This window comes from Acartia tonsa, chromosome 10 (assembly GCF_053477335.1).
Source record: "Acartia tonsa isolate MP-2025a chromosome 10, ASM5347733v1, whole genome shotgun sequence".
NCBI lineage: Eukaryota > Metazoa > Arthropoda > Copepoda > Calanoida > Acartiidae > Acartia > Acartia tonsa.
This window is the reverse complement of record NC_137269.1, coordinates 17,531,661-17,820,018: the sequence shown is the minus strand read 5'-3', so window position 1 is coordinate 17,820,018 and position 288,358 is coordinate 17,531,661. Positions and strand designations below refer to the sequence as shown.

General features: G+C 32.0%; 9 protein-coding genes and 2 long non-coding RNA genes across 13 annotated transcripts; 7 read left to right on the top strand and 4 right to left on the bottom strand.

Moving 5' to 3' along the window:
• The first annotated feature begins 9,289 nt into the window (after positions 1 to 9,289).
• Positions 9,290 to 53,680, top strand: LOC145330460 (allatostatin-A receptor-like). Its single transcript, XM_080175093.1, has 11 exons — positions 9,290 to 9,440; positions 10,010 to 10,071; positions 12,002 to 12,059; positions 20,346 to 20,425; positions 24,335 to 24,401; positions 37,991 to 38,090; positions 40,099 to 40,140; positions 40,789 to 40,888; positions 43,810 to 43,908; positions 51,364 to 51,450; positions 53,570 to 53,680. Exons 1-11 carry the CDS (start codon positions 9,296 to 9,298, stop codon positions 53,678 to 53,680), a joined length of 951 nt encoding a protein of 316 aa, XP_080031219.1. The 5' UTR covers positions 9,290 to 9,295.
• Positions 53,681 to 56,451: 2,771 nt separating this feature from the next.
• Positions 56,452 to 68,072, top strand: LOC145330459 (uncharacterized). Its single transcript, XM_080175092.1, has 6 exons — positions 56,452 to 56,532; positions 56,797 to 56,859; positions 63,294 to 63,370; positions 63,843 to 63,916; positions 65,598 to 65,657; positions 65,867 to 68,072. The coding sequence occupies exons 1-6, from the start codon at positions 56,452 to 56,454 to the stop codon at positions 66,556 to 66,558; spliced, it is 1,047 nt and encodes a 348-aa protein (XP_080031218.1). The 3' UTR covers positions 66,559 to 68,072.
• Positions 68,073 to 108,948: 40,876 nt separating this feature from the next.
• Positions 108,949 to 117,661, bottom strand: LOC145329575 (uncharacterized). Of its 2 annotated transcripts, XR_013882966.1 has the most exons (9): positions 117,437 to 117,661; positions 116,795 to 116,890; positions 115,822 to 115,913; positions 114,965 to 115,036; positions 114,184 to 114,243; positions 113,337 to 113,423; positions 111,528 to 111,584; positions 110,789 to 110,854; positions 108,949 to 109,883 (listed from the first exon to the last, which is right to left on the bottom strand). It is a non-coding gene; the product is annotated as an uncharacterized LOC145329575 (long non-coding RNA). The 2 variants fall into 2 exon arrangements; XR_013882965.1 differs by lacking the exon at positions 108,949 to 109,883 and having other exon boundaries at positions 110,395 to 110,854.
• A 10,419-nt stretch (positions 117,662 to 128,080) lies between these two features.
• Hacl (2-hydroxyacyl-CoA lyase) lies at positions 128,081 to 255,694 on the bottom strand. Of its 2 annotated transcripts, none has more exons than XM_080173850.1 (22): positions 255,660 to 255,694; positions 164,979 to 165,093; positions 162,220 to 162,316; positions 161,823 to 161,895; positions 159,988 to 160,086; positions 159,472 to 159,590; positions 155,616 to 155,686; positions 153,873 to 153,948; positions 153,139 to 153,288; positions 152,645 to 152,742; positions 148,443 to 148,511; positions 147,266 to 147,296; positions 146,786 to 146,834; positions 146,342 to 146,464; positions 141,564 to 141,626; positions 140,999 to 141,108; positions 140,500 to 140,548; positions 140,140 to 140,214; positions 138,046 to 138,120; positions 131,152 to 131,200; positions 130,889 to 130,919; positions 128,081 to 128,756 (listed from the first exon to the last, which is right to left on the bottom strand). In XM_080173850.1, exons 2-22 carry the CDS (start codon positions 165,081 to 165,083, stop codon positions 128,662 to 128,664), a joined length of 1,707 nt encoding a protein of 568 aa, XP_080029976.1. In that variant the 5' UTR covers positions 165,084 to 165,093; positions 255,660 to 255,694; the 3' UTR covers positions 128,081 to 128,661. The 2 variants fall into 2 exon arrangements, with proteins under 2 accessions (XP_080029976.1, XP_080029977.1); XM_080173851.1 differs by having other exon boundaries at positions 164,979 to 165,099; positions 255,660 to 255,683.
• On the top strand, positions 169,481 to 173,360 carry LOC145329573 (cytochrome c 2-like). The gene is made up of 5 exons (XM_080173849.1): positions 169,481 to 169,939; positions 170,564 to 170,636; positions 170,999 to 171,048; positions 171,880 to 171,970; positions 172,696 to 173,360. Exons 1-5 carry the CDS (start codon positions 169,904 to 169,906, stop codon positions 172,758 to 172,760), a joined length of 315 nt encoding a protein of 104 aa, XP_080029975.1. The 5' UTR covers positions 169,481 to 169,903; the 3' UTR covers positions 172,761 to 173,360.
• LOC145330458 (uncharacterized) lies at positions 173,743 to 193,971 on the bottom strand. The gene is made up of 17 exons (XM_080175091.1): positions 193,951 to 193,971; positions 193,410 to 193,474; positions 191,857 to 191,910; positions 191,396 to 191,449; positions 188,330 to 188,379; positions 183,969 to 184,044; positions 183,380 to 183,451; positions 183,087 to 183,200; positions 182,349 to 182,394; positions 181,351 to 181,465; positions 179,564 to 179,634; positions 178,916 to 178,942; positions 178,611 to 178,693; positions 178,365 to 178,413; positions 177,937 to 178,022; positions 174,944 to 175,022; positions 173,743 to 174,553 (listed from the first exon to the last, which is right to left on the bottom strand). The coding sequence occupies exons 1-17, from the start codon at positions 193,969 to 193,971 to the stop codon at positions 174,464 to 174,466; spliced, it is 1,152 nt and encodes a 383-aa protein (XP_080031217.1). The 3' UTR covers positions 173,743 to 174,463.
• Positions 199,115 to 203,713, bottom strand: LOC145329572 (uncharacterized). Its single transcript, XM_080173848.1, has 8 exons — positions 203,534 to 203,713; positions 202,421 to 202,512; positions 201,837 to 201,947; positions 201,420 to 201,527; positions 200,842 to 200,987; positions 200,302 to 200,393; positions 199,706 to 199,819; positions 199,115 to 199,299 (listed from the first exon to the last, which is right to left on the bottom strand). Exons 1-8 carry the CDS (start codon positions 203,551 to 203,553, stop codon positions 199,224 to 199,226), a joined length of 759 nt encoding a protein of 252 aa, XP_080029974.1. The 5' UTR covers positions 203,554 to 203,713; the 3' UTR covers positions 199,115 to 199,223.
• On the top strand, positions 206,541 to 211,380 carry LOC145330559 (uncharacterized). Its single transcript, XM_080175179.1, has 8 exons — positions 206,541 to 206,603; positions 207,339 to 207,391; positions 208,298 to 208,456; positions 208,665 to 208,698; positions 209,026 to 209,054; positions 209,358 to 209,430; positions 209,909 to 210,076; positions 211,313 to 211,380. Exons 1-8 carry the CDS (start codon positions 206,567 to 206,569, stop codon positions 211,360 to 211,362), a joined length of 603 nt encoding a protein of 200 aa, XP_080031305.1. The 5' UTR covers positions 206,541 to 206,566; the 3' UTR covers positions 211,363 to 211,380.
• On the top strand, positions 212,953 to 216,524 carry LOC145330457 (uncharacterized). The gene is made up of 3 exons (XR_013883400.1): positions 212,953 to 213,045; positions 215,043 to 215,123; positions 216,439 to 216,524. It is a non-coding gene; the product is annotated as an uncharacterized LOC145330457 (long non-coding RNA).
• LOC145330558 (uncharacterized) lies at positions 224,649 to 248,096 on the top strand. Its single transcript, XM_080175178.1, has 14 exons — positions 224,649 to 224,741; positions 228,921 to 228,973; positions 232,126 to 232,208; positions 232,369 to 232,428; positions 232,833 to 232,936; positions 233,283 to 233,404; positions 233,844 to 233,946; positions 237,603 to 237,686; positions 242,065 to 242,133; positions 242,674 to 242,800; positions 243,284 to 243,360; positions 246,810 to 246,895; positions 247,296 to 247,351; positions 247,946 to 248,096. The coding sequence occupies exons 1-14, from the start codon at positions 224,703 to 224,705 to the stop codon at positions 247,990 to 247,992; spliced, it is 1,110 nt and encodes a 369-aa protein (XP_080031304.1). The 5' UTR covers positions 224,649 to 224,702; the 3' UTR covers positions 247,993 to 248,096.
• Positions 255,695 to 278,211: 22,517 nt separating the features above from the next.
• Positions 278,212 to 279,272, top strand: LOC145329571 (uncharacterized). Its single transcript, XM_080173846.1, has 2 exons — positions 278,212 to 278,281; positions 278,475 to 279,272. The coding sequence occupies exons 1-2, from the start codon at positions 278,270 to 278,272 to the stop codon at positions 279,063 to 279,065; spliced, it is 603 nt and encodes a 200-aa protein (XP_080029972.1). The 5' UTR covers positions 278,212 to 278,269; the 3' UTR covers positions 279,066 to 279,272.
• The last annotated feature ends 9,086 nt before the right edge of the window (positions 279,273 to 288,358 follow it).

The window sequence follows — 288,358 nt, the reverse complement described above, 5'->3', positions numbered from 1 at the left end:
TACAATATTATGAGCGAAGCATCTCTATTGAAATGTCAGTATGTCCTTAAACAGAATTCTGCATTTTGTCAAACCTTATATTTTCATATTTTGTATATTCAGTTCTGACACTCAACAATAGTTAATGTTCGTCTGTCATATCGTTTCAGAGCTTCGCTTTTATGAATGTTGTCATCCTTGTTTTTTTTATAATGGATAGACAGACGTGCTAGTTGACTCTAGTTCTTAAGCAGCTGCATCTCGATTTTATTATGAGAAACAAATAATATTAATGTTTTTATTTGCGTATAATATTCTAAAATGTTGTCTCTGTGTTTGTATATGTTTATGTTTGTTAGTATTCTGTAAGGTCTCGCTAACCGCACGACCAATTTGGTTCATCTTTTCAATGAAGCTTTATATAAGTCACGGGAAAGTTTTAATCTAATTTGGTGGAGGGTGCCATCACCCTTTCAAGATCAATCTCCGAACGAAAAATTGTCTTCCCCTCCCCCATTTTTTCAACACTTTTTCTTTATAAAATTAAAATTTAAAGTGGTAGGTGTATTTACCTCACCAACTTTTCAAAGTGAATGTAGATTTATCTAGAGGCGTAGCCGCTATAATACTCTTCAAATATTAGTCATTATAAAAAACCTGGTAACATCGTTTCAGGACTAACCAAACTCATTAACCATATTCAATATTAATTACAGTAGAGCTTTGGCTTTATTATAGACTTGCAGCTAAACCCCTTGAGGCCTCTAGGATCCACTGTTGGGTGGCTGGTTGAGGAAGTCGATCCCCAAAATTTCAAGTTTAGTTTTAAAAGAAAAAGTAAAAAATATTTTGGATAGGGCATTTTTTCTAGAGGCGTTTTCTCTTGTTAGGGTGGTGATACCCTATCCCCAAAATAGGTTAAAACCTATTGCTAGATTGTGTAGGAGGAACTTAGCGGTTTAGCGGTTAGCAAGATCCTTCGGTGCAGACAGACACACAGACACATAGACACACTGTTACTTTAGTATATGGATATTATGTAAAACCCTTATTTTATCTTTTATTGCCATTTCCTTTAAATATCTTATTTGATTAATAATAGATAAGTAAGTGTCAAAGACAGACCTAAGGATTACATTTGTCTATGACATAAGAATATTATCGTTGTCTACCTTGGGTTAAGCATAACTTTTGCTTTTATTAATGCTAGCGGCTGCGCCTCCATTATCTAAAGGCTTTATAATTGTAGGTCAAAAACAATAAAAAAGTAACCCTAAAGACTTGAATCTGCAAAGGATGTCTAGCTATCATAGTAGTTATTGAAATCCTAAGCTACTTATATAATAGGACTGGTTTCTTCACCCCTAGCCTATAGGGCAGGATGGGTAAAGCCAGAAATATAACCTAAAACCATCCAAAAACACATCAAGCCTCCCTGAAATATACAGCCCAGTTGGACCAGCAATTTCATAGATCTTTAGCTTAAGACAATAAAAGTCGTATTTCTTTATATTATAAGATAATAATAAAATAACTTAAAACAAAAATTCAAAGTTTATTGTATTTGTCTAAATAAAGGAACAACACAGAAATAGTTTATGTACTTTTAACTTCCACTTTTTTGAGGTTTTATAAAGTAAACAGTGTGTAAACTTTTCCACCAACCAATTTGTAATAATATTTGTTATAATTGGAGGGTACATTAAGTAATATTTTATTGTTCTTTGTAAATTCATGTGTTTTGGACTTTAAAAAAGTGTTTGATTGTGTTCTAAATTCTAAAGTAACTTGGTTACGAGTGAATTTTTAGTCAGTTTGTTGTTATAAAGCTCTGGCAGATAATGTTTACCAAAATTACAGTTTTTTTTATTATTTCCACCTTTAACTTACTTGAATAATATCAAATGACACTTTACTTAATTTAACCAATCACAGAAGCATTGGAGTCAGTGTCAAAAACATCAGAAAACTGTATCTTTTAACCAAATTTATTAACATAAGGAAAGAATTAATGAGGACGTCATAGATATGACACAGGAGTCAATATCCTATTTGTGTGTTTTGTACCTAAACATAACCTTATTTTATTATCTTTACAAAAAATTTAGTTGTAGTCTGTTAATTGATTGACATAATTTCCCCATCGTCTTTACTGATGTAGAAGATTTATTTTTATAAAAGTAAATGGGGGGATTGTCCCCAATCTTGGAGCAAGGTTCAATGATATAAAAATGATATAAAATATTCATGTGTTTACTTATAAGGTTTACTCTTATCAACTCCAATAATATTTAGACAGAAGGACACTACACAATTTATAAAAAAAGTAGAAATCGAAGCTTGTAATTTTATTGCAAAGCTTTTGATAATTAGAATCAGTTCGTACGACCCCTCGTAAAACATAGCTCTTGTTGTTCGTTTTGGCATGTTAGAGTTTTCCTGTCGATTTAACCTTTGCAAGATGATTACTAAAACAATTAGGTACATTTTATAAAGCAAATCAAATCTACAATCGTTCCCAGATTGTCCGTAAGTCCATTTGATTTTTTTCTCTATGATATAAATTTATGTTCAATTTTGTTTAGACTTATAAATTAATATCCTGCTTATTAAGTTCTTGAACCCTACAAGTGTTGATGTCTTATCGTCTGATTTTAGAGCTGTGCTTTTTAAAAATTAAATGAATATCTATAAAAATCATGACTTATAGAATGTAATTTAAGGATTAGGAAAAAATATTTTAATCAATATTTATAAACAAATGAAAGTAAAGTGTTGCCCATTTATTTGTAATAATTGTATTATCAGCAAATAAAAAGCATAAACGCTAGACTATCCAAACAAGAAATATATATTTATCTCATCGTATTATAAACAGCTTTCCGCGGATATAAAAATGTACAATCATAGACGTCCAAGGGGGGGGGGTAAAGGGGTGATTACCCCCCCAAAAAAAAATGAATTTGGGGGTGCCGACGGCACCCCCAAAATTTTGGATTTTCAATTTTTACCACCCCCAAATAAAAAAAAATGCCTCTATGAAAAAAAGATTACACCCCCCAAAAAAATTTTTATTTTCAAAATTTTACCCCCCTTCCCAAATAAAAAAGCTTGGACGCCCCTGTGTACAATTAAAAGATTAAAACCAATTTTAATTGTATCTTTTTATATTCGTAGAAAATTGCATATAATACATGATTTTTCAGTTTGGCTGAGAACTGGATCTTATCCAACGAATATTAATTGGTTTTGAAACCATACTGGAAAATTATGTTTTTGAGTAGAAAATTTTAACATAATGCATAAATCAAAAATATTTTTTTTAAAATGAAAGGGTCCCGCAGGGTTGGACCACCCTGCAGGGGCTAGAAATATGTATTTCCACATAAAAAGACTAAAATCTAAAATACTGAAGACAATAACTCATATATTTATAATGCCATACAAAATTATTCATTATGTATGAATCAATAATAATACCTACAGCTAGAGAAAAAGGAATATAGGGAAAAAAAAATTAATAAAAAATCAGTTTCCATTTAAGATTTAATGTAAAGATTGCCAAGATAAATGAGGACTTGCCTATATAACAAATAACATTTCCATTCATATGGGCTGTGCTTAAGTTTGCCTTGGTAGGGGTGGAAATGTGATTTTCTCGGCTGCTTTTAGCGGAAATTGTATGTATATGTGTGTTTGTTAATTCCTCAAAATATCCAAAACATTTAAACCATTCCTCTATCCCTGGAATGATAGGGGTAAAGTGCTGTTCACTGCTTGTTATTATATTAATAGTTTTTTTCCCTAAGATAAAAGAATTGTGTTTTTACAAAGGGGACCAAATATTGAATTAAAGACTTATAGCAAAGTCCATAGATTAAAATAAGAGTTGTTTTTTTCTTAAAATAATTAGAATACCTGAACCTTTTATCAAATAATTATTTTTAAAAAAAATTACTTGTTTGTAATATTATTTGAATTGTACGAACTTTTACACATTTATGAAGTGAGCACATTTGAGCTTTACTAACATGGACAATTTAATACAGGGTTGTATCTAAGATTTCATTAAACTATTTTGTTGAAACCTAATAAAAAGTAGTTTAGATCTTAAATGTAAATTGTAAGAAAACAGATGCACAAACGGAGAAACAACAAGATAAATGAAAGGACAGACAGCCGGACAGATGAAATTAGGAATTATTGGGTAGCATTGGCAATAAATAGTTTTGGAAGGTTAGATTTTTAAATGGATATAGAAAACTTAGATATATTGATAAGGGGAAATTTGTCGTCAATTTAGGTGGCTAATATGGACCTCATTTATTGGTCAGTTCGTTTGTCCAGTATTTGGGGAAAGGATGGGGTAAAGGAGATGGATGAGGGTAATTGTTATTTTAGGAAGCTGTGAGTATCACTTTCTTAAAAAAAACGTAAAAATCCAATTGCAACATCCAAGTAATAATATATTGATTGATATTTATGAGGTTTGATTAAGAATATTAAAAGTTTTCCTGCATTTGATATGGTTACAAACAATGTCTGAATAACTCTTCACTGCACTGATAGATTTATTAATGAGCTGCAAAACTTTCTTTGATCTATCACCTTTCCTTATTCTCCATCAAATACATGAACAGTGGATGTATTAGCCTAATAAATCAAAAGATTATATTTGTGGAAAGCTCTAAAAAGTAAAGTCAAGTGAAAAAAAATCTATAAAATTCAATGTAAACTAATTATAATGAATCACTAGCCTTTAGCTATTTTTTTGATCAAACAAATAAAAAATAAATTTTAATGATATAATTTTTTTCATACTTTAAGAAAGAATATTTTTTTAAAAATAGTAAAAAAATATCATTTTTTACTGGTTTTTCTTTTCTTTATGTAAATATCATTATAAACTGAGTCAATATAATTAAGCTCTATTTTATTATAAAAATGTATGGTATTTAGTGGTTTATATACTTTTTAATAGCATAAAAAACACTTAATAGTACATTTGAATTGAATAATTATATCTCTGTAAACCCAATTTAAATTTGCAAGATATAATATGAAACTCTTTAAAAATTCATAACATATTTAAAATCCAAAATACTTTTGTTGCTAACTTACTGAACACACAAAACAATTAAAATATTTTAATATTCTTCTGATTATCATTAGAAAATAAAATGAGGGGTGTTTATCACAAATTTTGTGGTTATGATATCAAATTGATCAGAAAGGCTTTTAGGACCAAATTAATTGTTGATTAATCAACCTTTTTATTGTATGACCATTGTTTGAAAATCCTAACTTTGCATGACAATGATTTGTGCCTGTTTAAGGGATTCTACTACAAACTGAATTAAACTAAAGTTGATAATTAAAAAAAAATATATATTAAAATTTTAAAATAAACTGTTTTGTTTGGTCATATGATGGAATAAGATGAAATATAGATAATTCATTTACAAAATGTTCTTGAATAAGATTCCACACAAAATTTATTTACATTTTATTGTACCAAACTTAAGGTTTGTAAAAGTCCAGTAACAGACAGCCAAAAGCCTTTGCTTGCATGAATTTTTTCTGAAATCCAAAAAAGTGCTTTAGTTTGAAATAAAAACTTAATTACAGTAAATATTTCATGAAGAATATTAAAATTAAGCAATACCAAAATATTTATGCCATCTTATTTTGATTATTTGAATTATATTTTTCATTTTTTTTTAAGGACTATGAAAGTTATAAGTATTTCTTGCTCAGCCCAAACACATAACATAAAAAGACTATATAACTATATCAAGATAATTTCATTAATATAGAACATATTTTACCTATTATATATATTAAAATCTTCCTTTTTTATCTCATTGTTTCAAATATAAAATTCATTGTTTTATGAGACAGAAACATTGGTTTGTGTGATACTCTAATGTCAATATCAAGTTCCAAGATTATTAATAATAATTCATCTGAACTTGTGGTGCCATATGAATTTAATTCTTAAGTATAGTTATAGATGCATTGTTAACTAAAGGCAGGGAAAAGGGAATGTGATTTTGACGAACATTTCCAAAGGAAAATTTCCCCACAACACCTTTTCCCTTTTTCTCTTTTCTTACCACCCCTCTTCAGTTACATAACAAGTTATACAAGGTTTTTTTTCATGCTTGCAAATAATCATCAATACAGTTTTAATTTCACAAATACATATTCTCAATTTAAGAGCATGCATATATTGAATTTTTATCAAAGACTTCTCTAAATATTATAATATTGATATTATTTTGTCTAAGCCTAATGTTAAGTTTTTAAAACTAATATTAAAAGTCAATAAAAAAGATTTTGGTTTCCATAATTAATAAAAAAATAAACAAAATATAATTTTTTTTTATCTTATTTTGTACATTTCCAATGCATTAGCATTTTTGGTATACACAAGTTTGTAAAGCACTTATATATCCATATCTAATCTAAATCTAATGTTTCCCTTTCCAAGAAACTTCAAGTTCCAGAAATATCCATCAATATTATCTTTAATTTCAAGAGAAATACATTTTCAAAACTAATCTTAACATTTATTTTACAAAAGTCTATGAAAAATTAGTAAACTTTGTTCAATTATTAACTAAAATTGGTTCCATAGAATTTTTACACTATCAGTAACAAAAAAAATTATAAATGAAAGGTTTTGTTTGGTCGGTGCATTTAATCGTAAGATCATTAATACTTCTTTCCCAGGAACAGAATTGAATAAAAATTTATTCGATAGGCTTTTATTATTGCTTTTATTAATGCATTCTATCAGTATTATCTAGTGTAAGTTAACTAATTGATCCTAGATTTATTTATTAAGCAAAGAATTGAATAAGAAGTAGGTCATTCTACGAAAGGGCCAAATTTGTGTATAATTTTTGGGGTTGCATACATCAATTTACCACCAATTGTCTTATTCCTTTAAATCCTGCGGATATGCGCCGTTTACTAAAATGTATGTCAAGATTGTCATGAAAAATAATGGTTGTTATTGAGTGTTATTTTCATATTATTACGAACACAGATACAATAAGAAATATTTTGATATCAGGAACATTGGGATCATCTTTAAATTTAACATCTGTAATGATAAACAATTCTGATCAATCCACCAAAATGCCTGTCGAGCACTGGAAACCCCCTCCACCATATTTTTGAAATAATTTTTAAAAAAAGGAGTGTGGGGCTGTGGATTCTTATGCCTTACCTCGGCTGGGGGAGGGGGGGGGGGCTCTAAGTCTGTGGATTCAGTACCTAAGGTGTATTAACCCTGCAGGGCAACCTATTATCCAATATAACCTTACCTAACCTGACTTTATTTATTTTTTGGCTATGATAAATGAACAATGAACTTTTATTGAATTGTTGCTAATCTTTTAGTTTTTACTATTACCTTTTTTCCATCATGTTTTTTCATATTCCTTTGCTCAGCTACTAATCTTGAATAAGATGACAATGGGATTGGTAATTATAAAAGGTAAGTGCTATACCAAAGAAGTTAAAAATAATGTATTATATTATGCAACATTGACAAGTGAGGGTAGTGGGATTGCCTTGTTCCAATAAATGTCACAACTTTTAGGCCAACATTTGGATATTAAGAAAAATATCGTGCAATAAAAGTGTTTGTTATCTACATTAGCTATGAGATTAGGGATTAAGTCTAGACTCAAAATAAAAATTAAGTTACATTAATCATCCCTTATACCTGACTTCGTATTACACCTTGTTAAAATTATTTTTCTAACTTTTGTGGTAATCCCATATTATTAATAACATAAAATACACCATTAATCATCTCGGGGATTTAGATTAGATTTCTAAATATAAATTATATCAATGATAAGCAAGCATCTTATAAAAAGAAATTAACCACTTATGGCACTTGAAATGGAGGTGGGGGTTTGAATTCGACCACCCTATTTTTTTTGGTAAAAAGTTAAAAAAAACATTTGTTTTTTGTTTATAAAAAAAAAGAATTTCCAATTGTTTATTTGATTTACTGCAATCAAAACTTTATCATAAATTAAAAAAAAAAATAATAATTAAATTTGACCTATTACTTGACAATTTTGTTTATGTTTTATTTATTCAGTCATTATTCCTGTCTGATATCATTATAACTTATTTTTTGTAAGTTTTATTATTCGAATTTTCCATCTTTAAGAAATTGTGTAGGGTAACATATTTTTTTGTAATAATTCCCTGAACCAATTAGAATCCAGTTTTTAAAAATCTACTCGGTCCGTATGTCTGTCGGTCATGCTTAAAATTCAATTTCATATTTTAAATAACCAGGTTTCGTGATTTAAACTGATCATCTGCCCTTAACTGACTTTGTCTGTTTGACGAACCATTTTTTGTGCTTTCTACTTATGAATTTTGTCATCCTTGTTTTATTTTTTCTTATGTAAGAATAATATATTTTTTTATAGATTATTATCTTAGTTTTATATACTTCTACATCACAATCAACAATTATTTGTTTTATATAAAATTTTTTTCTTTTGCTTTCTATTCATTTGTTTTATTTTGTTTTTCTATTATCTAAAAACTGGGATCTTAGGAGATAAGACAGTGGACGATAATTATGAATCAATGATGTATTTACACCCCCAATTTTATAAACTATACTAAACTACTCCTTCAATAGATAAAAATTATTGGTGGAAAAGTTTAAACAGAGCTAGTTTATTCCAAACAAACAAGATTTAATAAAAGTAATAAAAGTCAACGAATGAGAGAACTTGCTTATAAAACTTTGGGTACCAGATAATTTACATACCCCCGTCCCCTCCCTCCCTACTTATTTTCTTTTTCTCTTTTCTTTCTTTAATCTCCTATCCCACCGATTAAGCTCACAGATTGGGGGAAACGTTTCATTTCTTCAATAAAAACTGTTTTAACAACGCATTATTTATTCATTTGACCTTAACCCTATTCTGGGGGAGGGGATGCTAGAAATAATTACTATAGGAGTGGGGGGGGGGGGGGGAAGGTGAAATGCATCCCATCTTAACCGAGAAACAATGAGATATATCAAGATAGATCCAAAAGCAAAGTTTTTCTTGATTTGATGCAGAAAGATTTAAAGTTATTTTAACACCATTTCATCCTTATGTACCGTTAAAAACGGCGCTAACGGTAGAATACCTGAAATTGCTTATTGAATTTTTTCTCAATTAACTAGCTTTATATTAGTTTTTTTTTATATTTTTAAGTTGTAAATTACAAACGATCCAGATAAAAATTTATTATATTATTTTGAAATTTCAGAACAATTAAAATGAGTTGGATAGATATGAATAGCACGCAGGCACTGCTAGAGGAGGTCACACAAACCCTCTCCCTGGCAGACGAGCACAGCGTGGTAGAGGTCATGGGGGGCGTGGCCGTCGGAGAGGGCGGAGAGATCAGGGATATGATTATAGGTACATAGTGTCCATATCAATTTTAAAATTGGAATATTAATTTGTAATAATATTTTTTAAATGATGACGCACATGAATATGGTTTTAATGGCTGACGGACATTATGTTTAAACTTGCACACCTACTGACTATAATAATGCTCATTGCCTCCTAGGGGAACCTTTCCTGAGGATTTAACTAATATCTGGAGCTATCTTAACAGTTATACCAAATATCCAAACGTTACCTTACTTCTCTCCAAAAAAAGCTTCCCATGGGTGCAATCCAAAGTGGGTGCAATTCTATGTTTACCTAGAATACCTATGGACTCATACTAAACATAGAGCAAGCGAAACTTCTAAAAGTCAAATAATAATTTTAAAAAGATTACCTACTCTTTAATTCTGGTAGGGGTATTCATATGAACCCAAAAACACATTTTGTCTATACTTTTATACATCAAATTTGAGAAAAAATATAAATAAACAGCTGTTAAGTTAGAGGTAAAATATTTTTATTCCAATCCTTCTCCAATTAAATGCTAATAAGATGATAATAATATGAAATTATGGATACATTGTTTATCACAGAGGAGGAATATTTAGAATGGAATTCTACAGAGGAGGCTGTGGATTTACAAATTTTAGCTAAGGTTAGATAAATAGATAATAGATGTATATATATATATATAGATTGATAGATTGATAGATAGATAGATAGATACACACAGAGATAGATGAATTGATAGACAGATCTATGAATAGATACATAGAACAGTGAGTAACATAGAATGTAACAAGGATGACAACTTCCTTAAGTAGCTAAGCAAATAGATATTCACGTACCTAAGTATGTATCTAAATGGAATTTTTGTTCAGCAGTCTATGAAATTTTGAATATTAAATGTGTTATCACTCTACATTTGTATGTCTGACCGGCAAATTTGCTGATTTTCGCTTTTATGGATGTTGTAATCCTTGTTTCTTTTGAATGTCTGGTCATAAGTCATAATATAATTAGGCCTATAATTAAGTTAATATATTATTTATGCTCGAGTAACATAAATGTTTTCCAAAAAAGAAGAAAAAAATATTTTTATTAGGATTTTTAAATTAATCTTCTAGATTTTTTATTTGGATTATTGCTATTACTTTTTAAAAATTCCTTATCAAAATACATGCTTGAAACGTTTGTTCAAAACTCGTTTCTAGCTCTTGTAGAACATTCTGCTTGGGGTGCTTTAATATACACTACCTATAAAGGTATTACATATTTTCAATTGAGATGCATTTTTTCTTATTCTTATTTTTTGTCTATATGAATAACATAACGAATATACATAAATCAATAGTCTTTTATGTATATTATGTATATATCATTAATAGAACTATTATATAATAAGATTCTGTCTTTATGGCAAAAAGTCCAAAAATTTTATTCTTATTTCATAGCTAATTATTGGCATAACTAAAAAGTTCTCATTTTAAATAAAATTAGTATTTTTTTATGTTATTGTCTGAACTGTTACTAACTTGTTATTGCTGTACATTTGTGAGCATAATTTTGTGCATTATCATTTGGGATGTAAAGCAATTTATAGGCCATTGCCTTATCCCTTTAGATCCCTGATTTTTTGTTGTTATTGTCTTAACTGTTACTAACTTGTTATTGCTGTACATTGTATGAACATAATCATTCTTGTTATATGAATATCTTTGTTCGACCGCCTGTCTGTCATTACGTTTACTTACTCAACCAAGAAACATTGACCAATGTTCTAAAAACAAAGACAATGTTGCCTGAAAGTATAATAGCAATGTTATGTTATCGGAGTGTATTCTTATGGTAAAGTAACAGGATAACTGTCTGTTTGTTTTTCTGTCTGTACTGAAATTTTTTTTCCCATAAACCTAATGATAAAGTAACTGGAACTCTGTCTGTTTGTTTTTTTGTCTGTCTGTTAGTACTAAATTTTTTTCATAAACTAAAATTAAAAATGGGAGGATGGTTGACCTCCCCCCCCATTTTTTTACTTTTTCTTTTAAAATCTAAAATAGAAAAATAGGTTATCGAATTCAACTCCCCCCCCTCCTCAAGTCCCCCTACAGACCTCGAGTAATTTATACAGTTAATTTAAATTTTAATCAAGTATCAAATGATTTGAATCTTGAAATATGTGTCTCTGTTTCTAATACTACCCACTTAAAAGTTGTGAAAGTGTTATAGGACACTTTATATCAAAATTATAACAACTATTACGTCTCAGAACATTATGTAATTTTACTCTACACAGGCAGAACAATATCCATAAAAGCATAATTCTGTGAGATTTTCTTTACAATTACTGAAAACAAATTAAAATTTTGGTGTTATATAAAGAAGCTGTTTAAAATAAGCTTAACATTAGATCATGTATTACAATAAAGAGAAAAATAATGGAAGGAAATTGAAACAAAATGAGAGAAAGAATTATGATGAATGTTTTTTCTTATAAAAAAGCTTGTTACTGTAGGTCTAGTTATATATGTTTTGACGTATTTTTTTTTGATAATCTATCCATATTAATTAAATCAATTTTTCAGATTGTTCCGGTTGTAGTTCCCATTCTCTTCACAATGGCCATTATTATTGGATTTATAGGTAATTTTTACTAGCAATAATACTCTACTAGTGTGTCTATAGGTTGTATATACCATTCTAATCATAATAGTCATTATTATTGGATTTATAGGTAATTTTTACTAGCAATGATACTCTACTAGTGTGTCTATAGGTTGTCAATGTATATACCATTCTAATCATAATAGTCATTATTATTGGATTTATAGGTAATTTTTACTAGCAATGATACTCTACTAGTGTGTCTATAGGTTGTCAATGTATATACCATTCTAATCATAATAGTCATTATTCTTAGATTTATAGGTAATTTTTACTAGCAATGATACTCTACTAGTGTGTCTATAGGTTGTCAATGTATATACCATTCTAATCATAATAGCTATTATTATTGGATTTATAGGTAATTTTTACTAGCAATGATACTCTACTAGTGTGTCTATAGGTTGTATATACCATTCTAATCATAATAGCCATTATTATTGGATTTATAGGTGATTTTTACTAGCAATGATACTCTACTAGTGTGTCTATAGGTTGTATATACCATTCTAATCATAATAGCCATTATTATTGAATTTATAGGTAATTTTTACTAGCAATGATACTCTACTAGTGTGTCTATAGGTTGTATATACCATTCTAATCATAATAGCCATTATTATTGGATTTATAGGTAATTTTTACTAGCAAAGATACTCTACTACTGTGTATATAGGTTGTATATACCATTCTAATCATAATAGTCATTATTATTGGATTTATAGGTAATTTTTACTAGCAATAATACTCTACTAGTGTGCCTATAGGTTGTATATACCATTCTAATCATAATAGTCATTATTATTGGATTTATAGGTAATTTTTACTAGCAATGATACTCTACTAGTGTGTCTATAGGTTGTATATACCATTTTAATCATAATAGCCATTATTATTGGATTTATAGGTAATTTTTACTAGCAATAATACTCTACTAGTGTGCCTATAGGTTGTATATACCATTCTAATCATAATAGTCATTATTATTGGATTTATAGGTAATTTTTACTAGCAATGATACTCTACTAGTGTGTCTATAGGTTGTATATACCATTTTAATCATAATAGCCATTATTATTGGATTTATAGGTAATTTTTACTAGCAATGATACTCTACTAGTGTGTCTATAGGTTGTATATACCATTTTAATCATAATAGCCATTATTATTGGATTTATAGGTAATTTTTACTAGCAATAATACTCTACTAGTGTGCCTATAGGTTGTATATACCATTCTAATCATAATAGCCATTATTATTGGATTTATAGGTAATTTTTACTAGCAATAATACTCTACTAGTGTGCCTATAGGTTGTATATACCATTCTAATCATAATAGCCATTATTATTGGATTTATAGGTAATTTTTACTAGCAAAGATACTCTACTACTGTGTATATAGGTTGTATATACCATTCTAATCATAATAGCCATTATTATTGGATTTATAGGTAATTTTAACTAGCAATAATACTCTACTAGTGTGTCTATAGGTTGTATATACCATTCTAATCATAATAGTCATTATTATTGGATTTATAGGTAATTTTTACTAGCAATGATACTCTACTAGTGTGTCTATAGGTTGTATATACCATTCTAATCATAATAGTCATTATTATTGGATTTATAGGTAGTTTTTACTAGCAATGATACTCTACTAGTGTGTCTATAATTTGTATATACCATTCTAATCATAATAGCCATTATTATTGGATTTATAGGTAATTTTTGCTAGCAATAATACTCTACTAGTGTGTCTATAGGTTGTATATACCATTCTAATCATAATAGCCATTATTATTGGATTTATAGGTAATTTTTACTAGCAATGATACTCTACTAGTGTGTCTATAGGTTGTATATACCATTTTAATCATAATAGCCATTATTATTGGATTTATAGGTAATTTTTACTAGCAATAATACTCTACTAGTGTGCCTATAGGTTGTATATACCATTCTAATCATAATAGCCATTATTATTGGATTTATAGGTAATTTTTACTAGCAATAATACTCTACTAGTGTGCCTATAGGTTGTATATACCATTCTAATCATAATAGCCATTATTATTGGATTTATAGGTAATTTTTACTAGCAAAGATACTCTACTACTGTGTATATAGGTTGTATATACCATTCTAATCATAATAGCCATTATTATTGGATTTATAGGTAATTTTAACTAGCAATAATACTCTACTAGTGTGTCTATAGGTTGTATATACCATTCTAATCATAATAGTCATTATTATTGGATTTATAGGTAATTTTTACTAGCAATGATACTCTACTAGTGTGTCTATAGGTTGTATATACCATTCTAATCATAATAGTCATTATTATTGGATTTATAGGTAGTTTTTACTAGCAATGATACTCTACTAGTGTGTCTATAATTTGTATATACCATTCTAATCATAATAGCCATTATTATTGGATTTATAGGTAATTTTTGCTAGCAATAATACTCTACTAGTGTGTCTATAGGTTGTATATACCATTCTAATCATAATAGCCATTATTATTGGATTTATAGGTAATTTTTACTAGCAATAATACTCTACTAGTGTGCCTATAGGTTGTATATACCATTCTAATCATAATAGCCATTATTATTGGATTTATAGGTAATTTTTACTAGCAATGATACTCTACTAGTGTGTCTATAGGTTGTATATACCATTCTAATCATAATAGCCATTATTATTGAATTTATAGGTAATTTTTACTAGCAATGATACTCTACTAGTGTGCCTATAGGTTGTATATACCATTCTAATCATAATAGCCATTATTATTGGATTTATAGGTAATTTTTACTAGCAATGATACTCTACTAGTGTGTCTATAGGTTGTCAATGTATATACCATTCTAATCATAATAGCCATTATTATTGGATTTATAGGTAATTTTAACTAGCAATAATACTCTACTAGTGTGTCTATAGGTTGTATATACCATTCTAATCATAATAGCCATTATTATTGGATTTATAGGTAATTTTTACTAGCAAAGATACTCTACAATACATTTTAAAGATGTCTGTCCGCTATTTGTTAACGCTTACGTGGCCTAAAAAATATTTTAGGGGGGAAAACACCCCTCCTAGTCCCCCCCTCCCCTTACACGTTCTTGTAGCTACTACCTTCTTGCTTTTTGATGTGTAAAACATTGTGATACTAGAGTTGGCTCGATATAATTATCTCCCTATTGGCTAGTTTTCTATATGCATATCTATTTCTCAATAAATCTATTTTCCTCACCCGGCATTACTATCTAAAAGAAAGTAAATATTTAATAATTTAAATGATTTTTAAAAGATTTTTTTAAATTATATTTTTTTCTTTTCATTACCATCACCAAAGGGTTAATGATGATGATTACAATTTTAGTTTAATATTTGAACACACAAAATGTCGCCACAATCGAATTCTTTTATAACATAGTTTTCTTAAATTTATCATATTATAAATTTAAATTTTCTTTTTTATGATTAGAAATTAAATACATCAATATAAGGTAAATAGCAACATGAAATGAAAAAAATGAATTTATTTTTAATAAAGTAAAATAATGGGTCTTATCGTTCTGGGCAATGAGAGTTTATTATGGATTATTGGAGCACTATGAGTTTTAATCATATATTCCTTGGAAAACTTGAGCTCGTTTATAGACATTTATTTCCTATATAGATCTGACATGGATCTTGAAGCAATTAAGCAGGCCGTTTTGTACATGTTAAAAATTGGAAGATTTCATTAAATAAAAGTAATCGCAAATATACTTAGTAAATAAACCTTACTTTCTGTTCTATGAATAATTAAAAAAGATTTGTTGCTATTGGGTGAAATTTTTCTTGATTTTGATTTATCTTTCATTTTATCATTACATCTGTTGATTTATTATCCATCAGGGCAAATTATTTTTTATTCGAAGATTGATATTTAATATTTTCTTGTACTAATAACTCTATTTTTTAGTCTATTAAATAATCTACACATTTATCCTTATTTATAAGTAGCTGGATGTTTGTCTAACTATCTATGTGTGATAAAGGATCTCTTTGACCGCAAAACCAATATGATGCATTTTACAGTGGAGCTTCTCATAGGTCCAGGGAAGGTCCAATAGGGTGGTGCGCACAGACAACCTCCCAACATAAATTGCAAATAGAAAAAATACCCCTAAAAAATCTTTTTAAAACTAAAATTGAAAGTAGAGTGTTGACTTCCCCTCAAAGCTTCCCTAAATTTTTATAATCAGAATTAATCTTTTTTTTTACATTTACTATTTTTCAAAATTACTTTATGATAAAAGGCTAATTTTCTTTATTTATCAGTATATTGTTACAGTGTTTTTCGCATTACTAAACTGTCTAAAGTGATAACCTTCAATACAAAATCAAATTTCTATTAAAAGCTTTGCTAATATCAAGGTGAATAAAAATGGCCTGTTTAGACTAATGTTCGCAGTAATTCTCGAAGCATTAATTTTTTTTACATAGGGTTGCTAAAGGAAAAATATCTATTGTATGTATATATTTAAAATATCTATCTATTGTATTATTCTATGTCCAATAATGCAGAGAAACACTTAAACAGATAGGAATAGAGTAATAGGTATATGATTTGGCAGATACCCCAAAAATTTATATTTTACGCTAATTTAAATACTTCTGATGTATATTTTACCCCGCCCTCCACCTAAAAAAAAAATAATTACCCCCTCCCCCCACTATTAGTATTTTATCCCCCCTCCCCCGACGCACAAAAATAATGTTTTTACGTCCTTTTTCCTCTCTAATAATACTTCAATTAGCATATCTCAATTTTATATATCCTTTAATCCCCATTAAACAGCAGGAGAAAAGATAAACTTGGTCCAAATCCATTTCTAGGACCCTTTAATGTTCAGCATTAACAATGTATTCTACTTTATTCCTATTATTGTTCAATTTAGAAACAGGACATTCTATTTATCAATCTATCTATCTATCTATTTATTTATCCATCTATCTATCTATTGATTAATTAGATTGGTCAGAGCTAAGAACATTTTCCAAAGTAATTCTTATCCCAGCCTATGCCAAAAAAAATCAGCCAAAGTCATTAATAAATCTTTGTGGCAATTTTAGAGATATTTTAGAGCATATGTTGATGAAATCTCTAAAACTGTAATAGGATATTAAAGTCTACATTTTTACTTTTGGTCAATATTGTAATACACTGCGAAGCTACTCTATAATTCACAAGGTCCGTCTGTCAGTCACGTGTGGGGGAAACGTGATTTTCTCGGTTCTTATTAAAGATAGACAGCTGGATTTTTAAGTGCAGATTACTATGATATATGCCCATCTAATCTATACATTGTTTTGTCCGCCTGTCTGTTATTTAGGGTGCTAGATCGAATCCTAGATTTTAATGTTTTCGCGATTTTCCCAATTCGTTTTCAAGATAAAAGGCTGAAATTTTCAGGGGTTTATTAATTTTACATTCTACATAATTCCACGAAGTTTTATTAATATTTGTCTATTTATTGGGGTGCTGGATCGATTTATATACTTTTAGGTTTTCGTGATTTTGTCTATTCCTATTCAGGATTGACGGCTGAAATTATCAGGGATTGAATATGTTCTACATGTTCTCCAAGTTTCAAGATTTGTCTAATAATTGCGGTGCTAGATCGATTCCTAGATTTTTAAGTTTTCGTGTTTTTAAAGATTGTGTGATTTTAAAGGTTTTGTGATTTACCTATTTTTTTTATTTATTGTATGACACTGCTCTAAAGTAAATTTTTTTCCGATTTACATTCTTAATTTTTTTGCTTCGCTACTTATGGATGTTGTTATCCTTGTTTTAATATTGCTTACCCCACTAAACTTATGTAAACCATAGCCTACCTAGCTTAATCTAAACTAAATAACAGTATTTTATATTTGCAATATCTTTATTATTGTCCTAACTTAACCATTCTAATGTATCTCCTATTTCTGTTGAAAGATTGTTCAATCAAAAAGATTAATATCGCAAAGACAAAAAATGTGATCTAGGCAATAACAACAAGAATGACAATAACCATTAAAATAATCTTACTTCTAATATCTTATGATTATGATGAACCATATTTTCATAAAGGTCTATTTTTTCATCAGGGTTAAACACCTTTGTAAGTTATTTAAATTAAATAAAGAAATCTTTTCCAGAAAGCTTTCTATTGGAATGTTAGTTAGTTAGGCTGTTTGATATACCTCCTTTCCTTACTCTCCCCTCCATCCACTCTTAAACTCTCAATAGTTAATAAAACCTTTCGTAAACGTTTAAAAAGATACCTTTGCATATAATGATTTAATTTAGTTAAAAGGAATTAATGGTTTACCTAATATATTTTAGAAATAATCTAAGTAAATTTTCTATGTTTACACAGTCCATATTATATTTATAATAGCAAAAATTGTTATTTTATAAATATTGCAGTAAAACGGGATCAAGGATTAGTGCTTCATTTATTGTCTTTTTTATGTATCTAGAGCAATTGAAATACCCCCTCCCTATCTACGATTTTATTTGAAGGAAAATGGTCGAGGGTCTCTGACAAATAGGGTTTAATAGTCCACTAATTATAGTCATTATTAAATCAAATTATCAAATAATTGGCTTTTTATTGTTGTTCTTATATGAAAATTTCCCGAACCATTTAAACTCTTTGAGAGTGCTTGCAACAAAATGCAATAATCCTAAAGCTTTGTTGCAAACAGTGTTTCTAGATTATTGCTACTTTTTTTCTGGACGAAATTTAAAAGTAGCTTCCCCGCAAAAAGTTTAACAAATATAATTTCTTTTTGGAGAGGATGATTACGTTAAACTTACCCTTTATCATCTCTGAACTAAAATAAGAAATGTTTTATGATCGAGATCCAGTCGCATTAGAGATCTTTTGTGACATTTTCAGACATACACACCACTTTTCTTGACAAAACATCCTTCCACATAAAATTGTTTCCAGTATCGCTTCGAAATCGAAATCGAAATATCCGGGGGGTTGAAACCGGTTCTCAGCCATACTGAAAAATGATGTATAGCATCATATCATATTCAGATTTCTACAAATCAAAAAATGTACAATCACAAGATTAAAACAAGTTTTTTAGCCAAAGCGTTCGTCATCTCGGGGCTAACATAACTGGTTTAATTTTATAATCTTGTACATTTTTATATCTGTGGAAAACTGTTTACAATACGATGCGATAAATAACTATTATTTGTTTATAAAAATTTACAGCTTTGTATAAACATAAAATTGTGACGAAGTACAATCACATAAATTAAATTGATTATACCAACTTTGCTAGCAAAATTGTGCTTTCCCATAAAGTGATTATTGAGCATTGAAACACCACCTCCCTTATTTATGAAATGAATTACATATAAGAGGGTTGGGGTAGCTTACTTCTTAATACCTGATGCGAGCCCTAAACATGTGGGGCCTTTAAGACCTGCGGGGCTTCCCAGTACCCAATGTAACTTACTTACTCTGACCTAAAGTAACTATCTCCCCCCTTACATATTTAAAATACAACTGGGGGGGGGGGGGGAGGAAGGTTATTGTGCTTAACAAGGCCCTTTGTGGGAAAACGCCAGAAAAATACATAGAATAGTCAAAAAAGCATCTACCCTTTAACTAGGGTCTGATTGTTCATTGGTATTACAGATTCATGTAATAAAAATGAGATGTGCAGCGTTTATAAAAGATAGAAGTCTGAAATTAGTGTGTATATTTACCAAACTGTTTTTAAGCTTTACAAAGAATAAGCATCTGCTTATTTGGCTTCATATACAATCCTGTTATATAAAGAAATTTTTTTGTTTGTTTGTCTGATGATATGAATATAAATAAGTATTGAAATGTTGGAGTTCCCCTATTTAGGAAAGCCTGATATTTGCCCATGGATTTAAGTTTTGGGAAGACTTTAGGCTTTTTTTTGACACCCTCTTCTTATTTCCTTTGAATTTAGATCCCCTAGATGCTAGAGTAGCAGCCGCTAGTGCCTCACGATATCAACTAAATTACTATTATTCATGATCTAACATTAAAATATAAATCTATTTTCAAATCCATCTGTCTATCTCTTTACCTATTTATCTATTAATCTTAGTATTTATGTATCTATTTATCTATTAATATATTTATCTATCTATTTATTTATCTATCTAATAATTTATTTATCTTTAAATCTATCAATCTATTAATCTGTTTAGGCAACCTGTTGGTGGTATTGGTAGTGCTAACAAACAAAACAATGAGAAACACAACAAATATTCTCATTCTAAATCTAGCGGTAAGATTTTATGGTAGCGATACTACTCTACACTTTTAATGTTCTGTTGGTGAGACAGCATTACTCAAACAAAGTCAGTAATCATATTCTTATAATATACTTTGCCTTTTTGTGTTTTCTTATTTGCCTTTAAAAACTCTTGGGGACTCCTCATAGCAATCATACCTTGAGCAGTATAATATCCACAAAAAGAAACAATTTAATATCTTCAATTGCTCTGAGTTATGCAACATGGTAGTAAAAATTATATTTTCCAGCATATTCTCCAAAGAAGGAACGGTTCGGATTTTGTTTTTTACATTTTGGTATGGCAATACTTATTAGAAAATCAAAAAAAACTCCAAAATCGGAAAAATAACTCTAAATTTTGAACCCCTTGTTTCACAAGAAAGTTATACAGTTCAAATGCAAGCAATTCAATTACATGCCCTATAATAGAAAAACTTAAATAGAAAAGAGGTGAATACAAAAAAATCTTTTACTGATTTATCTTTATTATAAACAGATCAAATCAAATAAAATGGTTAATTTATAGTGTGTGGGCTTATTTTTCTCTGTAAAAACTATTTAGAAAATGTTGATATAGTAAGTTGTACTTGATTCAGAGGAAATTTTTTTTATAATTTCTTAACCCTTAACGGTCGGGGGGGGGGGGGCGTTGAACGCCCCCCCATCCGGTTTTTTCTATCTCATTTTCTGTGTGTGAAAGATAAAGAGCCCAAACTGCGTGACTTAAGTATGGGTATGACACACAACTGAGAGTTGGAATTTTTTGAATATCTCCATCCTGGCGGGCACAGGATGCCAGCAAACCTGGCAGGGTCATACAGGTAAAGAGCAAAAATATTTTTTTGACTAAAACAAAGCATTTTCTCATACCAAATTACTAAAATATCCTCTAGTAGTACATCCTTATATGAAATACAGGTGTTCAAGTCAATTTCAGGTTCCAGGTATGATCCTGCAGGTCCTGATCCTCCAGGTCTCTAGAAATCTTTAAAAGGCTCCTGTGGCTGCAATTTTTGACTTGGAGACTTCAAATTTTAAACTTAAGCTTTTCTTACATGTCTACATAACGTATTAAAATTTTATGAAGATCCGCCGCCGTTTTCCCGCCGACCGCCGACTGCGGCGGCTGGCAGCTGCCAAGTACAGCTGCGGCCGCTGAAATTTATATTTTGATATTTCTAATGTAAAATTCACATAAAGATAAACATTTTCTGGGAAAATTTTTTTTTTCTAGCTTCAAAAATAAGAAAATTACAGCCGTTTGAAATTTTTAAGTAAAAAAAGACCTAAAGACAAAGGTTGTTAATTAAAAGGGTGAAGGAAGCGAAAATTGACTTAGACTTATAAAAGGTCGGAAATTCATTATCATACAGGGGACTTGCACAAAAAAATTTAGCCCTCTAGCTCTAATAGGAACTGAGAAAATAAGGGGGGGCGTTGAACCCCCCCCCCCCCCCCCCGACCGATTAAGGTGCGGCAAGGGGCCCGACTGTAAAGGGTTAATATAACTTGAAAATGAAAGGTAGAACGCACAAACAAGTAAAGTATATTTATAGTTTACCTACCAATATAAAGGAAAAGAACAGCTTATATGGGCAGATAGAATAGCATACACCATTGAATATACAATGAAGTTTCTTATTTCATTTTTTCCCTCAAAGTATTTTGATATAGTCACGAAACTAAGATTTAAAAAAAATTTAATTTTTAAAACCATATCAAATTAGCATAGATATGGAATATTATCTAAACTTTTTTTTACAAGGACAACAACTCTATACCCATCTGAAAATCATTTAAGCATGGCTATTTCAACGATTATTTTGTTAATGGAATAATTATATAGAGAATTTTGCACTGTATAGCTAGAACAAAAACTCATAATAAAAGTAATTTTAGGTGCCAACGCTTACATTGTAAAACACTAGAAAAATATAAACATGGAAAGAGATTGGTAAAAAAATTTAAATTTTACAATGAAAAATTTACAAGGTTTTAGAGAGTAACTTATATGGTTATTATTAACTGTGAAGCTTCCTATATGTCCAGGGAAGGTTTTTTGACAATTTTATGGACCCTTTCTACAGAAATCCCCATTAAAAAATTACTACTTCAAAAAATTGAAGTAAACATTGTCTACCACCTCCTTGCCTCAAGTTCCTCTAGAGGACTCTAGCTGACAAAACATGATCATAATAGATTAAATATCCAAAAGAAGCATTTTTGAAAATTATGCCATTAAGCTCTTTAACACTTTAAAAGGTTAATATGGACTTTTTTTTACGAAACTAATAAGCGGTTCCGCCTCCAGCATCTAATTTGAATGGGAAAGAAAAATATCCCAAAACAATAAAGATTTAAATATAAAAAAAATAAAATCGCTTTAAACCATCCCGAGGCCTATGTGTAGCTTCCTTAACATGGAGATCTCAATCAGTCCAGTATTTTAGAAATCAAAAGCTACTGACAAAAAAACGTACTACCTTATACTTGAGGATTGATAATACTGGTTTTTAGCTAGTTTTATCTATTTTATTCCACAAATAAAATCTGAATATTTTTCTCTCTTTTTAGGATTGTATGTATTTAGATACATAGGTAGTAAAATACTAGATAGAGTTGTAAAATGTAATTTTACTCGCACACAAAAACCAATATCATCAACCATATAATACAGACAGGGTGGCTAACAAATACAAGTTTTCTTTGACAAAAAAGGTTATAACTTATATTCTACAAGCGACTACGCCCCTAGGGGCTCTTAAGGAGAAGGGGGGGGGGGGGTTGATTCGATAACCCGATCTTTTTATTTTAGATTTTTTAGAAAAGTAAAAAAAATTGTGGGGTTGAGTTAAGGGGGAGGGGAGGATGGTCATTGGTCAACCCCCTCCGTTTTCAAATTTAGTTCTATAAAAGAAATTTTTTTTCTATGGGCTATTTTGGGAGGGTGTTATAAACCTTTTCAGGACCTATGAGATGCTACCATTTAGGTTCCAGACAAACATCCTGTATGCATATAAGGATAATTGGCTCCTAGCCTCTCAAGAGGGAATGAAAAGTATCCCTTAACAACCTGTTTAATAGCCTAAAACCTTCTCTAGACCAAAACTAGAATAAGAAATTTGTTAAACTATCGGTCTAGTCGTTCATGAGATCTTACTGGACTTACATACATAATAGATTGATATACAGACATCCTCTTACTATATGAATATAATTTTATCAATAGAAATTATTCTTTTTTGTTTTTCTTTTAAAGGAGTAAAGATGAAATTAAATATTTTTAAGGAAGTATTACTTATAACTTGAAAAGCTTTAGATCTTTTGTTAATGATAAAATATGAGTAAGCGAATAAACAAGTTTGTAAACACCCTGTATGTTTGTGGATATATCAATTGATCAAATTTATTTGGTGTGTAAATTGTTTGTCTTTTTTTCCCTCAACAAATTGATTATTTTGAGTATATAAAACAAAATTAATATAATTGGATTGATATTTATTGCGGATTTTTTTGCGGGCTAAATACTCATTTGATTTGATTTATGACTTTATAGCTAGCAAAGTGACCTAGGCTTATAAGTCAATTATTGATTACTATACATAAATTGTTTCATCTATCCATCTATCTATCTATCTATTTATCTATCTATCTATCTATCTATCTATCTATCTATCTATCTATCTATCTATCTATCTTTCTATCTATCTATCTATCTATCTATCTATCTATCTATCTATCTATCTATCTATCTATCTATCTATCTATCTATCTATCTATCTATCTATCTATCTATCTATCTATCTATCTATATATCTATCTATCTATCTATCTATCTATCCATTTATCTATCTATCTATCTATCTATCTATCTATCTATCTAACTATCTATTTATCTAGGTAAGTGACCTACTGTTTGTAGTTGCCTGTATGCCTTTCACTGCCATCGACTATGCTTTGACTTCAGGAAATTTTAAAACTCATCAACTTATAAAAAAGACATGATAACTTACTAACTTACCCCAAACTATAAGAAAGAGGTAAGTGATTTTAGTTTTTAATAAACAAAGTTGTTTTACTCTACATTTTTTATAATCAAGATATGTATTTTACAAATTTCTTAGCATGCCTGCGATAGGTGGATGTCAGTGCCCCTATGAAAATTTAAATTGGGAAGGTCTGACTTCCCCTTTTTACTTCCCTTTTGGTTTCACTCCCCACCCCTTGTGAATCGCTGTGCACGCCACTGTTCTAAATAATTAGGTAATTAGGTATTCTGCTAACTAATTATTTTTCTTTTGTTCAATTGCTTTGCTGCTATTGGACAAAATTAAAATTGGTCAAAAAAATACGAATATTATGTTGGTTCGAAGGATACAGTCAAACGCTGTACTTTGGTCAAAGGTACATAAAACTATTTAAATTTAATAAAAAGAAACACTCAAAAGCTTTTCTGAAAAGAATCATTCAATTATAACAAAATTTAATTTTGATAAAAGTTTATTTGAATTCTTAAAAGCAAGAACTATTGTGAAATTATATGTCTATTAGATTAAATTTGAAAATCAATTTTGATAATAGCTATTTGCGAATTATTTTCAAATAAAGAAAGGATATATATATGTATATGTAATTCAATCGATAAATGGATAATTATACTCAAATTAATTTAATCCTTTTAATGAATTTAAACATTGAGCATATGCATAATTCTTTACATATTACTTTGTATATTTTTTACTACTATTTACCTATCTTTTTATTTCTAAGTAAAATATGATTTAAATGTTAAAAAATGAGTTTATCAATAGTATATTTTCTGGGAGCATTGGGCTGTACTTAATTTTTCTTATATATTTGATGCTGTGTCTTTTTGTAATTCACTGTGTCCGTACCCCTTAACAAGAAAAAAATATGAAAAAATGCGCTAAGCTCATTAATTGAAGTAATATCGATTAGACAACCTTCTCTTTTATAACACACCTATTTTCTGGAAGTTCTATCTTTGATTATTAATTGGTTTTGCCTAGGTGTTTGACTTAGCAGAAGTAGATATTATTTTTAAAGTCTTCAGGATGAGATACCAAGACATAAAATGGTATTCGGAAATTTTAAGCATTAGTTCTCTTTATATATGTTTGTTGTACAATGAATATACTTGTTTAAATTTTAGCAACTAATATAAATCTTTATTTGACTCTTGTATGCTTATGCAAATAGATTTTATATTAGCAAAATTATTAGTTATTGATAAACAAATTCAAATAATATCTTTATCTATTGGGATATGAGAAAATAGCAATGCAAAGAGGGAATCTAACTTGGTATGACTACTACAAATTCTAGAGTAAACTTAAATCCTTGAGGTGGTGGGGGGGGGGGGGGGTTCGAAGCCCAAATCTTTAATTTCAGTTTTAAAAGAAAAATAAAAAAAAATATTTTAGGGGGGGGAATTGAAATAGGGGATGATTTCTCTAGGGATTTTGGTGGTACCCTTCCCCAAAATAGTTATAAACCTTACCAGAATCAATGAAAAGCTACATTGTAAAGGAAAACCATAACGGTTCAGAGGTTAGCTAGAACCATTGGTGGACTTGGAGACACACACACAGAGATCCTGTTACTTTATTATAAGGATAGATATATGGTAAGTTAGACAGATAGAAAGGTGGTCGTATGTATAAATAGTTGGATAGATATATGAAAATGGTACTACATCTCTGTATATGTAAAAAAGATAGATATTAATGTATGTATACATATATATTAAAACTGGTACTACATCTTTGTATATGTAGACTGTATGTAATGACACAAATACAGGGGTATAAGCTTGTGTTTCTGTCACTTGAAAATGTATTGATATTGTTTAGAGGTTCATATAAACCAAACAAGAATAATTTTGTTCCTAATAGCTCACTTATATTGTGCTATCAACTATTTAATAAGAAGAAAATTATTTGAAAGTATGACCTTTGTGATAGGAATTGAAACAAGAGGATCGAAGTAATTATACTACGTGGTTGTCATCTGGTTTGTCTGTACAAACATAAAGATACGGACAGCCATACATACATACAGACAGATAGATACACATTCATACAGACAACCATATACAGACAATTTTACTAACATATATATAGTCAGATACAGACAGTCATACATATATACAAACAGACAGTCAGATAGCCATACTTACAGACAGCCATACATACATACAGACATACATACTGACAACTAGACAGATAAAAGGAATTAGGCTTTATATAAACAGATTATTTAGTTAAAAACTAAACAAAAGCTGGTCTTCAAAAAAGTAAATGTAGATAAAACCTTGCATCTCTATTTAATATCTTTTCCCTCACCTTGGCTATAAGATAAATGAATTGATCAGAGTGATATTACACAGACATATTCTCATATATACGATTGGGATAGGAAATAGTATTCTCATAATAAAAGCCCTGAGGTGGATTCTTAAAAAAATAGGATCGCTAAATCAGCTATGGTCGCCAGATCACCAAAACCTTTTTTTTCTAAAATCATATAAAAAATCTACAAAAATAATATAAAATCTTATACTAAAAACCCTTTTATGATTTAAGAACACTTTCCTTTAACTTATGGATAAATTTGTACAAAATAATTTTTTTTATATGGCTACCATAACTGATTCAGCAATGCTTGATTTTTAAGAACCCACCTCTTTAGGGGCTCTTTAACTAGCTTGTCCATCCATATTTTAAGGGTGAGATTTTTTTAGAAGAAATGCGATGTTCTAGGCTGGTAAGAAAGTTAATACACATTTTTGTAAAATACTGTTTGTTTACATTGGCCATAGGTTTTTTCATCTTTCCTTATACATATAAAAAGTTTCCGTGCTTCGCTATATTTGTATGTTGTCATCCTTGTTATTATATGTAGATAAGAATGATGATATCCAGAAATAAAAACGGGTGCCCAAGATCAATAAAGCTTTATAATCACATTGATGTAACATTCTGGCGAGGGTAAAAATTAAATGGTAATGCTATGAAATAAATATAGGACTAGCTTTGTGTTAGGTAAGAAAATACACTGATTGAGAAATATCATGGTCTCCGAAAGGCTTTAATATTGCATTATACTAGGAGATGTATTTTTTATCCTTTAGGGACTTCTAGTTTGGGAGGTAGGTAAATGGCCATAAACCACCTATCATTATCTATAAAATGGCCTAAAAACATCCTTAGATAAAAGCATTATTTAATTTCTCTGGATTCAGACATAAATGAAAATCTTTTTCTTAGTTTGTCATTTCCCGATGGATTTTGCGTATTTTCGTTTTATAAAATGAAAATCAGAACACATGTTACATTTAGCGTCAATACAATATTAAAATGTTTTTCCTACAACAGTAAAGCTTTTCAAATTCTTCCTTTAGTGTCAGAGAGTCATGTATTCTTTACCGTTGTATTGGGTAATGGGGGACAAGGTACCTATCCACATATATTTCTTTTTAAAAGAAAAACTAGCTTTTAAGGTTTGGTTTCGGGAGGGTGTCGCATCCCCTTGCCAAAGCCGCGCGCGACTGCGTTGTCGAAAGTTGATCTGTTGGAATCTAGGTCCAACACTGAGTCATAACTAGAGACATTAAAATGATTCCTACTGTTGGAATGTCAGCAGTGTGACATAAATAGTTCATCCAATCAATGTGATGGTTATCCATCAGTGAAAGAAGGGGGTTTTATCAAAGGAAATGTAATTTATGAGGGGCATTTGACCATATAATCGTCCTCCAGGTGTTATTCGAGGCTACGAGATCTTTTGGAACACACACGAACAGACAACTTTTAGAGTAGGATTGAACATGGGTAATTTACTTTATGAAAAAAAAAATATTTTTTGTATGTTTGTATGCGCAGTCATGTCAAAGTTTTTGTGATATGTACAAGAAAATATTCACAAATTTTAGAGGTTATGCAATCATTTCCGCTCGTCGTCGGGGAAGTGATAGCTTCGATTCTCGGCTTAACACTGCGTCGTAACTAAAGACGGTAGAAAAAGGTTACTACTGTCAGGTTTGTGACATTAATAGTTATAGTAGGGGAATGTCTTGGCCCAAAACAGGCGCAACTCACTACTATGCACAGTTATAAATACCAGGAAATGGTCGTGCAATCAAAGAATTAGTTTTTGGTGGATGTTTCTTAACCCGGATGTTTGGGCAGAAAAAGAGAGATATTGCTCCCCTAGTCTGTCCAAATAGTTGTTTTAAAGAAAACATGTAATTTAGAACAGGCCCATTTTTCTAAGTATCCTGTACCAGAAGTTTTTTGGTTTTTGGCAGAAATGATAACACATAATTTTGTCATAGTCATATTCACATCATAAATAATCATTAAATTTGCTTGCTTTATAACATATTCATTACAACATTATAACCAGCTATAAAACATCTATGGCGGTCGGACTGTCTTTTAGCAGGTTTTTTTTACTATTTTCATATTTTCCCTTATCTTTGGTTTTTTTGGTCCAATTTTCAAACTCTTTGGATGGCAGTATCAAAATAATCTTTCCATTGTTCTAATCATACGGTATGTAATTTACTTTGACTGTCTATCTAATGGTCATCATACAAAACAAAATAGGGTTTTGTGCTTATTTTCTCAAATAAATCTAAAAAATCATCCTTAATTTGCTCTGGATGTTTTCACCTTGTTTAAAATATAAACTTTACCGCAAAGGGATCTATAGGGATAAGACAATTGATGTACATCCCCAATGATGATACACAAAATTAATCCTTATATAGATTAAAATTATTTCATGGAAAGTATGAAAACTCAACTTAATGGAAACTTAACCAACCAATCAAATTCATTTAAAGTCCCCAAAGTTGTTGAGCCAACAAATAAGAAAATGTTTTTATGAAACTTTGGGGACTAGTATAACAAGTAGTTCAAATTCCACTCCCTCTTTTCATATTTGAAAAAAATTTGTGCTTTGTGCGCTTTCAAATGATTTCTGCTTTTCTTCACATGATATATTTTGTTGTTATTTCTATAAAAAAAAAACATTTGTAAACATCAAATATTTTAACAAAAAGTTGCTTTATGTGAAAAAAAAGTTACAAGTACATTTCAAACTTCTTGGACATTTATCTAAGTCTTTTTATCAAAACTGTATGACTCTCTTTATAAGTATATCATATGATGTTCATGATAAGTTTATCATTTTTTGTGTATATTCCCTTAACTAAAAGACAAGTTTTTAAACTGGCAATTTTCATAAAAAACCCTAATTAAAGCACATAACACTATATTCCTGACATGATAAAATAACACCACTCTAGTTGGCTTTGATTGATTTTAGTTTAAAGGGGTGCAACATTTTTTAGGTGCACTTCGCGCACCGCGCTATCACATCCTTGCGAACACAACTTTTTAAAAAAGTGACAGATTTTTAAAGTGCCATTTAAAGAGGATGGGAGATTGTGATATAACGTTTTAGCAATAATTCATTATGTCTGTCAGTCTGTAATGTGGGAAATGTGATTTTATATATTTCTTTAAATAAAATTTTATAAATTATTTCCTAAATGAGAGTTTTTATCTCGCCCCCACTTATTTTTTTAAAGGTGGGTTAATTTTCATTTTGTATCATCCTCCTTCCCATAAAAAGGTTTTAATTCCATGTGAGGGGGAGGTCAATTTTTTTTTGCAAGATGCCTTTTAGCGCCTAGTCATTGCAGGGTTGGGAGAAGGGATGTGGATGAAGAGATGGGGGAGAAGAGATGGGTGAGAAGAGATGGGTGAGAAGAGATGAAGGAGAAGAGATGGGTTATATAAATGAGGATATGGATGCGAAAAGGGATGGGGGAAATGATAGGAAAGAATGGATAGGGATTAAAGGCCCATAATCAAGTAATCCCACCCCCTTAAAACGCCCTTATTTAAAATTGGTATGAATAATTAAAACGCCCGCCCCTAGAAAAAGTGCTTCGCACGCCACTGTCCTGGACAAATCCAAAAATCTCTGAAACTTGTCTGGTCTTATGTAGCACAAAATATAAAAAGAGTAATGTGCAATGGTGCATTTAATTTTAAAAATTACTATCAAAGTAATGTTTCATGATGTATAAAAAGGATTATTTCCTAGTCTTTGCTACCATTTGCCTAATGTATAATGTATATATTCATAAAAATGTTAAAAAAACATTTACTTGTTTTGTACTATTTGTTAAAATTCCAAATGTTCAATTTGTTTTTGTGCTTTTACATATAGGTTAGATTTCAATATTTTTAAGGCTTATATTCTAAAACTATACTTGTCTAGAAAAGATCTTAAAAACAGTTTTTCTAATCTTCTAAATTGCAGCGGTAAATTTTTTCTTTGTTATTTTTAAAGAAAAAAGAGAGAAAATTGTAGAAATCCCTAAAGTAAAAGTTGAAAATATTCATAAATCCAACAAAAAGGATAAGGACTCCATTCATTATTTTAAGCGCTGCTACTATATAATTCACTAATTATGTTTAACCATACAATTGCCCCTATCATAGGATTTATCAAATTCTTTATATTTATTTTTATTGCTTACTCAGGGAGGGATGGGACATTAGGCTCAAAGATTTGTATTATGTTGAATATTGATTTGGTTGTACAAGCTAACAGTGTCCAAAATCCTCCACCAATATTTTAAATCTACATAACTGTACTTTTTATTATCAATTAAAACTCTTAATAACATTAAAAGCCATTACATTTTTTTGTGGTTTAACCTTAATAATAATGTATATTATAAGATTTCTTCACTAGGTTGTTTTCCCCACCAATACCATTGTATTATCCTACAAATACTCCACTATCTAAGGACAAATTTCTTCTTGTTTTAATACTGGAATATTTCATCTTTTGATGTTATTAAAAATGTGCTCTTTTCAAAAGGGTATTATTCATTTTGGGAAAAAACAAGAGCAATTGTTTTCATGAAAAGCTCAGCTAAAAGAAAAAGGGACTGATAACTCTAAATAACTGTTTTCATTCAAACAGATTCATTAAACACCGAAATACCCCCACCCCCTATTATTTTGAATAAAAAAGATACTACTGGAGCCCATCCTGACAAAATACTATCCCAGTGGGCTTCTTTAAATCTTTACTTAATTACTACTACCTAAACAGATATAAGCAAAGCAGTACATTTTCTTAGACGTAAAGATGTATTAAGCTATGTATTAAGATAAATTACTACAAAAAATAAGAAATTTTTAAGAAATATTCTTGCACAAATGAAAGTCAATAAGTACTAATATGGCTTAAAAAAATTGTTTTTTTTTTTGTTAGGTTTTATGTATTGTTGTTGTTGATGTTTTTCTTATCCTTGTTATATTATAAAATCTATTAACTTGTGTTGCTGATCTCAAATAAGTTATGATAGGATAATATAATATTTATATACATGGCTCAACACTCATAAACTTTGTTTACAATATCTTAAAATTGTTTTTTTTTTCTCCTGCATTTTTAGGGATAATACAATTTTAAACAAAGAATTTAAAAAATCTGTTGTAAATCAAGATCAATTTATTAAAACTATTTTTGAAATAGACAAAAATAGAGTGAATAAAGACCAATTAAAAAAGAATAAATAGTCAGACAAAATAAAATAGATTTAAAAATAGTAATGCAAAAAATAGACTTACAAACATGCTAGCAAAAATTGAAGGACAGACAAATTGACAAACAACGATTCCTTCAACTAGACAAATAAAAGACAGACAGACAGACAAACAGACAGTAAAGCATTATGAAATATATGACGTGTATTTTAACCTTACCTACTTACTTCATGAATTTAAAAGTATTCTAAAATATTTTTTGCCACAAATTTTGGCCAAAACAAATCTTACATTTCAGCAAATATTTTTCTATCATAAAATTGTTTTAAGGAATTTTCTTTTTGGAAACAAAAAATTATAAATTTTTAGTTGTGTTTTGGGGGGAGGGAAACAGAGAGACATTCTGTTTACTTTTATTCTAAGGATAATTCTGTATACTTGTTGCATACTTATGGTCGTAGCATGCATTCTTATTTTATTCAAAAAAGCTATTATATGTTTCTTTCTGCTTGTATTGAATGAACACTTATTAAAAAAGCATGCTTGCAGGAAGTTTGGCTAAAATATTTCAAAACAATTTCTTTTCTGTAAACTTAAAGCTGATACCCTTGAAACATACAAACAAGATTAGAAAGAATTAGTTTTTAGATTAGATTAAATATAACTTATGTAAGTAAAAGATATTGTACAAAAAAATACAAATTTGATATGTATAACATAATTCAAGTATTTGAATGTCTATAATTGTGCATGTCATGTAAATATAATAAGGATGACAACATCCATAAAAGAGAAGCTATGAAATGGTAGGAAAAACGCATATTAACACTAGTAGAGTGTCACACTGAATGATTACAATTTTTGAGTAATTTTTTTTTGAAAAAAACTGCTTAATACAGGATAATGTTTAAGGACAAACTTACTTTTTTATGACTTTTTTATAGAGATGCTTCGCTAAAATTATTGTACTTTGTTGTCATAGGAAACAGTATTCTAGATCAATAATTATATAACATAAAAATTTGCTAATTTTGATGACTTTTTAACACATACGGGATTTGGTCCACAAATTTGATATTGTCTTTAAATTCTCAATTACTGGGAGAATAAGTTTAATGTTTCCTTGTGCAATGTAGAACATTATATACTTGTTTAACTTTGTAGATTTTTGTTTAATAATCACTTAAACTGTTTTTAACCTATTTTTGAATGGGGGGTCAAAAATATACTAGGACACCTATATAATCAGACTGCAGAGCCCAAATTTGAATTAAGTCCCCAACAAACTTTTTTTGGGGGATTTAAAAATTAATTTTTAGTGTTGCTGTAATCATTTTGACCGAAGCAAAAGCTCTTTTTTTACTTCGGGTAATATTGTGGCTTACAGAACATTTTTATATAATTCACTTTATATTGATACAATAAAAAAACATTACTCTGTTCATTGGAAATAATTTTTTTTCCAAAACAATTAATTTCATTGAAAAATCTAACATTTACAATAAAACAAATAATTCTGAAATCTAACCAATAAGAAGTCTTGTTTTATATAATTCTTTACAATTCAAAAAAGGAGTGTTTTCACAAAGTGACGTATTTCCAATGTAGTTAAATATTTTTTATTTAATTAAAATGAAAAGAATGAAAACCATACACATAAAAGATACATATTTTTTAAAATTATTTTAAAAGATAAGTTTGAATAATCTTATTTTATAACACATTTGTATATGTGACAAAAATAAATTTGTTGTATTGCATAAACATTTGTTGTCATTTAACCCTTTACAGCCATTTTTTATGTTTTTAAAATAAGAGAGAGAACACAAACATGTTAATGTTAATTCGTTGATATATTATAAAGAATTAACTTTTTAGTGAATTTTTATAGTAAAATCATAAGGCCTAATTTTACTCTATACCAGAATACAATATTTATGAAGCAAAACACTCTAAAAGCTACGAATTTTACCCAAATAAAAAAAAGACCTTTTGCTTCGGTCAAAATGATCACGGCAACAGTAAAAATTAATATTTAAATCCCCCCCAAAAAGTTTATTGGGGACTTAATTCAAATTTAGGCTCTGCAGTCTCATTCTACTGGTGTCATAGTATATTTTTTATATACGTTTTAAAAATAGGTTAAAAACAGTTTAACTATGATTCATTCGAATCCGGTGGATAGGAACCGGTTCTCATCCATACGAAAAAACTATGTCTAGCATCGTAGCATATCCAGCTTTCTACGAATATAAAAATGTACAATCATAAGATTAAAACCAGTTTTTTTTAGCCCGTGCCTTCGGCATCTCGGGGCTAAAAAACTGATTTTAATCTTATAATTGTACTTTTTATATCCGCGGAAAGCCGTTTATAATACGATGCGAAAAATAACTATTATCAACCATTGCCATTTACCCGTGTATCTTTTGTTTTCTTTTAGGAAAAGGTAAAAATCTTGAAAACACTTTTATTAAGTTTATACACTGATTTAATTACATGAGACTAAACTAAAATAAAAATTTGATTAGCGACATATATCGCCATGTGCGATAATAACCAAATTTAACATAGTGTAGGAGCGCTTCTAAAAATAATAATATTCTAATTTGTACATTTAACCTTTACCTTATAAAAAGGGTAAAGAGCAAATAGAACAAGATAGTTATTATAAAAAAGGAATTTTATTTCATTATGTTAAATATCTTTAATAGCCCAGCTTTTCTATAGTAAGAAAGGGATGTATAGCCTTTTTGTGGGTTTAATATAAAGAGAGATCTATTTAGGTGTTTTTGATATGGCAGGGCAAAATAGGCAAACAATTTTTAACCACTCTCCTAAAAAAATTTAACCCTGGATGCAATTTACACTCCTTTCAAATTAGATTATTAATGTTATTTTGAATTACTTATCTGTGTTGGTGAAAGATAAAGGTGATTCCATTATGATATAGTTTAGGCAAGGTTAGAGTTTGTTTGCCAACCTTTCTATTTAATCAGTTTATGCTTTATTCATGTACAATGATTTTTGTGTTAAGTACATCATACAATTTTGTGCTTTTTTTGTAATAAAGAATATTTTGAGTATAAAAGATACTCTAGTATTCACTGGTTTGTCCGTACGTACGTCAGTCAGGAGGAAATGTAATTTTCTCGGTTGCTTTTCAAGATAGAAGGCTGAATTTTTGAAAAGATTCTCTGTGCCAATGAACACAGTTGGTCATGCTACAAAATATAAATATTAAAAATTGTAAAACACATCACAATGTTTTTTTTGTGGTTCTGTGAATGATTTAATCTACAACATTATTTCTACCAGACCATTTATTATATTATCTAAAAAGATACATCAAAAAATTGAACTGTTTTAATATTATGAAAAATTCTTTTAAATAAATAAGTAAATGTATAAAAATACATACACTTAGAGCAATAATAAGATAAACATAAACATAGATATACATTACAAGAGTACATGAGGATGGTTTTAAAATTTTGTAAAGTCTTCAATAAATAAGGTTGAACAAATTTTCTTTTAAAAGTAACAATCCTATTATATAAAGTAGTAAGCGTTTTTTGTCTGTCCCGAAGGATCTCGCTAACCGCTAAACTGATATTGTTCCCCTTTACAGTGAAGCTTCTTATAGATCCTGGTAAGGTTTTAAACTATTTTTGGAGAGGGTGTCTTCACTTCCCTCCCCCCCCAAAAAAATATTTTTAAAATTCTTTTTAAACTCAAATTTAAAAAGTAATAAGGTCAACTTTTCCCCCTCCTACCAGTGCCCCTAGAGGCTTCTAGGGGCGTAGCCGCTAGTAACATAAAAAGTAAAAACGTTTTCAAATGTTTAAAAAAGGTGAAAAAAAGTTGATTAATTTTTTCTTAACAAAAGACATTTTGTAATTACACTTTCAGCTCACAAAATTGAACCAAATATACTAGTGGCTGCACTTCTAGCATCTAGGAGCTATGTATTAGAAGGAGTAAGTAAAGTAGAAAAAATAGTTAAAAAACAAACTTAGATATAAGATTAGCCTAAAAACATTTAGGGACATTCCATAAGGAACTTCCATAAAAGGGAAAACTCAATCGGTTCAGTAGTTATTAAAATCTTAAGCTACAGATAAAAAAAACCTTGCTACTTTATTTAATAGAATTGATTATATGAAAATATATCCACTATTTTAAAGAATATTTAATAAAATAACAAATAAAAGTTTGTTACATGACAAGGGCGTGTTACTGCTCAGGTTTTATCCAGAAAAAAAATAATGTAAACATTATAAACAATGACGTTTTCACTTTTTATCAAGAATCCATGAAAATTAAAAGAAAACCTCCTTCAATTTATTTGAAAATTATTATTAATTAACAATTATATAAAGGAGTAAGGTATGTTATGTCCGTCCGTTAAGATCTCGCTAACCATTGAACCGATTGAGATCGAATATTTTGGAGTGGCTTTACATATGTTCTGGGGTGGTTTTATATCGAAACTAAAAATTTTGGAGGATATTTTTTGCTGCTCGTGATTGAAATGAATAAAAACCCTAAATGCTTTTTGAATAACCGCTAGTATACAATACAGGAAGCAAAGGGGGATTTAATTTTTATGGTTAAAAAAAATTCATAGAGATATTTTAGTACTCCATTTACAATTGTGTATCAGTAATACATCAGAAATGATCTTAAAAGCTTCAGAATCTATTAATGAATTTTATCTTTTTGAATGCTTAACAAACAAAGACTATTGTATTTTTGTTTTACTTAAATATCTTCGAATTATATTTAAGGGAGGGCTGAAATTTGACGTGGACCAAATATGCTGGATTTCCCCATTTTTTGTTGTTAATCCCATAATTCCTTTATATACATAAACAAACTAATGTCTGACATTGAAAATATTTCCCCTAACTTATTGTTTACTATATGTATATTACTATAACAAGGAGGTTAATATCCATTTTTTTCCTAACAAGCATCATTGATACCAAACAATGTAGATTATTATCATATCTTTGATATCAAAGTTTTAATTTTATAGAGGATCTTAAAGAATAAGAAAATAGACGATTAACTACTTCATTTTTAAATCAAATTAATGGTTTAAAAGTCTGGACACTGGTACTTTAAACAACCAAACATGAGCAGAGCATGACTTTGTCTAACAGTTATTGAGATTTTAAGTAAAATTTGATTTAGTTGATCTTGGAAATAAGACTTTAAAATTACGCACATTTAAATCACCAGAAGAAAATATAACTAGTTAAATTTTAAAGTATTAAGGTGTTAATCATTCTATGTAACTCCATTTTGTTATATTATACTTCTTACGGAAAATGAAAATAAACAAAATTCTATTGATATGCAAAATAAAGTTCAAAAATGTGTTAAAAGTGACATTAGATTTTTTAAATTTGGAAGCTACAAGAGAAACAAATATACTTCGTTAGTATATATTTTCAAAAAATATATTGAAACTATTTACGGATGTACTGAAATTTAAATTCCGAAAGTGTACCTAGCTTCCGCGTCCTATCTAAATATTTGCTACTAGCTAAAAAAGCTTCAAACTTCCAAAAAAGAAAATAAAAATTTGAAAAATTAGAATTTTGAATGTATAATGTATAAATCGTTTATAAATTATATCGCTTTTCCCTTTGACCGGAGTAACTGAAAATAGCGTTTGCAATAATTGGGTTATCTGCTGTACAACTTTGGAAATTAGTAAAGAAATAGGCAATCCATTTTCAGCACATCTATTTACGCGATTGCTTCATAAAGAACAAGTTGCTTCTATTTTTTTTTTTTTGGGGGGGGGGGTTGTTTTTTTTAGCCATTTCAGACTCTGAGGAGAGGGGAACGCAATGACGGACCCCTCCGCCAAATAGCATCAAACCTGCTCTGGATTGATTATGCAAATTATGGAACAGAAAAATAAGTTTTAAAATGAATTCAGCATGGCCCTTTGGAAATGTATGGTGTAAACTGGACCAGTTTCTTATCTACCTAAACTTCTTTGTGTCTGTGTACACACTGGTCTGTATGGCTCTTGACAGGTAATACTTTGTGTCTGTGTACACACTGGTCTGTATGGCTCTTGACAGGTAATACTTTGTGTCTGTGTACACACTGGTCTGTATGGCTCTTGACAGGTAATACTTTGTGTCTGTGTACACACTGGTCTGTATGGCTCTTGACAGGTAATACTTTGTGTCTGTGTACACACTGGTCTGTATGGCTCTTGACAGGTAATACTTTGTGTCTGTGTACACTCTGGTCTGTATGGCTCTTGACAGGTAATACTTTGTGTCTGTGTACACACTGGTCTGTATGGCGCTTGACAGGTAATACTTTGTGTCTGTGTACACTCTGGTCTGTATGGCTCTTGACAGGTAATACTTTGTGTCTGTGTACACACTGGTCTGTATGGCTCTTGACAGGTAATACTTTGTGTCTGTGTACACACTGGTCTGTATGGCTCTTGACAGGTAATACTTTGTGTATGTGTACACACTGGTCTGTATGGCTCTTGACAGGTAATACTTTGTGTATGTGTACACACTGGTCTGTATGGCTCTTGACAGGTAATACTTTGTGTCTGTGTACACTCTGGTCTGTATGGCTCTTGACAGGTAATACTTTGTGTCTGTGTACACTCTGGTCTGTATGGCTCTTGACAGGTAATACTTTGTGTCTGTGTACTCACTGGTCTGTATGGCTCTTGACAGGTAATACTTTGTGTCTGTGTACACTCTGGTCTGTATGGCTCTTGACAGGTAATAATTTAAGACGTGATGCTACCCTGTATATATATTTGGTCTGTTGTTATGTCCTATATTGTACTCTTCTCAATTGTGTTTTATTAAAATCTCTCCCATTTCCCCTCACTCCTTTTGATTTTTGTCAAAATATCCCGCCTTTTACTTCCCCCATTATTGATAGTGTATTGTGTGAAATGACAGGGAGGGAGGGGACATTGGGCTGCTTATTACACTAGTACTCAAAGTTTTATATTAACGTTTTCTTATTCGTCGGCTCAATAACTGTGAACTTTTATTAAATTTTAATTAGTTGGTTCTTTAAGATGAGTGTCAAACCGTTTCAACCACTAATGGTGATCTGCAGAAGGAATAATTTATATTACATATTTTGTTCACGTAGCAAGTTTAAAATTCTAGTTTATTTACAACTGCATGTTTTACATCTTTTAAATTTTGCTGCATTCCTATGAAAGTACGTTGATCATTAATTTTGCTTAAACAAGGATGACAAAATCTTTACAAGCGACGCTTTATCAAATTATAGTATCTTAGAAAAGCACCTTTAGTATTAAAAATACTAAATATTTTTTCAAAGATATTCTAACCATCATGGTTTTTTTATTCAACGATTTCAAATATTGAACGTATTAACCTTTTTTTTTTCTCTCCCCTAAAATATATATCAACCTTCCTTTGACCTATGCGATGATACATTGTAAAGGAGAACCATATCGGTCCAGTGGTTAGTGAGATCCTTTAGTACAAACACAAGACATTCTGTTATTTTTATATTAAGGACTAACGGCTACGCCCCTAGAGGCCTCAAGGGGCACTTGAGGATGAGATTTTTTTTTTTTTTTTTGGGGGGGGGGGGGTAGGCCCTTCCTCATTTTAAATTTTGGTTTAAAAAAATTTTTTTAAAGAATTTTTTCGGGGGGGGGGGGATTTTTATTTTTTGGGGGGGTTTGGGGTGTCCCACCCCCCAAGAAAATAGTTATAAACCTTCCCGGGACCTATGAGAAGCTACCCTGTTAAGGAGAACCCGATCGGTTCAGCGGTTAGCGAGATCCTTCGGTACAAACACACATACACACACACATACATCCTGTTACTTTAGTATAAGGATTAAGGTAGAAAAATGTTCCAACAACTTACAATTGTAAAAATAATAAATTGCTACACCTAGTTTCATCTATTATATTCAAAACTGTTGTAAATTTTTATTTGTTTACCTTGCATTCTTATCATAAAAAACTGTATGTTTACGTTTATGGATAAGTAAATCAACTCAAATTTTATTTAGATTTCTGGCTGTTGTCTTCCCAGTTCAATCATTATCTCTAAGGTAATCTATTTTAAAAGTTAATTTATATACATTATTTATTATCTACCATTAAAAACATTAGCTTAAAATTTTTTTTTAAATTTTACAATTACATTGTACTTTTAAATTGAAATTTATAATGTTGACAATATGCTGCAAGAAAACAAACCCTTAGATGGTCCTAGGACAAACGCAGGTGTCGCAAACGTCGGAGTGGACAAACGTCGAAGTGAAAAATTAACCTAACGTAACCTATTTTAAACTATCCTATAGGTTTTAACCCCGTGGGGGGCTCATTTGTATGTTCATAATTTAACCTAACCTAACCTGTATAGAAATACTTAATTAAATTAATATTTTAACACTCTTGCGTTTATCCACTCCGACGTTTGGGACTCCTGCGTTTGTCCTGGAACCCTTTAGATTACAGGACCTTTGTCTAGAGGTTCTAACTAACCATTTAAATGTATATTCTTTAATCTTTCTATTGATTTAAGAATTTATCTTCATATCCAAATTACCTATCTATACTATATCTATTTAATGTATATATATGTATATATCTATTCTATATCTATATATCAAGAACTGAGGAGAAAGCTGTAAGGTTGATGATAATACTATGGCTTGTGTTCACTATTGGATGTATGTATATATCTATCTATCTAGAACTGAGGAGAAAGCTGTAAGGTTGATGATAATACTGTGGCTAGTGTTCACTATTGGATGTGCTCCTATCCTCTCTATACACGGGCTTAAACATTTTCCAGTAAGTTTCTTTATATGTTAATTACCTCGTTAGGGCGGGATTCTCCTTCGATTTTACCTTCGGGAACCGATACTCGATATTACAACTGGATACTATGTTGAATAACATCCACAATAACAACCAACTCTTTGATTTAACGACTTTCATCCTGCATGGTAATGAGTTGCATGTGTTTATGGGCTAAGGGATTCTTCCGACCATAACTACGTGGTATCTCTAGTATGACGCTTTGTGGTTCAGACTGGAGCACGCACCTCACGGACAGCAAGCAGGCATTCTATCAATTTTGCTAAGGCCGCAGGTTATATATATGTGCTTAGACACATTTCAACTTAAATACAAGCAGATTAACACTTTATATGTTTAATGTATAGCTGCTTTTCTCTAACTAAGGGTTGTACAGTAGCTTCTAAGATGCATTTTTAAAGATATCAGTTTTTATTAAAGATTCAAGATGTGTACAAGAAATTAGATTACATTTTATTTCATCAACAGAATTATATAAACTGTCAGAAAATGACGATAGTTTATTTGTTACAGTCAATTCTTTTTAAACTAAGATTGAAAATAGGGGGGGGGGGGGGCAAAGTACCAATTAAGGCCTATAGGGGCGTAGGCGCTAGTATTTGATTAGATGTTATTCTCATTATTAAAATTAGACTTTATTAGTATTTTTATACTATTCTTGTAAGATTTTAGGCTGTTTGAAGGGTTCTAGAGTACCTAACCGATTGAAGAATAGAACCCCAAATATTTGCTTTTTACTTATGGAGTTTCTACACAATTCTTTGCTGTTACTATTTTTTTTGCTAGTTTTTAAAGAGACTCTTGAAAAGGTGATATCATCAGAGATTTAAGTAATCAAATCTTTTTAGTGCATTTTTAGGTATAACCTCTCAAATCAATTTTTGGACCACAGCGAACTCCCCTCTCTCATGCAAACAACTCCCATCCCCTTTTTGTTCGCAAATATATTTCTAGCTCCCTGCAGTTACCTACAGATTTTTAAATTTGATACACCTTAATTTAAGTTTTACACTCCCCCCCCCCCCCAAAAAAAAAGGGAGAAAGTCAAAACCTGACAATCCTTCTGCAATTAAATCTTGTGACATTCCGAGTTACGGAACCTAAAGCATGCATTAAGGGGCTTAAAACCATCGCAAGACATAACTTTAAAACAAAATAGCCTAAAAAAAGCTTTCCTAAAATAGAGAGCTTAAGTAGATCTTAACAAAATAACAACTTTTTAAGATAAGATTATGTATATTGCCTGTATAACATCTACGCATCTAATATAAGGTTGCAAATGCTTTTATTTTCATTTGATAAATTACTTGTGAGTGAATGAAATAAATTTAGATTCCTTTTGCTACTTTTCTTTTAATAGATTCTGTCAAAAACAGTTAATGTCTGCGTTTTAGTATTGAGATAAATGCGTAACCTCTTTAAAAGTTTTCTCCTGGGAAATGTTTGTTTATCTAAGAACTTGTTTGTCCATGTGTCTATCTGTCTGTCCGAATGCAAATATCTCAGTAATTGCTTTTCCAAAGTGTTCTACTTTACATTTAAAATCTTTTGTTGGATTATTTAGCTTCTCCAGAAAAAGACCATAAAAATTATAAGACCCCTATAAAGATTATCAGAATAATAATATTATTTGCCTGGCAAACAGACGGTCAAAAATATTACAATCTTAGGATTATCCAATCTTTTTATGGATGCTTTATTTCTTGTTTTTAAATGAGTGGTAAAAAGATAAATTTTTTTTAAAAGGATAAAATAAAATATACTAGGTAATAAAAATGATTTAAAAAAACTAGCAATGTTGATGAGAATAACCAAGCTTACTTTTTTTTAATACCAAAGAATTCAAAAACAAGGATGACAACACCCATAAAAGCTTTTAAAAATTAATGGTGTCTTTGGAGTATTAATGGATAAATACTTTTTATATTAATGAAATGTTAAAGATTGTATTTAAGCACGACGTGAGTTACACACTTAAGCAACGTTAAAATCTAATAGTTGTGTAAATGTAGAAAACCTTCGTTTAAAAATAAGATTTCATATAAAAAGTTGTTTATATTGGCTTGTTAAGAGGTGAGAAACATAAATGTGAAAAAGATTTTGGATGATTAATGTATTTTCTCAGTGGTAAACAGAGAAAAGGGAGAGAAATAGTTTTCATGCATAGATAGATAGATAGAATTAAAAACAAAAACTGAATTGGAATTTTTGTTAAATAGGCTTATAAAATTGAGTAAAATAATTATAATAAAAGAAGACCCCCCATAAAAAAATGATGAAAATACTACAACATAGGTGTAAAATGATAAATATAAGATATTGGTGTAATAAAGTTTTTTTGAAGGCACGATTGGGAGAGTAACATTCCCTAAAATGGATAAAAATATTTCCTGTCGTGCTGTTTTCGAGTTTTTTTTCTATACAAAAACTCACATACAGATAAAAAAATAGAAATAATTGAGACAAATTCAAGCACAGTAGCGCCAAAATACGGAAAGTTGAAAGATTGGAGTTGAAACAAAACTATAGATGGGATTATACCTGAGATCTAATTATATTTCAAATTCTCCTCTATCCTTTGTGAAATAATAAAATTGAAATGAAAGTGGGTGTAAAAGGTTTAATACATTAATTTTTCATTCCAAGCTCAGACAAGAAAATTGTTTGACTTCATTTCTCCAAAATCAAATAAACATTAAAATATATGTACTTTACATCTAGTTATCTATCTATCTGTCTTTTGGTCAGTCTGTTTTTGTATTTGTCTTATTCAAAGTGAATCATCTGCTTTTGGTGTGTTTTTGTTGTCTGTAATCCAATCATCTATCTATCTATCTATCTATATCTATTTATCTATCTATCTATATCTATTTATCTATCTATCTATCTATCAGGATCCAGCTACTAACAGTTCAGTGGCCATGTGTGTATTCCTGGAGAACTCAACACTGCCAGGAATTGGTGACGTGGCCTGGAACCAACTAAACTTCCAGGTACTAACTGACATATTCAAATCCTATTTTAAATCATACATTTTAATTTTAATATCAGACCAGACAAGCAAAATTAAAGACAAAACAAACGTATAAAGTAAGCTTTTTGGTTTGGTAAGGGTATAAAATTTGGATGATAAATAATAATATGTATGTAATCTGTTGGAAGTTTTTAAGACGTTGCTGTTGAGATACCACGCTTTTAAAACCAATTGACAACAACCATTAAAATATTAATTCAGAATATTGGCTACAGAACAATTTAAAGACGTTATGAATTATTGGCAATGATATCTTTTCATTTTGTTTTCATGAATATTCTATACCTGCGTTAATAAGCGAACGAACAATTCTAGAATGCCAAAATTAAGATGACATGTATCCGATACGGACAGACTGACGGATATCAGCTAGCCATAGAATGTCCTTGCTCCTAGTATTGGCAGTTTCTCTGTTTTGTTAATTACTTGGATCAATATGAGGATGAGTAAAAAAGATAAAGAAAATACTTTATTACGTGTTTTTACATAGTAGCATAAAATTATTTACTTACTATAATACAAAGTGGAACGATGTCTGACGGTACAAACGTCAGTCTGTCCGATAGTAGCAAAGTCTATGTAAGTGAAAACCGATAATGTTTATATATATACAGGGCGTTTAAAAAAAAACTGCGTTTTCCGGTTTTGGGAAACAACCAGTAGGAGTATGAAAAAAATAATTATATATTCTTATTCTCTATAAAAAAATGGATTAATTTTATAAAAGGTGTTTATTGATTACTCTAAAAACAACGGCGCATTTTAGAGTTGATTAATTCTAAAAAGCATGAATGATAATTTTTTCGGTCAGTTTTTAAGGCTTTTTATATTGTTTTATAAAAAAAATACTATTCCTATCTGTCTAAAATGATAAACAAACTTATTTTATTTTCATTTCAATTTTTATTCAACTTATTTACAGGTTTACTGAAACATAAAACGCATTTTTTTATCATAGACAATTACGGTCAAACTTTAAAATCTCCGCCCACTTTTGGCATCTAATTGAACTGAAACTACTTAACGGACATTTATAATCCACCCCTCCCCCCTTCAAATACGGATCAAATGTTTTATATTTACGGTCAAACCATAAATCTCAAGTGCATACATCAACATTTAAGCTAGGTTGCACTTTTAAGTAAATAAAACAAACTGCTGTAACTTTTTTGTTTTTAAAGATAACTTCTTGGGATAAAAAGTATTTTAATTTTTATGTTATAATCTAAAATACAATAAAGAGTTAGTCACCTAAAGTTTGTTCAACCAAGAGAAACGAGAAATATTGCAATTTGTAAGGATTTTTCATACTCCTACTGGTTGTTTCCCAAAACCGGAAAACGCAGTTTTTTTTAAACGCCCTGTATATGTATATAGTTTTAGAAATTTGGCCTAATATGAATATGTTTAAAAAGCTCAATAACAAACGTAGTATCTTATTAATGATCGAATTTTTAGTTTTTGCCTTTATCTTTTTTTTACTGTTTTAGATAAACAATATAACATAAATATTTTTTTCCTATAAGAATAAAGTAAATTCCTCTTCAATTAGACTATAAATTCAACTAAATAGTATAGTCTCAATGTTATTTTGTCGACCAAAGAAAAAAAGATCAATCAACAATGAGATGCTTCAATTAATTACATTTTATGAAGATAAACCCTCAAAAAATTACTAATTAGGTCAATAAGAATTGAACGTAAAATATATTACTTTTTTTATAGAATATATTATCGTATATTTATTAGCTAAAGCATTTGAAACAAGTATTTTATCATACTTCTTTTAACAAATGCAGTTTCAGTTTGTTCCATCATACCCCATTAGAGCATTATAGATAGAGAGACAGACAGACATGTATACACACAATTATTGAGTGGCTATGCTATTGATAATTGAGTTTCTACATTACGAAAAATATATAGAAAAATGTGTTATTTTCATTGTTACTTTTTTCATGCTTTTATATATGCATTAAATGTAGGGGTAAAGGGAACACCAAAGAATAGTAAATTAATGTACTTTTAAATTAATATTTGAATTATTGATTTTTCATTTTTTAATGCTTTACAACTTTGTAAAGTTTAGTTTTGTTAGAACTGTTTAAGTATTCGCCTTTTCTTTTAAAAAATAACTAGATTTATAACATTTAAACTTACCCTTTTTTATAGATTTTATAATGCTCTAATTTAGGTTTAACTCTAAATATTAATCAAACGTAAAAATATAAAAGTCAATGTCATTAAAACGACATGATCCGTTATAATAATTTTGTCACAATTTAATAGTAAAATTGCATGATACATTTAGCAAAAAATCTACTGCTTTGCATTAACGTAGTTAGATAGAAAATATATGGGGTAAATTGTTTCCCATTTGTTAACAGACAAAACAAGTTATAAAAGGACGTTTAGATCAATGAGCTGCAATAACCCGCTATCTAAAAACTTTTTTGCCGGGGAGGGGGGGGGGAGGGGTTTATAGAATACTCTCAAATCCGCAAGCAGCCTGTTTTGAATAAATAAAAAAATTTTTTTTTTTAGGGGGGATAAGTAATATTTTGATTTTTGTGGCTTCAAAAACAACATATCCCAGATAAAAAAAGAATATTTTAGATTATAAATACATTAATTGTAAAGTTATATTACGAAATAATCCGTAACCAAAGCAGAGTTGGAAATTATTGGATGCCAATATAACAATTTTTTACATTTTTTCATATTTTCCTCTTTTTTTGTTTGAGTTAGCTATTAGCTTAAATATATTTAGAGTAGTTTGTATTCGGTAATGGATATAAAAAAAACGTGGATATATTGGCAGGGGAAAATGTGTCGTCTATTTAGGTTGCTAATATTACCTCATTTATTGGTCAGTTCGTTCATTTATTAGAGGGGGGTGAATGGGGTATAGCGGATATCGTTATTTAGCCAGCTGGAAGTATGTCTTTATTAAAGAACAAGGAACTAATTAAAAGTAGTTTGACTTTATAATAATGTTTGATAGTAAAATAATATGTAGATTTATTTGTTAATTGATACTGAGAGTAATACTAATGAAAGTCTGCGTTAAAATGCAAAATACAAGCAAAACAGCAAAACTCTTTTTAAAAAATATGAGGAAAATAATTAAACAAGGATGAAAACATTCATAAAAGCAAAGCTCTAAATTCAGACGGCAGGACAAACGAGAATTAACACTTGTAGAGTGTTAGAACTTTATAAGCAGAACATTAATTAAGACAAAACAACATAGTTAATAAATTAAGTAAATGCAGAACTCAATTATAATTATTTATAAAATACTTTGCTTAAAATATTTTACCTTATTGTCATAAGAATTAATGTTCCAAAAATCAGATGAATTGGTGATTAAATTATAATAAATTATTGTCAAAAATTTTCAGTATGTTTTAGATAGATGAACATATTTTCTATTTAGTAACGCTTAAAGAGTTACTACTAAGTTGTAACAGGAATCATCTTACAAAGTTTGAAACCAATTGGACAATTCTTACATGTCTAAATTAACTATAGGAGCCATCTGTACGTATAAACGTGAAGACGGAGGTACACACCCTACTAATAGAAAACCTTTGCTTTTCTTGTTTATCTAATTTGTTTTTCAAAAATAATTTGGTCCTCTTCTTTTTGAAAAAGGAAAGTAAAGTTTGAAAGGAAAAAAGTTTAGAATTTATTTGCATCAAAGGCTTAATCCGGTTTCTAAACCTTTCCATTAAATAATCTAGAAATAGACGGGAAAAAGTTATATAAGAGAAATGTCAATCAGTTCAATCTTAAGCTTCAGACAAAAAAACTAACTACTTTAAATGATAGGATTTTTTGTGCATTAAACGAAAAAAGTAATTGAAATAGGGTATAAGTTTGCACGAGTCGTACCTCTAAAACTTCAAAACTACACATTTAAATATCATCACCTAATTCTAGTATATCTTTTATTCTCTGTTTGATAAATGAATTTCTGCTAATCCCACAGAAAAGGAGAGAAATCAAAAAGAAAGGGAAACGTTAATTTTTTAAAAAAGAAATAAATCAATATGTTTGGGATTCGTAGTTAAGGAGATGCTATGCTTCTCAATCCTAGTTATTATAGGAATTATTATTTTGAAATAACTAAAATACAACTGTCCAAAATATGATTTATTATTTTAGGAATTTTCTTTCAAAGCATAAAGATGGATTGACGTATGGACAAATATTAAATGTATGCAGAATTAAGGTTTTAATCAGATTTTCAGATTTTGTTGCTTTTTAAAAGGGGAAACTCTATTTATTTTAAATTTGGAATACGTTAGATTCTTTGCACTTTTTTGTCCTCATCAAATTGGTAGGGTGTGTGCTTGTAAGTTGTCTGTCTATATGTATACTTTGTCATTTTAATTTTTGTTGGCTAAAAGCATTAGAAAATAATTTCTAATTATTCTATGCAGTTAATGGAAGTCTGCCTGTTAAAGTAGTTGGGTGTATCTCTTAATGGATTTTTTTGTATTAAGTTTCAGAAAATGATTTCTATACTATATACATTCCAATTAGCGTAGCAGATCTAAATTAACAGAATGTGTATGACAATATTAAGCATTATTAACTCACGCAATATTGTCATAGATTTACCTGACGAGTGCTAGGTCAGTTGTTTTTAACTATTAATTTCGAAGTTATTTTTTATCATTTATGTTTGTTTGTCCGTTTGTCTGATTTGATAAGCTTCTCTTTTTTTTTATAAATGTACAAACGTTCAAATATTTAAACTAAAGGTAGATTCAATATTGTCATAAACTAAATTTATCTCAGATTTAAACGAACACTAAAATACAAATAACACTTTATAATCCCCAATACTCGGTTTCTGTCATCTATACTTTTTGTTTCGGAAATATAATTGTTCTTTTTTTAGTCAATTCTAAAAAAAATATCATTCTTTAATTAATACAAAAAAGTACATTTTATTTTATACTGATTTTTGTGGTTAGTTTAGGAAAAGTTCAGCTAGAATGCTCTGCAGGGATTAGCCACATCTTTCTTGCCCTTTCACACAGCAAATAGCCTAAAACCTGAGAGTTTACTACAAATTCCTTCAACAAATGTTGTCTAAGTGAAACTAAAAAATTAACTTTAAAAAGTACACGTTTATACTGTCCAGTAATGGGCATGATACGAAAGTAACAAGTAAACGCTTGAGGCTTCAGTAAAATTATTTACTTTCTCAGGAAATACAAGATAAATAAATATGATAAAATTATATAAAACGTTTGTCTGCGTGTAACTTAAAATCTCTAAAATAGTTATTGTATAATTAATTGTTAGAATAGTTTTTTTAACGCTTCGTTAGCTTCTAGAGTATCAACAAAACTGGTATTAATATTTAATACTATGTTTTTTATTTTAATATTCGTAGATAATTGTCTGTAATACGATGTTATAAATGATTTTGGAGTATGGCTGAGAACCGGTTCTATACCTTCGGATATTAATCGATTTCGAAGCCATACTAGAAATTTTATTATCTAGTATTTTATATATTTCAAACCTCAAGGACGCCCAAGCTTTTATTTTTTAATGAGTAAAATATAATTTTTGGCTGAATTGCAAAAACACAATAAAGTTGAGTAGTTGATATGTAAACAAAGTTTAAAATTGATTTTGATTCACAATAATTTCTGATTTGCGTCAGTTTCAATATTCATATTACTCACTATGTACTATTTGTTACTCTTTTAACGTATTTCTTATTACCACTAGCGGCTGCATACCTTAGACGCTTCTAGTGGCACTTTAAGGAGAGGGATGACATTGAACCCACACTTCCAATTTAGAGACATTATAAGAAATAAAAAAAATGCTAGGAGAGCTAGGGGTGGGGGACTTTTTTTCTAATGATGATTTCATTAGGGCGCAGAAAAACCCTGTTGTCTTAACCTCTTTTCGAGGAAGCTTTGTGTTTATCAAGATCGAAATTAATTTCCTTATTCACAATTCCAATTCAGCGAAAATGTCGTCTTTGTTTGACTTTCCTTTCCTAAAGAGACGCGGCATGGAATGTTGTTTATGTTTTGGTGTCTCCACGTTCTTTACTTTTGAATGATATGTGAGTGGATGAAGATTTCGGAGAATAAAGTCGGGCCTATCATTGGTCTCATAGTGCGTGAACAACCCTAGTATACCAGGTGCTTTAACCATAAGAACTTCAGGTAGAATTTTCTTCATTTTATTTAAATTGAATGGCGTATAGGACGGATTTATTAAGTTTAAAGGCTTTAGCCAGCTACACATGAAACTTTATTATGATTCAATTATTATGTTTTAGTAAATTTTATGTGCCTTTATTTTTGCATTTAACAATGATCTATCAAACCAAATAATTTTCCTTTAAAGCCAAAGTACCCAAAGATTCTTAACCGTAGAAAAAAAGATTTTTAAAAAGCAAATAATATTACGTGGTTATAAAAACTGGAATTTTGTATTAATTGATTTTGTAATTTCAGGACTTTGAAATAGTTTGTATCAATAAATCTATACTCAAACCTGCTGTTGAAACTTGATGGTTCCTGGTGTTGGGGGATTTGTCCGTAAGACTAAGATCTCTAGAACTTCCTGCGAATTCGGAAGTCATACTTAACCAAAGTGTCATGGTTAAGACACCTGTCCTAGAGCCCATTACTATATAATTCACTAGCGGTTGCGCAACTAGCATCTAGGGGCTCTATATTCGAAGGAATATGGATTTGTAGAAAAATAGCCATACCTATACTTTTATATATATATAAAAAAAACAAATAGACTTAAACCATCCCGGAACCTATGAGCAGCTTCACTGTAAAGGAGGACCATAACGGCTCAACGGTTAGCGAGATCCTTTGCTACAGACAATTAAAAAGCCTACCACTTTATATAATAGGATAAAAGTGTGGTAGTTTTATACCAGAAATACACATTACACAATAACCATTTTCTTTATAATATTAGAGTAGCTTTACTATATGAACCTGTAAAATAAGAAATTTCTATATATGCATAACAATATAAATAATTCAATAGTAATGCTTTGCCAGGGAGAGAGGGGACATTGGACTGTAAACTATATTAGTCCTTAAAAAAAATTAAACTAAATTTGGTTGTATAAATCAGCAGTTTCCATAGTTTTTCTGAAATGATTTTATTTTATATAAAGAAGAGTAATGTGTATTATTAAAAAAGTATAGTAACTAAATGACCATTGTGTTATCCCTTCAGATCCTTGTGCCTTAATGTTCTTTTTGTTCTGACGTCGCATATTGTTGTGATATAGAGACACTGATTAAAGGAAAGCTACGCTGAACCACTCAAACTTATGAGAAGACAATCTACATATTTTAACTCTTTTACTTTCACATTTAAATAATTCTTTTGTATGTTTCAGATTGGATTCTTTGTATTTGGGTATCTTCTTCCCCTCATATTGATAACAATTCTGTATTCACTTATGCTCAATAGACTGTGGAAAAAGGTAATTATAAAATCAATTTTTAGTATCAAATATTTTTTTTTCTATATCAAAGTACTAGCGACTACACCCCTAGAGATCTCGACCCTCCCTTACTTTTAATTTTAGATTTAAAAAGAAAAAGTTAAAAAAAAAGTTTTTTGGGAGAGGCTATTTTTCTCTAAGGGTGATTTTTTTGGAGGTTGGTGGTACCCTCCCCAAAATAGTAATAAACCTTTCCAGAACCAGAGAATTTACATGGTAAACGATAACCATATCAGTTTAGCGGTTAGCGAAATCCTTCGGTACAGATAGACAGACTTCTAGAATAAATATGAGACGAAATAAAATATATTCTAAAGTATAACTACACTTTCAAGTACATTTATCGCAAGTTTTGTGCACACAGTTTTTCGGCCTGTTTATCTTTCTCTGTGTCTAAAGATGTCGCTGACCGCTGAAGTGATATTAAGCTTTTTATAAGTCCCGGGAAGGTCTTTTTAAAAATTTGGGGAATTGTACCTCAACCATCTCGAACCCTTATTTAAAAAAAATTAAGCAGATAGTTAATACATAACTCTATTTAAGTTCCCCTAGAAGCCTCTAGGGGCATGTACGCTATTTCTTTTCCACTGCTTGTTTTGTTTTATGAATGCTTGTCTTAAATGATGAATATAAGCAATAGTTTTATATAACATTTTATTCATAAGAGAATAAAATCCAATTTAGAAAATAATCCAGGCAATGCATTTCTTACACATGAATATTTTAACCTGTATGCAGATCTAAATTAAGAATAGTCATTTATCGCATCGTATTTTAAACAGATTTCCGCGGATATAAATTAATTTTTTAGTCCGTGCCTTCGGTACTGTTTTTAATTTTATAATTGTACATTATCATATTCGTTGAAAACTGGATATAATACGATGCTATACATAATGTTTCAGTATGACTGCTAACAGGTTCTAATCCACTGGATATTAATCGGTTTCGAAGCGATAATGGAAAGTAATTTTTAGCAGACGGGAATTTGTTTTTCTCGTATTCATTCGAACCCGGTGGATAGGAACCGGTTTTATCCATACAAAAAAACTATGTCTAGCATTGTATTATATCCAGCTTTCTACGAATTTAAAAATGTACAATCATAACATTAAAACCAGTTTTTTAGCCCGTGCCTTCGGCACCTTGGGTCTAAAAAAACTGGTTTTAATCTTATAATGGTACATTCTATATCCTCGGAAAGCCGTTTATAATACGATGAAAGAAATAACTATTATTGTATCTAGTCACATATCATTCATTCAATAATAAAAACAGTGAAATTTTTTCAACCCAAGAATTCAAATTAATTGCTGACATAATAGAATAAAAACTAAAGTACCCTTTCATTCTCATTCTAAACAATAATGGGTTCCTATTGTCCCAAATGAGGAAACGGGGATATAGACTTTTATATTTATAGGTAAAAAATAAGGGGGGGGGGGAAGTTTGTACAGTTATAGGAAATGAAAATTCAGTATCAAATTTTGGCCTGATTGTATCTACCTGTAAAACTTTGAAAATTGAATTTTGGGACTTTCCTTCTAGGGGCTAGTGGGGCAAAAGACCCCCCCAAACACTAAAATTTTAAGTTATGAGCTTATTTTTTAAAGATATCGAGCTGATTTTTTAAATGGAAGCTTTTATTGCATAAATGAGTTGATTAGCCATCTCATAATTCATTTTTGGACTTTACCTCTAGGGGCTTGTAAGCTCAAAACTTTTAAATTTTGTATTTGGGGGGGTTGTTTTACCCCAAAAGACCCTAGAAGTAAAGTGCAAAAATGAAATATGGGGTGGCTATTCAACTCATCTATGTAATAAAAGGTTCCATTTAAAAAATCAGCTCGATATCTTTAAAAATAAGCTCCTAAGTTAAAATTTTAGTGTTTGGGGGGTCTTTTGCCCCACTAGCCTCTAGAGGGAAAGTCCCAAAATTGATAAGGTTTAAATGATTAGATTATGACAATTGATATAAAAAAAGTTTTCTTCTAGTTATGAGTATATTTTGAAGTTACTATACTCTTTCTTATTAGTAACTGACTGTCTTAGTAGGTTTGGTAAAAATATTTTATAACATGTTTTTAATATTTTTTAGGCCCCAGGAGGAAGACAAAGTAATGAAGCACAAAGGAAACAATTTGAAAAATATTTCATGTTTACAACTTTATTATATGAAGTGTTTGTTTGTATCTTAAGATTTCAGTAAATACTTAACCGATTTAGTTCTCCAATTTATGAAAGATGATTTGGTCATTTAATTTTTTATTTAAGTCTTAAGATGGTTTCATGCTAATTTTCTGCCCATCCCTACCCCCATGAAAAGCTAAAGCAGCTGCTAGTTAAACTATAAAGTACACAGACATACAGTTGAACATTTTATTGACATTTTGGTTGGGGGGGGGGGGGATTTATTATTTAAGCGAATTTATATGCCTTTTTGATATTTTAGCAGAATCAAAGTAAAACAACAAACTATCTATGGATCTAATTGATTTGAAAAAGCTTTGTTCTATTTGCTGTATTAGTTTTTTAGACGACTACTTCTGTATTACAGTTTACTGTGCCAACAATATTGGTTGTAGTTATCATCTTTCAATTTTCAAAACATATTCGTTGCGATCAAAATATGAAGAAACATTTTTCATTCTTTTGTTCATTTGACATTTTCGTACAGAAAAAAGATTAAGTCTTTTTCTTCAGAGTTTGAAAAATTTAAATATGAATGGATAAAATATGTCATTAAATAAGGATTTTCACGTTATTACACAAAAAAATTAACATAATAATTTTTTGGATAAAATCATATTCTGTTTTTTCAAACATTTTTAAATTCTTTTCAACTGAATATTTTCTTCTTATTTTTTTTTATAATTTTAATAAATTATTCTATTAATACTTCGCTCTAAATGTGAGGTTGGAGGTTTTTCTCCCACAATAAATTTATCTTTTTAAAAATGGATTAATCGTAGTGTTTTCCCAAAAATAATGTTTTAAAAATGATATCAAAGTAATGTCAGCCATGGCCTCTTAGTTGACGTCATCTGAATGTCGACAAAATGCCGTCAATTTCAACAGGGGGATTATCTTGCTAAAAACTTAATTTATATACAGTCAAGCTATTGGAGGTAAAAAGTATAATCTAATATAAATTTACAAATACCAGAAGTACAGAAATACTCAAGTGAGAAAGATCCATTACAATAGTATTCAACCTTCTTCCTTATGACTCTAGTATTTATCAAGTTTTTATGATCCATCAAACTCCCACCCTCATGTTCTATCTAGTTATTTAAAAATAACAAAAGTTTTATTTTGATTGTTGGTTTTCACTGAAAATTAAGACTCGCATAACATTAGATATATTTAATACTTAAAGATAATTTAATTTGAACGGTAAATTAGATCTTAATGGACAAAAGGACAACGTCATACATTCTTCCAACGTCATTGGAATGGAGGGATTCTAAAAATGGTATAACTTGAATGGAAAGAAAAAGGATATTGCTAAATAAATTGTCAAGTGCTGATCGGTTTTCTTTCTTTATCTGAATACCTCTACCACTTCACTCACAATACTCTGATAACATTGGTGGTGTTACATTTCTCCTGCATTTTAGTTCATTCGCCAAGATATCAAAATATCAGAATATATCTAGTATTAGTTTTAAATTAGTAGCCTCAACAAGCTTCCTAAATAAAACTTGAACATTAATAATAACAAATTGTGCTAAAAAATAAAATTTACCTTGCCATGAACCATTTTTGTATTTTTTTATGCGTTTGCGAATCATGGCTATTTTCAGATAAGCAATAATTTCTAACATTGGAATATTGTAAATTTAAAAAAAGATTATAAACCAAAAGCAGTTGGTTTCAAACGAACATACATATAGATGAAATTCAAGTATTTTATGTTGTAGTTTTAATTTCTAATGTACAAATTTCGTAGGATATCTTATTTTTTTTACCAAAACGATTCAGCTACACTTTTCTTTCTTCTTTGACAAAAACGTAATTGTGTGGAACCAACTTCCCCTCTTGGAGGAAGAAACTAGTAATTCAAAAAGTACACATCGTTTACTCATAAAATAAATTTTACAGTCAATAAAGTTTATTTCAGAGAGGCCGCTTAGATTCATTTTTAATTATTATACAATCTGCACTATTAAATAAATTTTTCTATCTTAATTGTTATCTATTAATATATTAACACATTTCTTTTCTTATATCAATCTATCATCAATTTTTCAAAGTTGTGGATTGTTTGAAGAAGAGTACTATTCACAAAAAAGTGTGGAGTGTTTACTCCCCTCAGATTTTGAAATCCCACATTATACACCACTCAAAACCTTTAAAAATATATTAGATTACCCTCCTTAAACTTTTGAAACCCCTTATTTTACCCCTCTCAAAATGAAAAAAATGTATATTAGATCACCCTCCTCAAACCTTTAAAACCCCTCATTTTACCCCCTTCAAAATAAAAAAGCTTGGACGTCCGAGAATTGACTGCAGTGCTACTAAGAGTAGTTGCCTTGAGATATATAAATCTTGGTATTTACATAGATTACAGTGCTTGCATTTTTAATGTTCAGTTGTCATTAATTGAGCTTTAGCAACAGTATCTATACAGACCTGTACAAATATGGGAAAAAATCCATCCAATTTAATAGTATTTATAAGTAGCAAATTATCCTTTTTATCTAAAATTTATTGCGTTGTAAACGTGAAGTGTTATATTCTTAAATTTCAAAGCTGATGCATTACTTTTTTTTAATTTTCTTTTTTTTAACATCAGGTAGATTAAGATCCCTAGAAGCACAAAAAAGTCTTGAAATAAACATACGGACAAAGTAAGTTATAGAACAGGTTTATATATTTTTAAGTATGACCGCAAAGAGACGGATATTACAATTTTACTATCCGCGGAATTTTACCATGTGAATTAAGCTTTAAATTTATTTAAAAATTGTTTTAATGAACAGAAGTAAAAAAAGAGTTGTGAAGCTGATCATAATTGTCATTGCTATCTTTGCAATTTGCTGGCTTCCTTTGCAGGTAATCTTTCTTGTTTTTTTTCATATCTAAACACCACGGAAGGTCAGGGAATTGTACTCGTACCCAAAGATTTAGAAAAAATTTGCTTATTGGTTCGCTCAAAACTTTAGATACTTTTATCGAATTTTTATTGGTTGATTCTAGACTAGTAGTGTCCAAACTTTTCAACTATAAATAATTTTAGTACATCGTACTACTTTGTAATATAGACGAAAGAAAATTATCTTCTAGATAACACTTCATACATAATTTATAATTTCTAAGGTTATCCTTCTGTTGAAACCGCTGAAACTATTCCAAGTTAATATTCCCAGCATTTCTATACAGGTAAATTCTTATTATCTGGTATCCCCATAAATAGTAGGTAACCTTATTATATAGGCTAACCTATGTTGTATTAAGGTGTATACATGTACATTTTTGTTCTTTTGTTTAAAGGGTATTTATCGCACCAAACAATTAAAAAAAACACTGAAAATGTTTTAAATCCCTTAGTTTTTACAAATTGGACAAATTTTTGACATATCAAACAAAAATTTTGACAAAATGATGGATTCCTCCCCCACCCTCCTCCCCCAGTGCAAACAAGGTTAAGAAGGTTTTATTACCCCTCCGGGCATAGACGTCCAAGGGGGGGGGGGGCAATGGGGCGATTACCCCCCCCCCCAAACGATTTTTTTCATTTTACCCCCCCCCCCCCCCCATTTAAAGTTTACCCCTACCCTGGTGGTGCCGTAGGCACCCCCAACTATTTTACCCCGGGGGTAAATTTGGTGGGGGGTTAAAATAAATTTACATCTGCCAACAGATTTCAGGGGGGGTAATTACCCCCCCAAGCAAATTTTACCCCCGGGGTAAAAATTTTACCCCCCCAAAAACGAATTACCCCCCCCTTAACAATTTTTTACCCCCCCCAAAAAACAAAGCTTGGACGCCCCTGCCTCCGGGCCTCCCCCATCAAATTTTACCCTCGGTGCAAACATTGAACATCTTAAATGAAAATGATAAAATAATAATATCAAGATAATGTTGAATAGAAATATTTTGACATTTAATTGTTTTACAACAAAACTTTTTCTAACAAAAACTTTAAGTTTGTATTATTTGTTTACATATAAATTAAATGTAATATGTATCACTAGCGCCTGCTCCCCTAGCATCTATAGGCTCTGTATTCGAAAGGGTAGAAAAAGGCAAAAATATAGCATGAAACCTTCCTAGGACCTATGCGAAGCTTCCCTAAAAATTAGAACACAATCAAATTAGTAGTTATTGCAATCTTGAGCAACAGACAAAAAAATCTGTCTACCTTATATAATAGGATATAAATTAGATATATAACTAGCGGCTGCTATATGTAGAGGATAAATGGCAAAAACTAGCATTAAACCATCTAAGCTACAGACACTAAGAAAACCTTACTATTAAAATAGTTTTTCCCCTGAAATAAAATGTTTGTATTACGAGTGAGGCTGTTTTTCAAGACACCTAACGTCAGACCCAACAACCAAGGATAACTAAGGGGATTCAAATCCCTTCTTCTCTGTCCAAACATCCGGGGTATTAGGTTAAGTAACACCCAACAGACATTCCAATGGCACGCACATGGCATAGCAGCAGTGTACTAACATTACCCTTGTGTAACTGATAGTTTCTGAGGATATATCAATTTGATTTGCATCAAATCAGTATAACAAAATGGAATAAAAATAATAATTTCGAAAAATCAAATTTAAAGATATTTTCAAAAGTAAAAATGTAGCCAGAACTTTTGTCAAAAAATTTGATTATGAAAAAATTGGATAACAAATGTAAAATTATTTAAAGTTGATTAGTGATTACATATTGTTGAAAAGTTTTACTCATGGGAAACACTTTGAATTTAAACATTTCCCTTACAATTTTAGGTTCACATTTGTATAATCTTATAATTGGACATTTTTTTTGTATAATGGCTATTATATACCTACATCAACATTTTTGGGAGGATTAAAAACAAAATTATTATATACGAAATGTAAATTATCCTGATTTATAAAAAAAACTATGTTGTTTAAATATACTTTCCTAATTCTCATTGGATGATCATTATAAAAGAGCCGCGAATTAGCAAATATTTTAAAAACCCTGTCATATGCAAATAACTTTGCAATTAGTTCTACATAATTACTCAGCAATTCTTAAATGTCATGATCTTTATTCGTATATCTTATTTTGATTTTGTCTTGTTATCCTTGTCCACCCTATTTATATTTATTTTTGATACGTATTTCTATCTTTACATTTTTTAAATAAAAATATTCGCCACCATTTGTCGTTAATATCGAAAATGTCTTCATTTTTTATATCGAATGATTAACGTTTTAAAAAAAAAATAATTATCATTCTCTTCTGTTTTAATTTCCTATATTTTGGTATTTTTTAACCCTATTTTTTTCTCTTAGTTATTTATGTTATTTTCAATCAATACGTTTTTAAAGGTTGAAATAAGTAATTTTAATGTGCGCAGCATAACAAGAGTGACAATATCCATAAAACACATGAAATATATAAGACAGTTGGACGATTACACAATGTCTGAATTGACAATCAGAGCTGTCAGTTACTGACAGAAGAAAAACTGAAAATTCAAAAGCTTCTCATTTAAAATTGTGAATATTTATCTATTTCAAAATGAGGTAACCTTATCTAAACATGATTTATTAATACCAAGTACCTTTATATTTTTACTACATATTACAGTACGTATATTGAATAATTTTAAAGATGGGCTATCCTTCCTTTAAAATAACCTCACCTCGAAGCATATTTTCTATTCGGCGGGGAGCTGATAAGTTCGAATCTCGGCAAATATGCACGTTAATTAAAGGCCTTCTGTGTTATATACATGATATTATTCGCAAGAGGGGAAATTCCTTGGCTAAAAACAGGGACAACACATTAACATACACATTTAGAAATTTCAAACAAAGGCCTTGCAATCAAATATTGATTGCCTACTTTAATAGTTTAGGTTTAAACGTGTTATCCCCAAAGGAAGGTAGGTATAAGGTAGGTTAGATTCTAACGAAAATTGAGTACCTTGTAAATATAATCCATAATTTTATATAAACACCTGTACTGTTGAAAGGCACATTTTCCATAGGATGATCAATAGTAGGCTCTAGATAAATGTTTTTTTTTATGGAAAGAATAATTGTTTGTCTGGGTCCCGAACACACTTAAGTTTAAATTTTATCTTAATTGATGTTTTCTTATTATTACTCTTTCCCTTTCCTTTTCTGTTTTTTTTTTATTTTCAAATTATCTATTTTTACATAAAATAGACTAAGACCTGTATAAATGTAGATATTACAGATATTTATACTTAGTGCGCGTTACAAGTCATTTTTGATCTGCGGCCGTAAATCTTATTTTCTCTCACTATACTTGTGCTTTTAACCTATCAACACTTTAGAGTAAAAATCTTATAAATATACATAAAATATACACAAAAATTAGATAAACCAAACAGTGTACTTACAAGAACAAAAAACAACAATGCTTTAAAAAAGTATTTTTGAAAGTGATTTCGTTTTTTGAAGACAAAAATAACTCCCAAAGCTTTAGACTAATCTCAATTAAATAAAACTATTTAGATTTGCCATATGAGGGCTAACAAAACAGGAATTAAACCTGTAATTTAACATTAATCAGTAGAGAGATTAATTCTATTCATTAATCCTATCAAAACATAAACAGCCGCAAAGAATAAAACAATGCCAACTATTGTACTTAGCTAAAAACAGTAATAAATAGTTCTATCTGGTATAAAAACTTCTAACAAAATTATTGAAATTGAAAATTGACCCTAAAAAGGCTTCGTATTTTTTTTCAATTAACTTTTTTTCATAAAATTTTTGTTGATAGAAATTGCCAAAAAAGGCAAAAATAAATTGAAAGATCATGCAAGCATAAACTATTTTACGAATAAATAAAAAAATGACATAGATTCTTAGCTTTTTTCAGAAATGGATAAATTTTCATAAATTCACTACAAAATAAAAAAAATGTGTTTGTGATAAATAGGTTTAATAAATCAAATAAATATTAATGATTAAATTGTAGAAAATTAATATTTTCTGTTTCTCCATTATTTACTTTAATTATATTCTTGTATTGTTTCAATTATTATTTAATTAGAAACTCAAATCATTTACATTACAATTTTGTATTATTCTCTATGAGGGTAGGTACATGAAGCGTATTCATTTTTTTGTAACAGATGATAAAAACGTTACGAATTTTATTTTTTCAAAAAAAAAATGAATTTATGGGCAATCTATCTTATAGTCGTATTTTGATTCCTAGTAGGTTTTTGTCAGCATATTCTTGAATATCCATTTTTTGTTTTATAATAGTAAAAGCAGATCAATAAGCAAGGAATATGGATAAATTTAGATTATTCAATTATTGTGGTTAAACGTGGCACGAATGGAATGACAGAATACTTAGTTAATCCTATCCTATTACACAAAGTAAGGTTTTATTTGCCTTAAGCTAAAGATCTTGAAAAATTATGGTCCAAATTTCCTGTTCGTTTAGGGAAGCTTTATAAATATAACAATTGGGATGGTTTTAGGCTCTTTTCCTGACCCTTCGGTCCTCCACCAGTGGCTAGGGGCGAAGCAACTTGATGGAGAAGCTACGCTAGTAATACTGAAAATGGCATGCAATGGTCGTGTTGAGCAGAATTTATTTCTGACATTTTGTCACATACTATCTACTGGGATAAGATCGGTTATATGGCGAAACAATTTACAAATCTAAAAAGTAAATTTGTTAACTGACATATGTTTTAAAAGTAGAGTGAATGTGTGTATATTAAGATCCCAGAAACAACTACAGCAGTTCACCATTTTTAAGGGGCTTGTCAGTAACCTAAGCAGGTTTTAGTCTTCAAAACGGGTTTGTTAGCCAACTTTTATGCCACACTTCTATGATTTCCCGGAAATAGAAAAGCGATTACATATTTTGTTGTCTTTTTTTTGGGTCTAATAAACCAATTAAGCATCCATTCGTTGGCGGAATCAAAACAATTTATGATTCAAGTTTCTTTTTGTAGAGTAAAGGTTCTCTTTCTTCTATATGCATGAAATGCTATATGTAAACTTGGCTGTCGAAACTTAACTTCCAAGGTTTATACAATTTATTTCTGCAAACTGCAATGTAAATAAGACACAAAGAAGTATTTTATATAGAAGTGAAAACATTTTAACGAACATGTATGGAGCTAAAAATACCACATTTCCTATATCTATTTTTTCATGAAAAGTAGCCAATTTTATAGTGTACAAATGTTGTAAATGATTTCTTAACATTAACAAAAATAATGGCTTTAAATTTCAGTTAGAATTTTTGTGGATCATTTTGCATTGTCAATAGAATATCAACACATTATTTTTCAAATTTATTACAATGCATTCTGCATTTTAAATATAAATTATCTATTTTTAGATTAAAATCAAAGTTGTACTTTTATCAATATATATTTTTATTATAATATTCCAATCCAAGAAACAAACAAAGACATTATTTTTATCCATGGGTAGGATTGAAATACAGCAATTAGAAATTGAATAAGTTCAGTTGTTTAACACTGAACAATTGCTCTACAATTTAGTTTGTTAGTTTGTCAATCCATTATTACGCTACTTTTGGATGTCTTTTTTCCTTTTTTTCGTTTGAAATGAACTGTTTGTACATAATATTGAATAAACTATTCCATTATTTATAATTTGCAACTAAACTAAACTACTGAACAGTGCAGAAATAACAATTGCAAATAATTTGCATCATTATCACGGCCAAGTCAAGGATATAGTATCAGATTAAACAATTTTTTCCTCCAATAAAAAGGTTGGAGTCAAACAGAATGTATATAAATTAAATGCTATTAATAAAAAGTAAATAAAATGAAATATTAATTTATCTTTAAATGCAATAGCCCTTGATTCATGCAAAAGTAAGTGTTTATACAATTTGGGAATTTTTTCAAATAAGAAAAATAATTGAGAATTGTGTTTTAATTAATTCTAGTTACATCATGACTGTAATGTATAAAAATAATGACTGCTTGTTATTGCTAAACTTCTTGTCGAAAAAAAAATATTGCTTTAAATGCATTGACTCTTTATCTTGGTATTTATGTATGATATTTATACATTCATTTTTAAGCGTACTTTATTTTATAGACTTCTACCCCCAGACAAAGATAAATTGCTAAAAATCTATTCTACAAAAAGGTGTAAAAAAATTTCTTTGTATAAACATATCCATAAAAATGGCATTTAATTGTGTCATAATTTACTAAAATTAGCATGGAAATGCCAGTTTATTAACCAAAACTGCCTTTATTTGCATTCAATTGTTGAGTGTTTATTTAAAACTAAAAAGTTATGTATTTAGCTAAACATTGCTTCAATATTTATCTTTACACTACTAAAAAATTAAAGACAACTACTGAAAGATAAATCATGTTCTTTAATAACTTTTTAAATCTAATTTTGGGTGATAGGAAATGACTTTATTTTATATATGACTTTTCCATGGGTATAATATGTACTTTATTTCTATTATCCCCTACTCTTATCTCTTAAATATCTATTTACAAATCTGTTATCTTTCTATGTATCTATTATGTGTCAAAAAAAAACAATTATATACAATTATAAATTGTCCATCTAATCTAACTAAATATTAACTATTTATTGTCTATTTAGATAGCAAGCCATGTACTAGCCTACAGTAATTCTTGTGTGAATCCAATTCTGTATGCTTTCTTCTCCCCACAATTCAGGTTTGATTTAGATTTAATGATAGCTGCACTATTCTTAACATATACATAGAATACGGCTCAATATGATGTTTTGCCCCTTACCCAATGATAAAAATCTATAAAATGCCTTTACAGTGAAAAGAAGCTTTCATTCATACCTTCAACTGAACCACCGAAAACTAACCACCCCCTCCAGAAATAATAAATTTTAGAAAAACAAATAATTTAAGATATTGCAAGGGTCTCTAGACCTGTGGATCTTTATCCCTAAGGGTTCTTTTCCTACTTATACCTTACTTAAACTAATCATAATTGAAAGAAAGCCTTAAATATGCGTTTTTTCCTCTTACAAAATATTGTTTAAATTCGTTTTCAATAAAAAGAAAACCACTATTTTGACTTGATAATTCATTATCATGTTTTAATCAAAACTTGGTCAGTATAATATAGCAAGAAATAATATCAAATTAAAAAAGAAATCTTTCTTTTTTAGGAAAGCCTTCTATGATTTGATTAGTGGTAAAGGCGCCGGAGACAAAAATCATAGAAAACCACCAAAAAAACAAGGTAAAGTATAAAGGTTATATCAGCTTTTGCGTCCAGGCCAAGATTTTTGATTGCAAGTTTGTTTTATGAAAGTCCCAACTCTTACGTTATTGTCAAGTACCTTACAATGTATTTGTTTGTTTTTAGTTATAATCTTATTTTATTTTTTAAGCAAATTATTTTAATGTTTAAGCTTTGTTAATACGCAACTTTTCAAAGTTTTAAAATAAATCTTCTATAAAAAGACGATAAGACTGAATGTTTTAAAAGAAAGCCACTCTATAATTTCGTATAACAATAAAAGAAGATACGTCCAATTTAAACATTCTATATTAAAGAATTTTTATATTGGTGCTATTTAAATTTTTTGAATGATTTCGTTCTTGTTTTACTAGAAATTGTCAGTTTTGTTGAAAGTTAATAATTGTAAGTTAATTGATAATGTGAAAACTTCTCTTTATTTGTTTTTACCCCAAATTAGTTTTCCTATATTTTGTGAAAAGGAAATTTGTTTGCTTAGAACGTATTTGAATATTGGAAAAATATAATTAATTTCTAATGAAATTTACAGCATTTTACGTTTTATTTGTTTAGTTTTATGTTGAGCAGAAAAAAATAATTGAATATTTAATTAAACACAAGTGTTTTTGGATTTTAACGCTATTAGATAAATGTCTGGTTAATATAATTATATATTTCATAAGTTTGGATTTTTTTAATAAAACTGCAGTATTAAATCATGATTATCTATAATACAAAGTAGAACGATGTCTGTCCGTCTGAAGCTTAAGATCTCATTAACAACTGAACCGATTGGGCTCTACTCTTCAGGGAATATACCTACTGGTCCTGTGATGGTTTTAAGCTATTTTCTTGGGGGGTGGGACACCCCCAACCCCCTCAAAAATTGAAAAATACCCCCCCAAAAAAAAAAAAAAAATTTTCTACTTTTTCTTTTTAAATCTAAAATACGAAAAATTAGGTTGATCAAACCTCTTGGGGCAAAGCCCCTAGAGGCTAGGGGCGAAGCCGCTAGTTATCTTATAAAGTAATTAGAAGTGATGATCTATTGACCCTAGCCTCTAGGTCCATATCTCTTACGAGTAAAATTACAATTGTCCCCGCTTCCCGCCACATAGCTTAAAACCTGCTCTGGAGCAATACTACACTTCTTTAAAATAGTAGAATGAATGGAGATGGTTAGGAAACCTTACAACCTTTAAAGTGATTATGTAGAATACACGTGGATAATATGACAGGGAAAAAATTATCGTCAAATCAGGTTGCTATTTCCTCTGTCATTTATTGGCCAGTTTGTTCAACTAGTAGGAGAGGAGGGGATGGGGTAAAGGGCTTGAAGATTGGCATATTTTTTAGTTCACTGCGTGTTTTACTTTATTAGAGAACATAAAAATCTGGTGTAAGATCCAAGTAATAATATATCCATCTTTAGTGCGATACGGAATTTTGTTAATTTACATGCAGTTTGACTTCAGAAAAGCGTTTGATATAAAATTGTACTAAAAATGTACTTTTAAACTCGCTTATTAATAAGTATCCATTTCCCCTTTTATGCTGTCAGATTATTATAGAACAATAAAGAAAAGTTAATTTTTTTTAAACTGTACCTCAAACTAAAAGAAGAAATCTTAATGTTAAAAAATCATAAATGTCATAAAATTTTAATAACAAATTTTTGTAGAAGGAAGACTTCAAAAATCTAATGGAATGGAGCTACTAAACCCAAATAAACAAACAAATGGTGAGTTTCAATATTTTGTCTAATTATACTAATATAATAACTAATATATTTTACTGGCTAATCCTACTTTCTAACTCAACTAATATTCATGTTTATATGATTATGCAATTTAAGGAAAAAATAACTAAAATTAGATTGTCTTAAAATAATTGATTGTTTAATCTTACCTAACTTGCATGTGAATTCTTACCATTATTTTCTTGGTCTAGGGAAAGATCTTGGTGCTACTATGGCCTCAGAGATGACCACAATCCATAAAGCTGGAGATGGGACAGGTCAACAACATCAAGCTTATGACGTACTTGTCCATCATAACAACATTAATGGCTCTAAACCCTCAATAGTGGAAGAAGAGTCATCTAATGAGTGTCCTAATTACAACAACCCAAACTTTCAAACAGATTCTGAATGTAACAAGTCTAAAATTGTTGAATCTTCTAATATTGACGAAGTAAGAATTGATAGTACAAAAGATGTCGCTAATTCAATGGAGGAAAATTCAACTGTTAAGCCTATAACAGAAGACAGGACTGATGAGGATCAAGAGCCGTCGATAGAAGATGGAGGCTGCACTAATGAAAAAGTAAAATTATTATCAAATTTGTGCATTAACAATTCTAATTGTAATGTTACTAACGCATGTGAAAATGTTAAAACCGTATCTAATTATGATAAATCTTGTAGACTCAACGACGACATTGATGCTGATCAGCTGACTTCCATCCTCAACAAGCTAACTAAGACTAAAGAGGCGATGCCTAGCGGTGACGTTGGCAACTTTATAGAAGAGGACAGCAAAGATTTTCTGATTATATTTCATGATGATAAACGAATAGGTTGTGAAAAGGCTGGGTCGGGTTCTAGTTATGTTGCTGTTGAAGAATGTGTTCAGTGTATTTAACTTACCAAATATGGAAATATTTTTTACTATTCATTAATTCCACCACACTATTCTAGTTGAGTTTTATTCAAATTGCCTCAAAAAAATATTAGAATTCATAGTCGTAATTCTCTGTTCTTCATTTACTGTTTTCGTCTTCGAGGTCAACTGTCTTGAAACTTTACTATAAATCTGATATTGTAAACTAGTGTAAAAGAAGGCCACAATTAGGTGCTACATTTTGTCTTTCTGTATTTTTAGCAGCTAAACTACTCTATAATTAACTTTGTCTTTCCGTCATTCCCTAGGCGAAATATTTTTTTACTCGGTTGCTTATAAATATAAACTGCTTATTTTTTGCTGAGGAAATAATTACCAAAGCGCATCCTGTATAATTCTTTTCCCATTTTTGCATCAAAATACTATATATTGTATGATTTGTATGGGTTTCGTGATTATCTTAAATTTAATTCCTTTTCTTTTTCCATCACCCTTTTTTAAACGGCCATTGTACGTACACTGTACTGTACAGGATACATCTGTACTATAACTTACTTTTGTTAGTTTGTCCAACCATAATTTTTGTGCTTCGCTGCTTATGGATGTTTTCAAAATTGTTTCAATTACAAGCAACAAAGTCAACAGGGTATTAGCGGAAAGGACTTTGAACAAAAAACCAACATTTTTATATTTTTGTGAAATCTGCCATTTGTAGCTTCTTAATTGGGGAAAGACAGTGGGCTAGATTAAATCATACCTACTTCATAAATGTTAAAATAAATAACAAAATAGTGTTTTTATCATTTTTTCAACAAAATTGTTTTTGCTTCCAAAAAAATTGTATTTTATAGTTTCACAATGAAAATAAATATATATTTAAAGAATATGATAACCAAAGAAGAAACAAGGTTTAGACATCCATAAAAGTGCTATTAAAAAATATCACATACGAACAAAGAATATATCTTTTTCTTCTATTAGTTTGGACTAATATTTGATTGTTTTATTGTGGGTTAGATATTGTAGAACCTATGTTATTTAGACTCGAATTAATAAACATTTTTATTTTATATTAAATGTAGAAAAGCTTCGCATTCAAAATATGTTGTAACTTGTAATTATGATATATGTACTATAAAATAAATTAAGGTCAATATATGTTTTTTTTATTTGATTGCAATTTGAGTTTAGTTTTAATTGGCAATCAAATTTTTATTCAAACTGGGAACGAATATTCTTATTATTTTTATATTTAATGACTTCTTATTTGTTTGGTTTTACAAATAAAAACGATAAAATATCTAATTTTAGTCAAAACTTAGGACTAACTTTTAAAAAGTCTTAAGATATTTGAATATCTGGAGTTTAAATAATCTGGATTATTATATTTTGGATTAGTATACGAAATGTCTATGAAAAATTTTGTAACATTTTCTTTTAAAATTTTTTAAATAGTAAAATAATAAATGATGTTAAAATCTTTCAAAGTCTATATAAACCCCAAAGATTTAAATTGTATTAAATGTGTATATGTGGTATCCGCCGAGGAGAAATGGCAGACACCGGAGTTCAATTAGATTACGGCAGTGTGACAGACGTGGACACCTTACTATAGAGAAGCTACGCTTCTCTAGCTTTCACTAGATAATGATCAACATCTATTTTCAGTTGTCACTTTATTGAAGGGTTAAGAGATACTGCAGTTATATACAACAAACAATAATTACATGGATAGGAATAAATAATCATAACATAAAAGCATAAATAATACATATACAATGGTCAGTTTGGGCAATAATGATTCCCCCATCCCTGGAAAGGGTGGGGGAGAATTAAGAATACAGTTAACCATAATAAACATGACAGATTCAAATCATTAATTCTAAGCGTAGGGAGGGGGTCACTAGACCCCTTCCCCAGGACTCGGGGGAGGGCCATTGACCCTCCACCGAACCCCAGATCAGGGGTGCCATAGACATGGCTCACGGTTGCCGAATACCACAACTCTCCCCTCGGAAGGCTGGGAGATGGTTTCCCTACCAGACTTCCGACAGTGGTTGAGGCCTTCGGCCCGCTCCTTAGGGCTAAAATATATACAAACGATAATGATTCAATGGAATCCTAGTGGTGAGTATCTTCTTAGGGTTGATGGGCTCCCAATGTGGGATAGAAGGCAGAGGCTGACTTGGGTTGGATCCGTTGGTCAGCGCCGGCAGGCATCAGGTTTGCTGGTGGCACAGTTGTTGCTGGAACGGTCAGCAGTGGGGCCTGCGGGTTGTTGTTGGCAGCGGCTGGGGCACTGGCTGCCAGATTGATTGTCTGAGCAGCGGCCTGTCCTCCTGAGGGGCCGCGGGGTCTGCCAGAGGGCGGTCCTGGCCTACCTGGGCGGTCATGCCCGCTGTCCGTTGATTTCATAGACACCATTTCCTCGGCTGCTTCCCTGCCGATGGGGATGGCATCCCAGTCCACTGAAAAGTCCCGGGACTTGGCATGGTTGAGCCTGGCTCTAGCCATCGCCTTCTTATACAAGGCTGGGTGGTACAGGAACACTTGTGATATCGCATTCAGGGCTGCCCGGACTCCTCCTTGTGCTGCTGCCAGAGAAATGATGGTTAGGTCCCCCAGCAGTTTGAGGATCAGCAACAGCAAGCACAGGATGGCGGCGCCATCTCCCCACTCGTGGATGGCTTGTCTAAATCCTGCCCAGACATCCAGGGCTGCCTCTCCTTCCTCCGCCAGTCGGTCAATGTTGTAGGACACTATCCCATGGTCTCCTGTGGCCGAACAGCTGCCTTGCTGAACGCAGGAGCCATAGGATAGGCCGGTCAGCATGGCACTCTTGTATGCTGGGAACGCCAGCAGTTGTTGCCAGTCGTTCAACTCAGCCTGCGAATACAAACCGCCTGAACTGAAGTCATCTAAGGGGTCTGTCAACAACTGCTTAGGCGTATCCAGCGGGGGTGGCCTCTTCTTGGGAGCAGGGGTTAACTCTATCCAGCCTTCCTCCGCGTGCACAGTCAGGGGGTAGGTGGAGGAACAGGGAATCTTGGTGGCGTGCTCACTGTATACCCGCGTCACAGCGTCTACAAAACCTGTGGGCTCCACTGGCACTTTGTCCCAACACTCCTTGTGTTCGCGGACAACATACTTGTGCCTTTGGCAGGTCAGCTGCAGCAGGATGTCTCCCCTCAGTACCGAGAACGTGCTCCCCTGGACACGCACCGGGTGGGCCGGATCTAGTTGCTGGAGCTTCCAGCAGTTGGCCGCCACTTCTTCTGCTGCAGTGCTTCTCATGCGTGTTTCCAGGGTAAATCCAATATAACCTGCATGGATCTGTGCTTGAAGGGGAACGTCAACATCCCTGGCCGACACTCGGGGCAGCGCAGCCGCGGCTGGGTCAGCTGCCACGAACAACGCTGGATGGTTGGTGGCATGGGCCTCGAAGTCGCAGTTCACAATTGAGGTGGGGTTGGTCATGTTGATGAAAAACTGGGCCTGATGGTCAACCAGATATGCATCCCTCACCAGGCTGGGCTGGAGGCTGCGGATCAGCCTCAAGGGGCAATCTCTTCCCAGGTGGTCCCACACGTAGGTTGCTTCCCCAGTGATACAGGACAGCTCAGAATGGGGACAATCGAGGGTCAGGTGGTCAGACTGGGACTCCACCCGTCCATCCTCCACCACATAGGTCTCCTCCTTGACCAGCAGCCGCCGCTCCTGGAGCACTAATTCATTGCGGTAGAGCTGGCCCTCAAAGTGGACGTCCTCCCCCTCGCAACCCACCCCCTCGGGGCTGTTGACGAGGGCGCCCACCATATCAATGGTGAAGAACAGGGGGTGGTTCAGCTGGAACGTCAGTGGCTGGGTCTTGCCTGGCAACGTGTATACTCGGTTCCTGGCCAGGTCTCGGCACGCTTCTGGGTCTATCTTGGTTGGCCTCATGAGGGTGGGGACCGAGGTCACCTTGAGGTGACCCCATACCCCACACCTGAATGTCCACTGGGACACGGTGAGCTGACAGCTGAACCCAGTGGTTTCCCTCACCTTGACTTGCTGCAGGACGTGGATGTCATGGCCCAGGGGCACCTCCTGGTGTAGGGGCTCCGTGTCACACATCTTTTCTTTATTGTAAGACGTGACATGGGTGGGGTTGGCACAGTCCCACCCCACCAGGACGTAGCTGGTTGTAGGCCACACGGCTGCCAGCAGGAGGCCCCACAGGACCATCCACCAATGGGAGAGGCTTCCAGGTAACCATCTTCCTCGTGCACGCGGCTGGGGATCTCCGGCTCTGGTCACGGCTGCTTCTTGGGGCTGGACACGGCTGGGCTGCTCCTGGCTAGACACAAATTTCCATTGAGCGTTATCTGTATGCGGCCGAGGCACCCCGATACCCTCCCCAATGACAGACTGGCAAGCGACTGGCACTTGCCTGGGTGTCGGCTCCCCTAGCCCTAAATGCTCCCTTCCCTGGTCCAAGGCATGCCCAGTGGCATGGGGCTGAAGTGCATGTGGCACAGGCTCGCCCTTACTCAATGCCCTCCCCTGCCCTAGGAACTCAGGTGCATGTGGCACAGGCAAGTCCTTATTTTCCCAATTTTCAATCTCCCCAGCCTCAAGTGCAGGGGGCACAGGCAAGGCTGGGTGTTTACAAGGTTTTGGATTCAATACATTTAACAAATTCAACTTATCCTGATGGTGAGCCGCTGGGTTCCCTTGGCTGGTAGAGGGCTCTGGATGGCATGTAGCTGGACTCTCCCTGCAGGCTGGTGGCGCTGGCTGGCATGTAGCTGGGCTCTCCCTGCAGGCTGGTGGCGCTGGCTGGCTGGGGGTGACGGGTGTCACCCCTTCCTCTGGGACCGCTGGCTCGTTCCAGGACTCAGGTCTCTCGGTGGCGGCGACGGTGGTCGCCCCAGACATCAGGTTGGAGGCTGGCTCGTTCCAGGATCCAGGTATCTCGGTGGCAGCGACGGTTGTCGCTCCAGGCACAAGGTGGGAGGCGCTGGATAGCACCCCCCCATCATCCCAGGTGGCGACGCCGGGTGGCGTCCCATACATCGATGCAGAGGTGCTGGCTAGCACCTCCTGCCTCTCTCGTTCAGCGGCTGCCAGGGCCTCCCCATACACCGTCTCAGGAACGCTGGGCAGCGCCCCTCCACTCTTGCTGGGTAGGCTCAGTCGGGCAGGTTCCATCATGTTGAGGCTGAAAGGCTGGGGCCTCAGCACCTCTGGCTCGGCTATGTTGTTGGGCTGTACCAGCTCTGGCCCCAGATGGTTAAGACTGAAGCCTAGGCCAACCCGGTTGGGTTCAGCCGCGCCGCCCAGTACGTTGATCCTAGCTGGGACAGTTCCGAACTGCGGCATTCCATCGGCTCGGTCCGCAGCTCTGGGGGCGGCTGCTTGCGGTGGTGGTGCTGGGGGCGCGCTACCTTCCATATGGGCCACTCTGCTGGGCTTCCCCGGAGGGGCACCCTTGTCGGCGGTGCGCCTGCGGCTGGCTACCTGGGCCCAGTCAGCTCTACAATCGGCCGCCGTGTGACCGTCATAGTGGCAACGCTCACACTTGGCAGAACGGTCACGGCGTGGCTGGGTGCGCCTCTCCTCTAGGCTAACTTCCACAGGCGTTGGACAGTCTCGAGCTCGGTGGCCTCTCCCCTGGCAGCGGTAGCAGCGGCCTGGAACCTTGTCATCTGGAGCTACCTTCCCCATCTGGTGGAGACCCGGAGCCAAGGAGCCAATCTCCATTGGCTCCGACTCGTCATATTGGGGCAACTGGATGCAGGCAGATCCAGTCAGCCCGTCGGTCGAGTCCACTAAGCACACGCCTTCCTTCAGCTGCTTAGTAACCATGGTCACGGTGAACATGGCCTTGCGAGTGTACTCAGGTACACTCGCAATTTCATGGTTCATCATGAGGCGTTTTACATTGGCGTTACGAATTCCACGATTTAATTCGTCCACCAACAATTCAAGATCCTCATGATTGTAGGCGTCCCTATACAAGGCGCACTTTGTTGATATGTACGCCTGTATAGGTTCTGTCGAGTGTTGCTTGTAATCCCTAAACGCTTGTTTAAGCGTTTGGGATTCAAAAGCAGGGCGAAATAGCAATTCACACTCGGTCTTGACCTGTTCGTAGGTCAAGGCTTGGCCTGCCTCGCCAAACAGATGGGACGCCATTTCCGCCGCTTGCCCTACCAATGACAGTAGTAGGGCGTTGCGGCGGTTGAGGGAATCATGAGGTGGCACGCGGTAAGCCGCCCATGACATCTCCAGTCGGCGGATATGTGCCGACCAGGACTGTTTGGGCGGCCCTCTAAACTCCGGCAGATTGCTCAGCATCAGCTTGCGGTACTCGGCTGGGGCCGGCTGAGGGTCATCCTGGAGCCATACTGGGGCTTGGTCACCTCCTGGGACTTGATGCTGGTCCATTGGGTCAACGGTGAAACGGCGGGCACAAAGTTATACAGTACTACAATGAATGGGTTGTCACTTGAGGCTTCCTAGCCTAACAGCCAACACTGTTTGTATCACTAGGTTGGGAGTTTTAATTGCAAATATATAACTTAGCTGTACTTATCAATAATTAGGTGTTGAGGTAGATAGATGTTGAGGGTCTGAACTGCTGTCAGGAACTGATTGGGTTTTCCCTTATCACACTAGAGCTAGGAGGAAAGAAACTTGCAATTCTTTATTTGCTAAAAATACCCCTGTTAAATGCTATGGAGTAGCTCCACTCTGGTGTGAAAGTGTGTGTGTGTGTGTGTGCGTGGAATCTTCTGTCCTTGTAACGCGCGTTCGCGCCGTCAAATCCGCGCACACGGGGAAAACGCGCTCTCACCCCTCAGCTCGCTCTCTCATTGGTCCGCTTCGTCCGTTGGATTTATGATATTTTCCGCACTCTGTTGCGCTACCTGTGAATGGCGCTCTGTGTATCCGATCGCTAGCTCCACACTACAGACGGACTTAGTCTAGTGTGGGTAGGAAGGGGGGAAGCGCGTGAGGGGACGGGGGTAACTCCGTCCGTTCCCACTGTGAGGGAGGGGGGTAACTGTGTGCTGGTGTAATGGGGCCTTTGCTTCTTAATCTTAGGCTTATCTGTTATATCACCCTGATTGTATTTGCCTTCAATGGAGAGGGGCCCCTCCCCTTCCCTTGGAATAAGGGGTGTATTGTTATTGTGCTGTGGGCTTGAGATTGTTTTGATTATATTACATCTAGCTTTATTTTTGTCCTTATCACAATTGCATAACAGATTTGTTGACCAACTCTGTTCTATTTTTAGCTGTTATCACAATACACAGTAATCCAAGCCTGTTCTATTCTTAGATTTATCACAACACAACAATTTGTTTGCCAAGCTTTGCTCATAAATCTATTGTTTGGCCATCACATTAGGGTGGTAATCCCTGCAAATGTGATATAATATCTGTTTTCTAGATGGGTGGCTGCGTTGTAGCTTCTCAGGATACTCGGGGTTGACGTAGTTTTTCTCTGTTCTGGTGCACTACACCCGTATGTTAGCTCGCAGCTTGCAGCTATGTGGCATGTTTCAGCCTATCGGCGGCAGGGAATGTCCCGTCCTGCTAGCGCCACTGGTTCGGATCCTGCTATTTCTTGCAGAAAAATTGGCCTATTTTCAGCCGTCTACACGTATTTGGCTTGTTTCAGCCGGTCCGCAGGCCTGTTTCAGCCCTTTTGGCGCTCAATTCTCCATTAGATATCAGCGCTGCTCGCGGTTATTCATCAGATTTCGCTGTTTCGCTTCCACAACTGCCGGATGCAGAGTTAAACTGTGCTGTCCAGGGTGGGTAATTCAGGTTGCTTGCGTCAGTTTTGCCAGATTCACTGCTGGGAGTACCTTAGCCTCAGATGCGCGTCTGCTCTACACTTGTGGTTCGCCGTAATCTCACACAGCTGTCACCAAAGTTGTGGTATCCGCCGAGGAGAAATGGCAGACACCGGAGTTCAATTAGATTACGGCAGTGTGACAGACGTGGACACCTTACTATAGAGAAGCTACGCTTCTCTAGCTTTCACTAGATAATGATCAACATCTATTTTCAGTTGTCACTTTATTGAAGGGTTAAGAGATACTGCAGTTATATACAACAAACAATAATTACATGGATAGGAATAAATAATCATAACATAAAAGCATAAATAATACATATACAATGGTCAGTTTGGGCAATAATGATTCCCCCATCCCTGGAAAGGGTGGGGGAGAATTAAGAATACAGTTAACCATAATAAACATGACAGATTCAAATCATTAATTCTAAGCGTAGGGAGGGGGTCACTAGACCCCTTCCCCAGGACTCGGGGGAGGGCCATTGACCCTCCACCGAACCCCAGATCAGGGGTGCCATAGACATGGCTCACGGTTGCCGAATACCACATATACAGTTATATATTTTTGTCATTTAGTAAATATAATGTGTAATGTTTATTGTAAGAAATATAATATTATTAAATTTTAAATATTTTATATCATTTAACGTCAAAAAAAAAACAAAAAAAACAATCCAATGCAATGTGAATGGTATTTTAATGTCTAGCGCCAACGCTCCTAGAGGCCTATAGGGCCCTTGAGGCTGGGGAAGTCGACCTCCCCCCTCACTTTTATTGTATTTTTGGAGGGGTGACCTTCCTAGGGTTGATTTCTTTTGGGTGGTGTTGCCCTTAACCAAAATAGTTATAAGCCTTCCCAGGACATATGAGAAGCTGCCCTGTAAAAGAAAACTACGGATCAGTGGTTAGCAAAATCCTTCAGTACACTCAGACGGACACACAATATTACACACACAGATCCTTTATACTAATTGGTTGATTTTCTCATTTTATTAATTTTTAAGTTTGACGTTCTAATAACCTGACATATTATTGTAAACCTTATGATTTTATCATTTAAGTCTTTTTGCGGAGAATAGGAACCCCCTTTGAAAGTGTTTGTCTAATTTTGTTGATTCTATTCACGTCTCTTCAATGTTCAAAATTTTATATTTACTTTTAAAATTGAATATGCATTAAATAAGGAAATGTTAGGATATTTAAATTGGTGAAAAATTCACTAGTGAAATTATTTTGCAATGGTTGATTGGTCGTTTCTTCAAAGATTATTAGTTTTTCTTTCCTAGGAAAATTGTTTTGTCTATTTTCCACTGCCAATAAAATTATAATGAAATTTTATTTTTAATTCTCAAAACAAAATATGAAGCAGAAAGAATTTTGTTTACTAAACCAGTAATCAAAAAGCATTTTTGTTATAGAAATATCAGTTCTTTTATTATTTCAATTACGTTATTGATAAATGAAGATACAGTCGTTTGAACAGATTAAGAGTGGCTTCACTCATATACCATATGGACCACAATGAACTTTTTGAGAGAAAAAAAATTAATTTAATTTTGAAGCTTATCTTAGGTTAGGTTAAGTAAAAGATAAAATAGCCCCGTAACCCCGTAACTGAGATATAAATATGTTTTTCTTAAAATTAGGTTTTGTTGGTCCAAAAATATATTCGTAGCAAAGCACCAGATTGGGTTAAAAATAAGGGTAAAATTGATAAATTGATGAAAAATGAATGAAGCCTATGTCTCATAGCAGCTAATTAAATTATATTTACCATAGAAATTCTGTGTCCCTAGTAACATTGCAGATTGTTGGACAAATGAAGGTGAAAAGTAGTTTTAAGAGTTGCTTCGCCTCTTTGCCAATAAACGGCTCCAAATGAGATGAAATTTTGCAATTTAATTTGACATTTTTAAATGTGTCAAAACCACAAAAGGAGACAGGATTTATGTGGACATCTCGTAATCCAAGAATCTTGATTATTTTGAAACTTTCTAGATATCCTAAGAATCACATGTAGTTTCATGTTTATCTTTACATAGTCAAATAAAAAAAATCTGTTTGATAATCTTAATGAAACTTGAGTAAAATACAGAACACTTTAAGAGAGGCAAATAATACCTAATTACTTTTCATATGAAGCTATGAAAAAAGTTTAACATTTTATATTGGTTTAAAATGTACTTGATACATGGATTACGAGATCGCAAAATTAATCTCCCATCGTGGTTGGTTGACGTGCAATTATATCAACAACGGCAATTAAATCTATAATTACATTTTGTAAAGTTTGTATTTATGTGACGGGGGTAATATATTTATATGGTATTTAAAGAAATAATTTTTTTCTATAAATTTGACACATTATTATCATGTCTTAATTCATATATGAAAGTAACAGAATGTCTGTGAGTCCATCTATCTGTCTCAACCCTGGGCCTTGAAAATGTATGTATTTTGGGGGAGGGTATACTCAAAATACTAAGATAAATCACCACTAAATAAAATTTGATAAATAAGTTGTAAACAAAACAATCACAGACAAATATTTAAGGGTTCATTGCCTTTCTGAAAATAATAATTGAATGACGATTTTAGAGAAGGTTTAGTTTTTTATTTAATTTAACCTTTTTACTTAAATCCTTCATTCTTTAGGTAAAATAAATCCAATTTTAAATCTTTTTACTTTCAGTTTCTTAAAGTCAAATAAAATATTCTTTATGCAAATCTTTTCATATAAAAAAGGGGCTGTAATCAGATTTTAATAGCTAATTTTGCACTGAAAAAAATTGCAAATATTCGCTCAACAAATACCTAGATTTTAAAGATTCAAATTGCGCAGATTGTGTTAAAAGCAAAAAGATTTGTCCATACCGTTCCAGTTTTGGAAAATATGAATATCCTTTTGTTCTAATTATGAAGAGGCTTAAAATGATAGTCCATAATAAAAAGTAGCTTGATGTCTGTCCGGCCGTCCGTCTGTCCCTTAATATCTTGATAATACGGAACCGATCGGATTCTAATATCTACTGCTCCTGTGGTGGTTTTAAGCCTTTTTCTTGGGGGGGGGGGGGGGTGGGACACCCCTATTCCCTCATAAAACTAAAAAAATCACCCAAAATTTTTGTAGGCAGGTAATAAACACTATGGTGATCGCATCACCACAGGTACTTAATTTTTTTTAAAATTACCTCTTGGGGCAAAATTTGGTGGTCGCACCATCACAGGTAATCAATTTTTTTTTAAATTAGCTCTAGGGGCAAAGCCACTATAGGCTAGGGGCGAATTAAATAAAGTAATAATTGTTTTTGTCTGAAGCTCAAGATCTCAATAACTACTGAACCGATTGGCTTCTCTATTTTAGGAATGCATCATATAGGTCCTGTGATGATTTTAGGCTATTTCATTTTCAGTTTGAAGTCTTTGGGTCGTTTTAAGCGATTTTCTTTCCCCTCTCTATCCCTTAGAAAACAAAGACCCTAGATGCTAAATGCTTATCTCTTAGTTTTAACTAAAGCCCCAAAGTTGCCTCAATTGCTTCCCAAAAAATTGTTGATATACATTTACCCAAATTTATTATACAATTCAAAGGTTAGCCCAACCTTTTAAAGCATCTGACATTTCAACCAAAATTACTAAAATATTACTATAATAAACTTTTGCAATGCTGTATGAATGATTAATTTAATTGTAGAACAGTTTTGAAATATTACAGATTATAAAATACTGAAAGACTCATATATTTTTTTTTCAATTAGCGGAATTTTAATCAATGGAACTAATTTTCTTAACATTTTTTTATGAAATCTTTTGAATTCACTATTTTATATATAACTGAACTTACATCTTTATCTTTGTTAAACAAGGCCTTAAGTGATACCATTTTGACATGACAAAAGTCACACCAGATTTTCGGTCAACTCGCAGTAGCCACATTTTACATTCTTACAAATTAAAAAATAAATGGATCATGGAAAGAAAACAAAGTAGAGGGTTTCGTCGTTTTTTCACATTAGCTTTTCTCCTATATCTAGCCTATGCGAGAGGCTCTAACTCTGCGGGCAATCATTAATAATTAACTTACCTAACCTAAAATAATCTATCAAAAACTACTGTGAAAATACGACGAAACCCACTATTCCTTTTTCTATCCATGATCCAAATAATTAAATTATCTATTTTTAAATATTCAGTTTTGATGAGGGTTGCCAATCCGAGCCCGAATCTGGAATTCGACCAATTTTTGGAAATTTTGGAATCCAGAATCCGAACCCGGAATCCGTTATTTTAAAAGCGGATTCGGATTGTTAATTTTTAGGCTAAAATTAGCGTCTTCAATTATTTTGGCCCGAATTTAAGTTTTAATTTCTAACAAAGTCATTTTGGCCGCTGTAGGGTATAGAAATAGGAGAAAAGCTACTGTGAAAATATGAAAAAACGCAGCTTTAGATTCTTATAGTACCCTTTAAAATTTAATCCCTTAATTTATTTTTTAAAAGGCCTTTCAAAATATTACTAGAATCCGGAATCCGAAAATTCGGAATCCATCAAAAAATAAGAATCCCTTATCCACGGATTAATTCTTTTCATTTTTGGGCGGATTTTTGTAAGAATCCGAACCCGGTCCAAAAATTGTACGGATTGCCAACCCTAGACTTTTGATGACGTTATTTTTCGTGTATGAATTAAGAAATAAAGATATAGTAAAATTAGTAAAACTTTTCTAAATAAAACTGGAATGTTTCAATAAAAATTTTGAAATATATTTACAAAAATCTTTCTTGCTAAAGTTAGTCTAATGCAAGGATTGGGGATTTCTATTGTCATTTAAATGGCTTTTAACTTTTAATTGATAAATCCTGCATTTAGTAGCTTGTCTATAAAAAGTGAGAACAAAGAAAGAAAAAGGGATAGCATTACCACTTTAAATTTCCTTGGGAATCAATGTTTATGAATAATTTATCTGTATATCCCGCCCTCACTGAGTTTATGGGTAAAAGTTTGAAAGATTTTTGTTAAAATCACTAAAATGAACCAGTATACCTTTAGTTATCTTATCCCCCACCTTACACTCGAGAAAAAGAATTTGCATTAGGATTTTTGAGAAAAAGAATGATGTGAAAAGATGTATCTTTCCTTACTAAAATGACCACCGTACTTGTGAGATGTTGACAAATAAACACTAAATATGCGAAAACTGCAGCGATTTTTTTTCTACCGACTGGTAGATAGAGAAACATTGTTATTGACCAATGGTAAAATTTGTACTGGCCTCTCATTGGCTATTTTATTGTATGACGTCATTTTTTTGCAGCACTTTACGCTGTCTCGTAGATAGAAAGATATGAGTTGGCGGTTGATTTTTTAGGGATAATAAAATATTAAAGAATAGATAATAATTTTCAATATTTTTGCATTAAAATAATAGGAGATATTGGTGGTTCACTTTTTATTGAAGGGATATTTGTCAAAGATTTTCAATAAAAAGAAACTTTCAACTTTAAAGAATGTCAATTTTAAACGTTTTCTGTATCTTTCCAATACATATATATGTATATGTATACAGGGAGTAAGGGAGGGGACAATGGATCGAATATTCAATTTTTAAGAGTCTCAGATGGCTGGTTTTAACAAATATTTTTTCCCAAGAAAATGGCATTTCATATATAGAAACTCTACTGTGATATTTATGTTTTAAAAATCTAAGAACCCCCTGAAATTAGGTTGCAGTTAAAAATATATGAGAAGGGTTGACGAAGTTCTAAACACGATTTTTCTAGTGATTAATTACAGAATGTTTACTACATTGTGATGTATTGGTAATTTAATTTTCAAGTGAATTATTTTTTTCTTAGAACTAACTTTGTTCTAAATTATATTACCATGATCCCCTTACAATTTTCTGGATAAATCTGGTTTTCATTGCTTTTCAGCGAAAACTCTTAAATTGAATTAATTACCCATTGTCCCCTCCCTTACTCCCTGATATGTATATGTATGTATATGCAACTTATATATTTCACAACAGGGATATCAATTCTGTAGCTCCATAACAATTTGATCAGCTAATATTAGTGTCTAAATGAAAAATTGCAATTGCCGCTGAATGTTATTGAGGCTGAATCCAAAATGGCCTTGTGGTTTTAGGTGGCTACAGGTGAGGGTAAGTAATTTGCTGCGGCTGATTCTTCCTCCATCGTGCCCAGCTTTCCAAATCATTGCGGTTATTTGCAGCTCTTACTTCAGTTTTGTCAAAGCTGTTTGATTAAGAATTTAAGCGAGTGCAAAAAACAGCTTTGTCAGGTTGATGCGGCTGACGCTTCAATTGGCTAAGACTGTTTCGGGTGGATGAATTTGAAATTTGGTGGCTTAGAATTCGAGTGACTGAGGCTTCGAGTGCCTTATTATTTCTTTCAGTCGCATTGTGGCTGTTACCATGGCTGAATGGTTGACTGAGAAAGCATAGCGGATCAAACCGATTGTATTCTCCTCATAATTACCTCGTTGTTTTTAAAATCTATTTGAGGAAATAGCTCATCCCTTTATAAAAGATTTATTTATATAACAATTGTTATTTAAAGGCATCTAGAACCTCTGTCGATAGAATTAGTAAGAAAATGTAAAAAAATGGAAAAAAACACAATTATCAATAGTTTGTTTTCTTGGCTTTTGACACAAGTTACATCTCATGTTCATGATAAAAACCTTTTAAACATGAAAACCTTATAACAAAATGAGTGTCAGATACGGATCTTAAACATTTTTTCTTATTTCTGTATTCTTTGGTGTAAACTTTTTTTCTGTATCCCATAATATAAGTGATAAATGATATATTGGCAAATCCTAGAAATATATAGCATCTGCCATCACTCATAGCAAAGCAAATATTTTTAGGATTGGGACAAATATTATAAAATTCGGTTAATATCCAAAATCTTTTCTCCATAGGGGGAGGGGGTGTAATTAATTGACATCTAATACATATTTTCACAAATTTTGAGGAGGCCAACGGCACACTAAAAATTTGTCGCCCTTAAACGCCCTTTTACCCACCCCTTGGACGGCCCTGGCAGGTAATCTATTTAACGCTTTTCATGCAATAGAAATAGTTAGTTTAGGGAGCAGTTGACAGAGACAAAACCTGATATTGAAATCCCAACAGAAATTATATTAAGTTGGGGCAGGTTATATTAAGTCAATGAAATGGGAAACCTGTGAGAATGAAATTTCAATTAGCAGTAATATTTAGTGTTTTAGCCCTATGCCAATTAGATAACATACCAAAAATATATATTAGTATCAAAGCTACTCTATAATTCACAATGTCTTTTAGTCCGTTCACCCGAGTTGCTTTTTAAAAGCGAAGCTTTTCTATAATTAGGGTCGGTCCGTACGTCCGTCCGTCCGTCCGAGATAGATAGCTTTTATTCGTTAATTTAGGCATGTTAGAATTGTCCTATCGATTTCAAACTTTGCATGATGATTTTTGTAGTAGTTAGGTACGATTTAGAAAGCGTAGCAACTCTATAATTATTACCAGAATGTCCGTACATCCATTTTAAACATGTTGATTTTTCTACTTTTTTAACAACAAATTTTTATGTGATCTAATTATCCGTTTGATCTGATTTTTGGTATATTGATTCCTGGAACAACAAAGAACAATATTATAAGCGAAGCAACTCTATAATCAAGTCCTAAAAATGTAAGTATGTCCATAAACATTATGCTGTATCAAGCAGTTTTTCAACAAATTTACTTACAATTTTGCTTCGAATCTTATACTTCTATAATATGATTATTCAGTTCAGACACTATACAAGTGTTAATGTCCGTTTGTCCTACCGTTTCAGTGCTTCGCTTTTATGGATGTTGTCATCCTTGTTATACAGATGGCTCCTTTATTAAAATTAAGATACTGCTTACTAAAGATCATCCAACTTACAACTAACTTGGTCCGTAGGTCTATCCGTTGATGCTACAAAAGAAATTTATTTATGCATTTTATGAAGGTTTCGTGATTTTCATACTATATCATAACGTTTTTTTACGACCATTGTACCGAACACCTGCTCTAAAAATACTTCGCCAGTTAGTCCATTCATGATCATTTAAGCTTCGCTAATATGAATGTTACTTGTAATTATTTTTTAAAAGCGAAGCTTTTCTATAATTAGGGTCGGTCCGTCCGTCCGTCTGTACGTCCGTCCATCACAAACGGATAGCTTTTTTCGTTAATTTAGGCATGTTTGAATTGTCCTATCAATTCCAAACTTTGCATGGTGATTCCTTTAGTAGTTAGGTACGATTTAGAAAGCGTAGCAACTCTATAATCATTACAAGAATGTCCGTATGTCCATTTTAAACATGTTGATTTTTTTACTTTTTTAACAACAAATTTTTATGTGATCTAATCATCCGATTAATCTGATGTTTGGTATACTGATTCCTGGGACAACAAAGTATAATGTTATAAGCGAAGCAACTCTATAATCAAGTCCTAAAAATGTAAATATGTCCATACACATTATCCTGTATCAAGCAGTTTTTTAACAAATTTACTTACAATTTGCTTCGACTCTTATACATTTATATTCTGATTATTCAGTTCTGACACTATATAAGTGTTAATGTTCGTTTGTCCTACCGTTTCAGTGCTTCGCTTTTATGGATGTTGTCATCCTTGTTTTCTTATGCATTATAATATTATTTTGAGATAACTTGTCCCTGACTCTTGATGATTGATGATTCTAATATTGCTATCTAGAAGTCTAGATAGGCTAGCTGGACTTAGACAGCAAGAGACTATTAGATAAATTATTAGTGATAAACGACAAAATTTATGATATTTACACTTGATAGCGTTTCGGAGCCGTTTGATTTTGGTGCGGCTCCGGCTCCGTGGAGCCGTCTGTGATGAGGGCGGCTCCGGCTCCATATCCGGCTCCAGCTCCGGCTCCGATCTAAAATCAAGAAAAAACTCGACATATTTTTTCCCAACGTCTATTTTTGACTTTTGAAGGTTTTAAAAGTTTAATTTTTGATAAAAATGGACTTGAAAAACTTAATTGGGGCATTTGCACATAACAAAACAGAGTTACCAAATTATAATTTATAAAAAATCTCTTTATTTCTCTAGTCCGAAGCCGTAGCCATTTTTTAACGAAAATTACGGCTCCGGCTCCAGCAAAATATGGCGGCTCCATGGCTTCCGGGCTCTGGCTTCGGCTCCGCAACACTGCTTCATAGCATATGAAACTTACTTGTAGAAATATTAGATCCCCTCGAAATTGCACATATGCAATATGCATCGCAACATTGAATCTAAAAACAGCTTTTTTAATTTCTGTTTAAATTTCAACCGCAAATACTAGTAAGAAATAAGAGAAATAATTTCAATCACTATGTTAAAGTGTCAGACAAACGGACGTACATATGTTATTTTTTTAAGAGTAGCTACGCTAATATTCTGTACAGTATTACTATGCAATGCTTAAGCGTGCGGAAGAAGGTGTAGGTTTTTTTTAAATACCCCCTTAAATAATTTGGGATGGCCTTGCTTCTCCTCTTTACACCCCTAAACAAAAGTTTTGAGTACGCCACTGAATCAAAGTTTTTTTAGTAAACAAAGTAAAAAGATAAAACTTATTTTGTAAAAATAATTTCCGATCTATCTCTTAAAAAACAATGAAATGATAAGAAATTAAGTTGATTGCAAAAGAAATAAATGAAAAGTTGTATATAATTATAGTTATTACTCCTTATCTTTACTTAATAAATTATAAGTTGTTTTCGCTTACGTGCTTTACTTATCTGTTAGGCAATAAGCGCGATCCTGGTGGACAAACAAAACCTTAATTCTTTACATAATAGAGAAAATTATTTTGCGTTAAAAATCCTGAATAAAATTTCCAATGCTCCAAGATATTTTTCTACCAAAAATAAAAATCCACTATAGATCAACTTATACAAAGCAAACAAAGCTAAGTTAAAGAAAACAAACATGAATGATACAATAGACAAGGATGAAAACAACCATAAAAGTGAAGCAGCAAATAAAAAAAACATTTTCAATAAGCCAACTGTTAAGCTTTGAGAAAATTTACTATTAAAATCCTTTGCGAAACAGGTGTTTTCTTCATAAATTAAGAAAATTTATATTGTCGAATTCTTTAGTTCTGAAATTTCTGTAAAACAGACATATAGGAATATTTATTTTAGAGAGCTTTGAAATTCTTTAACTCTTCAGGAAAAAAGTGTGAAAAATAATGTAATGTTTGAAAATATTTAAAATTGTTAGAAAACAAGGATGACAACATTCATAATTAGCGAAGCATAAGAAAATCATGGATAAGAAAACAGACAGAGGATTTAAAGAGAATTTGGCAAAATCAAGAAAAAATCACAAAACCTTTCTTACATATTTTTTTATATTTATTCTATACCTATATGAGCAACTACTTTTTCTGTTTTTTACCTTATAAATTATTTTTGACATATTTTTTATAAAACGGCTTGCTTTATTGCATCAAGACCCTTTTTTTACTCTATGAAGAATAAATTCATTTTTTTTATTTCATGTTGCTATTTGAATTATATTAAAGTGTTAAATTTCTATTCATAAAATAGAAAATTTAAATGTATAAAATAGTAAATTAAAGAAAACTTAGCTTTAAAATAATTTGATAATTTGATACTAGCAACATGTCCATAATGTGTTCAGATATTAAACTAAAATTTAACTTTTACCTAAACATTTTAACAATTTAAATTTGATAACAATAAAAAAATTGAAACAAAAAATACTAGGATTCTAAAATATTTTATAGAAAGAGAGACAAACTTATAAATATGGTTTTAAATAAAAATAATGAAATTTAAAAAAGAGGAAAGTGAAAGAGAGGGACATTTAATCTTTAAAAAAATGATGAAAAATCGAAACTAAAGACGTAGTAATCTTTATGTGTAGTAAATTTTTTTGTAGTTGGGTTGATATTCAGGGAATGGACAATGGAAGAAAAAGATTAATTTTCAATCTAGCCAATAGCGGGATAATTTTAGAATGCTGCTTCTAGTATTTTATAAGATGAATGACATAGTGATGGTTAAAGAAAATTACAAACTGAATGCTCAGAACGTCATCCAAAAAAAAATTTAAAATTGAACAAAAGATATGGGGAAATATGTCAAAAATATAAAAGTTGCCAAAACCTGCCTAAAAGCAGTCTGACAACCATTGATGTTTAATACTTAAACATTCTAAATTTTGATGAGAATGTTGACAAAAAGTTTAAGCTGTTTATCTTTTATAGAAGCCAAGATCATTATGTTTCCCCCAAAACATCAAAAAATATAAAAATATTTTATAGGAGCTGAAAAAATCATGTTTCCCAAAATTTGTCTCAGACAGATGGACAGAATTTTGAATTATAGAGTAGCTTTGCTAACATTAAAAAATATATTGGTATTCTGACAGGGAAAACTGTGACTAGTTGATTTAAACTGGCAGCAAACTATGTCACCGATTAAACAAAGGTTTAACACTTCTAATTGAAGCCAAAGAATCTGCTACCCAAGTTTTTGCTTGGTAAGTTAGGAACAGGGACGTTCAAGTTTTTTGGGAGGATGAAGGTGGAGGATCTTAATAGGTGGGGTAATTAAACTTTATGTTGAAGGGGGGGGGGGGGGGAGGATGGCTTGAATTACCAATTACCTTGAAACAAGGGTATACTTATTACAAATATACTTATGTTATGAAAAGCGTTTGGTAAAAATTTGTATTCACACCTCTAATTTGATATCTTTAGTGTTTCTCTAAAAGTTTGTGGACAAAACTCATTTGGATATCTTGGTGACAGATGGTCAAGGGGTTGACAAAATATCAATTTCTTTTAAATAGCTAAACATTATCTTTACTGTATTGTCAAGCAAAATCTAAAAGCATATTTTGGGGGGCATTAACACTAATCGTTGCCCCCTTAATAAGATTTCGTGATTTTTTCTAAATAATTTCTTTGTTGGTAGAAGCTGACTTTTTAGTAGTGAATCTATCATATAAATTACTTTGTCTATCCGTCAGACATTCAAAAAAATAGAGTATTAGGCTTTATCATTCCACCCCCCCCCCTTATTATTTATAAAAAGACAGGCTGTACCAAAAGATCTCGCTAATCGCTGGAATGATCTAATCTAATCTTTTATAAGGTTCCCCGTAAATTTTATTTTCCATTTTGATTAAGAGTACCTGTACCCACCAAAGTAAAATCACTAAAATTAAAAGTGTTGGAAACTAATAATTGCATGCAATGTTTCTAGCTATTTTGGCCTTACACCTACAACATACGTCCCATAACTTTAGAAGAACAAAGTTTTAAAATAAATTTTTATAATTTCTTTTCTTTCTTCAAAAAATGAATTGAAAATAAAAAGTTGCATTTTTACGAATAATATGGAAATGTGATAGGGCGTAATCATTAGCTATACTATTTCTTTCATATAAAGCTATTTATAAGTGTAAGATAAAGGAAACTCGCGACCGTAGCTTTACACGTATCACATCCGCTCATTGTCGGGAAGATGATGGGTTCGAATCCCGGCTCAATACCGCTTCATACAGCTGCTTTGTCGCATACGCGACATTAATAGTATAAAGTGTGTATTTAGGGACAATGCCTTGGCTCAGAATAGGGGCAACACATTAGCAAGTACAGTTAGGACTTCCTGACAAAGAAATGGTTGTCTGTCGGGTGTTACTTAACATAAAAGCCCAGGTATCAGGACAGAAAAGGAAAGCTTGGCTTCACTCATTAGCTGTTGGTCCGGACTTTAACTTTGACAGCAGCCTCCTCCATATTAGGTAATTGACGAGGTAAGGGTAATATATTTGAATATCAGAATTAGATACCTTTTGTGTTATCTATAGTGATGGTTGGTAGTAATCATTATTAAATATATTTCCTGTCCATCTAAATGTCAGAATGAGAAAATTAAATTACTCAGCGATGGTGATAAGAAGAATTTAACTATTTTTTCCCCCATTTTTAATTAATCCATTTTGAAAGGTGTGAGTTGTAAGGAAGTGGATTCTAAATTTAACTAGTCTCCAAATGTTTTATATACATGTTTTGTCATTCGTTGGCTCTTTATACTTTTGGGACTTTTTAAAAAATCTTTATTTGGTTTTCCAAATGATTTTAAAAAGACAATGTTATAATATACGGGGATAGGCATTCTATATATTAATTTATCGTCTATTGTCATATCTCTTAAGATCCCAGTTAAGAAAAAATTCATATGAAACAAGATAAAATTGTACCAAGAAGTAAAGCCTACCTATGCAAATTTCTCGGGAAAGAAGAGGCTATTTATAAATCCTAATTTATAATGTAAACTAGACAACTGACCATCCACTTTCATTTATTTATTCCCATTCAATGGATTTAATGAGTTTGGAGGCCGCGGTGCTGAGACTGCGGATTGTTGAAAAAATTACAATTGAATAATGCAGTTTTAAGTGGCTGCGGGCCGCGGCAATATAGCAGATGACTAGCGGCTGCAGAATTCTTTTATAAAAAAAAACTTTTCTCGGGCCCTACAAATTGACTATGATAAACTAAATATAAATAATGGTCATTTTTAAAAACATCTCATGGTATTTGTTGGTAGGAAGAAACTAAATGGAATAAATTAAGTTTATTTTTCTAATATTATCTGAAGCCTTAGTGTGAAGTAGGGAGTTGCCAACACTTCTTTAGGATTAAAATTGGGACGGGGTATTCCCATACCAAAACTAGTGTGCAAGTTTTGAATATATTTATGTACACAAGTTATTTTTAGTTCAAATATTCTTTCTGACATAATTTTTTTAGACGTAGGACACATAAATAATCACCACCTCCCCTTCTCCTCCCACTCACTTAATTTTAAATAGCGTAGCTACTCAATGATTCGAAATATCGACACGTCTGTCTGTCTGTTAGAAAAAGTTCAGGGGGAAAAGTAAATTTTTCGGCAGCTATATCAAGTTAGACGGTTGTATTTTTTTGTTCTTGAAAAGGTTCACTAAGTTTATGGCTTGTTGCTAGTACCCAAATTCCAAGACAATTTAGATTTATTGTTGCATCCCTACATACCTGCATAAATATTCATTGTTCCACTTCCAATGTTCGTTAATTATTGCTTTATTATACAATGAATAATGTTCATTTAGGAATAAAAGAATAGGTCAATGATAAAAAACAAGAGAGACTGTGAATTCACATTTTCTTTTTGAGTTATGAGATCTGAAAATTTTAAAAAAGGGATAGTGGCATGAAGTTTAGTTTAATTTAAGTGTTAAAGAACTATAATAAAAGAGTTACAGTAAAACCTTTAAATATTTTCAGTAAACAAGGGGGTCAAATTTCTTCATTTTCAAAAAGTTCCTATTTTCATTTCTTTTTTATATAAGCACTAAAACGAAACAATTTTTCTATAGAAAAAATAATAATATTTTAGAGTAAAATTAAGAATAATACAAACATAGGTTACATGTAACATTTATGTTTTTATCCGATTTTATTTGGTTTTAAGATTCTGTCCACTTAAGTATGTGTGTGTTTGTTCAGCAAGATCTCGGTAACTGAAAGGAGAAAGAATAATAGTATTGTCTCGGAAAGGAAGCATTCCTTGAGTCTTTGTGTCGTGTACTGAATGAAAATTCCCATACCCATTAAAACTTACTCCGAAAAATCAGTGATGACGACATTTCCTTCAGAGACACCTCCCAGAATGCAGCATTCATAGTGAGATGGGCTTTCTCCGTTGCGCGTATTTTTCTTTTGTTGATTGGAGAATGCATGAGACGAATGTTTATGTTGTGGAAAATGTGTTTGAATGCTAGAATCCAGCTATAAGTCTGTCCTGCTTGCACGAGACGTAACCAGGTAACGATTATCACATGCGTGTTGAACATAAAGCCAAATTGCAACGTAATTTCTTTCGGTAAATGAAGAGCAGATTATTTCTTTTGTTTTGTTTAATAAAAAGACCAATCGTACCTTTAAAATATGTTAATTGCAAGTTTTGAGTTGATTGTCTTCAGCAAATCGACTGAATGGAAAGATCTCGAGTTTGGTCATGCCGAAACAAGTATAAAAAATGGTTTGGTTTGTGCCTTGACAAGTTTTAGGCTGTTTAGAGAAGCCAAAGACAATGGATTCCTGGCAGAAAATATTATGTGTAATTTTGTTCTTCTTTTAGTTTCATTTGAAATCTGTGTAAAATAAGATTTAGAGACTGAAAGCAGACAAATTAATTTAGAAGGGATTATGCTTTTTATACAGATTATTTTCCTAATTTAAGTTCTTATAGTTAAACCATACTGATATGTTAAAATGTTGCTGACATACTCTTGAAATTATAATTATATACTCAACTGTGAATAAAATTTTTTTTGGTTTGACTTTTTTATGTTTAATTAATCCTGATCTTCATAGCCTGTTAAATTATTTTATACTAAAATTCTGCATATATAAGATGAAGCGTCTCTAAATATGAGAATTCTGTACACAAGACCAACAGTTTGTGAGATTTTAATGAACAATTTGTTATAGAAAATCAGAAAAAAGTAAAGTGAGATAATTACTTCCATGACTAAACAAACAAAGACTAATTTGCAGAAATGTTTATTTTAATTTAGGATTTTATTCAAATATTTTGGTTCAAAAAAATCTTACATAAATGAACATAAAATCGTCAATTTAAATATTTTATTAAATTTAAAAAATTGAGAAGCTAGCTATGTATTTGACTAGTAGAATATTCAATAATATCGCAGCAAGCATCAATAACCACCTCTACCCGCCCCCTCAACCACTCGCAGGCGCATGCAACCATGTTCCTGTCCATACTGTCAAATTTATATAGTGGCAATGACTGAAGTCTTTTTGGTATTGGCACGTCTATTGGTTCATGCAACAAAGTTGCTCCAGACCTAAAAGACCATTGTATTAAGATCGGGGCTGCTGGGAGGATACATTTCCTTAAAAACGTGAGTAACCACAAGATCTAAATTCACCCATCTTTCAAACTACTCTTCAACACTGCGGGTCTCATTTGGGCCACAGTTGGGATAGAACAACGTTATATGCCTTTTTAGAAATGGCATAAAGACTCAGCTAGGGTTATCAAAAAAACTAATAGTTTAAAACTAGTTTCAAAGTTCCATATGGGCCCCTAAATTAAGTCGGAAACCGGTATATTTTCAAGATTTTTGACGTTTTTAACATCACAAAATCTGGCGGATTTCACTTTGCCGGAGTACTTGGGCCAAACCAGCTGGAATAGAGGGCTCAAGTCTTTTCTAGTGTCTTACTTATGTATCTGACAGTATCTCCAGCAAGATTCATAAGTCTGTGTTACCTACAGATGGGCTGAGGTAAGATTTAGTTGGCCCAAGTCAAGAATCTAGGGTACACTATGCGCGCATTTCGAATCTGCCTTGTTGAGCTTATGATTGGCCGGCTCGGAGTACAGATCCTTCATCGTGCAAAACGGTAATTGCCTAAGCTTTTTATAGAGGGGTCAAACGTCCTGATTGCTCAAGTAGTTTTTGTGATACGGCAGTTCTAAAAAGTTTGGACTTATTTGGCGCACCCGTTATGTAAATGAAGCTTAAACTCTATATAACATAAAAATTACTTTTTTTATATATAATTTGGCTTGGTCTGTTGGTCAGGTAATAATTATCCTAACAATTTGAAACTTGGCATGATAATTCCTGTCACAGTTAGGTACGATTTAGAAAGTTTGGCAGCTCTATAATCGTTACAAGAAAATGTTGATTTTTAAAATTAAACTTCTTTTCATCAGATTTTTAAAATTTCCAGGACAACATTTTTAAACGAAGCATCATTCTTATATTTGCATTTACTTGGTCCTGGCCAAGTTACTCTATAACTGAAGATGTTTCATATGAAGGCGGTTTTACCGCGTTTAGTGTACCAAGTCCGCCAATGGCTTGACACTTTCATATACACCCAAGGGGCAATATCCTAAGTAGATATATCTCCAAGGTAAAGGAGGGATCACACTCAGTTTTGAAGGGATCAGTTTTTTTTGTTGAATAAAGAAAGTGGAAAAGAACATATATAAATTTTAAGAACAGTCTCATAACAAATAGGTCTGGAGGTTAGAATATACAGAATTTACATATTCATATTCTTAGTACAGTCTCAAAATAAATAGGTCTGGAGGTTAGAATATACAGAATTTACATATTTATATTCTTAGTACAGTCTCATAATAATTAAGTCTAGAGATTAGAACATACAGAATTTACATATTTATATTCTTAGTACAGTCTCATAATAATTAAGTCTAGAGATTAGAACATACAGAATTTACATATTTATATTCTTAGTACAGTCTCATAATAATTAAGTCTAGAGATTAGAACATACAGAATTTATATATTTATATAATTAGTACAGTCTCATAATAAATAGGTCTGGAGGTTAGAACATACAGAATTTACATATTTATATTCTTAGCACAGTCTCATAATAATTAGGTCTAGAGATTAGAACATACAGAATTTATATATTTATATTCTTAGTACAGTCTCATAATGAATAGGTCTAGAGATTAGAACCTACAGAATTTATATATTTGGTGCATTATTTGCCAAATGTACCACTTTTCTGCACTACCTCTCCGATTTTGTTAATACTCTATATTTTGGTCCGTTGGGTCATTCAAGGATGCTGGATGGCCAAAAAAAAGTTTCAGAGTCCCTGGATGTCTAGATATCTAGCTATCTATGAAGGTAGGTAACAAAAATGTAAAAAACACCCATTTTTTCACAATTTTAAAAATTAATTTTTTCATCAATCTTACATCCAATCTATACATTTTATACACCAAAATGATCGTTTATTCATGTAAAAAGCGCACATAATGCTATTTTGGCCAAAACTCTAATTTTATAGGGTGTCCAACAAAAAGTGTATTTTGGATATCTAGCGTAATACCCAAAATACCTGTTCGAAAAAAATCATTTTTTTTGGCTTAAATCCTGTGTTTTATCTGTGTGCATATGTGGTATATAACGGTTCGGACCACCCGGGACTATAAGGTTGTCAAATTTCACTTTGGGACACCCTGTAAATGTGATTTTTGCGTCTGTAGAGCTAAAACTTGGTCCAAATTGGCTATTTTTTTCAAATTACTCTAATATGAGTCTTAGTATGTTTGGCCATAGTGATTTCTGACCAGATCAATATTTTCATATTTCTTGGACACCCTGTATTTTCAAAAAAAGAGAAAAATTTTTTTTGTTTTTTTTTAAATTTTTTTTCTATTTTTAAGTTACTTAAAACTGTCATATAGATACAGATTTTGACTAATAACAATAATATTTGCCTATTTTACAATTTTTTACACTTTTGGGACACCCTGTGCATGTTTTTGAAAAATGATGGTTTTTGCCCATTTTTGGGGGGAAGGAGTCGTTTTAGGGCCATAGACTATTTCTTCATTTTTGTAGAACTTTTCAAGACACATCATTTGTTATTTATGCAAAAACCGCAAAAACCGAACCGTTTTGCCGTTATTCACCGCCAAAGGCAGAATTTTTTACGTTTTTTGCCGTTCCCGAGGTTGTAATGGGCATTTGTGGTAAGAAGACGTTGATTTATCAAGATAACTGTGAAATACTTTTATTTAGGCATTTTAATTTACTAAATTTCATGTGAAGTAAATTTTTTTGTATATCCAACCGATTTTTGTCAAAAGGAATTTCAAATGCACATGATTTATGTTTCTTTAATCACTTATGTTATAGCAATTATTTATGTTATATTCACTTAATTTTCTTGTTTTAACAATTGAAATCCATCTTGACGAAAAACGGTTAGCTGCACAAAAAATTTTACTTAATATGAAATTTAGTAAATTAAATTACCTAAATAAAAGTATTTAAAAGGGATTTTGATAAATCAACGTTTTCTTACCACAAATGCCCATTACAACCTCCGGAACGGCAAAAACGTAAAAAAATTCCGCCTTAAGCGGTGAATAACGGCAAAACGGTTCGGTTTTTGCGGTTTTTGCATAAATAACAAATGATGTGTCTTGAAAAGTTCTACAAAAATGAAGAAATAGTCTATGGCCCTAAAACGACTCCTTCCCCCCAAAAATGGACAAAAACCATCATTTTTCAAAAACATGCACAGGGTGTCCCAAAAGTGTAAAAAATTGTAAAATAGGCAAATATTATTGTTATTAGTCAAAATCTGTATCTATATGACAGTTTTAAGTAACTTAAAAATAGAAAAAAAATTTAAAAAAAAACAAAAAATTTTTTTCTCTTTTTTTGAAAATACAGGGTGTCCAAAAAATATGAAAATATTGATCTGGTCAGAAAACACTATGGCCAAACATACTAAGACTCATATTAGAGTAATTTGAAAAAAATAGCCAATTTGGACCAAGTTTTAGCTCTACAGACGCAAAAATCACATTTACAGGGTGTCCCAAAGTGAAATTTGACAACCTTATAGTCCCGGGTGGTCCGAACCGTTATATACCACATATGCACACAGATAAAACACAGGATTTAAGCCAAAAAAAATGATTTTTTTCGGACAGGTATTTTGGGTATTACGCTAGATATCCAAAATACACTTTTTGTTGGACACCCTGTAAAATTAGAGTTTTGGCCAAAATAGCATTATGTGCGCTTTTTACATGAATAAACGATCATTTTGGTGTATAAAATGTATAGATTGGATGTAAGATTGATGAAAAAATTAATTTTTAAAATTGTGAAAAAATGGGTGTTTTTTACATTTTTGTTACCTACCTTCATAGATAGCTAGATATCTAGACATCCAGGGACTCTGAAACTTTTTTTTGGCCATCCAGCATCCTTGAATGACCCAACGGACCAAAATATAGAGTATTAACAAAATCGGAGAGGTAGTGCAGAAAAGTGGTACATTTGGCAAATAATGCACCATTTATATTATTAGTACAGTCTCATAATAGATAGGTCTGAAGGTTAGAACATACAGAATTTATATATTTATATTCATAGTACTGTCTCATAACAAATAGGTCTAGATATTAGAACATATAGAATTTATATATTTATATTCTTAGTACAGTCTACAATAAATGAGTAAAACACAATACACGAAAATGAGCCATGCTGCTCATTTTCAATTATTTTTAAAAATTTCAAAATCTAAAAGTAAGAGGTGAAGCAGGGGGGTGATTTTGGTGTTCGACTAGGCACTATTTCCTACAGTGAAGTCAATAATACCTCAAAAAAAGTATAATTTGATTGTCTAATCAAATATAAAAATGATGATCAAGGTTATAAAAAGTAAAGGTATTTATGTATCACCGGTCTATGGTGTAATGTGTAGAGTGGCTAGTTTATTAGGTTAAAAACTTACCAGTTGACAATTATCTTGTTCTTGGCTGTAGATAGGTAATATTTTGTTAAGATTTATATGATAAATATTTACTTTTTAACTATTTTAATCTTTTAATGCCATGGTTCAAAATTGATCTCATATGTAAAATTTAGGTTTTAGTTATGGAGTTAAAGATTTTTGTTTTGAGAGTCAAGTAATCAGAAGGTTAAAAAGCCAAAAAGAAAGAAAACCAAGTTAGGAATGTTGCTTTACTTTTAGAAATAAATTACACTATGGCTTTGACGAAAGCAGTTATTTTTTGCCTGATCATAACTGCCATACCGAAAAATCATGTATGGAATCAAATTATAGACAATTATTTTTTTATTTATTTTTTTATCCACGGAAATCCGTCTATTATAAAATGCAATAAATAACTATTATTAGATCGGATATTTCAATGGATGTAGAATAGGTGGACGTCTTTATTATCACAGACTAAAAATGTCGTCAATTTAGGTTGCTGACATGTAACTTGTTTATTGGTCGCTTCGTTCATCGAGTATGAGGGAGGGGATGGGGGTGAATCGTTATTTTAGCCCACCACGTGTTTCATTTTTTAATATATGTATAATATATCCATTAATATTTTTTTCTTTTGATATTTTCTACTTTCCACTAAACTAGGGGATGAGAATAAAGGCCAAAGTTTGGGTAAAGTAATTAAGAAGTTTATACGATGGAGAAATTTTACAAACCATACTTTCAAGGCGTAGGGATAAAAGTAGTTTATTGAATAGGACATTAGTTTTTTTTTATAATGCTCTGATACCTAGAACCATGTACCAAAGAGGAAATTGAAGTGGCTGAGAAATGGTTATAGTATTACCATTTTAAGCAATTTGGCTTAAAACTGCAGTTAATATCATAGATTTCAAAACTTTACCCTTGATTTTTAGATGTGTAATGTAATTAAGTCTCCTAAAAGCTTTTTTTTATATACAAATTTTGAGAAAACTATAATTTTTGTCGGTCTAATCAGGACTCGGCAGCCGGGCGTCAGTCGCGTCTAAGCCTCAAGTTAAAACCAGTTTGAATACAAAACACTTTTGGAAAAGAGAGATTGTCATATTTGAGTCAGGTTTAGACCTCAAGCTGATATTCAAAATTGGAAATGGTTGATTTTCCTGTGGCTTACAGGTGGCTGACCCACGACTGCCTGCCGAGCCCGGATAAATATGTGATAATAACAGATTTTTTTTTTATCTCATTTAAATGTCTGTATTGTTCTACCTGTTAAACAAAACTATTGTCAAATACATATATAAAAAAATTATAACTTTAGCAGAATAACTTTGTCTAGCCAAAGTTTGTGATCCATAGTGTCCTAAGTCTTATTCTTGCTTTATGTCAGGTAATGTGGTTAAATAACTTTCATAACAATTACCCTATGTATTGTTTTTTTTTGCATGAACAAGCAAATTACATGTGTTTTTGTCTTTTTAAGATCTGCTGTTATTTCTATATACATATGCAGGACTTATGAAACAGAGAAATTATATACTATATAGATATTACTAGCTGCTATTTTCTAAGGGCATGAGGGGGTCGATCTTTCCTTCTTTCAAATATTTTTGATAGAGAGGGAGGTAAATTTTTCCTCCAAAATAGTTATACATCTTCCCAGGACCTAAGAGAAGCTTCACTGTAAAGGAGAACAATATATGTAGGTGCAACGATTACCGAGATCCTTTGGTACAGACAGACACACACACACAACGCACACAGACAAACGAACATCCTGTTACTTCTCTATTAATTTAAAGCTTTTATAACTAAAAATAACTGAATAAGAGCTTAAAACCATGCTACGACCTAGTTTTAATAAAGCTAATCACAAACGGTTTATTAGGGACCCCTTAAAAATAAGGGTATCTTTAGCCTTACTTTAGTTTAGGGGAGATAGTCTACCCTTAAATTTAGTAATGTCAAGCTTAGGTAAAGATTTTGATAGGAATACTTTAACCTTACATAAACCTATCATATTAATACAAGGTACCCCCCAAATCTACCCTTTTCAAACGATTCCCCCCCAATGAATAGCCGCCATAACACTCACCATTCCCCTCCTCCCCCCGTCCCTTAGTGTTCTTTCAATTGGGGTTATATAAGAAAATTTTCATTAGCAAAGTTTCATTAGACTTAGAGGCATTAAAAATTATCATGGATGAGGCTGTATATTCTATTTTAAGTTTTCTACATTTTTTCCCTTAATCTTAATCTTGTTTTTACTACTTTAGAGATTTTTTAGCTGATTAATAAAAACTCTTCCTATCTTTTAAGTAAAAGATTTAGGAATCCCTATCATAAACCCCTCTCCCTTTATGATGCCCCAGCCTTATAAATCCTCCCTTTTCATATAATTCTCCACCTAGGGTTACCTAAGGGTGTCGTTAATTTATTAAAAAAAATCATGAATAAAATTGTTTCTTAGCTTAACAATTTGATATATTTATTTAACAAAAAATTTTGTGGATTAAATTAAACTTTAATACAATAGAAAAAAATCTTATAGAATCATATAGAACTAAAAGCATACTCTTTGTAATAAGTTTTAAATATAACTCTTTGTAGAATTTAATTTTCACATCGCCATAGTTGTTAATTCAATTTAACAAAAAAGGATCAAAGATTCAGCACTTTTTCCATTTCAAATATTTGATTATGAGTCATGTGATTTATCTATTTTTCATGTAGTGCCTGTATACCAAGCAAAGAAATCACTCTGTACAAAAAAAAAATTAAAATCTTTCTTTATAAATCTTACATCTTTAAAGTTTAGAGAAGTAGCCGCAATTATGTATAACAAATATAGGATGTATGTCTGTGTGTGCGTGGGAATTGAATAGAAACTTCATTTGAAACTAATTAAGGCCATAATATTTTTTTTTAATTCAAGCTCAAAGAACGATTTGCTGTTTTTAAAAATAACCAAAAAATAATAAGGAAGTACAGCCGTACTACAGTATAATTAACCAATAGATATAATAGAACTAGATGGTCAATCGGGATCCATAATTTGTGAGACTTAACCCTTAACAGTTGGGCCCCTTGCCGCACCTTTATCAGTAGTTCAATGCCCCCCCCCCATTATCTCAGCTCCTATTAAAGCTGGTATCCTACACATTTCCCTAATTTTATTCCCACTGTTTAGATTCCCACAAACGGATTCCACGAAATCTGATTCCCCCAATGTTAAATATCCTTTGTTACTCTTTTCCTAATAACACTTTGGCCTGATGCACTTAGCCTACACGTCTTAAAGCAATGCGATCATATTCCCTCTTCTACAAATTGCCGCATCTAAAGATATCCATTAAAACAACATTCTTTTATTGGCCCAAGTATTCTCTTTTGACATATGATTGTTAAATACTCTAATTACAAATCATGAGATTTAAAAGACTTATAATATTATAAACTTAGCAATTTTTAGTAGCAAAGCTACTCTATAATTCGAAATATCCTTTTGTCTGTACGTCTGAAACTTTTATAAAATGAATCTTCATTTTAAAATTTCCTTCAATATGTAGCATAATTAGGTAAACCATTGTGGTCGGGCTGCTTTTAGTAAGGTTTTTAGCTACTTTTATATCTATCAATGTTAAACGGCTCCTATAAAAGATAGTAATTTTAATTTTAGAGGGGGGGGGGGGGGGTATTTACCTGCTTTACTACTAGAAATTGGAAATGTTCACAAATATGTAATGAAATATAAAGAAAATCCTTTAAAATGGTTGAGAGCGAAATCGGAAAATTATAGGCTCAAATCAAATTTTTGTCTGATTCTACCTTGTTAATTCAAAATAGTGAAGCTAATTAACATTAAACATTTTCCTACATTATATGAGATAAACGGTAACTTAAAAAAAAAAAATTTACTTTTACCTGTACAGAGACCACCTGGAGGCCTGCAGCTCCTGAACCTGGAGGTCTATCCAAAAAAAATTAAAACTTCGTGAAATTCATCTTATAAGAATGATTTTATCTTTAATAACCTATCCTCTCAGTCCAAAGATAAAGCCTAGGTACTAAGTTTACGCAAATGTGTCAAAACTTCCCCCCCCCCCCCCCCACTTAGTTATGACACTCTACAAGTGTTAATTTTGCTCTAATTTAAATTAATTTTGTTTAAAATTACTATCAAAGAAATATAGTCCCTTCAATCTTGTGATTTTATTAACAGTAGATTATTAAAAGTATTGGAAAACTGTATCCTCCGTCCATAGCGATTAGCTTTTTTCGTTAATTTAGGCATGTTAGAATTGTCCTATTCATTACTAACTTTGCATTTGATTCCTGTAGAAGTTAGGTACGAGTTAGAAAGCGTAGCAACTCTATAATCATTACCAGAAAGTCCGTACATCCATTTTAAACATGTTAATTTTTAACTTTTTTAACAACAAATTTTTATGTGATAAAATACTCAGATTAAAATGTAAGTATGCATATCCTTAAACAGTATTCTTCATTTTAGAAGTTTTGCAACAAATTTACTATAATACTTTGCATTTTCAGTTCTGACAAAAGTTACAAAAGTTAATGTTTGTCTGTCCTACCTTTTTAGAGCTTTGCTTTTATGCATGGATGTTGTCATCCTTGTTAGAATAGATTTAAATATACAATTACAAGGATGACAACATCCATAAAAGCGAAGCTCTGAAACGGCAGGACAAACGGATATTAACACTTATGTGATGTCAGAACTGAATAATCAGTATGTAAATGTATAAGAGTTATGGGGAATCGATTTGTGGAAAAGTACCTAGAACCATTAAAGCTACAGGGCTAAAAAAAATTGTGCAAGTCCCCTGTTTGATAATGAATTTCCGACTTTAAGTGAGTGAGAGTCAATTTTTGCTTCCTCCACACTTTTATTCAACAACCTTTGTTTTTACGTCCTTTTTTACTTAAGGGGGGGGATCACCAAAAAAACATAAAAAAAAAACTTGGGACAAAATACAACTTTTTGGGAGATATATTTTTCATTCCTGAACCCCATAAAACATCCCCCCAAACCTGTAGTAGTACATCCTCATCCTTATACTAAAGTAACAGGATGTTTGTGTGTCTGTCTGTGTGTCTGTACCAAAGGATCTCGCTAACCGCTGAACCGATTGGGTTCTCCTTAACAAGGTAGCTTCTCATAGGTCCCGGGAAGGTTTATAACTATTTTCTTGGGGGGTGGGACACCCCCAACGCCCCCAAAAATGAAAAATACCCCCCCCCCAATTTTTTTTTTTTTTTTAATTTTTTAACTAAAATTAAAAACGATGATGTGGGGCAACCGGCACGCCCCCCCCCCTAAAAAAAAATTTTCTACCCCACAAAATTTTTTTTTTACTTTTTCTTATAAAATCTAAAATAAGAAATTGGGTTATCAAATTCGACTCCCCCTCCTCAAGTGCCCCTAGAGGCCTCTAGGGGCGTAGCCGCTGGTAAGAAATATAGGCAATATAAGTCAATTTCAGGTTCCATGTATGATTCTGAAGGTACTGATCCTCCAAGCATAGACGTCCAAGGGGGGGCCCGGGGGGGGTGAAGTGGGGATTACCTTTCCAAACAATTTGAGGAGGGATAAATACCCCCCCCCCCAAAATAAAAATCTCTAACAAAAAAATTTTTGCCTCGCTTCCCGCACATTTTTAATACTAAATATTTAATAAAATTTAAATTACCGTCCCGCTCCAGGTATCCAGAAATTTTTTTAAAACTCCTTTTTTGAAATGAAAGAAACAGAATTTAAAAAAAAAATTTGTAGGGTGTTGTGCAAGGTCGCCCCAACCCCAAAAAAATTGAAAATTGAAGAAAAAAAATTTGACAAGAAAAATCTTTTTAGTGAGTGTGGAAGGTCACCCCTTTTCCAAAAAAAAATAAATTTGAAATTGAAGACAAAACATTTTTTTAAGAGGGTCACCCCATCCCCAGAAAAATTAAAAGTGGAAGAAAAAAATATTTGTACCGGGGGGTGTGGGAAGTCACCCCATTTCATGGAAGAAAAATTTTAAAATGGAAGATAAAAAAATTTCAGATAAAATATTTTTACGGGGGTGTGAGAGGTCACCTCACCCCCAAAAAAATTCAAAAATAAAAGAAAAAAAATTAAAAAATTGAAAATGGAAGTTAATTTTTTTTTAATTTAGGGGGGTTTGGGAGGGTTCTCAACCCCCAAAAAATATAAAATAAAAGTATTTTAAAAAAAATTTAAGGTGGTGTTGGAGATCACCCACCCATGAAATAAAAAAGTTGAAAAATTAACAAAGGGGTTTGTCTTATAGGAACCGCTTTATATGTATAACAGAATTTGATGCCAGATAGACCATCTAGATCTTAAATATCTATTCATTAGTTGTCAAAGGTGTTTTAAAACAAGTTAGAGAAGAAAGAAAAATTACCTGCTTTCTCATACATTTAAGAATACCTTAATTTATTTAGGTGTCCCTAACTTTTAATGTAAGCCTACCTTAAAGTTTTACTAAAAACCTTACATAAGTTTCCTAAGTAACCCTTATCAACCCCCCCCCTTCCCCTCTCTTCTCTCCTCTACCTGCTTTCTTTCCAATTAAGTACCCTTTAGCTATACCTAACTCTTTATGTAAAGCTAGTCTAATCCCCTCCCCCTTTTTAATGCCCCTAACTCATATATCAACCCTTTTGATCCACTTCTCCAAGCCTTACTTATGAAAAATAAAGGTTACCTTAATTAATTTTTAAAATAATAAGAATTAAAATTCTTTCATATGCAGACAATTTGATGTGGACTTTGTGTGGATTATTTTTAATTTTACTACAATAGAAAAAAATTATAAGGCAAAATCTTATAGAAATAAAAGCTACTCTTTGTAATAAACATATCAAATTGGATAATATGTGACTCTTTGTAGATTTTAATTTTAACATCTATATAGATGTTCATTCATTTTAACAAAAAAGTACATAGGTTCAACACTTGCTTATTTCTAATATTTGATTATGTGTCATGTGTTTTACCTATATTTCACATGGTGCCTATAACATGGTAAGAAATCACTATATAACAAGGATGACAACATCCATAAAAGCGAAGCTCTGAAATGGAAGGACAAACGAACTTTAACACTTGTAGATTATCAGAACTTAATTAGCAGAATATTAATACATCAGTACAAAAAATATTGTAAGTAAATTTGTTGCAAAACTGCATAAATAGATGATACTGTTTAAGGACATACTAACATTTTTGGGACTTGTTTATAGAGATGCTTTACTTATAACATTTTACCTTGTTGCATAAGAAATCAGTCTTCAAAAAATCAGAAGTATCGGATAATTTTAATATACAAAATTTGTTGTCAAAAAAGTTAAAAATTGACATGTTTCAAATGGACGTACCACCATTCTGGTATTGATTATAGAGTTGCTACGCTTTCTAAATTCTACTACAAGAATCATCATGCAAAGTTTGGAATCGATAAGACAATTCTAACCTGTTTAAATTAACGAAAAGAGCTAACTCTCTGTTACGAACGTACGGACCGACCTACGGACGGACCGACCCTAATTATAGAAAAGCTTCGCTTTTAAAAAACGTTTTTTAACCTAACTTAAAAATCTACCATCTTTAAATATTAGAGGGGTTGTAGCTATCATGTATAACAAATACAGGATGTGTGTCTGTGTGTGTGAGACTTCTTAAAAACTAATGAAGGCTATAATACTTTTTTTTTAATTTTTAAGCTAAAAGAACAGTTAGCTGTTTTAAATAATAACCTTTAAAAAAATATTCTACCAAGAAAGTACAAAAGTATAGTATAATGAACCAATAGATATAGTAGATCTAGATGGTAAATCGGGCCCAATAAGTTGTGAAACTTAATAAGGAATATCCAAAGAGGTAACTTTATCTCAAGAAAGTTAACTATTTAAAGATGACTTCTTATATATGGTATGTCATATGCTTTAAATTATGCGAGGGAAGAAATTTTTTAACCATATGATTAACCAAAGCAAAGGCTTATCCTATGAAAGACTATTTATAGATGATTCATTTTGCGAATGATATCAAAGGATAATTGCTCTTTCTAACCAAATTTTGTTTACTTTCTAACCAAAATATAGTAGATTGATCCTCCCCTATTGGCTGAATTTGGGAGTATGTATCTAGATTATACCTTTTAATAATTCTTACTTGATAATTTCTTTATTGGTGTTCCTTTATTTCTTCAAATCTTGAATGACAGCTTTAAATGCCTTATTTTTGATTACATTTTTTTACGGCAATGCTTCGCCTATCTATTATGAAGTGTTGATTTAGGGAAAAGAGAACACTGAAAACATTTTTTACTGTGCTAAGAAAATTGCTAATAAAACATCACATGTTTTATTTTAATTGAGAAAGAGGGGACAATGGGCTATTTATTACCAGCTTATACCAATAACGAAATTAATTTTAAAAAATCACAAACATTAACACTTGTATAGTGTCAGAACTGAATAATCAGAATATAAATGTATACGAGTCGAAGCAAAATTGTAAGTAAATTTGTTGAAAAACTGCTTGATACAGAATAATGTTTATGGACATACTTACATTTTAAGGACTTGATAGAGTTGCTTTGCTTATAATATTGTTCTTTGTTGTCCCAGAAATCAATATACCAAAAAGCAGATCAAAGGGATAATTAGATCACATAAAAAAATTGTTGTTAAAAAAGTAGAAAAATCAACATGTTTAAAATGGACGTACGGACATTCTGGTGATGATTATAGAGTTGCTATGCTTTCTAAATCGTACCTAACTACTACAGGAATCATCATGCAAAGTTTGAAATCAATAGGACAATTCTAACATGCCTAAATTAACGAATAAAAGCTATCTATCTTGGACGGACCGACCCTAATTATAGAAAAGCCTCGCTTTTAAAAATCATCCTGTACAAAACATTTTGAAGCAATTCATATAAATCTAATATCTTTAGAGGGGTAGCCAAAAGATATGGTGTATGTCTGTCTGTGTGTGTAGGACTGGACTAAGAACTACGCATGAAAACAGTTTTTAGTATCTTTAAAAGTTTTTAAAAGCAAGAATAAGATTCCTTTTTTTAAATATAACTAATGGCATATAAGAAGCTTCCATGAAAAGAAACCTATTCATTCCAGAAGCTAGCAAGATATTTTAAACATCCTTGATTATATCTCTATTTTTATGACCATTGTATTTACCTTCACTTTTACTTTATTTCTAAAATAGCGGCTACGCCCCTAGAGGCCTCTAGTGGCACTTTAGATGTTTTTATTTGTTAAAGTCTCTACATTACTTCTTTATTTTACGATAATTCTCTTTATGTTACAATAAAGTCTCCCATATATTTTAAATATTTCGATTTTTTGTCATTTCTCTTGGGAGGTTGGTTGTAACCTCTCCCAAAATAGTCATAAACCTTCCCAGAAACCATGAGAATCTACATATTAAGGAGAACCCGATCGGTTCAGCGTTTAGCGAGATCCTTTGGTACAGACACACAGACAAACAAACATCCTGCTACTTTAGTATACGGATTATAGCGCATATGAAGGAACACAAATGAATATATCAATCAGTTAAATGTAGATGAAATCAGGGATCTAAAGGGATAAGACAATAGTAGATAAATTGATACCCCGCCCAAATTGAATTTTGGGATGCCTAGGCAAAATTTTTGAATTTTGATCTCTCCCCCCCCCCCATATAAAAAAAAGCTTGGACGTCCTTGTCCTGTACAATTAGTGGTTGAAACGGCTGGATATTAAGATTAATGAACATACCAATTAAATTTCGTAAAAAAGTCCCAAAAGTTTTTAAGCTATTGAATAAGAAAACGTTATAATACAAATTTGGGGACTAATGTAATATTTTAGAAAGCCCAATGACCCCTCCCTCCCTGGATTGAATGAGAATTTGTACTTGCTTTCTACCTGACTTAACTAGATAAGATACCTTTTATATGTTAAGTATACCTAAGTAATTTTATGTAACCCTAATTAAATAATTAAAAAATAAAATTAAAAAATATGAAAGATAAGTCTGAATTAGAGTAATTTTTTTTTCGTCTACATAAATAGAAAAAAAGAAACATTATAAATAACTAAAAGTGTACTCATTGTAATAAAATTTTAATTATAGCTCTTTAAATGTAGAATCAAATAATTACATCTATTTTGTTGTTCATTCATTTTAACGAAAAAAAATAATTTGCAAATGTTTAGCACACCTGCCCATTTCCAATATTTGAATATGATTTGTGTTTTTTATATATATTGGGGGAGGTTAATTTACCATATTTTCTATTAAAAAAATCACCCTATAAAAATATTTTTAAGTAACCATTCTTTATAATTAGAAAAATCAAAAATATCTTTGGTTACTTGCTATTATTTATAACACAGATAGGATGTATGTGGCGGAATTTACAAGGAACCGTGCTCAAAAACTTTAAAAAGATAGGAATATTTTTAAAAAATTTTAGTTAGAAAAACAATTGGCTGTTTTAAGACATAACCCAAAAGGTACTCGTATATCATCAAACCTGCTTTTTCTTGACATAGCTTAATGTAACTAAGAACAAAATAGGAACCCCTAGTAAACTTTATAAGATACCTTAAACCTTTCCTAAGTCTTACTTGACATTACTACATTTAGGAATACTTAACAATAACTAAGAAACTCCAAAGGTATACTTAACTAAAAGCTTACATAAGCCTGACATAAGAAAATACCATTAGGGACACTTATCTTCGTTTGTGATTCTCACTAATATATCTTTATAGAAATATATAAAAACATCTAACTTTTTTTATATCAGAAGTGAATCCAATAACTATTGATTTCTTCTATTCAAAGTCCTATTTCTTGACCCTGCGGGCCGAATATCCTAACCCTGTAGGGCAATCATTAACATTTACCTAACCTAAAAGATACAATAAAAGCTACTGTGAAAATATGACGAAACCCGCAACTTCGTTTTCTTTCAGGGCTTAAGCTACGTACTTTTCAATTGTATGTACATCCTCTAACTATGCATGTTAATAACCTTGTTACCTTATTCCAGGAAAGAAAAAAACAAAAGACTTTTTTTCACTAATGAGAATTAGAAAGAAAATAATAAAAGAATTATTCTTACTCAACCTACGTGACGAATATGAATTATCTTATTATTAAAAGAAATATTAAGTCTTTTTGTTTATCTGTCAGTTTTTTAGTTTATCTTGCTTACTTTATATCCTCTTGTGTACCTATATCTTTTGAACTATTCAATTCATATTTTTTAATCTGTAAGTTTATCTGGTTATTTATCTGTCTGTTCATCTATCTATTCATCTGTCTGTTCATCTGTCTGTTTCACTATTTTTTCATCTGCCTGTTCATATGTCTGTTCATCTGTATGTTCATCTGTCTGTTCATCTGTCTATTTATCTGTCTGTTCATCTGTCTATTTATCTGTCTATTTATCTGTCTGTTCATATGTCTGTTCATCTGTATGTTCATCTGTCTGTCATCTGTCTGTTCATCTGTTTGTTCATCTATCTATTCATCTGTTTTTTTATATGTCTGTTCATCTGTCTATTTATATGTCTGTCATCTGTCTGTTCATCTGTCTGTTCATCTGTCTGTTCATCTGTCTGTTCATCTGTCTGTTCATCTGTCTGTTCATCTGCCTGTTCATATGTCTGTTCATCTGTCTGTTCATCTGTCTGTTCATCTGTCTGTTCATCTATCTATTCATCTGTTTTTTTATATGTCTGTTCATCTGTCTATTTATATGTCTGTCATCTGTCTGTTCATCTGTCTATTCATCTGTCTATTCATCTGTCTGTTCATCTGTCTGTTCCACTATCTATTCATCTGTCTGTTCATCTGTCTGTTCATCTGTCTGTTCAGCTGTCTGATCATCTATCTATTCATCTGTCTGTTCATCTATCTATTCATTTATTTGTTTATCTGTCTGTTCATCTGTCTATTTATATGTCCGTTCATCTGTTTTTTTATATGTCTGTTCATCTGTCTGTTCCACTATCTATTCATCTGTCTGTTCATCTATCTATTCATTTATTTGTTTATCTGTCTGTTCATCTGTCTGTTTATATGTCTGTCATCTGTCTGTTCATCTGTCTGTTCATCTGTCTGTTCATCTGTCTGTTCATCTGTCTGTTCATCTGTTTTTTTATATGTCTGTTCATCTGTCTATTTATATGTCTGTCATCTGTCTGTTCATCTGTCTGTTCATCTGTCTGTTCATCTGTCTGTTCATCTGTCTGTTCATCTGTCTATTCATCTGTCTATTCATCTGTCTGTTCATCTGTCTGTTCCACTATCTATTCATCTGTCTGTTCATCTGTCTGTTCATCTGTCTGTTCAGCTGTCTGATCATCTATCTATTCATCTGTCTGTTCATCTATCTATTCATTTATTTGTTTATCTGTCTGTTCATCTGTCTATTTATATGTCCGTTCATCTGTTTTTTTATATGTCTGTTCATCTGTCTGTTCCACTATCTATTCATCTGTCTGTTCATCTATCTATTCATTTATTTGTTTATCTGTCTGTTCATCTGTCTATTTATATGTCCGTTCATCTGTCCGTTCATCTGTCTGTTCATCCTTCTTTTCATCTGTCAGTTCATCTGTCTGTCATCTGTCTATTCATCTGTCTGTTCATCTGTCTGTTCATCTGTCTGTTCATCTGACTGTTCATCTGTCTGTTCATCTGTCTGTTCATCTGTCTGTTCATCTGACTGTTCGTCTGTCTGTTCATCTATCTATTCATATGTTTGTTTACCTGTCTGTTCATCTGTCTATTTATATGTCTGTTCGTCTGTCTGTTCGTCTGTCTGTTCATCTGTCCGTTCTTCTGACCATTCATCTGTCTATTCATCTATCTGTTCATCTGTTTGTTCATATATCTGTCAATCTTTCTGTTCATCCGTCTGTTCATCATCCAGTCTATTATTTCTCAGCCAATAATCTATAAATCTGAATGTCTGCCTGCATGTCTGTATATCTGTCCATATGTCGTCAATCTACCCATCAGTCTTTCTGATTATCAGTTTATCATAATGCAAGTCATATTACATAAAGGTTTGAAAGGAGGGTTTAAATTTTGCAATTCTATTGGTAGAGGGTAAAGTTATATAAAAATCAAGTTTTTAATATTTTTTTTTGGAAATCCAAATTGTTTATTTGATAGAAAATCGTGACGAGCTCATTCTCTTCTTTTCAACCTGTCTATCTTCTTTAGAATGTCTTTAAAGCCTTTTTGTTAACTTTATCCATATATCTATTTCTATGAAAATTTATCTTCTTTTATTTATCCCTGTTTTTACTGATTTATCACCAATTTTTCTCTCTCTATCTAAAATCTAATTTTGTCAATTAAAGTTTGAAAGGAAAATTTCAGATACTTTCAAATAGTTTAAATTTACCTAAGTTTCCCAATGGATTTAGAACAAGTTTTCAGAGAAAAAAACTATTTTAAAAGATTTACATCATACCTGTTTTTTTTAGCTTGATAATGATTTATTTATAAGCGGCTACACCTAAGAAAGGGCGTTATGATCAGGTTTATTTCATTCCCGTGTCTACGATACTGGCGCTGCGGGAAAATTTAAATATTTTTCGGTGATTTTTCTTAGGAGGTTGGTGGTATCATGCCCTAAAATAGTTATAAACCTTCCCAGGACCTATGAAAAGCCCTATTAGGGAGAAATAATATAACGGTTAGTATAATAGTAACTGTAGAGTCATCTTTGAGTTTTGAGATATATAGAACAGTAGGATATTCCCTAGAAAGCATAATTTGTTCAGTGGAATAAGGATCTTAAGCTTCATCAAGATAGACACCCATCATTCAGTAAAGTGCTTTTAAATAAATTGTTCATAAAACGATAATTTATACCAGAAAAAAACCCGCAATTGTACGTGAAGTTAATGAAAGCAAAAAAAGTAAGAGGAGCCGTGTTAGAATTAGAAATAAAATTTAAATCAATTCAAATTTAGTTGCTGGATTTTCTCTGAACAGGGTGTGAGAACAAAATTAAATCAAAACACAAACTATTAAAAACATTTGATAAGTTTGATATTGTGGTATTCACCATCCAAGTTTATGCATCTCCATCCCTGTCCACATTCCTATACTTCTCTGGCTGAGTCAGACCTCCACTTGTAACCGCCACTATACTCCATCCTGCTGTGTTGAGGGCTAGTTGATTTTATGCAGGCCTTGTGAGAACATCTCTCCATCAGCTTGCACTTGGTAGACTGTATACCTATATGCTAGGTTGTCGACAGTCTTAGTCCTATATTCCTGTGCACGTGGTTTTCTGTCCTTTACAGAAAACGAGACGTCCAAGCCTTTAATTGATATCATATTAAATATATCCTATAATAATAATCCCATTAATCTGCCTATTCTAACCAGTTTAATTGCTTAATAAATATTGTATTTTTTAGAAATACCTTTGTTATATTATTGATATTTAATTGTATCGAAGCTACTCTATACTCGTATTCCGGTCTGTCTGTACATCCCCTCATACGTCATTTTGGCGCAGTCTTGTCTACCACTCAATTTTTGAGGGGGGAAGGTATAGATAATTATTAACGTACAGACAAAATTAAATTGTAAAGTAGCTTCGATTGCAAAGTGAAATTAATATTTTCCTGATAACTAAGTTTATTCACGGAAACAGTTTATAGTAACAATTTGTTACAGAATATTTCTAATAATTATTTCGTGGCAAACTGCCAAATAAAGATAAAAAGGAACCCGCCTTTTATTTTCACACTAGTATTTAATTTCACACATTTCCATATTTTCTCCCTAAAACAGGAAGAAAGGGATATTTCCAAGTTCTTAAAAAAGTTCGTGGTAGACAAAGCAGTGTTAACGAACACTACACTCCAGCACCATGACCGATAATGCCAAGAAAGGGGATAATGATAAAACCAAAAATCCGCCGCCTCCGCCGGCTCCGGCCGTCCCTGGTACCTCGCAGCAGCAGTCTGACCCGCTTTCCCCTGAAAAAATCAAAGAACTCATAACGGAAGCGTTAAATGTTAAGTTAAACGAATACTCGTCACATTATAGAGATATAATAAAACAAGAATCCGAGATTATGAAGCTCGAAATAGAAACAAAATGGGCAGGGTTTAAGGACACGGAATCACATCGCAGATTATTAGCCGACACCGACATCTTAGATCTAAAACGTAGAGTATCAAAACTCCCAGCGGACGGAAATCTTGGCCCATTGTTTGCGGAAAAAACGTTAAACGAAAGTCTTAACACGACTCATTTTAACACCATAGGTGATGATTCAATTAATGCCACTTTTTATGACCGGCTATCGGTCCAGCAAAAGATAAACGTGATCGAATGGGTCGCCAAGGATAGAATTACAGCCCCAGGTTGTATGGCCTATTCAATTGTAGGCTTTATAGGTCCGGCGGATAATGACAATTGGATGAATGTAAGAGAAACTTCTCTAACGGAATATGAAAAAACCTTACTAGAAAGGTTTCCCTTTATCCCTGATAGGATTAAGTCGTTAGAGCCCCTCCGTAGACCTACACGGTCTGCACCCAATGTAGCAACAAGACCCTCTACAAGAAACACACCAAACACAGGCACATCCGCGACGGCAACAACTAGCGCCGCCGACGATGATTTTATTAAAGAATGCTTTATTAAAGGACAAAAATGGGATTCCGATTTTGCGAGGGATGCCCCTAGGTGGGACGGCAGGGCCGACTTTGATAATTTCTTTTCTAATTTGTGGAGGGTTGCAAAGACATACAGAATCTGTGACCCAATCCTTTTTAAGGATATTTTATACCAGCGAATTTATGACTCTAGAGGGGAACGATTAGGAGACCTAATTACGCCTGAAAGAAATCAGGCCTTATCTGCCTTAAGTTATTACCTGATGATTAGGAGGCTGGTCACTCCTTTCTCGGATCCAGAAGTAGCCTCGCAGTACTTCTACAACCTAAAACAGGAGACTAATCAACCCCTTGACACCTATTTTGAAAACAAACTTAGGGTGTTCAAACTCATGAATCCTGGCCTCATACCCAAAAAGAAGTGGAAAGAATTCTATCTTAACGTTAGCAAAAATCTGCTGTATACCAACCTTGCCATGGACATGGCCAATTACGTTGAGAGTATGCAATTTTTGGACGATTACAACGCTTACTTAAATAAACTTATTAACCTCGGACAAAGATACGTTAATTGGGATGGGTCTGGCCATATTAGCAAGGAAAACCTTTCGGCTTGCTATTCCCAAGCCATGGAAATGTTCCTACCCAAAAATTCTGCGGAAACGAAAAAACAACCCATAATCAGCATTATCGAAGATAATACCCCCACTAACACGGCAATGTATAAGGAAAACTTAACCAAAGAACCTGACGAGGTTCCCTCTTGGGTAGATCATGAGGATGATCCTATTGCTTGGGATCAAATCGAGGGCGTTATAGGAGCCTTTAATGGGAGGAGTAAAAATATTAAATGCTGGCATTGTAATATCCCTGGCCATGTAGTGCAGAATTGCAACAAAAAGAAAGCTGGGGAGCCCCCACATCCTGAGTCCCGCTTTGGTAAAACACGGAGTAAATTCACACCACCTAGAAAAGCTCCAGGTAATAGTAATAAAATACCTGAGCAGTATGCGCGTAAAACTATCAACCAAATGGATCAGGAAGCCAGCGAGGAATCTGAAATAGATAAATATGTACAAGCGATTGTTAAAAATCACGTCCATTAGATGTAAAAAAATAAGTGGATATATGCGATATTAATTGTCCCTATCCCAGAAAATAAAAATTTGCTGAATGAATTTCATATTTTGATATGAAAGATAAACAAAATATCCCATGTCAAGCTAAACTTGCAAATTCCTTAATATCAAATATCCCTTGCCAAGCAATGCTTTGGCGCGAAAAAATAAAACAAATTGTTATTATTAAGTCTGACTAAGCAACACAAAATAAACTCCTTCCCCTCCTTTCCCTATCCAAATGTAGCTGATACAGGAAATTGGGGGAAATAGGGAGGTAACCTGAGGAGCATTTCACATGCACTTAATATTTCCATTTTTTTAAAAATCTAATAGTCTTTATAAAGAAGCCAACAAGTGAATACCTATTTTCTATTTAGTAGTATTTATTTTTAATATCGCATGATCTATCTAAAATGTAAATATCGTATATTTTGAGTGTATATATATAAGAATCTAAAACATTCTAGTTCAATTTTTAACCGCTAGGGGACCTTAAGCGAATTATCTGTATATAAACAATGATTTTTGAGTTAAATCCTCAGTATCAATTTTATCTGAGAGTTGCACACTTTTAGTCTCTGATTTTTGTAGCTGAAATATTTCAGCAATTATGTATAATAACTTATTCATATGGATAAATATTATTGCATTTTGTACAGTGACAATAATAGAACTATATTTAATTTATTATGTATCCGAAAGATGTCGCCTAGAATGCTATCGCGGTCCATATAAGTAAATAATAAGAAGGGGGGGGGGGTCTACTGGAAAATCTGTATAAATACGAGCGAATTTCCAAATTTAATTCAGTTGTTCAGGAAGATTTTTAATTATCTTTTCCTCTCTGATTTTTTGAGCTGCAATCAAGCAGCAGTTAAAAATTAAAAACTTTAATCACTTAAAACGTGATTAATAAAATCTTAAACATTTTGATTAAATTATTTTCCGCTAGGATTACTAGCAGAATAAAATAAACTTAGTTCTATTAGCTTCCGCTAGGATTACCAGCGGAATAAAAAGTCTATATAAAAGTGAATGTATATTATTAATCAAGGCCAGTTACTATCAAAGCAGTTACTACAAACCACTTCTTATTTTTGAAGCTGACTTCAGCATTAATTATACTTTAGTAAATACATAAACTTGTTCTACCCCATAGGTGGAAAAATTAAGTATAAATACTAACAATATCAGAATAATAAATCAGTCATCATTGACCCTCTTTATTATATTAGTCATATCTAATATTTTTTGAGCTGTAATTCAGCGCTAACTTTATATTATTTGATATTGTGAATCAAATACTAACTAGTAAAACTATATTTTGTATAAATACAGATATAAGTCAAAAAATAAGTCAGTCTGTTTTTAATGTCTTGTTAGTTGCAAGCTGAACACTTATTTTTAAGCTACTTTGTAGCCTTTCAATCTTTCGAAAACTTTTTAGTTCAATTTTATTCCGATAGGTTTTTATCATATATCCAAGTATATAAATAAGGACCCGTATTAAAGTCTAGTAGTCTCTTTAGAACTATCAACATTCTCATACTTATTAAGAAATTTCTGGAGCTGAAAAGCGCTTAATAAAAACTTAATGAAACCCAGAAAATTATATAAAATTATTTTAACAATTAACCATATTGTTAAAACATTTCATTATTTAAAAAGATTCGACAGACAACTATACCTGGAACACAGGAAATCTCTGTGTGAGGATTACCATCGTCTAACCGCTGAGGTGGGGATCTTGGAAAATATGCATCTTAGGCTTCGACTAAAAATATAATTTATTTTATAATGCCTATCTGTGCAAAACTAAAAGTTCTTAATCCCGTGGGGGGGGAATTCCTGCAACACGCTTTAGTGGATACAGGAAACAACTTTAGGTCCCTTATTTCTAAAGAAATCTTAGATGATAATAAAATCACATTCACCCCTGCCAATCTTAGCGCTCTGTCTGTAGATTTAAAACCAGTAAATATCATAGGACACGTAAGTTTAAAATTCAGCTTTGATGGGTCAGATAAAATATTCGAAGAAACGTTTTACATCCCTGAAACGACGTCTAAAATTATAAATCTAGGATATGAATTTCTCAAAGTTAATCGAATTAATTTGTTACTAGATAAGTTTTCATTCGAGCTCCCCACTGGCGAGCAAATCCCAATAGAAAATTCGACAATTAACATAGTTGAAGAAAGTAAGAACATACCCTTGATTCCTACAAATAATGTTCATACGGAACAAAACTCCCTTATCCCAGGAATAAATTGGAGTAACCAGGGGGGGACTGGGACATTAAAACAAAATAAAACATGCGTAAAATTAGCAAAGAAAACAACATTCTTGCCGGGGGGGAATACAACGGTGATAACAATACCTATCCACCAAAAAAATAGGAAGCTGTATATATCCCCAAATAATTCTAAAATGACAAGCCATAACGGCTTGATGCTTATGGAGGGTATTTATAATGTAAATGAGAAGGGAGAATGTTGGGTAAATTTTGTCAATTTAGCAGGAAAAAATATTACCTTATTGAATAACGTTAAAGTTGGATATTGCTTTGAATTTGAATCAGATTCCCCAAATTCCTGCAATAAAAATATTAATCAAATAAATGAATTGTCAGGAACTACACTTCTTAAAAGAATTAAATTCATTAAAGAAAAATTAGACTTAGAAAATAGTGATCTTATCAAAAATAACCCAGGGATGAAGGAAAAGGTAGTAAAATTATGCCTTGATCATTTCGATATATTTTCGGTTGACGATGCCGATATCGGTAACTGCGATCTCTTACAGTATAAAATAGACTTGATCCCCGGGGCTAAACCTATTAAGGCTAGAAACATTCAATTAAACCCATTATACGAAGCCAAATTAAAAGAACAAATTGAAAACTGGCTAAGGGGGGGCGTCATCGAGGAGGGCTACAGCGAGTGGTCCTCCCCAATCTTTGCGGTAAAGAAAAAACCAACGGCTGGGGGGGAAGGCAAACTTAGGTTCGTTATCGATTTTCGTGCGCTTAATAGTGTAACACGAAAAATTAACTGGCCCCTTCCCTTGATTTCTAGTAATCTAGAAAAATTAGGCACTGGCAATGTATTTACCACCCTCGACTTGACTAGCGCATTCCATGCGCTAGCCATTTCGGAGGAAAGTAAACACTTGACAGCGTTCACAGCCCTTAACAGGCAGTATCTTTTCAAGAAACTGCCGTTCGGACTGTGTAACGCGCCAAGTGTTTTCTGCCATTTGATGGACAGAGTCCTAACCCTTATCCCTGGCTTATACGAATTTATAATTTCTTACCTTGATGATCTTATTATATTCTCAAAGAATGTTGAGGAACATCTGAAGCATCTCAGAAAACTCTTCGGAGTCCTAAAAATAGCAAAACTTAAGTTAAATCTAGCCAAATGTAAATTTTTCACATCCGAATGTACATATTTAGGTCATATAGTCAGTTCCCAAGGACTTAAAATGAACCCCGCATATTTAGAACAAATTAAAAATTGGAGCAGGCCCAGGACAGGCAAGGAACTCCAGCGTTTCCTGGGCTTCTCCAATTATTATAGGGCCTATTTCCCATCCTATGCAAAAAATTCTTGTACCCTAGATGAACACAGAAACGATAAAGTTATCGAATGGACCGATTCCCTATCAAAAGATTGGGAAAATTTCATAAATATGTTCTCAAATTCTATAAGTAAAGGCTATCCCCAGTGGGATAATCCAAACCCCTTTATAGTAGATGTAGATTTTTCTACAAGTTATTTCGCTGGAATTCTCAGCCAAAACCAGGGGGGGGAAGAAAGAATTATTGGAATATGTTCCAAAAAATGTAACGGGGCAGAGAAAAATTATCCAAGTTATAAAGGCGAATTAGCATGTCTAGTATTTGTTCTTAAAACCTTTCTTCATTATTTAAGATTTAGAAACTTTATTGTACGTACAGATTCGATTTCCTTAGTTCATTACAAAAAATGGCAAAAAGGAACAATAAATGGTGTAACTCTGAGATGGATTTTCTTTATCCAAAGTTTTGACTTTACAGTAATTCATAGGAAGGGTAGGGACCATTGCAATGCCGACAATCTATCTAGAGGGCAATTTTTATGCAAAGAACATAAGGAAACCGATTGTGAAAAATGTACTAGCTCATTTACCTTGGATCCTTATGAACAGGATTGCCCCTACCAAGACCAGATTTTTGAGTTACATGCGGCTTCGGAAGTCGGTGTGCACAATGTTTGGCAATCTGAAACACAAAAAGATCAAGTATTATCTGACATTCGTAGGTGGATATTCGAAAAAAAGAAGTTGTCGAGTTTTGAAAAAGCTGAACTAACCGGCCGGAAAGAGGTCCTTTTTAAATTAATAGAACATTTATACGTTATGGAAGGACTTCTAATATTTAGACAACCTCTTAGCAATGGAACATTCATTGAAAGACCCGTCGTACCCATTGGATTATATAATAAAGTTTTTGAATTAGCACATAATAATATTATAGGTCACAAGGGGGTTAACGAAACAATACGCAAGATAAATGAAAGATTCTTCCTTATAGGAATTAATAAGTTTGTTGAATCACGCATCAAAAATTGTATCACCTGCCTAAGAAAAATAGGACAGGTACCTAAACATAAACAACCTATCACCCATTCAGCCATTAGTCACGAGATTTTTGGCCAGGTATCAGTAGACCTTATCGGTCCTTTAACCCCTAACTATTTCCAAGGACAACATGTCCGCTACATATTTATCCTAGTTGACCTATTCTCTAGGTACATAATCGCCCACCCCATCAAGGACGCCACCGTGGAAAGCACGGTGAAGGTCATCCTTGAACAGGTGGTACCCACCTACGGCTTATTTCGGTCATTGAGGAGTGACAGGGGAACAAATTTTACTGGGGAAGTTTTCAAAAAAGTTATGGATGAATTAGGTATCGAAACTAAACTTATTCCACCAAGAAACCCTAATAGTAACCCATGTGAAAGGCATAATCAAAGCATTTATGCAGGTCTAAGATCTGATGACCGATTCGAAAGTAAAGACTGGGCAAGAAAATTAGCTTTGACCACTTTTGTAATTAACTCTAGTACGTCTAGAAGAACGGGGTATACGCCATATTACCTTATGTTCGGCAGACAACCAACTCTCAATCTCGATTTCTTTTCTCCAATCCTGCAGAAAAGGCAAGACATTGATTGCAGGTCTTACTTAAACTACCTAAAAAATTTGGAAGAAATTATTGCACAGGTTTCCAAAAAATCTAAAATCTATTTAGAGTTTCAAAATAAATCTAGAAAGGCTTTTCGTTAACGACGTTTGCTTTGCTTTTTTTAACCTAGTCAAGATAGGGGTCAGTAAAAAATTGCAATCTTTCTATGGGGGTCCTTTTATTGTAACAAAAAAATTCTCAGAGGCCCTTTTTGAACTCAGTCCCTTTGGATCAAATCCAATAAAAACTAACCAAGTTGTTAGTAGAGATAAAATACGAAAAATAGATTCTAAAGTAGAATTATTGGGGGAAACACTTTCCTTTAACGTCTTTCCAATTGAGGAAATTGTCCCGTCTGAGGAAATAACCTTGACCATAGATAATACCGGACAAACCGAAATAAACGATAATAAAGGTATGGAAAATGACGATTTTACCTACCTAGATAACGATGGTGACGATTTTATAGAAGAAAACCCTGAAACTAGTCAGGACTTACCCCAGGGGGAGGTGGATTGTGATGGGGGAGGGGATATAATGGAAAAAAAACTCACCATTTGAGCCACAGCCCAAAGACCAAGAACCCCCTGGCGCAGATCGGTCATCCGGTCCTAACACCCACGTCGAAAATAGTTTCTTGGAAGAAACCGTCCCGTCCGAGGCTTCTTTCTTCGCACAAAGACCCAAACAATCCAGCCCTGAAAAGGTTATTAATGTTAACAAACAAAGCATAGTACCCAAGTATATATTAGAAGAAGAAAGAAAAACTAGGTCACAAGGGGGGGATAACCGCATACATGTCCAAATCGTACTGCATAACCCAATTAAAAGGAAGAAATAAAATGTATATAAAAATGTATAATTATATAAAACCAAGGTGGCAAATGTATATAGCTTAATCTACGTATGTATAATAACGAAAATAAACAAAAAAAATATATGTTAAAACTAACTAATTAACATATTTCAGAGAAAAACAAGAAGCATAAAAATAAAATGCAGCATCATTTGGCAAAGGCACCAGGAGCTCGAGGTAAATTTATTTTGGGATTCTTGGGGCTTTTTATTATTTTGGCAAAATCAAATGCGTCCGAAATAATACAAATAGATGCGACTCAATGTGTAGCAAACGAAAATCCGCGTTTGAAAATCTCTGAATGCGCTGCGTTTCTTAATATTACCAATATTGAACAAAAACAATTTCACCTACTTCAAAAGGTTGAAAGAAAAATTATACCTGGAATTCGTTGCCACCTCCGAACCAGTACTCATTACTGGTATTGTGGCAGATATAGCCACATCCACCTCGCTGCTCCAGCACTCGTGGAGATACCGAGCCTCGTAACTTATGAAGACTGTTACACCATGTCCAAAACTAAAATATTTAACTTTGAAGGAAAATCAGTCTCAGTGTATGAACACCAGATGTCATACACGCGTTTCCTGGTAAACGGGACGCTCACTTACCCCAACGACCTCCTTAATGGCATCGACCCCGCCTGCGAGGGAAACGGCGTAACCATTAACGGCATTTTTATCCCTGGGACATTTGAGGAAAAACAAATAGGGGTCCAGGCTGAGCCTGTTGAATTATTACAAACAAAAGCGGGCTGTTACCTGGGCAGTCACTGGGTGGGAAACAATTGTTTAGATCACAATCTTAGAATAGGCTACGATAGAATTATCTCAGATGATAAATCTGATAACGCACAAAAATTCACTTCTCCTTGGCGAACGGTAGACATCTTTAATATTTCATTGTTTACATTTGAAGGAGAACAGGGTGCCCAAAAATATCTAGTGATCGATCCCCAAATTACGCTAGCGCTAGAACTTAAAGACAAAAAACATTTTGAAAATCTAATTCCCGAATTATCTTATTACAAAACTAATATTGATAACTTAATGGTATGGTTCACAAACTCTGTAAAACCATATTTCCCACTTTTAAACGCTAAGGAAAAGGATGACATGTTACCACTAGAGATTTTCTATTCCTACCAACAATATAGTAAATTAATTGTCCCCGAAACTCGCTGTTTACAGAACCATTTTCTGTCTAAAAGTAGTATTCAGACTCATCGTAAAAAACTAGTTAGGGCGCTCGGTGAACTGGATTTGGTAATACAGTGCGATAGTCTTAAAATCAATGTTTCTTTGGGAGAAAATTTACCCTGTTTTGTGGATCATTTCTCGGTTTCAATCAATAATAAGACTATGGGAATATCACCATTTTCACGCAGATTGGTTAACACCACCCATTTAACTCCGACTAAATGTTCCGAAAATCCAATTTTCTTACATTTGTACCAGGGAAAATTCCTTGGGAATCAAGGGCAGGGTATGCAAATATTAAATGTAAACCAATATCTTATGGATAAACCGATTAGCCTATTTCTTTATCATTCTTGGCAAAGCCTAGAAAAAACTAATTTCTCAGAAAGTGCCGAGGAATTATACCTCAGCCAACTCGCCGCAGACTCCAATAATTTTGAAGTAAAAATAACTGACTCCTGGTTTATTCAAACGTATCATAAGGTGGTTGATTTTCTATTTAGTACTTGGTATCATATAGTGCTTGTAGTAGCAGCCATCCTTACAGGAATAGGGTCGTTATTATGCGTCGCTTTTATCATCTATATATTAGCCTGCACCAAAATTCACGCGTACAAAGAAGGAGGTACGAGTGAAACACACGAATTGCGGGATTTTACAAATAATGGGGAAAACTAATCTCCAAAAAACGGACGACCTGTAAACAGACATATATACCTATAAGATTGTCGTCCCTAAAGGTCGTCTTTGTAAAAATATTTCCTTATTCGGTATTAATGACCCTTAATTTTAAGTTTATTATTTTTATTTTAGGATATCCCAGGCGGAATTTTTCAAGGGGTTTCCACCACTCCCATGGGGCCGGTCACTCTTCATACCGTCGAGAATATGAAGAGGCACCCTTCTACAATGAAGAGGACTATTATTACGACAGCAATCATGGCTATCCCCAGGGCGGCCCTGAGGAAGCCTACTATGAACCTGACGAGAACAGGTATCAGCCGCGAGTAAAACCGCCACGCAACCCTGAAAACCTCAGTGAACTTCAATGCGTCTCAAGATCGATCCACGTCTACCGCACTGCAAGGAAAGATGTTCCAAAGGAACTCCTTGAATTGCAAGAAAAATTGCGGCAGGCTAAAAATTTAGAGGCCAACGAATATCCCGATAAAGCCAGGCCTAGGGCCAGGCCTCTAATGGAACAAAATAGGGGAGGGGAACCGCAAAAAAATCGGGTGGAATCGCCACCAAAACGTAGTGCCTCACCTGAACTGGAGGTAGTCACCGTAAAATCAGCCCCAAAAGCGGTAGAAAAACGTCCGCCAACACCAACAGGCAGCGGCGGCCCAGCAGCCAAGAAGGCTAAGGTGGAAACTCAACCGCCTCCATTACCCCCTAAAAAGAAAGAGACATTAGCAGAAAGCAAAATTGAGCCTAAGGCTTTTTGGGTGACTGCTGAGGAATGGAAAAAAGTCCTATCCTCCACTGTAAAAGAAGCAGTGGAGGAAGCTCTTCTCCCCTTCCAGAGAAGCCTGGAATCTAAAATTGCTAGCAATGCTTCATTCGTTGAGAAAGCATATATACAACATGGCAAGCGCCTTATTGAAATTTCCGCAGAATTACTGCGGAACCGCAAAACTTTGCGCGAAAAAATTCGCACTGTCTCTGAGGACTCGACCGTTGAGTTAAAATCACGAATGACCACGGTTATTGAGGCCACTAGTCGATTGTTGGACCAAAACTCTGACAGGGTAATTAAATATATTAATACTCGTTGTAATATTATGAATGTACCTGGGCAGAATGTGGCGACCTTAGAGGCATCCCTTCCCGCTGAGGACGTATCCCGGCCAGATGATGATGGAGTTGAGCTGGTTTCCCACTATGGCGGTTCTGAGTGCTCTGATGAGTACAGGCCCACCGATAGAGAAGGCAATCCCGAGGTCCTGGATCCTGCAGAGGAAAACAGTGACACAGAGCTCGATGCTCAAATCAGTGAGCTCTTTCCATCTGGAATTGATCTGCCTGTTAATCCGCAGGCTGGCGCTGTCTCTGAAGATCCAGTGGCCACGGCTCCCTGTGAGGGCGTGTTGGCCCTCCAGAATGCTGTTGCTCCAGAGCTTCCAGCAGCTCCAGAAGATCCTACTTCCTCAGAACCCAATCCTGTTGATATCGTAAAGAGGGCTATGGCCGCAATCGAAGAACCTGCGAGTACAACAGCAACCCGCAGAAGCAGGCGTGCAGGTCAACTGTGAGGGAATATTTCATATTCCCTCAGAAGGGGGCGAGTGTGGTATTCACCATCCAAGTTTATGCATCTCCATCCCTGTCCACATTCCTATACTTCTCTGGCTGAGTCAGACCTCCACTTGTAACCGCCACTATACTCCATCCTGCTGTGTTGAGGGCTAGTTGATTTTATGCAGGCCTTGTGAGAACATCTCTCCATCAGCTTGCACTTGGTAGACTGTATACCTATATGCTAGGTTGTCGACAGTCTTAGTCCTATATTCCTGTGCACATGGTTTTCTGTCCTTTACAGAAAACGAGACGTCCAAGCCTTTAATTGATATCATATTAAATATATCCTATAATAATAATCCCATTAATCTGCCTATTCTAACCAGTTTAATTGCTTAATAAATATTGTATTTTTTAGAAATACCTTTGTTATATTATTGATATTTAATTGTATCGAAGCTACTCTATACTCGTATTCCGGTCTGTCTGTACATCCCCTCATACGTCAATATATATTCCCGGACTGACTGAACACGCCAGGCTACAATTGAATCAAGACAAAAGTAAGTGCCGAGCTCTGGGACCTATGTATGGTGAAATTAGACATAAAACCATGATGATTCCAGGTAAAACCAAAATATTTCAGCGGGATCTTTTTTAGAAAATTAGATGTGAAAATTTCAGGTTCAATTTTCACCCCCTAGTCTTTCATAAAATCTCTCTATATACGATTTATTTAAGGCTGAATTTCCGTGACCTTAGCAAAGCAACTGATAAAAATGGCCATTAATTAACTCCCTTCAGGAGTGGTTTTATGAAGAACTTTATAACAGCAAACTTGTTCAAAATTGTAAATAAATAATCTTTGCTTTTCTTGTCATGATTATGCGGCAACTCCTAGGGGGTGGAAATTGAACTTGAATTTTAAATCTAATTTTCTCAAAAAGATCCCGCTGAAATATTTTGGTTTTACCTGGAATCATTATGGTTTTATGTCTAATTTCACCATACATAGGTCCCAGAGCTCGGCACTTACTTTTATCTTGATTCAATTGTAGCGTGTGACTGATTTACTCCTTCCAATAAAAATGTTTAATATCACTATTTGACTACATGCTATCAGAGTGCCATTAGAGTCAATGGTATTCAAAAACCAAAAAATACGTATATTTCAGTATTAAAGATTTTTATATCCGCTTAAAGCTGTTTATAATACGATGCGATAAATAACTATAACTATATTGTTAATATTACACTTTGAAAGCATTGTAAAACCAATTTTTAAAGCCATTTTTCTCAGTACACTATGTATACTTCCCAGTGAAGCATATTTTCGTGCTGTTATACTGTTTTAAAATTGTCTTTAGTATTTTTGTTATGTAAAGTAATATGTTGCTTTTGGTATTCCTTGTTCAACTTATATAATTTTTTAGAAGGAAGAAAACCTAATATTTGAGGCAAACCTAAGAGTGCTAAATTGAAAAATTGAAGAAACGGATATGTACGTACTTGGCAGGAATAAGGTTTAACCAACAAGCAAAATAAATCTAAAATAATATTTGGGGGGCAGATGGAGAGGTCGTCAATTTTACTATGGGTTGCACCCCAACGACAACGTGATTTAAAAAAAATTAATTTTATCGTTGGTGTAAGCTGCGAATTTGGTTATCAAAGGTTAGCGTTACGGACAGACCAACATTAGTCAGATATTTAAATAAATTTATCGTGTGGTCCGCAACTCAATTATCCCTTTAATCTTTTAAATAACCAGGGATTTAGAGGTTGGTTAATTACCAATTATTGGATTGTAAAATTATGTCCTTTTATTATTTTGTTATCAAAAAGGGACACAAGGAAAAGTTTCCTCACTGTGGGCTAGAATTGAATCAAGACAAAAGTAAGTGCCGAGCCCTGGGACCTATGTATGGTGAAAATAGACATAAAACCATGATGATTCCAGGTAAAACCAAAATATTTCAGCGGGGGCTTTTTGAGAAAATTAGATTTGAAAATTTCAAGTTCAATTTTTACCCCCTAGGAGTTACCGCATAACTATGACAAGAAAAGCAAAATTATTTATTTTAAATTTTGAACAACTTTGCTTTTATGAAGTCCTTCTTAAAACCTCTCTATATATGATTTATTTTAGGCTGAATTTTCGTGACCTTTGCAAAGCAAGTGATAAAAATGGCCATTTATTAACTCCCTTCAGGAGTGGTTTTATGAAGAACTTTATTAAAGAAAAGTTGTTCAAAATTTAAAATAAATAATATTTGCTTTTCTTGTCATGCTTATGCGGCAACTCCTAGGGGGTGAAAATTGAACTTGAAATTTTCAAATCTAACTTTCTTAAAAAGCCCCCGCTGAAATATTTTGGTTTTACCTGGAATCATCATGGTTTTATGTCTATTTTCACCATACATAGGTCCCAGAGCTCGGCACTTACTTTTGTCTTGATTCAATTCTAGCCCACAGTGTCCTAGTCCTTTAACTCCCTGCAAAACCTAAATACATACAATGAACATACACACAGACATTTAAATAGATTTAGCGTGTTGTCCACAGTCTAATTATCTCTGTTTTGTTTCCAGAACAAATTGGTGTGAGGATAAAATCCAATTTCACCTAAATTGTCTCTCCCAAGTGTTTATACATTTTTATAAACATACAAATAGTTTCTCAAACCGAATATTATTTGTGTGTTTGTAGAGGGGGGGGGGGAAGGGGGGGTGCGATTTCCCCAAGTATAAAAAAAACCACCACCTAAAATAAAATAAAAATTCCTCAGGACAATGGGGTAAAGAGGTTAAATTCACAACACTCTCTATTAACATTTTGTACCCCCTCCTCCTCTATAACATATAACGCTTGAGCGTTCTATTGGGTATTCCCAAAAACTAAACAAAATAACAAAAGGCTTTTCTTAAACATCGGAATATCTAAATGAAGAGAAAGACAACAATTCCCATTTACTTTAAAGGAAAACTTATACAATGTGTAAGAAAGTGACCACAAATTACAAGACTAATCAAGAAAATCATGGACAATAATTATATAAATATAAACATAACAGCATTGGTTCCTGGCAACGAAGCTACTCTACATACCACTTGTGTTGGTGTATCTATTTGTTGGTTTTGCACACCATAATATATTCCTCCATTAAAGTTACCCGTTTGTATTATACATGCTTATATATATAGCTCATTTTTTAGGAGCAACGCTATTCTATAAGTATTTACTTTATGTGTCTGTCCGTCGGTTAGTAATGTTATGGAAGAAATGTGAATTTCTCTGCGGCTCCATAAGACAAACTACTCATTTTTTGTGTAAAATACCTTTTTAAAGAGCTTCCAGTAAATAACTTATTAGGTCCGTCGGCCATTCTACAAAAGACTTGATGTTTTTTTCTTTAAAGGTTTAGAGATTTTCTGGTTTGTAGCTTATCTTTATTTCTCTCTCCTTCTTTTATGTTCACAAAGCATATCTGCTCTAAAGCACACTTTTTCTGTTAGTCTTCCTAGATTTTTTTGTGCTTCGCTCCTTAGAAATGTCATGCTTCTTTGTTTTATAACAAAGGTATTATTTCGTTTTTAGTTGCTTTTATTCTTTTTGTACATAAACAATAATAATTATCAATATTATGCGTATGGTTAGAACTATCTCATAACAGGTGGGATAGATAATTAGTTTTTTCATTTATAGGAAATCTTTAAAGGGCATTTTAAAAATGTTGTACTTTTGGTGAATACATGTTACTTGTCTCTCGTATTGATCTCTACATATTTGTATTTTTGTTTGAAAGAGTTTAGACTAAAAACACAGAAATCCTTTCATTTCTATTGGATATAACTTTACCAGTTCTCAGCTACTCTGCAGATCAATATCTTAATATAGCTAGGTAATTAATCATTTTAAATTTGCTTTAATTTAGACTTTCGGGGCAACGTACAAATTGGGATGGTTAATTCATGTGACATAAAGAACTTTTTTTCTTTATTACGCTAACTGCTTTTTTTTATCACGCCTTATATATGGCTTCCCTAAAATTTATTAGTCCATAAGTAATTTTAAAGGTTTGTAGCAGAACAAAGTCCTTTTTCTAGTATGACTGCATATTTTTTTGGGATGAATTGATAGAACACGTAACAAATGACATGGTGTTTTATATTCACATTTACTCTTGACCAAATATGAACTTTTTATTTATTCTATTTCAAATCCAAAAACCCTGCTTGCTTTATTTGTTTTTCTTAAGAACTTAAATGATTAGTAGAGAAGCCTGTTCGTTCAACAATATGCCAGCTCATAACGCTATATGGTGAAAATTTGATCTTCTCGACTGCTATTTAAGATAGATAGCTGATTTTTTTTGCAAAGCTATTCCTTACCAAAGAGCACCCAGTTAAGTATATAACTTACTTGGTCCGTTGGTAATGTTACATTTTTCTATGTAATAGAAACATGTTTAATATTCTATTACCTAAATTAAATGCATCTTTTTAAAAACGAAGCTTTTCTATAATTAGGGTGGGTCCGTACGTCCGTACGTACGAGATAGATAGCTTTTATTCGTTAATTTAGGCATGTTAGAATTGTCCTATCGATTTCAAACTTTGCATGATGATTCCTGTAGTAGTTAGGTACGATTTAGAAAGCGTAGCAACTCTATAATCATTACCAGAATGTCCGTATGTCCATTTTAAACATGTTGATTTTTCTACTTTTTTAACAACAAATTTTTATGTGATCTATATATCCGTTTGATCTGATTTTTAGTATATTGATTCCTGGGACAACAAAGAACAATAGTATAAGCAAAGCAACTCTATAATCAAGTCCTAAAATGTAAGTATGACCAAAACATTATCCTGTATCAAGCAGTTTTTCAACAAATTTACTTACAATTTTCATTCGACTCTTTCGATACTTTTATATTCTGATTATTCAGTTCAAACACTCGACAAGTGTTAATGTCCGTTTGTCCTACCGTATCAGTGCTTCGCTTTTATGGATGTTGTCATCCTTGTTATGGTTTCACATTCTGAGATGGCCATAGTTTGTGCTAAACAAACAAAATACCATTATATTGTCATAAGCTGTTATTTACTGATCTTTGAATACCATCATCCTACTTCACTGATCTGTTTTTCTTACGAATGCCAAAAACTTTTTAACTACAGAAAAATAAATATTGCAAAATACATTTTATACGTCATAATAGTATAAAAAAATACAATTGAAAAAGTAGAAAGATAAATTAAGTAGAGAAATAGTCACTAAAATTCATTAAAAACTTTCAAGCAAACAATAAACAATCCAAATATTGTGTTGCTTTTTTACATAATAGTGGCTTAAAGGACAAAGTTAGTAATTTACACAGCAAAGTCTTAAAATTATTACTATAACGCATATTGTCCCTTCTAGTAGTATCATGTTATAGAATTTTGCCGTGTCGTTGGTTTTTCACTTTAGTTGTGAAATATCATAGTTCTCTTTTACATACAGTCAGGCTTCTCAGATATTCAGGAACGATAAAATATCCTAAAAACAACCCGAGACTGATTTAGAAATAAAATAGTTAAAAACAAATCCTAAGATAGAGAACTTAACCTGTTCAGTTGTTAGCGATACCGTAACAGTTAAACTTACAAAAACCTTATTTACTAAGTATATTTGCGATAACTTTTATTTAATGAAATCTTCTAATTTTCAACATGTACAAAACGGCCTGCTTAATTGGTTCAAGATCCATGTCAGATCTATATAGGAAATAAATGTCTATAAACGAGCTCAAGTTTTCCAAGGAATATTTGTTTAAAACTCATAGTGCTCCAATAATCCATAATAAACTCTCATTGCCCAGAACGATAAGACCCATTATTTTACTTTATTAAAAATAAATTCCTTTTTTAAATTTCATGTTGCTATTTACCTTATATCAATGTATTTAATTTCTAATCATAAAAAAGAAAATTTAAATTTATAAAATAATAAATGTAAGAAAACTCTGTTTTAAAAGAATTCGATTGTGGCGACACTTTGTGTGTTCAAATATTAAACTAAAATTGTAATCATCATCATTAACCCTTTGGGGATGGTAATGTAAAGAAAAAATATAATTTAAAAAATCTTTTTAAAATCATTTAGATTATTAAATATTTACTTTCTTTTAGATAGTAATGCCGGGTGAGGAAAATAGATTTATTGAGAAATAGATATGCATATAGAAAACTAGCCAATAGGGAGATAATTATATCGAGCCAACTCTAGTTGATTAATATAATAAGAATTTTTTATTTCTATGATGAATGGCCATACTACTAAATTGAATTTATAGTAGATTAATTAGATTTAACATTACATATACTTTCATTCATCGTCATGTACTTTTTCACCAAGATACTACAATAATCTAATAATAGATGCAGATCATAAAGATAAGCCAATGAACGATAATTCATAAGTAATGGTGGAAAAGTTTAGATACTGCAATATTTACTACCCATTGAGGATTTTACAATAGTTATAAAATCTTTTTAAAACCTACTGATGAAAGAATGTGTTTGTAAACGTTTCATACCATTTAACAGCGTGTCTGCTTTTGGACATAATCATATTTCTCGTATTCAGTCGAATCCAGTGGATAGGAACCGGTCCTCATCCATACGAAAAAAACTATGTCTAGCATCGTATTATATCCAGCTTTCTACGAATATAAAAATGTACAATCAAAAAATTAAAACCAGTTTTTTTAGCCCGTGCCATCGGCACCTCGTGGCTAAAAAACCGGTTTTAAACTTATAAATTGTACATTCTATATCCGCGGAAAGCCGTTTATAATACGATGCAAGAAATAACTAATATTAGTTTTTATTACGAATATTATATTAAACAAAAAATAAATTGTAGTTTTTATTAAAATGAAAAATAATGATGAGAACAAAACTTCAATTAAAATTTGTTATTGTTTGCAAAACAATACGCCAGATATTCTAGACTATTCATAATTTGTGTTAGAAAATTAATTGATTCACTACATCTACAATGGTATCCTGCCTGTTTATCTATTTGTTATTTTTTTAATTTTTCCTGTAAATTAAATTTATTAAGGCAAGGGGAACATCATCCATATGAAGCAAAGCTCATGAACTAGAGATTGAAATTTTGATACAATTTGCAGACATATATCCTTTAAAGCAGCTGTGGAAATTATTCTTTTTTTTAAATAGGATTTTTATATCCAACACAGTTCGACACACAAAGTGTGTTATAGTTAAGTTTCTGTGGTCATAAATTTTTTTACGGTATCTTTTTTGAATGCAAAGAAAAACATGTTTTGATATACAGACAGACTGATATTAGTAACAACAATAGAATAACAACGCATAAGAAAATAAATAATTTTAACTTTAAAATGGTTCCTTAAAAAATAAATGTAAATCTACCAAAATATGATTTTTTCTGGCAAACTTCATAAACTTTACAATTTAGACTTGGTCAGCCACTCGTGTTTCTGTGCCTTTCTGCCAGCCATGGGGTCAATTTCAACATTGATAATAGTCGCTTCATTATTGCCTGAAATATACAAAAAGTGTATTTTAAATTTTTAGTAAAACAGATACATAGTAAATAGGATTTTTTGTTACTAATATGGGATAAAAAGTAACACAAAACACTGGTCAACCTTCTCCCCACGTCCCCACCCCCCATTATTTTTCATTTGTTAGGTTATGTTATATTGGGTATTAGTTAGCCCTGCAGGGTTAAAGCTCTCCTCTTGGGTACCACCCTTTATTTCAATTTATTTTAACAGGATCAGGGGGAGGGGCGTGGCTATCAGTGCTCAACTGGCGCTTTGTGTAAAAGCTCCCAAGGGTCAAATAAAATTAAAGAATATGCTTGAAATTAAAATTTCGTAAGTTTATCCAATTTTTCATGTTACGGTATAAATTATGACAAATAGGACATTTTATATTATTACTGCAGTCTTTAAATTTGTTTTACAGGTCATGGTGTCGGTTTTGATAAGCAAAGTATTTTTAGCATTTAATAATTTGGACTTTACATCATTTATTAAAAAAAGGTTGACAAATTTGAGGTGGCTCACTATATATGAAGCATCTGAGTTAAGTCGTCTGTCGAATGTTGGAAAACATGCTATTTCCGTACTCAATGATTGCTTTTAATATAATTTAATGACTACTTTTAAATTACTGATTAAAATAAAGTTTTGTTGAAGAAAAAAAATAAAAATAAAAAATGTTACTTTAATAGAATTTGAATTTTACAATCTTAATTAAATAAAATTACAAAGTTAATTTGAAATTTTTAAAACTTTTCCCTCATGATTTTTACTTTTTCCCTTTGATATTTAAACTTAAATCAAGACCAAAAATCAAAAAAATGAATAAATAAATAACAAATCGTATAAAAATTTCTTCAATTTGAAAAGTTTGATTACTTATATGAAAACTTTCTTTCAAAAGATGAATAAAAGTATCATTAGTTTTTAATATAGAAACAAGGATGATAACATCCATATGCAGCAAAAAAATATAGATGGAAAAACTGGCAGTGATGTTATGGAGCAACTGTTTAGTGGTTATAAAAAGAGAATTGATGTGATAAGTTTTAGAAAATCACAAAAGTTCTAAAAAATTAGGTATATTTCTTTTTTAGTATAGCCTTCAGATTGGCGGACCAAGTGTGTTGTACTTTGTAATCTCTCAGGAAAGGTATCTTTTTACCAAAAAATATCAGTGAATCTCAATAAGCAGCCGTTAAAATCACATTTCCCCATAGCATTACGAAGTAAGGGACAGACAGATGCAAGGTGATTTATAGAGAAGATTTGCGATTCTAAAAATAAAATTAGCAACTTAGCAGTCTTGATTTTATTTATGATCTAATAATGTATTTTTTTGCTATGTTATCCCCACTTATTTAAAGAAAATACTGCATCGTTTAGAAGCATATGTTGTTGTTATTTAGATTCATCAACACCAAATAATATATTGTAGGAGGATAACAATACATGCCATGCAATGCAACTATACTATGCTGTAAATCTCTATAACAGTCGAGAAGTAGGGGGGGGGGGGGGAGGGGAGGAACCAAAAAATACCTAAAACTTTTTTAGTCTAAAATATTTGTTTCAAGATAACATTAACCCTTAACGGTCGAGGGGGGGGGAGCGTTGAACGCCCCCCCTCCGGTTTTTTCTATCTCATTTTCTGTGTGTGAAAGATAAAGAGCCCAAACTGCGTGACTTTTTAAGTGTGGGTATGACACATAACTGAGAGTTGGATTTTTTTTAATATCTCCATCCTGGCAGGCCCAGGATGCCAGCAAACCTGGCAGGGTCATCCAGATAAAGATCAAAAATTTTTTTTGACTTAAACAAAGCATTTTATCTTACCAAAATACTAAAATATCCTCTAGTAGTACCTCCTAATATTAAATTCAGGTCGAAAATCCATTATCAAACAGGGGACTTGTGCAATTTTTTTTAGCCCTATAGCTCTAATAGGAACTGAGATAATAAGGGGAGGGGCGTTGAACGCCCCCCCCCCCCCCCCCCGAGTGATTAAGGTGCAGCTAGGGGCCCGACTGTTAAGGGTCAAGCAAACTATGTTCAGATGAAAGCTGTCTGTTATTTGCTTACAATCTTTAGGCCAAAACAATTTGTTAAAAAAAAATATTTTTACCAAAAGCTTCATTTACTGCATCAGTTATTTCCTAAAATTAGAAAGAAATATAAAAAAAAAATAAGATCAATCATAAAATTTTTTCGAATATAATAAACTATAATCATCTTTCCTATAAAAAAGACATGTTCAAATGTGAATGTTTTTTTCGTCATCCTTTTTACAATTTACCAATCCTTTATTTAAAGCCATTTCTTATTTAAGATGAACATATAAAAACAAGTTGGTTACTTCTTTGAAAATGATAAAAAATATTATTAAACCTGTGGTTGTCTGCAAACAGTTCCTTTTCCTCCAACCATTTCCATCATTCTAAATAAAAAAACAAGGATGACAACATCTACAAATACTGCGTAGCTCTAAAATAGATTTGAATAATTTATGTTTAATAATAGTTAGAGCACCGCAGGGGGACATCATTTACTAAGTATATTTGCGATTACTTTTATTTAATGAAATCTTCCAATTTTTAACATGTACAAAACGGCCTGCATAATTGCTTCAAGATCCATGTCAGATCTATATAGGAAATAAATGTCTATAAACGAGCTCAAGTTTTCCAAGGAATATTAGATAAAAACTCATAGTGCTCCAATAATCCACAATAAACTCTCATTGCCCAGAACGATAAGACCCATTATTTTACTTCATTAAAAATAAATTCATTTTTTTCATTTCATGTTGCTATTTACCTTATATTGATGTATTTAATTTCTAATCATAAAAAAGAAAATTTAAATTTATAATATGATAAATTTAAGAAAACTATGTTTTAAAAGAATTCGATTGTGGCGACATTTTGTGTGTTCAAATATTAAACTAAAATTGTAATCATCATCATTAACCCTTTGGTGATGGTAATGTAAAGAAAAAAATATAATTTAAAAAAATCTTTTAAAAATCATTTAAATTATTAAATATTTACTTTCTTTTAGATAGTAATGCCGGGTGAGGAAAATAGATTTATTGAGAAATAGATATGCATATAGAAAACTAGCCAATAGGGAGATAATTATATCGAGCCAACTCTAGTAACTAATAAGAGTAAAGATATTTAAACCTGATTTCTAAAAAAACTTGCTCCTATATGAATGACATAAATTGATTAGCTTATTTATGAAAGTGATATAAGTTATATGTAAGTTTTCTTTTCAGGATATTTTGAAAAGATTAATTATATTGAAAGCAATTTTTGAAAGTGATGATTTTAGTTTTTTTGGTAAACTTTGTACGTTGTGATTCTAAATAAAGTTTGGATTTTCGTAAAAATATATTTTTCAACAAAGGGAGTTTTGTCCAAAGTGCAGTAATAATAGGTTTTTAAGATTACTGAAAACATGTGACATAATTATTGTATGATTATGTCAAGCTTATGACATGATCAACGCATTATTATAGTATGATTGTGGCATGATTTTAGCATTATTATGCATAATTGTTTGATAAAGGGGGGGTCGGATCTGACACTTTTGCGTAAACAGGGTGTTTAGGCTTTGTCTTAGGAGTGAGAGGATAGGTTATTTGGGGAAAAAAGTTTACTTTTAGGATGTATTTTTCTTGTATTTATTTTTCTGGACTGGAAAAAATTTGAATATAAGAAAAATGCATCCCAAAAGTAAATTTTTCCCAAAATAACCTATACTCTCACTCCTAGGACAAAGCCTAAGCACCCTGTTTAAGCAAAATTATTAGATCCGACCACCTCCCCCCTTATTTTGTAGGGCATGATTATGGCATAATTATGACATGATTAAGATTCTAATGCAAAGGAGCTTTTTAATTAATAAACAAATGTTCTAAAAATCGCTTCCTATATTTTTATATCAACAAACATAGATAGTTTTTAAGCCACTCTGTAGTAATGTAAATGTATTGATATTATACAGAAAAAATGTCCAAAACTTGAATATGATGATAGATATATTTTTATTTTCAAAAAAAAAAAAAAAATTGTGTTCGGCAAAAAAATCGGATCATGGAAAGAAAACAAAGTCATTCCTAAATTAGGACAGAAGTCACCTTCCTAGAAAGGACATAAGTAGCCTTCCTCAAGTGAGAATTTGTTAGTTGAAGGGTATAACATGCCTCCCTTAACAAAGATTTTGCAAGATTGAGGACATAAGTAGCCTCTCTTCACCTCACAAAACCTAGCTTTTTGATCCTTCACATAGCAAAATCTTGCATAAAATTGGTTTTTGGTCCATCACATAGCAAAATATTAGAAAACTTAGCTTTTCTGCCCTTGACATAGCTAATTCTTGCAAAACATAGCAAATTCTTGCAAAACATAGCAAATTCTTACAAAACATAGCAAATTCTTGCAAAACATAGCAAATTCTTACAAAACATAGCAAATTCTTGCAAAACATAGCAAATTCTTGCAAAACATAGCAAATTCTTGCAAAACATAGCAAATTCTTGCAAAACATAGCAAATTCTTGGAAATCTTAGCTTTTCTGTCCTTCACATAGCTAATTCTTGCAAAACATAGCAAATTCTTACAAAACATAGCAAATTCTTGAAAAACATAGCAAATTCTTGCAAAACATAGCAAATTCTTGCAAAACATAGCAAATTCTTGCAAAACTTAGCTTTTCTGTCCTTCACATAGCAAATTCTTACAAAACATAGCAAATTCTTGAAAAACATAGCAAATTCTTACAAAACATAGCAAATTCTTGCAAAACATAGCAAATTCTTGCAAAACATAGCAAATTCTTGGAAAACTTAGCTTTTCTGTCCTTCACATAGCTAATTCTTGCAAAACATAGCAAATTCTTACAAAACATAGCAAATTCTTTCAAAACATAGCAAATTCTTACAAAACATAGCAAATTCTTGCAAAACATGGCAAATTCTTGCAAAACATAGCAAATTCTTGCAAAACATAGCAAATTCTTGCAAAACATAGCAAATTCTTGCAAAACATAGCAAATTCTTGCAAAACATAGCAAATTCTTACAAAACATAGCAAATTCTTGCAAAACATAGCAAATTCTTGCAAAACATAGCAAATTCTTGGAAAACTTAGCTTTTCTGTCCTTCACATAGCTAATTCTTGCAAAAACGTGGCAAATTCTTGCAAAACATAGCAAATTCTTGCAAAACATAGCAAATTCTTGCAAAACATAGCAAATTCTTGCAAAACATAGCAAATTCTTGCAAAACATAGCAAATTCTTGCAAAACATAGCAAATTCTTGCAAAACATAGCAAATTCTTGCAAAACATAGCAAATTCTTGCAAAACATAGCAAATTCTTGCAAAACATAGCAAATTCTTGGAAAACTTAGCTTTTCTGTCCTTCACATAGCTAATTCTTGCAAAACATAGCAAATTCTTACAAAACATAGCAAATTCTTGCAAAACATTGCAAATTCTTACAAAACATAGCAAATTCTTGCAAAACATAGCAAATTCTTACAAAACATAGCAAATTCTAGCAAAACATAGCAAATTCTTACAAAACATAGCAAATTCTTGCAAAACATAGCAAATTCTTACAAAACATAGCAAATTCTTACAAAATGTAGCAAATTCTTGCAAAACATAGCAAATTCTTTCAATAAGGGTCCCAAACTCAAAAACAAATTTTCAGCGCGATCCGACCACCGGTTCTTGAGATACGGTGACCTGGTGTCCTTAGTATCGACTGTAAGATTTGGGAAATGGTTCGAATCCTTAGTAAATTTGGCTAAGTCCAAAAATATTTTGACACTTAGTCAAATTTTTGAAGAAAAAAAACCCAGGTGACACCAAGCGTTCCTACTAAGAGGACACCAGGTCGAAAATACAAAAAATAAAGTGTAAAAAAATTTTTGGACTTAGCCAAATTTACTAAGGATTCGAACTATTTCCCAAATCTTACCGTCAGTACCAAGGACACCAGTTCACCATATCTTATGAACCGGTGGTCGGATCGTGCTGAAAATTTGTTTTTGAGTTTGGGACCCTCATTGTATGAATTTGCTATGTTTTGCAAGAATTTGCTATGTTTTGTAAGAATTTGCTATGTTTTGCAAGAATTTGCTATGTTTTGTAAGAATTTGCTATGTTTTGCAAGAATTAGCTATGTTTTGTAAGAATTTGCAATGTTTTGCAAGAATTTGCTATGTTTTGCAAGAATTTGCTATGTTTTGTAAGAATTTGCTATGTTTTGTAAGAATTAGCTATGTGAAGGACAGAAAAGCTAAGTTTTCTAAGAATTTGCCATATTTTGCAAGAATTTGCTATGTTTTGCAAGAATTTGCTATGTTTTGTAAGAATTTGCTATGTTTTGTAAGAATTTGCTATGTTTTGCAAGAATTTGCTATGTTTTGTAAGAATTTGCTATGTTTTGTAAGAATTTGCTATGTTTTGCAAGAATTAGCTATGTTTTGCAAGAATTAGCTATGTGAAGGACAGAAAAGCTAAGTTTTGCAAGAATTTGCTATGTTTTGCAAGAATTTGCTATGTTTTGCAAGAATTTGCTATGTTTTGCAAGAATTTGCTATGTTTTGTAAGAATTTGCTATGTTTTGTAAGAATTTGCTATGTTTTGCAAGAATTAGCTATGTTTTGCAAGAATTAGCTATGTGAAGGACAGAAAAGCTAAGTTTTCCAAGAATTTGCTATGTTTTGCAAGAATTTGCTATGTTTTGCAAGAATTTGCTATGTTTAGCAAGAATTTGCTATGTGAAGGACAGATAAGCTAAGTTTTCTAAGAATTTGCTATGTTTTGTAAGAATTTGCTATTTTTTGCAAGAATTTGCTATGTTTTGCAAGAATTTGCTATGTTTTGCTAGAATTTGCTATGTTTTGTAAGAATTTGCTATGTTTTGCAAGAATTTGCTATGTTTTGTAAGAATTTGCAATGTTTTGCAAGAATTTGCTATGTTTTGCAGATAAGCTAAGTTTTCTAAGAATTTGCTATGTTTTGTAAGAATTTGCTATGTTTTGCAAGAATTTGCTATGTTTTGTAAGAATTTGCTATGTTTTGCAAGAATTTGCTATGTTTTGCAAGAATTAGCTATGTGAAGGACAGAAAAGCTAAGTTTTCCAAGAATTTGCTATGTTTTGCAAGAATTTGCTATGTTTTGCAAGAATTTGCTATGTTTTGCAAGAATTTGCTATGTTTTGCAAGAATTTGCTATGTTTTGCAAGAATTTGCTATGTTTTGCAAGAATTTGCTATGTTTTGCAAGAATTTGCTATGTTTTGCAAGAATTTGCTATGTTTTGCAAGAATTTGCTATGTTTTGCAAGAATTTGCTATGTTTTGCAAGAATTTGCTATGTTAAGAACAGATAAGCTAAGTTTTCTAAGAATTTGCTATGTTTTGTAAGAATTTGCTATGTTTTGCAAGAATTTGCTATGTTTTGCAAGAATTTGCTATGTGAAGGACAGAAAAGCTAAGTTTTCCAAGAATTTGCTATGTTTTGCAAGAATTTGCTATGTTTTGCAAGAATTTGCTATGTTTTGTAAGAATTTGCTATGTTTTGCAAGAATTTGCTATATTTTGTAAGAATTTGCTATGTTTTGCAAGAATTTGCTATGTTTTGAAAGAATTAGATATGTGAAGGACAGAAAAGCTAAGTTTTCCAAGAATTTGCTATGTTTTGCAAGAATTAGCTATGTGAAGGACAGAAAAGCTAAGTTTTCCAAGAATTTGCTATGTTTTGCAAGAATTTGCTATGTGAAGGACAGAATTTGCTATGTTTTGCAAGAATTTGCTATGTTTTGCAAGAATTTGCTATGTTTTGCAAGAATTTGCTATGTTTTGCAAGAATTTGCTATGTTTTGCAAGAATTTGCTATGTTTTGCAAGAATTTGCTATGTTTTGCAAGAATTTGCTATGTTTTGCAAGAATTTGCTACGTTTTGCAAGAATTAGCTATGTGGAGGACAGAAAAGCTAAGTTTTCCAAGAATTTGCTATGTTTTGCAAGAATTTGCTATGTTTTGCAAGAATTTGCTATGTTTTGTAAGAATTTGCTATGTTTTGCAAGAATTTGCTATGTTTTGCAAGAATTTGCTATGTTTTGCAAGAATTTGCTATGTTTTGCAAGAATTTGCTATGTTTTGCAAGAATTTGCTATGTTTTGTAAGAATTTGCTATGTTTTGTAAGAATTTGCTATGTTTTGAAAGAATTTGCTATGTTTTGTAAGAATTTGCAATGTTTTGCAAGAATTTGCTATGTTTTGTAAGAATTTGCTATGTTTTGTAAGAATTTGCTATGTTTTGCAAGAATTTGCTATGTGAAGGACAGAAAAGCTAAGTTTTCCAAGAATTTGCTATGTTTTGCAAGAATTTGCTATGTTTTGCAAGAATTTGCTATGTTTTGCAAGAATTTGCTATGTTTTGTAAGAATTTGCTATGTTTTGCAAAAATTTGCTATGTTTTGTAAGAATTTGCTATGTTTTGCAAGAATTTGCTATGTTTTGTAAGAATTTGCTATGTTATGCAAGAATTAGCTATGTGAAGGACAAAAAAGCTAAGTTTTGCAAGAATTTGCTATGTTTTGTAAGAATTTGCTATGTTTTGCAAGAATTTGCTATGTTTTGTAAGAATTTGCTATGTTTTGCAAGAATTTGCTATGTTTTGTAAGAATTTGCTATGTTTTGCAAGAATTTGCTATGTTTTGTAAGAATTTGCAATGTTTTGCAAGAATTTGCTATGTTTTGTAAGAATTTGCTATGTTTTGCAAGAATTAGCTATGTGAAGGACAGAAAAGCTAAGTTTTCTAAGAATTTGCTATGTTTTGCAAGAATTTGCTATGTTTTGCAAGATGAAGGACATAAGCAGCCTTCCTAATGTAAGAATTTGTCAGACAAAGGACATAAGTCACCTCCCTTAAGTTAGATTTTGTTAGATGAAGGACATAAGTAGCCTTCCTTAGATCAATTTCCAGTGACTTCTGTCCTAATTAGGAATGACTTTGTTTTCTTTCCATGATCCAAAAAATCCAATGGCAAGGTATGTGCGATTTTCTTAGTTTAAAACTATTTTAAGGATAGATAAAAATAAGTCTTGTCTATCTCCCTTCTAAAGTCGGGTAAAAAATATTCATAGTAATATGATAAGGTAGTTATCATCCCATATAAATACAAAAAAGAAGAACGCATAAAAAAATATTTTATTTTAATTACAAAAAAGGCATTATATTTTAATGGCATTCTCTTACCTCTGATATTGAATTCCAGGTAGAAGACAGGTTGGTGGAGAAGCTACCCCTGGGTCATCATCACTGATTATATCACTAAAACAAAAATGACGATAACAGTTTTAAAAATATGCATTATAAAATTTAATGTTATTATAACTTATGGTCTCAGCGAGGTATGTTATTCAATGCTAGCGGCTGCGCATTTGCAGGCCTCTAAGGGTAGGGAAAGATAATTCGACCCTCCGCTTTCAATTTAAGTTTTATATAGAAGAAGTGAGGAAAAAACTTGGGGAGTGACTTTTGACAGGGGTGATGGGGGGGGGGGGGTGGTGTTAGTACTCATACCACAAAGTTGCAAACCTTCCCAGGACCTATATGAAGGTTCATTGTAAAGGAGAACCATATTACGTGTTGCGAGATTTTAAGCTACAGACAATGTTACACAAAGTATTAATTTTTTATTCGGATATCAAACTCAAACTTAAGTTAAAAATAGTATATCATCTTTATTTAATTTATTATTATGATTTGACTTAAACAATATCTCTTTAATTCTGAATTTTTTAAATAATACATACATTAATCTGTTTTTTATATTTGTAAAAAACAGAAATAAAAACTAGAAAAGTTATTTAATCCTGCAAGTGTAAGAGAAACTAGAAAGAGTATTTATGTAATAATGTAAAAAGATCTCTATAAATCCTACATTTGTTTATTTCAACCATAAATCTTCCTAAAAATTTTCTTTTACATTGATTTGGACCATTACGCCCCCAAAATTTACTGTTAATGTATTTTTCTTCAATCGGGTTTAAGTGATTTGGCTAGGGACAAAAAAGGTTAAATGGATAATTATCAATTGCCATTTTACTTTTTTTCGCCGGAAAATTTACTGATAATGTTTTTTTTTCTTTGGGTTGTGTTATTTGGATTATGATAGGTTGGGTAAGTCAATTGATAAGAATTATATAGAATATACTTTTAATAAGCATTTGTTTGTTCGTTTATTCATATAGATCTCTTAAAAAACTGGGCCAAATAAATTGTGGTTTTTAGAAAAGGGTTTTAATTGGTTCAGACAAGTTTTAAGCGATTTTTTGAGTTTAGGGATTTATTTGTCTTAAGAACTTTTGTTTTTTTTATTACTACGGTTAAATTTAAAAAAAGATAATTTTCATTCTTAAAATTACAAGATTATACAATAAAAGGATATTGAGAACCTTCAAAACTGTATAGAACTATTTCATACTTGAATAAAATTTATATTTATGTTTATAGTTTTCTTATTTTGATTTATTGCACGGAAAAAAATATTGTAAAACAATTTATAAGAAATTAATTAATTAACAAATTGATTAAGTTTTATAAACTACCATAAGAAAGAAAAATTCAAATTTATCAGTGTATTTGAATAGTCCTTTTTACAGAATGGCTTCGGCCCCTCGGTGCTTACAAAACTGGTTATAATTTTACAATTTTTAATCTATTAACCGCGCAAAGCTGTCAAATACAATATGATGCGATAAATAACTATTAAGAAGCAATGAAAATTGTAGGCTATTTTGGGGGGGTTGAATTAATCAAATCCTCCTTATGTATTGTAAAGTATACTTTTATAAACTTTTTCCGTCATTTGAAAGCTTTAAAAGTATAGGTTGTACTCTTGTTAATTGGGTATACTAAATAAAACCTTTCCTAGGAATGTTTTTACCATAAAAGATGTTCAGATGATTAAGGGCTACATTAAGTTAATGTTCAATTTTCTATCTCCTAAGAAGACCTAATTTATCTTCATACTTATGGGTCATTTTTATTCATAATTTTTTATCAGAAACAAATATATTCATTAGTATACAAATAATTGAGTCATTTACAAAACAACTTTTTATATTAATAAATTATATTCAAAGGAGAAAACATTGAACTAATATGGCTTCTATGTTTTTTTGAGTTATTTTAATTTTACAGGACAAATCCATTTACTTGGGTGTTTTTGAGATGATTTGCTGACCATTTGCATCTACTCTAAAAATATTTGGTCAGTCAGTCTGTCTATATTGTCAGAGGGAAAAAACATGTATCTCCAGAACCTGGTGTTTCATTACTTTTTACCTGTAAACAGTTTGATCTAAACCCGAGTAGATACCACTGTTGTTGATAATCACAACTATTACAGGCAACTTATATCTGAAAAATAATTAAATACTTTATTTTTTAGTTTTAGATATTTCCAAATCCAATTAAATCATTTAAGGGATCTTAATGGATTAGATAATGAGATATAAATTGATGTATTGTATATCCAAACCCATCCAAACAAAGTTATCCTTTCTCTATATAAGAATTATTGGTGAAAATTTTTAGATACTGCTAGTTTATACAAACTAATTAATGTTTAAGTACCCAAAGTTGGTTAAAACTTTGGGTACCAGTATAATTTTTATTCTAATGTCCGTACAGCCCTGGTTTTACCTGACAATTGTCTCAATTTCCATCCCAGAGAAACCAAAAGCAGAATCACCTGAAATTTAAACAGCTGTTGTTATTGTTGTAAAGCTCTGATTCTCTGAAGTTAACGTTCAGATGCACACCGATATTGGTTGTGAAGATGATTTGGCCAATAACTAAAATTCCTGGTTTTTAGAAGGGCAGGTGGTCAATTTAAGTCAAGAATGACACCCAAAAGGAATAAGAAGTATGGATTAGTAAAGACTGGTTGAGATTCCTTTATTTGTAGGGTCATAACCTTACACAAACCTCCCTCCTTACAACCTAGAGGGGCTGCACATAAAAGGTTGCGTGTTATTTTTTGTTGAAAATTTCGAATTTAAGCATTTAAGTTATGTTATCAGTTTTTTTCTCTCACCAATTTGACTTTGATAGAAAATAATTAAACATTACGTTCATACAGGTTCTGTTTTAACAATAAAAAAATACTTTTGAATTAAATCATCCATGAGTAAGTTCTTACCTTGTACACATAGCACCCTTGAATCAGGTTGATAGTCCTTAGCATATAAAGCTGCAGCTATGGCAAAGCCAAGACCAACCCCCATTGTCCCGAAACTACCCGCATCTAGCCTAAATACGACACAGAAAAACATAAAAAAGAACATAAACGATTACAAAGCCAAGATCAATATACCACTGAACTAAAGGCTATTATTTGTATACAGTATTGAACAGGTTATTTCTTGATTTTTACTAGTATAAGATATATTTACGAAATTGTACAAAACAATTCAATTGCTGAATCAACTTAACCTTTAGAAATAGAGAACTTCAAGAAAGGAGAGAGTAGGATACATTGAACTATAAAATTTCTTGGTACCAAAAGTTTTTAAATCCTGCTCTCATGTTCGCTGGCTTAAAAAGCTTGATTGGTTGGTTCAAGCTAGCAGTGTCTAGTCTATCAAACATAATTTTTAATCTTCCATCATCATTGGGGTAGTACATTAATCTATCGTTCATTGTCTTATCCCTCAAGACTCATGAACATGAGGGAATCAAAGAGTAGCTTTATTTAATTATAATACCTGTGACGTGGATAGGAATTCTTTAGAAAAGCTCTTCCAATATCCATTGTGTTAGCTCCCTCACTAAAATTAAAAATATAATAATGATGACAACAAAACTAAAGGCTAAGCTTATTAAATCAGACATACAAACGAGCTTTACAATATATAAAGCATTCAATAATCAAAAATATCTAGTCAATTACAAAAAATCTGTTTAAATCTATCCTAAAATAATTTAAAATTAGATGCTTAATGCAAGAACATAAAAATTTCATTTTAAAATTGATAGATAGCAATTCTTCGTTAATACTTCTAATCACTCTAGGAATTATTATTCCAAAGAAATTTTTTTTAAAAAGAACAAACAAACGTTCTTGTTGTCACATTTTCTAAAGATCATACCTTCCTATTACAGGAAACATCATACAAAGATTAAAGTTCATAGGACCGTTATAACATACATAACTATACTATGATAACTATTCCACCGTGTTCCAGAAAAGCCAAAAAATGACAAAAAATCATAGAGAGTGTATATTTTAAAATTTTGATGAAATTTTATTTAAATAGCAATAAGTATCCATATATCTTTCAATATAATGGCGAAATTTTAAATATCTCCATCCTGGCTGGCACAGGATGCCAGCAAACCTGGCAGGGTCATACAGGTAAAGAGTAAAAATATTTTGTTTGCCTTAAACTAAGCATTTTAAGTTACCAAATACTAAAATATCCTATTCTAGTACATACCAATATGAAATTTAAGTGTTTAAGTCAATTTCAGGGTCCAGGTATGATCCTGCAGGTCCTGATCCCTCTGAAATCTTTAAACAGCTCATGAGAACGCAATTTTTGACCTATAGACTTCAAATTTTAAACATAAGCTTTTCTAACAAGCATGTATGACCTACTGAAATTATATGAAAATTTGCCGCCGTTTTCCCGCCGATCGCCGCCGCCGATATATGTATTTTGAGATTTCTAATCTAAAGTTTACATACAGATGAGCCTATTTCTTATTCATTTTCTGTGTGTATATGTAGGGAGGGAGTGGACAATGGGCTGTTAATTATAATAGTCACCAAATTCACAAAATAGCGTTTTCTTATTTGTTGGCATAACAATTTGTGGGACTTTTATTGAATTTTGATTGGTTGGTTTATTAGTTGAGTGTCCAAACGTTTCAATCACTAATTATAATTTATAGAAGGGGCAATTTTGTGTATTAGCATTGGGAATGTACATTAATTTCTCGGCCATTGTCTAATCCCTATAAATCTCTGATATGAAAGACTTTCATTTTATTTTCAATTTTCTTGAAAGGAAGCATTTTCTATCTTAAACAATACAAATTCTATTTGTCTTTTTTAATAAGTATGAAAGCACCTTTGGAAAAAGGTTGCTTAATAAAAGGGTGAAGGGAGTAAATAATGCTAACGAATTAAATAAGAATATATATTTGAACTAAAAACCACATACAATTTTTTATACTTCTAGCTTTAATGGGTTCAGATGTGGATATAAGTCGGGCATTCCCCCCCCCTCTCCCCCCCCCCCCAATAAAAAGGTAAAATGGTTCAGAGAAGAGCCTAGACATTTAGGGATTATCTTTATTTAAAACTTTTCTCTACTTTTAGTTTAATTGAATATGTGTTGGAAATAAGTAGAAAAATAAATTACTTTTATATCTTTAAAAATTGTTATTTTTTTGATAGACCCTAGTATCTTTAGGGCTTAAAAAACAAACTTCGCATACCTTCGCATACACAGGGTAAGGTTTTCTGATATTACACATACATCTAATATCACCATGTAAGAGGATTTGCTTGGACTTTTTTGGTCTTAAAAGATCTGGAACCAAACGTAAAATTTTCATTAGAAGAAAATTGTCTATTTTACAGAAATCGGGTATGCTAAGAAAACCATCTACAATTACAACAAAAAATGGAGATTTGACTTCTTTTAAAGGCTAAACGTTTAAATTATTACATACTGATTCCAAAAATATATAATACTTAAAAATAGCTTTAAAAATAAAGGGTCCACGATGATTTGAAATGTAGTTTAGTTGACCTTAAAAATAGTTGTTTACAATGATAAAAAGGAACTTAATTCCATACCTCTGGTATAATTGCACATAAAGTTCATATTTTTTATAGTAAAAGCTAATCCTTTCGGCTATATTTCCAAAAACTTGTGTATATTACTAATCAATTGTTTAAAATTGTATTTTCCAAAATGTAAAAAACGATTTTTTGTCACTCGTGGAACATAGTGTATTCGTAACAGACATCAGGTCGGACAGGCCGACTTAACCTTAATAAAACTTCGCTTTTAAAAATCTAAAATGTCTAAAACTGAAATCAGTAGTCTATATATAATTTTTGTACACGCGATATAAACTTTGGTGTTAAAATAAAGTTCCTTGAAAAAATTACAATGTGTTTAAAAAAGTCTTTTATTAGTGAAAAAGTTAAAGAAGTGAAACAATTATCTTCATTTAAACTAACTTTTAAACAACTTTTTAAAAAAATCTTAGACTTACATTGTATATATTTAGGGAAACACAATATCTCTTTAAAAAGCGAAGCTTTCTTATAATTAGGATCGGTCCGTCCGTCCATCATTCCGTCAGTCCGTAAAGGTTAGCTCTTTTAAATAATTTGGGCATATTAGAATTGTCCTATCGAATTTAAACTTTGCATGGTGATTCCTGTAGAAGTTTGGTAGGGTTTAGAAAGCGTAGCAACTCTATAATCGTTACTAGAATGTCCGTGAGTAAACATGTTGATTTTTAACAAATTTTTTATTTAATGAAATTATTCGATTGATCTGATTTTTGGCATACTGATTCCTAGGACAACAAAGTACAACGATATAAGCGAAGCATCTATTTAAATTAAAAATATAAAAATTTAAGTATGTCCTTAAAAATTATCTTATATTTTCGCAGTTTTTCAACAAATTTTCTTAAAATTTAAGTACGACTTTATACTTTTATATTCTGATAATTCAGTTATATCACTCTTTGTTAATGTTTGTTTGTCCTACCAGATATCCAGAGCTTCGCTTTTATGTATATTGTCATCCAGATTTAATTGTGGCTAATGACTCTTTTTGTGAGTTACATAAATATTGGTGGGAAAAACACCAACCATGGGCTTTGAAAAATGGAGCGAAGTGCCAAAATGATTTAGATGATTTAAAAAGATATTTATATGGACTTAGATGAGGGTAAATTATCCTCCCCTACTTTTTTAGGTAAATTTTTCTTGAAAGGGGGGGGGGGGCGTGTTACCTACACATTTTTTTAGAATGTACATATACTTTAATGCTAGAATAAGCACAGAGTTAAAAAGTTTTAATTGAACAAAATTTAGATTTTTAAAGAAAAGTTTGAAACTTTTTAAATATATCTAAAACAGTTACTTGTAGACAAATATAAATAAATATGCAACAATGAAAATAAAATAAACTTTGGATAATTTTATAACACAAAGTAAATATAATTATGTCCATCTGTCTGTCCATCCATCCATCTATCCGAGCCAACATCCCTTAGTTTAGTTTGAAATAAATGATGGACCTAATGCAGTTTTCGCTAAAATGTTCCTTGTGAAGATTATATCCAAAAATCTATGAAGTTTAAAGGCTGTTGGCTCTGCCAAACGGCTGATCGTACATTTCACGCCCGCGCACCGTTTTAGGCTGCATAAGAAGGCCCATAAATAATCTGGAATAGCCAAGATTAAATGATGCATAGGAAAAGCTTCACTGAAGAAAAAAACTTAAAATAAGTATTTTTCGAGTATTTATTTGCACTGAAAGATAACTGTGCATTATTGAGTAATGACTATACTATTCCAGATTATTTGTAGGCCTTCTTTATTTGTTGTTAACATTTTGTGCGTCCATAATCTAACCGTTCCAGCGTTGGGCCATAATCAGCCTTTAAAAGTTATTGATTTTGTTTTGTTAATCGTTACCAGGAACATTTCACCGTGAACTACACTAGATAAAAAAAGATTGTACATGTATAGCAAATCTGTAATTAAATGTCCAAAAAAAATTTTTATCTGTGGACGCTTTGTCCTTGTTTCTAAAAGCATTTGAATGAATAAATGGAAAACATTTTTTTCTCTTCGAAGAAGATTTTAAAACAAAACCAGATTATCTTTAAAAATGTAAAGTTTTAGAAAAAGATAATGTACAATGTACATAGTTAATATTATAAACATATGTAGAATATTCTCATTCATAAAAAATATGCAAAAACCAGAGAACTAATACTACAGTAATAATTTATTATTTCAACTGTTATGGATATCTAAAAGAGCAGACAGACAACTTTTATACAGGAAAATTGCTTAGAATTGCTGCCACTCCCTTCAAACAAATTTTTGGGTCTGTAAGAAAAGAACAGACTGTCGTATATACCCTAGTTTTCGAGGAGCTGCCAATTATTCATTTAAGTAGCTACCTTATAATTCACTTTGTTTGTCCGTCCGTCAGTTTGTCAGTCCGTAATGCTCTGGGGGAAAGTATTTTTCTAAGCTGCTATATAAGATAGGTTACAGATTTTTTCATATTACAACTTCCTTTGTTTGTTAGTCTGACTATCATGCAAAATTCAAACATTTTTTATGAAAGATTTGTAATTTTCTATCTTGTGATCTCATTTTCTTCTTTTTCTATCTCTCTTTCTTTTGCAATCAATTAACTTTAATCAATTATTTATCACCGAGGATTTATCCAGCTTCGCTGTAATGGATGTTGTCATCCTTGTATTAGTTTACCTGACTATAATAGTATTATTAGGAATAGAATGCACAAACTGGCTGAATGCTGCATAATAGTTCAGTGGAGTAGTTAAATCTTCGCACAATGATTTGGTTGACAGCTCGTTGGATTTGCATTTCCTTGATAAAAAAATTGTGAGGATGTGAGAAGGGATAGGTCAACACTAGAAATAATGTAATCTATCCTAATTTAAAAAGTCTTGTCTTTAACATATATTTTATATACTTACACAATTTCAAAAAGTAAGAATTAGAATAACCTACATTTTTGCTTTCAAATGAAAATTAAAATTGTCAAATTTGTTTTATAAAACTTGTGCTTTGGCACAAAGTAACTGTTTAGCCATGATAACCCCCACCCCCTTATTTTTAAAACAAAGCTATTTATGGTCGTTATATCCTTTTTTTTGTTTTTGATTTGTTACAATAAATAGATCCTACTCTTTGATAGATTTCCACCATTCAGAATTGTCAGGGTATCTGTAACCATCTAAAAAAATAAGGAAAATTAAAATTGATGTTATCTTGAATATCAAAGAAATATATCAATGAAGCTGAACTATTCTTGTCCCTCCTTCATTTTTAAAAAGTAATTATGTGATGTTTTGAAATTGGGCAAGGGTCTATATTTTCCCCTGAATTATTGATAATCACTACTATCAAAAGGATTCCGTTTTTAAAAAAGATCACATAAGAAATTGATTTAATTAGGCTGAATCTTCTTTCATGCTTTTAATCCAATAAGTGATTATAGTCTAATTAAAGATATTTTTCGAAGAAATGCTTTCTAAAACTGAAATCAGCAATCAGTTTTTGTGAAATATTTTTTACATAGAAAAACTGTAACATATGTTTATAAACCTTTATAGCTTGTTTTATTTTATTTTATTTTAATTGTAAAAAATATTTTCGCTAACTTACCCCACAATTGTAGCATTCTTCGGGTTGTAGCCTAAATAAAAAATTAAACAAAATAAAATTCTCATTTAGAATGTATGTGCCTTTTTAGTGATTTCAATTACTTTTTTATGTAACGATAATTAAAATTTCTTAAAAAAGAAAATCATTTCTCTAATATATTTTTGGAAAGAATACTCCATGTAGTGAAATTTAATTTTGCACATGCACAAACATTACCAAAAACAAATTAATTTTCATTAATGTATATATCTTTTCTTTGTATATTACTGACGGCTTCGCCCATAGCATCTAAAATTCTAAGTGTAGGTAAAGTAAAAAAGAACTTTAGCTATCCAAATAGTTGAATCTAACAAGGATCATAACATCCATAAGTAGCAAATCACAAAAAAATCATGAATGGAGGAATACAGATAAGGAGATTTAAAAAGCATTTGATAAAATCAAGAATCAAGAAACCTATCTCTTATATCTTTTAAGATTTATATTTTATAAATACCATACTGGATGCTAATTGGCATAGGAAATCTTCACACAAAAAAATAATTAGTCTATATTGAATACCAGATGAAAAATCACATTTCCCCCATAGCTTTACAGACTGACTGACGTACGTATGAACAGGCAGACAAAGGGAATAATAGAGTAGCTTTGCTACTAAAAACTAATACTGGGACTGATGCAGTTTAATCTATAAACGAACAAACAATACAATACTTGTATTGCTGTGAAGGCTTCCCCTAAGTTTTCTGTCGTGCATGATGCGCATTGTTTTGCCTCCGACGCGCCTATTCTTTTGTTTCTAACGGAGAATGCTCGTAATGGATGTGTTGTGCCTTGGAAAGTACACTTGAACGCATTTATTATTATTGATGTATTATGTTCGGTCGAGTTATTATGATATGGTTTTTTTGTTTTATCTATTTCTTGTACGTATATATTGATTTAATGTGTTTTATTTTGTTTTAGTTCCTTGGTTTTCATCCATTTGGAATAAAGAGATTCGAAATCAGTCTGGTTGTTTTTATCTATCGAATAGCAAGTAGCGGTTAAAATTTCATGTCCGTGGTTTGACTCTCGTTTAAAATCTCAAGCCTTGTCTCACGGCGAAACAATACTGAATACTTTATACAATAGGATAAAATTATAGACTAGAACAGAACTGACATTTTAATTATACCTGGATATCTCCTAAAAGTACATGTTCACTTCTCACAGAATTATGGAATTCTTCACCATACAGATCCATCTAAATATAATTAAATATTCAAGTTTATTCAAGTAAGGAGAATGGTTTCTTGTTTTATCATACAAATATTCTAATCAATAATTAAATATGATTGATTTTTTGCTGGCTGAAAGACTATAGGCAATATTTAGTTCTGCAATCCATGAAAGTGCTAAAGCTATAATTTTGATAGACAAAAATTTTTTCTACATTCTAGGACAATTATCACAGTAAAAATATGATTACAAAAAGTGCATCATCGAGCAAAAAATACAAAATTTTGTACGAGACAATTCAAAATAGACATTCATCTATCTCAACAGAAAGGCATGTTTTATCTAACTAGAGTGTTCTATCAAAAATTGACAAATTAAAAGCCATAAATTCTTTACATAAAGAATAAATATATTAAACTTGATATCTATTATTTATCTCATGGGCCTGATCCAACTTACTTTTTCCACTAAACAGTATTTCCATGAATACAAATTGTTATGGATATAAGTGTGTGTGTGTGTGTTTATGTGTGGTGTGTGTGTGTGTGTGTGTGTAGAGGTGAAGGTTGAGTGTGTTATAAACATTTAAATTCAGTGGTTCAAGTATTATGGTCTTTACTTGCAGGGATAATCTGGGAAAGATACAAGTTAGAAAATAAGTAACATCTCATTTGTTTTTTAAACAAAAAACATGGTATTGAGGTATTGAAGGTCTTTTTGTGCAGGTTGCCAGAAAGCTGTTCAAGTCAAATTCAGACCTCAGAGTAAAATTTTCTATAAAACTCTAACATCAGATCAAATAACAAAGGATAATTAAGCTGAACACCCGGTATATTAGGTGAAGTAACACCAAACAGGCAACCAATTCTTGGCTTGAATGACTTTTATCTTGAAGTCCTAACTGTGCATGGCAATGAGTTGAACCTGTTTGGAACAAAGACAATCCCCAGCTCTAACTATTAATGTCGAACATCTGACAAAGCAGCAGTAGAAACCATTTTAACGTGTTTGGTTATGACGCAGTTTTATGGCAAGATTATAACCTATCATCTCCCCGACCCGACAACGAGCGGATGTGTTACGTGTTGAAACACAGTCTCGGGTTTTAATGTATATCTTAGGGCAATTGTATAATCATTTAGTATTGTAAAAATTTTGGTTGTCTTCTTGCACTCTTTTGGCAAAATATTATGCATACCTTCAACGATTAAATGTAAGATCCCTGGCATCTTTGGTATTATGGAATCCTTGGGGATTAAGTAAATTAGATATATTCAAAAAATACATAAACATTTTTTACCCTAAAACAGTAAATGCAAAGTTTAATTCATAAGTTAAACTTTCTTTAGTTTGTTATATTTGTATTTGTAATGCAGTATAAAGTTAAAGAATATTTAGAGAATCAACACTGGCCTTAAATAAAAATATTTAAATAAACAACCTTCTTGAATTTATATAAGATGTATCCTCATATAAAAATAAAATAATCTCTGTACCAAAGAATCTCGCTAACTGATGAACCGATATGCTTCTCCTTTATAATGTAGCTTCTGATAGGTCAGGGAAGTTTTATTTTGTGGGCGAGTACCACAAACCTCCCAATAGATTAGCCCAAGAAAAATAACCCCCTCCATCTAATTATTTATCTCCATTACAAATTGCAGTAAGGTTCTTTTCTCAAAACTCGAATGTTTTATTTGTGTGAAAGAAAAGAATAATTTATTTCCTGGTATCTTTAGGGTGCAATAGATTAAAGAGCATTGCAACAGATAAGAAAAAGTTTTTTACACTTTAAACTTTTTTCAATATTCTATTCTTTCAGTAAAGCTTTTTTTCTTTTGTTCTTTGAGAGATGATAAAAAAAAGGATTATTTAAATTTTTAAAAAGGGCAGGGAGTACGTCGACCAATTTAGATTTATTTAAAAAGAAGAAAAATAATGAGGGGGAGGGATAGGAAGGTCGTTTTTTTATGAGCGATTTCTCTAGGGAGGATGGGGGTATCCTCCCCAAAAATTAGTTATAAACCTTCTCTGGACCTGGAAGCTGTAAATGTGAACCATATAGGTCCAGTGTTAAGTGCGATTCTTAGATACACAAACAAATGGACAGAAAGACATCCTGTTACTTTTATATTACTAGGTATCTATTGAAGCTACAAGTTAAACCCAAGTTAAAATTTACAATGAGATAAAATTGTGTTTCATTGGCCTAACCAGAACTACATAGTTTTATAATAAGTTGGAGGATTTAATCTTATAAAAATATTGAAAATGACACAAAAACAACAAAATATTAATTACATTTTGCCTCAGTATTCTTGGATAAAATAATATTTAGCTATTGCAAATATTCATGTCTATAGCTATTGATACAGATTAAATTTTGTTTTCATCCCTTCCAAACCCATAGCGGGGCTTTGTTTAAGTAAAAAATATTCATTTTATCATATTTTAGATTTAAAATAAATAATAAAAAAGTTGGGGTTTGATTTTTTTCTATGGGCTATTTCTCTTGGGAGGGTGGTTGCCTATAATAGCTAACCCGCGACCGTGGCTCAATACGTAGCGCATCCGCTCGTCGTCGGGAAGGTGATAGGTTAGAATCTCGGTCCGACACCGCGTCATAACTAAAGACGTTAAAAATGGTTCCCACTGCTACTATGTCAGATGCGCGACGTAAATAGTTAGAGTGGGGGAAATGCCTTGGCCCAAAACAGGCGCAACTCGTTACCATGCACAGTGGAGACTTCTCAGACAAATGTCGTGCATCTCAGAGAGTTGGTTATCTGATGGGCGATTGGACGATTTACACCGCATTCATAAGCGGAGTATGTTTCAAGGTGCGTCGAGAGAGGTCTAGTTACCTAGTACCCGAAGCGACACCAAGCACCCTAGAGTCTTAACATAATAGTTATAAACCTTCCCAGGACCTATTAAATGCTACACTGTATTGAAAAACCATGTTGGTTCAGCGGTTAGTAAGATCCTTTGGTACAGACAGACAGACAGAGATCCTGTTACTACAAGGATAGTTGATAGGTGTACATATTCTATTCAAAAACAAATTCTACTTTCTTTCTTTGATTTATGAGTTAATCTTGGTAATTATGTTTATGAATCTCTTTTTGCCTTCTAATTTGCTTTAGAATGATACATTAATGTCATAATTTTATATAAATAGCAGGGTATCCTTTAAACAAACAAAGTTTTTTATTTTTTACGTTTACATTGTTCATAAATAAGACTTAATTTTTAAAAAAATCAATCAAATTTAAATTAGACTTAAAATAAGTCTTAAAATAAGGGGGCAATACTTTATTTTACATGCAATATTCTATCTGCATGGTTATTTGGTTAAATTGTAAAAACATATTAATATTAATATGACAGGAATTACTTTGCCAGTCTGGGCACAAAAAGATTATGTCCCACTTGGAAAAATGAGACAACTTTCTTTACTTTTCTTTCATGTGTTTTCTAGTATTTTGGTATATTTATTTCATATTTATACATTATACAATTTTGTTATGTAAAATATCATTCTAGATATATATACATATATATGTATAATATACCAAAGTAGCTATTGTATGTGTGTCTCTGCGATCAGAACGATCTTTAAAACCACTTAAACGAATGGTTTACAATTTTTAGAGAAGCTTTGTATTGATCTTTGTGAGGTTTCAGCTGTATTCGAAGGTATTTGCAAATTATACAATTTTAGATACTATTGGCTACGCCCAAAGTATCTAGGGAATCCGCATTTGAAGAGGAAGAGATGGGCAGAAAAATAGCCCATAACTACCCCCAGGACCTATGTGAAGCATCCTTAAAACAGGAGAAGTCAATCAGTTCAGTAATTATCTATAACTTAAGCTAAAGTAAAAAAAACCTTACATATTTATTTAATATGAGGATACATTTAAAAACAAAAACAGTTTTATGATTATTTTTTCAAATGAAAATGTGTCTTTTATTTAATTTTGCAGGAAATTTTATACAGTAACATTATAGTGGTAAACTTGATCCAGTTTAACAAACACAAAAGTATTGTAATTTAAAAGTTGTTTGTTTGTTGGAGGTATACCTTTTAGGATTCTCAGGGCAGCTGGGACTTATGGAATGGACAACAGCCTGTATAATAAATTTTATTAATACCTGGATCAATTTGACATTCTGGTTCCACCTGGGTTGTGTTCCAAAATGGAGCATCCAGTTGACTCTAGCACCCACTAGAAGCACAACATCTGCCTCCTCTGAAAACAAGGACAAGTATTAACAGGATTGACGGCTTAAATATTCAGGGAATGATTATGTTCAGATTTTCACATAGTTTCATTAAGATTTGTCTATTAATTGCGGTGATAGATTAATTCCTAGATTTAAAGTTTTTATGATTTTAAAGGTTTCGTGATTTATTTATCAAATTTAATGTTTATCTTAATGATATTGCTCTATAGTTAATTATTTCTTTCATATCAATATCCATCATTAGTTTTTGAGCTTTGCTACTTATGGATGTTGTCATCCTTGTTAATTTTATAGCTAACCTACCTGCACTATCATCTTACTGTTTTACTAATTTTGCTAGCCAAAAGTTATAGTTTTACAAAAAACTGCATGACAAACAATTATAATTTGATAATATTTACCTAGAACTTTAGATCTGGCAGCACTAACAACCAAAGAACTGTCATCAGGAATAACTCCCTTCCCCATTGGTGTAGGAAGGACTGGTATGTTCATCTTGACAGCAAGCTCATTTAGTTCTACCTCTGCTCTACTGTAAGCGGCTCCTTTTCCTAAGATAAGATCTTTAAAAGAACCCTTTATCAGGGCTCTTCAGCCGCGACTAAGCCACAAATTTTAACAAATGTTTGCTTTGGAAATTTTTATAAAAGAGGAATAGCTATATTTGAGTCATGTTGGTTTTCCAGAGGATTACAGGCAACTGCCGAGCCTTGCTTTATAATACTTATTTCTCCCTATTAAAACCCTTTTTTTCCTCCTTTTTAAAAACAATGGTAAAGGTAAAAACTTATTAAGGCAATAAGTAGTAGAAAGAGCATTTGTAAAACAAGGAATACGTCATTCATAAATGGTTAGACATACATTATTATTGAAATATGCAGAAGAATAAAAAGGTGAAGACAGAAATATTTAGTTAGTTAGAGCAAATAAATTTCAAATCAATCTCAATAAAATTATATTATTTCTTCGTTTCATTGTTAAAGATGTACGTATGAATTTAGTTCAACCCTTGTCGATCAGATAAGATGTTTAGGGATAAAGGTTTGTTAAGTATATTCTATGCAATAAATCTAGATTGCGCAATTTATCAAGGCTTACTGGCTTAGCATCGGCATGTAAACTGTTAAACTCCTACCAATAATAATGAGGGGAGACTTGGCTAATTTTAATTCTTTCACAGCAGCTTGAATAATAGCATCTTCTGGTAGACACTGAAAATAATTTATTATGATAAAAAGAATTGTTTAGATTTGTTAAAGGTCCTACATATTTTTTTGTGAACTGACCAAATAATGATGACCATATTAGCAACATAAATTGTCGACAATTTTTCCCCTATCATAATATCCAATATATTCTACATCCATTGTTTTACACAAGTTTTTTATATTATAAAAATAAAAATGAAAACACATTTTGATGAATTTAAACTTTTTTGTTCAGTCTACACTTTAAAATTTTAATATTCAGTGTGAATTTACCAAAATATGTATTTTAATCTCAAACAGACCCATGAAAATATTTTTCACATTAAAAGGAAACTCTTTAAAAAAGTTATATGCTAAAGATAAAACCAGGATGAAAAAGTAAGTTGCACAGTAGTTATTCTCACATAAAAGTAACAGGATGTTTGTGTATATTCTGTGTTTGCGTAGTGAAGAACCTTGTGAACCGTTGAACCGATATGGTTATTCTTTACGATTTTATATTGATCCTTCTCGTGTCCTTAGCTGGATCTTTAGATCATTTCAATGGTGCGCCAAATCGGGGTGCGCCGAATTTCAGCCAATCACAGCTCGGCATTTCGTAAAATGCTGTGCTCTCATTGGTGGAAAGTTGGCTCACCCCGATTTGGCGCACCATTGAAATTGATTTAAAGATCCAGCTCAGGAAAGGTTGATAACTATTTTTGGGTAGGGTACCCCCGAAATTCCAAAATAAATCACCCTTGAAAACAAATACTCCAATTTTTTTTAATCCCCCCCCCCCCCTTTACTTAAGTGCTCCTAGCCTCAAATATTAAACCCTTCCAATAAAAATAAAATCTACGTTTGTCCTCTTGAAAACCTGACAAGATTGAAAAACAACTTTTTAGCCACCACCAAAACAAAATTATCTATTCAAGTTACGTTCAAATGTTTTCAACAAAACAATCCACAGTCGAGAAAAACAAAATAAAATTATATTCTCGTATTCATTCGAATCCGGTGGATAGGAACCGGTTCTCATCCATACGAAAAAACTATGTCTAGCACCGAATTATATCCATCTTTCTACGAATATAAAAATGTACAATCATAAGATTAAAACCAGTTTTTTTAGCCGGTGCCTTCGGCACCTCGGAACTTAAAAACTAGTTTTAATCTTATAATTGTACATTCTATATCCGCGGAAAGCCGTTTATAATACGATGCAAGAAATAACTATTATTATATTTCTTGTAAACAATGCAATAGTTGAGCACTAGAATTTTATTGATAAAAATCAATATACTTTTAATCTTAATTTTTTTTAGATTCGGGGATCATACAAAATATGTCCTATATTAGCGAAGCCAGGCTATGTATAAGGGCATACTTTATGAGAAGGAGAGAAATTGAAGATGATTAATAAAGAAGAACTGTTTTTGGCCCTATAAAATTATTTGTTTAAGTAAAAAGATATTTTACCTCTTTTACAAATAAAAAAAAAGAAAAACGACCCCCCTTTGGACCATTGAGGGTTAAGCCATGACTTTAGTAACTGAAACAGAGAAAGATAAAAAAGAAGAAAGATAGAAGATTACACGAATACAATAAAATCTAAATTTCCATGAAAAAGATATGCATACATTTATACAGAGTAAGTGAAGCTAAGCATCGTAATAATAAAATATTACCTTCGGAGGTGGTGGGGGAATTTGTGGGAAAAACACGTCTTCAGTCCTCACTCTTGTGTTCAATAAATCACCTTAATTAAATAATAGTTTGATAGTATCAAACCATTAGATTCAATTTTGAGGAAGGTTTTTATTAATGACAAAATTAAAGAAAATAGGTTTTTCTTTTTAACAAAAGCATTTAAGGTGGAGGGGTAATTTTTCACATACCCCCCCCCCCCCCCTATCATATCTCCTGTCTCAAAAGTAAAAAAAAAAATTTTGCGCTTTATTATACTATTAGTTCAATTGCAATAAAACAGGAATAACAAGTTTAATATCAATCAGACAATCACAGTGCAAATGAAGGTGCTTTGACTTTTGTGTCAGAACCTAAATTGGAACATAGTGCATTTCATTACCCTAGGTTAGGTAACTTCATTTCACTTTTCAATAATATCTAAAATGCAGCGGTTTTTCAGAAAATTAAATTTGAAAATTTCAAGTTCAATTTTCACCCACTAGAAGTTACCGCATAATAATGACAAGAAAGGCAAAGATTATTTATTTGAAATTTTGAACAACTTTGCTTTTATAAAGTTCTTCATAAAACCACTCCTGAAGTGAGTTAATTAATGGCCATTTTTATCAATTGCTTTGCTAAGGTCACGGAAATTCAGCCTTAAATAAATCATATATAGAGAGGTTTTATGACTGACTTTATAAAAGCAAAGTTGTTCAAAATTTAAAAAAAAATAATCTTTGTTTTTCTTGTCATGATTATGCGGTAACTCCTAGTGGGTGAAAATTGAACTTGAAATTTTTAAATCTAATTTTCTCAAAAACCGCTGCATTTTATATTTTATTGAAAAGTGAAATGAAGTTACCTAACCTAGGGTAATTAAATGCCTTATGTCCCAATTTAGGTTCTGACACTAAAGTCAAAGCACCTTCGAAGGAACTGTGCCATACTTTTATATCCCAAATACAAAAGATCTTTGACTTACCGACATGCAAACATTAATTGTAGAAAATATATTTTTTTTAAATAACTAATGAACAGTTATTTCTCGCATCGTATTATAACAGCTTTCAGCGGATATAAATGTACATCATAAGATTAAAACAAGTTTTTATGCCCCGAGATGCCGAAGGCAAGCGTTAAAAAAAAGAATGGTAGACATAATTTTTTGTATACATGAGAATAGTTATTTCTCGTATCGTATTATAAACGGCTTTCCGCGGATATAGAATGTACAATCATAAGATTAAAACTGGTTTTAATCTTATGATTGTACATTTCTATATTCGTAGAAAACTGGATATAATACGATGCTAGACATAGTTTTTTCGTATTCATGAGAACCGGTACTTATCCACCGGATTCAAATGAATACGAGAAAATATATTATTTGTTGCTATACAATAAGAGATATAAGTTTCCCGGAATTGTAATGTAGGGAGTAGATTTGAAATCTGCATCAAATTTTAAGGATTTTTTTATAAAATTCGTTTTTTGTATAATTCTTTATCTAAAAGCGGAAATACAAATTAAGTTAATTAATTTTGGCATCTGTGATTGGTGGATTTAAAAAATCTGCGCTCTGATTGGATGTCGTACATCATTCAACCAATTAGAGCGCAGGTAGTTTAAAATCCACCTATCCTATTGGTCAAAATTAATTAACTTAAAATGTATTTTCGCTTTTAGATAAAGAATTTTACAAAAAACGAATTTTATAAAAAATCCTTAAAATTTGATGAAGATTTCAAATCTACTCCCTACATTAAAATTCCGGAAAACTTATATCTCTTACTATACAATTTAAAAGATAATAAAAGTTACTGTCGTTCTTATCTTTTATGAATGCTTCTTTTTAAACTTAACAAAAACATTTAATGAAAAGAGTTTTTGATATAAAATTTGATATAATTTCTAATCTATTCTAGTTTATTCAAGCAAATAATCATTTATCATTTGAAACAAAAGATAATTGTTTCTTTTTGCATACACTATAAAGATTAACATATACATATTTTACAGAGAATTTAGGCATGTTAGAATTGTCACATTGATTTTAAACTTTAAAGGATGATTCATGTAATGATGTAACAGTTAGGTACAATTTAGGAACTTTACCATGTTATGTCCATATAAAATATGCTGATAATAACTTTCTTGACATTTTTTTGGTATGATTTATTCATTCTATTCATATGATTTTTTATTCTTAGGATAACAATATGAAATATTTTCAGCACAGCTTTTCTATAATCAAGACCTAAAAATGTAAGTATATCCTAAAAAATGATACTGTATTTAAGCAATTTTTCAGCAAGTGTATATAAATATAATTTTTTGTACACCTTTAAATTAATATTATGCTTATTAACTGTTCACGTTCGTCTGTTCTACCGTTTATTTTCACAGCTTTGCTTTATGGATAATGTCACCCTCAAAATTTCAGGCTCGGCATTTGTAGCCACATCCGCAGAAAGTCATTGGTAGTAGCGCCACTAGTTTTTGACAATTTGCAGTAACAGCTGACCAGGTTCAGCAATTAATCTGCTGACAAGCTTTAATTTTCATCATTATGCAGCTGCTTGACTCACGTGCAAATGATCTTGAATAGCTAGGACACAATGCGATGATCATTTTTTTCAGAAGTTAAATTATTGTGATCAATTTTTTTGTAAGTTGAACCAATATCTCTATTTCCATTTGAAATTGTATAAATTACAATTGATGTTAAAAGAGCATTATTATTGTCTTAATTGTCTAGGTTTTACAAATCTGTAAAATGACTGTAAACCTGCAGTTTATTGAATCTATTGTTCTAATTTTTATTTAGGTTTTTTTTACATTTATATACAATAGTATGATCATGTATCAATAGAGTGATCTGAAAATTTTGAATAAATTGCTGTAACTATACATTTTATGTTAGCCTGTAACAGTGGGCCCCCCTTGCTGACCTTTATCTTTCGATGATATGGGGTTGATAAACGTCCTTATTATTTCAGCTGATAGTGCTAGAGCACTAGAAATGTGTGATTTCCAAATAGCTTATTTCTTTTTTTAAATAAAGACTGAACTACAAATTAGACAGTTATTTCATTGTGTATCTCAGAGACATGATTAAACATCTATAAAAATTATATTTCAATGATAAAATATTCTAATGATTAATGGTTGGTTCTAGGATGTTTTCATCTAAGGCTGACCATGCATTTCAAAATTCGCCAATTCTGTGATTTTCGTATTCTATTTTCAAAGATACTTTGAAAATATAAAATTATTTCAAATATCTCACTCAAAAATAAGTATACAAAAATGATAATCATAGAAACGTCTGGTTATGCTGTTTTCATTCATAAGAATTAGAAAACTGTACGACTTTTGGTTTCTGAGATATTTAATGAAATAACGATCTTGTTTTATAATTGTTCAGTGTTTACTTAAAACGGTTGATTGGCAATAGAAATTAAAATCGGAATGAATCAAACCTCCATTTAAAAAAAAACCCTTAAAAATAAATGGATTTATCTTAAACCATATTATCATGTACTAAAATAACGATAGCTTCCATCCCCTCCCCTCCTACTGGATGAACGAACTAACTAATAAATGATGTCCATGTTAGCAATTTAAATCAACGAAAATTTTTCCTTTGTCGTATCATCCACGTATATTCTATATCAATTATATAGCAGAAATAAGAATAATTGAATAAGTTGAAGGAGGTGTCAACAACTACTTTAAAAATCTAAATGAAGAAGGTTTCTCTATTTTTCATCCCCTTAAGAAATACACCCGCCCTCCCCCCCCCCCCCCCTTGGTAAAATGATGTGTAGGCCATTTATTCAAATATAATACCTGGTAAGTCTATATAACAAGGACCAGGACGTCCATAAACTGAGTATCTGACAGCCTTTTCTAGTTGGCGAGGTATAAGCTCCACCTCTCCGGGTCGGCCACAATATTTTGTAGCTAGTCTAAGTACAAATTTAATTTTAAAAAATAATTATTTTTCAAACATTTTTTTAGCTTTTAAAATCACTTTTAATTGAAATGCTGTTTTCTCTAATTCTATTGTAACTTTGCTTCCTATGAACTTTGTTCTTGTTATTTTTTTATATTGATTGAACAACTTTTAGATGGATATCTGATTAAAGGTAAAAAAAAACAATCTTTTTTAAAGATTGTACAGCAAAACAATTATTCTATTTGAATGCTTATGAAAAAAGATAAACAACGAAAAGCTACCACTTTACCCCCCCCCCCCCCACAGTTATTTCCTATTTATTTCAAAATAAGGAATGTAGCACTTTAAGGTAAATTGCCGTTATCAAAATGTCTGTTGCCAGCTTTCAAGTAGTGTTTTCATTATACCTTACAGATTCTATTTGCGGCCACTCTTGGAAAGCTCCAATCCCTTCTTGTCTGACCTCACTAGAACCTCCAATCAATATCATTGGCCAACTATTTTCCCTAAGAATTAAATTATATTGTGGAGTTTGATAACAGCTAGGTAGATTTTTTTTCAAAGATAGATTATGTGAAATGCTTATTTAAAAGATATGAATACTTAATACAATTTTACTATCTTTTTTTCAAACTCAGCATATCTCGTCTAACTGATAGTTTTTTCAAGTATTTCAAGAATTCCATTAACTACTTTCAGAAAGAACTTATTGTGAATCATTAAGTAGTTTTACCATCCTAACATACCCAGCCTATGACGCGGCTGAGAGGGAGAAGACATTGAACTTTGAATTACACTAAAAAACAAAACACTAAAACTCATTTATAAATTTGGGTACCTCCTCTAATGTTCCAAACTTTTTCACTCATAATTATTTTCTACTAAAAGGGATAAAGGGCTTTAGCTATACGTCGTATTATATCCCTAAAGAAGCCTATACCATTTCAACGACATAAACTTGATACTTGTATGTATTTTCTGTACTGTATATTTCATGTAAGACTACTTATATTGTTTTTCAATACATTGCATCTCATTTTAATTAAAATTTTCATTAACTTTGTCAAACAGTTTTTATTACATTCATTTTATACAAATATTTACCTACAAACATAAAAAAATTACCATTCTGAAAAAAAATAAGGAGAATAATGGATTATTCTGAAGAATAGTTTACTTGGACTTTCAGTCATTCACATATTATCATTACTAATTCAAAATGTATTGTTATTTTCAATTTACTTTAATATGTAAAGCTTATATTTAGGGGGAGAGTACATCCAATCTCCCTGAACAACCCCCCCCCCCAAAAAAAAAAAAACGAGGAGAAATGTTAGGCTGAGGAGAGTCGAACTCCCCACCCCACCCCTTAAGTGTATCTAGGGTCGTAGCCGCTAAAAGATGTGTATCATTCTATTTGTTCTGTTTTGTAATGAAGACATGAAATATTTTACTCGCGGAAACATTAGAGACAAAATATGTGTTCTTCTTTTACATGAGCTAAAATATATCCCTTTCATTTACATAGAATATCTTAAAATATTTGAATTATAGATTGCAAATAGTTACATATCATTAAATATTTAAATGTTTTCTTTGGCGTTTTTCTAACAGATTTTTTTGTGTAAAATCGAATATACTCTTTACATACACATGAATCTATAATTGCGAAAGAACGTGTCCTAACTTTTGTGATTTTTTAAAAAATAGCTAGTCGGCTTTTTTAGTAAGTAGTAGATGTAAAATAATCCATAGAATATAGATATGCAATCGTTTTTTTTTTATAAATTAAGTAGGTTTTAAGGTACTAAAACGCAACAAAAAAAGAAAATTTCTATTATGAACAAAAATAGTAAGATCTTTAATTTGACACCTTTCTTTTGAATTCTGTTGAGTAATTATTGAAAAAACCTATTTTGCTTAAGCCTAGTGAATCAAAACTTTGATCTTTGTTAGATCATCACGAATGGGTTAAACAAAAATCACAAAAGTTAGGACACGTTCTTTATTCAATCAGGTAGCTTAGAATTACTTGGGGTAAACAACTAGGAACTTAGCGGAGGTTGTTTAGGGAGGAGTCATCTTCTCCTCTTATCCTTCCTTCTTAAACGTATTTTCATGAAGTCAAACATCACACTTTCCATATCTCCGCCTATTTCTATTTATTTACAACTGAGTAATACGAGTTAATTATTTTTCTAAAATTTTTGAGGATAAAACAAGGAATTAAATTAAAAATTACTTTGCATTGGCCAATCCCGCAACACAATGGAGAACTCCAGGTCCTGATACAGCCAGGCAGGCTGCTGGCCAACCTGGATAGATAATAGTTAGGTATATAAGTACATTGTTAGGTAAAGAAAATGGTTTATACTGAAGTGAACAATGTCCTTTCTTTGCTTTTAAAAATGGTCCTTTTGTGTAATCCATCGAAAAACTACTGTTCCTTAGAACACAAGAATTTGCCATTGCATATCCCTGCAGGGTTAGTTTCTGCCATTGTTACTTACCTGAATCCAAAATAAAGGTTGGCTTGGTATTCCCCCACGCACCTGCATGTCACAGAGTAAGTATAACCTACCCACCTCTCTTAAACACGTTTATACGCCCATGTAAAGCTATTTAAAAGACAGGTATACCTGTTAGGTATCCCATAGCTTGAGCAGCATAACAGGCAGCTTGTTCATTGCGCATTCCTATGTACTGAATACCACATTGCTGGGCGCATACACCAATCTACAAATAACAAGGTATATCAAACAAAATGTTCTTACTATTAATAGAAGAAGTTAGCAAACAGACAAAAAGAAGTAAAGCATTTTTGTAGAGATTTCTAAGGAATTTTTAAAAAAAACTTTAGTTTTGTCCTGCCGCCATATGTAGCCAATTAATGCATTACAGAAAAATATAATGAAAGAATATCATATGTAAGGACTAAACACTTAAAGAGTAGCTTCATTATAAAAAATAATCAGAACTATAAATTTTAGTTTTGAGATTACAATTTTACCAACTAATTATATCTGCTGAAATTATATCTAAAATTCTACATTACATACGAGCAAATTATAATTGCCATGTATTCAATTTTATTAATATGTCATACAATATGAAAACCAAAGTCTAACAGGTCTTATTAGACTCAAAAAAATTCTATGTCTTTCTATTTGATTGTGTAACTATTTCTAAGAATTTGTAAATTCTGAACATGATTTACAGATATTTATTTGAAAACCATATCAATTCTCGATAAAACTTTTTATGGTTAGAATGAAACTTTACTTTTTAGTTCACTTTGAATCTTTTATAACTAGGTTTTTTTATTTAATTTGTAAACCATTATTTTAAGTCAACCATTTTTTTAAAGCGTAATTAGTAGCGTGTCGGCTTGCTGTCGGGTTCGAGTCTGGACCACACCGCGTCATACTAGAGATGATACAATATTGTACCTACTGCTGCTATGCAAGGCGTATGACACCAATAGCAAGAGTAGGGGGAGTGTCTTGGCCCATAAACAAGCGCAACTCATTACAAAGAATAGTTAACTTCCAAACAAAGGTCCTGCTATCGAGGGATTGGTTGTATAACAGGCGAATAGACGCTTTAAACTGCAATTATAAGAAAATCTGGAACCCGAAGCAACACCAAGCCCCCTCTGGATGTCATCATTCTAGTGTTTTATTAATAGCATAAGATATTGTAGATAAAGTTTCATTTATCTATTTTTAGCTAGAATTAAAGTTGACATAATGTTTATAGGCAAATTTTGTTAAGCTAATTTTTTTAACTTTACAGTTCGCATATTTATAAGTAAGGGAATATTTTGTGTGTTTATCAAATCACAATGAAAAAAATAGAAATCCATTTCCCAGAAGAAAATAAGGATTTAATATTTTATGATTGAAAATTTTATTTTATTTGCTAATATTTTACACTAGAATTGATTAAGAGACAATACAAAATTAAATGAAAAGTTTTATCGAATTTTAACAATAAAATTAATAGAAGAATGAAACAGTAACTTTTTTGTTCATCAAAAGCAAAATCATTCTTTTACAAACGTCCAGTTATTCATTTACGACAACAGGGATCTAAATGAACACTCGACTTAATGAACCAACCAATCTAAATTCAATGCAATCTCAAAAGTTCAAAGAAGATAACGTTGTTAAGTCAACGAATAAGAAAACTATATTATAAAACTTTGGGAACTAGTGTAATAAACAGCCAATTGTCCTCTTCCTCCCTGACAACATGAACCCTTTGTTTGATTAGCCCATGGCAATAGTGTAATTTGTTTAGGCATTGGAGGTATCAAGTCTGAAGAACAACGTCCCATTCCAAAAACGTTAAAAAGGACAAATAATGCTGCAATATCAGACGCGTTGGATCAATAGTAAGGGCAGGGGATGTAAATAGACACAACTAAATTCAGCATGCCCACAGTTAGGACTTCCTGGCACAGGTCGTACAGTCAAAGGGTTATTTGTGTAGAAAAGTAGACTTTTCTCTTCTTAATTTCATTGTGTGGTATTTAGGTCAGACATTACAGTGTCATGGGCATTAGTCTTGTCAATATCAGGTAATTGACGAGGCATCTTTTAATTGGATATCTCTTATCTCTTGATTCCTGTAAGATTTTCTAAACATTGTTATTATTTTCAGGTTGAATGCAAGTTTATATTAATGTTGCTGCACTGATTGTCCCCTCGTCATTATCAAAATTAAAGAAGCTAATTATAAATCTTCTCCACCAATCAAAATCAAAAGCAAAAATTGAAATTGCACTAGTATTGTGTGCAATTTCTAACAATATTATTTGCAATTTTCTAGGGGAAAAAAGTTAATTGATGTGAAAATTGAGATATAAAAAGTCATACTTTATATTTAGATACATTTTTGTTTGGATTTGTAAATAAGTAGTAACTGTACCTTTTGAAATAAACAAATATTAAGCAAAAGGTTTTTTTTAAATTTTAAAGTATCTTTCATTTTTAGACATACACCTAAATATAAGTTTATGTCAAGTTTTTTTTGTTTATTCACTGTTAAAGGAAAAAAGTTTTTGCTTTTTAAATAACATGATATGAAAAATTATTCACATCCTAATAACTAATGCAAAGCTATGACACAACCCAATCTTTCCCGATTTTGTATAATTTTTACGGAACACGATTCCAGTAACGTCATATTTTTCTTTCCCGAAAAAGGGAAGGGGGGAAGAAAATCTCTTCAAAAGAGATGGGAAAAACCCCCTTTTCTCCCATCTTTTTTTTTCTTCCCCCCTTCCCTTTTTCGGGAAAGAAAAATATGACGTCACTGGAATCGTGTTCCGTAAAAATTATACAAAATCGGAAAAGATTGGGTTGTGTCCAAAGCTATGTACTATTATATTTACCTCTACGACTGGTATGCCTACAACTCCAAACATATACTTGACCCCAAGCCTCTTGAGTGACTCAGCAACCACACGAAATCCCTCAATTTCCTCATCTAATTCCATCTTTGTATCTGTAACTTTGTATTGATGCAAGGGCTACTAAAACTGTTAAATAGGACATTTTAATAGCTTTATAGGACAAAACGTTATAACATGTTACTTGTGTCATTTTACTAAACATACTGACATAATTATTCTAGTTTTAGAGTATATTCGCTTATATAAAAGATGGTTTGGTTTTGCGTGGCGTGTTGGAAGAAAGAAAGAGTAAAAGAAATTGTTGTTGACACTTGTTCAATATTTCAATTTACTAGCATCAACCAAAAGTAAAGGAATATGTAAAACTGCTGGAAAATGTCCTTAGTCTTTATTAGAAGGATAACCCAGCTTATACCAATAAAGAAATTAATTCTGGAAAAAAAATCACGAAACCTGTTTTTCAGCTGTCGCTTGGGGGCAACACATCGTAAAATTGACGACCTCTCCATTTGCCCCCCAAATATTATTTTGTATTTATTTCGCTTGTTGGTTATACCTTATTCCTGAGGATAACCTAACCTGATGTTTTAAATTTTACAAAAAATAGCTAATTAGATAAATTGTAAGACCTGTAATTTTAATAATTATTATTCCTGTGTCTACCCAACATATCTATAATAAAGATAACTACCTCCCCCCTTTTTCATTGTCCTTTTTCGTCTGCTAGCAAATTGTTTTCTGCTATTGAGCTGTGTTAATATTCCCGTTATCATTGGTTAATTTCCAAAGACCTAACTGAGAGTCGGCACAAAGTGATTGCGATAGGGAAATACAGTTATTTAACACTTTCTCCCTCCAGTGTTTTACTCTAATGTCTACTCACCATACTTATATGAAACAAGGATGACAACATCCATAAGTAACGAAGCTCAAAAATTATGAATAGACATCTGGGAAAAATGTTTGATTGTCTTTTGAAGCATTAAGCTAATAAGAAAAACGTTAAAATCAAAATTCGTTTTGCACTCCAACCAATAGTAAGTCTTTGTAAAACTTGGTCAAAATATGTAGAATAATGACTTTTTTAATCACTAAAAATTCCACCCGTTTATCTTGAACAGGAGTTAAGAAAAGCATAAAACTTTAAAAACTAGGAATCTATCTAGCACCCTAACTTATAAGAGTATCGTAATAAAACTTGATGGAAATATGTAGAGTTTAAACTTATTCAATTCCTGAAAATTTCAGCTGTCTATCTTGTATAGGAATCGAAAAAAATCATGAAAACCTAAAAATCTAGGAATTGATCTAGCACCCCGAACAATAAAGATATCTCAATAAAACTTCATGGAAATATGTAGAATTTGAATTTATTTAAACCCTGAAAATTCCAGCCATTCATCTTGAACAGGAATAGAGAAAATTACAAAAACGTAAAAATCTAGGAATCGATCTAGCACCCTAATTAATAGACAGACGGACAAAACAATGTATAGATTAGATGCGCATATACTTATAATTCCAGCTGTCTATCTCTAGTAGGAGCCGAGAAAATCACGTTTCCCTCATAGCGTTACTGACTGACTGACGGACAGATAAAGTGAATTATAGAGTAGCTTCACTACTAAAAATGAAAGACAAAAAAAATAATTTTTTTTATTGCTCATCTAATGATGTGCTTTATTTCTGACTAATAGTATCTTTACCAACCAAAAGGGCAAATTTTTCATTTTTCTCTCATATATTTCTTCATATCATAACACCATTAAGTAAAAGTGCATCATTTATTTACCATTATATATTGTAATGCTTAAAGGACTGACATCTACCCTACCCCCCCCCCCCCTCACACATACACACTCAAAACTCTTCATTTTGAACGATTTTTTGACAACTGCTTTTTTTTATTATCCGAGCCCGATTCTTATTAAAAGTGCAGATGATTCATTTTTCTTCACTTGAACATTTCTTCATTTCTCCTAACTTTTCCTTCGCCAACAAACAGAATGAATCTAAAATATCATAAGGGGGAGGGGGGCAGATAAAAAAAAGTAGTTATTACTATCATCAGGCGTTTCCTCCCAAAATAATAAAAAAATTACTTCTTTTTTTCTAATTAATTCAGTATAATATGTTTTTAAGATCAGCTGAAAATGGATTTCCTATTCGAGCCCTAGTTTCCTAAAGTGTACAGCAGATAACCCAATTATTGCAGACCCTATTTTCAGCGACTCCGGTCAAATGGAAAAGCGATTTAATGTATAAACGATTTATACATTATACATTCAAAAATTTAAATTTTTCAAATTTTGTTTTTTTTAAAGTATTATAGCTTTTTTAGCTAGTAGCAAATATTGAGATAGGACGCGGAAGCTACGCACACTTTCGGAAACTAAAATTCAGTTCATCGTTTTTAAACAGTTTTGCTTCTAATAGATGTAATCATCCTTGTTTAATTAGAGGCAACATTTAAAAATCACCAGAATAAATTAATTCCCGTTGAAATTTTCTTCACTAAATTTTAATTATAATAATAATTTCTCAATTGTAACTAAGATGAATTTGGGAATTTATACGAGAGATAAGAATTGTTAAATAAGATTCTTTTTTTGAAGAAGAACTTTTTTTAATTAGATATTAATTAATTCAGTATAGCTACTCTACATACACAAGTAAATGAAGAATAATTTCCATTGACATGAGTAAGAAATCCTATCCATTTCATACAAAATTGCCAGTCTTTAGCTTTATTTACCATCACTTAAAGTTAAATTTTCAAAGCACTAAATTCGAACTACAGATTTCGCCATCCTTGTTTTGCTATTTGTTTTATATTCATACATTTATTGTTATTTTATTATAATTCATAATTTTTGCTAAAATTGAGTTGTTACTTAAAAGGAACCTAATCCAAATTTTCCAAATCATTAGTACATTTAAGAATATATATTTTGCAAAGATTTGTTTTGAAAAGATAAGTTTATAATTATTTATTTACAAAAAGAAACGCAGCATAGACATGAATATTTTTATAAAAATTAAATCAAGAAATAATAAAAATATTTTTTTTGATTGGTTATCAAGCACTTTCATTTCTTTTTCAAAAAGCAATTATAAAAATGTAGTCAATAGACTTAAATTTAATAATAAAAAAATGTAAACCACTACAGGACCTATGTGAAGCTTCAATAATATAGAGAAACAAACGTTTCAGTGGTAAGTGAGAATTATAAAGGACAGCAAAAACAAAAACCTCAACACTTTATAGAAAAAGGTTTTTCTTCCTTTTAAATTTACTGTTTTAGTAGAGTATTTTAGAGAAAACAAGGATGACAACATACATAAAAGCGAAGCTCTGAAGCGGTAGGACAAGTGAACATTAACATCGCACAGTATCAGAACTAAATAATCAGAATATAAATGTATATAATATGAAAAAAATGTAAATTTGTTGAAAAACTGCTTAAGTACACGATAATGTTAAAGGACATACTTACATTTATTGGACTTGATTATAGAGATGCTTCACTTATACTTTGTTGTCCTAGGAATCAGTATTTCAAAAGTCAGATCAATCGGATTAATAAATCAAATAAAAATTTAGTTGTAAGAATCAACATGTTTAAAATGAACGTACAGACATTCTGGTAACGATAATTGAGGTGCTACGCTTCCTAAATCGTACCTAACTGTTAAAGGAATCACCAGCCAAAGTTTGTTATCGATAGGACATACCTAATTTTAATATAATTTTAGCGTACATAATTTGACGGGAAAAGCTTTCCGTTCTAGACGGACGGGCCGACCCGAATTATAAAAAAGCTTTGCTTCTAAAAATCTAATTGAAAAATTGCATGTTATAGTAATAAAAAACATCTATAAAATGAGAGTTAATAATTATTTTAATTTAAATACTTTAGAATTGAGAAAGAGACAAATAAACCATTTGGAAAATGTACAAAATGTATTTGCTCATTTTAAAAACTCTTCTTTTGCAAGAAAGATGGTGTTTTTACAGTTTAGATAAAGTATAATAATTGTTTTGGCTATCTAAGGCCTGGATGGATGTCAATCTTCAACGCTCAAGAGATCTGTAATAAGCTTTACTAATTTTTTTATTGTAAAAACCTTCGCTTCTACATGAATACGTAATCGTCCACATTATTTCAAAAACTAATAACTATGTAATTAGTAATTATGTTCTATCGTAAAATTTTGCATGTATATTGTAAGCTTATTTAATACAGTTTTCCCGTCTTTGTTAAAACACTGATTGATGTGCGTTTGATGTGTTGACCGCTGTCTGCTCCACCTATTTCCCCCCATCCATAATCCACCCGTTATATTGTAAACCTGCCCTTTCAGGGTTACTAACATAGAGGTTGTGACGATGTCTGTCTGTTAGCTTCCTTAATTTATATATAAAATTGACTTTTTACAACATTGTTTTTATGTTTTTTTTTTAAAATTGCATATAATTAGTTTAATTTTAAAGGCCACGAAGAGTAGACCTCTAAAACAGAGGTCTTAAAAAGGTTTTTCTCTGTGTGTCTGTCACGCACTTTTAAATTTTTATTAGTATCCGACGAATGAGAGAACGTGTTTGTATTTCCATTTCCTCATTTCTCATGATGATATATTTTTGTTTGTAATATTAGTAGGAAAATTATCAAAAACCTTGAATTTAATTTTAAGACGGCAACCGCGATTCACATATTTGTAAATAAAAATAAAGGATAATAGGCAGATAGTTATCTGTGTGAGACAAAAAAATATAATAATAGTCACGTAGCTAGGGAAAAGTTAGAATTACTTAGTTTTAATGATAATATTGTAACATAAACAACTATATAGTTAAGATATCTATAGTTATTTGTGATAGATAGAGGATAAAAATTAAAAGAATGTCGGCTGAACATGGAAAGGAGCTATTCATGGCGGTAGGTTTATCTTTTATTATTACTGAAAGCTTTCTTCTAATAGATTCTTTGCGCCTGTCCGTTTCTTGTCCACCAGTCAGATTCATTTAGGGGAAAAAATATTTTCTTGGCTGCTATTTACGATAAACGGTTGAAAATGGTTGTTAATATTCCTTTGCATCCTATTTCTGTATATATGTTTTTCTCATCTGCTATTTAAAATAGAAGGCTCATGTTCTTGGTAGCTAGGCTGAACAAACATTTTCCACCGGTCTAAACTGTTCTAAAATCTTAGAGGGAGGCAGGTAGGGTATATTGAGTATGGATTTGAATATGGACTTGTTCCACATGTTTTATAACTTGGTTATCTTATTCGTTAGTTTAGAAACTTCGGGAACTTACATTGTCTAAAAATATCAATCAGTAATTTTAATGTGCAGAAGGTGTAATTTATTTATCTTCATAAGGGATGTATATTGTATACCAATTTATTGTCTATTGTCTTAACCCTTAAGATCCCTAAGTAATTACTAGATTTCTAAATACAATACAGGTACTGACTTAATCTAATGTTATGTTATGTTTCATATTCATTTGTAGAGTTAAAAGGTAGGTAAGCTATTTTATGTTTTTGTTTTGTTTTAGACCTGTGCCCACTGTCATACTATAGAGAAGAACGGAGAAAATAAATTTGGCCCTGCGCTCTGGGGAGTATTTGGTAAGTAGTTACAGGTCCACTGACATTTTCCTTTAAAGTGCCTTTTTGATTACTGGAGCCTCCTTCCCCCTCCTTATTATTGAAATAAAAGAAAAATAAGGTGGGGGTTGGGGGGTTCAGGCTTAGTTTGTTTGTATATTTAGGTTAGGTGGGTAGCCCTGCAGAGTTAATCCCACCCTCCCACCTGGGTTAGGTATTATAGGAATTTTTAAAAATAAGGGAAGAAAGCACAGGTTCACTTGTATGGATAATTATTATAGAATACAGTACTAGGTAACAGGTCTAATTAAAATAGAATTCGATGAAATAAATGTATCTTTATAGTTAAATATTTATTGACTTAAAGAATTAACTATTTTTAGGTCGTATAGCAGGTTTAGCCCCAAATTATCAATACTCCAAAGCACATAAGGTAAACCTTTCTTGTAAACTTACACCCCCCACAAAAACACACCCTTGTTTAACTTACAGTTAATACAGAGTAGTTTCGCTATAATATAGAATGTAAGTGTACACTGAGAAAGAGTGGACAATGGGCTGTTTTACACTAGTCCCCAAAGTTTTATAATAACGTTTTCTTATTCGTTTGCTTAATGACATTGGGGACTTTAGTGAATTTTGATTTGTTGGTTCATTAAGTTGAGTGTTTAAACTTTTCAAACAATAGTATTAATCTACAGAAGGGATAATTCTGTGTGTCATAATTGAGGAAGAACATCAACTTATTGGCCATTGTCTGATCCCTGAATTGTACACATGTTTGAACATCAAAGTTGCCCTGTAATTAATTAGTCTCGCTTTTTTACTTTTGTTGAATAAGAACAATGTTATCTGTTGGATAATGAAAAGCAGAAAAAAACTTACAAAAACAGGGTTTAACCATGTTAAGTAATAGATAAGCTGAAAGTAATTATGAAAATAAAATTGTGTAAGAAAGTTTTTTCATCAATATAAAACAGTTTTAAAAGCTTTGATATAACATTAAATATTTATGGGTTGTTGTTAATTGATTAAGTATGTGTTAGCTAGGCTGCAAAATAAAAAAATACCCTTTAATTCCACTACCTTTAATTTGAAGTCCTAACTTTGCATGCTATTTAGATCAGATGATATTGAGTTGTGTTTGTTGTTCGGCCAAGGCAATTCCCCTTATCTCACTATTTATGCTATGCACCTGACATAGCAGCAGCAGGTATAATATTTAACGTATTTAATGGCGCGAGTAAATAATTGTGTAATTTAGGAGAGTGGAATAGTTTGGGATGAGAAGAATCTGAATAAATATCTCAAACATCCAGACAAGTTTGTACATGGAACTAAAAAGAAAATACAAGGTAAAATAATCAGGGAATTGTCAACGGAAGTGAATAAAGATTTTGTTATTTTTTTACCTTTAAATAAACTTCAATGTTTTTTTTTATTGTTTAGTAAATATTGTTGAGGGAAAAGGATTAAGAACATGACCGAATATTATTTAAAACGAACAAAACTTATGAACGTAACTATGCTGGTGGTTTTCCTAGTCGAGCCACATCCCCCCGCCCCCCCCCCCCCACCACTCTTTCTAAATGATTAAAAATGAGGGGAGTAGTTTTTCCGTTTGTGTTTTACAATAGGTCAGGTTAGGTTATATTAGGTACTCAGTAAACCGCAGAGTTAAGACACAACCCAATCTGTCCCGATTTTGTATCACTTTTGAAAAGTGCGATTCCTGTGACGTCATATAAAAAGGGAAGGGGGGAAGAAAATCTCTTCCCTTTTCTCACATCTCTTTTGAAAAGATTTTCTTCCCCCCTTCCCTTTTTCTTTCCCAAAACGTATATGACGTAACTGGAATCGCACTTTTCAAAGTGATACAAAATCGGGACAGATTAGGTTGTGTCCCGAGTTAAGGCCCCACGGAGGTTTAAGGCACAAAAAAACTGTGTACTGACAAACGTACTGAGAGAAAAATATTAATTTAAAAAATTAGAGAAGGGTGGTTTTTGTGCTCTCTAGGCACTTAGAGGGAAAGCAATATCGTAACTAACAAAATTAATTAATAATTTTTTATTTTCAGGTGTAAAAGATAAGCAGGACAGAAAGGACTTGATAGAATTTATCAAGATAACTACAAATAACTAATTCATTGCTAAACCCAAAATTATTGCTGTTATGATCTCAAAAAAGTTTAAAATGTTTTAATGTTGAATTTTAGCCTCTTTCATAATGGTTCTTTAGAGTATTATACTTCAATACCTTTGTTTCTGGGAATATACATAAATATCTTTGATTCATGTTTTTAGAACATCTTTACTAGGATAGCTTCGAAGGCGATCTATATCTGTTTGTTTAGAACTGGTACTCAGCCATACTGATGTATAGCATCATATAGACAATTTTAAAATAAAAAATCTTAGAATTATAACCAGTTTTGTTTGCCTGGGCTTTTGACCTAAGGAATTGCAAAACCTGTTTTAATCTTGTGTATTAATATCCAAGGAAAGCTGTCTATAATTCGATGCGATAATTAACTATTAGGAAAATAAACAATTATCAATCTCCCAGACCTACAAATTTAATAATAATTATGTAGATATTTTTTTATTGTGCACATTCTTGTCGTTTTTCTTTCATCAATTTGCGAATGTTGTAATTCGTTTTTGATTACCTAATTAATTTTGTTATGAATTTTTACTACAATTATGTATAAAATTATTTAATAAATAAATATTTTTTATTCAATTGTTCTGATTTTCCAATCTATATACTAAAGTTACAGGATTTTTGTGTGTTTGTCTGTCTGCTTGTACTGAACCATTATTATTCTTCTTTACAATGTAGCTTCTCAGAGGTCCTGGGTAGCTTTATAACTATTTTTGGAAGAGGGTACCACTATCCTCCCACAAGAGAAATCACCCCTACTAAAAAATGTCTCCAAGCGTGTTAAAAAACATTCTTTTTGAAACTGAAAGTATTAGTTGATAGCTCATACAGTTTTCGAGAAGGCAATGCTATGCCCCCCCCCCCCCATTTCCACTCTTCCCCGAAAAAGATATTTTAATTTATCTACGTCGGAATATAGTTAAATAAAATTAATCTTGTCCTTAAATAATAAGACTAAAAATTTTATTGCGAAAATTTATTTCATCAAAATTAACAAAATATAGTTATATAGCATGATAGTTTTTACAAGAGAAATATTAGGATCAAATAGAAAATTCAAAGATATTTTTTTAAAAGTTTCAAAGGAGCTTAAGTTTATGTATTAAGACTTGAAAGTAATTGAAAATAGACACAACAATTGCAATGCACGGCTAGATAAAACGCATGTAAAATATTGCTTTGCGCTAGCAGTGGATTGGCTTTTCCAGATTATGTTGTGCCGCTTATACTTAAGCATTATATAGCTATAGAAAAAAAGGAATTTCTTTATTTTTTCAGAACTTAACCCATGGGAATACCATATACAAATATTTTAAGAAAATAATCTGATGGATTGATTTTAACGAAAATATCGATATATTACATAATGACATTCTCATGATTTGAATTTTTAAAATTTACAACAGATTAAACAGATTAAAAGAAATGACGCAATCATTGCATTTTTAACATTAAATATTTACAGAAAAATAATGGAAATGTAAAACCTTCAGAAAACAAACTTTTATTGCTAAACTTTATAGGAAGAGTGAGTGAAGAGTCAAGTATTGATTACAATGATATACTAAGCAGGCATAGTTAAGGCCTGGGCTTGGCAGCCACGCTTCAGCCGCATGTAAGCCTCACATTTGCCAGGGAGCTAAGCACTGGCATTGACGGCTGTTTAACTTTTACTAATGAATTTAAGCACTGGCAGTGACGGCTGCCTGGCTGCTCTGGACCACCATGGTCCTTCTCTTCATCCTGGAGGCTGCAACCCTTTCCTCGTCCTCCTACACAATAAGTTTTATTACACATCAATATCGTCGCTTCCATACAAAGTTTTAATACCTTCCCCCAATTATTTTAAATATTAATTGAAAAAAGAGGTAGTTTTTCGTTTGTTTGCTTATTACTTTATGTCATGTTAGGTTAGGTTATATTTGGTACAAGTTAATCTCGCAGGGTTAGGCAATCCACAAGGGATAGGCAAATGAAAACAATTGAGAAATAAGGGGGTTATTAGTGATTAACAGGCTCGTTGCTTTTCAGATGCTAATTTTGATCCAGATGTTTTGAAAGAAAGGCAATTGATTTTCCACAAATATTTGACAAGATTGCTACAATTTGAGAATGGGACTCAAAACTAACACGTAATGTAAGATAGACTATAATTATCTTACCCTGATAGCTTTCATAGCAAGTTCTCTAGCACTCTCAGTATATCTAGTTCTTGAAGTCATCACCTCCTCAGTAATCATTCTAAAAGAAGCAAAGTTGCTTTATCACAAAGTACTTGATGAATATTGATATCCCGTTCTCTTTTTCTTTTATTATATTTAAAACAAGGATGACAACATCCATAAGTAGAGAAGCACAAAAATTATGGATGGATATCCAGAAAAAAATGAACTATAGAGCAGCTTCAGAAAAAAAAATATTGAACTTAAAAATCATGCAAATCTATAACGTGAAAATCTAGAAATCGATGTAGCACCTCAACTAATAAGCAAATCTCAATGAAACTTTGTAAAATATGATTATTGTTAACCTATTTAATCCCTAAAAATATAAGCCGTCTATCTTAAATATGAGCTGAGAAAATCATGAAAACTGAAAAATGTAGAAATCTATCTAGCACCCCCAACCAATTGACGAATCTTATTGAAACTTAGTGAAAATATAAAGAATGTTAACATAATTAGTTCCAAAAAATTTTAGCTCTCAATCTTTTATAGGAGCCTAGAAAATCACGTTTCCCCCTTTCTGGCTCTGACAGACGGACGGACGGACATTTCGAATTATAGAGTAGCTTCGCTACTAATAAGGGAAGAGGGGGTTATTTTTTTTCTTTTCTTGGCGCAATCTCTGCTCAAGGCTCTAACCCTGCGGGCTAACCAGTAACCAATAAAGACTACCATAACCTGACGTATAGAAATAAGGAAAGAAACGAAAAAACTACCTTTCCCCCTTTTTTATATGAGGGAAGTCACCAGCAATTTGTAAATAATATAAATGATGATCCGACAATTTCTTAAGAATTTTAGTTCTACTTTAAACATAAGAATTTCAGTTCTACTTAAAAAAAATGTTCTGTTGCTTCAATATTAAGAGTTTATTAATGGATGTTGTCATTCAAATCTCTCTGTAATTACACATGGATAAAAATAGTTTTGCGATATTATTATGAAATCCATATCAATTAATTATAATTGGTGGTATTGACGTAATTCTTCAGTATTTCTATAATACAAAGTAGAACAAAGTTGTTAAGTCTGTCCGTTTTTTTTATCTGTCCAACCTACTAGTTATAAAGATTTTTTTTCTTGGAGGTGTTTACACTCTGTCTTTAACTCCAACCTCCCTTCCCTAACAAATATACATTGATTATTTATTTATAGGCCTCACGCTTTCAATTCAGTGTTAAAAACACAAATGTGTTTTTTTTAAATTATCTTCAAAGGATGGGGATAAATTCCCCTAAAATAGTAAAAACCTTCTATGGCTAATGGAAAGCAAAACTATAAATATATAAATGTAGCAGGATGTCTGTTTGTCTTTGTGTCTGTGTATTTGTATCGATGATCTCGCTTACCACTGGACCGATACTCTCCTTCACAGTGAAGGTTCTTATAGGTCCAGGGAATGTTAATAACTATTTTGGAATACTTACACCATCTCAAGAAAAATTCACCCGAAAAAATACCCCTTAAATATTTTAATCATTATTTTTAAAACAAAATTCAAAGTGGAGAGTCTACCCTACCCCCCCTTCAAGTGCCTTCAGTGAACTCAGAGGATTTTATGGTCGCGACCTCACCACTAGTATGTACTAAAAATAAACTGGATGATTAAAAATTAGAAATGACGTGCAATTAAAGAATCAAAAACAGGATATTAAATTCTAAAGAAATATATTAACCTTTTCACAATTTGGATAAAAATAACTGTATGACAGTCCGTACATTACCAATAACCCTGATCGTAAATTGAGACATGTCATAATCGATCTTTAAAATTTTGAATGGTGATTCATGTACCAATTAGGCATTGTAGAAATCGTATGTACATTTTATTATGTTTTTGGTTATTTAGCTTTCTTTATAATAATTTTTGTTTTTATATTTATCCTATTCATCTGATTTTTTTAAATATTGATATATAGATTGAAAAGGCAATGTTTTATATGCTCTCATCCTTGTTTATTTTTGTATAAAATTAAGGTGGTTACACTAACATTTTATTAAAATTTAATAATTAGAATTATTTGTATAAGAGTAAATTAAAATCAGGACTTGACGTCGGTTGTTCATTTAGAAGCTTGTGTTTGCGTCTTAATAAATAATTCAAGCCATCCGGGTGCAGATCCTACTTTAAATCAGATGAATTATGTTAGAAGCGAAGCTACTCTATAATTCACTTTGTCTATTTGTCTGTAACGCTATGGTGGGAAATATGATTTTATATCTATTTCATTGCAAAAAATTTGTTAATGTAAAAACAGCACAAAAGTCAAAGTAACGAAATAACAACCAAAATTTAAACGGACCTGTTTCTGCTAAAAAAATATTTTTTTACCAATCTATTAATAATTTTATAGTTGAAGCCCCAGCAAAATGTAATTAAAAAGATATTAGTGGATTTTTTTCAAAATCAAATGATTTAATTCTCATTAATTTTTTTTTTGCTAGCTGCTGCTCCCCTATTTTGAATTGCAAAACATTATTTTCAGGGTTTTTGGAGTGCTATTACCCTGATTACCCCTTACCCCAACCCCCTACACCTTGGTAGACCTAAAAAGTATCAAATATTTAATTTTGAGTATGGGAGGCAAATAATTTTTCTGAGATGCCAAATCCCTCTCCACAATAGGAGTGTAAGATAAAAAGTATCTAAAACCATAAAAAGAAACTTAAATTGTAAAAGTTGGAAAGTTTTTATCTAAATGAGTTGAAATCTGTAAAATTACTTTACAACTTCAAGAATTAAGTAAAAGGTAATATCATCAAAATAATAAAAACTTTGATTTTCCCCCCTAAATATCTAAAACAGTGTTACTTTATGATTATTATCGAAAATTTCAATGTTTGATATCACTTAAGGACTTTATCCTTGTTTCTTTAATTCTCGTAGATGATATCTATCAAATCATATCAATCTATCTATCTATCCATACCTAAGACTTTCTTCCATCATTTCCTGTTTTTCTTTTCTGAGCATTGATCTTTTTCTTTCTTCCTCAATTTCAATTCCAATGTAAGGCTAAGAAAAAAAGGTATTTTAGCTGTTTTATATATTTTTAATGTACTATTAGCATCCATTGAAAGGTTAATTACAGAAGTGACTTAGATAATTCAATTTCAAGTTATTATGTCTAAATATCAACAAAAAAAAATATGAACATTATTAGAAAGCTTCGCGCAAAAAAATGATAAAATCTTGCAAAATAAAATCTTTTGCCCCCATACTTTCAACAATCCATAGGTACCATTTTATTTCAATTACTAGATGCTATCAATTATTTATAACAAGTTTATTATGTTTATTTACAATAAGATGCAAAAATAAACAATGAATTTTGTCTCAATAATTGATAAACTTTACCTGTACACGATAGCTATAAGCCTCCTTTGTAACTGAATCTCTGAGGGTTCTAAAAAAATTTTATTTTTTTTATATTTAATTCATGCCCGAGATTATTTGAAAGCAAAACTACTCAGCAATTCACCTTTTTAAGACAGTTTGTATTTCCTCGTATTTATCAGATATATATTTTTACAAAATATCGAGAGATAATTTTAATAAGATAATAATAAAATCAAAAATAGTTTTATAATATATATATATCACCTGGATCTATGCTCAGTCCTGATCTCCTCCCGTTCAGCTAGTCCCTGAGTTGTTTGAGCGGTCATGTACTCAGACACCTCACCCTAAACAAATATTTTTTGCCAATGCTTCCCCTTACCTTCAGTACTTTGGTAGTAGGTAGATACAGGTAATAGGTAGATACAGAGATTCGAACCCAATACCTTGCAGATTGTGAATTAATACATTTTTAATATTTCGTGGTGAAAAGCTTTTTACGCACAACAAAATTAAGGAGTAGCTTCATTTCTAGGAAAACATCTCTTTCATAATAATAAAAATTTTACCTTGTTTTTGAAATCTGAATATTTGGTCTGAAAAATAGAATAAAAATTTGATGAAAACTAATTAGAATCAAGTTTCAAGAAAAAATTTTATAATAATAAAATTTAAATTTTAGCAAAGAGAAATTAGAAGGGGCTCTGCACAAACAAGAGAAAACGATCGAAGCAAAATTAAATGAATAATTTTTTTAAATTAAATCAACTGCTTAAACAAAATACCATTTTCCACCAAGTGATATGCTTTTAACTATAATTAGGTAATTCCCTATGCATAATCAGTTTAATTTGAAAACTCAAAGCTAACAAAGCATTTGATGATTTTTAGAAAAACCTTTTATTCCATTAAACTGAGGTGAAAATGGACATTTTTTTTTATTTTCCAAGTTTAACTGAAATCTAGTAAATAAACCCCAAAAAGTTACATTAACTCGTTTTAGCATAGTCCCCTCTAAAGAAATGACAAAAAATTATAAATATAAGTTAATTTTATCAATGTTTGAATTCTTAGAGCCAAACTACGTTTTATGTATAATCAATCATCCTTTGTTAATAATATAATTATTGTAACCTGAACAGCTGTATCTAAATTGTATCTGTGCTTTGCAGCGTCTCTGGTAAGCTTATACTTGTTAATGATATAATAATTGTAACCTGAACAGCTGTATCCAAATTGTATCTGTGCTTTGCAGCGTCTCTGGTAAGCTTATACTGCAACCAATTCTCTATAAAGTAAAAATCTTTTTTTTTTGCATTATATACACTTTTTTAGAAGTGAAGCTACTTTTCACTCGCCTATTAATTATGCTAGAGCCATAGTTTTTTATTAGAAAAATTTCTCAGTTTAATGCTGCGCATGGATATAATTATTAATATTGTCAGTGGCCTTAAGTTTGTTTATCGTTACAAAAAGCTTCGCTACTAATATACGTTGATGTTCTTGTTTTTTCCTATAAAAGACAGGGGGAGAGGTGACATTTCTAAAGTTTTATAATATGGTTTTCTTATGCGTTGTCTCGAAAGGGGACTTTCATTGAATTTTGATTGGTTGGTTAATTAAATTTAGTGTCCAAACGTTCTAAACATTTAGTGTAATTTACAGAAAGGGTAGATTTGTGTATCATCATTGGGGATGTACGTACATTAATTTATGGGCCATTGACCTATTCCTTGTATTATTACAACAGTACAAGGTTGGTCGTATACTTTTATCATCAAACACCCTCCCGCCCCCCCCCCTCCCACCTATGATTTACTTTCTTTCTAAAATTTTCAAATATTGATATATCATGTTTAATAAAGTAGAAAGATTGGAAAAGGATTGAAAATTTGAAGCCAAGTGCATTCTACATAAAAATAAAATATCCTATATGATACATTTAAACACCCCCCCCCCCCTCCCCTCACTATGATTTCAAAATTTGATGTAATGGTTTAAACTTGGACACTGGACAGGCCATAATATTTAAGGATTGAAAAACCTTGATTTTTATAGTATATTGTATAATTATATAATAAAAATAAAATTAAGAAATGGTCTAGTTTTAAATTTAAATTTCAGCTCTGTGTGCCCTACAGACATTTAACATTTTATCGACATCGCTCAAATGATAAACAATAAGCTTCAGGGACCTAAATTTGCTGCAGCTTTATCCGTAGCCAAACTTGTTTTAGCGGCTGCAACCAAGCACTCTGGTTTGAAAAAGCCACTCTCAGCACGATCCTAAGCCGCAGCCACCTTAAGCCAAACTCAACAAATGGCCACTTAAGAAACAGCCGCTAAATTTAGTTGCAAGTGCAGCCACACGGCTGCTTCATATTCCATAATGGCGCTGTTTTATTCACGACGAACCTTTACATCTAGCTGACGGCTTACAATTTTACAAACATAATGGAGGGAAAATATACAAGATTGAAGTGTGTTATAAGAAGTTGTTGAATAAAGTTGGGTATATTTCCAAATAAAAGTAAACTAAGCCTAAACCAGTATGTTATGACGTTCTTGCAAATACATTGAATAGTAACAAAATGTTCTAGCAGCCCTTTGATGCCATTACCTTTGTCTAGAAGTTTTAATTGTGAATGTCATTGAGTCGTGTCTGTTTCTTATTTTGTTTATGATAGTAAACATAAATAAATACAAAACTGTAAAATAAATAATTCTATCTATTTTACAGTTTTGTATTTACACCTTCAAATGTGAGATGAAACGTTTTATCTAAATCCAACCAAATAAATTTACTTTTTCTCATACATTCAACATCCTTTCATTATTTCTACATAGCTAGCTTAGCTCAATCAAATATAATTATAATCTTAAATCGTTTTTGTTATTTTGACCACTTTCAACAAAATAATTAGGGGACAAAATGAGAGGCTTTCAACTCTCTTATTTTTGTCATATGGTTGTCAACACCCACCTGGTGCGCCCTCGATTATACCTGAGTTTGAAGCCATGTATCTTTCATAGTCCACCATTTGTTCCCCTCCATTTCTGTACCACAGCACCTTCTGAGACTTAGTGGGGAAGTTGATAGCATTCTTCTGCTGAATATCCTACAAATAATAACATTAGTAGCGCAGCAATAACAATTGAGGGGAGGGGTGTAGTTTTTGTAAGATCTTTATTATCTTAGGTCAGATTTAGGCAAATTGTATATTGTATTGATAATCACCAAAGTCATAGGCCCAGAAAGCAGGGTTAGAGACTTTTTAGGCAATTGTTAATTGCTTTAGAATTGTTAAGATTAAATTATTTTTATTAAAGATATGATAAAATTGTTTTTTTGCAATTAAATATCTCAAAACAAAATGTTGGACAAGTACTCCAGTTAATCAAATAATTTCACGTAGTAAATTATTAAAATTTGTCTAAAACTGGTATTTGTATTTTTAAAAAGAAAATATAGAATTTTGCCCTATTATAGAACAGCTGCACTTCTTCTAAAGTAAAATTATTTCTGGGGTGGTTTGTTTGACTGTACGTATTGCTCTTTATATATTTCTTATCTTACAATTTTTGTAAAAATATTTGGAATGGATCATCTTTCATACGACCAAAATACACGTATTGAATTTAAATATGTTATTCAAAGTATCAAATTGATTACGTTTCAAAATTGTCACTACTTTTTATTAAAATCATAATAGCTAAACTTTCTCAGATATTCATAATGTCTATTGCATAAGTTAGAAAACCTAACCATGCAGAGCTAGCTTTGCTTTTATTAACCAAACCTAACAACCATAAAATTTGAAAAATATTTTAAATTAAAAGTATGCTATAAAATGTTTGTCAAACATTACTTGATATTAACACGTAAATTATATTTTTATAGTCCATTTGTCTGATAAATATTATAGCATAGTATATTGTTCTTATGCGTTTTACTGCTGTGATTTTATGACTCGAGAAAACTATAGAAATTACTTGTCTTACCTCTGATTCAATTTCTTCCTCCATCTGTCTTCTGAAAGATGGTCCCCTAGAAAATGAGATATTTGATCAAAATGGATAAAAGCTTTTTATAAGAATTTATTTTTGCTATAGTAAAGAGATAAACATTAGTTTATTAGGGAACTTAGGCATATGACAATATACGATAAATTGATGTTAATCCAAATGTGAATTTAAAAAAATACCCCTTTTCTAGATGAGAAATTTATGGTTGAATAACGTTTTGGCACTTAACTTAATGAACCAATTAACCAAAGTCAATTAAAGTGTCCAAGTTATTAAAACAAACGAATAAAAAAACTGATTACAAAAGTTTTTGGAACTAGAATAATTAGCAGTCCAATGTCAACTCCCTCCCTGGATTACATGGATGTTAAACGCTTTGCTGAGTTCAAACTGACATTAACATTACAAAAATAGCCTATGTGGGACCTATCTCTATGGCTGACATATTTACATATTGTTAACAGTGAAATGTCATGGGCGTGCGGAAAGAGGGATGTAAACACAAAAAAATTAAACCCTTTTGATAAAACCATGTGCACGCCACTAGTCCCGATTTCGTATTTTCTGCAATGTGTTTACAATGAAGAGGTTGTAGCATACCTGGTTAAGAATTATTACTGTTGCCAGTTGGTAAGCTGACTGGTAATTATGGTAAACCTGGTTAAGAGATAGAACTGTTGCCAGTTGGTACACTGACTGGTAATTATGGTATACCTGGTTAGGAGATAGTACTGTTGCCAGTTGGTACACTGACTGGTAATTATGGTATACCTGGTTAGGAGATAGTATTGTTGCCGGTTGGTACACTGACTGGTAGTTATGGTATACCTGGTTAGGAGATAGTATTGTTGCCAGTTGGAACACTGACTGGTAATTATGGTATACGTACCTAGTTAGAAGATAGTACTGTTGCCAGTTGGTACACTGACTGATAATTATGGTATACGTACCTAGTTAGAAGATAGTACTGTTGCCAGTTGTTACAATGACTGGTAATTATGGTATACCTAGTTAAGAGATAGTACTGTTGCCAGTTGGCACATTGACTGGCAATTCTTCTTTCCTCATCCAATTGCTCCCTAAATCATATTGCTCATTTAAAAAAAATTTAAAAAATAAAATCAATTAATAGACAAAATCAGCTTTCTATTGATGAGTTGATAGGTTCTAGTCTAGTCTTAAACTAGAGATTCTAAAATGTTGATTTGTTAACGGGGGACTTCAAAATTTAGAGGAGAACAACAGTAAACAAGCAAAATAATAATTGCTTATAACCGGTCGATTGAGCACTGATAAACCCGAATTCTTATTTTTTTAAATTTTGTGGGGTGGAGTAGTTTTTTTTTCAATTTGCCTAACCCCTTCCAGGGATCCTAACCATGCGTGGCTAAACATTACTAAATACTAATATAACCTAACCTAACCTTACTTAAAGTAATAAACAAATAGCAAAATTGAAATGCAATTATTCAAATCATCGTTTTTAATTTCATGAATAGATTGTTATGTTAATAAAATAACTACACTAAAAGTGTACTTGCAAGTTATTTAACAAAATACCTACCCCCATGATGTTAAAAAATAATTGTTACTTACTTTCCACCATTTCTATACCAGAGAATCTTGCGGCTCTTGGTCTCCTCCAGCTCCTCGGGTGCCAGAATACCTTTACCTGCAATTACAATCTATAGAACTGGGTAGTCAAAGATTTTAGGTATCATGGAAAGAAAACTAAGTAGCGGGTATCGTCGTATTTTCACAGTTGCTCTTGATAGATTATTTTAGGTTAGGTTATGTTAGGTAAATATTAATGAATGCCCGAAGAAAATAGAAATAGGATAAAAGCTACTGTGAAAAAAATGTCGAAACCCGCTGCGTCGTTTTTTTTCTCCATAATCCTAGACATTAGAAAAACAAGTTCGAACTATTTAATTTGCAATATCCAAAGGAAATTTAAATTTCATTAGATAGAATTAATAAACTATTGCTAATATAGATTTAAAATTTTCTGGCTTATTATAGAGCGGCGAAGGTTTCAAGTCCTTCAAATTGTAAATGTATATTTACATAGAAAATCACCTCTACAAAATCGAGGTACTTACATAGGTAGAATAACAAACAAAGCTATCCATAGATGAAATGTTGAAGACTGTTTAAAAGAAAATTGTGTGCCTTCCTTCAAAGTGTATATAAAAATCAATTTTTAGTATTCATACCTAATCCCTGTGGGGGTCCATAAACCCGAAGGGCTAACCAGTACTCTATAAAACGTAGGTAAAGGAGCTATTAGCACCAGAAAAAAAACACTCCGCAACCTTTTTTTCTTCATATTTTTAAAACATAGGGAGGGAGTTTCTGTGCTCTGCTACGTTCCGTATGGGAAACAACTAAAGATTTTCTTTACATTTAAGTAAACTGTTGAGTATCTATTTCAATAGGTATTTGACTTCAATTAGATATGACCTAACTCGTGTAATTCAGACTACGCCCTTTTATAAAGCATCTATGAAAATTTGAACCAATCAGACCTACACAAAACCATATAACACTTGCAGTATAGTATTTCAAATTATATTATTACACATTATACATATACAAGACAAGTTATATTGTTGCCACACTCTAAAAATTATATAAAATTATTTCATGAATAGAAATAGAATAAATCTATGTTTTGACAGGCATGGAATGTAATTTTACATAAAATTTATTATTAAATATGTAGATGATTTAAAGCATAGGTACGCGGAAGAGGGGAGCCGCTCTTGTAATTAAAAAGTCTATAATAATCTCTTTCCTCCTCCCCTCCACCCTCAAGGAACATAGCCGCTTTAAAGCCCTGTGCACACCACTTATTTAATAAACTTTATAAAGTAAATTCTAAAAGATTCTTTGTGGCTGCCGAATATTTTGAATTGAACACCGTAAAAGTGTCTGAATATGACGTCAGAAAAAATTAACAATTAACCAATGAGAAGCCAATATTCACAATGGTAAAATATATAGCGGCCTCTCATTGGTTAATTGTTAATTTTTTCTGACGTCATATTCAGACACTTTTACGGTGTTCTTTTGAATTTTGTTAAAAGATCCTGTGTCCTTGCGATCAATTATTTTAACCATATATACCTTTTTTACTATCTACTTTTTCAAAATTTTTAGTATTATTATCCAATATTCCTTTTTGCTATTTTATATGATAAAAAATGATATTTTCTTTCTAAATCGGATTAGGTATAATATAAACCTAAGCTATCTATAGAAATATCAATTCATAAGTATTAAGAAGTTTGGGAATAAGTAAAACATGAAATTTTAGTACAAAAAATATGCGTTTTGATTTTATTTTACACATACCTAAACATTTTCTATTTTTGTAACTAATAATTACATACAAGGATGACAACATCCATAAGTAGCGAAGCACAAAAAAAATGTGGATGGGAATACGTAAAAGTAGATTTAAAGTGTATTTATTAAAATCAAGAATAGATTTTTTGGAGAAAATAAACACGAAACCTTGTTTTATTTTGTATGATGAAAATGGTTTAATAAATTACATACTAGATGCACATAACAATGGAAAAAAATATTTTGAAACTGTTAATGCAAAAAAAGTTTTAAAATTAAACCAAAATACCAAAGATATGGGGAAATATGTCAAACATATAAAAATAGCCAAAAACCTGCTAAAAGGCAGTTTGGCCGCCATTGTTTCTTTTCTTAAAACGCAAGAAATTTAATTTCAATATCTTTAACCGAAATTTTTTTGAAAATTGGACCATAAACACCAAAGATATGGGTAAAAATGTGAAAAATATAAAAATAGCCAAAAACCTGCAATAAGGCAGTCTGACTGTCATTGTTGTTTTCTTCAAACGAGAGGAAATTTAATTTTGATATCTTTAACTGAAAAAATTTCGAAAATCGGACCATAAACACAAAAGATATTTGGGAAAAATGTGAAAAATATAAAAATAGCCAAAAACCTGCTATAAGGCAGTCTGACTGTCATTGTTGTTTTCTTCAAACGACAGAAAATTTAATTTTGATATCTTTAACTGAAAAAATTTCGAAAATCGGACCATAAAAACCAAAGATATGGGGAAAAGTGTGAAAAATATAAAAATAGCCAAAAACCTGCAAAAAGGCAGTCTGACCGTCATTGTTGTTTTCTTCAAATGACGGGAAATTTAATTTTGATATCTTTAACTGAAAAAATTTTGAAAATCGGACCATAAACACCAAAGATATGGGGAAAAGTGTGAAAAATATAAAAATAGCCAAAAACCTGCAAAAAGGCAGTCTGACCGTCATTGTTGTTTTCTTCAAATGACGGGAAATTTAATTTTGATATCTTTAACTGAAAAAATTTTGAAAATCGGACCATAAACACCAAAGATATGGGGAAAATTTGGAAAATATAAAAAATAGCCTAAAACCTGTTAAAAAGCAGTCCGACCGCCATTGATGTTTTAGAGTTAATTGTGCTCCTTAATGATGGAAATGTTGTCAAAAAATTTCAGCTCTCTATCTTTTCTAGGAGCCGAGAAAATCACGTTTCCCCCAATTCATTAATTACGGACAGACAGACGGACGGACATTGTGAATTATAGAGTAGCTTCGCTACTAATAAAATTAGTACTTCAGGCATGCATTGGGGGATGTCAACAACACAATTTAAAATTGGGTAGACCAACCTTCCCCTTTTCCTAACCTCACAAGAATTATACCCCTAGTGAATCCATGTGCACGCCACTGAACCCTACATAAATTAATTTCTCTGCCGGAAGCCCTAATTGGGCAAAAGATATTCCTTACTTCACATGAAATAATCCCTGTGGAAAAATATAAATATAATTTGAATATCGCAACCAGTAAGCTACTTTAATGCCATACCCTGTAAATAGCTAATATTATTTTATATTATTTGTGAAACTTGTAAATATTTTTTAAAAAAATGAAATGAAAATTGGGCCGAAGGACAGTCAAGATTGACTTTAAAGGCCCTGTAGTACAGTTACCCTAATTATGCCAATATAAATAAATATATCTATAAAAATGATGTAATTTAAAATGTATTAAATTATTTGTAAAATTAATCTGTAATTTACTGCTAATAAATCATATCATATCATATCATATCATGATAGTAATAAAATAAATACATTTCTTTTTTACATATCCCTTATATTAAAAAAATAAACCATCTTTTATAGAAATCAATCCAGTAGAAAATAACAAAAATAAAAAGATGGATTCATTTCAAAAGTTTTCCTGTATTTGAATCAAAAATGTCACTATACCAAAAGAGATATCAATATATTTTATAATAAACTTATTATATTTTTCAGCCGTTTATTTTGAGAATTAATTAAAACAGTGACAGTGCTGATTATAAATAAACTAAAGCAATTTTTTACACTAAAACAAACTTAGATATTACTGAATAAACACAAAATTAATGAATATATCTTAATATAATTAGAACATTATTTACAGAACTCTTTACTGCGCTACGGATCATGGAAGGAAAACGATGTAGCGGGTTTCGCCATGTTTTCACAGTCTATTACTAGCCCATGCAGAGCTAATTTAATAACCCCGCGGGGCAATCAATATCATTTATCTAAAATAACATAAAATAACCTATCAAAAGCTACTGTGAAAATACGACGAAATCCGCTACTTCGCTTTTTCCATGATCCTTGATCTACTTATGGGCATGCTTGCCTTTGTTTCTAAGAAGTTCGTAGTCCTGAGGTGGATTCTTAAAAAACTTTTTAGCTCACTGACTCATTAAAATCAGTAAGGCTCGCCAAAAATTAGCTGGGGATAATTTTGCCTCACTGATTTTTTTAGTGTGCCAGTGAGCCAAAAAAGTTTTTATAAGAATCCACCTCTGTTCTAAAACTACGCATGGAGGCTACGGGAAAATCCACAGAAATATGTTTTACCTTGCATGAGCAAAAGCTGTCTATAGTTGCTGCACTGGGAGGCCTGGGCTCTAAAATAATAAAAGAATATTATCTAAATTCTTGTTGCTTTAACGTTCTCTTGTACAGCACTAATAACCTTACCCCCTCAATTTTGAAATTAATTGAAGTTTTTTTTAAAGTGGTATGTGTGACGTCATAGAAATACGTATAAAAAGGAGAGATGAGAGGAGAAGTGGGAAAGGAAACCCCTAAAAAAGAGATGGTTAATAGAGTCGACGTGTGACGTCACACATGACACAATCAAGTGCTTCAATTAATTTCGTATTATTTACATCCTTATATATAAGTATTATTAGGTTAAGATATCGGAAACCGCTGAACAGATTTGGTTCTCCTGTACAGTGAAGATTCTTATATGTTAAGAAAATCTACCCTAGAAAAAAACTCACAGTCCATATTTTATTTAAAATTTTTTTCCTTAAAACTTTAATCAGACCTAACCCAACCACTTCCCTTATGTGTCCCTAGAGGCCTCTAGGGGGGCGTATCCGCTAGAATAAACACCAAATCTGTGGCTTATTTTGAACTATCTAATAAAATGAGATACCTGACTTTCAATATTGTTTATCTATATAAAGTCTTAGAGTAAAAAAATCGTATGGATGGTTATCATTAGATTTTACTTTCATGTACATTTTTATGCTCTATAACCTAAAGCTAACTTTTCTATTACACAACTTTTATGTTGAAGTCAAAACTGTACAAAATTATCAGTTTTTGTCTCGCGTCGAACAAAGCAAAGCGACATAGTCACTGTTCTGGTTTTAATATGACTTGGAACAACTTTACACTAAATACTAATCGCTTTGATAGAAGCAAATTTGTTAAAACTATACTGTCGGTTTCACCCCTGTTATCTAGGGGCTCTGTCTTAGAAAGATGGAGGAAGGGACAGAAAAATATCCTAAAATAACCCAGTAACTATATAAAGATTCCCAAATTTTAAAAGAAATCAGCCCAGTCAGTGAGATCTTAAAGAACAAACAAAAAACCCTATAAAGTAGTAAAAGTTGCTAGATGCTAAGGGCGCAACCGCATGCTATTTTATAAAATAGTAAATTATTATTGTTCTGATGTTAGTACTTATTCTTATAAATAGTATATTAACATATTTAGCGGAAGATAAAAGTCATTATTTATCCTTATATTGTTCATTAGTGGCTCAGCCCCTATCATCTCAGTTATCTGTATTCAAAGATTTTTAAAAATAGCCGGAAATCATTCCAAGATGTAATTCTAAGAATACAATAGTCTAAAACCATCCTGAGACCTAATTAAGGCTTCACAAAAATGTAGATTTCAATCGGATTTGCAGTCATTGAAGTTTAAGCTGCAGGCAAAGAAAACCTTACTACTTTTTAGAATTCTATAGATACACACAAACACGTGCACACAAATTTGACAGAATAGTATCTATTGTCTCACGCACGCTCCCAGAGATTCTATTGTTAAAGAATAGAGTGTCCATAAATAGGTTTCTGTCGACTAAAATAAATTTATCACTTTCCTTCCAATCAAATTTGGCTTTTAAAAGTTTTTGAATTTGAAACAGACAGACAAATAGAAAGACATTGTTCTACTTTGTATTAAAGATTGATTAAAGTAACCTATTCTCATGTTGACACAATACAAGAACAAGGGTTTAACAGGGAATGTAACTTTTGTGCCAAGACAATTTGGATCATTATTTGACAGGGGATAGTTAGTTTTTAAAACAGCTGATATATTCTTTACAAATATAGCCAAAAGCGTGCAGAATGATTGTGTTTTGTGCATAAGGAAAAAGAATATTCTTTTCCTCTATGATTTTGAGGTGTCTACAATTTAATATAACGTAATTTCTTCGAAATGAGCAATTAAAAATGCATATTTTGTTCTTGTTCATTTCTTTTTACATAAAATTTGCTAGATAAATGCTAGAAGCTAGACAATTTTATTCATAATTTGACAAGCTGTCTCAAGAAAATATTAAAATGAAAATGAATGCTTCAGTAATATATAAATATATTTTATTCTTATATCTTAGTGGACCATCGTTCCATTGTCAAAACATCCATAAAAGCGAAGATTTAAAACAGAAGGAAGGACATGCGAACAACAACTCTTGTAGATTGTTCACCGTTACAGACGTACGGACGAACAAATGGACCCTAATTATAGAAAAGTTTAGTTTTTAAAAATGTTTTTCCACGCGACGTAAAATATCATTTAGCTGTTTTAATTCTTTTTACTGAATAAATATTATCTTTAATCTTGCGGGTTTTTTTAAACTTTATTATTTGGCCTTAAACATAACAACATATATAATTCTTCTGAGCAATTTAATTCCAAGTTTATAAAATAACATTTTCTAGCTTTTACATAATTATCTTTATTAAGGGTTGGTTAGCCCGTCTATTGTAGGTATATTTTAATGTAGAGTTTTCTTTTATATACTATTTTTTAAAGGATAATTATCCTATCATATTGATTTATGGGGCTCTCTAGGATCAAGTCTAATACCCTGTATTTACACAACACTGCAAGAGAACTAATATTCTAAGTGCTGTCACTATAGAATCATAAAGTTAGTTTGTCTGAATCTCTAATTTATTAAGCATTATTTTTATGGATTTTGATTTATTCATAATTTTAGATTTAATCATTAATTGCTCATAGCTAACAAAATGAAAATCAGATAAACAATTTTATTCGTTGATGTTCTAATTAAAGAAATACTACTGATTACTAAAATACACAGAAACATAATTCAAATAGGTGATTTACATCTAAGAGCCTATAGAGCACTGAATCCCCTCCCTTGAAAAAAATAGTAACAAGGGTGAGGTTATATTTGCCTCTGCGTTGGGCTCTGAACTTGAGGTGCCTGAACCGTAGATGTCAAAAGTCATAAAAAATGAAAAATTATCTCATGCCCATTTTAGTTTTTCATTTTTTTTTAAAAACAAGGGCTTCACAAGGCACTTTGAGGGAAACCGCCCATAAATAAATTGAAAACGGTGAAAAGCAACATTCAAAGTTTACCTTTCAAATTCAACAGACTCGTGATTGTTTCTATACCATATCTTCCTCTCTGATCTAAAGCAAAAATTGAAAATTTCAACAAATGAAATTGGACAAATACCTAACCCCCTGAAGGTCTAGAGGGTTAGAAATAGGTGTTGAAAAAGTTGTAACATAGAAGGGGAGTTTAATCCACAGGTCAAATAGAGGAATTTTACCCTTTTTTTCAATAAAATAACAATTATCAATCAAATGACGTTGAAAAAATATATAAAGAAAAAGTCAATTAGTAATGATCAAAATAGAATTATGACAAAACTTTTATGAGAAGCTAGTTTTTATAATAAAGAGTATCTGATTGAATGATATAATACAGCCGAGTTCCAGGTTTATTTTTAGAAGAAAAAAAATCAAATTACCGTAGAAAATTGTATAAAATTTGTCTATTGTATTTATATGGTTTAAATTATTTTAATTTTTACCTGGTCATTTCACTGAGATCTTTTTCTTCTGCTGTACCACTCTTATGCATGTCTCTGTATGAAAAAAAAAACATTTAAAAGAAAAGACACACACTGTATTGCCTTTGGTTTAAAGCCTAATATTAAGGGAGGTTCTCATATGTTTGACCATAGACACAGACAGGTGCTTTTTAAACTAAACCTATGTCCTAACCATCAAAATCACCCCTCAACATTATTTTAAATTTTTGAGGTAAAAACTCTTTCTAGCCCAAGCGTCTCTTTTACTGACCCAAATTAAAATATATATAAAAAAGTTCGTTTGCAGTCCAGATGTGATGTGGAGGGAACCGCTGAAATAACTACTGTGGGTTTATATTTATGGAAAGAGTTGGTTGTCTGATAGGTGTTACTTAACCTAATACCCTGGGTGTTTGGACAGTAAAGACTTTTGGCTCCCCTTAGTTATCCTGTTTTGTTGGACCTGGCTGTCACTACATAATAGAACCTTATCATTTAGAAATTTATGATGTCAATTTTATTAATGATTTTATATTTTATAAAGTTATTTTCTCGTATTCATTCGAATCCGGTGGATAGGAACCGGTTCTCATCCATACGAAAAAACTATGTCTAGCATCGTATTATATCCAGTTTTCTACGAATATAGAAATGTACAATCATAAGATTAAGACTAGTTTTTTTAGCCGGTTCCTTCGGCACCACGGGGCTAAAAAAACTAGTTTTAATCTTATAATTGTACATTCTATATCCGCGGAAAGCCGTTTATAATACGATACGAGAAATAACTATTCTTTCTTTAATGTTAAGCAAATTTAACTTTCTTTTTACTTCTGATCAATTTACTTGACAAAATAAATGGAATAAATAGGATATATCTCTTTCCTACAATTCTAGGGTTCCAGACAAATTTAAAGTCTTGGAAACATTTTGTATTAGCCTTCAATTCTACTGTTATTTTCTAGTTCAAAGACGACATTATGGACCAACCTTTTTTATCTCGTGTTTCATCTCTTAGTGGTTGAAAATTAGTTTTCAAGTGTCTCTGTCCCACTTTATTTCAATTTATCTTGTCTTTTTTTTCTACCGGAGCTACTCTATAACCAATGCACGTACTTCCATCCGTCCGTCTGGTTTTCAGTAAAAGATCGTCAAGAACATACGTCTTCACGCAGATTTTCTGCCAGTACGCTTTATTTTTCACCTTTCCCCAACTGGTATTTTAACCAAGCAAGTCTCATATCTTTCTTTTTGTTTTAAGACTTTTTTGGTATCGTCACCAATTTCTTTCCTTTTTTGCATGAGCTACTTAGCTTTTTGTGGACCTTGTTAACGATATAATGTTTCCGACCAAAGACTTTGATCGATTTATATTCTGTATAGATGGTTATATAAACAATACGTTTACAGCAAACAAAAACGATAATGTCCAATATTAGTGAAGCGTCAAAATTTAGATGAGATAAATAAATAAATATAATCACTAAACCAAAAGGTGGGGGGGGGGGTGTAGGTGTCAACAACCTTTTACACCCCTTGGACACCCATATTACCTTCTTTTCTTCAGAAAGTAAAGTTGTTGCCATGTGCCACACATACTGGCCAATTCATGATCATCCTAAAACAAGAATAATTATGCCCATATTAGCGCAGGAATAACATGATAGTTACCACACATACTAGCCAATTCATGATCATCCTAAAACGAGAATAATTATACCCATAGTAGCACAGGAATAACAAGATAGTTACCACACATACTAGCCCATTCATTATGATCCTAAAACAAGAACTATTATGTGCAGAACTAGTGAAAAGATTTAATAACTATATGAAACGAGTAAATAAATTTCCTTAATATCAGAGCCTCGATTAATCCTCAAATTTAAACCAGTTTAAATTTGTTTTTAAAAAGAGGGATTGTCATCCGAAAATCGAGTTAAGTTTAAACTTCCATGTAGTTGGAAAATATATTAAAAACGGTTAATTTCTCTGAGGTTTTCAGGCGGCTGACGCGCGGAGACGAGTTCTGATTGAAAGGAAAATATATTAAGTTTCAATGGGCCTATACTTGTGTAATAAGATTATACTTACGCTGGGGTAAATATCTTCCATTTTAAAAATATATTTCTGAAAATAAAAATAAAAGTTTTATTTCACAAAAACACACTTTGTTACAATATCCCACCAAGATTTTCGTTTTTTTTCTACAGCTTCTATGTTCTGTGGTTTGTATAACCCAGCTGTGGCCTATTTTTAGGTAGAAGGGTAAATATCTAAAGAGTAAGGTAATTACAGTTTGAAGACAGTCCATTTATTTGTATCACCCCCCCCCCTCTATATTTTTCTGTTGGGATTTAAAGTGGTTTTCATTTGGACGCCTATACACACCCTCTTCTTTGGAAAATTTTTCGGTGCCCTAACTCTTATTAAATACTTTACTAAACCTTCTTCATCTAGGCTATAAATAAAATAAAAAATGGTTCTCTTTTTTATGCTCATATGGAACTTATATGGAAGTTATGTAATAAATTTTGTGCGTGTTTTCTTCAGAAATAGAAAAAATATAGCTGTATTGACAAAAAAACATAAATTGCTTACGGTAGTTGAGTTTTTATAGCACACTGCTTCGCAAAAATAAGGAAATCTTGATAAACGAAGTTATATTAGAGAGGTCGTTTTTTCATTCTATTTCAAAAGTTTAAAGATTATAAAATTCATAAAATGATACATTTGAAACAAAGCTCCATAATCCTATAATATAAAAATAGTTGTCTGAAGCTAAAGATCTCGAAAATTACTTGTTTCTTTATAAAAGTAATAGGGTGTCTTTGTGTATCTGCAGCGCTAACCTCTGAACTGATCTAAGGCCCACACTCTAAAGACAAATAGACCCAAGGAAAAAAATCATCCAAACCCAAATTTAAAAAAAAAATCTTTTTACTGTAATAAATTTCCGTAATTGGCTGCTAGTATAAATAAAAGTCTCCTAAAATATCTGAAACAGTCAAACATGTAGATATACAGATTGTGTGTCACAGAGTTGTTTCAGAAACGGACCAGGTTTCCATAGCTTTATTAAACAAAACTATGCATGATGCTTCTAAAATAATAATTCTAAAATATTGATTGAGAAACATGAATGGCTGCATTGCAGTTTTAAAATATATTTTGTTGCAACAAATTTTTATATCTTCTACCCAGGGTTACGCTGATAGGTCATTGAAAGAAACTTTATTTGGGAATAGTCCCTTTCGTGGCAACGCCCCTTGAGGGGTGATTCGTCGTAATTTTAAAATAACTTTTTATAGGTCCCGCAGGGTTAGAGTCCCCCGCAGGGGCTAGAAATAGAAGAAACCTACTGTAAAAAATACAAAGATTCGCTCTTTAAATTGCGTTGTCACGAAATGGACTATACTCTAAACAGCTTCCCGCGGATATAAGAATTCACCAGTTTTGTTCACCTCGAAGGCACGGGCAAAAAAAACTGGTTTTATCATTATGATTGTACATTTTTATATATTTATAGAATATAACATAAAGATTAGTTGAACTGCAATAAAAACCGTAACAGTCAAATCAATTCAATCTTCAAAATCCTATTATAAGCTTTTTTGTCTGTAGCGAAGGATCTCGCTAAACGCTGAACCGATATGGTTCTCCTTTACAGTGAGGCATCTTATATATCGCGAGATGGTTTTAGGCTATTTTATCTTTTGAGATTAAGTTCGGTATGGTTTAGGCTATTTTTCTGCACCTTTCATATCTCTTTGAGTATATAGCCCCTAGATGCTAGGGGCGAAGCTGCTAGTAACCAAATAAAACGCTACGGTTAAAGAATAAAACAGCTTTTAATCTTTTGAAATGTAAAACTTATTCAATTAAAAAAGGAATGCAGATATAAAAGCGAAAATATTTTTCTATCACTAAAAACATAAATCAATAATATTGTTAAGCGATCTTTATTATAATACATTATCTGACTAAAACTTGCTTTTTCTATTGTTAAACTACAGAATGACGAACCCAGTAATAGTGTCGGACTGATTATGACGTAAAAAAAATTAGCCAATGAGGGGCCATAATTGACCAAAATGGTAAAATTTATAGTGGCCTCTCATTGGCTAATTATTTTGTTCACGTCATAATCAGTCCGACACTTTTACTGGGTTCCAGAATGACTATTTTTTGTTTTAATTGTATATTACTCTACTATTAACTTTTTATTGTTGCGCGACATATGAACTTAATATAAATTTGTCAGTTGTAACATTTCTCACATTTATTTTAAATTCATTATTTATTAAAAATCTCATACATTTTTTGCAATGGTTAATATTTAGAATAGAAATTATTTTATAATTTTACTAGCGGCAACACCCCCCCCCCCCCCCCCCTCCAACATATAGGGCGGTGAAGGGGCAAAGAGAGGCAAGAAGTTATTGAAGTCTTAAGCCTAATAAAGAACTTTACTACTTTATATAATAGGATTGGTTTTAATTGTGTATTGTGGATTTTAGCGAATAAAAGGGTCGGTCCGACGACTGTAACGGTTAGCTGTTTTTATTAATTTAGACAAGATAGAAATTGTCCTAACGATTTCAAACTTTGATTGATGATTACTATAATAGTATGACTTAGAACTCGTTAATCGTTACCAGAATGTCCATACGTCCATTTAAAACTTTTTCAACAAAAACTTTATGCTTGATATAATTATTCTAATTATCTGATTTTTGAAGTACTGATTTCTATTACAACAAGGTAAAATGCAAAGCATCTTTATGATTAAGTCCTAAAAATGTAAGTATGCACTTAAACTTTTTTCTGTATTTAAGCAGAATTACAACAAATTTAGTTACCATTTTGTTTAGACTTAACATTTAACATTTATAGACATACACCGTTATACTTTGTATTATATGAAAAGTTAACACACAACTCAAATAAATCTTGAATAAACTATTTTGATACATTTTTTTAAAGTGTTAAAAAATGCAAAAAACAATGGGCATCTTAGGAGTTATTGCATTTTTGGTTATGTGCAAAGCCTGAAAAACTATAATTTTCCACTTTATGAACAAACTTACTTATCTTCCAAATTGAATCAAATTGTCCCCCCCCCCCCCCCACCTGTACAGTACACGTAGTTCAAATGACGTAAATACCATTTATTAGCATAAAAGACTTTGATATGCAACCTTTGTCGAGAGATTTTGAATTTACTTTCCTCATTAAGTTAAGGAGTTCAAATAGCAACAGTTTGAACCTTCTAAATCATTTGTAGAACGCTGGATTCCTACTGAAAGTGTTAACATATTTTTTAATGTTGCTGTGTGAGGCAAGCCTTTGGATGTTAAGAATGTTTAATCATATATCTTAACAAAGGTTGTTTAACAAAAGTAAGTTTTTAAAAAGAATAAGATCCAATTTTTGAATATTAAATAAATATAATACAGTTATTAACCCTAAACCAATAGTGGTGAAACACCCAACCCAAATTATCTCAGCTTCTCATAGAGCTAGAGGTTATGTTAAGGGTGGTGGGTGTACACGAATTACTGAGGACATTACTATATAAACTTTTTTAATACTTAGATATGATATTTATCATATAGGGAAAAATGTGTTGGATAGTACTTTACAGTATTTTTTTTAACCCGATTAATATCCGCAAGATTAGAACCGGTTCTCCGTTATATTGAAAAATCATATTAAAGACAATGTGCTACAAATGATAAAATAAAAATTGTAAGATTAATGCCAGTATTCGGCCCCTTAGGGCCACCAAAACTGGAATAATTTTTATTTTTTAATTTTACTATTAGTGGAAAGCTCCATCCTATCTACATTCATAATATAATGATTAATTGTACATTTTCCTTTCCTCTATTCTATAGTTTAGTATAAATATAATATATACAAAACAGATTTAATAATATTTCACTAATGTTAATAATCACTAATCTTATTAAAATTTATTGTATTAAACTTCAAATAGCTGTTTATGGGACTGATATGTATTATTCTATATGTATAACTCATGTATAATACAAACCGAGTTTCGTGGATTTTTATAACTCACTGTGTCACAAATTATTTCTTTCTATAATGGAAAGCTACTATAATGTAACGGCATGACTTTAGGAGCAGCCTCTTTTGAGTGCCCGTATGTCAATTGACCAGCCCAGCTATAGGTATTCATTCAATACCACGAAAATTTAATTATTAGTGTCGCATTATCAAAAAGATTTGCATAAGAATCTAAGGGTTTTAATGTGGAGGCATTTTCATCATTTTTTGGGCAAGGGACACAATTTTATATTTCTGTTTCCCAAAACTTTACCGTTTTGTTTCAACACAAACGAGGCTATTCAGCTATAGGTCGGGTCAGCCTCGAATTCTGATCCTGAGAACTATAAGTTTAAATAATATAACAGTAGAAAAAGGACTACTACAGTCGAAATTTAGATGTGATATTTAGTGTTATGTAATATCATGCTTAACAAATCCTATTAAAACTTTAAAACAATTTAGAATATAAAAAAGTCTGTCAATAAAAATCCAAGAAAATAGATTTAAGGTATAAAAAAATATAATAAAAGTTTTTAAGAAAAAACTTTATTTAAACCGTTGAAAAGGAAAGTTTATTATAAATCAGCTGATAAATTGAAATCTTAAGAATGCAAAAAAAATCATTATTTTACTTCCTTGTCCTGTTAGATTAATAAATATAGAAGTATAGATGTATAATCCAGACATCTACCTGTCCCCAAGTAGCCAAGACCCTTTTTGTCTGCTAGCAAATTGAAGTTTACTTCTCGTAGATACTCGGTGGGAATTAAATTTCCGTCGCTATTAGCTAATTTCAAATACCCACTACAAAATAGAGACAAATACTCTGTCCTGAGAGAGAGTTACATATCGCTCATGCACCCTCTATTCTTTAACTTTATTCTAGCGGCTATACCCTAAAAAACCTTCCTACATAAAGTTATACACCTTAGATAAGAACCATTTTGCTTCAGTTATTGCACCTTCGCTATGGGCACACACACAAACAGATCAACATCCTATTCCTTTAAACATGTATAAGAAATTAATACCGTGACTACAAATACATACCGAACATACGCGAAGGAACAGTTGCGTGAAATATAGAACGTTCTGTTAAATAAAAATTTTTAATGTATATGCTTACCATAATATTCATATTTTTGAAACTATAACTAAAATAACAAATTACAAAAAAAGCATATTTATATCAAAAGTTTATTTCAACATTGTCAAATGATTGTGCTTAAGCACTGTAAGTTTATTTACAATACAATATACATAACAAAAATGTCTTAAAAGATAAAGACAGGTCAAATTAATTTTGCTATTCTTTCCAGAGTCAGATTTCTGATGTCAAAGGCAAAGTTTGCCCTGCAGACGGGACACCTGAAATATTAAATTTTACAGGGACAAGACAATGACCGATAAAATGATATACATCCCCAATGTTAATACATAAAATTATCCCTTCTGTAGATAGATGTACACTCCCTTATTCAGAAACAAATTTCATAACGCAAACTTTTGGGACAAGTTAAATAGAACGAATGATTGTACACAATAATACATACTTATATTTCTCACGGACATATTTACTAAAACAGTGAGGTAATATAGAATACTTAGAACAAATATTAAAAAATCTTACTTATATAAGACAACTTTTGCAACATGACAAATTAAATGGCCACAATGTGCAAATTCATTAGGCTATAATATACAGACAGATTTACTGACAGAGTCAGGGAATATTGAATACTTAGAACAAGTATTGCATATAAAAAAATCTTACTTTCTAAGGCGACTTCTACAGGAATGACACACCACATGACCATATTGACATTGCTGTACAAATTCATACACACTGTCATAACAAACTGGACATTGGGTCAACTCTTTCAGAGATCTAGGAACAAAATAGTCATTTTTCGCATCGTATTATAAACAGCTTTCGTTAGATATAAAATTTACATTTTTATATTCGTAAAAGAATGGACATAATACGATGCTAGATATAGTTTTTTCGTGTGGAAGAGAACCGGTTCTAATCCACCGTATGTTAATGAGAAAACAAATTATAAAGACATTGTAAATAAAACATTCCACTAATCTCTATATGCTATTTGTTTCAAATAACAGCTATAGAGGTTTTCTACAAATCTTCAAATATTCAATAAGATACAGCCTAACAGTGCTAATATATGGACAGCTAGTTAGTACATATATTTGCTCCAAAAATTATAATAGAGTTTTTCTTCTTGAACTGGGAAGATGGGAAATTTTTACCAACAACAGATTCTAAAATTGTAGCCTAGGCCAACATGGAGCTTCTCTCAAAAAGAAAAAAACACAGTAAAATATAATTTTTTTTTGTATAAAAGATATTACCTCACTAGAGAAGGTAATGAGCAATTTGATGTACATCTACTTGGATTTGATTTATTTTCAGGCACTCCCTGGTCAAGAATGTTTAATCGATCCTAAAATTAAAACAAAAGTAAAGTTATTGCTAAAATTAAACCTCATTTTTATTTTATTTTAAAATATGATCTATGGGCTGGGTTACCTGTATTCTAAGAATAAGGGAGGGAAGCAAGCAACTCCAACCAAAGAGTTAAATTCAATAATGAATGGTCAGAAACTATGTAAATTTAAACTAAAAAGAATATCAATTGGTTTTGTATTGAGTATTGAGATCTTAACAAACAGACACAAAAAAACTCATGTAAAAGAATTAAAAAAGAATAAGGAGTGCCAAGACAAATAAATATTCAGTTTCCTACATTTTCAGGAAGCTTTATATAGGTTAAGGAATGGCCTTATGATGAACTAAATTCTTTGGATGGTTTAAGGCTGTAAGGTTTAAGCCCCCACCCCCCCTTAATAAGGAAAAACAAAACTTTACCTGAAAAATTGATTATTCTTTACCTGAATAAAACTATTTACAAAATCAAGGTGTTGAGGTTGTTGCGATTCAGCTAAGTCATACAGTTCCACAGGGTATAATTGGTCAGTATTTTCAACAGGGTTTACTTGGTTATCATTGTTTACAGGGTTGTTGTAACTGCTCGCAACTAAACAAAACAAGGTTGCCAATATCAAAGCGGCGAAAATTATTAGAATATTACATCTCAGTTTACCAAAGTTCGGATGCAACTCTTGGTGTGGGGACCCCGCCAAAAAAAACTTCTAAAGGGGGTAAAACCACCCTCTAGAATTTTTAATCCCATCAAAAATATTAAAGCACTTATTTACATATCATATAAATTCAAAAATGCGGGTTTTGTAACCAACCGAACCCTCTCCCTAATCATAGAAAGTTTGGACGTCCTTTTCTGGGTGTTTATTTTTATTTCCTGGACCCCTTTGCTTAAAAGTAAACTATCTCTTTGCTCCACAGGGGATAAATTAGAATTATGATTATATTAAAGTTCAAACAATGTTTTCAGCTTTTTTATCGGTAGTCAAACACTGCTTTGCCCCCCCCCCCCCATAAAAAAAATTACCTGAATTGTCAAAATTTTGGGTTAGGTAGCCTGCACTAAAAGTCGAAGGCCCTGTCAGGCTGGGACGCCTATTTGTTAAATTTCTTCTTATGCTTTCAATGGTTGCTTCTAGAATATTAGATAATGTAAAAAAAACTATTTTTACAATAGTGAATGAAAAGTCCAAAATCATGGATGTCCAAGTTGTTTGCCATTAGAACCCCCACAAAAAAAGGAGGGCATTGTCTACCACTAATTCCTCTAAAAAAATGTTCGCCATGGTAAAAAGCCTTTACTTCTTACAAATAGTGTAAATTTATTGACCTAATACACAGTAATTTAAATGGCCCATAAAAATGAGAGAAATTATTTACCTACCATCCACCCCCCCCCCCTCACTCCAACAAATTTAAATAGAATTAATTGATTGAATTATACCTGTACTATTTACATCAGTAGGGCTGAGAAAGCCACTGTTTTGTGAAGGTATGTATCTGCCACTTAATTCCCTATTTACGATATTTCTTCTTTGGGTCTCAATGGCAGATTCTTAAATTAAATACCTATCATTAGATTGTTCTGCGTTTTATGTAATTCTCAAACATTGCGTTATGTCAAACATAGCCACCTATCATCTAGGGACACTGTCTCAAAAGAGGCAAGAAAGAAAAAAAATTGCATAAAACCTTTCCGGTACCTATGTGAAGCTTCCCTAAAATTTAGAACTCAATCGTTTCAGTATATATCGAAATCTTAAGCTACAGACACAAATACCTTACTACTATATAAAATAGGATAAATATGTAAATATAAAAGTGAAATCTTAGAAAATATACAGAAATACAAAAATTTATATTACTATAAAAGACTAAGTGATTAATCTGGTAGCTCGTAAGATATATAGAAATAACTTTTATATAGAAATTACATGCACACATATGAAAGTAAAATTTAATCGAATGGAGAAATTATATCCCTTTACCATCCCATCCCAAGCGCGACCTTGAAATAAAACAACATACCGTTTTCATTATATAGAGCAGTTATAACAATATCTGGTAATTGTGGACATTCAGATTCATACAGCGGGCTAGTTATCTGTAATTCAGGTACCCTAGAAATATAGTTATTAATTGAGGATATTCAGATTCATACCGCGGGCTGGTCATCTGTAATTCAGGTACCCTAGATATATAATTATTAATTGTGGATATTCAGATTCATACAGCGGGCTGGTTATCTGTAATTCAGGTACCCTAGATATATAATTATTAATTGTGGACATTCAGATTCATACAGCGGGCTGGTTATCTGTAATTCAGGTACCCTAGATATATAATTATTAATTGTAGACATTCAGATTCATACAGCGGGCTGGTTATCTGTAATTCAGGTACCCTAGATATATAATTATTAATTGTGGATATTCAGATTCATACAGCGGGCTGGTTATCTGTAATTCAGGTACCCTAGATATATAATTATTAATTGTGGACATTCAGATTCATACAGCGGGCTGGTTATCTGTAATTCAGGTACCCTAGATATATAATTATTAATTGTAGACATTCAGATTCATACAGCGGGCTGGTTATCTGTAATTCAGGTACCCTAGATATATAATTATTAATTGTGGACATTCAGATTCATACAGCGGGCTGGTTATCTGTAATTCAGGTACCCTAGATATATAATTATTAATTGTAGACATTCAGATTCATACAGCGGGCTGGTTATCTGTAATTCAGGTACCCTAGATATATAATTATTAATTGTGGACATTCAGATTCATACAGCGGGCTGGTTATCTGTAATTCAGGTACCCTAAATTTACAAATGACAATGTGAACAATTTCAAGGGATCTGCAGGGATAAGACAATGGCCGATAAATGATGTACATCCTAAATGAAGTTACACTAAATTAAGACTATTGTAGATTACACTTAGTTGTTGAAACGTTGAGACACTTAACTTAATGAACCAAACAATCCAAAGTAAATAAAAGTCCCCAAAGTTGAGATGGCAACTAATATGAAAGATAAAACTTTGGGTGCTAGAGTAATAAACAGCCCAATTTGGACATATAAATCTAAAACAATATACATAAAAACAGTCATTAAAATAAAAAAAATACCTTAGATTTAGATTAACCATTTTAATAAATTTTATAATAACTTATTCACTCAAAACATCAAGATTAACTGATAGAGAATAAAAGATAAATCTATAATACAATCTTTTGAAAAAGTAGCGGTCAAAACCAGTTTGAGGTGTTCGCCGGTGTCAACCCCCTCCCCCTTTACCTTCTTTAATATGGAGTAAATAGAGAGAGGGGGATGGAAAATAGGAAAATACGTCAAAGTATGAAATGACGTCATTTGATTCTAGGAAACATGACAAACAAGAAGTTTTAGAAAAATAAACATAGACTGCAAACATATGGTCAGAGGGTCTGAAATGTCTATATATCTTTTTTTAAATTGCGCAGTTTCAGGGAAAAGATATTTTGTAAATTTAGCTTAATTTTTTTGTAGAGGCTGCGCCACTATCATCAAGGGGCTTTGTATTATAATCTAGAAGTTCATTCAACGGTTAAACAAAAAACACTTTTTATAAAAGGAATTCTATTTTATATTTTGTGTTTTTAAAAAATGTATTTAACCTATATTAACGTAAAGAACAACTATAAATATTATTTATTCATTAAAAAAAATTTAAACAATAGATTTATTTATTCTAGTTAATTTAATCTAGTTGGAGAGACCAACAGAAAACCAAGAAGATTGATTTTTTAGTAGCAAAGCTACTCTATAATTCAAAATGTCCCTTTGTCCATTAGTCTGTGGGTAAGCTAACTTTAGGTCTAAACGAAATTTTCTCTACTTTTAAAGTTCGAATCAACGAAACGTGTTTGCAAACCTTCTGTTACTAGCTTTTTAATTTGTCAGAATAGCACTATTTGTGTATGGTTTACAGTGGTCAATGTCGTATAAGAAAGAAAACTAGAGAATACTAAATTGATTTGTTTAAATTTTAAGAAAGACAACACATAACGCAATAGTTACTTATGATTCATCTTACAATTAAGCCACAAATACAATCAACAATTTTTAGAAAACATATTTTATAAATGGATAATAGCTATCTATGAAAAACGGCTTTCCGTGGATGAAAAAATTAAAATCATAGGATTAATGACAAGGCCACTCGGGAGCAACAAAACTGGTATTATTTGTAAAAAAAAATTTCTTATTATGTCTCAAATCATCTTTAATACGAAACGATTCGGTATTTTTATGGTCAAGAATAAATAAAATTTAAATGTATGTTCCAATATCGTTTCTTCCATTGCCATTGTTGCGCTATTTTCAAAAATTATATTCCTTGATAAAGAATGACGTAGTATATAGAATTAATGAAAGATAAAATTTATACACAGAAACTTTAAAATAATGAACAAACTTAAACTTGAAAAATTTAATCAAGAATAATGGATATGTTGCGATTTCCCTGAAAGTGCCTTGCTTAGCTTCGAAACCATTACTCCTTTATGTTAGGTTAGGTTATATTGGGTACTTGTCCCCGGGGCTCGCCCGTCCCCCTTACTTTTTTAATTCATTCAAAAATTGATGGTGCTCGACAGGTATTTTGTGAGAAAGTCTCGTAATTTTTTATAGTTTACATTAATTATTTTAACTCTGTTCAATAAATTGTTCTATAAATCCTTTAATCACTCACTGATTTTGTTTTGAACAAAAAAATATAATCAGGACCTGACTGCTCGTACTTATGTTATTTTGGATATAGTAAACTTACAAATAAACAAGTTCATTTTGCTCCTCAACATTTGGACATATTTACCCTTGTTTGACTTAACTTTAACAATATATTCTGAAATAAATTCTAGTTTAGTTGTTTAATAGATTATTTATTAAAACAGATACATTTAATCTAAAATGCAGTTAGTTTCCAATTTTCAAAAGCTAAAAATTAATGTACTTGGTTCGTCGTTTCGTTTTTTAATAATTGTTTTTTTTTAATTCTTATAATAATGTTTTACCATCGATGGGACAGTGGACTGTAAATTACACTGAGCTGGATCTTTAAATCGTTTCAATGGTGCGCCAAATCGAGGCGCGCCGAATTTCAGCCAATCACAGCGCGGCATTTCGTAAAATGCTGTGCTCTCATTAGTGGAAGGTTGGCTCACCCCGATGTGGCGCACCATTGAAATGATTTAAAGATTCAGCTCTGGTACTCAAAGTTTAATAACCAAGTTATCTAATTTATTAGCTCAAAATCTTTGAGTACTTTTGTTGAACTTTTCAACCAAAAATTTTAATCTGCAGATGGGGAACTCTTATTTATCATAATTGTTGGAATTCTTTGATTTATAATCCATTGTCTTATCCCTAAATTCTATGACGCAGTGGTTTGGATTGTAAAGCATGTTTTTACAAGGGAAAAAGCAAGATGGTGAAAGTAGATCCTAATTTAAAATTTCACTCTCAAGTAACTGTTTATTTTTATAAAATTAGTGTTAGTATTAATAGGATATCATACAGAGTAGTGACACAGTTAAATAATAATAAATCTTTGATAATAATCTTCTATGATCTCCTAAAGGGTTGTGAAATGTTTTAAATAGAATATGTAGGGTGTTTAAGTATTAGAATTATGTAATAAAACAGCTTAATTAACGATTATATATTGTGTTCTGTTACACATCCTAAAAGAAAGGCTCGGCACCCTAGCTAGCCACATTTTAAAGCAAGATCTATTCAGTCGATAATGACCCATACATCCAACCCCGAGTTATATTATTTTTTGGAGGGAAATCTTAACAAAGTCGCAGTCGCCAAAATGTGTTTTCAATTTAAAATTCTAGGACAAATGCAGAAGTGACAAACGTCAAAGTGGGCAAACGCAGGAGTGCCTACAATATTAAGTTAATTAAGTATACAGGTTAGGTTAGGTTAATATATAAATATACGAATAAGCCTTCGGCAGGGGCTAGGTTTTAAAAAACCTTTAAGATGATTTAAAATATGTTAGGTTAAGTGTCCACTCCGACGTGTGTACTCTCCTGCGTTTTTCCTAGGACCAAATTTAATAAACATACATAAAAATACTATTTTTTCAGTTTTGTAGATTTGTATTTTTTAAAATGTTGATAAATTATACAGATACATCATTTATGTTAGGTATGTAATGGTAAAAATATATATACAGCTTTGTCAATAAGTAAACAAGCCAAGCACATTTTATTAACTAAAATAAAGAGTAAATTGTAATCTATAACACACAAAAAAACTATGTCTGTCTGTCTGTTTGTTTGTCTGTTTGTAACAAAGGATCTCCCTAACCGCTAAACCCATCGGGTTCTTCTTAACAGGGTAGCTTCGCATAGGCCCCGGGAAGGTTTAAAACTATTTTGGGGGAGGGTAACACCACTCTTCCAAGAGAAATAGCCCCTAGAAATAATTACCCCTCCCCCCCAAAAAAAAAATTTAAATCTAAATTTAAAAAATGGGTTTTGGGATTCAACTCCCCCCTCCTCAAGTGCCACTAGAGGCCTCTAGGGGCGAAGCCGCTAGTTTGTTAATATTTAAAATATTGAAAGATTGTAATGCATTACTAGACAAATTTAGAAAGACCTTCCCTCCCTTTATCGTAACCTGTGTAAAATATTTCAGTCTTTACCTGAGGGGAGCTCTAAACCTGTAGGATCCCCAAAATCTTGGGCAATCCTATGCATTATTATATATATGAACCCAAATTAATATTTTTTTTGCAAAAATAAAAATATATATGACCTAATGGGGAATATAATTATAGAGCCATGTTTTAGCAAAAGACATTCCCATTATTAATTTTAAAAATATTTTACGGACTTTCAAAATATCAGTTTTTAGATGGCATTAATATTTTTATTTTAGGAGGTGGACTTCGAATGGAAAGAGGCCTATTTGGAAATTTTGAACTACCCAAGGTATGTATATATGTTATTAGTCCCAATCATTGTATTTCCAAGTAATTTATAAGTAACTAGCGGCTACGCTCCTGTAGGCCTCTAGGGACATTTGAGTAGGAGGGAGTTGAATTCGATGACTCAATTTTAAATTTAAGATTTAAAAAGAAAATGTAAAAAAAAAATTCGGGGGGGTTCGACCACCCCTCCCCCATTTGTAATTTTAGTTTTTGAAAAATATTTTTTTTGTTTGGTGTTCATTTTTTCTAGGGGCGATTTCTCTTGGTAGGGTGGTGGTACACTGCCCCCAAAAAGTAATAATCCTTACTAGGACATATGAAAAGCTCCATTACAATGTGAACCTTAACGATTGTTGTTAGCGAGATCCTTCAGTACAAACAGACTGGTACACAGAGAGACATACATACTGTTACTTTTGAATAAGGATTATTTAACAGCGAAGCAACTCTACGTGTCGCTAATTTCGATTGGATATGCGATCTTTTTTACTTTATACCTTTACTTTTTTGGCACTATCTTTTGTCGCTTCTCTCTACCTTATTAATTTTCAATTTCTAAAAGCGAAGCTTTTCTATAATTAGGGTCGGTCCGTACGTCCGTAACGATTGATCTGATTTTTGAATTACTGATTTTGTATATTCAGTTCTAACACTCTAAAATGTTCATCTGTCATACCGTTTCAGAGCTTCGCTTTTTTGGATGTTGTCATCCTTGTTTAGATGTATCCAAAGTCCTATAAATTGCTTAGTCTAGCCTAGAAGTATAGATATCCTAACTAAGCCTTCCATAGTCTATGTAAAACTTAGTAAACCCTATTTATTAGGATAAGTTAAAGGATTTAGATATATAACTGTTCTACTTGACTTTATATATAAAGCTTTCAAATGATTTTCCATTGCTTTAAAGGAAGAGACAAAGGAAGACGACATATTCAGTGTTGGATTACAGCCAGAACAATTCTTTGCAATGAAAAAATCTTCCACAAAATCACGAAGAAAATCTTCAAGAATTCAGGGGTCTCAGTCAAAACCAAAAGGATATAAAAAGAAAAAGATTAAAACAAAGGTAAAATGCTTATCTAATTATTATCTAATTATTAGCTTTAAATTATTTTATTTTGACTTCTTAAATTATAAAAAAAAACTTTAATTGCAATTGTGTAATATGAGAAAAAATGGCTACATTATGTATTTAATTTCATACTTATATTTTGCAAACTTATATGAATTTTTAGAGATATGAATAATAACTATTAATAGGCCTTTTTGATTAGGTTACAATACCAAGATCTGAGTTTTTAATTCCAGGTTAGAACTTATTTTCTTACCTTTGTGTATTTTTAGATATTCTTTTTAATTATTTTTTTGTAATGTTACCCAGGTAGTAATAGAGTATTAAAGTTTTGTTTGTCCGCTAAGATCTCGCTAACCACTGAACTGGTTGAGTTTTTTATTTTAAAAATGCTGGACACAGGTCCCAGGAATGCTTCAGGCAATTTAATTCTTTAATATGAATCATGGGGTAAATTTTGGCTATTTCACTGTCTTCTCCACGAGATGATAGGTGCACAGTCGCTTGTAGGGTATAAGATAAAACTCGACTATAATTTAATTCACCCTTTTTACTTTTTTTAGAGAGTTATGATGCAGAACCTGATTGTAAGGTAATTTTTCCCTTTTAAAAAAAACTTTTTATCAATGCTAATTTAATCTTAAATTTCTTCACTATTGGTTAAGTACTTAGAGATACAGAAAGTGTAATGTGTGACGTCATATAAATACGTCTAAATCCATCTCTTTATTAGGGGTTTCCTTTCCCACTTCTCGCCTCATCCTTTCTTTTTATGCCTATTTTTATGACGTCACACATGAAATTTTCCGTACTCTAAATTACTGGAGTGTTTCGTAGTGACATGTCACTACAATAAAAAACAGCAGCCACTAGATGAATTTTGTAAATTTTTCAGCCAAGTAATGGACTAAGCGGCTTTACATTCATCAACTTTGCTTTGTCAGCCGCTTCTGTAGCTGCTAATATTGGTAAGTAAATGCTTTTGGCAGCTTTTATTTGTCCTTTGTATACATCTAATCAATTGAAATATGCAGTTTTCTACTTTTGTTTATTTTGCACAAAAACAATGAAATTAAAGAAAATAGGTAAAAAGTCTAGAACTCCACTATAAAATAGTAAAAAGAAATTAGTTTGTAAAGTTTTTAATTAGAAACATGTAGTTATAGTTACACAAAACTTTTTAGCAAATAATTATTATAACTTTCAAATATTTTTTCAAATTTTTAGCAATTAAACAAGCTTTACAAAATCTAAGTAATACAAAAATCATGAATACTTATATAATATATGCATATGGAAAAAGTGAGTTGTAAAGCAGATGTTCAGTTGCCATGAAAAAGAAAAGAGAAAGATGAAAAAATAAAAAATCACTAAACCTTCAAGAATATATTTTCTATTGAGTAAAACTTGTGTCAAGGTAGAGCACCAACTAATAATCTTTTTTAGTAAACAATGCCAACAGCAACAATAACAACAATAATAACAACAACAATAACAACAATGATAACATCAACAACATCAATATTGGAAACAACAACAATGCTGGTAATAATGTGAATCAGATCATGATCTGTCCATTTCCCTGCCTGCCCCAGCCTCCTCCTGTTATTATAGGTAATTTCTATTCATAGATTCACTGATAGATATTTTGATAGATTCATTTACAAAGCATGAAAAGATTCAGCTGTAGATTCATCAATAGATTTCTCCATAGATTTCTCCATAGATTCATTAATAGATTCATTAATAGATTCATCAAAAGATTCATTAATAGATTCATCAATAGATTTATCAATATATTCATCAATATATTCATCAATATATTCATCAATATATTCATCAATATATTCATCAATATATTCATCAATATATTCAGTAAAAGATTCATCAATAGATTCATCAATAGATACATCAATAGATTCTTCAATAGATTCATCAATAGATTCATCAATAGATTCATCAATAGATTCATTAATAGATTCATCATAAGATTCATCAAAAGATTCATCAATAGATTCAGTAGAATCGTCACTACACTAGATTCATCAATAGAATTATTAATAGATTCGCCAAGAGATTAATCAATAGAATTTTTAATAGATTTATCAATATATTCATCAATAGATTAACCAAAAGATTCATCTCAATAGATTCATCAATAGATTTATAAATAAATTTATCATCAGATTCATCAATAGGATCATCAGAAGAATCATCACTAGATTCACCAATAGATTATTCAATAGTTTCATCAATAGATTCATCAATAGATTCATCAATAGATTCATCAATAGATTCATCAATAGATTCATCAATAGATTCATCAATAGATTCATCAATAGATTCATCAATAGATTCATCAATAGATTCATCAATAGATTCATCAATAGATTCATCAATAGATTCATCAATAGATTCATCAATAGATTCATCAATAGATTCATCAATAGATTCATCAATAGATTCATCAATAGATTCATTAATAGATTCATCAATAGATTCATCAATAGATTCATCAATAGATTCATCAATAGATTCATCAATAGATTCATCAATAAATTCATCAATAGATTCATCAATAGATTCATCAATAGATTCATCAATAGATTCATCAATAGATTCATCAATAAATTCATCAATAGATTCATCAATAGATTCATCAATAGATTCATCAATAGATTCATCAATAGATTCATCAATAGATTCATCAATAGATTCATCAATAGATTCATCAATAGATTCATCAATAGATTCATCAATAGATTCATCAATAGATTCATTAATAGATTCATCAATAGATTCATCAATAGCTTAATAAGTAGATTCACATAAATTTTAAATTATTTCTAGGGAGAAAAAGGAGAGAAACAGCTTATTTATCTAGGAACAAATATGCATAAAGCAATTTTAACTTCGCACTTTTTTAACAATTGTTATTCTATGTATGTTACTTGACAAAAGAGAAAATATTCAACTTTTCATATTTTCCACTTTTCAAATATGTGAAGAATGATGTATTTTTCACATTTTCAATTTTATCAAAAATATGTAACAAGAAATTTTGTTTTATGAAAAAAAACATAAATGCCCTTGCCTTTACAGACGCATCTCAGTGCAATCCAATGATGACTTTCAGATAAAATTTGTGCAATCATAAGGTTGGTTGTCTGAAGGTCGTACTACTGTACAATCATGCACATCATTAAGCGAGATTTGGTTCACAGATACGCCAAAGTAAGGTCACGTGGTGTACTGTATTCCGTCCTCTATAGACTATCCGAGGCTAACTGACAACCTTCCTGCCAAATCGAATGCATGGTGATTTACAGTGTAGTAATGATATAATCTGCAAGCCAATAATAAAAGGGGTTCGATTGGAGTTTTTAAAAGTCATGTTTAGTTGTATTTTTATTGTATAAAAATGATAATATGCTCAACATTATGTAAAGCAAAAGTATTTTTTGCCTATTAGAATCATGAATTTATCTAGCATCTTTGAAAATTCTAATATTCAATATTGATCATTTTTATCGGAAATTCTGAAAGCGCAAGTATCACAATAATGCTATTATCAAACAAGGGCTCTTATGATCATAAGCAGTGCAGCTAACAACCTTTGGAGAAATTAAATAATCAACTTGTGACAAGTATTGTATTGATCATTGGTTTACATGAAAACAAACAATTTATATTTAGATTCAAAGACTTTCAATCAATTAGTACAATTTTTAATATAAGCTTAACTGTTCTAAAAGATTGAATTAATAACAGTTCCATTGGAATTTCACCCCCACGGGATTGCACCCACTAACTGCATCCAAGCTTTTAGCGCCTAACCTAATTAAATATAGTGAGAAAATAGCAATTTAAGAATCCTATTATATAAAGAAGTAAAGTTTTCTTGTCTGAAGCTAAAGAATGCGATAACTACCAAACAGATCAAGTTATCCATTATCATTTATAGCCCAGGTTATTTTAGGCATTTTTTTATATTTAAGTCTTGTGATTGTTTTAGGTTATTTTTTGCCGTTTCCTGTCCCTTAGAATATTTGTAGACCCAAGATGCTTTGGACGCCGCTGATAGTACTTTATATGTGGATATACCCGCGACCGAGGCTCAACACGTAGCGCATCCGTTCGTCGTCGTGAAGGTGATAGGTTCGAATCTCGGTCCGATACCGCGTCATAACTAAAGACGTTAAAAAAGGTTCCCACTGCTGCTATGTCAGATGAGCGACGTAAATAGTTAGAGTGGGGGGGGGATGTCTTGGCCAAAAACAGGCGCAACTCGCTACCATGCACAGTTGGGACTTCTCAGACAAAAGTCGTGCATCTCAGAGAAGTGGTTTTCTGATGGGTGAATGGGCGCTTTACACCGCAATCATAAGTATTGTATGTATGTTCCAAGGTACGTGGAGAGAGGTCTAGTACCCGAAGCGACATCTAGCCCCCTAGAGTCTTAACTCTTATATGTGGATATTTGTAAAAAATCAGATACATGGCAATGATTACTGAGCAGAGATTAAGGGAGGATTTTGAAACAGCAAACAGGCTTATCATGGACTTTGCTTTTACATTAGAAGGTAATTTTCTATTTTGTTCAATTATTCAACCTTAATTAACATTATGTCCTGTCCTAGTATTTAGAAGCAAAGTTTCTATAGAATTCACTTTTTGTTCTTCCGTCTTTCAGTATTTCAATTTCTGCTGGGGTACGCCAAACCGCGAATATATAGGGATTATAAAATCAGAGACTATGCTAAAGTAGCCGTTACTGGGATTTTAATTTACACAAGAAAATCTTATATTATTCTTTGTATTCTCATGTAATAACTCTTTGTTTGAAATGTATTTAATACCTTAAATGTTAAATATATATTATAATAAATTGACAGAATTATATTCCATAACATTTTATAAGAGGATTAGAAGTTGAATAAATATAGTTTTCCTTCTTCAATTATATATGCAAAATTGCACTGTATGCCCTTTGGAAGCAATTACTTTATTAAGATTTTAAAATTTCATGTCGATTGAATAAAAGTGGCAATTGCTGACTTTTAATGGACATTCGTAAGAGGTAATAAAATGCTTCGAGATTTAAAAAAAGAATAGAGGCGGTATGACCCTGTGCCAATTTTGTATTGGGTCTTTGAAATCATCTAACAGCTTAACATATATGTATAAACAGAGCCGAGCCTGTACAAAAGAACAAAAAACAATTTGCAAGCAGGCGAAAAGGGTCTCTGCCACTTGATTATTTATACATCTATACTTATACACTCATTAATCAGAGTATTGTGAAGTGCTTTAGTTGATAGTTCAAGGTTTAAATCTTATAGGACAAAACAAAAGTGGGATCTAATGCAGTTCACGGTAAAATATTGCTGGTAACGAATATTGCTAAAAATCTATGAATTTTAAAGGCTGCTAGCTGCCAAACGGATGAACGTACAGATCATGCCCCCACACTGTTTTAAGCAGCATAAGAAGGCCTACAAATAATCTGGAATAATGCATAATTATCTCGCAGTGCAGAGAAATGCGCGAAAAAGGCTTATTTTACGCGTTTTTTCTTCAGTGAAGCTTTCCCTGTGTATCATTGGATCTTTGCTATTCCAGATTATTTGTTGGCCTTCTTATACCGTTTAAAATGGTGAGCGGGTATGATCTGTACGTTCAGCCGTTTGGCAGCTAGCAGCCCTTAAAATTCATAGATTGTTGGCAATATACGTTACCAGCAATATTTAAACGTGAACTGCAGTAGATCACAAAAGTGTGTACTGTGTATCTTAACTAAAATGGTTACATAATTAAAATGCTACACAAGAAAAGTATATTTCATGTGTTGCAAATCAACTTTGAAAAAAGTGCATTTTATCTGTGTTTATCAATTATCTTACTTAATATGTATTTTTTACCTTATTTGTTTGCGTTTAGGACTTTAAACTTATTTTATATTTACTATTGATAAGTACCATCCCCAAAATAGTTATAAACTTTCCCTTGACCAATAGAAACATTCACTGAAAAAGGAGAAACAGACATAAACACAGAGATAGATAGAAAGACATCCATTATTTTTTATAACCATAATTTTTAAGTTTTCATATGTCTGATTTAATAAGCTCGTATGGATAATTATATTCTGCTTTTCTATAATTAGGGTCAGTCCGTCCGTCCGGAACGGATAGCTCTTTACGTTAATCTAAGCCTGTTGGAGTTGTCCTATCGATTTCAAACTTTGCATAACTTTGCATGGTGATTCCTGTATTACTTAGGTACAATTTAGAAAGCGTAGGAACTCTATAATCAATACCAGAATGTCCGTACGTTCATGTCGATTTTTAACTCTTTTAAGCAGTTTTTTAACAATTTTACGTAAAATATTGTTTGGACTTTTACACATTTGTATTCTGATTATTCAGTTCTGACAATCTACAAGTGTTAATGTCCATTTGTCCTATCGTTTGAGAGCTTCGCTTTTATGGATGTTGTCATCCTTGATTGTCCTATGATGAACCTATTATCCATGGCTCTGCAACTATAGGATCAAATTATCCTTGTATTCATTATTTAGGTAGCCAAGTCAGGGAATGTATTATGAACACTGGATGCTCTATACTCAATATTGTTAAACAAACTAAATTATCTCAGCCAGGTGAATTAGATAGATAGATAGATAGATAGATAGATGGATAGATAGATAGATAGATAGATAGAAAAATAGATAGATAGATAGATAGATAGATAGATAGATAGATAGATAGATAGATAGATAGATAGATAGATAGATAGATAGATAGATAGATAGATAGATAGATATATAGACAGATAGACAGATAGACAGATAGACAGATAGACAGATAGACAGATAGATAGATAGATAGATAGATAGACAGATAGATAGATAGATAGATAGATAGATAGATAGATAGATAGATATATAGACAGATAGACAGATAGACAGATAGACAGATAGACAGATAGACAGATAGACAGATAGACAGATAGATAGATAGATAGATAGATAGATAGACAGATAGATAGATAGATAGATAGACAGATAGATAAATATATAGATAGATAGATAGATAGATAGATAGATAGATAGATAGATAGATAGATAGATAGATAGATATATAGACAGATAGACAGATAGACAGATAGATAGATAGATAGATAGATAGATAGATAGATAGATAGATAGATAGATAGATAGATATATAGACAGATAGACAGATAGACAGATAGACAGATAGACAGATAGACAGATAGACAGATAGACAGATAGATAGATAGATAGATAGATAGACAGATAGATAGATAGATAGATAGATAGATAGATAGATATATAGACAGATAGACAGATAGACAGATAGACAGATAGACAGATAGACAGATAGATAGATAGATAGATAGATAGATAGACAGATAGATAGATAGATAGATAGACAGATAGATAAATATATAGATAGATAGATAGATAGATAGATAGATAGATAGATAGATAGATAGATAGATAGATAGATAGATAGATAGATAGATAGATAGATAGATAGATAGATAGATAGATAGATAGATAGATAGATAGATAGATAGATAGATAGATAGACAGACAAATAGATAGATAAATAGATAAATATCCTTCAAATAAAGTAACAGGTTATTGTATGTCTTTGTGTGTGTGTACCAAAGGACTTTGCTAACCACTGAACCTATATGGTGCTCCGTAGCTTCTACTAGATCCTGGTAAGGTTTATAACTATTTTGTAGGAGGGTACCACCACCATCCTAAGAAAAAACACCCCTAGAAAATAATAACCCCCCAAAATTAAAAAAAAAACTTTTTCTTTAAAAAAATTATATTGAAAGAGGGGCTTATCCCCCCCCCCCCCTACCCAAGGGCCCCTAGATGCCTCTAGAGGCGTAGCCGCTGCTTGTTGTTAGTAAATATATGACTATTTTATTTTCAGTTGAAAGATATGTTGAAGTTATGATAAAGGAGTTATTAAATATGAAGGAGGAAAATCTTGGCGAATCTTTGGAAAAATGTTCATAATTGTGATTCATAATTGTGATTCTTTACGTATGTGTATTTAAATCTATATCTAATATAATTTCTCTTATAGATTAGTGGAACAAATCTTACACCTCAAACCCCTACCCTCCTTTAATTTCATTGAAGTTCTTGGAGTGAACTAATCCTTAGCACCCTAGTCTAAATTTTGAATATTTTTGCAAAAAAAATTTTGTTTTAGCCCTTTGAGAACCTTTTCACAAGCAAGTTTCTAACCTAAATCGACTGGTCCACTAAAAGTTTGTCAAATATTGTATTTTTTTTTATATTTAATTGAAATTGTTAAAATTTGATTTTCAATGTATATTTTAAAACAAGCTTGACAACATTCATAAAAGCCATTTAAAAAAAGGTAGATTGATTAAAAATGTTACGCGTTTTAAATTGTACCTAACTGTTAATAGAATCATAGATTGAAATCGATAAGATGATTCAAATGTTTTTCAATGCATATCCTATCAATAACATTTCAATAAAAGCAGAACTGATTAAGTTCTCCATTTAAAGGAAGCTTCACATAGATCCCGGGATGGTTTTATGTTATTGTATTGTTAGATTAAAGTCTTTAGTTGGTTTTAGGCTATTTTTCTACCATTCCAAGTTTCCATACCCTTTCAAATACAGAGCCCATAGGAAGCTCCTATGGGCGTAGCCACTGGTGTACATATAAATTATTACAATCGCTTCGAACTTATAGCTAATGCTACTTAGACATTAGTAAATCATTTGATATTACTAATTATAAAGTTGTAGTTTACACTGGGGGGAAGGTGACATTGGGCTGTAAAGTATACAGAGGTGGATCTTTAAATGTGTAGCCGCTGCCGTAGCCGTGGCCGTGACCGTAGTCGTGGCCGTAATCGTAGCTGTAGCCGTAGCCGTCACAACTGCCAGTGCTGCCAATAAAATGTTCTTTAGATGTTTGAAGTTTTATTATTATTATCTTTTTTCTCATATTTTTACTGAAAATTTAAAAAGTGGTTGTGATTTAAAGATTGAAAGTCGTGACCACGCGTAGCCAATTTGATTTAGTTATCGCTATTAGGTTAGTGGCTGTACCTCTGGCAGCGGCAACGGCAACGGCTACACATTTAAAGATCCAGCTCTGGCTCCCAAAGTTTTATAAACACGTTCTCTCTATAGTTGGTTTTAAAAGGTACACTTAAATACATCTTGACTGATTGTTACAAACTTTTTCAGTAATAATTCTAATCAACAGAAGGGATAATTTTGTATATCATGAATTGGGTATACATCAATTTACAGTCTATTGTCTTATCCCTCCAAACATCTCTGAGTTTACATTATTTCTCCTTACTTTAGATATTTAATTACATTTTTCCTTACGTTTTTTTTCTTCTTCTTTGAGATGATTAAATGGTAGGGAAAAAGTAATTTGTTGTAAATTAACCTTTTAAGTTTAGTAAATTGGATTATTCATGGTTTCGTATTCAAAAGAGAGTAAACAATTTTATTTTTATTTGAATTGATCCACGAAAGTTAGTTTTGTCCTCTCATTTATACTATTTATGGATCACCGATGAATAGTCGTAGCACCCTTGCGGGGCCCTAGCCCAGCAGGGTCTATCTCTACTACGGATTATAATAATAATTAGTAAAGCGTTGTTTCATTTATTCATGTGCTACATAAGTGAGAGACTTTACATGGAAGATTTGTGATGTATTAAGAAGACAGGTTTCAGGCTATTTTTCGATTATTATATCTTCTTCTATACAGAATTACACACCACACTAACACAAAAAAACTTGCGTTTGAACATATCATATACTTATTAAATTTTAATCTTGGACAAACCTTGTAAAACTATTACTGTTTATTACAGTTAAGATCTCTTAAATTGCTTATCCGATATGGTTCTACTTTTTAGTGATGCTTTGGATAGGTTATTGGATGGTTAATGACCCTTCTGAGGAAAGTACCTCCATCCTTATAATAAAATCGCTCCATAAAAAAATACCCTTTATAAAAATATTTTCTTAAATCTTCTTTTTAAAACTAAAAGGGAAAGTGGATGTATGATTGCCTTAGGGGCGTATCCTCGTAATTTTTCTTTTTTCAATATTATGATTAGAAATTAAAGCTGAGGTCCAAATTGATGAAAGAGGATAATTTAATACAGTCTATAGCAGGGAGAGAGAGAAAATGAGAAGGAGAGAGAAAAAGATGATTTAGATTAGAGGGGAGAGAGATAGAGAGCGAGAGAGAAAGAGAGAGAGAGAGGGAGAAAGGGAAAGAGGGAGAGAGAGAGAGAGAGAGAGAGTAATAGAGAAAAGAAATATATGGTTTATATACTCGAGTTAGTTTAACAAAATCTCTTTAGATAGACACAATACAATATCCAATCTTTTTAACAAAACATGTGAAATAAATAAAAACTATTTCAAATTAATTATTTTAATTATTTAAGTTTCTTTAAAAGTGTAAACAAAAAATTTAAAATGTTACTGTTACTTAAACTGTCACAGGGTCAAAAAAAATCAATTTTAATAAAATGAGGAAAAAGATTAAATACTATATCAACTAATTGATGAACAATAGCTATTTAGAGATCAATGTTTCTGTAAACGTAAACACAGTACAATTTACTGTGTTACTAATTAATATTTTAGCAAAAACGAATTCGTGAAGGGGGTTGGGAGGCTTAGGTTAACCTTTGAATTGGTTACGTGAAATATACTGGCACAAAAAAAAACTTGGATTAGAAAAACAATTTGAATGAACCAACTTCAAATCCATGAATATTTTAAGTATACCTAAAAAAAATTAACATAATTCTTAAATTTTATTATGATCTAACTACAAAGTAAAATTGACAAAAAGATTTCTTTTGACCTTTAAATGGCTGTTTATAGTTAATCTAGTACCTGAAACTTACATTTGAATTTAAACGGCCATAAAATATAAAAATCCCAATGAATCTGTATAGGATAATAGCACATATATTTTTTTTTTACGTTACTGAAGGATTGGTTGGAAAAACGATGTGTTTTTCTATGAAAAAAACACACTGATTTGGATATCGTATTGTTTAAAACTACACAAATTAAATATTGCTTTTATAAACTAAGCATAATGCATAGCTTAATTTTTCTTAAAATCTAACATTATCGCCGTTTTTAGCGGAAAATATCGTTGTTTTCTTTTGAGCATCTTTTCTTTTTACTTTGTTATTATTTTTATAAATGTTTCTTATATTGCAGTGTAAGCTAACATGGTTAATAAATAATTAATTTTTAATTATCATCTTCTGTCTGTAATAAATGAAAAATCTTATCCTAATATAGAATTAACATGATGTATTTGAGTCCGATTGTATGTCTGTGTGTATAAAGGATCTCGCTAACCGCTTGTTCTCCTTTACAGAGTACATTCTCAGGTCCTGGAAAGTTTAATAACTAGTATAGGATATTTTTTTTCTGTGATAGATTATCATCAATTATCTTTGGAGGGTGGTGGGACCCTTCCCTAAAATATTTATAAACCCTCCCAGGACTACACTACTACAATGTAAAGAAGAACCATAATGGTTCAGTGGTTGGCGAGATTCTTTGGTACATTTAGACAAACAAACATTCTGTTACTTTTAAATAAAGATTAAAGATTTAAATGAAAATTATCATAAGTTGAAATGAATGAGTGTTCCTTGAATCAAAGTTAGTTTGTTAGTGTGCGGTGTTATTCAGGGCTAAAGGGATCTGAAATATATATAAAAAGACACTTTTTCTAATTTATAAAGTTAAATTATTTCCTTACGAACGTATGTTGTAACTATTTTGTTAAAAATCAAATTAAGACTTAAAACCTTTTATGAGGGGTGGGGGGGGGGGAGAGGTTAGAACGATGGGTTGGCTTGAATAGTTACTTTAATGAGTGAAATGGGGGGTTTTAAGTTTAAGTGGGGTAAACAACCATTTAACTACTTGGAAGTCTAATTAGACATATATTATTCTGGCTTTAATGTCGACTGAATTACCCAGCAAATGAAATGTTTGTCGTTCTTTAGCAACAAAAAAATATTGAAATATTTTGTCAACAGATGTGGCTTGTAAAATGATTTGACACATCCCTCATGCAGCCAGGAACGTCCAAGAAGGGGGGAAGTAAAGGGGTGATTCCCGCCTCCCTTAAAAAACCTTGAACGTCCTTGTCTATACGATTACCTACCACCCCCCCCCCCTTCCCACAAAATAATAAAGCTTAGACGTCCTTGCCTGCAGCCCCCTTCCTCTAGATGAAAATCTAACTTTGTAAGTAATTTTTTTTCATTGAAAAATCCCTGTATCCCTAGTTGTCATGGTTGTATGGTTGTGACATGTTTTTCAAACTTTTAATTAGAACCCCAATTACATATGTCTGGTGTTTTATAGAAGATTTTCAGACCAATTACAAATAAATACACTAAGCTAAGTTAAGAACGTGACCTTTTTCAAAATTTGTTGTGGATATAATTTTTATATGCCAATTTTTAACAAACTAGAATGAGTACAACAATAAACGTGAATCTTATAATATAGGCAAGTTAGACAAATAAACATTATAAAAGCATTTGAAATATCTATTAGTATGAAGATTCTTTATAGGTTAATCCCAACATTACTAAAATATAGCTGGCTTTATATCATGCTAACATTTTACCACATTATTAAGACGCTTCGCCTAATGGTCCAAAATTTAGGTTTAGAGGATAGTTATTTCATAAAACTATTTGTTATTAAAAAGTCAAAGAGTATTATTTTTTTTAATGAACATACGAACTTTCTTGAATTGATTTAAGAATGGCTAATCGGCTAACTTTTACCCGACTGTTACAGGAATCATCAAGACAAGTTTGGAAAAGTTAGGACAATTCTAACATACCAAAATTAACGAAAAGATTAAAGAGCAATCCGTTACATTCGTACGTTACGCACTGACCCTAATTATAGAAGAGCACTGCTATTAAAAAGGTAAACTTGTATATACAGACGAAACCGTTTGTATAATTGAAAAATACATTTAAGAAAAAATTACTTAAAACGCTAATAAAAATTTCTCATAATGTTAATTAGCGATTATAAGTTCTTATATAGTAATGTCTTAAATTTAAATTTTTTTGTAATTTAAACTTTGAAAACTAGTATTAAGACAGTTTTATTCTATAATCGATCATATTTAATTATAAAAAATGTGTTGAGGATTTGAAGAAAAAAATCGATGAATATTTATTGAAATTTATTTCCTTGATTATATAAGGTTTCTTTCAATAGATTTAAATCTCAAGTTGAAATGTATGGGGAATCATTTAATATAATGTTTGTTTCCTTATTAATTATTACGTCGGGGTAACTGGAGCAGCTAAGCAAACTTAAATGATAATTACAGTGGCAATTAGGTTTAGAAAGCGTAGCATCTCTTTAATCGTTTCCAGAAAGTCCAAACAAATTTTTAACTTGATTACAACAATTTTTATGTGATATAATTATTCTATTTATTTGATTTAGGAAACAACGATTCCCAGGACAACGAGGTTTAAGAAGTTTTGACATTCTACAAGTTAAGTGTTTATATTCGCCTGTTCTGCCGTTTGTTGATTTCAGAGCTTTGTTTTGTCAACCTTGTTAAAATATAAATAAAAACACCCTGTTACTTTTATGTAAAGATTGATCAATTTTCACGTTTTTTATTTGACAAAATCATCTTTTTCTACTTTTTTATTCAAAATCCATATAAACCTGACCTAATCTGACAGCTGAATATTCAATAAGTTTCTCAAAGATGTCAAAACGTTCTTATCTTGTAATTTTATAACAATTTCTGTCAAAAAGTGCAATATTTATTTTAATATATATGAATGAAAGGATTTATGCAATAACATAACCAAGTGCAGAATTATCTATTTATATCATGTAATTTTGAATGTTCATGTAATTGAAAATATATAAATGTCATGTCAATCCAAGAAATGGACAATAGCTCCAATGTTAAAAAGGTAATGTTTTTTAAAAGAGTTAAGACATCATTTACTTTATAGCCAAATTTTAACATTCTACTAGAACTTTAGCATAGTTTTATTTTAATTACATAAGGTCAGGTTAGATTAGATTATAATGGGTACGTGCTAGCCCCACAGATTAGGGCTTTCCGCAGGTGTTAGGCAAAAAAACGAAAAAAACCTTATAATTGTAAATTCTTTTTAAAACTTTGGTATAGTGGGGGGGGGGGGGTTTGTGCTTGCAAGGAAAGGTCCAACACAGGTATTGTTTTTATTTTCTAAATATTTGTCCCTCCCCTTATCTCATAAGAATCCTATCCAATAGAATATAAATTTCCCGGTCTATATCCGCTTGTCATTTAAACCAGATTCTAAAGTCATTTCATTTTAGAAATGTAACATAACCTAAAAGATTAAAATCTACAGGGTATTTTTAAAAGCGAAGCTTTTCTATAATTAGGGTCGGTCCGTCCGTCCGTCCGTACGTCCGTCCGTCCGTCCGTCCGTCCGAGATAGATAGCTTTTATTAGTTAATTTAGGCATGTTAGAATTGTCCTATCAATTTCAAACTTTGCATGATGATTCCTGTAGTAGTTGGGTACTATTTAGAAAGCGTAGCAACTCTATAATCATTACCAGAATGTCCGTACGTCCATTTTAAACATGTTGATTTTTCTACTTTTTTAATAACAAATTTTCAAGTGTTTTAATTATCCGTTTGATCTGTTTTTTGGTATATTGATTTCTGGGACAACAAAGAACAATATTATAAGCGAAGCAACTCTATAATCAAGTCCAAAAATGTAAGTATGTCCATGAACATTATCCTGTTTTTAAGCAGTTTTTCAACAAATTTACCTACAATTTTGATTCGACATTTATACATTTATGTTCCGATTTTTCAGTTCATATAAGTGTTAATGTCCGTTTGTCCTACCGTTTCAGTGCTTCGCTTTTATGGATGTTGTCATCCTTGTTTTAGTAAAATCTACTTTATAATTCGCGCTGTATTTCAAACCGTAACACCATTTTCTCAGGTGTTATATAAGAAAGACTTATGATTTTTTTGTTAAGATTCATAGGTGTAGAATTCAAATAGTTCAATTAAATAAGATCGAGGCTTGGTACACTAGCCTTCAATTTAATCTTTTCTTTTGATTATTTTAAATTTTTAATCAGCATACGGATTGCCATATTGCCGAGCCCTGTTTAAAATCCCCTACCTACCTAACTTGGCCGTCGGAGTATTTTGTTTTTTCTACTCTTGTGGCATCTTATCAAGGAACTCCAACAATATTAATTGAGATAGGTCCTTGAAGCAGTAGTAACAATCATCATTAGTTTTGGTTGAGACACAAATCCATCACTTTTCCGAAAATTGGCGAAAAAGTGAAGGTTCGCGTCTGTTGTAAATAAATAAAATGAATATTTGCGGGAACCACTGCCTACATGTATATTAACAATAATTTTATATATATGCCCATCGGATATTTCATAAACATTATAATAACCTTTCAAGAACCTGTGGACCGATGGGGTTAGTAGTTTACGATAACCTAACATTCACACATCCAGCTACTAATTTAAGAAACACAATATAGTGCAACAAAACGTTCTTGTTTTACTGCAATTTATTTTAAATGAGAAATTAAAATTCTTGTTAAATCTAGAAATTAAGGGCTCAATAATCAGGGGTTTGAATCGTTTTGATTCATGTAATGCGAAATGGAAGATGCAGGGACGGACAGATATTTATTTAGTAAGAAGGAAGGATTTATTTCCCTAAACTTATTTCCTTTTACCGGCGTATTTCATCACCCCCGGCCCCTTCCACCTTATTTAGATACGAGAGGTGAGTTTTTTCGTTTGTTTGTTTATTAATTTTGTTGTGGTTAGGTTAGGTTATATTCAATTAGTTACCGCAGGGTTAAGGCCCCCGAAGGAGTAAGATTTAGAAGAAAAAATAACTCATATCCTTAAAATTTTAAGGAAAATCATTGCTTTACCCTGTCTGTAACCAAAAACCAAGTATATCATTATACACATAAACTTTATCTAATTAAAATCGATTAAGATTTATTTCTTTGTATATGTCGAATATATTTCTAATTTCAGAAATAAAATGTAGAAATAATGGAGATTTTATGCTTAAAACTAATGAGCAAATATGAAACAACTTTCTGTTGAAAGTCAGTATATCGACGAGGTTACAAATTTATTTGTTTCGAGTAGACTAGTTGTGCTACCATTAAGGCTTGTATACCAATTGGAAGGGTTTTAAGTTAAAGTTTTATTTTTCTTTCTTCATCCCGACAGTCGCGCGTAAGAAACTGTTTACATATTATGTAGACATTAAGATATATAAGTTGGAAAGAATTTTAATGTTATAGGGAGATTTGAAATCTGCAACAAATTTTAAGGATTTTTTATAAAATTCGTTTTTTGTATAATTCTTTATCTAAAAGCGGAAATACAATTTAAGTTAATTAATTTTGACATCTGTGATTGGTGGATTGAAAATTATCTGCGCTATGATTGGGGAAGCTTAAGTGTCGCACATCATTTAACCAATTAGAGCGCAGGTAGTTTCCAACCCACCTATCCTATTGGTCAAAATTTATGAACTTAAATTGTATTTCCGCTTTTAGATAAAGAATTACACAAAAAACGAATTCTAAAACAAAAATCCTTAAAATTTGATGCAGATTTCAAATCTCCCTCTAACATTAAAATTCCTTCCAACTTATATATCCTAGTAGACATGTTAGTTAATCCTAAATTTAAAAGTACAAGATTGTGGTTACAGGAGCCATCAAATGTTGGCTGGAGACTTGTAGGATATCAAACTGCAAGTTCATACCTGGGACCTATATTAAATTTGTTTTCTACTTTGTTGAAGTCAATTAAGGTTACTTACACTTTTCTATATCAAGTATTATGTATTTGTTAATTTCTTGCCAAACTATATCATATTTCATTTTGCTAGCTTTATGAATGTCATCCTTTTTAAAAGTGCAGCTTCACTGAAACTAGGGTATTAATTATACTACATTAATATATTAATTACTAGGGGCACTTGAGAAGGGGGAGTTGAATTTGATAACACTATTTTATTTTTCAATTTAGGTTTTAAAAGACAAAGAAAATAAATTTTGGGGAAGATTTTTTTTTTGGGGGGGGATGGGTTAATTTTTCAGGGGCGATTTCTTTTGGGACGATGAAGGTACCCTACCCCAAAATAGGTATAAACCTTCCCAGGACCTATGATAAGCTACCCTGTAAAGGAGAATCATTTCGGTTCAGCGGTAAGCGAGATTTTTTTGGTACAAACAGACAGAGAGACATCCTACTATAATAAGGATATTACTGTATGGTAGGTTTTTAATTATACATTGCACTAAAATATCACAATTTGTGTCATTTTATTTGTTCGCTTTCTAAGGACACGATTCTCCTTGTTAAACAAGGTTTCTTATTCAAATGACGTGATGTTTTAATATATTCTGATAGCATAGTTGGGACTTAATCTTCAACTCTCAAACGTTGGGATAAAAACTCACAAAATAAACTATATTAACATTCTTTTTGTTTATTATTTGATGTAAAGATTTTTCAAAGTACCCTAGCATCTAGGAGTCTTATAGCTTAGGTAAGGAGTCTGAATAATAATCTAAACCCCATAAAAGATAAATATAATTCTTTACTGAAAAAAAAACAAATTCTTTTTAATGTACCAAAAAATCTAAACAGGATTTTTTTAAGGACATAAAAATTGCTTACAAACCTGTAAAAATTCTTTTCTTTTTGTGTATTTCTTGCTCTTCTTTTTAATAATTATAATATCGTTCCGTTTTCCTTTAAAACGTTGAGATATTTTCTTTAGTATAACGTCAAAATAAGAATGTGATGCACAGATGTACTACGTAGATGTACTATTATGTAAAAGCATAGAGCTACCTTCAGCCTCTAGACAATTAAAAAGCCTTAACAGATTATAAAAGCAATAATTATTTATTATCTCAAAAAAATAATCTTCATTATTAATCGCATCTGTACATAAAAGAAACAACATGGCTGAATTTTGATGCTGAGCATTCTGACTCACGCCAGGCTACAATTGAATTAAGACAAAAGTAAGTGCCGAGCTCTGGGACCTATTTATGGTAAAATTAGACATAAAACCATGATGATTCCAGGTAAAACCAAAATATTTCAGCGGGATCTTTTTGAGAAAATTAGATTTGAAAATTTCAAGTTCAATTTTTACCCCCTAGGAGTTGTCGCATAATCATGACAAGAAAAGCAAAGATTATTTATTTAAAATTTTGAACAACTTTGCTTTTATAAAGTTCTTCATAAAACCTCTCCTGAAGGGAGTTAATTAATGGCCATTTTTATCAATTGCTTTGCTAAGGTCACGGAAATTCAGCCTTAAATAAATCATATATAGAGAGGTTTTATGAAAGACTTATCAAAAGCAAAGTTGTTCAAAATTTTAAATAAATAATCTTTGCTTTTCTTGTCATGATTATGCGACAACTCCTAGGGGGTATAAATTGAACTTGAAATTTTCAAATCTAATTTTCTCAAAAAGATCCCGCTGAAATATTTTGGTTTTACCTGTAATCATCATGGTTTTATGTCTAATTTTACCATACATATGTCTTAGAGATCGGCACTTACTTTTGTCTTGATTCAATTAAAGCCTGGCGTGGACTAAGACACATCTGCTCTATAAATTACTTGGTCCATCAGTCAATACATAGTTTCGGCCTTAGAATTGCAAATTTGATGTGAAGTAATTGTTATTTAAGTTGTCAATTGCTGTTAGAGACAGACTGAGGATGTTTAGTGCAAAAATTCCTAGCACCACAAAGCATATAATCTATAATTTATTATGTCCGTTAATTTGTATGTTTTGCTCCATTTTTCTTTACATTTGCTTGGCTTTTTTTCCTTCTTTTATAGGAGCTCTACTTAAAAGGCTTAGGGAACTAATTTAATAGCCTGAACCCACTTTTAAAAAACAAATAGCCCAAAACCATCCCAGGACCTATATAAGATTTGCAAAAATGGAGAACTGGATTTGTTCAATAGTCATTTAAATATTAAAAACCTTACAATAGGATAACTTCCCTACTTGTGGATGTTGTCATCATTGTTTTAAATACAAAAGCTACATTAGAATTCATTGAACTCTGTACAAAGTGGTTGAAAGAAATAATGAAATATCCTTTATGGACAATTCTCTCTGAATGGTCAGTGGGCATTGGGCAAATTTCATTCAAATTCCAAACAAATTTGAATTGAGTTTATTTTAATATTAAATATATATGAAAATACATAATAACAGTTATGTATTGAATTGTCCTATCGATTTCAAACTTTCCATGGTGATTCCTGTAGTAGTTAGGTAAGATTTAGAAAGCTTAGCCACTCTATAATCGTTACAAGAATGTCCGTACTTCCATTTCAAACATGTTGATTTTTAACTTTTTTTAACAACAAAGTTTTATGTGCTAAATAAAGGTACTAAGAAAGAGAGGGAATGTCTGATTGAGCCAATAGGAGAATCGCATCGGAATTTACATTGGATCTCATTGGTTGAAATTATGTACACATTTTCCTACGAAGGCATGTTTTTTTTCATTTCATACATACATAAAAGTCAGCTGTTAACAGTATATTTTCTTAGTAGAAAGCTTTGCGGAATCAGAATTAATTGCCCAAAAATTTCGTTTACAATTTGAAAGCTTGAAACAAAGTTGGATTCTTAAAAAAAAAGTTAGGCTGGCAACTCGCTGGTGAGGCAAAATTATTTTTGTGAAAAATCCTCCAAAATCGAATAAAAAAATTTACAAAAATGAAATAAAATCTTAAGAGGGTTATTAACGTATGATTTTGTTTAATTTTTGTAGATTTTTAATGTGCTTTTGGATGATTTTTCACAAAAATAATTTTGCCTCACTATCGAATAGCGAGTCTATCATTTTTTAAGAATCCACATCAGCTTGAGTCGAAAGTAAACAATACTTTTGTCTGCTAGGAATGTTCTCTCTTAGATTTGACGAAAAAAGGGTTCAGAATATTCTTCTACTCTTCTATTTCTATTATGTGCTATAATAATCCGATATAGGTTTTCAACAAATTTACTTATAATTTTGTATCGACTGTTATACATTTATATTCTGATTATTCAGTTCTGACACTCTACAAATGTTAATGTTCGTTTGTCCTACCATTTCATAGCTTCGCTTTTATGGTTTGTTGAAAAACAATAGGTAATAAAAAGGACAATGGGAGGTATTTTATTTTAACAAATAATATTGAAGACTATTTATCTTTATTTATCCTTCAATTCAATTCAATTAAAAAATAATTTTAGGGATGTTCAGATGCTGATATTGAGAGAGATGTTGTCAAGTCAGGTCCAAATAGGTTAGTTCTCTTTACTGGCAAAGCTACTCAACAGTGCCAGTCAGTCTGCCTGTCTGCTATTTGCTTTCAAAGTATCTTTTTATATTGTTAAAGAATGTTGGACGTCCCTGAGTGTAATATTTTATATGAAACCAGGGGCTGCTATTCAACCAATTAATTCCATTTGAAATTGCCGAAAATCAAATATTTTGTTGGCTTAGAGTTGGCGTAAACCTTGATTTTTTTCTTGTAGCTGAAGGGAAGTGGGCAAGAAGGAAAGAAATATGGGAAGAAGGTTGAGAATTAGAACTGTTTGTCTGAATCACATTCCCTAGTCCATGATATGAAACATTCTCACATTGCTAAAAAAGAAAAAATGGGGTGGGGCGGTTAAACTTCTTTAAAGAGACTACCCTTGGGCATCCTTCCCCAAAATAGCTACCAAACTTCTCTTGCTCTAAAGATGCTTCATTGTAAATGAGAACCATATCAGATATAGACAGACAATCATCCTGTTACTTTTGTGTCAGAATAATTATCGTGAGAATTAACTAGGAATTGTATATGTATTAGTCCATATTGAAAATAAGTCTAGACGCATACGTGGTCTGATATTTGTAGAAAACTAAATTTTTATGTCATGTTCAGAAAAGGAAAACCTGACTGAAACATATTACTTACTTCTTCTATATATTAATGTTTGGGAGTTTCTCTGTATATGCTACAAAAAGCACCTTAAATCCCCCTTACCCCTTTTATTTATAATACTAGCGGCTAGGCCCCCTAGAGGCCTCTAGGGGCACTTAAGGAGGGGGGAATTGAATTGGACAACCCAATTTCTTATTTTAGATTTTAAAAGAAAAAGTAAAAAAATGGAGGGGGGGGGGGTTCTAAGGGCGATTTACATTGGGAGGGTAGTGGTACCCTCCCCCAAAATAGTTATAAACCTTTCTGGGACCTATGAGAAGCTACCCAGTTAAGGAGAACCCGATCGGTTCAGCGGTTATCGAGATCCTTCGTTACAAACAAACAAACAGACAAAGAAACAGACAGACAAATAGAGAGACAGACAACGTTCTACTTTGTATTATAGAATCATATGAAACTTAATCAGGATCTTTAGTTTGTATTACACATTCAAGGAGCTTCGTAGAAAGTTCAATGTAAAAATGTGGATTTATCCTTTCAACACCATAATTTCATTAAAGTAAGGTATAATGGTTTTTGTTGTTGTGAACGGGTTGATCCAATGACCCAGCACTCTTTGGTTTTATATAATTGAACGCACTTTGTTTGCTCGAACTTTACCTTAGAAGTCCCAACTGTAAAGGATAATTTGAGGGTCCATGACATGTCCCCTACTATGACTACTTGCCATTTTAATGTCGCTAGTATCCCGCGGGTTAGTCCAAGTAGATAGATAGATATTTAGAAGAGAAACAAATGTTGTGTAAAATTTGGTGAACATCTTCCAATCATTTTAAAATAAGGTTTCAAGCATTAAGGGAATGGTAATTCAATTTCTGATCATTTCTTGTCTTGGTTATAATGTCAATGTAAATATAAGATAAAATATATCTTAAAAAGAAACATAGATATCATAGTAGCAATGTACACTTTTTAATATTATAGTTGACATGAACCATAAAATATTGACGTAGTGCCTTCAGATTTTAAAGCATAATTTTTCCCAAACATTACAAGAATAAAATTAATTTCGATGTCAAGTATTAACACAGTGCCTTCGAAGGTGCTTTGACTTTAGTGTCAGAACCTAAATTGGGACATAGTGCATTTCATTACCCTAGGTTAGGTAACTTCATTTCACTTTTCAATAAAATCTAAAATGCAGCAGTTTTTCAGAAAATTAAATTTGAAATTTTCAAGTTCAATTTTCACCCACTAGGAGTTACCGCATAATCATGACAAGAAAAGCAAAAATTATTTATTTAAAATTTTGAACAACTTTGCTTTTATAAAGTTCTTCATAAAACCACTCCTGAAGTGAGTTAAATAATGGTCATTTTTATCAATTGCTTTGCTAAGGTCACGGAAATTCAGCCTTAAATAAATCATATATAGAGAGGTTTTATGACTGACTTTATAAAAGCAAAGTTGTTCAAAATTTTAAATACATAATCTTTGCTTTTCTTGTCATGATTATGCGGTAACTCCTAGTGGGTGAAAATTGAACTTGAAATTTTTAAATCTAATTTTTTGAAAAACCGCTGCATTTTAGATTTTATTGAAAAGTGAAATGAAGTTACCTAACCTAGGGTAATAAAATGCACTATGTCCCAATTTAGGTTCTGACACTAATTTCAAAGCACCTTCGAAGGCACTGTGTTAAGTGATGTAAATATTTACAATTCTATTTAAATGTATTTCTTTTTATTTTATGTACAAAGAGTAATTTTAATAGTCAGAAAAACGTCATACTTATTTCTCACCTACAGACAAACAGACCAAAAAATAAATTTTAATTAGTTGATTACCTTTGCTCTATAAAATTGAAAAGCATTATTGAATATTCCTCTTGTTTCTGAAAGATGTGCATTTTTATCTGAGAAAAGAACGCCGGTTCTAAAAAGCACATATTAACCATAAGATCACATAAGAACAGTAGTCTAACGTAGATTTGAATCTTAGTGTAATTATGATAATTTACAACCTTAGAAATGGGATAGAATCCTTTCAAGTTTGTTGGGTGTTAATATGGTTTTGTAGATATCCAATTTAATCACAAAAAAAGAAATTAAAAAAAACATATGATCATAAATATTTTTGGTTAATAATTAAAAACTCTTTTAAGATGTAAAATTCACATAATAAACTTAAAATACATAACGCCTCTCTAAAAGTAAAAACTGGTTAATGTTTACGCATGGCACTAATTCTAAGAAAATTCAAGGAATATTGAAGGGTTATTTGTTCTTTAGTAAACCCTTCTATTATGTATGATTTAAAAACCCAATATGTTAATATTATTAACTGTTTTATATGACCACTATTTGTTACTAACTAATATCTAACAAAGTTTTAGCTACAACATTTTAGATTAATCTATCAGTGTTAAGAGTTTATTCAGGCGAAAAATCTTATGTTTTTTACTATGAATTAAACTTATTATCTCTGTTCTTTCGAATTTGTTTTATTGTTTTTTTTTTATTTAGAAAAAGTTGGAATGATGATCTTGGAAACAACAACATCAAACCTGTACCTGGACAAGAACAAACAGTTGCACCAAAACCATCAGGTACTGACAAAAACATCAAAGATAATACAAAACTTTTAAGGTTAAATATTTATATTTTCATGTATAGATTCAAAATAGTTTAAGACAAGGATAAAAATGTTCATGTTAATAATACTTTTTTATTCCTTTTCGTCTTTGATTTTTGGAATTCCTGTTTCAGGGTTGCCAAGTGGAAGTACAATTAGTCTGCACAATATCAACAACAGTCAAATTAATCCAGGTTAACATTTTGTATATAGGAAAAAAACAATCGGGAGTAAAAAATTTGTTATAAATTACCCCCCTATGATTAGGTTAAAGTAAAAAAGGGGAATAGTCCCTTTTATGGCAACGCCCCTTAAGGGGCGATTCGTCGTATTTTTAAAACGGCTTTTGATAGGTTAGGTTAGGCTAGGTTAGGTTATATTGGGCTAGGTGATTGCCCCAAAGGGGTTAGGCAATTGGCCCCGCAGGGTTAGAGCCCCCCGCAGGGGCTAGAAATAGGAGAAAAGCTACTGTAAAAAATACGTAGAATCGCCCCTAAAGGAGCGTTGCCACGAAAGGGACTATACCCAAAAAAAGTTATAAAAGAGAAAAGATCAAATTCAAGATCAAGAACTTTTAACAATATTATTTCTTTTTCAGCATTTGAGGTGATTTATCCAACATATCCAATCATGGAGCGCCGACAGTCAAGCAGAAAGCTGATTGGTCAGGATTCAACCAATAAACAAGAACCATTCACAAAGGCAGAGTGACTTAATTCTTAAAACTATTTTTCTATCTCAAAGCTCTGTTAGATATGGAAAAAATTGACAGCCGAACTATGTTTTGTATTTTAGGATTCCTTAACCACTCTCTATTATTCTGGATAGCCACATAAACTTCAATGATGAACGGTTACAGCCAACCTAACTTTCTAAAAGTCTACAGACATCCGATAAACCATCTACAAACAATCTATAACCGCAGTTGTCGACCAAATTTCTAAGCTAATTGCAGAGTTCATTTTGGGCTAAACATTTTATAATTTTCAGCGGGAAAATTATTTGCAAGCCGCAGTCACAACTTTTGATAAGTCAGTCTGGTCCTCAGGAGATAGTAGAAGGAGTGTCTACTTGCGACGACGTAGCTACCTCTAGTAAAGATGGTTATGAAGCACCTACCTCTAGTAAAGATGGTTATGACAATGCTGGTCTTAATACTTCCCTTAGCAGGAATTTAGAGGATAATGAAATGAAATAAAAGGGATAAGTGTGCAAGCATATGCTGCTTAAACTTCTTCACTTGATAATTAAAACTTTTTTCATTTAAAAATAAGTCTTTTGTTTTATTCTGTCTTTTACTCAAGGCCTATGGAAAGCTCCATTGTTTTTTTTATTTGCCTTGATCTTGTAATAGTACTGCTATTATAAATTATATAAGAAGGTTCCTTAACCCGTATTTAGGACCCTCTGGCTTCTAAATAAAAACTAGAATGACAGAAAGGTTATACGTTTTCCACTGTCTACTATATTTACTTGACAAAATATTTATTTAACAATTTTTAAAAATCATTCTTTTTAAGAGGAAAATATATCTTTTAGACCCTTATCTTGTCATTTTAAGCATACAATCTTATTTCATTTTATTATCCCTATATCCCTGTATTTCCAGTGAACCTGAAAGTGTTATTAAAAGAGTAGCAGACAGTGAGAAAGAAAATGACAAGAGTGATAATCACGAGAATGATGTTGTCATTACAATAGCAGATAGTCAGGTAACTACATTTTTAAGCTATAAAAATTATTCTTTTTAATTCACGTTTTATTAATTGAACATTTTTCCAGCTCATTTAGATTTAAAAATGGGGTATAGTCCCTTTCGTGGCAACGCTCCTTAAGGGGCATTTCTACGTTTTCTTCACATTAGCTTTTCTCCTATCTCTAGCCCCTTCGGGGGGCTCTAATCTTGCGGGGCCAATTTCCTAACCCTGTGGGGCAATCAATCTAACCTAAAATAACATATCAAAAGCTATTTTAAAAATACAACGAATCGCCCCATAATGGGCGTTGCCACGATTGGGACTATTCCAGTAGGAGGGGAGAGGATGGAAAAAAGGGGTGTATGGGGAGGATCGTTGTCTTAGCCTGCTACTAGTTTCGCTTTATTACATGATAAAATTACATGTAATATCCAAGTAATAATAAATCCTAACCTATGAAAGAACTTTTTAAAGAAGATAAAAGAAAAATTGTAAGCCCATTGCAGGTTAGGTTTTGTAAAGGATGGAAGAGTCCCTAAGGAATAGTTGACGATGAACCTATAAGGGTTTGGTGGTAGAAAGAAATACCTCTCTTTTAAATTTTAAGATAAAAATAAAATGAATAATCCTTTATTTAAATGGACATGTAGGAGAAGATTTCGCAAATTTTGTGACAATTGAATTGTATGAAAAAATAGATAAAGAAAATAAATCTTATATTTGGAATAATACATTTTCTAATAAATTATTGCACAAGAATACGATATCTATGAGTAGAGCAGCTAATTTTATATTTTTATCTGATTTTATCGGGTAAGAAGCGTTTGTTTGTTTTAACGGTTTTTAAATGCTTTCCTAATGCTATAAATATAAAGCATTAAAATTTGGTGCTTTCGGCCAACTAACCGAACCGTAAGACTTGAAGAGAAACTTCGCTACTTGGCTTTATCTTTTAATTTGAGCTAAATAAAAAAGCAAACTACAGAGCAACTGAGGTTTAACATTAAATCTAGTATTGGAATTACACACATACACACAAACACGCACAACATATAGTGGACATAAATAAACTTTACTTTTTTATAATTTTGCAATATATATGGTTAATGTTATAGTTATGGTCTCTTTTTCCCCCTAGCCAACTTTCCTAGATAGTTAAACTAATCCCCCTGGAATTAGCGTGCCTACTTTCTGTTTTGAAGGTGTTCAAGACTAGACCACTCAACATCATAATAGATATGTTAAAATGGTAACTACTTCTGCTATGTTTGGTGTGTGACACTAATTATGTCATATAGGGGTAATGTCTTGTTTAAACACAGGTGCAACTCTTTATCATGCACAGTTAGGACTTCCAGTCAATGGTCACCCAAAGGTTTAATTGTCTGTATCCTAAACTGAGATTTAGAGTATTTTATCCCGTCAAAAGCAGATTAGCAGAGGGGAGGAGGACAATAAAAGTTAGTTATTTTACAAGAACTCCACAAAATTTATCTGTTAATAATGTCAGAATTTTAATCAATAGTCTAGTACCAACACACAGACACATTAAAAATTCAAATTATTACCACATTTCTTTGAACTATTATTATTTTTATAAACTTGCAAAATTTAATTGATTAGTGTGGAAAGTTATATTTAAGTATGGGATGATTGTTTACTAAACAAATTAATTAGAAATTAATACACACATTGTATTTATAATAATTAATATACTTGTCGACAACACATTTACATAAAGTTTTTGTGTTATATTCTGAAATGGAACGCAATATATTTTGCACAAATGTGGGAGAATAAACAATCTCAGTTGCAGGAATAATGGTATAAATTTTGATAAAAAAACATTAGATTTTTTTGAAATATTAAATTTAGATATTCTAAATAACCTACTTTTTAACCTGACCAAGAAGATTTGTAACAAATTTTAGTGTGTAAATGCCCCATTTAGTTCAAATATCAATAATAATAAATAAAATTTTAAAAGACTTATTGTGGATGTAAGATTGAGCTCTTGATTTTGAACATTTAATTGTAAACAAATTCTAATCTGTAAATGAATAGTTGAACACAAAAATTTTTTTTTCTTGATTTGTGTCTTTTTCTTACCTAATTAGGTTCATTTTGGTAGATGAAAATCCTGCTATATAAAGGTATTCCTGGAAAAAGGTTTTAGTCTTAGAAATATGAAAGGAATAATAAAGCCTCATTAAATTACTTATATTCCTGCATTAAAAATGTAAACATACATAAAAGAAAATGGATATGACATAAGAAAAGAAGAACCTCACAATCATTTCTTTTCAATTGCAAAAAAATGTATTAATAATTTTTTTTTCTGCAGCATAACTATTCTAAAAGATGTTAAAAGCATAGTATGACCAAATCTTTACCAAAGTGAACACAATTCTAAAATCAATCATAAAAAAATTAATAGGATAGTTTTAACCCCTAATAACAAGTATGAAAAGACAATATTTTAGATTTATAGATGTTCTACTAAGGCCATTTTAACTAAAGCTTTCAAAATGTTAGAGACATTTAAATTATTAGTAAAAAATACAGATTCTGCAGTTGATAACTTTTTGTATTTTATGACACTTTTTTCTATTTCTGATATAACTCTAAAGGGGTGTTTTTAACTGTCATTATGGAGATTATTTAATTTTTTTATATTAAATTGAATTTCTTATTCTATATTTACTTATTTTAGTTAAAAACAATGGTCCAATGTCTGTCAGAAAAATATATTTTTAAATCTCTGTTCTAAATCCTAAATAATCCTGTAAGAGAAAAATGCATTAACTGTAGTAATCACAGAATAAATTTACTTATTTTCTTATTTTTTTATATTTGTTACATTGTTACATTAGTGTCCTATTTTCCATGTACAATACAAGATTTGACATGGCGCACATTTTGGTAAATTCAGCGTATGACTAACTTAAATGGATTTAGAAAAAATAGGTAATTATTTTTGTATGGTGTATTGTTTATATACTACATACGGCCTCACCCATAGGTACTTAATCTATTTTTAAAAATTCAAGAGAGAAATGCAATTAAAGAATACACTTTCTAATTATAATTCTTTTTATATCGAACCACTTCAATTCAAACTTTAGGAAACTTTTATTATAATTTATATAATTTTTTTTCTATAATACTTTTCTTTGCCTCTGCTTTCCCTGTCTGCTTGTAGTTTTCGTTTTATAATAGATAGCAAATACTTGACCAGCCTTGGGTTTTTTGTTGTTGATAAAATAAATTTCATTTCTAAAACCCTAAAACACAATATTATAAAATGTTATCTACCTACCTAGTTAATTATTATTTATTTATTATTAACTCTTGATCCTAGCTTAAAAATTGTAAAATAGCCGCAGACGAATGTACCCTTGGCCGCAGATGCAAAATTTAAGTTTAGCTGCGCGAGTTAAGGCGCGGCTTCTAACATTATTTTTCTTCCAGTGACCATATCCATTTACGTAAGACCTGACCTGTTAAAAAAAAATTAACTTGTCGCCTAAGAAGAAGATTCCTAATCAAAAAAAACATACTTAGACCCGCCATTAACAAATATTAAGGAAAAACAAACAGACAGACAAACATTTTACTTCTCTAATAAGGATAATAACACTTTATACATCCAAACTATTTAATTAATTCAGGTTATAGAAGAAAAGAAGACAGAAAATGGAGACGCCAAACAAAAAAGTAGACTACCCTCGCAAAGCTTTGATATTACATATCAGGTAAATAGATGGATAGAATAATTGCACTAATTATAGTGTAGATATAATTAAAAGATCAAATTTTAATAGAGGACATACATCCCTAATAATAATAGACAAACATAATTATAGGGTAGATATGATTAAAAGATTAGTTTTTGATAGAGAATATTACTATTATAAATCATGATTGAAGTTGAATAGTCTGAACACTGCTAGTTTAGACCAACCAATCAATTTGTAATAAAAGTATCAAAATTTTTAAGCTAACTAATGAGAAAACTTGTTTATAAAACTGTGGGGACCTGTATAATTTACAGTCCAATGTATCTACAATCCCTGAGTACATTTATAATTTAAATAGCATTCATTTAAAAAATAAAAAAGTTTAGATGGTGAAGCTACTCACTTGGTTGGTCTGTAATAACTTTAAATTAAGATAACTTTTCTTTATTCCATTCAAGAAATAACACAAAAACATTCTATGATAAAAAAATTCTTCAAAACTAGCCTGGTATTTAAAGCTATTTTAGGCAAAGACTAGGAACAATATTATCAAATCATTTTATAAGTAACAGGATGCTCTCTTTATGTACCTTAGGAACTCGAAAATGATTGGATCGATATGGCATTAATTTACAACAAAGCTTCTTATAGGTTCAGGAAAGATTTATAACTATTTTATACTCTTATTCTTCCTTCTGAAATCGCCCCTGAAAAAAATACACCCAGCCCACCCAAAAAAAAAACTAAATTGAAATGGCATGGTCAGCCTTTAAGTTTTGATATCCTATAAGTGTATGTTCTTTTGTTCTACTATTTTTTTCAGCGCTTCGCTTCCATGGATGTTGTTATCCTTGTTTTAAGAAAATTTAAAAGAAAATTTTTCCTTGGACTTTTTATTAGATTTTCTATAGGAATTTAATTTCAAAGAGAAAAGTTGGTAAATATGATGTTTTACATTTCTGGCATGAAGAGAACAGTCGCGGATTATAGAAATATATAACCTAAAAATTAGCATTCTCAGGCCTACAGCTTAACAATCAGTTGTGAATCATTATATTTGAGATTAGCTGCATTATTATTTTCTGTAATAGTTTGCAACAGTGAAGATTATAAAATAAATATGCAATGAAAAAAAAGATTATCCATATCCCTAAATCCATGCAACATTTCTAAGGAGCTCAGTTTTGTAATCAAAACTTTTTTGCACAAAGAAAATAGTTTTTTTTCAACAATTAATTTCTTTTTAAATTGTTACTTTTTAATTAAAGAGAAAATAGTGTGTTTGTTTCAAACTTCTAAGTTTTTATTGCAGTTTTTATATTCTATATAGTCAAAAAAAATTGAATACATTCAAATTGGTGTAATTTCAACCACACAGCATTGCACACGTTTTACAACCATTTATGTTAGGTTAGATAAGGTCTATTATATTTTTTGATTGCCCAACGCAGTTGCAAAAACATTAAGAAATTTTTTTAAGACTTTTATATATTACTGTCAAAAAATTGTAACAAAAAAATGAAATAATTTTGTTTCATTAAAAAATCATAAATGTGTTAAATAATAATAATATATACATATAAATCCACCAAATCACTTTCAGAAGTAGCCGCAGTTTTGTGTTTAGCTAAATCCGCGGCTTCCAATCCATGCTTATAAGATTGACTGTCATTGACAAACCTAACTATTTCAAATTTCAGCCTATTAAATCTACTTTGATTTATTCATACCACAAAATGATACCCTAGTTTGACTTTATATTTGATTTTATGGTTGTTACCATCCTTGTTTCATAACTTTTATCAGAATTGTAAGAGTTCTTAAACTCAAGAAAAAAGAAATTAGAATAGAAAAGAATATTTTTTATCAGATTGCAAATTTTCATGCAATCTCAAATGAACCAATAAAAACCCCTCCTCTCCAAGGCTATACACCCATGTTCAAGTGTTTTGTTTTATTTAAACAACATAATTCAAAAGTCACAATTAGGAAGATGTAGGTTTTTTTTCAGGAAACCGATAATTAACAGAAACTATTTAAGTAGAAATGTCATCATACAGCAAGACCAGTAAGAATCGTGCCATAACCCCCAAACATCATGAGCCCTCCACCAACAAAAAAATTGTTGTTGCGATGTGTTATGTTTCAAAGTTATCACCCCCCGCCCCCCAAAAAAAGATTAATCACTCCCCTTATTGAGATTTTTTTACTCGACCATCTCCAACAAATATTAAAAGCCCGGACGTCCCTGTGCCCTTCCTGTGAAATTAGACTAAAATTAAAACATGACTCCTTAAGTAAAAAACAGTCGACTCTCAATTATGATTTTTTATATCATTTTGGAGGGGGAGGATTTGGCACAAAACCATATGAAATAAAATTTTCTAAAAATTGAACTTTGAAATATTTTTATTGGATTTTATGTTAGACAAGATTTTCACTTGAGATTTTATTCAAATTTCAAGAGATGTGAAGATACTCTACAACTAGAGTTTAAAACATTTTCAATGTTATTCAGTGGAATGAAATATTAAAGTTTTTTTTTAGGTTTGACTAACCCGCGACCGTGGCTCAACACGTAGCGCATCCGCTCGTCGTCGGGAAGGTGTTAGGTTCGAATCTCGGTCCGACACCGCGTCATAACTAAAGACGTTAAAAATGGTTCCCACTGCTACTATGTCAGATGCGCGACGTAAATAGTTAGAGTGGGGGGAATGCCTTGGCCCAAAACAGGCGCAACTCGTTACCATGCACAGTTAGGACTTCTCAGACAAAGGTCGTGCATCACAGAGAGTTGGTTGTCTGTAATGTACGTACTGTACCACGGGTATGAGGTGAAGGACCAAGAGTCTGGCCTTGAGTTGACAAGTTGACTGTTCAGTCCAGGTGCAACTCACCCATACGACATTAGCAACATAGGTTTGACTATAAGTAAGATTTTAAGATTAATTATTGTTTGGTTTTAAAAAACCACATGAAGATCAGCAATGGTCTTTAAAAAAGTGTATTTAGAAAAAATTTATTTCCGTAGTCATTTTAAGGTGATGGGGTGGGTGGGTTCAATGAATCAATATACCCCATTATTTGAATTAAGATTTTAAAATCCACAAATAGCGCATATCATTAACATGAGACAAAAAGAAACAGTAAGTCTGACAGAAGGACAAGGTCATATACAGATATAAGATGCTCATTTTTTAAGTGTATCTCAAAACGAAAATTATGACTTTTAACTTAAACAGTGGCCGAGAAAATCACATCTAAACAGATATTTATTGACTATTTTACTCTTTAATTTCAGACATCTGAGAAAAACGCTTTTCTCTAATAGAGACAGAAGATGGACAAAGTCAGTTATAGAGCCAATGCGTATTGGCCAATTAAAATATTTTCCATTTAAGATACTTCAACTATCTGAAAATTGAGAATAATAAAATAACTTTTTTTCGAGATACCTTAGGCCTATAGGCGTGGAGTAGGGGGTGTCAACAATCCCATATAATAAGAAATAGAATAAGACTGCCTTCCCTTTTTTCATTCCCACAACACAATACTGCCCCCTATAAATCCCTGTGCACAAGTGCACAAGACTGCTTAGGTCACACAACACACCCCTTGTTAGTAGCGAAGCTACTCTATAATTCGAAATGTCCGTCCGTCTGTCCGTCCGTCTGTCCGTCCGTCCGTCTGTCCGTCTGTCCGTCCGTCTGTCCGTCTGTCCGTCTGTCCGTCCGTCTGAGACAAAGTGGGGGAAACGTGATTTTCTCGGCTCCTATAAAAGATAGACAGCTGAAATTTTTAGTGAAGATTCTTATAACATATGCCCATCTAATCTATACATTGTTTTGTCCAACCGTCTGTCATTTGGGGTGCTAGATCGATTCCTACATTTTCATGTTTTTCTGATTTTCTCAACTCCTTTTTAAGATAATGGGCTGAAATTTTCAGGGATTGCTTAAATTTACATTTTACATATTTTCCTTAAGTTTTATTACGAATTTTTTATAAATAGGGGTGCTAGATCGATTCCTAGACTTTTAGGTTTTCTATTGTTTTCTCAATTCCTATTCAAAATTTACGGCTGAAATTATCAGGGATTGAATATGCTAATAGTCTACATATTTCCATCAAGTTTCATTAAGATTTGTTTATATATTGTGGTGCTAGATCGATTCATAGATTTTAATTTTTCTAGATTTAAAGGTTGCGTGATTTTGAAGTTTTCGTCATTTCCCTATTTCATCAAATATATAGGATGACACTGGTATATGGTAAATATATTCATAATATACATTCATAATTTCTGAGCTTCGCTACTTATGGATGCTGTCATCCTTGTTATTTTTATATGTGACTTTTTTCATTACAACAAATTAATAATAATTATTTTTAGGAGCATAGAGATAAAGAAGAGAATGAAAACCCGCTAGAAAATGGAAAAATGCTTACTCAACTAGCAAGGAATAATTCTTCACAATCATTTAATATTTTATAAGCATTCTATAAAGTTTTAAGATTTTTTTGTCTGAAGCTTAAGATTTCAATAAATCAGAAACTAATTGCGTTTTCCTTTTTAGGAAAGCTTCACATATGTCTCGAAATGGTTTTAGGTAATTTTATTTTTAAATTTAAAACTTAAAATGGTTTAAATCTATTTTACCGCCTCCTTCATATCCCTTTAAATACAAAAGGCCCTAGATGCTAGGGACACATCCGCTAGTAAGCATATATGGTAGCTACTATTTATTTTTACTACACTATGATAGGTTGATTTATATTGATAAATATGAAGATTGTAAAAGCATTGTCCTTTAAAAGTGTCATATTCAGTTTTCTATAGAAAACGGGTGCGTGACTTAGCCTATAATGAGGAGAGAGGGGGGCAAAGATACCTTACACATCCCGGAGATCTTAAAAGTTTAAAAACATTACCACTGAATGATAGGATTTCTAATAAAAATGAAGATATAAAATAAGATTATGAAAAGAATTGTTCTACAGGTTTCATGCCATGGCCAGAAAGGCCTCCGTTGACGTAGATAGTATAAACCGTTTCGAGATCTTAGCGAGGAGAGCCTCTATAGATTTGGATAGTATCAATAGTCAAGACCTTTTAGATCTCGGGGCAGGTAACATGATTTCATATTTTTTTCAATGTTGTTGGAGTTAGCGATTAGGAGCACTCCCAAATTCTGTACTGTATATCCCCCCCCCCCCTAAAAAGAGTATTGTCATCCCACCCTTAAATCTCAACAGGGATTCACATTTCTCTGGTTAATCGCTGAGCACGCTACTGCATTCAACCCTTTGGTTGCATGACCTCTGACATGCTATCAATAACCACTTTATAATAGATTTTTAAAAGTAAATACTTTAATGTAAACTTAAAACATGACACTCCTGTTAATGGGTCAAAAAGCATGTCGATATTTTGTCAGTCATGGCCATTTCTATTAAAAATCAACAATATACTGCCACTTTAACAGGTGTCACATTAATAAGTTTTGAAAGTTAATTTTAGAAGCTCTTTATAGTGCCTTTGGCAATGATTGGCCAATGCACAGACTAAATCACCAATGGCAGGCCATTTCTCAATGTTACCATATTTTTAGGTCATGTACCCAAAAAATTTCAGCATCTACTAAATCAACATTCTACAGACAGCTGTATTTGTTGGAATGACAGCTTGGTAAGTTTATATTCTACAGACAGCTGTATTTGTTGGAATGACAGCTTGGTAAGTTTATACAGACAGCTGTATTTGTTGGAATGACAGCTTGGTAAGTTTATACAGACAGCTGTATTTGTTGGAATGACAGCTTGGTAAGTTTATACAGACAGCTGTATTTGTTGGAATGACAGCTTGGTAAGTTTATACAGACAGCTGTATTTGTTGGAATGACAGCTTGGTAAGTTTATACAGACAGCTGTATTTGTTGGAATGACAGCTTGGTAAGTTTATACAGACAGCTGTATTTGTTAAAATGACAGCTTGGTAAGTTTATACAGACAGCTGTATTTGTTGGAATGACAGCTTGGTAAGTTTATACAGACAGCTGTATTTGTTGGAATGACAGCTTGGTAAGTTTATACAGACAGCTGTATTTGTTAAAATGACAGCTTGGTAAGTTTATACAGACAGCTGTATTTGTTGGAATGAGAGCTTGGTAAGTTTATACAGACAGCTGTATTTGTTGGAATGACAGCTTGGTAAGTTTATACAGACAGCTGTATTTGTTAAAATGACAGCTTGGTAAGTTTATATTCAATTAACATTTCCATAATCTATTTCCGGGCTGACTTTGTGCTGTGGTAATAATATTTTAAACCTCTTCTTACATGAATCAATAGATTAGCTTTTGAGGTGTCTACCAATAATTTTATACTTTAGAAGGTGTAATTATTTGTATCCTAATTGTGGTTTTACTTCATTGTCTTATCCCTAAATAATCCTGGTATCTGTAGTATTTTATAATGAGAAGAATAATCTTTTTTTTCAAGTATTTATAACAATGGTCTATTATTAGTAATCTTGTCTATGTATTCTTTATAACTATACCAGCGGCTTCGCCCCTAGCCTCTTGAGAGGTGATCAAAAAAAAATTTTGGCGAAATTCGTAAAAGGACCAAGGAAATCTTCAGCAAAAAAAACAAAAAAAAGGACCAAGGAAATCTTAAGCAAAAAAAATATTGGGGGGATTTTTTTGGGGGGGGTTTGGGGGTGTCCCACCTTCCAAAAAAATTGCCTAAAACCACCACAGGACCAGTAATCCCTGAAGACTAGAATACGATCGGTTCAGTGGTTACCGAGATCTTAAGGAACGGACAGACAGACGGATATTATAGATAATCTAACATTTACTCATTTGTGGTTAGTTTACAATTCTATAAAGGAATACAATGATATTTAAATAGTAGGTTATTTGATTTTCTACTACAACAAACTTTAAGGAAAAAGCATGGTCCTTTTGTAACAAAATTTAAGGAACCAAAATATCTGCCGGAAGGAAGTCATAACATGAAATATTCTCCCAGAGCCAAAGTCTTGTAACATTGCAAAAGTGGCAAATTCAAGAGCCTTGAAGGAGGCATAGTTCTTAAAGTAATGGGATGTCTATCTGTTTGTTGTGCTTTACAGTTTAGCTTCTAATAGGTCCAGGTAAGGTTTAAAACTTTTTAAAAACATCTGAACTGAATCTTTAAATCATTTTAGTGGTGAGCCAGATCGGGGTGCGCCGAATTTCCGCCAATCACAGCGCGGCATTTCATAAAATGCTTTGCTCTCATTGGTGGAAAGTTGGCTCACCCCGATCTGGCTCACCACTAAAATGATTTAAAGATCCAGCTCTGGATAGAAATCGCACTGGAATAAAAGTCCCAAAATTTTACTTTTCCTTTCTGTAACTACAATCGAAAGTGACTTTCCCCCTTTTCCCCACCTCTTTCAATTAGTTTACCAAGATCTTAAATTGTTTGTTTAAAAAGATCTGCCTGAATGACATCACTTATCAAAATTTGTATGTATACGGATTATTATGGATTTATCTGGTTATTTATTAATTTGTTGTTTTTGCCCTAACCTCATTCCTATAGAATTGTACTGAAAAGATAACCTCCCAATAGATTAGTGTTACACAATTTACATTATTCTTTTTTCTTTACATGTAAGAAAAATTTGTTTTCTATTATATGAATTCTTTTCTTACATATTAGATAATATTCTACAGAACAAAACAAATTCTTTACTTCTTTACCTATCTTTTAATGACAAAAAGAAAATAATCATTTATTTGTGGCGAATAAAAGGCTATGTAATTTATCTTTTGGTAACGAAGCTACTTCATAATTCACTTAGTCAGTCCACCTGTAACGATGTGGGGAATTGTGATTTTCTCGCCTACTCATTAGGATAGACAGCTGAAAATGTTCGTAATGTGATGATTCCCTGTTCCAACGAGCTTCCAGTATATTTTATTTACCTTGTTCGTTGGTCTGTCGGTCGAGCATTATTAGTCTTATATTTACATAAATGTTTTGTGATTTTTTAAAAGGTATTTATCACACATTCGCTCTTTTTTATGCAACTGAACATCTGCTCTGTAACTCACTTTGTCCGTTTGTCAATCTATGACTAGGATTTTTGTGCGTCACTACTTATGTATATTGCCAGCCTTGTTATTGTAATTATCTACTGACTCAACGACATGAGTAAATCTATTGGAATTATATAAAAATTTAATTCTTCTAAGTCTTGTTTGAATGCCAGGTTTTATACTTTAATTTTTTAAGCTTTATATTAAAATGGAAATGATAGGTTATATTTAGTTAAATTTAAGTATCGGTAATTATTATACATACCATATTAACTATTTAAAAAGTAGCTGCGCCACTAAAATTTTATATTATATATTTTTGATATATAATATGAATATATATCAATTAGTAATCTTAATTAGAATATTGTCTGTTTGAACAATACATATGGAAATACAAAAGTATAATATTTTAACACAGCACCCAATCTGATTGTCTTTCTCTGAATATAAACCGGTTCTAAACTGTGATGAAAACACATGTGTCGTAGTTTGTACAGAAATTATCCACTGAAATAAGAAAAATGCATGTCTAAATCTATAAAAAGCGAAGCTTCACGAATTACGCTGCCAAATAAGCAATAACAAATATGAAGTAACAACCCTTACAGGATGCATAATACGGACATATTTACATTTTAAGACTTGGTTATTGAGGAGATTCGCACATAGCATTGTATTATGAATCAAAATTCTCAAGATCAAGTGCATTGGATGATTATATCATGTAGAAATTGTATATCATTGCAATGGATATAGAATACATGGATATATTAACTGGGGTTAATTTAGTTTGCTAACATTTACCTCTTTTTTTGATTAGTTCGTACATCCAGAAGAGGGGTGGGAGGATGGAGTAAAGGGGTCGGATGGTAGGCAGCGTTATTAAAGCGCTCTGTAAGTGTTACTTTACAAGAGAACATGAAAATCTAGAGCAACATCCAAGAAATAATATATCGATTATTATTGCTAAGGTCCTTATTGACAAAATTTAAGTCCTTAATTTTGATTAAATTTTATCTTTAACATTATTTTTTGTGTTTAGTATTCTCAATATGAGAGGCAGAGCTGGACTAGCTGTCAGAACCATATTATAGAGCAGGCTTGCTCATTGCAGGCTAGAAAGAAAAGGTAAACGACGACATTACACTTCATAATTGATACTGACTAGTAGAAAATTAGTAAAAGAAATAGTAGGAAACAAAATACCATTTTTTACGAATACTGTCAAATTCTATATCATAAAGTAATAGGATGTAATTGTCTTTATGTGTATGCAAGGACGCCCGCCCAAGCTTCTTTTGGAAGGGGGGGGGGGTGGAGTAAAAAATCTGGTTAGTGTTGCAATTTGCAATCAAAAGCTTTCCTACGATGAAGAATTCAATCTGCATTTAGTGATTAGTGAGATCTGAATGGACTTTATTTAATAGGATTATGAATCCTTGAAATTATTATCTTGTCATTACTGCACTATTTATGGATATATATTTCCTAGTTTTACCTTTATTATTATTAAATTTTATTAATTTAGGACTGAAGAAAAGATTGTTACTGGTCTCCTAATCCTATTGGCACTTGTTTTACTAGGCAAAACATCAATTAATTAAAAATATGCAGTTTATGGTCATAACGCTAAAATTAGTCTTGGAAAATCGTAAAATAATCTCAGTTCCTAAGTGAAGCTTTCCTAAAATGAAAAACACTGATAGTATTTCAAAATTTTGGACGTTTTGCTTTAGTTACTAGAGGCCTGTAGTGGCATTTAATTAAATGATTTTTTTATTTTAAAAATATAACTTGAGAAATAATTTGTCTATGTTATCAGCTGTTAAATTCATGTCTCTACGCAAAATAACACAACAAAATATCATCAAATGCTGTAAAATGAAACTGTTTACATTATTACAATCTACCACCCACCCCTTTTGCTAAATATATATCTTTTTATAGAAAAAGTATACTTTTGTGTCAACTCGTTATACATTTTCATTTTTTTGTCAATACTATTGTAGACCCCAACTATTTTAATTCATTTAAACCTACATAAGAGAAAGCAAGTATATCAACCAAAAACTGCTTTACACCACTGCTGGAAGATGCTAAACATCACATCCTTAGTACATAGTCCACATTGGGTAACTGAGAAAAGTCAATCGAAATTGATGTTTTATTTTATTACAGTGCTGTTATTTTACATACAGAACTCACAATATCATTTAAAATTTTAAATATTTTAAATTTATTAAATATACAATTTTGTTAGTATAAAAATTAATTTCTATATAAAATTTATATTAAAGTATTGTTTGTTAAATAAAGAATGTACATCTTACATCTTTTTGAAAATATATTACAAAAAGATATTATTATTTGATTCTTTATTTGTCTTCATAACAAAAAGTTACTCTATGGTTTAAGGATGGGTTGGGCGAAGCAGCTTATAGTGCCTCATAAAAAATGACGTCATGCAATACAAATGACTAATGATAGGCCAGTATACATTGTAATTGACTAATGGTAAAATATATACTGGCCTATCATTTGTCATTTGTTTTGAATGACGTCGTTTTTTATTAGGCACTATAAGCTTCTTCGGTTTGAGCTGAGCATGTGGGTAAGGGTGACTATGACTTAGGCTAAGGCATCATGAGAGGCTTATGTAATTCACGCGTCAAAGACTTCAAAAGAAGTTATATATTGATTTGTAGTGTTTAAATGTTTCGCACATAGTTTTCCTTGCTTCAAATAAAAAAAAAAACTAAGGGATATAAAGTATCCACTATGACACAATGACTCAACAATTTTATAATCAAATTCATTCAAAGAATTTCAGTTAGATTTCAACAAATAAATGCTTGAACTTCAAACAAATTGATATTTGTTTATTTGTCTATTGAAATTGGATTTTCTTTTATTTTTATTGAGGGTGGGGAAGTATAAAATCCCAGGAATAAGGTATAACCAACAAGGGAAATAAACATAAAATAATATTTGGGGGGCAAATGGAGAGGTCGTCAATTTTACGATGTGTTGCCCCCCAACGACAGCTGAAAAACACGTAGAAGTTTCGTGATTTCTTTCTGAATTAATTTCGTTATTGGTAGAAGCTGATAAAATCCTCCTAGTGCCAAATTTGTTATAGATAGTTTATACATTTATTTCTTTACAAACATCTAATGCATCTTGTAGAATTATACCTGAGAAGTTTGGAATGGAATGGATTGGAAACTTTAATTTCATTGCCTTGCATGTAAAAAAAATATCAGAAGTTTACTTGTTTGTTTGTTTGTTAAGATCTTTCTAACCACTAAACCGATTAAGTTCGCCTTTTCACATAGGTCTCGGGATGGTTTATGGCTATTCGTTTTTAGATTTAAGTCTTAGGATGCTATTTTGCTGAACTATATTCTTCCTATCACTGAACTGTGATATAGTAAGAAAAAACAAGGATGACAACATCCATGAAATTTAAAATCGATAGAAAGTTCCTAAAATGCCTAAATTAACGAAAAGAGCTAACCGTTATGTACGGGCGTAGTACACAGTCACACCCTAATTATAGAACAACTTCGCCTGTAAAATCTATTTTGAAAGATTGTTCCTAAATCCAAAATAAATAAGATTTCCTTTATAACTGTACACTGTGCAATACTTTTATTATACAGTGATCATAAATTGATACTTTTACAGATACATTTACATATTCTTTTATTTTCTTCGTCTATTTTCCACGGATATGAAAATGAAAAATTATAATACATTAGAAACAAAAATATTTTTACATTGATTTCATAATAAACTTTTAGATTTTTAAATAGTTGTACATATTTTTCATAATACATATAAATAGAAATATTTTTGTATATATCATATGTTTAAAAATTTAAAGTATGGCATCTCTATAAAGTAAATGTATCCATTTTAATTATAATGATGATTTTTTACCCGCTGCATAACGTTTTGACTTCCTGTCGGGAAGGTTACGGCTTCATACTAGAGACGTTATAAATGGTGCAACTGCCAGACGCGTGAGATCAATAGTAAGAGTATGAGGGATGTCTCGGATCATAAATATGTGTAACATGCACAGTTGGAATTTCAGACAAAGGTTGTGCAATCAAATGGTTGGTTGTTTATCGGGTGAATGAATGCAGCTTTACACCGCAATTACAAGATGCGGAGCATATTTCAAGGTGTGTGGAGACCCACTGTGTATTTAATGTTTTTATCCTTGTTTTTATTTTACATTATCCTCTTTCAAGTATAAGTGGGTAGCACATCAAACAGATTGTGTAATATAGCAAATATTACAACAAATTGAGCACTGGTGAGTCTTAGCAAAATATAAAATGGCTAGCTTTAAAGTTTTCATTCTTAAATCTTCAAATCACGTTTCTTCTAAATTACATGCATACTTTTACTTAGAATAATTGTTAAAAGTTATGTCCTAAAGGCACCAATCTTCTTTAACTGATATTCCCGAAATTTCCTCTATGAACGAAGTTCCTAGAGGCTCAGGGAAAAGACACTGGTTTATCGGTTAATAGCGGCTACGCCCCCTAGATGTTTCTAGGGGCTCTTGAGGAGGGGGGAGAATCAAATAATCCAATCTATTTTAGATTTAAAAAGAAGTAAAACAAATTTTTGATGGGGGGGGGTTTCTATGGCTGATTTCTCTTTCGATGTTGGTGATACCCTCCCCCAAAATAGATAAAACCTACCCAAAACCTATGAGAATCTACCCTGGAACTTTAATGGTTCAGCGGTTAGCGAAATCTTTCGGTAGAGACAGACAAACATCCTGGCACTTGAATGATTTTTGTAAATTGACCCTTTCTCTGGATTACCTTTCAAACAGGGATGTAACATAAATATTCTTTAGTAGCGAAGCTAATCTATAATGTAAAATGTTACTTTGTTCGTCTGTTTTTGGTATGGGGTTGGCCCGCAGGGTAAAGATATTTTTCAAAAAAGTGAGGATTGCTTTATTATTTTTATATAAAACAGAAGATTTTTTATTAACTTTACACAAGTAAAATTATTTTTGAACAGATGAAAAATAAAAGAAATAGTAGAATGTTTTAAAAGAAGTGCAGTAATAAAATGATTTGATAAGGAATAAGTTTTACATAAAAGAAACTTTCTTGTGCAGTGGACAGACAGACAGACAATTGATTGAATAAGTTTGACATTATCCACATTCAATAATTATAAAAGTTCTACCAACACTTGGTTTTCTCATTGTATTGAGATTCTGTATCTAAAACTAGTGGCTGCGCACCCTATAGGTCTCTAGGGGCACTTGGTTGAATGGAAGGGAGTCGGCCATAAACTTATAATATTAGTTTTAAAAAGAAAAAGTAAAAAAAATTTAGGGGGGTAATCTTTTTCTAGGGGCTATTCCGCTTAAAATGGGGAAGGTAGTTACCCAAAAAGGCTGTAAAGCTTTCCTGGACTTTTAAGAAGCTTTATTGAAATGGAGTACCTAATCAGTTTAGCAGTTAGCGAAATCTTAAGCTACACACACACACACAAACAAAAATCTTGTTACATTTATTTTAAGATTTGCTTTCTTATACACGCTCATAATCACAAAACCTTTTCAATGTAATGACACATAGACATAATCAGCTCAGTATTGATATACCAAAATGAATTTAAATAGAACAGGCCAAGAACAGACTAATCCAAAATCGGTTCATGGAAAGAAAACGAAGTAGCAGGTTTCTTCGTATTTTCACAATATTAGGGCCCCCAACAGCGGCTAAAAATAGGAGAAAAGCTACTGTAAAAATACGACGAAACCCGCTAGTTCGTTTTGTTTCCATGATCTCCAAAATCTATAAGAGCTTTTTTGTATGATTACCAGAACTAACAGTGAACCAGAAGAATACCCTACCCCTTTTACAACTTTTTAATCCGCCTCGACCCTACCCCTTAATAATCTAGCTCTGGAAGCTTTTTTAACACGTGCTTTTAACCTAACCTAAATCAAAATATGCATTAGATATCCTTGTTTTAAAGTTTGGTTTGGTCCAATACAGTAGGGATGGGATATTTAGCTCTAAACCTCTGGTTATTATTTTTGAATTTTGAATTGTTTAATGTTTATGTCCAAACTTTTAACAAATTTATTTTGCTACAAAACGCGAAATTTTTTTTACCATCGTTGGCCGGATATACAAACAACAATTCATCGTGTATTGTCTTTAAGATTCCAATAGCATTATGTTTGAAATGTCAAAAAGCTTTATGTAATGAATTTATAAGGTATCCACGTTCTTTGTTTTATTTTGCAAAGCCCACATTTTTGTTGAAGAGTTTTAGCCATGAACAAAAGAGTTTCTCAACTAACAATATGTTGCGTTACTATATATATTACGGCGTCAGGAAATATGTAAAATGTTTCAATATCTACTATATATATATTTTATGTATACTATATCCTATTATATAAAGTAGTAATGCTTTGTCCTTTTCCTAAGATTTCAAGTACTACTGGACCGATCAAATTCACCCTTTGTGGAAAGGTTTATATAGATACTGGGATGGTTTTAGGCTTTTATTTTCTTAAATACAAGTCTTGGTATGATTTTAGGCATCCCCCCACCCCCCTCCTATCTATTCCCTTCCCAATACATTGCCCTAGAAGCTAATGGCGCAACCACTAGTATAGTTATATCTGATTTAAAAAGTTGATAACAGCAATATATCTTTATATAAAGTTCCAAGGTACTGACATCCCGATTATCATTGCACGGCCTTTGTCTGGAAGTCACAACTGTGTATTATAATGAGTTGCACCTCACTGATGACGAGCAATAGATAAAAGTTCTATGATATTTTTTTTCTAGATTTTTATCTTTACATATTTCTTTATCTGTGTAAATAGTGAAACTAACAACATGGCAAAACTTTTTTTCTATTCAACTTGGTTCACAAAAACCAGTGTTCGGCCGCCGCATTTAGCTGCCATTAATATCAGCAGTTACATCAAAGCCATTCTAGTTTTAAAAATATGAGATCTCGCAGCCGCTAAACAAGGTTTATAAAGATTTATAAAAGCTATAAATAATCTAGCTTCAGCTGTGGGTTTTTATTTGGCCGCAGCTATCTGAAGGTCGCAAAATCGCAGTCTTGCCGTATGATTATGGGCAGCTGTCAAGGGAGTCACTATGTTTCAAGCCCAAAAGTTTTTATATAAATGATCTTTCATACGTTTGGCTTAAAATTGATGTTTCCACCAATAATTTTAAATCCTTAAAGGATAATTTTGTTTATGATAATTTATGGTCGCATTCATTTATTATCCCTTTAGATTCCAGCAAAGGATACATAGTTTAAAACTTGGAGAAATCTGTTGCTTGAAAAGTTTTGTGAAAATTAAAGTTTTAAAGTTGTTTGTACCAATTTAGGACAAATTGAACTTTTATTTTCCTTATTTGTGATTCTCTGTTTGTTTTCTTAAATATTTGTGATTTTGGTTTTTTTTTGAGTCATATGCATTTAGGATTTTGTGTGAATTAAGATTTCGCTAACCACTGTACTTATAGTTTTCTATTTTAGAAACATTCTTTGCTGTGATTTTTGAATTCGTTACATAAAATAATAAAATTCCAGTAAAATGTTCCTGTTAATATACATATATCATCTTTGCTATCTGAATAATTTATAGATATAAATAAATAACACAAAGCAATATATGAAATTGCAAGAAAGAAAATTATTTCATATTCAGCATTTTTTTTCTGGATCATGTACAGCACTTGGTTCTAACGGGATAAGACAATGAACGATAAATTTATGTGCAACCTTAATGTTTATAAAACAGAAGTTACCACGTCTGTATATAATTGGTTGAAAAGTTTGTAACCAACCAATTGAATTTCTTCAAAAGTACCCAAAGTATATTCCCTATGTCTAACCCCTGTACCTGAGATGACATTACCTTGCAGGACTACGCAGATCACAAAATAACCTAACCTGTCCTAAAGTAATATAGAAAATACAAAACTCTAACCACCTCCCCTCCCCACATTTAATTTCAATTTATTTCGAATGTATGGGAGTGGAGGTTTTATGGTCAGAAAGTAAAAAGCCGGTTTTTTTGTGGTTTTTACAATTCAAGATTATTTGCATTCCTTGTTCATTCATTTTTTGTTGTCGTTTTATACTTGATCCAATTTTCAATATTATTTACTTTTCATATTGTATTAGACGCATAGCTAATGTATAATATGGGTTCGTTCGTCCATAGACTTTCCAAAAGTTTTTAATAGATTTCACGTAAAAACGAACTACCTATCAAGCAGACGGACAGAAAGACACCATTCTACTTTGTGTTAAAGACAACAACATGAATATTTAACAGAATACTTCTTTAACTATCTTCAGTGGCGTGCGAACCGAAGGGGGCATTTGGGGCAATCGCCCCCCATTAGCGACCAAAACGCCCCCCCCTGCCCCCCCCCTAAATGTTAAAAAATGCCCCATTTTGCCCCCCCCTGGTCAACAAAAATGCCCCTTTTTGCCCCCTACCCTACAAAAAGCAAAACTATCCCAGTTTCCAAAAAAAGATCAAGAAATACTCACAAAAAAAATTTTGGCGCTTCGCGCCAAAGATACAGTTACTATTCATTTAACCTTACCAAATTTTTAAATTAGTGTAGAAATTAGGTTATAGTCTTTTTTCACTGAACATAACAAACCAGGTTATAGGAAGTATTTTATTTTGTATAATATAAACTTTTTACCAAAGAAATTTTGTACATCCCCAATGATGATACACAAAATTACCCCTTATATAGATTGCAATTAGTGGATGAAATGTATGGAAACTCGACTTAATTAACCAACCAATCAAAATTCCATTAAAGTCCCCAAAGTTGTTGAGCCAACGAATAAGAAAATTTTATATGAAATATTGGGGACTAGTGTAATAAATAGCCCAAAAACCCCTCCCTCCCTGCATATTTAAAAGAAAAAAATTTGCGCTTTTCGCCCTTCCAAATGGTTTCTGCTATGAAATATTGGGGACTGGTGTAATAAATAGCCCAAAAACCCCTCCCTCCCTGCATATTTGAAGAAAAAAATTTGCGCTTCGCGCCCTTCCAAATGGTTTCTGCTATGAAATATTGGGGACTAGTGTAATAAATAGCCCAAAAACCCCTCCCTCCCTGCATATTTGAAGAAAAAAATTTGCGCTTCGCACCCTTCCAAATGGTTTCTGCTATGAAATATTGGGGACTAGTGTAATAAATAGCCCAAAAAACCCTCCCTCCCTGCATATTTGAAGAAAAAAATTTGCGCTTCGCGCCCTTCCAAATGGTTTCTGCTATGAAATATTGGGGACTAGTGTAATAAATAGCCCAAAAACCCCTCCCTCCCTGCATATTTGAAGAAAAAAATTTGCGCTTCGTGCCCTTCCAAATGATTTCTGCTTTTTATCACAATGAAAGGACAAGTAATTTTTTTTTTATTTTTTACATAGTTCATTATATCTTTGGTTTTTATGGTACGATAAATTTTTTTGTGGAATATAATATTTAAAAAAATAAAATTTCTTGCTGTTTCGAGCATCCAGTATGTAATTTACTTTGACTGTCATCACACAACATACAGGAAAAAGGATTTGTGACTTTTTCTACCTAAAATATATATTTATTTCAACAGATGCTCTTTAAATCTACTTGTCTGTATTCTTATTAATGATTTTTTGTGCTTTGCTACTTAAAGATGTTGTCATCCTTGTTGTCATATACAATAAAGAAATATTTAATATCACTTTTAACAGTTATAAATCTATCTCAACCATAACATTTATAAATTAGTAACTACTGCTGCTTCATAACGAAATATATTTCAAAGAAAAAAATCTTCATTATCAATCGCATCTCTTGTAGAAGTGAATCAAGCAATATTAGCTTGGTCGTTTTATATTTATATTTTATATTTATATTTAATATCATTTTTTCATATTAGGTTAATTTTTGGTAAATTATTTCCAAAATGAGTGTTTTTATCTCCCCCCCCCCCCCAATTTTTTTTATGGGGTTATTCATCCTTCCTGCTGAGATTTTATAACATCCCCTTCCACCCATTAAAAATGTTTTGTGGTGGAGGGGGGGGGGGGAAGGTTAATTTATCTTCTGTACTATTTTTTCGAAGATGCTTTCTAGCTCCCTTCCCTTCGGTCATTGCAGGGTGGGGAGAAGGGATGGGGGAGAAGAAATGGGGGGGGGAGAGGTGGGGGATATAAATGGGAAATAAGGATGGGGGAAGGGATGGGGAAGAAGGGATAAGGACTAGGAGGCCCATAATCAAATAATCCCACCCCTTAAAACGCCCTTATTTAAAATTAGTATATATAATCAAAATGCCCCCCCCTAAAGCAAAGTGCCCCCCCGGGGCACTTTGATTTAGGGGGGGGCAAAATTTTACAAAATCTTCAAAATGCCCCCCCCCCCCTAGACAAAGTGCTTCGCACGCCACTGACTATCTTGCACTGACATTTTTAATTGGGATTGGACCGGATACATATTTAGCCGGATACTCGATATCCGGCAATTTCTAATAGCGGATATCAGGATAATGAAGAAGCAAAAAAAGTTTTCTTCATAAAATGGTCCTTTATTTTACAAAAAAAAAAAAAAAGTGAAAACTTAAGTAACAATTAAGTTAATCCTACTTCTTAACAATTAATCTAATAAACCATTTGACTTACTATAAAGTACCAAGAATTTAAAAAATAATGCTTGTGACTGTTTGTTAACAGGGATTTTTGTTGTATAGCATAAAAGATTATATTGCCGGATATCCGGCCCAACCCTATTTTTTATATCTATTTCTTTTTTAAAAATTCTTTTTCCCCCCAAGTGAGCCATGGTTTATTAATTGTTAATTTTCTAACAGCTCCTGTAATTGTTTCTAGTGCCATTATAGTTTATAGAATTACATCAAGCATTTAATACTTTCTACATTTAGGGTTCGTCTAAACTGTTTGACTTAATTAAGAAATTAATTGCTATATCTGTTGTTTTGGCATGTTAGAATCTTCATATTGATTTTAAATCTTGCATAAAGTTACATAAAGCAGAATGTAAAGAACTTTGGAAGCGTAACAACTCTACATAATTACTGCAAGGTTAACACGTCAACTCTAAAAATGTTAATTGTTCATCTTATCTATTTTAAACTAAATCATATAATCACCCTATTGATAACGTATTATAAGTAAGTACGTCCAAATCAAGCATTTGTACGTTGAGCAAATTAACAACAGTTTTGGTCAGAATGTTCTATTTTTTAAGTATTAAAAGCGTTGAATTAATTTTATTCATTTGTTTCTTTATTTGATGTGTTAAGCTTTAATATTGTCAATTGTGATATTCCTGTTGCTGTATGTCTTTGGAATTAATTCTAAATGTCAAGAGCCAATAACACTAACATTTATTGACATAAACAGCGACAGATATTCAATTATTTTATTTAATGTTAATTATGTAATTTTTGTGTGAAATCAAACTTAAAAATTGACTCTTTGGGCCGAAAGAATAGGAGAGAAATAAATATAAAAATAAAATATATAGATACAGCATAATTTAATAGAAAATATCTTAGAAATCCCTTCCCCTGTCTTTTTTGTTTTGTTTTGTTTTATTGTTTATTGCCTTTTTAACCCTTACAGATCGGGGGGGGGGGGGCTCCAAGAGCCACCCCCTCTAGTTTTTTCAATCACATTTTTTTTGTAGGTAAGATGGAGAGCTGTAACTTCATGACTTTTTAAGTTTAGTAATTATACGTCGGCAAGAATTGATTTTATTAGGATATCTGGTCTGTGTCGGTCGTGGTGTCCGGTCAAAGTCGGTTGGGTAGCAAAAAAAAATTAGAAAAAATTCTAAATAAATCTTAATTTCTACATTATGACTTTTGTGTATAAGGTAGAAACCTAAAATTTTTTTGGTGAATACTTAGATATCAATGACCTTCTGAGAAAAGTGGTGTTATGACCGTTTGACCTCTCCCTGACCGACTTTATGACCGATTTTTGTCCGGCTTTTACTACAGACATATATCATGAATATCGTGGCTTCTATTACAGCTAGAGACCTATAATTTTTTTTGGTAAACCCTTGAGCAATAATAAACAGATAAAAATATTAATATGTGCCGCCAACCGCCGTTTTACCGCCGTAACCGCCGAAAATGGCGGTTTCCGTTATTTGCCGTTTTTCGGCGATGATCAGAAAAAGTAATTTTTTTGTTATGAAAAATAAAAGTTCCTCCTAAAATTTGGTCATCCTAGCTGCAAAATTGGCCGCTCTACAGCTATTTTAAAATTTAGCGGCTGGCCGCTAAAAAGCGGCTAAGGAGCGGTCTGACTGCTATGACTAGAAAAAGTAATTTTCTCTAAAAATACACATGAACCACCAGAAAAAAAATTTACGTCTTTATCTGTACCAGGAGCCGAGATAGAGGGGGGGGCTCTTGGTGCCGTCCCCCCCCCCCCCCCCGATCTATTAAGGTGGGAATTGGGGCCCGATCTGTAAGGGTTAAAAAAAAAATTTATCTATTTTGATAAGGCTCAGCAAACGCAGCAACAGCCAATCTCAACCACGAGTCTCACTAAGTCACCTAAAAAGCCTTCAAAATTTTACTTAGCTAAGGCAATCCTAATCCTTTATTTTCCTGATTGCCACCATCAGCCACGCTGATTTTTAGAAGCTCATTCATATAGATTCGACTGTAGTTTTGCTGTAACAAATCGCGCGAGTAGGTGAAAGCATGTTGGTTTGGCGGAAGGATAAGTAATTCAAAGCTGCAGCCACAAACCACACTTAGCTGCAAACTCGCGATTTAGGTAGCGGCTGCCAACCCATGGTTTAATTACTTTTACCTATTAAACGACATTTTATAAATGTCACTTGAATATCTTAAAGAACACACACAAAAGAATGACAAATAATAGCTGAAATCGTATGAATGTTCTTTCCCTTAAAAAATAAAGTGAAAATAAGGAAGGGGGGTCCTTTGACCAACCTCTCGTGGGACCTAAACTTGCGAGGCTACCCATTACTTCATAAAACCCAACCCCTTATCTGACATAAAGAAATAAACAAACACAGGAAAAAGTTAAAGTTTCCCCCCCCCCCCCCCACCTCTTTGTTTTCTTTCAATTTCTGTGCTCTACTAGGCACTTTGGGGGAAACCAACATTAAAACTACTATTGCAGAATGGTAATGGTTTATGGATAGACGCTAACTTTATCAAAGCTAAAGATGTTAAAAATGCTTCCTACTGCTGCTTTGTGCTTTGACTATAAAAAAGGACGAAGACCAAACTGCATAACTTTTGCACCACTTTTGACGTCATATTCCCATCTCCTTTTTAGAGGTTCCTTTCCCACTTCTTCTCTCATCTTCCTCATTTTATGACGTCACAGGAATCAAAAGTGACACAAAAGTTATGCAGTTTAGTCTTTGTCATAAAAAGGCACAACTTATCGAACCCAGTAATAGTGTCGGACTGATTATGACGTAAAAAAAAAATTAGCCAATGAGAGGCCATTATTGACCAATGGTAAAATTTATAGTGGCGTCTCATTGGCTAATTATTTTTTTACGTCATAATCAGTCCGACACTTTTACTGGGTTCCAACTTATCACCTTGCAACCTCCCTGTAAAGATTGTGCAATCAAAGATTTGAAAAATATAAGCACAGACCAACGGACAGACAAACATTTAAACCTCCCAAGAATTTGACATTGACGACATTAAGTGTAGTTTCGATGCTTGTATGTTTTGCCATATATAATTTTGAAAAGGGTAAAGTACTGCAATAGTAAACAAATACTGCTTCATTAGAACAGGGATATATTGATAGGAAAATCGAAAAAAAAATATTTATCTTACTCCCAATAGTTGTTTGAAAACTCTCCCTTTTATATCTTGTATCTATTAAAGAAAGATAAGTTGTAAATATTAATTTAAATGACATTCTTCCCTCCCTTCCTGATTAAAACACTCATTTATTAAGCCAGTGAAAGAAGGAACAATATATTTTATAAATAGCTTAATTAACCTTTAACAATTACTATAATTTAAAGTGGCTTCGTCCCTCTCTTCTTTAGACTTTCCATTTTATTTTATTTTGGTTAGAACAGTCAATGAAGCCCATTCACGTTATTTTGATTTTTAAAAATGTTCAAGGGAATAAGAGGGCTCTAACGTAAAATGTTTATTAAAAATCTTACAGCTTATTTAATGATTCAAGTTGAAACAGTATGTACTAAGGCTGTCTGCAATGAATGCTTTCCTGACAATCTTATTTAAACTTTGGTTAGCATAGCCATGGTTTTGATTATTTTCACCTATCAATTCGGATTTTCTTTCTTTTTTTTTAATATTATTTAGCAAAAAATTTGAGCCATTTTATATAACACTGCTTGTGAGAGAGCTTAGATTAGGATTAAAATCAATTTATTTATTTTTTTTCTGAACACCTTTCTAATACATCATTTTAATTTTTAAAATACTTTTTAAAATTTGTAAATACTTAAATTATTTTTAATACTGAAGGCCCCATCTAATACACCTCTGGTTTATGGAATGCCCCATAATCGTAGATAACACATTAGTTAAAGTTTATAAATGATGTGATTTATAATATCTGAAAATTCTATGTAATATGTTTATCATAACTAAACCGATTTGAAAATAAATCTTATTCTTATTCTTATACAATTACATACTAGAGACTTAAAGGGAGAGGGGAGGGAGTTGTGGTACACAGGTTGCATTAGTAGATATTACTAAGTATTTAGATTTTAGACCTAAAAGTTATTTTTGTTAAATGTTAATGGCACATTTAATAGTATTTAATCTAGAATATAACAAATTAAAACGATAATTATGCTTTTAAAGATAATGTAAGAATAATTTTTATAATGAGTTTTCTAATAAAATTTTATGAAATTTAGGGAATAGAAATTACCTTTTATGATGCTACGCCGGGTATTTGGACTAAAAACTTTGTTGTTTTAGCACAACCAACTAATAAACTAAGAAACCATACTTGATTGAAGAAAAGATTCGCTTTTAAAATAAAGGACACCTTACTGTGACCTATAATAGATGCAGTTATTTCAGGGGTTGAGGGTAAGGACAATGAAGGATGTAATAATCTCCCCTTTCATGTTTATTAAGAAATTGAAAAGTGTTGAGATAACCCTCAAACAACTTTTTAAAAAACCTATTTCTAGTCCCTCTCTGTAAGATTGGTAACGTGTCGTCTTGCTTAGGAGATATATTGAAACTTATAATGTTAGAATTGTACCTATTGCTGTTATTTAAGGCGAGTGGCATCAATAATATCAATGAACGGTGGCTTTCAGACAAAAGTCTTGCAAAAACAGTTGATTGCTACAAAGCCTTATTACATGGGTTTCTGGACAGAAAGGGAGACATTGTTCGCTTTTGATGTAGGAATTTTACGTTAGAGTGCTCCTTTGATTAGCCTTACCTGACTTAAACATAGTAAATCCTACTTTATAGAATTGAATAGTGTAAGGAATTATATATCTTCTATTTAATATTTCCCTTTACATCTGAGTTATTCTTATAGTTATTTTTAGAGTTAAGCGGAGATAGATTGGATGAAGCGGTTTTTTATCATCATCAGGAATTTAAGAATTACATGCCAATCTAACACTGTAATCTATGTGTGATTGTGAAGAAATCTAATGATGGGAAACCATAAAGTAATGATATTTAAGGTGTGCTATCAAGTCCACAAAAAATCTTACCTATTAATAAATGCCAAAAATGTCACTTAAGAAATCCTCACAAAGCACAATTGCAAACAGATTGGAGCGTAGGGGATCAAGGTTTGACTAATCTTAAAATAAATAAAAAATTTGAATTTATATTGCATAGCGTTTAAATTAATCTACATCCCTTTCTTCTCTGCATGCAAAGTTTGGGGAAAGGAATAAGGAGGTTTATCCCCTTTAGAATTTCCAGGGAGGGTAGTACTGTACCCTCTCCACTTTTTACAGGGAGACCTCAAATAATTTCTATGAACGGAGGGCGAGGGTGGTAACCCAAATTTTTCGAATAATTATATATAATCTTTTAAAGCAGATTCTATATACCTGCACATGATCATAAAAAAGAGGATAACTTGTAATTCCAAAAATTGCTCCATCGGAAATTATTATACATCGATATTTCAGGCATCTCACTTGAACTGTGCCCTTTTAGTATTATCAATCTGTTTAGAACTGTGTTTCTATAAATAAAAAAAAATGTGTTGTTAACAAAAACAAATCTTATTGTGTTTACTGTCAATTGTCTTTTGTGAGTCTGTCTATTGCTAGGCTTTTTTCTGTCTGTACGAACATCAGAGTTAAATTGTGGATATTATTTTAGAAATTATTTTCAAGCATAGCAGACAGACAGGCATATAAAAATTGAGATTAGCATCACTTCTAGCTATTCTTTTGCTAATGTATAAACCTACTGTATAAATGTATAAACACCTAATTTAGAACAATGGTGACTGTTTTCAAAACAAAAACAATACAGAGCACAAAGCAGCCCTTCTACTTAATGTATTTTGAAAAATGGAAAAAATGGGAGGGGGTGGTAGTTCTTTTTCTTTATGCTAACCACTTCGATTGGCCCTAAACCTACGTAGTCCTAACACTCACAACCCTCCCCTCAGAACCCTCCCCCCATCCTTGAAAAAAAAACTTAGATACCCTTGCCCTGTACCCAATACAATCTAACCTGACCTAAGGTAAACTAATGTACTAAAACTAAAACGTCTTTATTTTCAATTAATTTTAAAATAATGGTGGCATGAAGTAGATAGATAAATAATAAATAAATTAGACAAACAAAATTGTTGATGGGAATATGTACAAGTAGATTTTAAGTGTATTTATTAAAATCAAGAATAGATTTATTGGAGAAAATAAACACGAAACCTTGTTTTATTTTTTATGATGAAGACGGTTAAAGTAAATTACATACTAGATGCACATAACAATGGGAAAAATATTTGAAACTGTTAATGCAAAAAAGTTTCAAAATTGGACCAAAAACACCAAAGATATGGGGAAATATGTCAAACATATAAAAATAGCCTAAAACCTGCTGAAAGGCAGTCTGACCGCAATTGTTTCTTTTCTTAAAACGCCAGAAATTTAATTTTAATATCTTTTACTGAAAAATTTTTGAAAATCGGACCATAAACACTAAAGATATGGGGGAAAATCTGAAAAATATAAAAATTGCCAAAAACCTGCTAAAAGGCAGTCTGACCGTCATCGTTGTTTTCTGCAAACGACGGGAAATTTAATTTTGATATCTTTAACTGAAAAAAATTTGAAAATCGGACCATAAACACCAAAGATATAAGGAAAATTTGGAAAATATAAAAATAGCCTAAAACCTGCTAAAAAGGAGTCCGATCGCCATTGATGTTTTATAGTTAATTGTGCTCCTTAATGATGGGAATGTTGTCAAAAGTTTTAGCCTTCTACCTTTTATAGGAGCCGAGAAAATCCCGTTTCCCCCAATTCATTAATTACGGACAGACGGACGGACGGACGGACGGACAGACGTACGGACATTGGGAATCATAGAGTAGCTTCGCTACTAAAAATATATATAATATGCTTCCGACCCTGAAATAACCTTTTCAGACTCAGAATGCTACTCATTAATTTTTACAAAGGATATTTCTTTATCAAATAGAAATATCTCACTTTTCATTTAATTCCACATATATTAGGAAACAATCACCATTCTATCATAAAAAAAAGTTGTGGAATGGAAATATCAATAAACTCTTATTGTATATTCTTATAAATATTGTATTAATAATCCAACCAAAATGGTTTAGACGTTTTGGAGATCTTTTGAAAAACATGCAGTCCATTTTATATTTAGTTGTCATTTTTTCAATTTTATATAACTTTAAGATCCTGAAAGGTTTCCAAGATAAATAGATTAAAAGAAAGCCAATATGATTGAAATTATTATGTTCCTTGCTGACGTCATAATTCATCCGGGTAAAACTTGATTCCTAGAGTAATTAAACAACAATAAGATCACAGTAGATTACTGACTAGAAGTGAACTGTGACATAAAATTTTGTACACCAACCAACCAATTTTGTGTGTGGAATTTCTGCCTTACTGTGGCTTGGGAAATCAGCATCATTCAATATTCAAACAGTAATTAAGACAAGAATGGACACTTTTGATTGCAATTGAAATTATATTTTTTCAGGTGTGGCTAAAAAATAATACCCCCCCCCCTAATCAACTAAAATATTTTAGTTATGACATTAGTTGCAATTATAGAATCTTTAAAAATTCCAAATGAAAAAATCTAAATTGCATCAAATTATTTTGAAGTTGGTCATCCTGAATTTTTGGTAGCCACAAGAGCCATCCAACATCCTATTAAATCCGTTTGCATGTGATTTAAAAAGATTCTATCACTAAAAATCAAAACAAAAATATAAAAATATTGAAATTAAAACTCATATTTCTTGATATATTCATTTTTTATATAAAGAAATATATCTTTCTTAAAAATGTGAGTAGAAAATATGATGAAAATAAAGACAGACAGCTGTATCAAATTTCCTCAATTACCGAAAAAAATGTTCTTTTTTTACACGTACTTATATCTTGAAACATTTACAGTTGTAACCATAACATTCTAACAAACAAGGATGGCAAAATCCATAAAAGGGAAGCACTGAAACATTAGGACAAACAAACATTAACACTTGTAGTGTGTCAGAACTGAAATATCAGAATATAAATTTGTATTATAGTAAAAACGAAATTATAAGTAAATTTGTTGAAAAACTGCTTAAATACAGGATAATGTTTAAGGACTTAAATTTTTGGGACTTAATTATAGATATTTGTTGCTCATAACATTGTAATGTTTTTGTCCTAGGAATTAGTATTCCAAAAATCAGATCAATCGGATAATTATATCATATAAAAGTTTGTTGTTAAAAAAGATAAATCACCATGTTATATTTTCAATTGATAGGACAATTCTAACATACCAAGATTCACAAAAAAGCAACATGTTCCAAATGGATGGACGAACTGACCCTATTTATAAAAAGGTTTGCTTTCAAAAAGTTTTAATATATTGGTTAAAAATTTTAAAATTAGGAGTTGGCAGTCTCAGCCACCATCAGCCATTTAAATAACAGGACCACGGGGCTTTGTAAGCCACCCAATTATCCTCACAGACAGCCCACAGCAAACCTAAGTAATAAATCAGTTCTGAGCAATACTGAAAATCATGTACCATATTTCTTTACTAGCGGCTACGCCCCGAGGCCTTTAGGGGCACTTGTGGAGGGGGCAGTCGAATTTGATAACCCAATTTCTTATTTAGATTTTTAAAAAGTTTATTTTAGTTGAAAAAAATAATTTCTTTGGTGGGGGGGTATTTCTTTTTTTTTTGGGGGGGGGGTTGGAGGTTTGCCACCCCTCAAGAAAATAGTTATAAACCTTCCCGGGACATATGAGAAGCTACCCTGTTAAGGAGAACCCGATCAGTTCAGCAGTTAGCGAGATCCTTTGGTACAGACACACATACACACAAACACACAGACAAACAAACAGACATCCTGTTACTTTAGTATAAGGATAGAATACTAGCGGCTTGGCCCCTAGAAATTTTTTTTTTTTTTTTTCAAAATCAACCCCACTATTTTAATTTTAGTTTTAAAAAGAAATAAAAAAAATTTTTAGGGGGGGTATTTTTTATTTTTAGGGGGGTTTTAGGTGTCCCATCCACCAAGAAAATAGTTGAAAACCTTCCTGGGACCTATGGGAGCTACCCTGTAAAGGAGAACCCGATCGGTTCAGTGGTTAGCGAGATCCTTCACTACAAACAAACAGACAGACAGACATCGTTCTACTTTGTATTATAGAATAGATTGTCAACGAAAAAGAGATATAAATTGCAAGATTACCTGTTTTGTTTATCCACAGATAACTGTTTAAAAATACTATGTAATATCTTTCTTTGTGATAATCTAAAACCAGTTTCTTGAAAAGTAAAATTACACATTCTACATGTAATTACTCTTTGAATTAAAGTGAAAGCCGCGGGATTCCGATAAAATATATTTTCAACTCAAAGCCAGAGAAAATGCAAAATTCCAGCATATTTGATATCGACCATTAATGTGATACAACTCATAATAATGTCATTGTTGAAGCTAACTAAATATAAGACCGCTTTTAAATAATTATGCAACAAAGATAAACACAACTTTTTGCATGATGGAAATTGCAATATTTTCTTTTGTAAGGGATACTGTCGGAATAAGATTACATTATGGGTTATTTTAATAAGTTAGGGAAATTGCTGAGGATTGAAAAAAGGAGTGGATTTGATCCTAGAGAAAGTGAATTGATTTTCGTTTATTTTCCTATCCGTGTATCCTTGATAAAATCCTGATGCATCTTGGCATTATATAGATCAAGAAATAACTGAATAATATCCTTTTTCAACATCCGACCAACTAAAAAATTAATTGATACACAATAAATACAGTATTTATAAAACTTACATAAATAATTATAATGGGCGGCATCCTAAACCGCAGCCAATGTCCATCATCACCTGCGTCACCTGCGCGACTTTCAAAGTCAGACAATAAACACCAGCCTCAGTCTAAAAATTTTTACCTAACCATCTGGTTGCCACACTCCGAAAAAAAAACGAACTGATCAATGCTGCAGTCACAGCCGTAAAAAAAACCACGCCGAGTCGATGAAGCTTACCGGCTTTTAGAAAGAATCAGCTAAAAAAGCCTTAACCATTGAAATTTAATTCAGTTGCGGCTGTTTCCTCATCGCACGGCACACACAACTGCCTCTGCTGGTCCTTGATAATGTGTTTCAATTCATAAGATTAAATATGTGTAGTTTTGAATATAAAGAATATATTATTAAAAGTTGCACAAAAAGAACCTGTGTTAGATGTTTTGGCAGTAGCAAAAATCTATCATCATTACATAAAAGCATCCTGGTAGATAGAAAGATAAATAAATAGATAGATAGATAGATAGATAGATAGATAGATAGATAGATAGATAGATAGATAGATAGATAGATAGATAGATAGATAGATAGATAGATAGATAGATAGATAGATAGATAGATAGATAGACCTCCTGATGTTAAGCTCTTATTGAAGCTACCGAATGCGGCAAAGCATAGACAGACATATAATTACTCTGTTGAATATCAATAATCCTTAACCATAGGTAGGTTCGCCGTGACGAGGCCAGGGGGCTTTTTAACTAAGAACCTGCACTCGGTACCCTGGCAAGTTAATATGGTATAATCAAATATTCTCTTCCATGGCTACATCCCCAAATGACAAATAATTATCATTATGGGGTGTTGATTAACCGAGAACTAGGGTAACTTAAAAATGTCGTCTTTTCTAATATAAGGCTGCTTCTGATTGGTTGATCACAATACTAAAATTAAATCAGCTGATTTTTGTTTACATCCCCCCACAGTCTACACCAAACCATTGTGATCACACAAACTTTTCTTAAACTTTATTTCTTTTATTTTGTGTTTTTAATCAGAAGTGAATTAAATTAAAAACAAAAAGCAGTACAAAAAAAATTCCCCGCAAATTAATTTAGGTAAGGATGTAACTCTGGCCGCAGTGAAATCCTTTAGGAAGCAAATTTTCTCTAGGCCACCCAAAATAACTAATATTCTTTTTCAGAATATTAGCTTATTTAAAAATGAACATGAACGTCAATAAAAATGAGAATGTCCCCCAACTCGAAATGGGGAAGAGAGATGAGACTGGAGCCGGCGGCCAACTCATCCCTGAAGCTACTGCCGGGGGGGATATCCCAATGGAAGAGGGACTGGTTGGAACCCCCCAAAGGACTACAGGAAGCCTCAAACCAACATCAAAAACGGTCGGTAATTTTGATATTTCCGGCGTATCAGTCCCTGGGACAAGCAAATTTCCGAATAGGAGATATGCTTCTCCCAGGAGAATGTCAACTTCGGCGCTCTCAGCGCCGACTACACCAGACGGACGTGGTACTACTGCGATGAAGGATGCCGCTGTTTTTACGCCATCCAGAGCAGGAAACCCATCCGGCGCAGGTACTTCCGTGGGGGCTGCCGCTGTCTCGACGCCACCCCCAGGAAATGACAATGGGAATTTGATGGATAAAACCATCATTTCCCCCGACAGAAGTATGGACGATTTTGGCCAGTTTCTGGATACATTTTCGGAAACTCTGAATGATGGAGCCGGCTGCAACACTGACAAAGGGGAAGGGGAGGGTTGGCAAGTGGAAAAGAAAAGGAAGAGGGGCAAGGGGGGGAAAACAAAGAAAGGGGAAAAACAGGTTGTCAGTGGTGCAGCTGTAGCCAGCAATCAGGGCAAGAACAGGGCCCACAAAATCAGGGCAGAAAAGAGAAGGGTCAAAAGGGACGAGATGTCCTTCTCCAAGGCGGCCAGAGTCGAGGGCCTGCAGGTGGATGTCAGGGCGGTGCCGGACAATGATGATGCCGGCGCCGATGCTGACCTCCACACGCTGGACCAAGATGACTGGGACACCATTGAGGCGGAGCTGGAGATGGCCCTAATGAGTGAGGGCCTCGACAAAAATCTCGAGGCCATTGACATGGGAAAGGACATCTTGGGGAGGGGGCGCAGGAACCATGGCTTCTGGGTCAAGTGCCGCAACCAGGCCACAGTTGATTTCCTGCTCAGGACAATCCGGCAAGCCGGAGTGCCCGAGGGCAGGGAAAAGCTGGGGTACAAGTATGCGGCATACGGCCCAGGGGAGATGCCGTTCGTGTGCCTCTCCGTCAAGAACCTCAAGAGGTTGGCCTGGAAAGAAAGGTCCTTAATGGAAAGCTTTCTCAGGTTATATAATCCATTTTTAAGGGAAAAACATCTGAAGGTGGTCAAGGGATGCTTGAACAAGGATGAGGAGCTTCCAGAGGGTGCTAAATTTTTTAGCATTGTCGTGGAAGTAGCCGAGGACGCCCTGGACAGCATCCTTGACCAAGGCAGCCAGCTGAAGACCAGCATATACACGTACTCCGATGTCTGGGGTAAAGCTCTGGAGGATTGGAGTGAGAGGAAGAAGGAAGGTTTCCCACCCCTCCAGGAGGGAGCCTCCATGCAGGAGAAAAACTAAGTATTTTTCCATTTAGTATATTTATATAAATTTTTTTTTTTTTTTTCCCCCTTAAATAATTTTTATAAATAATGACGCCACCTACTCAAACTAGACTAAAATTTATGATTAAAATTTGTCTCTCTGATACAAGAGCCAAATTTTAATCATAAAAGTTTTAAAATTACTGGTTTCTCAAAAAAACATAAGCTTTTTTGCGGTAAGCCTAATACTAAGAACAGGGCAGGGATTTTAGTTTCAAAAAACCTTAATTGCTGGCAGATTAATCAGTTCTGTTCTCCGGATATGTGCTCAGTGGGCATGCATTTGGAGGATGGGACTACTTTAGTTATTTCTAGTGTATACATGGAATATCACCAGGGACCTGGAGCACCACCACCACCCCCGGAACTGCTGAGAGAGCTCACAACTTTCTGCAGGACCAAAGGATGGTCCCTACTAATTGGCAGCGATTCAAACTGCCATAGTACAGCTTTTGGCAGCTCAAATGACAACCGAAGGGGCGTAGAGCTCATGGAATGGTTGTCCTCCACAAACTTACACATTCTTAATAAAGGTAATGATTACACTTTTTCCGATTGTAGGAGACAAGAGGTAATTGATATCACAATAGGTGACACTAAAGTCTTAGACAAAGTAGTAAACTGGCAGGTATCTAGTGATGAAACAATGTCAGATCACCGTAGAATTGAATTTGACCTTATTGTAAGTAAAAACATAGCTGACCCAAATATGGACAACTCGTACAGAAATGTAAAAAAAACAGACTGGTCTCTCTTTGGTCAAAATTTGAACAAAGAAATTTCAGGTATTAATATAAATAGTGAAAACATAGACATACTAACGGATAGATTAGAAAATGCTATTATCAACTCCTATAACTCTAGCTGCAAGCTGAGATTCTTCAAAGGTAAAAGAAGACCACCTTGGTGGAATGGTAATCTTAGTCAAACACAACGTAAGCTACACAGAGCTAACGTCAAAAATCGCAGGTATAATACAGCTGAGACTAAAGAGGCATATGACAGGTTAAAAAGTAAGTATAAATCTGACATCAAAACAGCCAAAATTGAGGGATGGAAACGTCATTGTGACGAACTTTCAGACCTCACCACGGCAAGCAGAATACAAAAAGTTCTAGCCCAGGGCAACAAGATTGAACTAGGTACAGTAAAAAACCAACAAGGTGATTTCACCTGCTCCCCAGAGGAAACTTTAAAGGTATTATTAGACACACATTTCCCCAGTGTACCAGAGGAGGAACAGTACGTCCCTAGAGACTTTGGTGTAAGTAATCTAGATATTGACAACATTGTGAATAGACAATCAGTTAAGGCATGCTTTAAAAGTTTCAGTCCATATAAATCCCCAGGCCCAGATGGCATTTACCCAGCCATGCTACAACATGGCTCAGATGCCATTCTGGACCTAGTCACACATATCTATAAGCTAAGTATTACACAAGGCAAAGTACCTAAAAGCTGGTTGAGAACTAAAGTAGTTTTCATACCAAAGGTTGGTAAACTAGATTATAGTAACCCAAAAAATCTCAGACCAATCAGCCTGACATCCTTTCTCCTGAAAGGTCTTGAAAGGCTCATCTTCTGGTATCTCAACAGGACCACCTTCAAGTACAACAAGCTTCATAAGAACTTGTTCAGCTACAGGGAAAGTATATCTACAGAAGATGCTCTCCATAGGTTAGTACACAAGGTTGAAAAATCACTTGAAAAGAAAGAGATCACAGGTGCCCTCTTTCTGGACATTGATGCAGCCTTCTCTAAAGCCAGCATAAGCAGCATTATCAACAACTTGGTAAGGAAAGGTATAGATCCAGCTATTATAAAATGGTCAGAACACCTGCTCACCAACAGAATAGCCGAAGCCACGCTAAATGGTGAGTGTGTCACAAAGATCCCCACCAGGGGGACACCACAAGGTGGCATTATGTCCATCATCTTCTGGAATTTAGAACCAGATGATCTCTTAGATAGGTTCCCAGATGTACACCCCAGCATGATAAATGCCTTTGCTGATGACTTAGTGGACTTAGTCACAGGTATAGATATATCAACCATAGAGGATCGCCTAAACCAGGATGCAAAGGTAATGGAAACCTGGGCCGCAGACTGTGGCCTTAGTTTCAGCGCCTCAAAAACCAAAATCATGGTTTTCACCCGCAAACGCAACATCAGAAACCCAATAGTCAAGGTAAATGGTGAGTTAGTTGAAGTTGTTAAAACCTTTAAGTACCTGGGGGTCACTCTAGACTCCAAACTCACCTGGACCAAACATGTAGATAACATCACCAGGAGAGCAAATATTGTTATGAACCAATGTCGTAAAATGCTTGGTAAAAATTGGGGGCTAAGACCCAAAGTGTGTAGGTGGATGTACACCAGTCTAGTCAGACCCATCCTTACATATGGATGTCTAGTTTGGCTAAACAGTGCCTACAAAACCACACACATTAAAAAACTAGAAAAGGTCCAGCGCAGGGGGTGCCTTGCCTCTCTTAATGCAATGAAAACCACAGCCACACAGGCCATGGAAATTATTTTAGATCTACATCCTATAGAAATTCATATTAAGGCTCTATCACTGAAAAGTTACCTAAGGTTGACGAGGAATGGTAACTGGTCACACACGGAAGGAGAGGTCACAAAACCTGAAAACCACACCAACAGAGTTCTAAAATTGGCAAAAGAACTCCCAGAACTATCACTGCCAACAGACAAGCTCATCAACAAGCAAAGGGGTGAGTGTAATTTTATTAGTATCATAAAAACAAAAGATGAGCTGAACAAATATCAGTTTAAGCTCACTCCATCAAATGACAGCACCATTCATGTCTACACAGACGGGTCAAAAACCAAATCAGGTAGTGGTTTTGGCTACACAACCAAAGGTATCAATATCAAACAACAGGGATACAGGCACCTAGGTAAGATTGCCACAGTGTTCCAAGCGGAAATCCTGGCAATGGAAGCTGCGGCACAACATCTACTAGAAATCAACCCCATAGGTAAAAATATTAAAGTAGATATTGACAGCCAGGCAGCTATCAAAGCTGCAAGTAAGTATATAGTGGACAGCACCTGCGTGGCGAGAGCCAAACAGGCACTAAACAGACTAGGTAAGAAAAATATGGTGGAACTTATCTGGATCCCAGCACATGTAGGTCACAAAGGTAATGAAATTGCGGATCGCCTAGCCAAGCTTGGCTCCGCAATGAACAACAAACAGGTAATCTATCCAGAACCACATGCACCCATTCCTATATCATACATCAATGGTATAATCAAAGAATGGGCCGACAGGGCTCATCAACAGAAGTGGATGAGTCCTGCTGACCCAAGATTCTGCAGACAAACACGAATGTTTCTGAAAGAAGCCAGAAACAATGTCTGGAAACTCATCCAGAACAAAAACAGGACTTTTGTCATGTATGCATGCCAGATCCTGACTGGCCATGCTAGCACTAATAAACACTTATTTAGAATGAACCTGGCAGACAACCCAGGCTGTCAACAGTGTGGATTCCATGAGGAAACCATCGAACACCTCATCGGCTACTGCCCCAGATACAACAAGCTCAGGCTGGAGCTATTTGGTAACAACACCATACGGACCAAAGACTTCCATACCTTGAGTCTTAAGCACATATTGAAATTTATAAAAAAAACAGGAAAATTTAGAGTTTAAACCACAAGTTTAGAGAAACATATATTATAGGCGGACATGGGACATCATGTCACAACAAGAGAAGGCTAACATATACTATTTAGGTTTGCTAGCCAAGAACAGTGGTAACAAAGCAGATGGGTCTGTGGACAAGTGCGTAGCACAAGTTTGGTCCCTGCCTTGGACAAGATGGCGAAGCCGCCCAAGTTCCTGAGGCCTGCTACATTCTGATACCTGATAGATAGATAGAAAATTATTTAAAATGAATAAATGATCTAAACTTGAATATAATACATTTGCATTGCCCTTTAGAAATGAAATGTAAACAACACTTACAAACATTAACTTCCAGACAAATTTAAATTATTTTCTACAGGGTGGTGAAATTTTCAAATATTTACAATTTCACCGAAATAAAACAATCTACGGACATGAAAAGGTAAATTATAGCAAGATTTACTTAAATTTAAGATGGCTCCTTCGGTCACCAAAGTTTATGATATAGAAAAATTCAATACACCAGTTCAAAAGTTGAAAAGTTTTTACCTAATTTTATCGAATAAAATAGGATTTAATAGCTTATCATGTACTAGCGGTTACTCTCCTAGAAGTCTATGTAGGTGATGGGGGAGGTGGGTAAGTCGACCCTTACAGATTTAGCATTAAAAAAGTAAACAAAATATTTATTGAGGGTGTTTTTTATCCAGATGCTTTTTCTATTTTGGAAGATTGAGGTGTTTTTCCCCAAAATAAATATAGACCTTGATTGGACCTTCAGAAGCTTCAATGTAAAGAAGAATCTTATCAGCATAGAGGTTAGCTACACTCACACACACACAGTCATCGTGTGACTTTTATTAACTTGATTAACAATTTGAAAAACTAAATATCATAACAATTTAATTATGAAAACGATACTTATTTCACCCTGTAAATAATATTAAGGTTATGCGATAATTTATTCTGAAGAGCCCACGATATTTTCATGCGCGGTATAATTATGAGAATTTTTTGTATCAAAACTTCTCAATAAGTCTTTTAGGACTGTCTGCCAACGATTTCTGTATATCAACAATAACATTTTTTTTATATTTTATTTGCTTTAAAGTGTCATTGTTGGTAGTAAAATTATTAATCATGTTATAATTTCAAATCTGAATTGTCATTTTCTATTCATTGTATTATATATTGACTTCTCAACATTGAATGTTATTGTACTTATTTTTTATTAAAAAAAATAATATAGATAAATATTTTAAATATTTATAAAAAATAATGTATTAAAAACCAAATAAGACGTACGTAATGAAATAAAAATGTTAACCAACTGAGTAAAGTGGGTTGTACACTGAATCATACTGAAAGGTAACTAGAAGAAAAATTAGTCATATGACTGTCAGTGTATAATCAGCCGAAAATTCACATTTCCTACAAAAATTCCGAATATACATTTGAAACTATAGAGTAGCTTTGCAAATAAAAATAGATAATCTAACAGAACATTTATCAAATACAACAGTTTGAATATTCAGATTAAATAAATCTTAATCTTGACAAAATGTTTCTGAGAAGTATTCAAAGCTATACTTTTTCTTTTGAGAAGTTGATAAAATACTGACCTATAGTTTGTTTAGTGTATAAACGGATAATAAAACAATTATAAAAGATGATACAAGGTATGATAAACTCTAATACAGAATTAATAATTTACTAAAAATTGAATTACTACAGAGTAAATAATATAAAGATAAACTAAGCTACAAAGTTGTTAATCAATAGGTTAATCGACAATAGTAAGTAAGAAAGTGAGAAAATAACAATTAATTTATAGGGACTTAACCAAACACACAAACCAAAAAAAGGCAAAAATATCCTATTATACTTTCGGCCCAAGATGTAAAAATGGCAAAACTCAATCAGTCAATTAAATTGCATTTAAACTGTGTGACTTTAAATACCGGTTAGGTGTAGGTATATGATTCAAATTATTCAAATTTTTAAAATGGCTAGACTTATAGAAAAGCTTTGCTTTAAAAGATAGCAAGAGAAGAAGCGAGTTGAATATAACTGAAAGTGAAGATTCTTGATGTAGTTTTAAGAAGTAGGGATCAGCAAAAATTATATTCTTAAGAATTTTCCCAGTGAAAGGGTTTAAAACAGGTTGACATCATTCATATTTACATTTTTATAATTTTATATACTAGTGCAATTTTACTATAAACAATATTTCAAGATTTGAGCAAAAGACATATTTTATATTTCGTTTATTAGCTTTAATTTAATTAAGATAATGTTTTATATCTAATGAATGCCTTGCTAAATACATGGGTCCTAATAATTCTTTTAAACTATTATGAAGTTTAAAACTGATTGGAATTTTGCAAAGCTTTTTTATTGAGGGGGGGGGGGCGGAAATGTTTATATCATATAGGCAAGAAAGTCAAATCTATTTTAATTAGGGGTATGGGGTAGAGATTAAAAACTTTGGTGGTGTTATCATGCTCCTTTAACCCCCCCCCCCCCCTTCTTATCCTTGGACGTCCCTGGACATTTCTGTCATACATATATTATCAAACAGAGCTATTCTTTTCGAATATATATATGTACGGACCAACCATAATTGTCGAGAAAGATACGCTTTAAATAAAAAGGTAAGAAAAGAAAAATGTTTTCATATAGGAATTCCTAGTACACAGTGCGTTCGAAGGTGCTTTGACTTTTGTGTCAGAACCTAAATTGGGACATAGTGCATTTCATTACCCTAGGTTAGGAAACTTCAGTTCACTTTTTAATGAAATCTAAAATGCAGCCGTTTTTGGCAAAATTAAATTTGAAAATTTCAAGCTCAATTTTCATCCACTAGGAGTTACCGCATAATCATGACAAGAAAAGCAAAGATTATTTATTTAAAATTTTGAACAAGTTTGCTTTTATAAAGTTCTTCATAAAACCACTTCTGAAGTGAGTTGATTCATGGCCATTTTTATCAGTTGCTTTGCTAAGGTCACGGAAATTCAGCCTGAAATAAATCATATATAGAGAGGTTTTATGACAGATTTTATTAAAGCAAAGTTGTTCAAAATTTTAAATAAATAATCTTTGCTTTTCTTGTCATGTTTATGCAGTAACTCCTAGTGGATGAAAATTGAACTTGAAATTTTCAAATCTAATTTTCTCAAAAACGGCTGCTTTTTTGATTTTATTGAAAAGTGAAATGAAGTTACCTAGCCTAGGGTAATGAAATGCACTATGTCCCAATTTAGGTTCTGACACAAAAGTCAAAGCACCTTCATACTCACTGTGAGTATGTTTTATGAAAGAAATGTAGACATGTAGATATTTAGAGAGATAGATAGCAATAAAAAAAAGATAGATTGCTGAATATGTAGATGAATGCGTATGTAATGTAATTGTATAAATGAATATAATGAATTTAATTTATTCTCTGTAGAAGAAAGAAAAGTTTTAGAATGAAACAAGAATGTAAATATTCTAAGGAAGTAAATACAACAAGATAGTATAACATTGGTCATTTTTATGGTATTACCTCATTTTTTTATAAGCACTATAAGTTGCTTCGATTTTGGCTTTGAAAGTAAAGGAATCTAAGCTTTATATAAAACAAAATGTATTCACAATTAAAAAGAAAAATATTTTTCCTTATTTTACATTAGTATAGTGAATGAATGTGCAATTATTGTCTAGCAATTGAGAACTTTTTATTCTAGTTTATTTGTCCATCTTTCTATCCTAAATATTTATATTTCTAAATTCATATGATTTGGAATCTTTTTTATGCTTTTAATAAACAAAAGTGTGATTGTTATTAGCGAAGCTTTCTCTTAGTTGTCTGTTTTTGGGTCTTTTGCTGTTTGAAGATAAAATTAATCTGTAAATTGCAAATTTTCTGGTTTAGATTGGATCCTATCTAATTTTCCTATTTAGATTTTAAACAAGGATGACAATATCCATTAAAGCAAAGCTGTAAAAAGGACGAACTAAGGAATAACTTTTGTATAGTGTCAGAACTTAATAAATAAAACATTAAGTTTTAAGTTTAAACAAAATTGTACAAAAAAAATTTCAAAATTGCTTAAATTATGGATTTGATTACAGAGATCCTTGCTTGTTCTACCTTGTTGTCCTTGGAATCATTATTATAGAAATCAGATGAATACAATTATTATATCATACAAAACTTTGCTGTCAAAAAAGGTAAAATTCAGCATGTTTTAAATGGACGTACGGACTGTTGATTTATTTTGGTTCAGTTGGAATAGAATACACTATTATGATCTGTCAGGGTCCTCTGAGACTAGAGGCGAACCCGGTGGGATATTCTGAACTTAATATTCTTAACCTTTCTATGTACATGCGCGCACATTAGTATAGGATGTACTATTTATGAAATGACATTACTTTCAAAAAAAATATTCATGAAACCGCGGCGTAGTGATAAATTCACTCTTTTCTTATAACCTACCTACTCTCTCTCCTTTTCTTTTTAGCTGCCGTGCATCCAATTTAAGATTTGAATTTCTTTTTTGTATGAAACGGTGATTTTACAAAACTGTAGGACATTTTTAAAAATTGATTGAACATTTAGTTTTTGGGAATCGAGCGTTCATTACCATGACACTATACTGTTTGTTTTAGTGAGGGAGGTAATCTAATGTATTTTATAATTGGGGGGGGGGGGTAAAAAAGAGTGTCCAAGGGGGCAAAACACCCCTCTACCAACCCCCCACCCTCCTTGGACGTCAATGCAAAGATCAACATCCATAAAAAGGAAGCCCATTTTATCTATTGGCAGCTATATCTCTTAGCCTGGGTTTTTTTCAAAAAGCTTTCTTATAATCGAATATAATAGCTTTTATAATCCACATTATTGCTATTTTTGAAAAATTGTCAATATTGAAAAAGCACTTTGAAAGAAATATTTCTGAATATTTCCCCACTCACGAATCTAACCTTTATACAACCAAGCAAAGCGCATAACATAAGCGCTGTTTTTATAAAACGACAAAAGATTTTTATTAACTCTAAATTTTGCAATGGAGAAAAAAAATTTCTAATTTTTGAAAATGTAAATAATTTATTAATCTTAAAGTATAACACACTTTATGATAAACATGCTCAATGATGTTAGGACAAATGCTAGTTTGCTTTAAACTAGTAGTAGGTATATTCACTAAAACGCTGAGACCAATCGGTTCAGCGGTTACTGAGAAGTTAAGATTTATCCAGACAGGCAAAGAAACGTATAGTAAAAAATGTATGTACTATATATTAATGATAAAAACGTGATATAAGAAAGCTATTATGAAAATTAGTTGTTTTGTATAGCTCTACCATAAAAAAGATTTGAGCAGCCGCGATTCATAAAAAAAAGTAGGCTTGACATATGCTTTTTTTGGAGGCCTGCCCGGGTGGGGAGAAATTCTGGGGGGCCTGGTGCGCCTCCGGGGGGTATTTGGGCCCCCTTTCTCCGCGCCAAATTTTGGTATAAATAGATGTGTGAGAGTGGTGTATAGTCAGTTCTAGCATAGTTCTCAAGCTTGCAAGTTCAACACACAATGAAATCCGTTGTAAGTTTATAAAATTATTTCTAATCACGAAAAGAAAAAAGATAGATCAACTTCTAATGTTTATTTCATCTGTTTTATCCTTTTAAAATGGTAATTTTAATAAATCTTTATCATTTAATTATTATCATTACTTCTAATTTTATATTGTTCATATTTTTAATATCTTTGTTTTATTAACGTTATTTATGTTTAGGCTATTGCCGCCCTGTGCCTGTTTGCCGCCGCCGCTATGGCTGAAGCTGATGCTGAAGCCAGCGCTGCTCCCTACTATGGTTACTACGGCCATGGATATGGTCATGGTCATGGCTACTATGGTCATGGATATGGCCATGGATACGGGTATGGACTCCACCACCACGGCAAGAGATCCGCTGATGCCGATGCTGAGCCCCACTATGGCTACTACGGACATGGATACGGTCACGGATATGCCCACCACGGCTACTACGGCTACCCCTATGCCCATGGTTATGCCCACCACTACGGCAAGAGATCTGCTGATGCTGAGGCTGCTCCCGCTGCTGAGGCTGATGCTCACTACGGCTACTACGGACATGGATACGGTCACGGTTATGCCCACCACGGCTACTACGGCTACCCTTATGCCCATGGTTATGCCCACCACTACGGCAAGAGATCTGCTGATGCTGAGGCTGCTCCCGCTGCTGAGGCCTCTGCTGATGCCTACTATGGCTACCCCTATGCTTATGGTCATGGTTATGCTCACCACGGATACTACGGATACCCCTATGCCCACCACGGATACTACGGATACCATCATTAAATAATTTATTATTAAATTCTTTAATCGCCCTTTCTAGTGGCAACTTTTTTGTTAAAAATGAAGTTGCCGTTATCAAGGGCCTTAACTTTACTAGTATCTTGTTAAAGAGTTGAGAAGTTGTTATGCAGAACATTGTGAAGTTGGTATACACCTAGTCACACACAAGTTTTTAAAAATTTGCTCAAAATAAATTTTAATTAAAACGAATTAATGTTTTTTTTTTATAAATTTTCATTATATGTGTAAAAAAAATACATTAGAGTTAAAAAATCCCAAGCAAAGCATAACCAAGCTAACGTAACATTTAAACAAAAGATTATCGAAGAACTATATACTGTAATACAGTAATAATACTTCAACTAAAAGGTATTTATTTTCCGCGCAGCTTCTATATAAATATAACGGTAAACTCTTCTTATTTCAAAACCTCAAGAGACATTGGATCGTAAATTACACTTTACCCAAAGTTTTAATACCACGTTATCTTATTCGTTTGCTCAAAACTTCGAGTACTTTAATAGAATACTAGTAGCTGCGCACAAAGTATCTAAAGGCTCTGTATTCGGAGATTGACAAAACAGCCTTGAACATTGACACCATCGCAATACAAGACTCAACTCTAATAGTCTAAATCCAATGTGAAGCTTCTCTTAATTGGAGAACTCAATTGGTTCGGTAGATTAGGCTTCTGATAACTAATTTGTTGTTTTGTAATTACTTTGTAAATCTGCAACGACTGTACCTGGTCCTGTAGGCTTCCAGTTTTCAGGCTTTGTGTTGGATCTTGGCAGGTTTTTAACTGTTTTTTTGATTATAACCTTATTTGCAGTGCTGTTTATGTTCTTATAGCTTTTTTAGAAGAAATTTAAACATTTTTTAACACTTTTAATCATAAAAAATATCTCTTTTGGTACTGTTTTCATGTTTTTAATGTGCATAATTTTCAAAATCCTTCACCTACACTTTTGGCGGCATTTTAAAAAGAACAAGGATGACAACATCCATAAAAGCGAAGCACTGAAACGGTAGGACAAACGGACATTAACACTTGTACAGTGTCTGAACTGAATAATCAGAATATAAAAGTATCGAAAGAGTCGAAGCAAAATTGTAAGTAAATTTGTTCAAAAACTGCTTGATACAGGATAATGTTTCTGGACATACTTACATTTTTAGGACTTGATTATAGAGTTGCTTCGCTTATACTATTCTTCTTTGTTGTCCCATGAATCAATATACAAAAAATCAGATCAAACGGATAACTAGATCATATAAAAATTTGTTGTTAAAAAAGTAAAAAAATCAAGATGTTTAAAATGGACGTACGGACATTCTGGTAATGATTATAGAGTTGCTACGCTTTCTAAATCGTACCTAACTACTACAGGAATCATCATGCAAAATTTGAAATCGATAGGACAATTCTAACCTGCCTAAATTAACGAATAAAAGCTATCTATCTCGGACGGACGTACGGACCTACCCTAATTATAGAAAAGCTTCGCTTTTAACAATAATAAGGGCAGTTAACAAATGTCAGGTCATGTGAAGGAAACGAAGTTGGGAGTTTCGTCGTATTTTAACAGTAGCTTTTGAAAGGTTATTTTATTTTAGGTTAGGTTAAGTTAGGTTAGCTGTTTATAATTCGATGCGATAAATAACTATTCTTGACTTTAAAAGTCCACCCTAACTTTTTGTTGTTGTTTTAAATCAATTTTAGTTTATGAGATTAAAAGATAAGATTAATAGCAAAGTAAGGCGGCATTAAATCAACCCTTTGTAAGTTTCAAAACTTATTATTTTGATCCTTTAGATAATTTTAAATCTTTGATCCTATAGACCTTTACGAATCAAGAGATAAATAGGTTTGATCCCATAAAAGAATAAAACAACGACTATTACACCAAATAATAAACGAGTTTCTTTTCTATAACTTGTTAAAGTTTACATTGACAGAACTTTCAGAAGCATATAATTCATTCATTTCGTGACTTATGTCTGTACGTCTTAAACACGGTTGTTAAATTATATAGAGAATCTTCTTGCAATAAAAATATACATCTATAATACATTTAGTAGAACGATGTCCGTCTGTTCGTCTGTCTGTCTGTCTGTCTGTCTGTTCCTTAAGATCTCGGTAACCACTGAACCGATCGGATTCTACTCTTCAGGGTATATACCTATTGGTCCTGTGGTGGTTTTAAGCTATTTTCTTGGGGGTTGGGACACCCCCAACCCCCCAAAAACAAAAAAAATCCCCCCCATTTTTTTTTTTTGCTTAAGATTTCCTTGGTCCTTTAACGAATTTCGCCTTAATTTTTTTTATCACCTCTTGGGGCAAAGCCCCTAGAGGCTAGGGGCGAAGCCGCTAGTAAATATATATAGTATGTCTAATGTCAACAATATAGAAATATAAGTAACGACCTACCCTTTGATTGTAGGATCTTGGTCTATAAGTCCTTAAGTATATGTTTAATCATTGAATAGATTCACATTCCTCAAAAAACTAGTAGGGTCTGCTGACTACTTGATACTTGGATTCCACGAACTTTGTCTGTTAGTCCTTGAAGTATAAGTTTTGTCATATGTTACAAAAAAAATAGTATTGTGTTTATCTTGAATTGCATGAATTTTGTCTGTAAGTCCTACTTCATAGAAAAGGATTCATTTTTTCTTGAATATTACACCAGATTTTCATTTTTTTAATAAAGTGAAACATGAAAAAACGATTACCCCCTTTACCACATCCCCTCCATTACCACTGGATGATCGAATTGACTAAAAAAAAGAGTTTCATGTTAGCAAGCTAAATTTTTTACCCTGTCATAATATCCACGTATATTCAACATCCATTTTCATAGTTATTAAAAGAGAAGCCGCACCATCAACTTAAAAAATGAAAGGTTAACCTTTTCCAAATTAAGATCTATCATCCCTCTTTTCTATTTCAAAGTTTAGGTTAGTAACTATAGGGACCAAGCCCTAAATTTAGCATTTTTTACAATAAAGCGATCGGTAAAGAACTCTGTAAGTATTCAATAAAAAATTGATATTATGAAAACTAATTTATCTATATAATACATATGTTTTTCATATAAATCTTTACTCCTAAAAACCCATATCTACCATAAGAAACTTTTCTGTCTATAGCCTTTTAACTAATTGTTTTAAACGAAAACCTTTCTGTTATTTTTGGGTTTTTTTTTCTTTATCATATTACCCCTGATTCTAAACGCTTCCAAAAAAGCCCTTTATCGATTTTCGTGTAACAAGCAGAAAAAGAAACTTCAGGGCAGGCCTTAAAAATATTTTTGTCATTAGAAATTTTTTTCAAATAAAAAGAACGCACAGTCGAACGGAAGGTGCAATGTAGAGTATCCATTCCATATATAAAAAAATACGGGAATAGTCCCTTTCGTAACATCGCCCCATAAGGAGCGATTCGTTGTATTTTAAAAATGGCTTTTTATAGGTTATTTTAGGTTAGGTTATGTTATATTGGGTTAGGAGATTGCCCCACAGGGTTAGAGCCCCCCGCAGGGGCTAGAAATAGGAGAAAAGCTACTGTGAAAAAAAAAAAAAAATCGCCCCATAAGGTGCGATGTTACGAAAGGGACTATACCCAAAAATACTTTTAAGAACGCCAGCCACTTTTAATTTCCTTATTAGAGTTGAAATTTCTATATTAAATTTAGGTTTGAAATAATATAAATTCTACTTTTTTAAGGCCTGGACCCACTTAGATCTATTATTATGAATTATTGTTGGGTTTGAATTTCTTTTCTGCATATAATTTCTTCTTTGTCAGACTTGCATTGAAAACAATACCCATAGCGTTAGGATTATTGGTGCTTTCACTCAAAAAAATAATTTTAAAAAAGAGTATGGGGGGGGGGAGTTTTTTCTCTTAATGCCTAATCCAGGTGGAGCTACCCTGGACTCAATGTTACCAAACACACGAAAAATTACCCCTTACTATTATTTTCTCTCGAAATAAGGGGGCGGGGGGAGTTTTTGTGGTCAACTAGGTACTTTGAAGGAAACCGCCAGATTATATCAATTATGTGCAATATTTGGAAGAGCTATATCATAGGGAAGATAAAATGTTCCCCACACTCTGTGACGAAAAAACAAACATGATAACTCCTTTATTAGATTGGAACTGATATATGTATTTACCAATTAAATTTTATTATATATTTAAGAGCAGCTTATAAGCCTAAAACGACATAACGAGCGCATACACTTTAATTTTGACTGAGTATATATTATAGTCCAATGTTCCTACCCTCTCTGGAAAGAAAAAAAAATTTAAAGCGAAGCTTTTCTATACTTAGGGTCGGTCCGTCCGTCCGTACGTCCGTCCCAGAGAGTTAGCTCTTTTCGTTAATTAAAACAGGTTAGAATTGTCCTATCGATTCCAAACTTTGCATGATGATTCCTATAGTAGTTAGGTACAATTTAGAAAGCGTAGCAACTCTATAAACAAAACCAGAATGTCCGTACGTCCATTTTAAACATGTCGATTTTTAACTTTTTTGACAATTTTTGTATGTTAAAATTATCCGATTCTTCAGATTTTTTGAAAACTGATTCCTATTACAACAAGGCAAAATGTTATAGGCGAAGCATCTCTATAAACAAGTCCCAAAAATGTAAGTATGTCCTTAAACAGTATCATCTATTTATGCAGTTTTGCAACAAATTTTCTTAAAATATTGTTTGTACTGATGAATTAATATTCTGCTAATTCAGTTCTGACAATCTACAAGTGTTTGTTTGTTTGTCCTTCCATTTCAGAGCTTCGCTTTTATGGATGTTGTCATCCTTGTTTTTTGTTAACTGAAAAGGTGTGTTTTAGGTTGGGTTAAATGTAAAAAAAAAGGGGGTAAATTACTAAATTATAATAGGAACACAAGGACCATTATATTTAACCAAATCAAAGCTTTAGAATGGAAATTGATGTTACTTTGAATCTTTTAGATAGTCCAAATTTTTTTATATGTAAAAGTACGACAATAAATGTTACCAGAAAAAGTAAGTTTCAGTTGGGAAAAGCCACCTTTAACCAACAACTGAATGAATTGGAAAACAATACCTTTCTTCATGGGAAAACATTTTTACACGGTGTTCGAAAAACTGACTGACAAATTAAGATAATTGATTCATAGAGTATCTCCGCCTCTAACAAAAAGAATTAAATCGTGATCTATTTTCATTTTACCTCCAATTTGAGATAAAGATGGCTTATTTAAGGTTATTATTTTCTCTTTAAAGTATTATCTTGCAGATAATTGAGTTTCTTCTTCTTTTAAACTAAATTTTGATAAATTGTATTTTCATTATGGCTCCCAATCCGATTCATTTTCGCTGGATTATGACCAGTTTGAGCCATAACCAAAAATCATGTATCGTATAGTATTACAAGGAATATCCACGAAAGATTAATCCCTGTTTTGTTGGCCCAGACATATGTCCACTCAGGGCTAGCAAAACTGGATTTTATTTACTAAGTATATTTGCGATTACTTTTATTTAATGAAATCTTCTAATTTTTAACATGTACAAAACGGCCTGCATGACAGATCTATATAGGAAATAAACGTCTATAATCGAGCTCGAATTCTCCAAGTAAAGAATGTTAAAAACTCATAGTGCTCCAATAATCCCTATTAAATTCTCATTGACCAGAACAATAAGACCCATTATTCTACTTTTAGCATCATTAATTCAGTTTTTTAATTCATGTTGCTATTTGAATAACATTAAAGTATTTGATTTCTATTCATAACACAGAAAATTTAAATTTATAATATAGTAAATCTAAGAAAACTTAGTTTTAATATAAATTGATTCGTGCGACACTCCCGTAATGTGGCCTGATATTAAACTAAACATTTTCACCCTTTCAGGACAAAAATTTGAAAAATGAAAAATATTAGGTGTATATTCTTTAAAAAATGTAAAAAAATGAAGCAAAACTTTATATCGTGTATTGTTACATTAAATATAGATAAAACAGATATTATAAAATAAGACGTTAAAGTCGTAATCTTTATGTGCAACTTAATATTTTTAAAAGAAAGAGAGAGAACGAGGGGATAGAGAAAAAGGAGAGAGAGAGAACGGGGGGATATATATAGAGAGAGAACAGGGGGATAGAGAGAGAGAGAGAGAGAGAGAACGGGGGGATAGAGAGAGAGAAAGGAGGGGGAAGTACATATTGAATTTTTGTATAAAATAAATATAAATAATATATAATACAAGATATTTTATTTGGACATACTAACGTGATAGAGCAGCTATGTAAAGCAATGGAAAAAAATAAAGATTTTGACTTTGACTTCATTGAAGGACATAACAGTTTCAAAAATTTTATTGTCTAGTTTGAATTCAATAGGACAATTCTAATATGCCTAAATTAACAATCAAAACTATCTGTTAGGGATATTCGGATGGACAGAGCAACCCCCACTGTAGAAAAGTTTTGCTTTTAACAAGAAATAGATCATTAACATTATACAATCCCTTTTCAAAATGACCAATAAATGAGGTCCATACTGGCAAGCTATGTAGGGAATATTAACACAATTTGCAGCCATTGCATTGAATAGCAAATGAGAAAATTACTTTTTCCTCTAATCCTAGCCAACAGACGAACGGACGGACATTTTCAATTATAAATAAGCAATTATAGTAACAGATGTCTATTATAATCTCGATTAAAAATTTAAGCCATCTAATTTTGAGAAAACAAATATTTTAGAGTGAAGTATAGAGTAAGAAGGATAATTTCAATTCCAAAATATCTTTTGCTCAGGGAAGGAGGTAACATATGACTGTAAATTACACTGTTAACCAAAGTTTAGTAACCACTTTGACTAAAATATTGTTCAAACTCTTAAATCAACAGAAGGCTTACCTTTGTTTATTATCATTGGGGATGTAAAATGAATATAAAACATTATTTCCTAAGATCCCTGAGTTTAAAAATCATCAACAAGGATGATAATATCCATAAGTAGCAAAAATCCTAATAGTAAAAGTAAACACACTAAAGCAAAAAGAAGAAAACGCGGCATAACCGACGGACAGACGAACGATGATCAGTGCAGTGGTCACACAAAATATTAGTACTCTTTGATACCAGAAAATAAAATTGTGTTTATGTGCAGTACTGATTGATCAACGGAAAGGCATTGGTCTAAAAAAAATAAATCTTCTATACTAAATAGCAGAAAGGAAAATAAACATTTCCCCTACAGTAATTTTATTTTTCAGAGCACTATAGACAGAATAACGGACTAAGTGAGGAATAAAACTTTTAAAATTTAAATTAATTGACTTCGCTACTAACATTTAACAGGTAGATAAGGATGACAACATCCATAACTATAGAAGCTCTTGAATTTAAAAAAACAAAAGGCAAAGCAAATAAAAGCAAAAAGGGTGCACAACAGACAGACATATAAAGTAATGATGCATAGTGAATCTTTACACAAAAAATATCTTTGATAAAAGCTGGGAAAATTATTTAAGAGCATTACCGATAGACCGACAGACAATATTATTCTTAGAGTAGACGTGCATTGGTCAGCAAACATAAAATAAGTCTTCTGTCTTAACCCTGAAAGATCGGGCCCTCTACAAATTCTTAACTGATCGGATTTTATACCTTAATAATTGCATTAGCCTTCTACCTTTCCAGTACGGATATTTAATATTCTCAAGAGCATTACAGACCAGCGAACATAGGCGTCCAAGGGGGGGGGGTAATGGGCCATTTGGCACCCCCAAACGATTTTGGGGGTGCCGTAGGGTAATTACCCCCCCCCAAAATAAATGTTCTTTAAAAAAAAAATTTTGGGGGGGTTATTTACCCCCCCCCCAACTTGAATGTTCTTAAAAAAAAATTTTACTGTCCAACCAGTTAAAACAGTTCTTAACCATTATAACAAAAAATTTAATAGTTTGATCATGTTTTATTTGCTTGGGCCTTTATAAGGGCTAAAACCATCCCGGGGATCTATGATGTAATTGTAAAGCACTGAAGATTCCATAAAATAGATACCTAACTAAATTAAATATTTCATTAAATAATGAAAAAGAATTTCTATAGGCGATTTCTTTTGGGAGGATGTCAGGGTGTCTCAAAACTAGTTATAAAACTTACCAGGACCTATAAGACGCTTCACTTTAAAGTAAAATCATATTGGTTCATTGGTTAGTGAGTTAATTATTGTATTTTTATGTTCTAAAGAATGAGATACTACTATATATTTGAATAGTAGTGGCGCCCTAACCATCTAAGAACTCGTGTTTTCTAAAGGGTAAAAAGGGAGGAGAAAAATAGCCTAAAACCACTCAAAGGATTGACCTATAATAGTGTGGAACCATCATGGGATCTATGTGAAGCTTTCCTAAAAAGGAGAACTCAGTATTAAAAGTAATGAAATCTGAAGCTATAGTCAAATAAACCTTACTTACTACTTTATGTTATAAGATAGTACTTATTAACTTAATAGATTAGGTAGGTGCTTTTTTTACATAATTAAATTACCCCCCCAAAAAATTTTACCCCTGGGGTAAATTAGTTTGGGGGGGGTAATTACCCCCCCCCCAACAGATTTGGGGGGAGTATTTACCCCCCCCAACAGACTTTAGGGGGGGTAATTACCCCCCCCCCCAATCAAATTTTACCCCCGGGGTAAAAATTTTGGGGGGGGTAAAAAAAAATTTCGGCGCGCTTGGACGCCCCTGGCAGCGAACAACGTGAGCTGTAGGCTAGTCCTACAATATTTTAATCTACTATTTTATTAACGAATGTAGCATTCTGTTCGTTGTCTATGATGTTTTCATCCTTGTCATTGCAGGATGATGTTCATTAATCGTTTAGTCATTTCCTATGATTCATCTATGACATTCTTATTTTTCCCGTAAATTTTTTATTGGGATTATTGATCAGATTTTGTATTTTTCTCGGAAATTTTACGGCGAAATTATTGTTACATTAGTAATAAAAATATTGGCTTCGCCATATGCTTAATGCAATATTTTCTTCAGCCGTGATCATGTGTTTTAGACAGACACTGTATTCATTTAATAATTACTGAAACGAGATACCTTCACTAAAGCATTTTATTGGTTTCAACTTTATTTACAAAAAAGTTGCTTAAGCATTTTTAAGCTATCTAACAAATTTGACATATTGTGTGATTTATTTACAATACATGCAGAAATCAAAATGTAGTTTTGAAATTATTAATCTATATATATATTTATTTCAAAAACTT

Bases quoted from the DNA above. Each gene is read 5' to 3' on its own strand.
- LOC145330460 (XM_080175093.1), top strand. From the start codon at position 9,296: ATGAGTTGGATAGATATGAATAGCACGCAGGCACTGCTAGAGGAGGTC. The intron at 9,441-10,009 runs GTACATAGTGTC...TGTTTATCACAG, and splicing joins GATCAGGGATATGATTATAG to AGGAGGAATATTTAGAATGG. The intron at 20,426-24,334 runs GTAAGATTTTAT...CTATTTATCTAG, and splicing joins TTCTCATTCTAAATCTAGCG to GTAAGTGACCTACTGTTTGT.
- LOC145330459 (XM_080175092.1), top strand. From the start codon at position 56,452: ATGAACAGAAGTAAAAAAAGAGTTGTGAAGCTGATCATAATTGTCATT. The intron at 56,533-56,796 runs GTAATCTTTCTT...ATAATTTCTAAG, and splicing joins TTTGCTGGCTTCCTTTGCAG to GTTATCCTTCTGTTGAAACC. The intron at 63,371-63,842 runs GTTTGATTTAGA...TTTCTTTTTTAG, and splicing joins TTCTTCTCCCCACAATTCAG to GAAAGCCTTCTATGATTTGA.
- Hacl (XM_080173850.1), bottom strand. From the start codon at position 165,083: ATGGAATTAGATGAGGAAATTGAGGGATTTCGTGTGGTTGCTGAGTCA. The intron at 140,215-140,499 runs GTAAAACCAGGG...ATTATTTTTCAG, and splicing joins GAAATTGAGACAATTGTCAG to ATATAAGTTGCCTGTAATAG. The intron at 128,757-130,888 runs GTAAAAATATTT...TGTATATTTCAG, and splicing joins TGCAGTAAATGAAGCTTTTG to GCAATAATGAAGCGACTATT.
- LOC145329573 (XM_080173849.1), top strand. From the start codon at position 169,904: ATGTCGGCTGAACATGGAAAGGAGCTATTCATGGCG. The intron at 171,049-171,879 runs GTAAACCTTTCT...TGTGTAATTTAG, and splicing joins AATACTCCAAAGCACATAAG to GAGAGTGGAATAGTTTGGGA. The intron at 171,971-172,695 runs GTAAAATAATCA...TTTTATTTTCAG, and splicing joins AACTAAAAAGAAAATACAAG to GTGTAAAAGATAAGCAGGAC.
- LOC145330458 (XM_080175091.1), bottom strand. From the start codon at position 193,971: ATGGAAGATATTTACCCCAGC. The intron at 183,452-183,968 runs GTAAGTAACAAT...AATATGATTTAG, and splicing joins TGGTATAGAAATGGTGGAAA to GGAGCAATTGGATGAGGAAA. The intron at 178,414-178,610 runs GTGATATATATA...AAATTTTTTTAG, and splicing joins AGGACTGAGCATAGATCCAG to AACCCTCAGAGATTCAGTTA.
- LOC145329572 (XM_080173848.1), bottom strand. From the start codon at position 203,553: ATGGTTAATCTAAATCTAAG. The intron at 201,948-202,420 runs GTATGTTGTTTT...ATTTAATTTAAG, and splicing joins TGCTCTATATAATGAAAACG to AATCTGCCATTGAGACCCAA. The intron at 200,988-201,419 runs GTAATTTTTTTT...TGTTTTGTTTAG, and splicing joins CCAAAATTTTGACAATTCAG to TTGCGAGCAGTTACAACAAC.
- LOC145330559 (XM_080175179.1), top strand. From the start codon at position 206,567: ATGTTGATAAATTATACAGATACATCATTTATGTTAG. The intron at 206,604-207,338 runs GTATGTAATGGT...TTTTTATTTTAG, and splicing joins AGATACATCATTTATGTTAG to GAGGTGGACTTCGAATGGAA. The intron at 210,077-211,312 runs GTAATTTCTATT...AATTATTTCTAG, and splicing joins GCCTCCTCCTGTTATTATAG to GGAGAAAAAGGAGAGAAACA.
- LOC145330558 (XM_080175178.1), top strand. From the start codon at position 224,703: ATGAAACAACTTTCTGTTGAAAGTCAGTATATCGACGAG. The intron at 232,209-232,368 runs GTACTGACAAAA...TTCCTGTTTCAG, and splicing joins AGTTGCACCAAAACCATCAG to GGTTGCCAAGTGGAAGTACA. The intron at 242,134-242,673 runs AATAATTCTTCA...TTGTTCTACAGG, and splicing joins TGCTTACTCAACTAGCAAGG to TTTCATGCCATGGCCAGAAA.